Consider the following 288,358-nt stretch of genomic DNA (forward strand, 5'->3'; position numbering starts at 1 on the left):
CATGAAACGGTCTGAAAAATAGGAGAAGCATGAAGTGGTGTTGAAAAACATGAAGAGCCTGAAAAGGTGTCCAAAATATGAAGAGCTTCAAATGGTGTCAAAAATATTAGGAGGCTGAAACTGTCTGAAAAATAGGAGGAGCATGAAGCGGTGTTCAAAAACATGAGACGCTGAAAAGGTGTGAAAAATATGAAGAGCTTCAAAAAGTATGAAATACATGAGGAGCATGAAACGGTCTGAAAAATAGGAGGAGCATGAAGCGGTGTTCAAAAACATGAAGAGCCTGAAAAGGTGTCCAAAATATGAAGAGCTTCAAATGGTGTCAAAAATATTAGGAGGCTGAAACGGTCTGAAAAATAGGAGGAGCATGAAACGGTGTTCAAAAACATGAAGAGCCTGAAAAGGTGTCCAAAATATGAAGAGCTTCAAATGGTGTCAAAAATATTAGGAGGCTGAAACGGTCTGAAAAATAGGAGGAGCATGAAGCGGTGTTCAAAAACATGAAGAGCCTGAAAACTTGTGAAAAATATGAAGAGCTTCAAAAGGTGTGAAAAATATGAACAGCTTCAAAAGGTGTCAAAAATGAGATGAGCATGAAGCAATCTGAAAAATAGGAGGAGCATGAAGTGGTGTTGAAAAACATGAAGAGCCTGAAAAGGTTTGAAATATATGAAGAGCTTCAAAATGTGTCAAAAATATGAGGAGTATGAAACGGTCTGAAAAGTAGGAGCAGCATGAAACGGTGTTTAATAACATCAAGAGCCTGAAAAGTTGTGAAAAATATGAAGAGCTTCAAAAGGTGTGAAATACATGAGGGGCTTGAAATGGTCTGAAAATAGTAGGAGCATGAAGCAGTGTTCAAAATCATGAAGAGCCTGAAAAGGTGTGAAAAATATGAAGAGCTTCAAAAGGTGTCAAAAATATGAGGAGTATGAAACGATCTGAAAAATAGGAGGAGCGTGAAGTGGCATTGAAAAACATTAAGAGACTGAAAAAGTGTGAAAAATATGAAGTGCTTCAAAAGGTGTGAATAATGAGATGAGCATGAAAAGGAATGAAAAATAGGTGGAGCACGAAGTCGTGTTGAAAAACATGAAGAGCCTCAAAAGACGTGAAATATATGAAGAGATTCAAAAGTTTTCAAAAATATGAGGAGCATGAAATGGTCTGGAAAATAGGACGAGCATGAAGCGGTTTGAAAAACATGAAGAGCCTGAAAAGGTGTGAAAAATATGAAGAGCTTCAAAAGGTGTCAAAAATGAGATGAGCATGAAACGGTCTGAAAAATAGGAGGAGCATGAAGTGGTCTTCCAAAAAATGAAGAGCCTGAAAAGGTGTGAAATATATGAAGAGCTTCAAAAGGTGTGCAATAATGAGGAGCATGAAACAACCTTAAAAACAGGACGAGCATGAAGCTGTGTTCAAAAACATGAGATTTTGAAAAGGTGTGAAAAATATGAAGAACTTCAAAAGGTGTGAAAATATGAGGAGCATGAAACGGTCTGAAAATTAGGAGGAGCTAGAAGCGGTGTTGAAAAACCTGAAGAGCCTGAAAACGTGTGAGAAATATGAAGAACTTCAAAAGGTGTCAAAAATATGAAGAGCTTCAAAAGGTGTCAAAAATATGAGGAGCATGAAGCAGTCTGAAAAATAGGAGGAGCATGAAGCGGTGTTCAAAAACATGAAGAGCCTGAAAAGGTGTGAAATATATGAAGAGCTTCAAAAGGTGTGCAATAATGAGGAGCATGAAACAACCTTAAAAACAGGACGAGCATGAAGCTGTGTTCAAAAACATGAGATTTTGAAAAGGTGTGAAAAATATGAAGAACTTCAAAAGGTGTCAAAAATATGAGGAGCATGAAACGGTCTGAAAATTAGGAGGAGCTAGAAGCGGTGTTGAAAAACCTGAAGAGCCTGAAAATGTGTGAAAAATATGAAAAGCTTCAAAAGTTGTGAAAAGTATGAAGAGCTTCAAAAGGTGTCAAAAATGAGATGAGAATGAAACGGTCTGAAAAATAGGAGGAGCATGAAGGGTGTTGAAAATCATGAAGAGCCTGAAAATGTGTGAAATATTTGAAGAGCTTCAAAATGTGTCAAAAATGAGAGGAGCATGAAACGGTCTGAAAAATAGGAGGAGCATGAAGCGGTGTTGAAAAACATGAAGAGCCTGAAAAGATGTGAAAAATATGAAGAGCTTCAAAAGGTGTCAAAAATATGAGGAGCATGAAATGGTCTGAAATATAGGAGGAGAAGGAAACGGTGTTCAAAAATATGAAGAGCCTGAAATGTTGTGAAAAATATGAAGAGCTTCAAAAGTTGTGAAAAATATGGAGAGCTTCAAAAGGTGTGAAAAATATGAGAAGCTTCAAAAGGTGTCAAAAATATGAGGAGCATGAAACGGTCTGAAAAAAGGGGAAGCATGAAACGGTGTTGAAAAACATGAAGAGCCTGAAAAGGTGTGAAAATTATGAAGAGCTTCCAAAGGTGTGAAATAAATGAGGGGCATGAAACGGTCTGATAAATAGGAGGAGCATGAAGCGGTGTTGAAAAACATGAAGAGCCTGAAAATGTGTAAAAAATATGAAGAGCTTCAAATCGTGTCAAAAATATGAGGAGCATGAAACGGTCTGAAAAATAGGAGGAGCATGAAGCGGTGTTCAAAAACATGAAGAGCCTGAAAAGGTGTGAAAAATACGAAGAGCTTCAAATGATGTGAAATACAGGAGGAGACTGAAACGGTCGATAAATACTAGGAGCATGAAGCGGTATTCAAAAACATGAAGAGCCTGAAAAGTTGTGAAAAATATGAAGAGCTACAAAACGTGTCAAAAACTTCGAGGAGCATGAAATGGTCTGAAAAATAGGATGAGCATTGAAGCGGGGTTCAAAAACATGAAGAGCCTGAAAATGTGTGAAAAAAATGAAGAGCTTCAAAAGGTGTCGAAAATAAGAGGAGCATGAAACGGTCTGAAAAATAGGAAGAGCATGAAGCAGTGTTGAAAAACATGAAGAGCCTGAAAACGTGTGAAACATATGAAGAGCTTCAAAAGGTGTGAAAAATATGAACAGCATCAACAGGTGTCAAAATTAGGAGGAGCATGAAACGGTCTGAAAAATAGGAGGAGCATGAATGGTGTTGGAAAACATGAATAGCCTGAAAAGGTGTGAAAAATATGAAGAGCTTCAAAAGGTATCAAAAATATGAGGAGCATGAATCGGTCTGAAAAATAGGAGGAGCATGAAGTGGTGCTGGAAAACATGAATAGCCTGAAAAGGTGTGAAAAATATGAAGAGCTTCAAAAGGTGTCAAAAATATGAGGAGCATAAAACGGTCTGAAAAATAGGAGGAGCATGAAACGGTCTGAAAAATAGGAGGAGCATGAAGCGGTGTTGAGAAACATGAAGAGCCTGAAAAGGTGTGAAAAATATGAAGTGCTTCAAATGGTGTGAAATACATGAGGAGCATGAAACGGTCTGAAAAATGGGAGGAGCATGAAGGTGTGCTCCAAAACATGAAGAGCCTGAAAAGGTGTGAAAAATATAGAGCTTCAAAAGGTGTCAAAAATATCAAGAACTTCAAAAGGTGTCAAAAATGAGATGAGCATGAAACGGTCTGAATAATAGGAGGAACATGAAGTGGTGTTGAAAAACATGAAGAGACTGAAAAGGTGTGAAAAATATGAAGTGCTTCAAATGGTGTGAAATACATGAGGAGCATGAAACGGTCTGAAAAATGGGAGGAGCATGAAGGTGTGCTCCAAAACATGAAGAGCCTGAAAAGGTGTGAAAAATATGAAGAGCTTCAAAAGGTGTAAAATATATGACGAGCATGAAACAGTCTGAAAATTAGTAGGAGCATATAGTGGTGTTGAAAAACATGAAGAGCCTTAAAAGGTGTGAAAAATATGAAGAGCTTCCAAAATTGTCAAAATTATTAGGAGCATGAAACGGTCTGAAAAATAGGAGGAGCATGAAACGGTTGGAAAAATAGGAGGAGAATGAAACGGTGTTGAAAAACATGAAGAGCCTGAAAACGTGTGAAAAATAGGAGCAGCTTCAAAAGGTGTCAAAAATATGAGGTGCATGAAACGGTCAGAAAAATAGGAGGAGCATGAAGCGGTGTTCAAAAACATGAAGAGCCTGAAAAGGTGTGAAAAATATGAAGAGCTTCAAAAGGTGTGAAAAATGAGAGGAGCATGAAACGGTCTGAAAAATAGGAGGAGCATGAAGCGGTCTGAAAATTAGGAGGAGCAAGAAGCGGTCTGAAAATTAGGAGGAGCAAGAAGCGGTGTTGAAAAACCTGAAGAGCCTGAAAATGTGTCAAAAATATGAAAAGCTTCAAAAGTTGTGAAAAATATGAAGAGCTTCAAAAGGTGTCAAAAATGAGATGAGCATGAAACGGTCTGAAAAATAGGAGGAGCATGAAGTGGTGTTCAAAACATGAAGAGCCTGAAAATGTTTGAAATATTTGAAGAGCTTCAAAATTTGTCAGAAATATGAGGAGCATGAAATGGTCTGAAATATAGGAGGAGCATGAAACGGTGTTCAAAAACATGAAGAGCCTGAAATGTTGTGAAAAATATGAAGAGCTTCAAAAGGTGTGAAAAATATGAAGAGCTTCAAAATGTGTCAAAAATATGAGAAGCATGAAACGGTCTGAAATATAGGAGGAGCATGAAACGGTGTTCAAAAACATTAAGAGCCTGCAATGGTGTGAAAAATATGAAGAGCTTCAAAAGCTGTCAAAAATATGAGGAGCATGAAACGGTCTCAAAAATAGGAGGAGCATGAAGTGGTGTTGAAAAACATGAAGAGCCTGAAAAGGTGTGAAAAATATGAAGAGCTTCAAAAGGTGTCAATAATAAGAGGTGCGTGAAACAGTTTGAAATATAGGAGGAGCAAGAAACGATCTGAAAAATAGGAGGAGCATGAAGCGGTGTTGAAAAACATGAAGAGCCTGAAAAGGTGTGACAAATATAGAGATTCAAAAGGTGTGAAAAATATGAGGAGCATTAAACGGTCTGAAAAATAGGAGAAGCATGAAACGGTGTTAGAAACATGAAGAGCATGAAAAGGTGTGAAAAAAAGGAAGAGCTTCAAAAGGTGTCAAAAATATGAGGAACATGAAACGTTTTGAAAAATAGAAGGAGCATGAATCGGTGTGGAAAAACATGAAGAGCCTGAAAAGGTGTGAAAAATATGAAGAGCTTCAAAAGGTGTGAAATATATGAAGAGCATGAAACGGTCTGAAAAATAGGAGGAGCATAAAGCGGTGTTCAAAACCATGAAGAGCCTGAAATGGAGTGAATAATATGAAGAGCTTCAAAATGTGTCATAAATATGAGGAGCATGAAACCGTCTCAAAATTAGGAGGAGCAAGAAGCGGTGTTCAAAAATATGGAGAGCCTGAAAAGGTATGAGAAATATGAAGAGCCTCAAAAGGTGTCTAAAATATGAAGAGCATGAAACGTTCTGAAAAATAGGAGGAGCATGAAACGGTGTTCAAAAACATGAAGTGCCTGAAAAGGAGTGAAAAATATGAACAGCTTCAAAAGATGTCAAAAATATGAGGAGCATGAAACGGTCTGAAAATAGGAGGAGCATGAAGCGGTGTTGAAAAACATGAAGAGCCTGAAAAGGTGTGAAAAATATGAAGAGCTTCAAAAGTTGTCAAAAATATGAGGAGCATGAACCTTTCTGAAAATAGGAGGAGCATGAAGCGGTGTTGAAAAACATGAAGAGCCTGAAAAGGTGTGAAAAATATGAAGAGCTTCAAAAGATTTGAAAAATATGAGTAGCATGAACAGGTCTGAAAAATGGGAGGAGCATGAAGGTGTGCTCCAAAACATGAAGAGCCTGAAAAGGTGTGAAAAATATGAAGAGCTTCAAAAGGTGTGAAAAATATGAAGAGCTTCAAAAGGTGTGAAAAATGAGAGGAGCATGAAACGTTATGAAAAATAGAAGGAGCATGAAGCGGTGTTCTAAAACATCAAGAGGCTGAAAAGGTGTGGAAAATAGGAAGAGCTTCAAAAGGTGTCAAAAATATGAGGAGCATGAAACGGTCTGAAAAATACGAGGAGCATGAAACGGTGTTGAAAAACTTGAAGAACCTGAAAAGGTTTGAAAAATATGAAGAGCTTCAAAAGGTGTCAAAAATATGAGGAGCATGACACGGTCTGAAAAATAGGAGAAGCATGAAGCGGTGTTCAAAAACATGAAGAGCCTGGAATGGTGCGAAAAATATGAAGAGCTTCAAAAGATTTGAAAAATATGAGGAGCATGAAAAGTTCTGAAAAATAGGAGGAGCATGAAGGGGTGTTTAAAAACATGAAGATCCTGAAAAGGTGTGAAAAATATGAAGAGATTCAAAAGGTGTGAAAAATATCAAGAGCTTCAAGAGGTGTCAAAAATGAGATGAGCATGAAACGGTCTGAAAAATAGGAGGAACATGAAGTGGTGTTGAAAAACATGAAGAGACTGAAAAGGTGTGAAAAATATGAAGTGCTTCAAATGGTGTGAAATACATGAGGAGCATGAAAAGTTCTGAAAAATGGGAGGAGCATGAAGCGGTGTTTAAAAACATGAAGATCCTGAAAAGGTGTGAAAAATATGAAGAGCTTCAAAAGGTTTGAAAAATACCAATAGCTTCAAAAGGTGTCAAAAATGAGATGAGCATGAAACGGTCTGAAAAATAGGAGGAACATGAAGTGGTGTTGAAAAACATGAAGAGACTGAAAAGGTGTGAAAAATATGAAGTGCTTCAAATGGTGTGAAATACATGAGGAGCATGAAAAGTTCTGAAAAATGGGAGGAGCATGAAGCGGTGTTTAAAAACATGAAGATCCTGAAAAGGTGTGAAAAATATGAAGAGCTTCAAAAGGTTTGAAAAATACCAATAGCTTCAAAAGGTGTCAAAAATGAGATGAGCATGAAACGGTCTGAATAATAGGAGGAATATGAAGTGGTGTTGAAAAACATGAAGAGCCTGAAAAGGTGTGAAAAATATGAAGAGCTTCAAAAGGTGTGAAAAATATGAGGAACATGAAACAGTCTGAAATTTAGTAGGAGCATATAGCGGTGTTGAAAAATATGAAGAGCCTGAAAAGGTGTGAAAAATATGAAGAGCTTCCAAAATTGTCAAAAATATGAGGAGCATGAAATGGTCTGAAAAATAGGAGGAGCATGAAACGGTAGGAAAAATAGGAGGAACATGAAACGGTGTTGAAAAACATGAAGAGCCTGAAAACGTGTGGAAAATAGGAGGAGCTTCAAATTGTTTCAAAATATGAGGAGCATGAACGGTCTGAAAAATAGGAGGAGCATGAAGAGTTGTTGAAAAACATGAAGAGCTTCAAAAGGTGTGAAATATATGAAGAGCTTCAAAAGGTGTGAAAAATATAAAGAGCTTCAAAAGGTGTGAAATACCTGAGGAGAATGAAACGGTCTGAAAAATATGAGGAGCATGAAGCAGTGTTAAAAACATGAAGAGCCTGTAAAGGTGTGAAAAATATGAAAAGCTTCAAAAGGTGTCAAAAATATGAGGATCATGGAACGGTCTGAAAAATAGGAGGAGCATGAAGCGGTGTTCAAAATATGCAGAGACAGAAAAGGTGTGAAAAATATGAAGAGATTCAAAAGTTGTCAAAAATATGAAGAGCATACAAAGGTCTGTAAAATAGGAGGAGCATGAAGAGGTGTTCAAAAACATGAAGAGCCTGAAAACGTCTGAAAAATATGAAGAGCTTCAAAAGGTGTCAAAAATATGAGGAACATGAAACGGTCTGAAAAATAGGAGGAGCATGAAGCGGTGTTCAAAAACATGAAGAGTCTGGAAAGGTGTGAATAATAGGAAGAGCTTCAAAAGGTGTCAAAAAGATGAGGAGCATGAAACGGTCTGAAAAATAAGAGGAGCAAGAAACATTGTGAAAAACATGAAGAGCCTGAAAAGGTGTGAAAAATATGAAAGGCTTCAAAAGGTGTCAAAAATATTTGGAGAATGAAAGGGCTGAAAAATAGTAGCAGCAAGAAACGGTGTTCAAAAACTTGAAGAGCCTGAAAAGGTGTGAAAAATATGAAGAGTTTCAAAAGGTGTCAAAAATATGAGGAGCATGAAACGGTCTGAAAAACAGGAGGAGCATGAAACGGTGTTGAAAAACATGAAGAGCTTCAAAAGGTGTCCAAATATGAGTAGCATGAAACGCTCTGAAATATAGGTGGATCATGAAGCGGTGTTGAAAAACATGAAGAGCCTGAAAAAGTGTGAAAAATATGAAGAGCTTATAAAATTGTTCAAAAATATGAGGAGCATGAAGAGATGTTCAAAAACATGAAGAGGCTGATAAGGTGTGAAAAACATGAAGAGCTTCAAAAGGTTTGAAAAATAGGAGGAGCATGAAGCGGTGTTCAAAAACATGAAGGGCCTGAAAACGTGTGAAAAATATGAAGAGCTTCAAAAGGAGTCAAAAATATGCGGAGCCTGAAACGATCTGAAAAATAGGAGGAGCATGAAGCGGTGTTGAAAAACATGAAGAGCCGGAAAAGGTGTGAAAAATAAGAGGAGCATGAAACGCTCTGAAATATAGGTGGATCATGAAGCGGTGTTCAAAAACATGAAGAGCCTGAAAAGGTGTGATAAATGTGAAGAGCTTCAAAAGGTGTCAAAAATATGAGGAGCATGAAACGGTCTGAAAAATAGGAGGAGCATGAAACGGTGATCAAAATCATGAAGAATCTGAAAACGTGTGAAAAATATGAAGAGCTTCAAACGGTGTGAAAAATATCAGGAGCATGAAACGGTCTGAAAAAGATGAGGAGCGTGAAGTGGTCTTCAAAAACATGTACAGCCTGAAAAGGTGTGAAAAATATGAAGAGCTTCAAAAGGTGTGAAAATCAGGAGGAACATGAAAAGGTCTGAAAAATAGGAGTAGCATGAAGAGGTGTTCAAAAACATGAAGAGGCTGATAAGGTGTGAAAAACATGAAGAGCTTCAAAAAGTTTGAAAAATAGGAGGAGCATGAAGCGGTGTTAAAAAACATGAAGAGCTTAAAAAAGTGTGAAAAATATGAAGAGCTTATAAAATTGTCAAAAATGTGAGGAGCATGAAACGGTCTGAAAAATAGCAGGAGCATGAAACGGTGATCAAAAACATGAAGAGCCTGAAAACGTGTGAAAAATATGAAGAGCTTATAAAATTGTCAAAAATATGAGGAGCATGAAGAGATGTTCAAAAACATGAAGAGGATGATAAGGTGTGAAAAACATGAAGAGCTTCAAAAGGTTTGAAAAATAGGAGGAGCATGAAGCGGTGCTAAAAAACATGAAGAGCCTGAAAAAGTGTGAAAAATATGAAGAGCTTATAAAATTGTCAAAAATATGAGGAGCATGAAACGGTCTGAAAAATACGAGCAGCCTGAAACCGTCTGAAAAATAGGAGGAGCATGAAGCGGTGTTCAAAAACATGAAGGGCCTGAAAACGTGTGAAAAATATGAAGAGCTTCAAAAGGAGTCAAAAATATGCGGAGCCTGAAATGATCTGAAAAATAGGAGGAGCATGAAGCGGAGTTGAAAAACATGAAGAGCCGGAAAAGGTGTGAAAAATGTGAAGATCTTCAAAAGGTGTCAAAAATATGAGGAGCATGAAACGCTCTGAAATATAGGAGGATCATGAAGCGGTGTTGAAAAACATGAAGAGCCTGAAAAGGTGTGATAAATGTGAAGAGCTTCAAAAGGTGTCAAAAATATGAGGAGTATGAAACGGTGTGAAAAATAGGAGGAGCATGAAACGGTGATCAAAAACATGAAGAATCTGAAAACGTGTGAAAAATATGAAGAGCTTCAAACGTTGTGAAAATTATCAGGAGCATGAAACGGTCTGAGAAAGATGAGGAGCATGAAGTGGTTTTCAAAAACATGTACAGCCTGAAAAGGTGTGAAAAATATGAAGAGCTTCAATAGGTGTGAAAAACAGGAGGAACATGAACCGGTGTTCAAAAATATGAAGAGCCTGAAAAGGTGTGAAAAATATGAAGTGCTTCAAAAGGTGTCAACAATATGAGGAGCATGAAACGGTCTGAAAAATAGGAGGAGCAAGAAGCGGTGTTGAAAAACAAGAAGAGACGGAAAAGGTGTGAAAAATATGAAGAGCTTCAAAAGGTTTCAAAAATATGAGGAGCTTGAAATGGTCTGAAAAATAGGACGAGCATGAAACGGTGTTCAAAAACATGAAGAGCATGAAAAGGTGTGAAAATTATGAAGAGCTTCAAAAGGTGTGAAAAACATGAGGAGAATGAAACGGTCTGAAAAATAGGAGGAGCATGAAGCAGTGTTCAAAACATGAAGAGCCTGAAAAAGTGTGAAAAATATGAAGATCTTCAAAAGTTTGAAAAATATGAAGACCGTGAAAAGGTGTCAAAAATGAGATGAGCATGAAACAGTCTGAAAAGTAGGAGGAGCATGAAGTGTTGTTCAAAAAGGTGAAGAGCCTGAAAAGGTGTGAAAAATATGAAGAGCTTCAAAAGGTGTGAAATACCTGAGGAGCATGAAACGGTCTGAAAAATAGGAGGAGCATGAAGTGTTGTTCAAAACATGAAGAGCCTGAAAAAGTGTGAAAAATATGAAGAGCTTCAAAAAATGTCAAAAATATGAGGAGCATGAAATGGTCTCAAATATAGGAGAATCATGCAGCGGTGTTTAAAACTATAAACAGCCTGAAAAAGTGTGAAAAACATGAAGAGCTTCAAAAGGTTTGAAAAATAGGAGGAGCATGAAGCGGTGCTCAAAAACATGAAGAGCCTGAAAAAGTGTGAAAAATATGAAGAGCTTATAAAATTGTCAAAAATATGAGGAGCATGTAGAGATGTTCAAAAACATGAAGAGGCTGATAAGGTGTGAAAAACATGAAGAGCTTCAAAAGGTTTGAAAAATAGGAGGAGCATGAAGCGGTGCTCAAAAACATGAAGAGCCTGAAAAAGTGTGAAAAATATGAAGAGCTTATAAAATTGTCAAAAATATGAGGAGCATGAAGAGATGTTCAAAAACATGAAGAGGCTGATAAGGTGTGAAAAACATGAAGAGCTTCAAAAGGTTTGAAAAATAGGAGGAGCATGAAGCGGTGTTCAAAAACATGAAGGGCCTGAAAACGTGTGAAAAATATGAAGAGCTTCAAAAGGAGTCAAAAATATGCGGAGCCTGAAACGATCTGAAAAATAGGAGGAGCATGAAGCGGTGTTGAAAAACATGAAGAGCCTGAAAAGGTGTGATATATGTGAAGAGCTTCAAAAGGTGTCAAAAATATGAGGAGCATGAAACGCTCTGAAATATAGGTGGATCATGAAGCGGTGTTGAAAAACATGAAGAGCCTGAAAAGGGGTGATAAATGTGAAGAGCTTCAAAAGGTGTCAAAAATATGAGGAGCATGAAACGGTCTGAAAAATAGGAGGAGCATGAAACGGTGATCAAAATCATGAAGAATCTGAAAACGTGTGAAAAATATGAACAGCTTCAAACGGTGTGAAAAATATCAGGAGCATGAAACGGTCTGAAAAAGATGAGGAGCATGAAGTGGTCTTCAAAAACATGTACAGCCTGAAAAGGTGTGAAAAATATGAAGAGCTTCAAAAGGTGTGAAAAACAGGAGGAACATGAAGCGGTGTTCAAAAATATGAAGAGCCTGAAAAGGTGTGAAAAATATGAAGTGCTTCAAAAGGTGTCAACAATACGAGGAGCATGAAACGGTCTGAAAAATAGGAGGAGCAAGAAGCGGTGTTGAAAAACAAGAAGAGACGGAAAAGGTGTGAAAAATATGAAGAGCTTCAAAAGGTTTCCAAAATATGAGGAGCTTGAAATGGTCTGAAAAATAGGATGAGCATGAAACGGTGTTCAAATTCATGTAGAGCATCAAAAGGTGTGAAAATTATGAAGAGCTTCAAAAGGTGTGAAAAACATGAGGAGAATGAAACGGTCTGAAAAATAGGAGAAGCATGAAGCAGTGTTCAAAACATGAAGAGCCTGAAAAAGTGTGAAAAATATGAAGATCTTCAAAAGTTTGAAAAATATGAAGACCCTGAAAAGGTGTCAAAAATGAGATGAGCATGAAACAGTCTGAAAAGTAGGAGGAGCATGAAGTGTTGTTCAAAAACGTGAAGAGCCTGAAAAGGTGTGAAAAATATGAAGAGCTTCAAAAGGTGTGAAATATCTGAGGAGCATGAAACGGTCTGAAAAATAGGAGGAGCATGAAGCGGTGTTCAAAACATGAAGAGCCTGAAAAAGTGTGAAAAATATGAAGAGCTTCAAAAGGTTTGAAAAATAGGAGGAGCATGAAGCGGTGTTCAAAAACATGAAGAGCCTGAAAAAGTGTGAAAAATATGAAGAGCTTATAAAATTGTCAAAAATATGAGGAGCATGAAGAGATGTTCAAAAACATGAAGAGGCTGATAAGGTGTGAAAAACATGAAGAGCTTCAAAAGGTTTGAAAAATAGGAGGAGCATGAAGCAGTGCTCAAAAACATGAAGAGCCTGTAAAAGTGTGAAAAATATGAAGAGTTTATAAAATTGTCAAAAATATGAGGATCATGAAACGGTCTGAAAAATACGAGCAGCCTGAGACCGTCTGAAAAATAGGAGGAGCATGAAGCGGTGTTCAAAAACATGAAGGGCCAGAAAACGTGTGAAAAATATGAAGAGCTTCAAAAGGAGTCAAAAATATGCGGAGCCTGAAACGATCTGAAAAATAGGAGGAGCATGAAGCGGAGTTGAAAAACATGAAGAGCCGGAAAAGGTGTGAAAAATGTGAAGAGCTTCAAAAGGTGTCAAAAATATGAGGAGCATGAAACGCTCTGAAATATAGGAGGATCATGAAGCGGTGTTGAAAAACATGAAGAGCCTGAAAAGGTGTGATAAATGTGAAGAGCTTCAAAAGGTGTCAAAAATATGAGGAGTATGAAACGGTCTGAAAAATAGGAGGAGCATGAAACGGTGATCAAAAACATGAAGAATCTGAAAACGTGTGAAAAATATGAAGAGCTTCAAACGGTGTGAAAATTATCAGGAGCATGAAACGGTCTGAAAAAGATGAGGAGCATGAAGTGGTCTTCAAAAACATGTACAGCCTGAAAAGGTGTGAAAAATATGAAGAGCTTCAATAGGTGTGAAAAACAGGAGGAACATGAACTGGCGTTCAAAAATATGAAGAGCCTGAAAAGGTGTGAAAAATATGAAGTGCTTCAAAAGGTGTCAACAATATGAGGAGCATGAAACGGTCTGAAAAATAGGAGGAGCAAGAAGCGGTGTTGAAAAACAAGAAGAGACGGAAAAGGTGTGAAAAATATGAAGAGCTTCAAAAGGTTTCAAAAATATGAGGAGCTTGAAATGGTCTGAAAAATAGGACGAGCATGAAACGGTGTTCAAAAACATGAAGAGCATGAAAAGGTGTGAAAATTATGAAGAGCTTCAAAAGGTGTGAAAAACATGAGGAGAATGAAACGGTCTGAAAAATAGGAGGAGCATGAAGCAGTGTTCAAAACATGAAGAGCCTGAAAAAGTGTGAAAAATATGAAGATCTTCAAAAATGTGAAAAGTATGAAGAGCTTCAAAAGGTGTCAAAAATATGAGGAGCATGAAACGGTCTCAAAAATAGGAGGAGCATGAAGCAGTGTTCAAAAACATGAAGAGCCTGAAAAGTTGTGAAAAATATGAAAAGCTTCAAAAGGTGTCAAAAATGAGATGAGCATGAAACGGTTTGAAAAATAGGAGGACCATGAAGTGGTGTTGAAAAAAAAGAAGAGACTGAAAAGGTGTGAAAAATATGAGGATCATCAAAAGGTGTCAAAAATATGAGGAGCATGAAAAGGTCGGCAAAAAGGAGGAACATGAGGTGGTGTTGAAAAACTTGAAGAGCCTGAAAAGGTGTGAAAAATATGAAAAGCTTCAAAATCTGTCAAAAATTTGAGGAGCATGAAACGGTCTGAAAAATAGGAGGCGCATGAAGCGGTGTTCAAAAACATGACGAGCCTGAATAGGTGTGAAAAATATGAAGAGCTTCAAAAGGTGTCAAAAATATGAGGAGAATGAAACGTTGTGAAAAATAGGAGGAGCATGAAGCTGTGTTGAAAACATGAAGAGCCTGAAAACGTGTGAAAAATAAGAAGAGCTTCTAAAGGTGTCATAAATATGAGGAGCATGAAACGGCCTGAAAAATTGGAGGAGCATGAAGCGGTGTTGAAAAACATGAAGAGCCTGAAAAGGTGTGAAAATTATGAGGAGCTTTAAAAGGTGTCAAAAATATGAGGAGCATGAAACGGTCTGAAAAATAGGAGAAGCATGAAATGGTGATCAAAAACATTAAGAGCCTGAAAAGGTGTGAAAAATATGAAGAGCTTGAAAAGGCGTGAAATACATGAGGAGCATGTAACGGGCTGAAAAATAGGAGAACCATGAAGTGGTGTGCAAAAACATGAAGAGCCTGAAAAGGTGTGAAAAATAGGAAAGGATTCAAAAGGTGTGAAATACATGAGGCGCCTGAAACTGTCTGAAAATTAGGAGGAGCAATGTTCAAAAACATGAAGAGCCTGAAAAGGTGTGAAAAATATGAAGAGCTTCAAAAGGTGTGAAATAGATGAGGCGCATGAAACTCTCTGAAAATTAGGAGGAGCAAGAAGCAGTGTTGAAAAACATGAAGAGCCTGAAAAGGTGTGAAAAATATGAAGACCTTCAAAAGGTGTGAAATACATGAGGCGCATGAAACTCTCTGAAAATTAGGAGGAGCAAGAAGCAGTGTTCAAAAACATGAAGAGCCTGAAAACTTGTGAAAAATATGAAGAGCTTCAAAAGGGGTCAAAAATATGAAGAACATGAAACCGTCTGAAAAATAGGAGGAGCATGAGGTGGTGTTGAAAACATGAAGAGCCTGAAAACGTGTGAAAAATATGAAGAGCTTTAAAAGGTGTGAAAAATATGAACAGCTTCAAAAGTTGTGAAATATATGAAGAGCTTCAAAATGTGTCAAAAATATAAGGAGCATGAAACGGTCTGAAAAATAGGAGGAACATGAAGCGGTGTTGAAAAACATGAAGAGCCTGAAAATGTGTGAAAAATATGAAGAGCTTCAAAAGGTGTGAAACATATGAAGAGCTTCAAAAGGTGTAAAAAATATGAAGAGCTTCAAAAGATGTCAAAAATGAGATGAGCATGAAACGGTCTGAAAAATAGGAGCATGAAGTGGTGTTGAAAATCATGAAGAGCATGAAAAGGTGTGAAAAATATGCAGAGCTTCAAAAGGTGTCAAAAATATGAGGAGCATGAAACGGTCTGAAAAATACGAGGAGCATGAAGTGGGGTTGAAAACCATGAAGAGCCTGAAAAGGTGTGAAAAATATGAAGAGCTTCAAAATGTGTGAAAAATATGAGGTGCATGAATCGGTCCGAAAAATTGGAGGTTCATGAAGCGGTGTTGAAAAACATGAAGAGCCTGAAAAGGTGTGAAAAATATGAAGAGCTTCAAAAGGTGTCAAAAATATGAGGAGCATGAAACGGTCTGAAAATAGGACGAGCACAAGCGATGTTCAAAAACATGCACAGCCGGAAAAGGTGTGAAAAATATGAAGAGCTTCAAAAGGTGTTGAAAATATGAAGAGCTTCAAAAGGTGTCAAAAATTAGATTAGCATGAAAGGGTCTGAAAAATAGGAGGAGCATGAAGTGGTGTTGAAAAACATGAAGAGCCTGAAAAGGTGTGAAATATATGAACAGCTTCAAAAGGTGTGAAAAATATGAAGAGCTTCAAAATGTGTCAAAAATATGACGAGCAAGAAACCCTCTTAAAAATAGGAGGAGGATGAAGCGGTGTTCAACAACATGAAGAGCCTGAAAAGGTGTGCAAAATATGAAGAGCTTCAAAAGGTGTGAAATACATGAGGAGCATGAAACAGTGTTCAAAAACATGCAGAGACTGAAAAGGTGTGAAAAATATGAAGAGCCTCAAAACGTTTCAAAATATGAGAAGTATGAAACGGTATGATAAATAGCAGGAGCATGAAGCGGTGTTGAAAAACAGGAAGAATCTGAAATCGTGTGAAAAATATGAAGATCTTCAAATTATGAAAAGTATGAAGAGCTTCAAAAGGTGTGAAAACAATGAGAAACTTGATACGGTCTGAAAAATAGGAGGAGCATGAAGCGGTGTTGAAAAACATGAAGAGCCTGAGAAGGTGTGAAAAATATGAAGAGCTTCAAAATGTGTCAAAAATATGAGGTGCATGAATCGGTCCGAAAAATAGGAGGTTCATGAAGCGGTGTTGAAAAACATGAAGAGCCTGAGAAGGTGTGAAAAATATGAAGAGCTTCAAAAGGTGTCAAAAATATGAGGAGCATGAAATGGTCTGAAAAATAGGAGCAGCATGAGGCGGTGTGGAAAAACATGAAGACCCTGAAAAGGTGTGAAAAATATGAGGAGCTTTAAAAGGTGTCAAAAATATGAGGAGCATGAAACGGTCTGAAAAACAGGAGAAGCATGAAATGGTGATCAAAAACATGAAGAGCCTGAAAAGGTGTGAAATATATGAAGAGCTTCAAAAGGCGTGAAATACATGAGGAGCATGTAACGGGCTGAAAAATAGGAGAACCATGAAGTGGTGTGCAAAAACATGAAGAGCCTGAAAAGGTGTGCAAAATAGGAAAAGATTCAAAAGGTGTGAAATACATGAGGAGCATGAAACTGTCTGAAAATTAGGAGGAGCAATGTTCAAAAACATGAAGAGCCTGAAAACTTGTGAAAAATATGAAGAGCTTCAAAAGGTGTGAAATACATGAAGTGCATGAAACTCTCTGAAAATTAGGAGGAGCAAGAAGCAGTGTTCAAAAACATGAAGAGCCTGAAACGGTGTGAAAAATATGAAGAGCTTCAAAAGGTGTGAAATAGATGAGGCGCATGAAACTCTCTGAAAATTAGGAGGAGCAAGAAGCAGTGTTCAAAAACATGAAGAGCCTGAAAAGGTGTGAAAAATATGAAGACCTTCAAAAGGTGTGAAATACATGAGGCGCATGAAACTCTCTGAAAATTAGGAGGAGCAAGAAGCAGTGTTCAAAAACATGAAGAGCCTGAAAAGGTGTGAAAAATATGAAGTGCTTCAAAAGGGGTCAAAAATATGAAGAACATGAAACTGTCTGAAAAATAGGAGGAGCATGAGGTGGTGTTGAAAACATGAAGAGCCTGAAAACGTGTGAAAAATATGAAGAGCTTTAAAAGGTGTGAAAAATATGAACAGCTTCAAAAGGTGTGAAATATATGAAGAGCTTCAAAATGTGTCAAAAATATGAGGAGCATGAAACAGTCTGAAAATTAGGAGGAGCATGAAGCGGTGTTGAAAAACATGAAGAGCCTGAAAAGGTGTGAAAAATATGAAGAGCTTCAGAAATGTGAAAATTATGAAGAGCTTCAAAAGATGTGAAATATATGAAGAGCATGAAAAGGTCTGAAAAATAGGAGGAGCATGAAACGTTGTTCAAATACATGAAGAGCCTGAAAATGTGTGAATAAAATGAAGAGCTTCAAAACGTGTCAAAAATATGAGGAGCAGGAAACGGTCTGAAAAATAGGAGGAGCATGAAGCGGTGTTCAAAAACATGAAGAGCCTGAAAAGTTGTGAAAAATATGAAAAGCTTCAAAAGGTGTCAAAATTGAAATGAGCATGAAACGGTCTGAAAAATAGAGGTGCATGAAGCGCTGTTGAAAAACATGAAGAGCCTGAAAAGGTGTGAAAAATATGAAGAGCTTCAAAATGTGTGAAATACATGAGGAGCATGAAACGGATGAAAAATAGGAGAAGCATGAAGTTGTGTGGAAAAACATGAAGAGACTGCAAAGGTGTGAAAAATATGAAGAGCTTCAAAAGGTGTGAAATACATGAGGAGTATGAAACTCTCTAAAAAATAGGAGGAGCATGAAGTGCTGTTCAAAAACATGAAGAGCCTGAAAAGGTGAGAAAAATATGAAGAGCTTCAAAAGGTGTGAAAAATATGAGGAGCATGATACGGTCGAAAAAATAGGAGGAGCATGAAGCGGAGTTCAAAAACATGAAGAGCCTGAAAAGGTGTGAAAAATATGAAGAGCCTCAAAACGTGTCAAAATATGAGGAGTATGAAACGGTATGATAAATAGAAGGAGCATGAAGCGGTGTTGAAAAACATGAAGAGTCTGAAATTGTGTGAAAAATATGAAGAGCTTCAAAAATGTGAAAAATATGAAGAGCTTCAAAAAGTGTGAAATACATGAGGAGCATGAAATGGGCTGAAAAATAGGAGAAGCATGAAGTGGTGTTTAAAAATATGAAGAGCTTGAAAAGGTGTGAAAAATATGAAGACCTTCAAAAGGTGTTAAAAATGAGATGAGCATGAAACGGTCTGAAAAATAGGAGGATCATGAAACGGTGTTGAAAAACATGAAGAGCCTGAAAAGATGTGAAAAATATGAAGAGCTTCAAAAGGTGTCAAAAATATGAGGAGCATGAAACGTTCTGAAATATAGGAGGAGCATCAACCTGTGTTCAAAAACATGAAGAGCCTGAAAAGGTGTGAAAAATATGAAAAGCTTCAAAAGGTGTCAAAAATGAGATGAGCATGAACCCGTCTGAAAAATAGGAGGAGCATTAAGCGGTGTTGAAAGACATGAAGAGCCTGGAAAGGTGTGAGAAATATGAAGAGCTTCAAAATGTGTCAAAAATATGAGGAGCATGAAACGGTCTGCAAAAATGTAGGAGCATGATGTGATGTTGAAAAACTTGAAGAGCATGAAAAGGTGTGAAAAATATGAAGAGGTTCAAACTTGTGAAATACATGAGGATCATGAAACGTTGTGAAAAATTGGAGGAGCATGAAGCAGAGTTCGAAAACATGAAGAGCCTGAAAAGGTTTGAAAAATATGAAGAGCTCAAACAGTGTCAAAAATATGAGGAGCATGAAACGATCTGAAAAATATGAGGAGCATGAAGAAGTGTTCAAAAACATGAAGAGCATCAAAAGGTATGAAAAATATGAGAGATTCAAAAGGTGTCAAAAATATGACGAGCAGGACACGGTCTGAAAAATAGGAGGAACATGAAGCGGTGTTTAAACACATGAAGAGCCTGAAAATGTGTGAAAATTATGAAGACCTTCAAAAGGTGTCAAAATTATGAGGAACATGAAACGGTTTGAAAAATAGGAGGAGCATGAAACGTTGTTGAAAAACATGAAGAGCCTGAAAAGGTGTGAAAAATATGAAGAGCTTCAAAATCTTTGAAAAAATGAAGAGCTTTCAAAGGTGTGAAATACATGAGGAGCATGAAACTCTCTGAAAAATAGGAGGAGCCTGAAATGGTGTTCAAAAACATGAATAGACTGAAAACGTGTGAAAAATATGAAGAGCTTCAAAAAGTGTCAAAATTATAAGGAGCATTAAACGTTCTAAACATAGGAGGAGCATAAAGTGGTGTTGAAAAATATGAAAAGCCAGAAAAAGTGTGAAAAATATGAAGAGCTGCAAAAGGTGTCAAAATTATTAAGAGCATTAAACGTTCTAAACATAGGAGGAGCATTAAGTGGTGTTTAAAAATATGAAGAGCCAGAAAAGGTGTGAAAAATATGAAGAGATGCAAAAGGTGTGAAAAATATGAGGAGCATGGAACGTTCTGAAAAATAGGAGGAGCATGAAACGATGTTCAAAAACCTGAAGAGCCTGAAAATCTGTGAAATATATGAAGAGCTTCAAAAGGTGTCAAAATATGAGGAGCATGAAACGGTCTGAAAAATATGAAGAGTTTCAATAGTTGTCAAAATATGAGGAGCATGAAATGGTGTTCAAAAACATGAAGAGCCTGAAAAGGTGTTAAAAATATGAAGAGCTTCAAAAGGTGTCAAAAATATGAGGAGCATGAAACGGTCAGAAAAATAGGAGGAGCATGTAGTGGTGTTCAAAAACATGAAGAGCCTTAAAAGGTGTGAAAAATATGAAGAGCTTTAAAGTTGTGAAAATTATGAGGAGCATGAAACCATCTGAAAATTAGCAGGAGCATGACACGGTGTTGAAAAATATGAAGAGCCTTAAAATGTGTGAAAAATATGAAGAGCTTTAAAGGTGTGAAAAATATGAGGAGCATGAAACCGTCTGAAAAATAGGACGAGCATGACACGGTGTTGAAAAACATGAAGATCATGAAAAGGTGTGAAAAATATGAAGAGATTCAAAAGCTGTCAAAAATATGAGGAGCCTGAAATGGTCTGAGAAATAGGAGGAGCATGAAGTGATGTCGAAAAAGATGAAGAGCCTGAAAAGGTGTGAAAAATATGAAGAGCTTCAAAAGGTGTGAAATATAAGAGGAGCATGAAACGGTTTGAAAAATAGCAGAAGCATGAAGCTGTGTTCAAAAACATGAGAACCAGAAAAGGTGTGAAAAATATGAAGAGCTTCAAAAGGTGTGAAATATATGCAGAGCATGAAACGGTCTGAAAAATAGGAGGATCATGAAGCGGTGTTCAAAACATGAAGAGACTGAAAAGGTGTGAAAATTATGAAGAGCTTCAAAAGGTGTCAAAATTATGAGGAGCATTATACGTTCTAAACATAGGAGGAGCATGAAGTGGTGTTGAAAAATATGAAGAGCCAGAAAAAGTGTGAAAAATATGAAGAGCTGCAAAAGGTGTCAAAATTATGAGGAACATTAAAAGTTCTAAACATACGAGGAGCATGAAGCGGTGTTTAAAAATATGAAGAGCCTGAAAAGGTGTGAAAAATATGAAGAGGTTCAAAAGGAGTCAAAAATATGAGGAGTATGAAAATGTCTAAAAAATAGGAGGAGCATGAAACGGTGTTGAAAAACATGAAGAGCCTGAAAGGGTGTGAAAAATATGAAAAGCTTCAAAAGGTGTCAAACATATGAGGAGCATGAAATGATCTGAAAAATAGGAGGAATATGAAAAGGTCTGAAAAATAGGAGGAGCATGAAGCGTTGTTCAAAAACATGAAGAGCCTGAAAAGTCGTGAAAAATTTGACGAGGTTCAAAAGGTGTGAAATATATGAAGAGCTTCAAAAGGTGTGAAAAATATGAAGAGATTCAAAAGGTGTGAAAAATATGAAGAGCTTCAAATAATGTGAAATACATGAGGAGCATGAAATGGTATGAAATATAGGAGGAGCATGAAGCGGTGTTGAAAAACATGAAAATCTGAAAAGATATGAAAAATATGAACAGCTTCAAAAGGTGTCAAATATATGAGGAGCAAAAAACGGTCTGAAAAATAGTAGGAGCATGAAGCGGTGTTCAAAAAAATGAAGAGCCTGAAATGGTGTTAAAAATATGAAGAGCTTCAAAAGGTGTGAAAAATATGAGGAGCATGAAACGGTCTGAAGAATAGGAGGAGGATTGTAGCGGTGTTCAAATACATTAAGAGCATGAAAATGTGTGAAAAATACGAACAGCTTCAAAAGGTGTGAAACACATGAGGAGCATGAAACTGTCTGAAGAATAGGAGGAGCATGAAGCAGTGTTGAAAAACATGAAGAGCATGAAAAGCTGTGAAAAATATGAAGAGCTTCAAAAGGTGTCAAAAAAGTGGGAGCATGAAAGGGTCTGAAAAATAGGAGGACCATGAAGCGGTGTTGAAAAACATGAAGAGCCTGAAAAGGTGTGAAAAATATGAAGAGCTTCAAAAGGTGTCAAAAATATGAGAAGCATGAAACGGTCTGAAAAATAGGAGCAGCATGAAACGGTGTTCAAAAAGATGAAGAGCCTGAAAACGTGTGAAAAATATGAAGAGCCTCAAAAGGTGTGAAAAATATGAAGAGCTTCAAAAGCGGTCAAAAATGAGATGAGCATGAAGCGGTCTGAAAAATAGGAGGAGCATGAAGTAGTGTTGAAAAACATGAAGAGCCTGAAAAGGTGTGAAAAAAATGAAGAGCTTCAAAAGGTGTCAAAAATATGAGGAGCATGAAAAGGTCTGAACAAAAGGAGGAGCATGAAGCGTTGTTGAAGAACATGAAGAGCCTGCAAAGGTGTGAAAAATATGAAGAGCTTCAAAAGGTGTCAAAAATATGAGGAGCATGAAACAGTCTGAAATATAGAGGGGCATGAAACGGTGTTCAAAAACATGAAGAGCCTGAAAAGGTGTGAAAAATATGAAGAGCTTCAAAAGGTGTGAAAAATATGAAGAGATTCAAAAGGTGTGAAAAATATGAAGAGCTTCAAATAATGTGAAATACATGAGGAGCATGAAATGGTCTGAAAAATAGGAGGAGCATGAAACGGTGTTCAAAAACATGAAGAACCTGAAAAGGTGTGTAATATATGAAGAGCTTGAAAAGGTGTCAAATATATGAGGAGCATGAAACGGTCTGAAAATAGGAGAGGCTGAAACGTTGTGGAAATACATGAAGAGCCTAAAAATATGTGAAAAATATGAAGAGCTTCAAAAGGAGTGAAATACATGAGGAGCATGAAACGGTCTGAAAAATAGGAGGAGCATGAAGCGGTGTTGAAAAACATGAAGAGCCTGAAAAGGTGTGAAAAATATGAAGAGCATCAAAAGGTGTGAAAAATATGAGGAGCATGAAGCGGTGATGAAAAACATGAAGAGCCTGAAAAAGTGCGAAAAATATGAAGAGCATCAAAAGGTGTGAAAAATATGAGGAGCATGAAACGGTCTGAAAAATAAGAGGAGCATGAAGCCGTGTTGAAAAACATGTAGAGCCTGAAAAGGTGTAAAAAATATGAAGAGCTTCAAAAGGTGTCAAAAATAAGAGTAGCATGAAACGGTCTGAAAAAGAGGAGGAGCAAGAAGTGGTGCTGAAAAACATGAAGAGCCTAAAAGGTGTGAAAAATATGAAAAGCTTCAAAAGATGTCACAAATACGAGGAGCATGAAACGGTCTGAAAAATAGGAGGAGCATGAAACGGTGTTCAAAAACATGAAGAGCCTGAAAAGGTGTGAAAAATATGAAGAGCTTCAAAAGGTGTGAAATACATGAGGAGCATGAAACGGTCTGAAAAATAGGAGGAGCATGAAGCTGTGTTGAAAAACATTAAGAGCCTGAAAAGATGTGAAAATTATGAAGAGCTTCAAAAGGTGTCAAAAATATGAGGAGCATGAAACGGTCTGAAAAATAGGAGGAGCATGAAGTGGTGTTGAAAAATATGAAGAGCCTTAAAAGGTGTGAAATATATGAAGAGCTTCAAAATGTGTCAAAATTATGAGGAGTATGAAACCGTCTGAAAAAATAGGAGCAGCATGAAACGCTGTTCAAAAACATGAAGAGACTGAAAAGGTGTGAAAAATATGAAGAGCTTCAAATGGTGTGAAATACCTGAGGAGTTTGAAACGGTCTGAAAATTGTAGGAGCATGAAGCGTTGTTCAAAAACATGAAGAGCCTGAAAAGGTGTGAAAAATATGAAGAGCTTCAAAAGGTGTGAAAAATAGGAGGAGCATGAAGCGTTGTTGAAAAACATGAAGAGCCTGAAAATGTGTGAAATATATGAAGACCTTCAAAAGGGGTGAAAAATAGGAGGAGCATGAAACGGTGCTCAAAAACATGAAGAGCCTGAAAAGGTGTGAAAAATATGAAGAGCTTCAAAAGGTGTGAAATACATGAGGAGCATGAAACTGTCCGAAAAATAAGAGGCGCATGAAGCTGTGTTGAAAAACATGTAAAGACTGAAAAGGTGCAAAAAATATGAAGAGCTTCAAAAGGTGTCAAAAATATGAGGAGCATGAAATTGTCTGAAAAATAGGAGGAGCATTGTAGCGTTGTTCAAAAACGTGAAGAGCCTGAAATGGTGTGAAAAATATGAAGAGCTTCAAAAGGTGTCAAAAATATGAGGAGCATGAAACGGTCTGAAAAATAGGAGGAACATGAAACGGTGTTCAAAAACATGAAGAGCCTGAAAAGGTGTGAAAAATATGAAGAGCTTCAAAAGGTGTGAAATACATGAGGAGTATGAAACGGTCTGAAAAATAGGAGGATCATGAGCTGTATTGAAAAACATAAATAGCCTGAAAAGGTGTGAAAAATATGAAGAGCTTCAAAAGGTGTCAAAAATATGAGGAGCATGAAACGGTCTGAAAAATAGGAGGAGCATGAAACGGTGTTGACAAACATGAAGAGCCTGAAAAGGTGTGAAAAATATGAAGAGCTTCAAAAGGTGTGAAATACATGAGGAGTATGAAACGGTCTGAAAAATAGGAGGAGCATGAAGCCGTGTTCAAAATTATGAAGAGCCTGAATAGGTGTGAAAAATATGAAGAGCTTCAAAGGTGTGAAAAATATGAGGAGCACAAAACGGTCTGAAAAATAAGAGGAGCATGAAGCCTGTTGAAAAACATAAAGAGCCTGAAAAGGTGTAAAAAATATGAAGAGCTTCAAAAGTTGTGAAACATATGAGGAGCATGAAACGGTCTGAAAAATAGGAGGAGCAAGAAACTGTTTTCAAAAACATGAAGAGCCTCAAAAGGTGTGAAAAATGTGAAGAGCTTCAAACTGTGTCAAAAATATGAGGAGCATGAAACGGTCTGAAATATAGGAGGAGCGTGAAAAGGTGTTAAAAAAAATATGAAGAGCTTCAAAAAGTGTGAAACATATGAGGAGCATGAAACGGTCTGAAAAATCGGAGAAGCATGAAGTGGTGTTGAAAAATATGAACAGCCTGAAAAGGTGTGAAAAATATGAAGAGCTTCAAAGGTGTCAAAATTATGAGGAGCATGAAACGGTCTGAAATATAGGAGGAGCATGAAAAGTTGTTAAAAAATATGAAGAGCCTGAAAAGGTGTGAAAAATATGAAAAGCTTCAAATGGTGTCAAAAATATGAGGAGAATGAAACGGTCTGAAAATTAGGAGGAGCATGAAGCGGTGTTGAAAAACATGAAGAGCCTGAAAATGTGTGAAATATATGAAGAGCCTCAAAGGTGTCAAAAATATGAGGACCAAGAAACGGTCTCAAAAATAGGAGGAGCTTGAAGCGGTGTTGAAAAATATGAAGAGCCTGAAAAGGTGTGAAATATATGAAGAGCTTCAAAAGGTGTCAAAAATATAAGGAGCATGAAACGGTATGAAATATAGGAGGAGCAAGAAAGGGGTTAAAAAACATGAAGAGCTTCAAAAGGTGTGAAACATATGAGGAGCATGAAACGGTCTGAAAAATAGGAAGAGCATGAAGTGGTGTTGAAAACCATGAAGAGCCTGAAAGGTGTGAAAAATATGAAGAACTTCAAAAGGTGTCAAAAATATAAGGAGCATGAAACGATCTGAAAAATAGGAGGAGCATGAAGTGGTGTTGAAAAACATGAAGAGCCTGAAAAGGTGTGAAAAATATGAAGAACTTCAAAAGGTGTCAAATATATGAGGAGCATGAAACGGTCTGAAAAATAGGAAGATCATGAAACGGTGTTCATACACTTGAAGAGCCTGGAAAGGTGTGAAAAAAATGAAGAGCTTCAAAAAGGTGTCAAAAATATGAGGAGGGTGAAAGGGTCTGAAAAACATGAGGAGCAAGAAACTGTTTTCAAAAACATGAAGAGCCTCAACAGTTGTGAAAAATATGAAGAGCTTCAAACTGTGTCAAATATATGAGAAACATGAAAAGGTCTGAAAAATAGGAGGAGCATGAAGTGGTGTTGAAAACCATGAAGAGCCTGAAAAAGGTGTGAAACATATGAGGAGCATGAAACGGTTTGAAAAATAGGCGGAGCATGAAGCGGTGTTGAAAAACATGAAAAGCCTGAAAAGGTATGAAAAATATGAAGAGCTTCAAAAGGTCTCAAAAATATGAAGAGCATGAAACGGTCTGAAAATTAGGAGGAGCATGAAGCGGTGTGGAAAAACATGAGGAGCCTGAAAAGGTGTGAAAAATATGAAGTGCTGTAAAAGGTGACAAAAATATGAGGAGCATGAAACGGTCTGAAAAATAGGAGGAGCTTGAAGCGGTGTTGAAAAACATGAAGAGCCTGAAAAGGTGTGAAAAATACGAAGAGCTTCAAAAGGTATCAAAAATATGAGGAGAATGAAACGGTCTGAAAAATATGAGGAGCATGAAGCTGTGTTGAAAAACTTGAAGAGCCTGAAAAGGTTTGAAATATATGAAGAGCTTCAAAGGTGTCAAAAATATGAGGAGCATGAAACAGTCTGAAAAATAGGAGGAGCATGAAGCGGAGTTGAGAAAAATGAAGAGTCTGAAAAGGTGTGAAAAAAAGGAAGAGATTCAAAGTGTCAAAAATATGAGGAGCATGAAACGGTCTGAAAAATAGGAGGAGTATGCAGCGGTTAAAAAACATGAAGAGCCTGAAAAAGTGTGAAAAATATGAAGAGCTCCAAAAGTTGTCAAAAATATGTGGAGCGTGAAACAGTCTCAAAAATAGGAGGAGCGTGAAGCGGTGCTGAAAAACATGAAGAGCCTGAAAAGGTGTGAAAAATATGAAGAGCTTTAAGAGGTATCAAAAATATGAGGAGCATGAAACGGTCGGAAATATAGGAGAAGTATGTAGCAGTGTTGAAAAATATGAAGAGCCTGAAAAGGTGAAAAATATGAAGAGCTTCAAAAGGTGTCAAAATATGAGGAGCATGAAACGGTCTGAAAAATAGGAGGAGCATGAAATGGTCTGAAAAATAGGAGGAGCATGAAGTGTTGTTGAAAATCATGAAGAGCCTGAAAAAGGAGTGAAACATATGAGGAGAATGAAACGGTCTGAAAAATAGGAGAAGCATGAAGTGGTGTTCAAAAACATGAAGAGCATGAAAAGGTGTGAAAAATATGAAGAGCTTCAAAACTTGTCAAAAATATGAGGAGCATGAAACAGTCTGAAAAATAGGAGGAGCATGAAGCGGAGTTGAGAAAAATGAAGAGTCTGAAAAGGTGTGAAAAAAAGGAAGAGATTCAAAAAGTGTCAAAAATATGAGGAGCATGAAACGGTCTGAAAAATAGGAGGAGTATGCAGCGGTTAAAAAACATGAAGAGCCTGAAAAAGTGTGAAAAATATGAAGAGCTCCAAAAGTTGTCAAAAATATGTGGAGCGTGAAACAGTCTCAAAAATAGGAGGAGCGTGAAGCGGTGATGAAAAACTTGAAGAGCCTGAAAACGTGTGATAAAATATGAAGAGCTTCAAAGGTGTCAAAAATATGAGGAGCATGAAACGGTCGCAAAAATAGGAGGAGCATGAAGCGGTGTTGAAAAACATGAAGAGCCTGAAACGTTGTGAAAAATATGAAAAGCTTCAAGAGGTGTCAAAAATGAGATGAGCATGAAACGGTCTGAAAAATAGGAGGAGCATGAAGTGGTCTTGAAAAACATGAAGAGCCTGAAAAGGTGTGAAAAATATGAAGAGCTTCAAAAGTTATCAAAAATATGAAGAGCATGAAACCGTCTGAAAAATAGGAGGAGCATGAAGCGGTGTGGAAAACCATGAAGTGCTTGAAAAGGTGTGAAAAATATGAAGAGTTTCTAAAGGTGTCAAAAATATGAGGAGTATTAAACGGTCAGAAAAATAGGAGGATCATGAAATGGTGTTGAAAAAGATGAAGAGCATGAAAAGGTGTGAAAAAAAGGAAGAGCTTGAAAAAGTGTCAAAAATATGAGGAGCATGAAACGGTCTGAAAAATAGGAGGAGCTTGAAGCGGTGTTGAAAAATATGAAGAGCCTGAAAATGTGTGAAAAATATGAAGAGCTTCAAAAGGTGTCAAATATATGAGGAGCATGAAACGGTCTGAAAAATTGGAGAAGCATGAAGTGGTGTTGACAAATATGAAGAGCCTGAAAAGGTGTGAAAAATATGAAGAGCTTCAAAAGGTGTCAAAAATATAAGGAGCATGAAACGGTCTGAAAAATAGGAGGAGTTTGAACAAGTGCTGAAAAACATGAAGAGCGTGAAAAGGTGTGAAAAATATGAAGAACTTCAAAACGTGTCAAATATATGAGGAGCATGAAACGGTCTGAAAAATGGGAGGATCATGAAACGGTGTTCAAAAACTTGAAGAGCCTGGAAAGGTGTGAAAAATATGAAGAGCTTCAAAAAGGTGTCAAAAATATGAGGAGGGTGAAAGGGTCTGAAAAATATGAGGAGCAAGAAACTGTTTTCAAAAACATGAATAGCCTCAGCAGGTGTGAAAAATATGAAGAGCTTCAAACTGTGTCAAAAATATAAGGAACATGAAACGGTCTGAAAAATAGGAGGAGCATGAAGTGGTGTTGAAAAAATGAAAAGCCTGGAAAGGTGTGAAATATATGAAGAGCTTCAAAAGGTGTCAAAAATATGAGGAACATGAAATGGTCTGAAAAATAGGAGTAGCATGAAGTGGTGTAGAAAACCATGAAGAGCCTGAAAAAGGTGTGAAACATATGAGGAGCATGAAACGGTTTGAAAAATAGGAGGAACATTAAACGGTGTCAAAAATATGAGGAGCAAGAAACGGTCTGAAAAATAGGAGGAGCATGAAGTGGTGTTGAAAAAATGAATAGCCTGGAAAGGTGTGAAATATATGAAGAGCTTCAAAAGGTGTGAAAAATATGAAGAGCTTCAAAATGTGTCAAAAATATGAGGAGCAAGAAACGGTCTGAAAAATAGGAGGAGCATTAAACGGTGTTCAAAAATATGAAGAGCCTGGAAAGGTGTGAAAAATATGAAGAGCCCCAAAACTTGTCAAAAATATGAGGACCATGAAACGGTCTGAAAAATAGGAGCAGCATGAAATGGTGTTCAAAAACATGAAGAGCCTGAAAAGGTGTGAAAAATATGAAGAGCTTCAAAAGGTGTCAAATATATGAGGAGCATGAAACGGTCTGAAAAATTGGAGAAGCATGAAGTGGTATTCAAAAATATGAAGAGCCTGAAAAGGTGTGAAAAATATGAAGAGCTTCAAAAGGTGTCAAAAATATAAGGAGCATGAAACGGTCTGAAAAATAGGAGGAGCATGAAGCGGTGTTCAAAACATGAAGAGCCTGAAAAGGTGTGAAAAATATGAGGAGCTTGAAAATGTGTGAAATATATGAAGAGCTTCAAAAGGTGTCAAAAATGAGATGAGCATGAAACGGTCTGAAAAATAAAGGAGCATGAAATGGTGATCAAAACGTGAAGAGCCTGAAAAGGTGTGAAATATTTGAAGAGCTTCAAAAGGTGTGAAATACATGAGGAGCATGAAACGGGCTGAAAAATAGGAGAAGCATGAAGTGGTGTGGAAAAACATGAAGAGCCTGAAAAGGTGTGAAAAATATGAAGAGCTTCAAAAGGTGAGAAATACATGAGGAGCATGAAACTCTCTGAAAAATATAAGGAGCATGAAGTGGTGTTCAAAAACATGAAGAGCCTGAAAAGGTGTAAAAAATATGAAGAGCTTCAAAAGGTGTGAAAAATATGAAGAGCTTCAAAAGGTGTGAAATATATGAGGAGCATGAAACGGTCTGAAAAATAGGAGGAGTATGCAGCGGTTAAAAAAATTGAAGAGCCTGAAAAGGTGTGAAAAATACGAAGAGCTTCAAAAGGTGTCAAAATTACAAGGAGCATGAAACGGTCTGAAAAATAGGAGGAGCATGAAGCGGTGTTCAAAAATATGAAGAGCCTGAAAAGGTGTGAAAATTATGAAGAGCTTCAAAAGGTGTCAAAAATATGAGGTGCATAAAATGGTCTGAAAAAGAGGAGGACCATGAAGCGGTGTTCAAAAACATGAAGAGCCTTTAAAGGTGTGAAAAATATGAAGAGCTTCAAAAGGTGTCAAAAATATGAGAAGCATGAATCGGTCTGAAAAATAGGAGGAGCATGAAGCGGTGTTGAAAAACATGAGGAGGCTGAGAACTTGTGAAAAATATGAAGAGCTTCAAAAGGTGTCAAAAATATGAGGAGCATGAAAGGGTCTGAAAAATAGGAGGAGCAAGAAACGGTGATCAAAAAAATGGAGAGCCTAAAAAGGTATGAAAAATATGACGAGCTTCAAAAGGTGTGAAAACTATGAGGAGCATGAAACGGTCTGAAAAATAGGAGGAGCAAGAAACGGTGATCAAAAACATGGAGTGCCTTAAAAGGTGTGAAAAATATGACGAGCTTCAAAAGGTGTGAAAAACATGATGAGCATGAAACGGTCTGAAAAATAGGAGGAGCATGAAACGGTCTGAAAAATAGGAGGAGCATGAAACGGTCTGAAAAATAGGAGGAGCATGAGGCGGTTTTCAAATACATCAAGAGCCTGAAAAGTGTGAAAAATATGAAGTGCTTCAAAAGGTGTCAAAAACATGAGGAGCATGAAACGGTGTAAAATAGGAGGAGAATGAAGCTGTGTTGAAAAACAAGAAGAGCCTGAAAAGGTGTGAAATATATGAATAGCTTCAAAAGGTGTAACAAATATGAGGACCATGAAACAGTTTGAAAAATAGGAATAGCATGAAACGGTGGTCAAAAACATGAAGAGCTTCAAAAGGTGTCAAAAATATGAGGAGAATGAAACGGTCTGAAAAATAGGAGGAGCATGAAGTGGTGGTGAAAAACATGAAGAGCCTGAAAAGTGTGAAAAATATGAAGAGCTTCAAAAGGTGTCAAAAATATGAGGAGCATGAAACGGTCTGAAAAATAGGAGGAGCATGAAGCGGTGTTGAAAAACATGAAGAAGCTGAAAAGATGTGAAAAAATATGAAGAGCTTCAAAATGTGTGAAGAATATGAAGAGCTTCAAAAGGTGTCAAAAATGAGATGAGCATGAAACGGTCTGAAAAAAAGGAGGAGCATGAAGTGGTGTTGAAAAAAATAGAAGAGCCTGAAAAGGTGTGAAATATTTGAAGAGCTTCAAAAGGTGTCAAAAATATGAGGAGCATGAAACGGTCTGAAAAATAGGAGGAGCATGAAGGGGTGTTGAAAAACATGAAGAGCCTAAAATGCTGTGAAAAATATGAAGAGCTTCAAAAGGTGTCAAAAATATGAGGAGCATGAAAAGGTCTGAAAAATAGGAGGAGCCTGAAGCGGTGTTGAAAAACATGAAGAGCCTAAAATGCTGTGAAAAATATGAAGAGCTTCAAAAGGTGTCAAAATATGAGGAGCATGAAAAGGTCTGAAAAATAGGACGAGCATGAAGCTGTGTTGAAAAACATGAAGAGCCTGAAAAGGTGTGAAAAATATGAAGAGCTTCAAAAGGTGTGAAAAATATGAAGAGCTTCAAAAGGTGTCAAAAATATGAGGAGCATGAAACGCTCTGAAATATAGGAGGAGCATGAAGTGGTGTTCAAAAACATGAAGAGCCTGAAAAGCTGTGAAAAATATAAAGAGATTAAAAGGTGTCAAAAATATGAGGAGCATGAAACGGTCTGAAACATAGGAGGAGCAAGAAACGGTGATCAAAAACATGAACAGCCTGAAAAGGTGTGAAAAATATGACGAGCTTCAAAAGGTATGAAAAACATGAGGAGCATGAAACGGGCTGAAAAATAGGAGAAGCATGAAGTGGTATTGAAAAACATGAAGAGCCTGAAAAGATATGACAAATATGAAGAGCTTCAAAAGGTGTCAAAAATATGAGCAGAATGAAACGGTCTGAAAAATAGGAGGAGCATGAAACGGTCTGAAAAATAGGAGGAGCATGAAACGGTCTGAAAAATAGGAGGATCATGAAGCGGTGTTGAAAACATGAAGAGCATGAAAAGGTGTGAAAAATATGAAGAGCTTCAAAAGGAGTCAAAAATAAGAGGAGCATGAAAAGGTCTGAAAAATAGGAGGAGCATGAAGCGGTGTTGAAAAACATGAAGAGCCTGAAAAGGTGTGAAAAATATGAAGAGCTTCAAAAGGTGTCAAAAATATCAGGAGCATGAAATGATCTGAAAAATAGCAGGAACATGAAACGGTCTGAAAAATAGGAGGAGCATGAAGTGGTGTTCAAAAATATGACGAGCCTTAAAAGGCGTGAAAAATATGAAGAGCTTTAAAGGTGTGAAAATTATGAAGAGCATGATACCGTCTGAAAAATAGGAGGAGCATGACACGGTGTTGAAAAACATGAAGAGCCTAAAATGTGAGGAAAATATGAAGAGCTTTAAAGGTGTGAAAAATATGAGGAGCATGACACGGTCTGATAAATAGGAGGAGCATGAAGCGGTGTTGAAAAACATGAAGAGCCTGAAAAGGTGTGAAAAATAACAGGAGCATGAAATGATCTGAAAAAAAGGAGGAACAGGAAACATTCTTAAAAACAGGAGGAGCATGAAGCGGTGTTCAAAAACATGAAGAGTCTGAAAAGGTATGAAATATATGAAGAGCTTCAAAAGGTGTCAAAAATATGAGGAGCATGAAACGGTCTGAAACATAGGAGGAGCATGAAGCGGTGTTCAAAAACATGAAGAGTCTGAAAAGGTATGAAATATATGAAGAGCTTCAAAAGGTGTCAAAAATATCAGGAGCATGAAATGATCTGAAAAAAAGGAGGAACAGGAAACATTCTGAAAAACAGGAGGAGCATGAAGCGGTGTTCAAAAACATGAAGAGCCTGAAAAGCTGTGAAAAATTTGAAGAGCTTCAAAAGGTGTGAAATACATGAGGAGCATGAAACGTTCTGAAACATGGGAGGACCATGAAGCGGTGTTGAAAATCATGAAGAGCCTCAAAAGGTGTGAAAAATATGCAGAGCTTCAAAAGTTGTCAAAAATATGAGGAGCATGAAACGGTCTGAAAAGTACGAGGAACATGAAGTGGTGTTGAAAACCATGAAGAGCCTGAAAAGGTGTGAAAAATATGAAGAGCTTCAAAAGGTGTCAAAAATATGTGGAGCATGAAATAGTCTGAAAAATAGGAGGAGCATGAAGCGGTGTTGAAAAACATGAAGAACCTGAAAACTTGTCAAAATTTGAAGAGTTTCAAAAGGTGTGAAATATATGAACAGTTTCAAAAGTGTGAAAAATGAGATGAGCATGAAGCGGTCTTAAAAATAGGAGGAGCATGAAGTCTTGTTGAAAAACATAAAGATCCTGAAAATGTGTGAAATATATGAAGAGCTACAAAAGGTGTCAAAAACGTGAGGAGCATGAAACGGTCTGAAAAATAGGAAGAGCATGAAGCGGTGTTCAAAAACATGAGGAGCCTGAAAAGGTGTGAAAAATATGAAGAGCTTCAAAAGGTGTCAAATTATGAGGTGCGTGAAACGGTCTGAAAAATAGGAGGAGCATGAAGTGGTGTTGAAAAAAATGAAGAGCCTGAATATGTGTGCAAAATATGAAGAGCTTCAAAAGGTGTGAAATACATGTGGAGCACGAAACGGTCTGAAAAATAGGAGGATCATGAAGCCGTGTTCAAAAAAATTGCAGAGACTGAAAAGGTGTGAAAAATATGAAGAGCTTCAAAAGGTGTCAAATTATGAGGAGCATAAACGGTCTGCAAATAGGACCAGCATGAAGCGGTGTTCAAAAACATGAAGAGCCTGAAAAGGTTTGAAAAATATGAATAGCTTTAAAAGGTGTGAAAATTATGAGGAGCAGGAAACGTTCGAAAAATAGGAGGAGGATGAAGCAATGTTGAAAAACATGAAGAGTCTGAAAAGGTGTGAAAATATGAAGAGCTTCAAAAATATGAAAAATATGAAGAGCTTCAAAAAGTGTGAAAAACATGAAGAGCTTCAAAAGGTGTCAAAAATATGAGGTGCATGAAATGGTCTGAAAAGTAGGAGGAGCATGAAGCGGTGTTGAAAAACATGAAGAGCCTGAAAACGTGTGAAAAATATGAAGAGCTTCAAAAGGAGTCAAAAATATGAGGAGGATGAAACGGTCTTAAAAATAGGAGGAGCATGAAGCGGTGTTGAAAAACATGAAGAGCCTGAAAAGGTGTGAAAAATATGAAGAGCTTCAAAAGGTGTCAAAAATATGAGGAGCATGAAACGGTCTGAAAAATAGGAGGATCATGAAGCAGTGTTGAAAAACATGAAGAGCCTGAAAAGGTGTGAAAAATATGAAGAGCTTCAAAAGGTGTCAAAAATATGAGGAGGATGAAACGGTCTTAAAAATAGGAGGAGCATGAAGCGGTGTTGAAAAACATGAAGAGCCTGAAAAGGTGTGAAAAATATGAAGAGCTTCAAAAGGTGTCAAAAATATGAGGAGCATGAAACGGTCTGAAAAATAGGAGGATCATGAAGCGGTGTTGAAAAACATGAAGAGCCTGAAAAGGTGTGAAAAATATGAAGAGCTTCAAAAGGTGTCAAAAATATGAGGAGCATGAAACGGTCTGAAAAATAGGAGGATCATGAAGCAGTGTTGAAAAACATGAAGAGCCTGAAAAGGTGTGAAAAATATGAAGAGCTTCAAAATGTGTCAAAAATATCAGGAGCATGAAATGATCTGAAAAATAGCAGGAACATGAAACGGTCTGAAAAATAGGAGGAGCATGAAGTGGTGTTCAAAAATATGACGAGCCTTAAAAGGCGTGAAAAATATGAAGAGCTTTAAAGGTGTGAAAATTATGAAGAGCATGATACCGTCTGAAAAATAGGAGGAGCATGACACGGTGTTGAAAAACATGAAGAGCCTAAAATGTGAGGAAAATATGAAGAGCTTTAAAGGTGTGAAAAATATGAGGAGCATGACACGGTCTGATAAATAGGAGGAGCATGAAGCGGTGTTGAAAAACATGAAGAGCCTGAAAAGGTGTGAAAAATAACAGGAGCATGAAATGATCTGAAAAAAAGGAGGAACAGGAAACATTCTTAAAAACAGGAGGAGCATGAAGCGGTGTTCAAAAACATGAAGAGTCTGAAAAGGTATGAAATATATGAAGAGCTTCAAAAGGTGTCAAAAATATGAGGAGCATGAAACGGTCTGAAACATAGGAGGAGCATGAAGCGGTGTTCAAAAACATGAAGAGCCTGAAAAGGTGTGAAAAATTTGAAGAGCTTCAAAAGGTGTGAAATACATGAGGAGCATGAAACGTTCTGAAACATGGGAGGACCATGAAGTGGTGTTGAAAATCATGAAGAGCCTGAAAAGGTGTGAAAAATATGCAGAGCTTCAAAAGGTGTCAAAAATATGAGGAGCATGAAACGGTCTGAAAAATACGAGGAGCATGAAGTGGTGTTGAAAACCATGAAGAGCCTGAAAAGGTGTGAAAAATATGAAGAGCTTCAAAAGGTGTCAAAAATATCAGGAGCATGAAAAGATCTGAAAAATAGCAGGAACATGAAACGGTCTGAAAAATAGGAGGAGCATGAAGAGGTGTTCAAAAATATGACGAGCCTTAAAAGGCGTGAAAAATATGAAGAGCTTTAAAGGTGTGAAAATTATGAAGAGCATGATACCGTCTGAAAAATAGGAGGAGCATGACACGGTGTTGAAAAACATGAAGAGCCTTAAAATGTGAGGAAAATATGAAGAGCTTTAAAGGTGTGAAAAATATGAGGAGCATGACACGGTCTGTTAAATAGGAGGAGCATGACACGGTGTTGAAAAATATGAAGAGCATGAAAATGTATGAAAAATATGAAGAGCTTCACAAGGAGTCAAAAATATGAGGAGCATGAAAAGGTCTGAAAAATAGGAGGAGCATGAAGCGGTGTTGAAAAACATGAAGAGCCTGAAAAGGTGTGAAAAATATGAAGAGCTTCAAAAGGTGTCAAAAATATGAGGAGCATGAAATGATCTGAAAAAAAGGAGGAACAGGAAACATTCTGAAAAACAGGAGGAGCATGAAGCGGTGTTCAAAAACATGAAGAGTCTGAAAAGGTATGAAAGATATGAAGAGCTTCAAAACGTGTCAAAAATATGAGGAGCATGAAACGGTCTGAAAAATAGGAGGAGCATGAAGCGGTGTTCAAAAACATGAAGAGCCTGAAAAGCTGTGAAAAATTTGAAGAGCTTCAAAAGGTGTGAAATACATGAGGAGCATGAAACGTTCTGAAACATGGGAGGACCATGAAGCGGTGTTGAAAATCATGAAGAGCCTCAAAAGGTGTGAAAAATATGCAGAGCTTCAAAAGTTGTCAAAAATATGAGGAGCATGAAACGGTCTGAAAAGTACGAGGAACATGAAGTGGTGTTGAAAACCATGAAGAGCCTGAAAAGGTGTGAAAAATATGAAGAGCTTCAAAAGGTGTCAAAAATATGTGGAGCATGAAATAGTCTGAAAAATAGGAGGAGCATGAAGCGGTGTTGAAAAACATGAAGAACCTGAAAACTTGTCAAAATTTGAAGAGTTTCAAAAGGTGTGAAATATATGAACAGTTTCAAAAGTGTGAAAAATGAGATGAGCATGAAGCGGTCTTAAAAATAGGAGGAGCATGAAGTCTTGTTGAAAAACATAAAGATCCTGAAAATGTGTGAAATATATGAAGAGCTACAAAAGGTGTCAAAAACGTGAGGAGCATGAAACGGTCTGAAAAATAGGAAGAGCATGAAGCGGTGTTCAAAAACATGAGGAGCCTGAAAAGGTGTGAAAAATATGAAGAGCTTCAAAAGGTGTCAAATTATGAGGTGCGTGAAACGGTCTGAAAAATAGGAGGAGCATGAAGTGGTGTTGAAAAAAATGAAGAGCCTGAATATGTGTGCAAAATATGAAGAGCTTCAAAAGGTGTGAAATACATGTGGAGCACGAAACGGTCTGAAAAATAGGAGGATCATGAAGCCGTGTTCAAAAAAATTGCAGAGACTGAAAAGGTGTGAAAAATATGAAGAGCTTCAAAAGGTGTCAAATTATGAGGAGCATAAACGGTCTGCAAATAGGACCAGCATGAAGCGGTGTTCAAAAACATGAAGAGCCTGAAAAGGTTTGAAAAATATGAATAGCTTTAAAAGGTGTGAAAATTATGAGGAGCAGGAAACGTTCGAAAAATAGGAGGAGGATGAAGCAATGTTGAAAAACATGAAGAGTCTGAAAAGGTGTGAAAATATGAAGAGCTTCAAAAATATGAAAAATATGAAGAGCTTCAAAAGGTGTGAAAAACATGAAGAGCTTCAAAAGGTGTCAAAAATATGAGGTGCATGAAATGGTCTGAAAAGTAGGAGGAGCATGAAGCGGTGTTGAAAAACATGAAGAGCCTGAAAACGTGTGAAAAATATGAAGAGCTTCAAAAGGAGTCAAAAATATGAGGAGGATGAAACGGTCTTAAAAATAGGAGGAGCATGAAGCGGTGTTGAAAAACATGAAGAGCCTGAAAAGGTGTGAAAAATATGAAGAGCTTCAAAAGGTGTCAAAAATATGAGGAGCATGAAACGGTCTGAAAAATAGGAGGATCATGAAGCGGTGTTGAAAAACATGAAGAGCCTGAAAAGGTGTGAAAAATATGAAGAGCTTCAAAAGGTGTCAAAAATATGAGGAGCATGAAACGGTCTGAAAAATAGGAGGAGCATGAAGCAGTGTTGAAAAACATGAAGAGCCTGAAAAGGTGTGAAAAATATGAAGAGCTTCAAAAGGTGTCAAAAATATCAGGAGCATGAAATGATCTGAAAAATAGCAGGAACATGAAACGGTCTGAAAAATAGGAGGAGCATGAAGTGGTGTTCAAAAATATGACGAGCCTTAAAAGGCGTGAAAAATATGAAGAGCTTTAAAGGTGTGAAAATTATGAAGAGCATGATACCGTCTGAAAAATAGGAGGAGCATGACACGGTGTTGAAAAACATGAAGAGCCTGAAAACGTGTGAAAAATATGAAGAGCTTCAAAAGGTGTCAAAAATATGAGGTGCATGAAATGGTCTGAAAAGTAGGAGGAGCATGAAGCGGTGTTGAAAAACATGAAGAGCCTGAAAAGGTGTGAAAAATATGAAGAGCTTCAAAAGGTGTGAAAAATGAGATGAGCATGAAACGTTCTGAAAAATAGGAGGTGCATGAAGCGGTGTTGAAAAACATGAAGAGCCTGAAAAGGTGTGAAAAATAGGAAGAGCTTCAAAGGGCGTCAAAAATATGAGGAGCATGAAACGGTCTGAAAAATAGGAGAAGCATGAAACGGTCTGAAAATTAGGAGGAGCATGAAGCAGTGTTGAAAAACATGAAGAACCTGAAAACGTGTGAAAAATATGAACAGCTTCAAAAGGTGTGAAAAATGAGATGAGCTTGAAGCGGTCTGAAAAATAGGAGGAGCATGAAGTGTTGTTTAAAAGCATGAAGAGCCTGAAAAGGTGTGAAATATATGAAAAGCTTCAAAAGGTGTGAAAAAAAAGAAGAGTTTCAAAATGTGTCAAAAATATGAGGAGCATGAAACGATCTGAAAAAGAGGAGGAGCATGAAACGGTGTTCAAATACATGAAGAGCCTAAAAAGGTGTGAAAAATATGAAGAGCTTCAAAAGGTGTGAAAATATGAAGACCTGCAAAAGGTGTAAAAATCGATGAGCATGAAATGATCTGAAAATTAGGAGCAGCACGAAGCGGTGTTGAAAACCATGAAGAGCCTGAAAACGTGTAAAATATATGAAGAGCTTCAAAAGAAATGAAAAATATGAACAGCTTCAAAATGTGTCAAAAATGAGATGAGAATGAAGCAGTCTGAAAAAAGGAGGAGCATGAAGTGGTGTTGAAAATCATGAAGAGCCTGAAAAGTTGTGAAATATATGAAGAGTTTCAAAAGATGTCAAAAATATGAGGAGCATGAAACGGTCTGAAAAATAGGAGGAGCATCAAACTGTGCTGAAAAAAATGAAGAGCCTGAAAAGGTGTGAAAAATATGATGAGCTTCAAAAAGTGTCAAAAATATGAGGAGCATGAAACGGTCTGAAAAATAGGAGGAGCATGAAGTGGTGTTGAAAAACATGAAGAGCCTGAAAAGGTGTGAAAAATATGAAGAGTTTCAAAAGGTGTCACAAATATGAGGAGCATGAAAGGGTCTGAAAAATAGGAGTAGCATGAAGTGGTGTTGAAAAACATGAAGAGCCTGAAAAGGTGTGAAAAATATGAAGAGCTTCAAAAGGTGTCAAAAATATGAGGAGAATGAAACGGTCTGAAAAATAGGAGGAGCATGAAGTCGTGCTGAAAAACATGAATAGCCTGAAAAGGTGTGAAAAATATGAAGAGCTTCAAAAGGCGTCAAAAATATGAGGAGCATGAAACGGTCAGAAAAATAGGAGAAGCATGAAACGGTCTGAAAAATGGGAGGAGCATGAAGCGGTTTGAAAAACATGAAGAGCCTGAAAAAGTGTGAAAAATATGAAGAGCTTCAAAAGGTGTCAAAAATATGAGGAGAATGAAACGGTCTGAAAATTAGGAGGAGCATAAAGCGGTGTTGAAAAACCTAAAGAGCCTGAAACAGTGTGAAATATATGAAGAGCCTCAAAGGTGTCAAAAATATGAGGAGCAAGAAACGGTCTGAAAAATTGAAGGAGCTTGAAGTGGTGTTGAAATACATGAAGAGCCTGAAAAAGTGTGAAATATATGAAGAGCCTCAAAGGTGTCAAAAATATGAGGAGCAAGAAACGGTCTGAAAAACAGAAGGAGCTTGAAGTGGTGTTGAAAAACATGAAGAGCCTGAAAAGGTGTGAAAAATATGAAGAGCTTCAAAAAGGTGTCAAATATATAGAGGGTGAAACGGTCTGAAAAATATGAGGAGCAAGAAACTGTTTTCAAAAACATGAAGAGCCTCAAAAGGTGTGAAAAATATGAAGAGCTTCAAAAAGGTGTCAAATATATAGAGGGTGAAACGGTCTGAAAAATATGAGGAACAAGAAACTGTTTTCAAAAACATGAAGAGCCTCAAAAGGTGTGAACAATGTGAAGAGCTTCAAACTGTGTCAAAAATATGAGGAGCATGAAACGGTCTGAAACATAGGAGGAGCATGAAGTGTTGTTGAAAAACATGAAGAGCCTGAAAAAGGTGTGAAACATATGAGGAGCATGATACGGTCTGAAAAATAGGAGGAGCATGAAGCGGTGTTGAAAAATATGAAGAGCCTGAAAACCTATGAAAAATATGAAGAGCTTCAAAAGGTGTCAAAAATATAAGGAGCATGAAACGGTCTGAAATATAGCAGGAGCATGAAAAGGTGTTAAGAAACATGAAGAGCCTGAAAAGGTGTGAAAAATATGAAGAGCTTCAAATGGTGTCAAAAATATGAGGAGAATGAAACGGTCTGATAATTAGGAGGAGCATGAAGTGGTGTTGAAAAACATGAAGAGCTTGAAAAAGGTGTGAAACATATGAGTAGAATAAAACGGTCTGAAAAATAGGAGGAGCATGAAGTGGTGTAGAAAAACATGAAGACCCTGAAAAGGTGTGAAAAATATGAAGAGCTACAAAAAGTGTCAAAAATATGAGGAGCTTGAAACGGTCTGAAATATAGGAGGAGCGTGAAAAGGTGTTAAAAAAATATGAAGAGCTTCAAAAGGTGTGAAACATATGAGGAGCATGAAACGGTCTGAAAAATAGGAGGAGCATGAAGCGTTGTTGAAAAACATGAAGAGCCTGAAAAGGTGTGACAAATATGAAGTGCTTCAAAAGGTGTCAAAAACTTGAGGAGCATGAAAAGGTCTGAAAAATAGGAGGAGCATGAAGCGGTGTTCAAAAAAATGAAGAGCCTGGAGAAGTGTGAAAAATATGAAGAGCTTCAAAAAGTGTCAAAAATATGAGGAGCATTAAACGGTCTGAAAAATAGGACAAACATGAAGTGGTGTTGAAAAATATGAAGAGCCTGAAAAGGTGTGAAAAATATGAAGAGCTTCAAAAGGTATCAAAAATATGAGGAGAATGAAACGGTCTGAAAATTAGGAGGAGCATGAAGCAGTGTTGAAAAACATAAAGAGCCTGAAACAGTGTGAAATATATGAAGAGCCTCAAAGGTGTCAAAAATATGAGGAGCAAGAAACGGTCTGAAAAATAGAAGGAGCTTGAAGTGGTGTTGAAAAACATGAAGAGCCTGAAAAAGTGTGAAAAATATGAAGAGCCTCAAAGGTGTCAAAAATATGAGGAGCAAGAAACGGTCTGAAAAATAGAAGGAGCCTGAAGTGGTGTTGAAAAACATGAAGAGCCTGAAAAGGTGTGAAATATATGAAGAGCTTCAAAGGTGTCAAAATTATGAGGAGCATGAAACGCTCTGAAAAAGAGGAGGAGCAGCAAGCGATGTTGAAAAACATGAAGAACGTGAAAAGGTGTGAAAAATATGAAGAGCTTCAAAAAGGTGTCAAATATATAGAGGGTGAAACGGTCTGAAAAATATGAGGAGCAAGAAACTGTTTTCAAAAACATGAAGAGCCTCAAAAGGTGTGAACAATGTGAAGAGCTTCAAACTGTGTCAAAAATATGAGGAGCATGAAACGGTCTGAAACATAGGAGGAGCATGAAGTGTTGTTGAAAAACATGAAGAGCCTGAAAAGGTGTCAAAAATATGAAGAGCTTCAAAAAGGTGTCAAATATATAGAGGGTGAAACGGTCTGAAAAATATGAGGAGCAAGAAACTGTTTTCAAAAACATGAAGAGCCTCAAAAGGTGTGAACAATGTGAAGAGCTTCAAACTGTGTCAAAAATATGAGGAGCAAGAATCGGTCTGAAAAATAGGAGGAGCTTGAAGCGGTGTTGAAAAATATGAAGAGCCTGAAAAGATGTGAAATATATGAAGAGCTTCAAAAGGTGTCAAAAATATAAGGAGCATGAAATGGTATGAAATATAGGAGGAGCATGAAAAGGTGTTAAAAAACTTGAAGAGCTTCAAAAGGTGTGAAACATATGAGGAGCATGAAACGGTCTGAAAAATAGGAAGAGCATGTAGTGGTGTTGAAAACCATGAAGAGCCTGAAAGGTGTGAAAAATATGAAGAACTTCAAAAGGTGTCGAAAATATAAGGAGCATGAAACGGTCAGAAAAATAGGAGGAGCATGAACTGGTGTTGAAAAACATGAAGAGCCTGAAAAGGTGTGAAAAATATGAAGAACTTCAAAAGGTGTCAAATATATGAGGAGCATGAAACGGTCTGAAAAATAGGAGGATCATGAAACGGTGTTCATACACTTGAAGAGCCCGGAAAGGTGTGAAAAAAATGAAGAGCTTCATAAAGGTGTCAAAAATATGAGGAGGGTGAAAGGGTCTGAAAAACATGAGGAGCAAGAAACTGTTTTCAAAAACATGAAGAGCCTCAACAGTTGTGAAAAATATGAAGAGCTTCAAACTGTGTCAAATATATGAGAAACATGAAACCGTCTGAAAAATAGAAGGAGCTTGAAGTGGTGTTGAAAAACATGAAGAGCCTGAAAAGGTGTGAAAAATAAGAAGAGCTTCAAAAAGGTGTCAAATATATAGAGGGTGAAACGGTCTGAAAAATATGAGGAGCAAGAAACTGTTTTCAAAAACATGAAGAGCCTCAAAAGGTGTGAAAATATGAAGAGCTTCAAAAAGGTGTCAAATATATAGAGGGTGAAACGGTCTGAAAAATATGAGGAGCAAGAAACTGTTTTCAAAAACATGAAGAGCCTCAAAAGGTGTGAACAATGTGAAGAGCTTCAAACTGTGTCAAAAATATGAGGATAATGAAACGGTCTGAAACATAGGAGGAGCATGAAGTGATGTTGAAAAACATGAAGAGCCTGAAAAAGGTGTAAAACATATGAGGAGCATGATACGGTCTGAAAAATAGGAGGAGCATGAAGCGGTGTTGAAAAATATGAAGAGCCTGAAAACGTGTGAAAAATATGAAGAGCTTCAAAAGGTGTCAAAAATATAAGGAGCATGAAACGGTCTGAAATATAGGAGGAGCATGAAAAGGTGTTAAAAAACATGAAGAGCCTGAAAAGGTGTGAAAAATATGAAGAGCTTCAAATGGTGTCAAAAATATGAGGAGAATGAAACGGTCTGATAATTAGGAGGAGCATGAAGTGGTGTTGAAAAACATGAAGAGCTTGAAAAAGGTGTGAAACATATGAGTAGAATAAAACGGTCTGAAAAATAGGAGGAGCATGAAGTGGTGTAGAAAAACATGAAGACCCTGAAAACGTGTGAAAAATATGAAAAGCTACAAAAAGTGTCAAAAATATGAGGAGCTTGAAACGGTCTGAAATATAGGAGGAGCGTGAAAAGGTGTTAAAAAAATATGAAGAGCTTCAAAAGGTGTGAAACATATGAGGAGCATGAAACGGTCTGAAAAATAGGAGGAGCATGAAGCGTTGTTGAAAAACATGAAGAGCCTGAAAAGGTGTGAAAAATATGAAGTGCTTCAAAAGGTGTCAAAAACATGAGGAGCATGAAAAGGTCTGAAAAATAGGAGGAGCATGAAGCGGTGTTCAAAAAAATTAAGAGCCTGGAGAAGTGTGAAAAATATGAAGAGCTTCAAAAAGTGTCAAAAATATGAGGAGCATTAAAAGGTCTGAAAAATAGGAAAAGCATGAAGTGGTGTTGAAAAATATGAAGAGCCTGAAAAGGTGTGAAAAATATGAAGAGCTTCAAAGGTGTCAAAATTATGAGGAGCATGAAACGCTCTGAAAAAGAGGAGGAGCAGCAAGCGATGTTGAAAAACATGAAGAGCCTGAAAAGGTGTGAAAAATATGAAGAGCTTCAAAAGGTGTCAAAAATATGAGGAGCATGAAAGGGTCTGAAAAATAGGAGGAGCATGAAGCGGTGTTGAAAAACATGAAGAGCCTGAAAAGTTGTGAAAAATATGAAGAGCTTCAAAAGGTGTCAAAAATATGAGGAGCATGAAACGGTCTGAAAAATAGGAGGAGCATGAAGTGGTGCTGAAAAACATGAAGAGCCTGAAAAGGTGTGAAAAATATGAAGAGCTTCAAAAGGCGTCAAAAATATGAGGAGCATGAAACGGTCTGAAAAATAGGAGAAGCATGAAACGGTCTGAAAAATAGGAGGAGCATGAAGCGGTTTGAAAAACATGAAGAGCCTGAAAAAGTGTGAAAAATATGAAGAGCCTCAAAAGGTGTCAAAAATATGAGGAGAATGAAACGGTCTGAAAATTAGGAGGAGCATGAAGCGGTGTTGAAAAACATACAGAGCCTGAAACAGTGTGAAATATATGAAGAGCCTCAAAGGTGTCAAAAATATGAGGAGCAAGAAACGGTCTGAAAAATAGAAGGAGCTTGAAGTGGTGTTGAAAAACATGAAGAGCCTGAAACAGTGTGAAGTATATGAAGAGCCTCAAAGGTGTCAAAATTATGAGGAGCAAGAAACGGTCTGAAAAATAGAAGGAACTTGAAGTGGTGTTGAAAAACATGAAGAGCCTGAAAAGGTGTGAAAAATATGAAGAGCTTCAAAAAGGTGTCAAATATACAGAGGGTGAAATGGTCTGAAAAATCTGCGGAGCAAGAAACTGTTTTCAAAAACATGAAGAGCCTCAAAAGGTGTGAAAAATATGAAGAGCTTCAAAAAGGTGTCAAATATATAGAGGGTGAAACAGTCTGAAAAATATGAGGAGCAAGAAACTGTTTTCAAAAACATGAAGAGACTCAAAAGGTGTGAACAATGTGAAGAGCTTCAAACTGTGTCAAAAATATGAGGAGCATGAAACGGTCTGAAACATATGAGGAGCATGAAGTGTTGTTGAAAACCATGAAGAGCCTGAAAAAGTGTGAAACATATGAGGAGCATGATACGGTCTGAAAAATAGGAGGAGCATGAAGCGGTGTTGAAAAATATGTAGAGCCTGAAAACGTATGAAAAATAGGAAGAGCTTCAAAAGGTGTCAAAAATATAAGGAGCATGAAACGGTCTGAAATATAGCAGGAGCATGAAAAGGTGTTAAAAAACATGAAGAGCCTGAAAAGGTGTGAAAAATATGAAGAGCTTCAAATGGTGTCAAAAATATGAGGAGAATGAAACGGTCTGAAAATTAGGAGGAGCATGAAGCGGTGTTGAAAACATGAAGAGCCTGAAAATGTGTGAAATAAATGAAGAGCCTCAAAGGTGTCAAAAATATGAGGAGCAATAATCGGTCTGAAAAATAGGAGGAGCTTGAAGCAGTGTTGAAAAATATGAAGAGCCTGAAAAGGTGTGAAATATATGAAGAGCTTCAAAAGGTGTCAAAAATATAAGGAGCATGAAATGGTAGGAAATATAGGAGCAGCATGAAAAGGTATTAAAAAAATTGAAGAGCTTCAAAAGGTGTGAAACATATGAGGAAGAGCATGTAGTGGTGTTGAAAACCATGAAGAGCCTGAAAGTTGTGAAAAATATGAAGAGCTTTAAAAGGTGTCAAAAATATGAGGAGCATGAAACGGTCTGAAAAACAGGAGGAGCATGAAGCTATGTAGAAAAACATGAAGAGCCTGAAAAGGTGTGAAATATATGAAGAGCTTCAAAATGTGTAAAATATGAGGAGTATGAAACGGTCTGAAAAATAGGAGTAACATGAAACACTGTTCAAAATCATGAAGAGCCTGAAAAGGTGTGAAAAACATGAAGAGCCTGAAAAGGTGTGAAAAACATGAAGAGCCTGAAAAGGTGTGAAAAATATGAAGAGCTTCAAAAGGTGTCAAAAATGAGATGAGCATGAAACGGTCTGAAAAATCGGAGGAGCATGAAGTGGGGTTGAAAATCATGAAGAGCCTGAAAAGGTGTGAAAAATATGAGGAGCTTCAAAAGGTGTGAAATTCATGAGGAGCATGAAATGGTCTGAAAAATAGGAGAAGAATGAAGTGGTGGGGAAAAATATGAAGAGCCTGAAAAGGTGTGAAAAATATGAAGAGCTTCAAAAGGTGTCAAAAATTAGATGAGTATGAAACGGTCTGAAAATTTGGAGGAGCAAGAAGTAGTGTTGAACAAAATGAAGAGCCTAAAAATGTGTGAAAAATATAAAGAGCTTCAAAATGTGTGAAATTCATGAGGATCATGAAACGGTCTGAAAAATAGGAGAAGCATGAAGTGGTGTGAAAAAACATGAAGTGCCTGAAAAGGTGTGAAATATATGAAGAGCTTCAAAAGGTGTCAAAAATATGAGGAGCATGAAACGGTGTGAAAATAGGAGGAGGATGAAACGGTCTGAAAAATAATAGGAGCATGAATCGATGTTGAAAACATGAAGAGCATGAAGAGGTGTGAAAAATATGAAGAGCTTCAAAAGGTGTCAAAAATATTAGGAGCAAGAAACGGTTTGAAAAATAGGAGGAGCATGAAGCGGTGTTGAAAAACATGAAGAGCCTGAAAATGTGTGAAAAATATGAAGAGCTCCAAAAGCTGTCAAAAATATGAGGCGCCTGTAACGGTCTGAAAAATAGGAGGAGCATGAAGCGGTGTTGAAAAACATGAAGAGCTTGAAATGGGGTGAAATATATTAAGAGCTTCAAAAGGTGTCAAAAATAGGAGGAGTATGAAACGGTCTGAAATCTCGGAGGAGCATGAAATGTTATTGAAAAACATGAAGATCATGAAAAGGTGTGAAATATGAAGAGCTTCTAAATGTGTCAAAAATGTGAGGAGCATGAAACGGTCTGAAAAATAGGAGGAGCATGAAGCCATGTTCAAAAACATGAAGAGCCTGAAAAGGTGTGAAAAATATGAAGAGCTTCAAAAGGTGTCAAATTATGAGGATAATGAAACGGTGTGAAAAACAGGAGGAGCATGAAGCGTTGTTGAAAAACATGAAGAGCCTGAAAAGGTGTGAAAAATATGAAGTGCTTCAAAAGGTGTCAAAAACATGAGGAGCATGAAACGGTCTGAAAAATAGGAGGAGCATGAAGCGGTGTTCAAAAAAATTAAGAGCCTGGAGAAGTGTGAAAAATATGAAGAGCTTCAAAAAGTGTCAAAAATATGAGGAGCATTAAAAGGTCTGAAAAATAGGAAAAGCATGAAGTGGTGTTGAAAAATATGAAGAGCCTGAAAAGGTGTGAAAAATATGAAGAGCTTCAAAGGTGTCAAAATTATGAGGAGCATGAAACGCTCTGAAAAAGAGGAGGAGCAGCAAGCGATGTTGAAAAACATGAAGAGCCTGAAAAGGTGTGAAAAATATGAAGAGCTTCAAAAGGTGTCAAAAATATGAGGAGCATGAAAGGGTCTGAAAAATAGGAGGAGCATGAAGCGGTGTTGAAAAACATGAAGAGCCTGTAAAGTTGTGAAAAATATGAAGAGCTTCAAAAGGTGTCAAAAATATGAGGAGCATGAAACGGTCTGAAAAATAGGAGGAGCATGAAGTGGTGCTGAAAAACATGAAGAGCCTGAAAAGGTGTGAAAAATATGAAGAGCTTCAAAAGGCGTCAAAAATATGAGGAGCATGAAACGGTCTGAAAAATAGGAGAAGCATGAAACGGTCTGAAAAATAGGAGGAGCATGAAGCGGTTTGAAAAACATGAAGAGCCTGAAAAAGTGTGAAAAATATGAAGAGCCTCAAAAGGTGTCAAAAATATGAGGAGAATGAAACGGTCTGAAAATTAGGAGGAGCATGAAGCGGTGTTGAAAAACATACAGAGCCTGAAACAGTGTGAAATATATGAAGAGCCTCAAAGGTGTCAAAAATATGAGGAGCAAGAAACGGTCTGAAAAATTGAAGGAGCTTGAAGTGGTGTTGAAAAACATGAAGAGCCTGAAACAGTGTGAAGTATATGAAGAGCCTCAAAGGTGTCAAAATTATGAGGAGCAAGAAACGGTCTGAAAAATAGAAGGAACTTGAAGTGGTGTTGAAAAACATGAAGAGCCTGAAAAGGTGTGAAAAATATGAAGAGCTTCAAAAAGGTGTCAAATATACAGAGGGTGAAATGGTCTGAAAAATCTGCGGAGCAAGAAACTGTTTTCAAAAACATGAAGAGCCTCAAAAGGTGTGAAAAATATGAAGAGCTTCAAAAAGGTGTCAAATATATAGAGGGTGAAACAGTCTGAAAAATATGAGGAGCAAGAAACTGTTTTCAAAAACATGAAGAGACTCAAAAGGTGTGAACAATGTGAAGAGCTTCAAACTGTGTCAAAAATATGAGGAGCATGAAACGGTCTGAAACATATGAGGAGCATGAAGTGTTGTTGAAAACCATGAAGAGCCTGAAAAAGTGTGAAACATATGAGGAGCATGATACGGTCTGAAAAATAGGAGGAGCATGAAGCGGTGTTGAAAAATATGTAGAGCCTGAAAACGTATGAAAAATAGGAAGAGCTTCAAAAGGTGTCAAAAATATAAGGAGCATGAAACGGTCTGAAATATAGCAGGAGCATGAAAAGGTGTTAAAAAACATGAAGAGCCTGAAAAGGTGTGAAAAATATGAAGAGCTTCAAATGGTGTCAAAAATATGAGGAGAATGAAACGGTCTGAAAATTAGGAGGAGCATGAAGCGGTGTTGAAAACATGAAGAGCCTGAAAATGTGTGAAATAAATGAAGAGCCTCAAAGGTGTCAAAAATATGAGGAGCAATAATCGGTCTGAAAAATAGGAGGAGCTTGAAGCGGTGTTGAAAAATATGAAGAGCCTGAAAAGGTGTGAAATATATGAAGAGCTTCAAAAGGTGTCAAAAATATAAGGAGCATGAAATGGTAGGAAATATAGGAGCAGCATGAAAAGGTATTAAAAAAATTGAAGAGCTTCAAAAGGTGTGAAACATATGAGGAAGAGCATGTAGTGGTGTTGAAAACCATGAAGAGCCTGAAAGTTGTGAAAAATATGAAGAGCTTTAAAAGGTGTCAAAAATATGAGGAGCATGAAACGGTCTGAAAAACAGGAGGAGCATGAAGCTATGTAGAAAAACATGAAGAGCCTGAAAAGGTGTGAAATATATGAAGAGCTTCAAAATGTGTAAAATATGAGGAGTATGAAACGGTCTGAAAAATAGGAGTAACATGAAACACTGTTCAAAATCATGAAGAGCCTGAAAAGGTGTGAAAAACATGAAGAGCCTGAAAAGGTGTGAAAAACATGAAGAGCCTGAAAAGGTGTGAAAAATATGAAGAGCTTCAAAAGGTGTCAAAAATGAGATGAGCATGAAACGGTCTGAAAAATCGGAGGAGCATGAAGTGGGGTTGAAAATCATGAAGAGCCTGAAAAGGTGTGAAAAATATGAGGAGCTTCAAAAGGTGTGAAATTCATGAGGAGCATGAAATGGTCTGAAAAATAGGAGAAGAATGAAGTGGTGGGGAAAAATATGAAGAGCCTGAAAAGGTGTGAAAAATATGAAGAGCTTCAAAAGGTGTCAAAAATTAGATGAGTATGAAACGGTCTGAAAATTTGGAGGAGCAAGAAGTAGTGTTGAACAAAATGAAGAGCCTAAAAATGTGTGAAAAATATAAAGAGCTTCAAAATGTGTGAAATTCATGAGGATCATGAAACGGTCTGAAAAATAGGAGAAGCATGAAGTGGTGTGAAAAAACATGAAGTGCCTGAAAAGGTGTGAAATATATGAAGAGCTTCAAAAGGTGTCAAAAATATGAGGAGCATGAAACGGTGTGAAAATAGGAGGAGGATGAAACGGTCTGAAAAATAATAGGAGCATGAATCGATGTTGAAAACATGAAGAGCATGAAGAGGTGTGAAAAATATGAAGAGCTTCAAAAGGTGTCAAAAATATTAGGAGCAAGAAACGGTTTGAAAAATAGGAGGAGCATGAAGCGGTGTTGAAAAACATGAAGAGCCTGAAAATGTGTGAAAAATATGAAGAGCTCCAAAAGCTGTCAAAAATATGAGGCGCCTGTAACGGTCTGAAAAATAGGAGGAGCATGAAGCGGTGTTGAAAAACATGAAGAGCTTGAAATGGGGTGAAATATATTAAGAGCTTCAAAAGGTGTCAAAAATAGGAGGAGTATGAAACGGTCTGAAATCTCGGAGGAGCATGAAATGTTATTGAAAAACATGAAGATCATGAAAAGGTGTGAAATATGAAGAGCTTCTAAATGTGTCAAAAATGTGAGGAGCATGAAACGGTCTGAAAAATAGGAGGAGCATGAAGCCATGTTCAAAAACATGAAGAGCCTGAAAAGGTGTGAAAAATATGAAGAGCTTCAAAAGGTGTCAAATTATGAGGATAATGAAACGGTGTGAAAAACAGGAGGAGCATGAAACGTACTGAAAAATAGGAGGGGCATGAATCGGTGTTGAAAACATGAAGAGCATGAAAAGGTGTGAAAAATATGAGGAGCTTCAAAAGTGTAAAAAATATGAGGAGCATGATACGGTTTGAAAAATAGGAGGAGCATGAAGCGGTGTTGAAAACATGAAGTGCCTGAAAAGGTGTGAAATATATGAAGAGCTTCAAAAGGTGTCAAAAATATGAGGAGCATGAAACGGTCTGAAAAATAGGAGGAGCATGAAGCCGTGTTCAAAAACATGAAGAGCCTGAAAAGGTGTGAAAAATATGAAGAGCTTCAAAAGGTGTCAAAAATATGAGGAGCATGAAACGGTGTGAAAATAGGACGAGGATGAAACGGTCTGAAAATAATAGGAGCATGAATCGATGTTGAAAACATGAAGAGCATGAAAAGGTGTGAAAAATATGAAGAGCTTCAAAAAGTGTCAAAAATATTAGGAGCAAGAAACGGTCTGAAAAATAGGAGGAGCATGAAGCGGTGTTGATAAACATGAAGAGCCTGAAAATGTGTGAAAAATATGAAGAGCTTCAAAAGGTGTCAAAAATATGAGGAGCATGAAACGTTCTGAAAATTAGGAGAAGCATGAAACGGTGTTGAAAAACATGAAGATCATGAAAAGGTGTGAAAAATATGAAGAGCTTCAAAAGGTGTCAAAAATATGAGGAGCATGAATCGGTCTGAAAATTGGAGGAGCATGAAGAGGTTTTGAAAAACATGAAGAGCCTGAAAGGTGTGAAATATATGAACAGCTTCAAAAGGTGTCAAAAATAGGAGGAGTATGAAACGGTATGAAAACTAGGAGGAGCATGAAGCGGTGTTGAAACACATGAAGAGCATGAAAAGGTGTGAAAAAATATGAAGAGCTTCAAAAGGTGTCAAAATATAAGGAGCATGAAACGGTCTGAAAAATACGAGGAGCATGAAACGGTCTGAAAAATAGTAGGAGCATGAAGCAGTGTAGAAAAACATGAGGAGCCTGAAAAGGTGTGAAATATATGAAGAGCTTTAAAAGGTGTCAAAAATATGAGGAGCATGAAACGGTCTGAAAAATAGGAGGAGCATGAAGCAGTGTAGAAAAATATGAAGAGCCTGAAAAGGTGTGAAATATATGAAGAGCTCAAAATGTGTCAAAATAGGAGGAGTATGAAAAGGTCTGAAAAATACGAGCAGCATGAAACGCTGTTCAAAATCATGAAGAGCCTGAAAAGGTGTGAAAAACATGAAGAGCCTGAAAAGGTGTGAAAAATATGAAGAGCTTCAAAAGGTGTCAAAAATGAGATGAGCATGAAACGGTCTGAAAAATCGGAGGAGCATGAGTGGGGTTGAAAATCATGAAGAGCCTGAAAAGGAGTGTAAAATATGAAGAGCTTCAAAAGGAGTGAAATATATGAGGAGCATGAAACCGTCTGAATTATAGGAGGAGCATGAAACGGTGTTCAAAAACATGAATAGCCTGAAAAGGTGGGAAAAATATGAAGTGCTTCAAAAGGTGTGAAAAATATGAAGAGCTTCAAAAGGTGTGAAAAATATGAAGAGCTTCAAAGGGTATGAAATACATGAGGAACATGAAACGGTGTGAAAAATAGGAGGAGCATGAAGCGGTGTTGAAAAACATGAAGAGACTTAAAACGTGTGAAATATATGAAGAGGCTGAAAAGGTGTGAAAAATATGAAGAGATTCAAAGGTGTCAAAAATATGAGGAGCAAGAAACAATCTGAAAATAGGAGGAGCATGAAACGGTGTTCAAAAACATGAAGAGCCTGAAAAGGTGTGAAAAATATGAAGAGCTACAAAAGGTGTCAAAAATATGAGGAGCAAGAAACGGTCTGAAAATAGGAGGAGCATGAAGCGGTGTTCAAAAACATGAAGAGCCTGAAAAAGTGTGAAAAATTTGAAGAGCTTCAAAAATGTGAAAAATATGAAGAGCTTCAAATGCTGTCAAAAATGAGATGAGCATGAAACGGTCTGAGAAATAGGAGAAGCATGAAGTGGTGTTGAAAAACATGAAGAGCCTGAAAAAGTGTGAAATATATGAAGAGCTTCAAAAGGCGTGAAAAATATGAAGAGCTTCAAAAGAGATCAAAAATATGAGGAGCATGAAACGGTCTGAAAAATAGGAGGAGAACTGTAGCATTGTTCAAAAACTTGAAGAGCCTGAAAAGGTGTGAAAAATATGAAGAGCTTCAAAAGGTGTCAAAAATATGAGGAGCATGAAACGGTCTGAAAAATAGGAGGAGCATTAAGCCGTGTTCAAAAACATGAAGAGCATGAAAAGGTGTGAAAAATATGAAGAGCTTCAAAAGGTGTCAAAAATATGAGGAGCATGAAACGGTGTGAAAATAGGACGAGGATGAAACGGTCTGAAAAATAATAGGAGCATGAATCGATGTTGAAAACATGAAGAGCATGAAAAGGTGTGAAAAATATGAAGAGCTTCAAAAAGTGTCAAAAATATTAGGAGCAAGAAACGGTCTGAAAAATAGGAGGAGCATGAAGCGGTGTTGATAAACATGAAGAGCCTGAAAATGTGTGAAAAATATGAAGAGCTTCAAAAGGTGTCAAAAATATGAGGCGCATGTAACGCTCTGAAAAATAGGAGGAGCATGAAGCGGTGTTGATAAACATGAAGAGCCTGAAAATGTGTGAAAAATACGAAGAGCTTCAAAAGGTGTGAAATACATGAGGAGCATGAAACTGTCTGAAAAATAGGAGGAGCATGAAGCGCTGTTCAAAAACATGAAGAGTTTGAAAGGTGTAAAAAATATGAAGAGCTACAAAAGGTGTGAAATACATGAGGAGCATGAAACGGTGTATAAAATAGGAGGAGCATGAAGCGGTGTTCAGAAACATGAAGAGCCTGAAAAGGTGTGAAAAATATGAAGAGCTACAAACGGTGTTAAAAATATGAGGAGAATGAAACGGTCTGAAAAATAGAAGGAGCATGAAGCGGTGTTCAAAAATATGAAGAGCTGGAAAAGGTGTGAAAAATATGAAGAGTTTCAAAAGATGTGAAATACATGAGGAGCATGAAACTGTCTGAAAAATAGGAGGAGCATGAGACGGTGTTGAAAAACGTGAAGAGCCTGAAAAGGTGTGAAAAATATGATGAGCTTCAAAAAGTGTGAAAAATATGAGGAGCATGAAACGGTCTGAAAAAGAGAAGGAGCATGAAGCATTGATGAAAAACATGAAGAGCCTGAAAACGTGTGAAAAATATGAACAGCTTCAAAAGGTGTGAAATACATGAGGAGCATGAAACGGTCTGAAAAATAGGAGGATCATGAAGCAGTGTTGAAAAACATGAAGAGCCTGAAAAGGTGTGAAAAATTTGAAGAGCTTCAAAACCTTTCAAAAATATGAGGAGCATGAAACGGTCTGAAAAATAGGAGCAGCATGAAGCGGTGTTCAAAAATATGAAGAGCCTGAAAAGGTGTGAAAAATATGACGAGCTTCAACAGTTGTGAAAAATAGGAGGAGCATGAAGCGGTGTTGAAAAACATGAAGAGCCTGAAAACGTGTGAAAAATATGATGAGTTTCAAAACATGTGAAAAATAAGAAGAGCTTCCAAAGGTGTCAAAAATGAGATGAGCATGAAACGGTCTGAAAAATAGGAGGAGCATGAAACGGTTTTGAAAATCACGAAGAGCCTGAAAAGGTGTGAATAATATGAAGAGCTACAAAAGGTGTCAAAAATATGAGGAGCATGAAACGATCTGATAATTAGGAGGAGCATGAAGTGGTGTTTAAAAACATGAAGAGCCTGAAAAGGTGTGAAAAATATGAAGAGCTTCAAAAAGTGTGAAAAATATGAGGAGCATTATACGGTCTGAAAAGTAGGAGGAGCATGAAACGGTGTTCAAAAACATGAAGAGACTGAAAAGGTGTGAAAAATATGAAGAGCTTCAAAATCTGTCAAAAAAGAGATGAGCATGAAACGGTCTGAAAAATAGGAGGAACATGAAGTGGTGTTGAAAAACATGAAGAGCCTGAAAAAGTGTGAAATATATGAAGAGCTTCAAAAGATGTGAAAAATATTAGGAGCTTCAAAAGAGGTCAAAAATATGAGGAGCATGAAACGGTCTGAAAAAGAAGAGGAGCATGAAGCGGTGCTCAAAAACATGAAGAGCCTGAAAAGGTGTGAAAAATACGAAGAGCTTCAAAAGGTGTGAAATACATGAGGAGCATGAAACTGTCTGAAAAATAGGAGGAGCATGAAGCGCTGTTCAAAAACATGAAGAGCTTGAAAAGGTGTAAAAAATATGAAGAGCTACAAAAGGTGTTAAGTACAGGAGGAGCATTAAACGGTCTGAAAATAGGAGGAGAATGAAGCGGTGTTGAAAAACATGAAGAGCCTGAAAAGGTGTGAAAAATATGAAGAGCTTCAAAAGGTGTGAAGTACAGGAGGAGCATTAAACTGTCTGAAAAATAGTAGGAGCAGGAAGCGCTGTTGAAAATCATGAAGAGCCTGAAATGGTGTGAAAAATGTGAAGAGCTTCAAAAGGTGTGAAAAATAGGAGGAGCATGAAGAGGTGTTCCAAAACATGAAATGCCTGAAAAGTTGTAAAAAATATGAAGAGCTTCAAAAGGTGTCAAAAATATGAGGAGCCTGAAACGGTCTGAAAAACAGGAGGAGCATGAATCGGTCTTCAAAATCATGAAGAGCCTGAAAAGGTGTGAAAAATATGAAGAGCTTCAAAAGTTGTGAAATACTTGAGGAGCATGAAACGGTCTGAAAAATAGGAGGATCATGAAGCATTGTTGAAAAACATGAACAGCTTGAAAAGGTGTGAAAAATATGAAGACTTTCAAAAGGTTTAAAATATATGAGGAGCATGAAACGGTCTGAAAAATAGAAGCAGCAAAAAACGGTGTTCAAAAACATGAAGAGCCTGAAAAGGTGTGAAAAATACGAAGAGCTTCAAAAGGTGTGAAAAATATGAAGAGCTTCAAAAGGTGTCAAAAATATGAGGAGCATGAAAAGGTCTGAAAAATACGAGGAGCATGAAGTGGTGTTGAAAATCATGAAGAGCCTGAAAAGATGTGAAAAATATGAAGAGTTTCAAAAGGTGTCAAAAATATGAGGAGCATGAAACGGTCTGAAAAGCTGGAGAAGAATGAAGCGGTGTTGAAATACATGAAGAGCCTGAAAAGTTATAAAAATATGAAGAGCTTCAAAAGGTGTAAAAAACAAGAAGAGCTTCAAAAGGTGTCAAAAATGAGATGAGCATGAAACGGTCTCAAAAATAGGAGGAGCATGAAGCGGTGGTGAGAAACATAAAGGGCCTGAAAATGTATGAAAAATATGAAGAGCTTCAAAAGGTGTGAAAAGTATGAGGAGCATGAAGCGGTGTTCAAAAACATGAAGAGCCTGAAAAGGTGTGAAATATATGAAGAGCTTCAAAAGGTGTGAAAAATATGAAGAGCTTCAAAAGGTGTCAAAAAAATGAAGAGCATGAAACGGTCTGAAAATAAGAGGAGCATGAAACGGTGTTCAAAACATGAAGAGATTTAAAAGGTGTGAAAAATATGAAGAACTTTAAAAGGTGTCAAGAATATGAGGAGCATGAAACGTTCTGAAAAATAGGAGGATCATGAAACGGTGTTCAAAAACATGAAGAGCCTGAAAAGGTGTGAAAAATATGAGTAGCCTCAAAATGTGTCAAAAACATGAGGAGTGTGAAACGTTGTGAAAAATAGCAGGAACATGAAGCGGTGTTCAAAAACATGAAGAGCCTGAAAACGTGTGAAAAATTTGAATAGCTTCATAAATGTGAAAAATATGAAGAGCTTCAAAAGGTGTGAAATATATGAAGAGCTTCAAAAAGTGTCAAAAATTAGATGAGCATGAAACGGTCTGAAAAATAGGAGGAGCATGAAGTGGTGTTTTGAAAAACATGAACAGCCTGAAAAGGTGTGAAATATATGAAGAGCTTCAAAAGGTGTGAAAAATATGAAGAGCTTCAAAAGGTGTCAAAAAAATGAAGAGCATGAAATGGCCTGAAAAATAGGAGGAGCATGAAGCGGTGTTCAAAAACATGAAGAGCCTGAAAGGTGTGAAATATATGAAGAGCTTCAAAACGTGTGAAAAATATGAAGAGCTTCAAAAGGTGTCAAAAAAATGAAGAGCATGAAACGGTCTGAAAATAGGAGGAGCATGAAACGGTGTTCAAAACATGAAGAGCCTTAAAAGGTGTGAAAAATATGAAGAACTTTAAAAGGTGTCAAGAATATGAGGAGCATGAAACGTTCTGAAAAATAGGAGGATCATGAAACGGTGTTCAAACACATGAAAAGCCTGAAAAGGTGTGAAAAATATGAGTAGCCTCAAAACGTGTCAAAAATATGAGGAGTGTGAAACGTTGTGAAAAATAGCAGGAGCATGAAGCGGTGTTCAAAAACATGAAGAGCCTGAAAACGTGTGAAAAATTTGAATAGCTTCATAAATGTGAAAAATATGAAGAGCTTCAAAAGGTGTGAAATATATGAAGAGCTTCAAAAGGTGTCAAAAATTAGATGAGCATGAAACGGTCTAAAAAATAGGAGGAACATGAAGTGGTGTTGAGAAACATGAAGAGCCTGAAAATGTGTGAAATATATGAAGATCTTCAAAAGGTGTGAAAAATATGAAGTGCTTCTAAAGGTGTCAAAAATATGAAGAGCATGAAACGGTCGCAAAAATAGGAGGAACTTGAATTGGTGTTCGAAAACATAAAGAGTCTGAAAAGGTGTGAAATATAAGAAGAGCTTCAAAGGGTGTCAAAATTATGAGGAGCATGAAACGGTCTGAAAAATAGGAGGATCATGAAACAGTGTTGAAAACCATGAAGAGCCTGAGAAGGTGTGAAAAATATGAAGAGCTTCAAAACGTGTCAAAAATATGAGGAGCATGAAACTGTCTGAAAAATAGGAGGAGCATGATGCGGTGTTGAAAAATATGAAGAGCCTGAAAACGTGTGAAAAATATGAAAATCTTCAAAAGGTATGAAAAATATGAAGAGCTTCAAAAGGTGTCAAAAATGAGATGACCATGAAACGGTCTAAAAAATAGAAGGAGCATGAAGTTATTTCCAAAAAAATGAAGAGCCTGAAAAGGTGTGAAGTATATGAAGATTTCAAAAGGTGTCAAAAATATGAGGAGCATGAAACGGTCTGAAAAATAGGAGGAGCATGAAGTCATGTTGAAAAACATGAAGAGCCTGAAAATGTGTGAAAAATACGAAGAGCTTCAAAAGGTGTCACAAATAAGAGGAGCATGAAACGGTCTGAAATATATGAGGAGCATGAAGCGGTGTTCAAAAACATGAAGAGCCTGAAAAGGTGTGAAAAATTTGAAGAGCTTCAACAGATGTGAAAAATAGGAGGAGCATGAAGCGGTGTTAAAAAACATGAAGAGCCTGAAAACGTGTCAAAAATATGAAGAGCTTCAAAAGGTGTGAAAAATATGAAGAGCTTCAAAAATTGTCAAAAATGAGATGAGCATGAAGCGGTCTGAAAAATGGTGGAGCATGAAGTGTTGTTGAAAAACATGAAGAGCCTGAAAAGATGTGAAAAATATGAAGAGCTTCAAAAGTTGTGAAGTACAGGAGGAGCATTAAAAGTTCTGAAAATAGGAGGTGCATGAAGCGGTATTGAAAAACATGAACAGCCTGAAAAGGTGTGAAAAATATGAAGAGCTTCAAAAGGTGTGAAGTACAAGAGGAGCATTAAACGGTCTGAAAAATAGGAGGAGCATGAAGCGGTGTTGAAAAACATGAAGAGCCTGAAATGGTGTGAAAAATGTGAAGAGCTTCAAAAGGTGTGAAAAATAGGAGGAGCATGAAGAGGTGTTCAAAAACATGAAATGCCTGAAAAGTTGTAAAAAATATGAAGAGCTTCAAAAGGTGTCAAAAATATGAGGAGCCTGAAATGGTCTGAAAAACAGGAGGAGCATGAATCGGTCTTCAAAAACATGAAGAGCCTGAAAAGGTGTGAAAAATATTAAGAGCTTCAAAAGTTTTAAAATATTTGAGGAGCATGAAACGGTCTGAAAAATAGAAGGAACATGAAGCAGTGTTCAAAAACATGAAGAGCCTGAAAAGATGTGGAAAATATGAAGAGCTTCAAAAGGTGTTAAAATTAAGAGGAGCATGAAATGGTCTGAAAAACAGGAGAAGTATGAGCGGTGTTGAAAAACATGAAGAGCCTGAAAAGGTGTGAAAAATATGAAGAGCTTTAAAAGGTGTGAAATACTTGAGGAGCATGAAACGGTCTGAAAAATAGGAGGATCAGGAAGCATTGTTGAAAAACATGAAGCGCCTGAAAAGGTGTTAGAAATATGAAGAGCTTCAAATGTTGTCAAAAATATGAGGAGTATGAAACTGTCTGCAAAATGGGAGGAACATGAAGTGGTGTTGAAAAACATGGGGAGTCTGAAAAGGTGTGAATAATATGAAGAGCTACAAAAGGTGTCAAATATATGAGGAGCATGAAACGGTCTGATAATTAGGAGGAGCATGAAGTGGTGTTTAAAAACATGAAGAGCCTGAAAAGGTGTGAAAAATATGAAGAGCTTCAAAACGTGTGAAATATATGACGAGCATTATATGGTCTGAAAAGTAGGAGGAGCATGAAACGGTGTTCAAAAACATGAAGAGACTGAAAAGGTGTGAAAAATATGAAGAGCTTCAAAAGATGTGAAATACATGAGGAGCATGAAACGGGTTGAAAAATAGGAGGAGCATGAACCGGTGTTCAAAAACATAAAGAGCATGAAAAGGTATGAAAAACATGAAAAGCTTCATAAGTTGTCAAATTTAGTTTAGCATGAAAGGGTCTGAAAAATAGGAGGGGCATGAAGTGGTGTTGAAAACATGAAGAGCCTGAAAAGGTGTGAAATATACGAAGAGCTTCAAAAGGTGTTAAAAATATGAAGTGCATCAAAAGGTGTCAAAAATGAGATGAGCATGAAACTGTCTGAAAAATAGTAGGAGCATGAAGTGGTGTTGAAAAAAAAGAAGAGCCTGAAAAGGTGTGAAATATATGAAGAGCTTCAAAAGGTGTCAAAAATATGAGGAGCATGAAACGGTCTGAAAAATAGGAGGAGCATGAAGCGGTGATGAAAACCATGAAGGGCATGAAAAAGTGTGAAAAATATGAAGAGCTTCAAAAGGTGTGAAAAATACAAACAGCTTCGAAAGGTGTCAAAAATGAGATGAGCATGAAACGGTCTGAAAAATAGTAGGAGCATGAATTGGTGTTGAAATACATGAAGAGCCTGAAAAGGTATGAAAAATATGAAGAGCTTCAAAACGTGTGAAATATATGAGGAGCATGATACGGTCTGAAAAATAGGAGGAACATGAAAAGGTGTTCAAAACCGTGAAGAGCCTGAAAAGTTGTGAAAAATATGAAAAGCTTCCAAAGGAGTCAAAAATGAGATCAGCATGAAACGGTCTGAAAAACAGGAGGATCATGAAGCGGTGTTGAAAAACATGAAGAGCCTGAAAAGGTTTGAGAAATATGAAGAGCTTCAAAAGGTGTCAAAAATATGAGGAGCATGAAAAGGAATGAAAAATAGGAGGAGCATGAAGCGGTGTTGAAAAACTTGAAGAGCCTGAAAATGTGTGAAAAATATGAAAAGCGTCAAAAGGTGTCAAGTATATGAGGAGCATGAAACGGAATGAAAAATAGGAGGAGCATGAAGCGGTGTTGAAAAACATGAAGAACCTGAAAACGTGTGAAAAATATGAAGAGCTTTAAAAATTGTGAAAATATGAAGAGCTTCAAAACGAGTCAAAAATATCAGGAGCATGAAACAGTCTTAAAAATAGGAGGAGCATGAAGTGGTGTTGAAAAACATGAAGAGTATGTAAGGGTGTGAAATATATGAAGAGCTTCAAAAGGTGTGAAATACATGAGGAGCATGAAACGGGCTCAAACATAGGAGGAGCATGAAGCGGTGTGGCAAAACATGAAGAGCCTGAAAAGGTGTGAATGATATGAAGAGTTTCTAAAGGTGTCAAAAATATGAGGAGCATGAAAACGTCTGAAAAATAGGAGGAGCATGAAGTGGTGTGGCAAAACATGAAGAGCCTGAAAATGTGTGAAAAATATGAAAAGCGTCAAAAGGTGTCAAGAATATGAGGAGCATGAAACGGAATGAAAAATAGGAGGAGCATGAAGCGGTGTTGAAAAACATGAAGAACCTGAAAACGTGTGAAACATATGAAGAGATTAAAAAATTGCGAAAATATGAAGAGCTTCAAAAGGTGTCAAATATATGAGGAGCATGAAACGGTCTGAAAAATAGGAGGATCAGAAAGCGGTGTTGAAAAACCTGAAGAGCCTGAACATGGTGTGAAAAATATCAAAGGCTTCAAAAGGTGTCAAAAATGAGATGTGCATGAAACGGTCTGAAAAATATGCGGAGCATGAAGCGGTGTTCAAAAACATGAAGAGCGTGAAAAGGTGTGAAAAATATGAAGAGCTTCAAAAGGTGTCAAACATAAGAGGAGCATGAAACGGTCTGAAAAATAGGAGGAGCATGAAACGGTGTTGAAAAACATGAAGAGCCTGAAAATGGTGTGAAAAATATGAAGAGCTTCAAAAGGTGTGAAAAATATGAAGAGCTTCAAAAGGTGTCAAAAATATGAGGAACATGAAACGGTCTGAAAAATTGGAGGAGCATGAAGCCGTGTTCAAAAACATGAACAGCCTGAAATTATGTGAAAAATATGAAGAGCCTGAAAAGGTGTGAAAAATATGAGGAGCTTTAAAAGGTGTCAAATACATGAGGAGCATGAAACGGTCTGAAAAATAGGAGAATCAGAAAGCGGTGTTGAAAAACATGAAGAGCCTGAAAATGGTGTGAAAAATATCAAAGGCTTCAAAAGGTGTCAAAAATGAGATGTGCATGAAACGGTCAGAAAAATAGGAGGAGCATGAAACGGTGTTCAAAGACATGAAGAGCCTGAAAAGGTGTGAAAAATATGAAGAGCCTCAAAAAATGTCAAAAATATGAGGAATATGAAAAGGTCTGAAAAATAGGAGGATCATAAAGCGGTGTTGAAAAACATGAAGAACCTGAAAATGGTGTGAAAAATATGAAGAGCTTCAAAAGGAGTCAAAAATGAAATGTGCATGAAACGGTCTGAAAAATATGAGGAGCATGAAGTCGTTGTGAAAAACATGAAAAGCCTGAAAATGTGTGCAAAATACGAAGAGCTTCAAAAGGTGTGAAATACATGAGGAGAATGAAACGGTCTGAGAAATAGGAAGAGCATGAACCGGTGTTCAAATACATGAAAAGCGTGAAAAGGTGTGAAAAATATGAAGAGCTTCAAAAATATGAAAAACATGAAGAGCTTCAAAAGGTGTGAAAAATATGAAGAGCTTCAAAAGGTGTCAAAAATATGAGGAGCATGAAACGGTCTAAAAAATCGGAGGAGCATGAAATGGTGTTCAAATACATGAAGAGACTGAAAAGGTGTGAAAAACAGGAAGAGCTTCAAATGGTGTGAAATACATGAGGAGCATGAAACGGTCTGAAAAATAGGAGGGGCATGAATCGGTGATGAAAAACATGGAGAGCCTGAAAAGGTGTGAAAAATATGAAGAGCTTCAAAAGGTTTCAAAATGTGTGGAGCATGAAACGGTCTGAAAAATAGGAGGAGCATGAAGCGGTTTTGAAAAACATAAAGAGCCTGAAAAGGTGTGAAAAATATGAAGAGCTTCTAAAGACGTCAAAAATATGAGGAGCATGAAATGGTCTGAAAAATAGGAGGAGCATGAAACCGTGATCAAAAACATGAATACCTGAAAAGTTGTGAAAAATATGAAGAGCTTCAAAAGGTGTGAAATACATGAGGAGCATAAAACGGTCTGAAAAATAGGAGAAGCATGAAGTGGTGTGAAAAAACATGAAGAGCCTGAAAAGGTGTGAAAAATATGAAAAGCTTCTAAAGGCGTCAAAAATATGAGGAGCATGAAATGGTCTGAAAAATAGGAGGAGCATGAAGGGGTGTTGAAAAACATTAAGAGCCTGAAAGGGTGTGAAAAATATGAAGAGCTTCAAAAGATGACAAAAATATGAGGAGCATGAAACGGTCTGAAAAATAGGCGGAGCATGAAGCGATGTTCAAAAACATGAAGAGCGTGAAAAGGTGTGAAAAATATGAAGAGCTTCAAAAGGTGTCAAACATAAGAGGAGCATGAAACGGTCTGAAAAATAGGAGGAGCATGAAACGGTATTGAAAAACTTGAAGAGCCTGAAAAGGTGTGAAAATATGAAAAGCTTCAAAAGGTGTCAAGAATATGAGGAGCATGAAACGGTCTGAAAAATAGGAGGAAAATGAAGCGGTGTCCAATTACATGAAGAGCATGAAAAGGTGTGAAAAATATGAAGAGCTACAAAAGGTGTCAAAAATGAAATGAGCATGAAACGGTCTGAAAAATAGGAGGAGCATGAAGTGGTGTTGAAAAAAAAGAAGAGCCTGAAAAGGTGTGAAATATATGAAGAGCTTCAAAAGGTGTCAAAAATATGATGAGCATGAAACGGTCTGAAAAATAGGAGGAGCATGAAGCGTTGATGAAAAACATGAAGGGCATGAAAACGTGTGAAAAATATGAAGAGCATGAAACGGTCTTAAAAATAGGAGGATCTTGAAGCGGTGTTCAAAATCATGAAGAGACTGAAAACTTGTGAAAAATATGAAGAGCTGCAAAAGGTGTCAAAAATATGAGGAGCATGAAACAGACTGAAAAATAGGAGCATGAAACGGTGATAAAAAACATGAAGAGCCTGAAAAGGTGTGAAAAATATGAAGAGCTTCAAAAGGTGTGAAATTCATGAGGAGCATGAAATGGTCTGAAAAATAGGAGAAGAATGAAGTGGTGGGGAATAACATGAAGAGCCTGAAAAGGTGTGAAAAATATGAAGAGCTTCAAGAGGTGTCAAATATTTGAAGAGCATGAAACGGTCTGAAAAATAGCAGGAGCATGAAGCGGTGTTGAAAAACATGAAGAGTCTGAAAACGTGTGAAAATATGAAGAACTTCAAAAATATGAAAGATATGAAGAGCTTCAAAAGGTGTCAAAAATGAGATGTGCATGAAACGGTCTGAAAAATAGGAGGAGCATGAAGTGGTGTTGAAAAACATGAAGAACCTGAAAAGGTGTGAGAAATATGAAGAGCTTCAAAATGTGTCAAAATTATGAGGAGCATGAAACGGTCAGAAAAATAGAAGGAGCATGAAGCGGTGTTGAAAAACATGAAGAGCCTGAAAAGGTGTGAAAAACATGAAGAGCTTCAAAAGGTGTGAAAAATATGAAGAGCTTCAAAAGGTGTCAAAAATGAGAAGAGCATAAAAGGGTCTGAAAAATAGGAGGAGCATGACGTTGTGTTGAAAAAAATGAAGAGCCTGAAAAGGTGTGAAATATATGAGAGCTTCAAAAGGTGTCAAAAATATGAGGAGAATGAAACGGTCTGAAAAAGAGGAGGAGCACGAAGCGGTGTTGAAAAACATGAAGAGCCTGAAAAGGTGTGAAAAATATGAAGAGCTTCAAAATGTGTCAAAATTATGAGGAGCATGAAACGGTCAGAAAAATAGAAGGAGCATGAAGCGGTGTTGAAAAACATGAAGAGCCTGAAAAGGTGTGAAAAACATGAAGAGCTTCAAAAGGTGTGAAAAATATGAAGAGCTTCAAAAGGTGTCAAAAATGAGAAGAGCATAAAAGGGTCTGAAAAATAGGAGGAGCATGACGTTGTGTTGAAAAAAATGAAGAGCCTGAAAAGGTGTGAAATATATGAGAGCTTCAAAAGGTGTCAAAAATATGAGGAGAATGAAACGGTATGAAAAATAGGAGGAGCATGAAGCGGTGTGGAAAACCATGAAGTGCTTGAAAAGGTGTGAAAAATATGAAGAGTTTCTAAAGGTGTCAAAAATATGAGGAGCATTAAACAGTCTGAAAAATAGGAGAAGCATGAATTGGTGTTGAAAAACATGAAGAGCCTGAAAAGGTGTGAAAAATATGAAGAGCTTCAAAAGGTGTCAAAAATATGAGGAGCATGAAACGGTCTGAAAAATAGGAAGAGCATGAAGCAGTGTGCAAAAACATGAAGAGCTTGAAAAGGTGTGAAAAATATGAAGAGCTTCAAAAGGTGTCAAAAATATGAGGAGCATGAAACGGTCTGAAATATAGGAGGAGGATGAAACGGTGTTCAAAAACATGAAGAGCCTGTAAAGGTGTGAAAAATATGAAGAGCTTTAAAAGGTGTGAAATACATGAGGAGCATGAAACTCTCTGAAAAATAAAAGGAGCAAGAAGGGGTGTTCAAAAACATGAAGAGGCTGAAAATGTGTGAAAAACATGAAGAGGCTGAAAAGGTGTGAAAAATATGAAGAGTCTAAAGGTGTCAAAAATATGAGGAGCATGAAACGGTCTGAAAAATAGAAGCAGAATTAAACGGTGTTGAAAAACATGAAGAGCCTGAAAACGTGTGAAAAATATGAAGAGCTTCAAAAGGTGTGAAAAATATGAGGAGCATGAAACGGTCTTAAAAATAGAAGCAGCATGAAACGGTGTTGAAAAACATGAAGAACCTGAAAACGTGTGAAATATATGAAGAGCTTCAAAAGGTGGGAAAAATATGAAGAACTTCAAAAGGTGTCAAAAATGAGATGAGCATGAAACGGTCTGAAAAATAGGAGGAGCATGAAGTGGTCTTGAAAAACATGAAGAGCCTGAAAAGGTGTGAAAAATATGAAGAGCTTCAAAAGTTATCAAAAATATGAAGAGTATGAAACCGTCTGAAAAATAGGAGGAGCATGAAGCGGTGTGGAAAACCATGAAGTGCTTGAAAAGGTGTGAAAAATATGAAGAGTTTCTAAAGGTGTCAAAAATATGAGGAGCATTAAACGGTCAGAAAAATAGGAGGATCATGAAATGGTGTTCAAAAACATGAAGAGCCTGAAAAGGTGTGAAAAACATGAAGAGCCTGAAAACGTGTGAAAAATATGAAGAGCTTCAAAACGTGTCAAAAATATGAGGAGCATGAAACGGTCTGAAAAATAGGAGGAGCATGAAGCGGTGTTGAAAAACAAGAAGAGCCTGAAAACGTGTGAAAAATATGAAGAGCATCAAAAGGTGTGAAAAATATGAGGAGCAGGAAACGGTCTAAAAAATAGAAGCGGCATGAAATGGTGTTCAAAAACATGAAGAGAATGAAAAGATGTGAAAATTATGAAGAGCTTCAAAAGGTGTGAAATACATGAGGCGCATGAAACGGTCTGAAAAATAGGAGAAGCATGAAGTGGTGTTGAAACACATGAAGAGCCTGAAAAGTTGTGAAAAATATGAAGAGCTTCAAAATGTGTCAAACATATGAAGAACATGAAAAGGTCTGAAAAATAGGAGGATCATGAAGCAGTGTTCAAAAACATGAAGAGCCTGAAAATGTGTGAAAAATATAAAGAGCTTCAAAATGTGTCAAATATATGAGGAGCATGAAACGGTCTGAAAAATAGGAGGAGCATGAAACGGTGATTAAAAACATGAAGAGCCTGAAAAGGTGTGAAAAATATGAAGAGCTTCAAAAGGTGTGAAATACATGAGGAGCATGAAACAGGCCGAAAAATACGAGAAGCATGAAGTGATGTGGAAAAACATGAAGAGCCTAAAAAGTTGTGAGAAATATGAAGAGCTTCAAAAGATGTGAAATACATGAGGAGCATGAAACTCTCTGAAAAATAGGAGGAGCATGAAGCGGTGTTCAAAAATATGAAAAGCCTAAAAAGTTGTGAGAAATATGAAGAGCTTCAAAAGGTGTCAAAAATGAGATGAGCATGAAACGGTCTGAAAAATATGTGGAGCATGAAGCCGTGTTGAGAAACATGAAGAGCCTAAAAAGTTGTGAAAAATCTGAAAAGCTTCAAAAGGGGTCAAAAATGAGATGAGCATGAAACAGTCTGAAAAATAGGAGGATCATGTAACGGTGTTGAAAAACATGAAGAGCCTGAAAAGGTGTGAAAAATATGAGGAGCTTCAAAAGGTGTGAAAAATATGAGGAGCATGAAACAGTCTGAAAAATAGGAGTAGCATGAAGCTGTGTTCAAAAACATGAAGAGCCTGAAAAGGTGTGAAAAATATGAGGAGCTTCAAAAGGTGTGAAAAATATGAGGAGCATGAAACGGTCTGAAAAAGAGAAGCAGCATGAAACGGTGTTGAAAAACATGAAGAGCCTGAAAAGGTGTGAAAAATATGAAGAGCATGAAACGGTCTTAAAAATAGGAGGATCTTGAAGCGGTGTTCAAAATCATGAAGAGACTGAAAACTTGTGAAAAATATGAAGAGCTGCAAAAGGTGTCAAAAATATGAGGAGCATGAAACGGTCTGAAAAATAGGAGCATGAAACGGTGATAAAAAACATGAAGAGCCTGAAAAGGTGTGAAAAATATGAAGAGCTTCAAAAGGTGTGAAATTCATGAGGAGCATGAAATGGTCTGAAAAATAGGAGAAGAATGAAGTGGTGGGGAATAACATGAAGAGCCTGAAAAGGTGTGAAAAATATGAAGAGTTTCAAGAGGTGTCAAATATTTGAAGAGCATGAAACGGTCTGAAAAATAGCAGGAGCATGAAGCGGTGTTGAAAAACATGAAGAGTCTGAAAACGTGTGAAAATATGAAGAACTTCAAAAATATGAAAGATATGAAGAGCTTCAAAAGGTGTCAAAAATGAGATGTGCATGAAACGGTCTGAAAAATAGGAGGAGCATGAAGTGGTGTTGAAAAACATGAAGAACCTGAAAAGGTGTGAGAAATATGAAGAGCTTCAATAGATGTCAAAAATATGAGGAGCATGAAACGGTCTGAAAAAGAGGAGGAGCACGAAGCGGTGTTGAAAAACATGAAGAGCCTGAAAAGGTGTGAAAAATATGAAGAGCTTCAAAATGTGTCAAAATTATGAGGAGCATGAAACGGTCAGAAAAATAGAAGGAGCATGAAGCGGTGTTGAAAAACATGAAGAGCCTGAAAAGGTGTGTAAAACATGAAGAGCTTCAAAAGGTGTGAAAAATATGAAGAGCTTCAAAAGGTGTCAAAAATGAGAAGAGCATAAAAGGGTCTGAAAAATAGGAGGAGCATGACGTTGTGTTGAAAAAAATGAAGAGCCTGAAAAGGTGTGAAATATATGAGAGCTTCAAAAGGTGTCAAAAATATGAGGAGAATGAAACGGTATGAAAAATAGGAGGAGCATGAAGCGGTGTGGAAAACCATGAAGTGCTTGAAAAGGTGTGAAAAATATGAAGAGTTTCTAAAGGTGTCAAAAATATGAGGAGCATTAAACAGTCTGAAAAATAGGAGAAGCATGAATTGGTGTTGAAAAACATGAAGAGCCTGAAAAGGTGTGAAAAATATGAAGAGCTTCAAAAGGTGTCAAAAATATGAGGAGCATGAAACGGTCTGAAAAATAGGAAGAGCATGAAGCAGTGTGCAAAAACATGAAGAGCTTGAAAAGGTGTGAAAAATATGAAGAGCTTCAAAAGGTGTCAAAAATATGAGGAGCATGAAACGGTCTGAAAAATAGGAGGAGGATGAAACGGTGTTCAAAAACATGAAGAGCCTGTAAAGGTGTGAAAAATATGAAGAGCTTTAAAAGGTGTGAAATACATGAGGAGCATGAAACTCTCTGAAAAATAAAAGGAGCAAGAAGGGGTGTTCAAAAACATGAAGAGGCTGAAAATGTGTGAAAAACATGAAGAGGCTGAAAAGGTGTGAAAAATATGAAGAGTCTAAAGGTGTCAAAAATATGAGGAGCATGAAACGGTCTGAAAAATAGAAGCAGAATTAAACGGTGTTGAAAAACATGAAGAGCCTGAAAACGTGTGAAAAATATGAAGAGCTTCAAATGGTGTGAAAAATATGAGGAGCATGAAACGGTCTGAAAAATAGAAGCAGCATGAAACGGTGTTGAAAAACATGAAGAACCTGAAAACGTGTGAAATATATGAAGAGCTTCAAAAGGTGGGAAAAATATGAAGAACTTCAAAAGGTGTCAAAAATGAGATGAGCATGAAACGGTCTGAAAAATAGGAGGAGCATGAAGTGGTCTTGAAAAACATGAAGAGCCTGAAAAAGTGTGAAAAATATGAAGAGCTTCAAAAGTTATCAAAAATATGAAGAGCATGAAACCGTCTGAAAAATAGGAGGAGCATGAAGCGGTGTGGAAAACCATGAAGTGCTTGAAAAGGTGTGAAAAATATGAAGAGTTTCTAAAGGTGTCAAAAATATGAGGAGCATTAAACGGTCAGAAAAATAGGAGGATCATGAAATGGTGTTCAAAAACATGAAGAGCCTGAAAAGGTGTGAAAAACATGAAGAGCCTGAAAACGTGTGAAAAATATGAAGAGCTTCAAAACGTGTCAAAAATATGAGGAGCATGAAACGGTCTGAAAAATAGGAGGAGCATGAAGCGGTGTTGAAAAACATGAAGAGCCTGAAAAGGTGTGGAAAATATGAAGCGCTTCAAAAGGTGAGAAAAATATGAGGTGCAAGAAACGGTCTGAAAAATAGGAGGAGCATGAAGCGGTGTTGAAAAACAAGAAGAGCCTGAAAACGTGTGAAAAATATGAAGAGCATCAAAAGGTGTGAAAAATATGAGGAGCAGGAAACGGTCTAAAAAATAGAAGTGGCATGAAATGGTGTTCAAAAACATGAAGAGACTGAAAAGATGTGAAAATTATGAAGAGCTTCAAAAGGTGTGAAATACATGAGGCGCATGAAACGGTCTGAAAAATAGGAGAAGCATGAAGTGGTGTTGAAACACATGAAGAGCCTGAAAAGGTGTGAAAAATATGAAGAGCTTCAAAATGTGTCAAACATATGAAGAACATGAAAAGGTCTGAAAAATAGGAGGATCATGAAGCAGTGTTCAAAAACATGAAGAGCCTGAAAATGTGTGAAAAATATAAAGAGCTTCAAAATGTGTCAAATATATGAGGAGCATGAAACGGTCTGAAAAATAGGAGGAGCATGAAACGGTGATTAAAAACATGAAGAGCCTGAAAAGGTGTGAAAAATATGAAGAGCTTCAAAAGGTGTGAAATACATGAGGAGCATGAAACAGGCCGAAAAATACGAGAAGCATGAAGTGATGTGGAAAAACATGAAGAGCCTAAAAAGTTGTGAGAAATATGAAGAGCTTCAAAAGATGTGAAATACATGAGGAGCATGAAACTCTCTGAAAAATAGGAGGAGCATGAAGCGGTGTTCAAAAATATGAAAAGCCTAAAAAGTTGTGAGAAATATGAAGAGCTTCAAAAGGTGTCAATAATGAGATGAGCATGAAACGGTCTGAAAAATATGTGGAGCATGAAGCCGTGTTGAGAAACATGAAGAGCCTAAAAAGTTGAGAAAAATCTGAAAAGCTTCAAAAGTTGTCAAAAATGAGATGAGCATGAAACAGTTTGAAAACTAGGAGGATCATGTAATGGTGTTGAAAAACATGAAGAGCCTGAAAAGGTGTGAAAAATATGAGGAGCTTCAAAAGGTGTGAAAACTATGAGGAGCATGAAACAGTCTGAAAAATAGAAGCAGCATGAAACGGTGTTGAAAAACATGAAGAGCCTGAAAAGGTGTGAAAAATATGAAGAGCTGCAAAAGGTGTCAAAAATATGAAGAGCATGAAACGGTCTTAAAAATAGGAGGATCTTGAAGCGGTGTTCAAAATCATGAAGAGACTGAAAACTTGTGAAAAATATGAAGAGCTGCAAAAGGTGTCAAAAATATGAGGAGCATGAAACGGTCTGATAAATAGGAGCATGAAACGGTGATAAAAAACATGAAGAGCCTGAAAAGGTGTGAAAAATATGAAGAGCTTCAAAAGGTGTGAAATTCATGAGGAGCATGAAATGATCTGAAAAATAGGAGAAGAATGAAGTGGTGGGGAAAAACATGAAGAGCCTGAAAAGGTGTGAAAAATATGAAGAGCTTCAAGAGGTGTCAAATATATGAAGAGCATGAAACGGTCTCAAAAATAGCAGGAGCATGAAGCGGTGTTGAAAAACATGAAGAGTCTGAAGACCTGTGAAAATATGAAGAACTTCAAAAATATGAAAGATATGAAGAGCTTCAAATGGTGTCAAAAATGAGAAGAGCATAAAAGGGTCTGAAAAATAGGAGGATCATGAAGCAGTGTTCAAAAATATGAAGAGCCTGAAAAGGTGTGAAAAATATGAAGAGCTTCAAAAGGTGTCAAAAATATGAAGAGCATGAAACGGTCTGAAAAATAGGAGGATCATGAAGCAGTGTTCAAAAATATGAAGAGCCTGAAAAGGTGTGAAAAATATGAAGACCTGCAAAAGGTGTCAAAAATATGAGGAGCATGAAACGGTCTGGAAAATAGGAGGAGCATGAAGCGGTGTTCAAAAACATGAGGAGCCTGAAAAGTTGTGAAAAATATGAAGAGCTTCAAAAGGTGTGAAATACATGAGGAGCATGAAACGGTCTGATAAATAGGAGCATGAAACGGTGATAAAAAACATGAAGAGCCTGAAAAGTTGTGAAAAATATGAAGAGCTTCAAAAGGTGTGAAATACATGAGGAGCATTAAACGGACTGAAAAATAGGAGGAGCATGAAACGGTGTTCAAAAACAGGAAGATACTGAAAAGTTGTGAAAAATATGAAGAGCTTCAAAAGGTGTCAAAAATATGAGGAGCATGAAACGGTCTGAAAAATAGGAGGAGCATGAAGCGGTGTTGAAAAACAAGAAGAGCCTGAAAACGTGTGAAAAATATGAAGAGCCTGAAAAGGTGTGAAAAATATGAAGAGCTTCAAAAGGTGTAAAAAATGAGCTGAGCATGAAACCGTCTGAAAAATAGGAGGAGCATGAAGTGGTGTTGAAAAAAATGAAGAGCCTGAAAAGGTGTGAAACATATGAAGAGCTTCAAAAGGTGTCAAAATTATGAGGAGCATGAAACGGCCTGAAAAATTGGAGGAGCATGAAGCGGTGTTCAAAAACATGAAGAGCCTGAAAAGGTGTGAAAAATATGAGGAGCTTCAAAAGGTGTGAAAAATATGAGGAGCATGAAACGGTCTGAAAAAGAGAAGCAGCATGAAGCGGTGTTGGAAAACATGAAGAGCCTGAAAAGGTGTGAAAAATATGAAGAGCTTCAAAAGGTGTCAAAACTATGAGGAGTATGAAACGGTCTGAAAAATAGGAGCAGCATGAAACGGTGTTCAAAAACATGAAGAGCCTGAAAAGGTGTGAAAAATATGAAGAGCTTCAAAAGGTGTGAAATACATGAGGAGGATGAAATCGTCTGTAAAATAGGAGGAGCATGAAGCGTTGTTCAAATATATGAAGAGCCTGAAAAGGTGTGAAATATATGAAGAGATTCAAAACGTGTCAAAAATATGAGGAGCATGAAACGGTCTGAAAAAAAGGAGGAGCAGGAAACCGTGTTCAAAAACATGAAGAGCCTGAAAAGGTGTGAAAAATATGAAGAGCTTCAAAAGGTGTTAAAAATAGGAGGAGCATGAAGCGGTGTTGAAAAACATGAAGAGCCTGAAAATGTGTGTAAAATATGAAGAGCTTCAAAACGTGACAAAAATATTAGGAGCATGAAACAGTCTGAAATATAGGTGGATCAAGAAGCGGTGTTGAAAACATGAAGAGCGTGAAAACATGTGAAAAATATGAAGAGCTTCAAAAGGTGTGAAAAATATGAAGAGCTTCAAAAGTTGTGAAAAGTATGAAGAGCTACAAAAGACGTGAAAAACATGAGGAGCATGAAACGGTCTGAAAAATAGGAGGAGCATGAAGTGGTGTTGAAAAACATGAAGACCCTGAAAAGGTGTGAAAAATATAAAGAGCTTCAAATGCTGTGAAAAATATGAGGAGCACCAAATGGTCTGAAAAATTAGAGGAGCATGAAGCTGTGTTGAAAAACATGAAGAGCCTGAAAAAGTGTAGAAAATATGAAGAGCTTCAAAAGGTGTCAAAAATATGAGGAACATGAAACGGTCTGAAAAATAGGAGGAGCATGAAGTGGGGTTGAAAATCATGAAGAGCCTGAAAAGGTGTGAAAAATATGAAGAGCTTCAAAAGGAGTGAAATACATGAGGAGCATGAAACCGTCGCAAAAATAGGAGGAACTTGAAGTGGTGTTCGAAAACATGAAGAGTCTGAAAAGGTGTGAAATATAAGAGGAGCTTCAAAGGGTGTCAAAATTATGAGGAGCATGAAACGGTCTGAAAAATAGGAGGATCATGAAGCGTTGTTGAAAAACATGAACAGCCTGAAAAGGTGTGAATAATATGAAGAGATTCAAAGGTTTAAAATATATGAGGAGCATGAAACGGTCTGAAAAATAGAAGCAGCATAAAACGGTGTTCAAAAACATGAAGAGCCTGAAAAGGTGTGAAAAATACGAAGAGCTTCACAAGGTGTGAAATACATGAGGAGGAAGAAACGGTCAGAAAAATAGGAGGAGCATGAAGCGGTATTCTAAACATGAAAAGCCTGAAAAAGTGTGAAAAATATGAAGAGCTTCACTTGTTTGAAAAATAAGAAGAGCCTGAAAAGGTGTGAAAAATATGAAGAGCAACAAAAAGTGTCAAAAATATGAGGAGCATGAAATGGTCTGCAAAAAAGGAAGAGCATGAAGTGGTGTTGAAAAACTTGAAGAGCCTGAAAAGGTGTGAAAAATATGAAAAGCTTCAAAAGGTGTCAAAATATGAGGAGCATGAAACGGTCTGAAAAATAGGAGGAGCATGAAGCAGTGTTCAAAAACATGAAGAGCCTGAAAAGGTTTGAAAAATACGAAGAGCTTCTAAAGGTGTCAAAAATATGAGGAGCATGAAACAGTCTGAAAAATAGCAGGAGCATGAAGCGGTGTTGAAAAACATGAAAAGTCTGAAAAGGTGTGAAAAATATGAAGAGCTTCAAAAGATGTGAAAAATATGAGGAGCATGAATCTGTCTGAAAAATAGAAACAGCATGAAACGGTGTTGAAAAACATGAAGAGCCTGAAAATGTGTGAAAAACATGAAGAGCCTGAAAAGGTGTGAAAAATATGAAGAGTTTCAAAAGGTGTGAAAAATATGAAGAGCTTCAAAAGGTGTCAAAAATGAGATCAACAAGAAACCGTCTGAAAAATAGGAGGAGCATGAAGCGGTGTTGAAAAATATGAAGAGCCTGAAAAGGTGTGAAAAATATGAAGAGCTTATAAATGTGTCAAATATATGAGGAGCATGAATCGGTCTGAAAAATAGGAGGAGCATGAAGTGGTGTTGAAAAACATTAAGAGCCTGAAAAGGTGTGTAAAATATGAAGAGCTTCAAAAAGTGTCAAAAATATGAAGAGCATGAAACTGTCTGAAAAATAGGAGGAGCATGAAACGGTGATCAAAAACATGAAGAGCCTGAAAAGGTTTGAAAAATATGAAGAGCTTCAAAAGATGTGAAATATATGAGGAGCATGAAACGGGCTGAAAAATAGGAGAAGCATGAAGTGGTGTGGAAAAACATGAACAGCCTGAAAAGGTGTGAAAAATATGAAGAGCTTCAAAAGGTGTGAAATATATGAGGAGCATGAAACTCTTTGAAAAATAGGAGGAGCATGAAGCTGTTTTCAATATCATGAAGAGCCTGAAAAGTTGTCAAAAATATGAAAAGCTTCAAAAGGTGTCAAATATGAGATGAGCATGAAACGGTCTGAAAAATAGGAAGATCATGAAAAGGTGTTGAAAAATATGAAGTCACTAAAAGTTGTGAAAAATAGAAAGAGCTTCAAAAGGTGTCAAAAATATGAGGAGCATCAAACGGTATGAAAAATAAGAGGAGCATTAAGCGGTCGTCAAAAACATGAAGAGCCTGAAAATTGTGAAAAATAGGAAGAGCTTCAAAAGGTGTGAAATATATGAGGAGCATGAAACGGTCTGAAAATTAGGAGAAGCATGAAGTGGTGTGGAAAAACAGGAAGAGCCTGAAAAGGTGTGAAAAATATGAAGAGCTTCAAAATGGGTCAAAAATATGAAAGATATGAAGAGCTTCAAAAGGTGTCAAAAATGAGATGTGCATGAAACGGTCTGAAAAATAGGAGGAGCATGAAGTGGTGTTGAAAAACATGAAGAACCTGAAAAGGTGTGAGAAATATGAAGAGCTTCAATAGATGTCAAAAATATGAGGAGCATGAAACGGTCTGAAAAATAGGAGAATCATGAAGCGGTGTTCAAAAACATGAACAGCCTGAAAAGGTGTGAAAAATATGAAGAGCTTCAAAAGTTGTGAAATACATGAGGAGCATGAAACTCTCTGAAAAATAGGCGGAGCATGAAGCGGTGATCAAAAACATGAAGAGACTAAAAAGTAGTGAAAATTATGAAAAGCTTCAAAAGGTGTCAAAAATGAGATGAGCATGAAACGGTCTGAAAAATAGAAGCAGCATGAAACTGTGTTGAAAAACATGAAGAGCATGAAAAGGTGTGAAAAATATGAAGAGCTTCAAAAGGTGTGAAATACATGAGGAGCATGAAACGTCTGAAAATTAAGTGAAGCATGAGGTGGTGTGGAAAAACATGAAGAGCCTGAACAGGTGTGAAAAATATGAAGAGTTTCAAAAGGTGTAAAAAATATGAAGAGCATGAAATGATCTGAAAAATAAGAGGATCATGAAGCGTTGTTCAAAAACATGAAGCGCCTGAAAAGGTGTAAAAAATATGACGAGCTTCAAAATGTGTGAAATACATGAGGAGCATTAAACGGCCTGAAATATAGGAGGAACATGAACCGGTGTTCAAATACAAGAAGAGCCTGAAAAGTTGTGAAAAATATGAAGAGCTTCAAAAGGTGTGAAAATATGAAGAGCTTCAAAACGTTTCAAAACTGAGATGAGCATGAAACGGTCTGAAAAATAGGAGGAGCATGAAGTGGTGTTGAAAAATGAAGAGCCTGAAAAGGTGTGAAAAATATGAATACCTTCTAAATGTGTCAAAAATATGAGGAGCATGAAACGGTCTGAGAAATTGGAGGAGCATGAAATGGTGTTGAAAAACTAGAAGAGCATGAAAAGGTGTGAAAAATATGAAGAGCTTCTAAAAGTATCAAAAATATGAGGTGCATGAAACAGTCTGAAAAATAGGAGGAGCATTATGTTGTGTTGAAAAACATTAAGAGCCTGAAAAGTGTGAAAAATATGAAGAGCTTCAAAAGGTGTCAAAAATATGAGGGGCATGAAACGGTCTGAAAAATACGAGGAGCATGAAGTGGTGTTAAAAACATGAAGAGCCTGAAAAAGTGTGATAAATATGAAGAGCTTCAAAAGGTGTGAAAAATATGAGGAGCATGAAACGGTCTGAAAAACAGAAGCAGCATGAAACGGTGATGAAAAATATGAGAGCCTGAAAAGGTGTGAAAAATATGAAGAGCTTCAAAAGGTGTGAAAAACATGAAGAGCTTCAAAAGGTGTGAAAAACATGAGGAGCATGAAATGGTCTTAAAAACAGAAGCAGCATGAAGCAGTGTTGAAAAACATGAAGAGCCTGAAAACGTGTGAAAAATATGAAGAGCTTCAAAAGGTGTGAAAAATATGAAGAGCTTCAAAAGATGTGAAAAATATGAGGAGCATGAAACGGTCTGAAAAATAGAAGCAGCATGAAGCGGTGTTGAAAAACATGAAGAACCTGAAAAGGTGTGAGAAATATGAAGAGCTTCAATAGGTGTCAAAAATATGAGGAGCATGAAACGGTCTTAAAAATACTAGGAGAATGAAGTTGTGTTGCAAAACATGAAGAGCCTGAAAAGGTGTGAAAAACATGAAGAGCCTGAAAAGGTGTGAAAAATATGAAGAGCTTCAAAAGGTGTCAAAAATATGACGAGCATGAAACGGTCTGAAAAATAGGAGGAGCATGAAGCGGTGTTCAAAAACATGAACAGCCTGAAAACGTGTGAAAAATATGAGGAGCTTCAAAAGGTGTCAAATACATGAGGAGCATTTAACGGTCTGAAAAATAGGAGGAGCATGAAGCGGTGTTCAAAATATGAAGAGCCTGAAAAGTTGTGAAAAATATGAAGAGCTTCAAAAGGTATGAAAAATATGAGGAGCATGAAACGGTCTGAAAAACAGGAGGAGCATGAAGCGGTGTTCAAAATCATGAAGAGCCTGAAAAGTTGTGAAAAATATGAAGAGCTTTAAAACTTGTCAAGAATATGAGGAGCATGAAACGGTCTGAAAAATAGGAGGAGAATGAATCGGTGTTGAAAAACATAAGGAGCCTGAAAAGGTGTGAAAAATATGAAGAGCTTTAAAAGGTGTGAAAAATATGAGGTGCATGAAACGGTCTGAAAAATCGGAAGAGCATGATGCGGTGTTGAAAAATATGAAGAGCCTGAAAAGGTGTGAAAAATATGAAGAGCTTCAAAAGGTGTCAAAATTATGAGGAGCATGAAACGGTCTGAAAAATAGGAGGAGCATGAAGCGGTGTTGAAAAACATGAAGAGCCTGATAAGGTGTGAAAAATATGAAGATCTTCTAAAGGTGTCAAAAATATGAGGAGCATGAAACGGTCTTAAAAATAGGAGGAGCATGAAGTGGTGTTGAAAATCATGAAGGGCCTGAAAAGCTGTGAAAAATATGAAGAGTTTCAAAAGGTGTGAAAAATATGAAGAGCTTCAAAAGGTGTCAAAAATGAGATCAACATGAAACCGTCTGAAAATTAGGAGGAGCATGAAGCGGTGATGAAAAATATGAAGAGCCTGAAAAGGTGTGCAAATATGAAGGGCTTCTAAATGTGTCAAATATATGAGGAGCATGAAACGGTCTGAAAAATAGGAGGAGCATGAAGTGGTGTTGAAAAAAATGAAGAGCCTGAAAAGGTGTGAAAAATATGAAGATCTTCAAAAAGTGTCAAAAATATGAGGAGCATGAAACCGTCTGAAAAATAGGAGGAGCATGAAACGGTGATCAAAAACATGAAGAGCCTGAAAAGGTTTGAAAAATATGAAGAGCTTCAAAAGGTGTGAAATATATGAGGAGCATGAAACGGGCTGAAAAATAAGAGAAGCATGAAGTGGTGTGGAAAAACATGAAGAGTCTGAAAAGGTGTGAAAAATATGAAGAGCTTCAAAAAGTGTGAAATACATGAGGAGCATGAAACGTTCTGAAAATTAGGAGAAGCATGAAGTGGTGTGGAAAAACATGAAGAGCCTGAAAAGCTGTGAAAAATATGAAGAGCTTCAAAATGAGTCAAAAATATGAAGAGCATGAAACGGTCTGAAAAATAGGAGAATCATGAAGCGGTGTTAAAAAACATGAACAGCCTGAAAAGGTGTGAAAAACATGAAGAGCTTCAAAAGTTGTGAAATACATGAGGAGCATGAAACTCTCTGAAAAATAGGAGGAGCATGAAGGTGTGTTCAAAAATATGAAGAGCCTGAAAAGGTGTGAACAATATGAAGAGCTTCAAAAATATGAAAAATATGAAGAGCTTCAAAAGGTGTGAAAAAAATGAAGAGCTTCAAAAGGTGTGAAATATATGAGGAGCATGAAACGGTCTGAAATATAGCAGGATCATGAAGCGGTGTTGAAAAACATGAAGAGTCTGAAAACGTGTGAAAATATGAAGAGCTTCAAAAATATGAAAAATATGAAGAGCTTCAAAAGGTGTGAAAAATATGAAGAGCTTCAGAAGGTGTCAAAAATATGAGGAGCAAGAAACGGTCTGCAAAATAGGAGGAGCATTAAATGGTGTTCAAAAACATGAAGAGCCTGAAATCGTGTGAAAAATATGAAGAGCTTCAAAAGGTGTGAAAAATATGAGGAGCATGAAAAGGTCTAAAAAAAAGGAGGAGGATGAAGCAGTGTTCAAAAATATGAAGAGCCTGAAAAGGTGTGAAAAATATGAAGAGCTTCAAAAGCTGTCAAAAATATGAGGAGCATGAAACGGTCTGAAAAATAGGAGGAGCATGAAGCGGTGTTGAAAAACATGAAGAACCTGAAAAGGTGTGAGAAATATGAAGAGCTTCAAAAGGTGTCAAAAATATGAGGAGCATGAAACGGTCTGAAAAAGAGGAGGAGCATGAAGCGGTGTTGAAAAACATGAAGAGCCTGAAAACGTGTGAAAAATATGAAGAGCTTCTGAAGGTGTGAAATACAAGGGGAGCATGAAACTCTCTGAAAAATATAAGGAGCATGAAGTGGTGTTCAAAAACATGAAGAGCCTGAAAAGGTGTAAAAAATATGAAGAGCTTCAAAAGGTGTGAAAAATATGAGGAGCATGTTATGGCTTGAAAAATAGGATTAGCATGAAGAGGTGTTCAAAAACATGAAGAGCCTGAAAAGTTGTGAAAAATATGAAAAGCTTCAAAAGGTGTCAAAAATGAGATGAGCATGGAACTGTCTGAAATATAGGAGGAGTATGAAGCTGTGTTCAAAACATGAAGAGCCCGAAAAGGTGTGAAAAATATGAAGAGCTTCAAAAGGTGTCAAAAATATGAGGAGCATGAAACGGTCTGAAAAAGAGGAGGAGCATGAAGCGGCGTTGAAAAACATGAAGAGCCTGGAAAGGTGTGAAAAATATGAAAAGCTTCAAAAGGTGTGAAATACATGAGGAGCATGAAAGAGCTGAAAATTAGGAGAAGCATGAAGTGGTGTGGAAAAACATGGAGAGCATGAAAAGGTGTGAAAAATATGAAGAGCTTCAAAAGCTGTGAAATACATGAAGAGCATGAAACTCTCTGAAAAATAGGAGGAGCATGAAGCGGTGTTCAAAAATATGAAGAGCCTGAAAAGGTGTGAAAAATATGAAGAGCTTCAAAAATATGAAAAATATGAAGAGCCTCGAAAGGTGTGAAAAATATGAAGAGCTTCAAAAGGTGTGAAATATATGAGGAGCATGAAACGGTCTGAAAATAGCAGGATCATGAAGCGGTGTTGAAAAACATGAAGAGTCTGAAAACGTGTGAAAATATGAAGAACTTCAAAAGGTGTGAAAAATATGAGGAGCATGAAACGGTCTAAAAAATAGGAGGAGCATGAAGCGGTGTTCAAAAATATGAAGAGCCTGAAAAGGTGTGAAAAATATGAAGAGCTTCAAAAATATGAAAAATATGAAGAGCCTCAAAAGGTGTGAAAAATATGAAGAGCATCAAAAGGTGTGAAAATATGAAGAGATTTAAAAGGTGTCAAAAATGAGATAAGCATGAAACGGTCTGAAAAATAGGAGGAGCAAGAAGCGGTGTTGAAAAACATAAAGAACGTGAAAACGTATGAAGAATATGAAGAGCTTCAAAAGGTGTGAAAAATATGAAGAGCTTTAAAAGGTGTCAAAAATGACATGAGCATGAAACGGTCTGAAAAATAGGTGGAGCATGAAGTGGTATTGAAAAACATGAAGAGCCTGAAAAGGTGTGAAAGATATGAAGAGCTTCAAAAGGTCTCAAAAATATGAGGAGCATGAAACGGTCTGAAAAATAGGAACAGCATGAAGCGGTGTTGCAAAACATGAAGAGCCTGAAAAGGTGTCAAAAATATGAAGAGCTTCAAAAGGTGTGAAATACATGAGGAGCATTAAACGCCCTGAAAAATAGGAGGAGCATGCAGAGGTGTTCAAAAACATGAAGAGCCTGAAAAGGTGTCAAAAATATGAAGAGATTCAAAAGGTGTGAAAAATATGAAGAGCTTCAAAATGTTTCAAAAATGAAATGAGCATGAAACGGTCTGAAAAAGCTGAGGAGCATGAAGTGGTGTTGAAACACATGAAGAGCCTGAAAAGGTGTGAACAATATGAAGAGGTTCAAAGGTGTGAAATACATGAGGATCATGAAATGGTTTGAAAAATACGAGGAGCATGAAGCAGTGTTCAAAAACATGAAGAGCCTGAAAAGGTTTGAAAAATATGAAGAGCTTCAAAAGGTGTCAAAAATATGAGGACAATGAAACCGTCTGAAAAATAGGAGGAGCATGAAGCGGTGTTGAAAAACATGAAGAGCGTGAAAACGAGTGAAAAATATGAAGAGCTTCAAAAGGTATGAAAAATATGAAGAGCTTCAAAAGGTGTCAAAAAAGAGATGAGCATGAAACCGTCTGAAAAATAGGTGGAGCATGAAGCGGTGTTGAAAAACATGAAGAGCCTGAAAAGATGTGAAAAATATGAAGAGCTTCAAAAGGTGTCAAAAATATAAGGAGCATGAAACGGTCTGAAAAATAGGAGGAGCATGAAACCGTGTTCAAAAACATGAAGAGACTGAAAAGGGTGAAAAATATGAAGAGCTTCAAAAGGTGTGAAAAATAGGAGGAGCATGAAGCGGTGTGCAAAAACATGAAACGCCTGAAAAGGTGTGAAAAATATGAAGAGCATCAAAAGGTGTCAAAAATATGAGGAGCATGAAACGGTCTGAAAAATAGGAGGAGCATGAAGCGGTGTTGAAAAACATGAAGAGCCTGAAAAGGTGTTAAAAATATGAAGAGTTTCAAAAGGTGTCAAATATATGAGCAGCAAGAATCGGTCTGAAATATAGGAGTAGCATGAAACGGTGTTCAAATACATGCAGAGCCTGAAAAGTTGTGAAAAATATGAAGAGCTTCAAATGGTGTCAAATATATGAAGAGCTTCAAAAGGTGTCAAAAATGAGATGAGCATGAAACGGTCTGAAAAATAGGAGGAGCAAGAAGTCGTGTTCCAAAAAATGAAGAGCCTGAGAAGGTGTGAAATATATCAAGAACTTAAAAATGTGTCAAAAATATGAGGAGCATGAAACGGTCTGAAAAATAGGAGGAGCATGAAACGGTGTTGAAAAACATGCAGAGCCTGAAAAGGTGTGAAAAATATGAAGAACTTCAAAAGGTGTGAAATATATGAGGAGCATGAAACGGTCTTAAAAATAGGAGGAGCATGAAGCGGTTTTCAAAAATATGAAGAGCCTGAAAAGGTGTGGAAAATATGAGGAGCTTCAAAAGGTATGAAATACATGAGGAGTATGAAACTGTCTTGAAAATAGGAGGAGCATGAAGCGGTGTTAAAAAACATGAAGAGGCTTAAAAGGTGTGAAAAATATGAAGAGCTTCAAAAGGTGTGAAAAATATGAGGAGCATGAAACGGTCTGAAAAATAGGAGGAGCATGAAGCCGTGTTGAAAAACATGAAGAGCCTAAAAACGTGTGAGAAATATGAAGAGCTTCAAAAGGTGTCAAAAATATGAAGAGCTTCAAAGGGTGTCAAAAATGAGAGGAGTATGAAGCAGTCTGAAAAATAGGAGGTGCATGAGGTGGTGTTGAAGAAAAAGAAGAGACTGAAAAGGTGTGAAATATATGAAGAGCTTCAAAAGGTGTCAAAATATGAGGAGCATGATACGGTCTGAAAAATAGGAGGAGCATGAAGCGGTGTTGAAAAAATGAAGAGCCTGAAAAGGTGTGAAAAATATGAAGAGCATCAAAAGTTGTCAAAAATATGAGGAGTATGAAACGGTCTGAAAAATAGGAGGACCATGAAGCGGTGTTGCAAAACATGAGGAGCCTGAAAAGGTGTGAAAAATATGAAGAGCTTCAAAAGGTGAGAAAAATATGAGGTGCATGAAACGGTCTGAAAAATAGGAGGAGCATGAAGCGGTGTTGAAAAACATGAAGAGCCTGAAAAGGTGTGAAAAATATGAAGAGCTTCAAAAGGTGTGAAATGCATGAGGAGCATGAAACGTGTTGAAAAATAGGAGAAGCATGAAGTGGTGTGGAAAAACATCAAGAGCCTGAAAAGGTGTGAAAAATATGAAGGGCTTCAAAAGGTGTGAAATACATGAGGGGCAAGAAACGGTCTGAAAAATAGGAGGAAGAGGAAGGTGTGTTCAAAAATATGAAGAGCCTGAAAAGGTGTGAAAAATATGAAGAGCTTCAAAAGGTGTCAAAAATATGAGGAGCATGAAACGTTGTGAAAAATAGGAGCAGCATGAAACGGTGTTCAAAAACATGAAGACATTAAAAAGGTGTGAAAAATATGAAGAGGTGCAAAAGGTTTGAAATATATGAGGAGCATGAAACGGTCTGAAAAATATGAGGAGCATGAAGCGGTGTTCAAAAACATGAAGAGCCTGAAAAGGTGAGAAAAATATGAAGAGCTTCAAAAGGTGTGAAATACATGAGGAGCATTAAACGCCCTGAAAAATAGAAGGAGCATGCAGAGGTGTTCAAAAACATGAAGAGCCTGAAAAGGTGTCAAAAATATGAAGAGATTCAAAAGGTGTGAAAAATATGAAGAGCTTCAAAATGTTTCAAAAATGAAATGAGCATGAAACGGTCTGAAAAAGCTGAGGAGCATGAAGTGGTGTTGAAACACATGAAGAGCCTGAAAAGGTGTGAAAAATATGAAGAGGTTCAAAGGTGTGAAATACATGAGGATCATGAAATGGTTTGAAAAATACGAGGAGCATGAAGCAGTGTTCAAAAACATGAAGAGCCTGAAAAGGTTTGAAAATAATGAAGAGCTTCAAAAGGTGTCAAAAATATGAGGAGCATGAAACCGTCTGAAAAATAGGAGGAGCATGAAGCGGTGTTGAAAAACATGAAGAGCGTGAAAACGAGTGAAAAATATGAAGAGCTTCAAAAGGTATGAAAAATATGAAGAGCTTCAAAAGGTGTCAAAAAAGAGATGAGCATGAAACCGTCTGAAAAATAGGTGGAGCATGAAGCGGTGTTGAAAAACATGAAGAGCCTGAAAAGATGTGAAAAATATGAAGAGCTTCAAAAGGTGTCAAAAATATGAGGAGCATGAAACGGTCTGAAAAATAGGAGGAGCATGAAACCGTGTTAAAAACATGAAGAGACTGAAAAGGGTGAAAAATATGAAGAGCTTCAAAAGGTGTGAAAAATAGGAGGAGCATGAAGCGGTGTGCAAAAACATGAAAAGCCTGAAAAGGTGTGAAAAATATGAAGAGCATCAAAAGGTGTCAAAAATATGAGGAGCATGAAACGGTCTGAAAAATAGGAGGAGCATGAAGCGGTGTTGAAAAACATGAAGAGCCTGAAAAGGTGTTAAAAATATGAAGAGTTTCAAAAGGTGTCAAATATATGAGCAGCAAGAATCGGTCTGAAATATAGGAGTAGCATGAAACGGTGTTCAAATACATGCAGAGCCTGAAAAGTTGTGAAAAATATGAAGAGCTTCAAATGGTGTCAAATATATGAAGAGCTTCAAAAGGTGTCAAAAATGAGATGAGCATGAAACGGTCTGAAAAATAGGAGGAGCAAGAATTCGTGTTCCAAAAAATGAAGAGCCTGAGAAGGTGTGAAATATATCAAGAACTTCAAAATGTGTCAAAAATATGAGGAGCATGAAACGGTCTGAAAAATAGGAGGAGCATGAAACGGTGTTGAAAAACATGCAGAGCCTGAAAAGGTGTGAAAAATATGAAGAACTTCAAAAGGTGTGAAATATATGAGGAGCATGAAATGGTCTTAAAAATAGGAGGAGCATGAAGCGGTTTTCAAAAATATGAAGAGCCTGAAAAGGTGTGAAAAATATGAGGAGCTTCAAAAGGTATGAAATACATGAGGAGTATGAAACTGTCTTGAAAATAGGAGGAGCATGAAGCGGTGTTAAAAAACATGAAGAGGCTTAAAAGGTGTGAAAAATATGAAGAGCTTCAAAAGGTGTGAAAAATTTGAGAAGCATGAAACGGTCTAAAAAATAGGAGGAGCATGAAGCCGTGTTGAAAAACATGAAGAGCCTGAAAAAGTGTGAAATATATGAAGAGGTTCAAAAGGTGTAAAAAATATGAGGAGATTCAAAAGGTATCAAAAATATGAGGAGCATGAAACGGTCTGAAAAAGAGGAGGAGCATGAATCGGTGTTGAAAATCATGAAGAGTCTGAAAACGTGTGAGAAATATGAAGAGCTTCAAAAGGTGTCAAAAATATGAAGAGCTTCAAAAGGTGTCAAAAATGAGAGGAGTATGAAGCAGTCTGAAAAATAGGAGGAGCATGAAGCGGTGTTCAAAAACATGAAGAGCCTGAAAAGGTGTGAAAAATATGAAGAGCTTCAAAAGGTGTCAAAAGTGAGATGAGCATGAAACGGTCTGAAAAATAGGAGGAGCATGAAGTGGTGTTGAAAAAAAAGAAGAGACGGAAAAGGTGTGAAATATATGAAGGGCTTCAAAAGGTGTCAAAAATATGAGGAGAATGAAACGGTCTGAAAATAGGAGGAGCATGAAGCGGTGTTCAAAAACATGAAGAGCCTGAAAAGGTGTGAAAAATATGAAGAGCTTCAAAAGGTGTCAAAAATATGAGGAGCATGAAACGGTTTGAAAAATAGGAGGAGCATGAAGCGGTGTTCAAAAACAGGAAAAGCCTGAAAAGTTGTGAAAAATATGAAGAGCTTCAAAAGTTGTCAAAAATATGAGGAGCATGAAAAGGTCAGAAAAATAGGAGGATCATGAAGCGGTGTTCAAAAAAATGAAGAGCCTGAAAAGGTGTGCAAAATATGAAGAGCTTCAAAAGGTGTCAAAAATATGAGGAGCATGAAACGGTCTGAAAAATAGGAGGAGCATGAAGCGGTGTTCAAAAACATGAAGAGCCTGAAAAGGTGTATAAAATATGAAGAGCTTCAAAAGGTGTCAAAAATATGAGGAGCATGAAACGGTCTGAAAAATAGGAGGAGCATGAAGTGGTGTTGAAAAACATGAAGAGTCTGAAAACGTGTGAAATTATGAAGAACTTCAAAAATATGCAAAATATGAAGAGCTTCAAAAGGTGAGAAATATATGAAGAGCTTCAAAAGGTGTCAAAATGAGATGAACATGAAACGGTCTGAAAAATAGGAGGAGTATGAAGCGGTGTTGAAAATCATAAAGAGCCTGAAAATTTGTGAAAAATATGAAGAGCTTCAGAAGATGTGAAAAACATGAAGAGCTTCAAAAGGTGTCAAAATGAGATGAGCATGAAACGGTCTGAAAAATAAGAGGAGCATGAAGTGGTGTTGAAAAAAATGAAGAGCCTGAAAAGGTGTGAAATATATGAACAGCTTCAAAAGGTGTCAAAAATATGAGGAGAATGAAACGGTCTGAAAAAGAGGAGGAGCATGAATCGGTGTTGAAAATCATGAAGAGTCTGAAAACGTGTGAGAAATATGAAGAGCTTCAAAAGGTGTCAAAAATATGAAGAGCTTCAAAAGGTGTCAAAAATGAGAGGAGTATGAAGCAGTCTGAAAAATAGGAGGAGCATGAAGCGGTGTTCAAAAACATGAAGAGCCTGAAAAGGTGTGAAAAATATGAAGAGCTTCAAAAGGTGTCAAAAGTGAGATGAGCATGAAACGGTCTGAAAAATAGGAGGAGCATGAAGTGGTGTTGAAAAAAAAGAAGAGACGGAAAAGGTGTGAAATATATGAAGGGCTTCAAAAGGTGTCAAAAATATGAGGAGAATGAAACGGTCTGAAAATAGGAGGAGCATGAAGCGGTGTTCAAAAACATGAAGAGCCTGAAAAGGTGTGAAAAATATGAAGAGCTTCAAAAGGTGTCAAAAATATGAGGAGCATGAAACGGTTTGAAAAATAGGAGGAGCATGAAGCGGTGTTCAAAAACAGGAAAAGCCTGAAAAGTTGTGAAAAATATGAAGAGCTTCAAAAGTTGTCAAAAATATGAGGAGCATGAAAAGGTCAGAAAAATAGGAGGATCATGAAGCGGTGTTCAAAATCATGAAGAGCCTGAAAAGGTGTGCAAAATATGAAGAGCTTCAAAAGGTGTCAAAAATATGAGGAGCATGAAACGGTCTGAAAAATAGGAGGAGCATGAAGCGGTGTTCAAAAACATGAAGAGCCTGAAAAGGTGTATAAAATATGAAGAGCTTCAAAAGGTGTCAAAAATATGAGGAGCATGAAACGGTCTGAAAAATAGGAGGAGCATGAAGTGGTGTTGAAAAACATGAAGAGTCTGAAAACGTGTGAAATTATGAAGAACTTCAAAAATATGCAAAATATGAAGATCTTCAAAAGGTGAGAAATATATGAAGAGCTTCAAAAGGTGTCAAAATGAGATGAACATGAAACGGTCTGAAAAATAGGAGGAGTATGAAGCGGTGTTGAAAATCATAAAGAGCCTGAAAATTTGTGAAAAATATGAAGAGCTTCAGAAGATGTGAAAAACATGAAGAGCTTCAAAAGGTGTCAAAATGAGATGAGCATGAAACGGTCTGAAAAATAAGAGGAGCATGAAGTGGTGTTGAAAAAAATGAAGAGCCTGAAAAGGTGTGAAATATATGAAGAGCTTCAAAAGGTGTCAAAAATATGAGGAGAATGAAACGGTCTGTAAAATAGGAGGAGCATGAAATGGTGTTCAAAAACATGAAGAGCCTGAAAAGGTTTGAAAAATATGAAGAGCTTCAAAAGGTGTCAAAAATATGAGGAGCATGAAAAGTTCTGAAAAATAGGAGGAGCATGAAGCGGTGTTCAAAACAGGAAGACCCTGAAAAGTAGTGAAAAATATGAAGAGCTTCAAAAGGTGTCAAAAATATGAGGAGCATGAAACGGTCTGAAAAATAGGAGGACTATGAAACGGTGTTCAAAAACATGAAGAGCCTGAAAAGGTGTGAAAAATATGAAGAGCTTCAAAACGTGTCAAAAATATGAGGAGCATGAAATGGTCTGAAAAATAGGAGGAGCAAGAAAGGGTGTTGAACAACATGAAGAGCCTGAAAACGTGTGAAAAATATGAAGAGCTTCAAAAGATGTGAAAAATATGAAGAGCTTCAAAAGGTGTCAAAAATGAGATGAGCATGAAACCGTCTGAAAATTAGGAGGAGCATGAAGTAGTGTTGAAAAACATGAAGAACCTGAAAAGCTGTGAGAAACATGAAGAGCTTCAAAATGTGTCAAAAATATGAGGAGCATGAAACGGTCTGAAAAAGAGGAGGAGCAGGAAGCGGTGTTGAGAAACATGAAGAGCCTGAAAATGTGTGAAAAATATGAAGAGCTTCTAAAGGTGTGAAATATATGAGGTGCAAGAAACGGTCTGAAAAATAGGAGGAGCATGAAGCAGTGTTGAAAAACATGAAGAGCCTGAAAAGGTGTGAAAAATATGAAGAGCTTCAAAAGGTGTCAAAATTATAAGGAGCATGAAACGTTCTGAAAAATAGGAGGAGCATGAAGCAGTGTTGAAAAAAATGAAGAGCCTGAAAAGGTGTGAAAAATATGAACAGCTTCAAAAGTTGTCAAAAATATGAGGAGCATGAAACGGTCTAAAAAATAGGAGTACCATGAACCGGTGTTGAAAAACATGAAGAGCCAGAAAAGGTGTGAAAAATATTAAGAGCTTCAAAATGTGTGAAAAATATGAAGAGCTTCAAAAGGTGTCAAAAAAGAGATGAGCATGAAACGGTCTGAAAAATAGGAGGAGAATGAAGTGGTGTTGAAAAAAATGAGGAGCCTGAAAAGGTGTGAAAAATATGAAGCGCTTCAAAAGGTGTCAAAAATGAGATGATCATGAAACGGTCTGAAAAATAGGAGGTGCATGAGGTGGTGTTGAAGAAAAAGAAGAGACTGAAAAGGTGTGAAATATACGAAGAGCTTCAAAAGGTGTCAAAATATGAGGAGCATGAAACGGTCTGAAAAATCGGAGGAGCATGAAGCGGTGTTGAAAATCTTGAAGAGCCTGAAAAGGTGTGAAAAATATGAAGAGCTTCAAGAGGTGTCAAATATATCAGGATCATGAAACGGTCTGAATAATAAGAGGAGCAAGAAACGGTGTTCAAAACATGAAGAGCCTGAAAAGGTGTGAAAAATGTGAAGAGCTTAAAAGGTGTAAAAATATGAAGAGCTTCAAAAGGTGTCAAAATAGATGAGCATGAAACGGTCTGAAAAATAGGAGGAGCATGAAGTGGTGTTGAAAAAATGAAGAGCCTGAAAAGGTGTGAAATATATGAAGAGCTTTAAAATGTGTCAAATTTATGAGGAGAATGAAACGGTCTGAAAAATAGGAGGAGCTGAAGCGGTGTGGAAAATCATGAAGAGCCTGAAAAAGTGTGAAAAATATGAAAAGTTTCTAAAGGTGTCAAAAATATGAGGAACATGAAACGTCTGAAAAATAGGAGGAGCATGAAGTGGTGTTGAAAAACATGAAGAGCTTGAAAAAGTGTGAAAAATATGAAGAGCTTCAAAAGGTGTCAAAATATGAGGAGCATGAAACCGTCTGAAAAATAGGAGGAGCATGAAACGGTGTTAAAAACATGAAGAGCCTGAAAAGGTGTGGAAAATATGAAGAGCTTCAAAAGGTGTGAAATACATGAGGAGAATGAAACTCTCTGAAAAATAGAAGGTGCATGAAGTGGTGTTCAAAAACATGAAGAGTCTGAAAAGGTTTGAAAAATATGAAGAGCTTCAAAATGTGTGAAAATTATGAGGAGCATGATATGGTTTCAAAAATAGGATTACCATGAAGCGGTGTTCAAAACATGAAGAGCCTGAAAAGTTTTGAAAACTATGAAAAGCTTCAAAAGGTGTCAAAAATGAGATGAGCATGAAACGTTCTGAAAAATAGGAGGTGCATGAAGCGGTGTTGAAAAACATGAAGAGCCTGAAAAGGTGTGAAAAATATGAAGAGCTTCAAAAGGTGTCAAAAATATGAGGAGCATGAAACCGTCTGAAAAATCGGAGGAGCATGAAGCGTTGTTGAAAAACATGAAGAGCCTGAAAAGGTGTGAGAAATATGAAGAGCCTTAAAATGTGTCAAATTTATGAGGAGAATGAAACGGTCTGAAAAATAGGAGGAGCTGAAGCGGTGTTGAAAAACATGAAGAGCCTGAAAAAGTGTGAAAAATATGAAAAGTTTCTAAAGGTGTCAAAATTATGAGGAACATGAAACGTCTGAAAAATAGGAGGAGCATGAAGTGGTGTTGAAAAACATGAAGAGCTTGAAAAAGTGTGAAAAATATGAAGAGCTTCAAAAGGTGTCAATATATGAGGAGCATGAAACCGTCTGAAAAATAGGAGGACTATGAAACGATGTTCAAAAACATGAAGAGCCTGAAAAGGTGTGCAAAATATGAAGAGCTTCAAAAGGTGTGAAATACATGAGGAGAATGAAACTCTCTGAAAAATAGAAGGAGCATGAAGTGGTGTTCAAAAACATGAAGAGTCTGAAAAGGTTTGAAAAATATGAAGAGCTTCAATATGTGTGAAAAATATGAGGAGCATGATATGGTTTCAAAAATAGGATTACCATGAAGCGGTGTTCAAAACATGAAAAGCCTGAAAAGTTTTGAAAAATATGAAAAGCTTCAAAAGGTGTCAAAAATGAGATGAGCATGAAACGTTCTGAAAAATAGGAGGTGCATGAAGCGGTGTTGAAAAACATGAAGAGCCTGAAAAGGTGTGAAAAATATGAAGAGCTTCAAAAGGTGTCAAAAGTATGAGGAGCATGAAACCGTCTGAAAAATCGGAGGAGCATGAAGCGTTGTTGAAAAACATGAAGAGCCTGAAAAGGTGTGAGAAATATGAAGAGCTTCAAAAGGTGTCAAAATATGACTAGCATGAAACGGTCTGAAAAACAGGAGGAGCATGAAGCGGTGTTCAAAAACATGACGAGCCTGAAAAGGTGTGAGAAATATGAAGAGCCTCAAAAAAAGTCAAATATATGAGGAGCATGAAACGGTCTGAAAAATAGGAGGATCATGAAGTGGTGTTCAAAAGCATGAAGAGCCTGAAAAGGTGTGAAAAATATGAAGAGCCTCAAAAGGTGTAAAAAATGAGATGTGCATGAAACGATCTGAAAAATAGGAGGAGCATGAAGTGGTTGTGAAAAACATGAAGAGCCTGAAAAGGTGTGCAAAATATGAAGAGCTTCAAAAGGTGTGAAATACATGAGGAGCATGAAACGGTCTGAAAAATAGGAGGAGCATGAAGCGGTGTTCAAAAACATGAAGAGCCTGAAAAGGTGTGAAAAATATGAAGAGCCTCAAAACGTGTCAAAAATATGAGGAGTATGAAACGGTCTGAAAAATAGCAGGAGCAAGAAGCGGTGTTGAAAAACATGAAGAGGCTGAAAACGTGTGAAAAATATGAAGAGCTTCAAAAACGTGAAAAATAAGAAGATCTTCAAAAGGTGTGAAAAATATGAAGAGCTTCAAAAGGTGTCAAAAATGAGATGAGCATGAAACCGTCTGAAAAATAGGAGGAGCAAGAAAGGTTGTTGAAAAACATGCAGAGCCTGAAAAAGTGTGAAAAATATGAACAGCTTCAAAAGATGTGAAAAATATGAAGAGATTTAAAAGGTGTCAAAAATGAGATGAGCATGAAATGGTCTGAAAAAAAGGAGGAGCATGAAGCGGTGTTGAAAAACATGAAGAGCCTGAAAACGTGTGAAAAATATGAAGAGCTTCAAAAGTTTTGAAAAATAAGAAGAGCTTCAAAAGGTGTCAAAAATGAGATCTGCATGAAATGGTCTGAAAAATAGGAGGAGCATGAAGTGGTGTTGAAAAAAATGAAGAGCCTGAAAAGGTGTGAATTATACGAAGAGCTTCAAAAGGTGTCAAAAATATGTGGAGCATGAAACGGTCCGAAAAATCGGAGGAGCATGAAGCGGTGTTGCAAAACATGAAGAGCCTGAAAAGGTGTGAAAAATATGAAGAGCTTCAAAAGGTGTCAAAAATATGAGGAGCATGAAACGGCCTGAAAAATAGGAGGAGCATGAAACGGTGTTCAAAAATATGAAAAGCCTGAAAAGGTGTGAAAAATATGAAGAGCTTCAAAAGGTGTGAAATACATGAGGAGCATGAACTCTCTGAAAAATAGAAGGAGCATGAAGTGGTGTTCAAAAACATGAAGAGCCTGAAAAGGTGTGAAAAATATGAAGAGCTTCAAAAGGTGTGAAAAACATGAGGAGCATGATATGGTTTGAAAAATAGGATTAGCATGAAGCGGTGTTCAAAAACATGAAGAGCCTGAAAATATGTGAAAAATATGAAAAGCTTCAAAAGGTGTCAAAAATGAGATGAGCATGAAACGTTCTGAAAAATAGGAGGTGCATGAAGCGGTGTTGAAAAACATGAAGAGCCTGAAAAGGTGTGAAAAATATGAAGAGCTTCAAAAGGTGTCAAAAATATGAGGAGCATGAAACCGTCTGAAAAATTGGAGGAGCATGAAGCGTTGTTGAAAAACATGAAGAGCCTGAAAAGGTGTGAGAAATATGAAGAGCTTCAAAAGTTGTCAAAAATATGACTAGCATGAAACGGTCTGAAAAACAGGAGGAGCATGAAGCGGTATTGAAAAACATGAAGAGCCTGAAAAGGTGTGAAAAATATGAAGAGCCTCAAAAGGTGTCAAAAATATGAGGAGTATGAAACGGTCTGAAAAATAGCAGGAGCAAGAAGCGGTGTTGAAAATCATGAAGAGCCTGAAAACGTGTGAAAAATATGAAGACCTTCAAAATTTGTCAAAAATATGAAGAGCTTCAAAAGGTGTTAAAATGAGATGAGCATGAAATGATCTGAAAAATAGGAGGAGCATGAAGTGGTGTTGAAAAAATGAAGAGCCTGGAAAGGTGTGAAATATCTGAAGAGCTTCAAAAGGTGTCAAAAATATGAGGAGCATGAAACGGTCGGCAAAATACGACGAGCATGAAGCGGTGTTGAAAAACATGAAGAGCCTGAAAAGGTGTGAAAAATATGAAGAGCTTCAAAAGGTGTCAAAAATATGAGGAGCATGAAACAATCTGAAAAATAGGAGGAGCATGAAGCGGTGTTGAAAAACATGAAGAGCCTGAAAAGGTGTGAAATATATGAAGAGCTTCAAAAGGTGTCAAAAATATGAGGAGCATGAAACGGTCTGAAAAATAGGAGGAACATGAAGCGGTGTTCAAAAACTTGAAAAGCCTGAAAAGGTGTGAAAAATATGAAGAGCTTCAAAAGGTGTCAAAAATATGAGGAGCATGAAACGTTCTGAAAAATAGGACGAGCATGAAGCAGTGATAAAAAACATGAAGAGCCTGAAAAGGTGTGAAAAATATGAAGATTTTCTAAAGGTGTCAAAAATATGAGGAGCATGAAACGGTCTGAAAAAGAGGAAGAGCATGAAGAAGTGTTCAAAAACATGAAGAGCCTGAAAAGGTGTGAAAAATATGAAGAGCTGCAAAAGATTTCCAAAATATGAGGAGCATGATACAGTTTGAAAAATAGGAGGAGCATGAAGCGGTGTTCAAAAACATGAAGAGTGTGAAAATGTGTGAAAATATGAAGAGCTTCAAGAATATTAAAAATATGAAGATCTTCAAAAGTTGTGAAAAATATGAAGAGATTAAAAAGGTGTCAAAAATGAGATGAGAATCAAACGTTCTGAAAAATAGGAGGAGCATGAAGCGGTGTTGAAAATCATGAAGAGCCTGAAAAGGTGTGAACAATATAAAAAGCTTCAAAAGGTGTCAAAATGAGATGAGCATGAAACGCTCTGAAAAATAGGAGCAGCATGAAGTGGTGTTGAAAAAAATGAAAAGCCTGAAAAGGTGTGAAACATATGAAGAGCTTCAAAAGGTGTCAAAAATATGAGGAGAATGAAACGGTCTGCAAAATAGGAGGAGCATGAAGCTGTTTTCAAAATCATGAAGAGCCTATAAATTTGTGAAAAATATGAAGAGCTTCAAAAGGTGTAAAAATTTGAAGAGCAGGAAACGGTCTGAACAACAGGAGGAGCATGAAGTGGTGTCCAAAAACATGAAGAGCCTGAAAAGGTGTGAAAAATATGAAGAGCTTCAAAATGTGTCAAAAATATGATGAGCATGAAAGGGTCTGAAAAATAGGTGGAGCATGAGGCAGTGTTCAAAAACATGAAGAGACTGAAAAGGTGTGAAAAATATGAAGTGCTTCAAAATGTGTCAAAAATATGAGGAGCATGAAAGGGTCTGAAAAATAGGTGGAGCATGAGGCAGTGTTCAAAAACATGAAGACCCTGAATTGGTGTGAAAAATATGAAGAGGTTCAAAAAGTATCAAACATATGAAGAGAATGAAACGGTCTGAAAAATATGAGGAGCATGAAACGGTGCTGAAAAAGATGAAGAGCCTGAAAAGGTCTGAAAAATATGAAGAGCTTCAAAAAGTATCAAACATATGAAGAGAATGAAACGGTCTGAAAAATATGAGGAGCATGAAACGGTGCTGAAAAAGATGAAGAGCCTGAAAAGGTCTGAAAAATATGAAGAGCTTCAAAAAGTGTCAAAAATATGAGGAGCATGAAACGGTCTGAAACATAGGAGTAGCATGAAATGGTGTTGAAAAAGATGAAGAGCCTGAAAAGGTGTGAAAAATATGAAGAGCTTCAAAAAGTGTCAAAAATATGAGGAGCATGAAACGGTCTGAAAAATAGGAGGAGCATGAAAAGGTGTTGAAAAACAAGAAGAGCCTGAAAAGGTGTGAAATATATGAAGAACTTCAAATGGTTTCAAAAATATGAGGAGCATGAAAAGGTCTGAAACATAGGAGGAGCATGAAACAGTGTTGAAAAAGATGAAGAGCCTGAAAAGGTGTGAAAAATATGAAGAGCTTCAAAAAGTGTCAAAAATATGAGGAGGATGAAACGGTCTGAAAAATAGGAGGAGCATGAAAAGGTGTTGAAAAACATGAAGAGCCTGAAAATGTGTGAAAAATATGAAGAGCTTCAAAAGGTGTGAAAAATATGAAGAGCTTCAAAAGGTGTCAAATATATGAGGAGCATGAAACGTTCTGAAAAATAGGAGGAGTATGAAGCGATGTTGAAAAACATGAAGAGTCTGAAAAGGTGTGAAATATATGAAGAGCTTCAAAAGGTGTGAAATATAGGAGGAGCATGAAGCGTTGTTCAAAAACATGAAGAGCCTTAAAAGGTGTGAAATATATTAAGAGCTTCTAAAGGTGTCAAAAATAACAGGAGCATGAAACAGTCTCAAAATAGGAGGAGCATGAAACGGTGTTGAAAATCATGAAGAGACTGAAAATATGTGAAAAATATGGAGAGCTTCAAAAGGTGTCAGAAATATGAGGAGCATGAAACGGTCTGAAAAATAGGAGGAGCATGAAACGGTGTTGAAAAACATGAACAGCCTTAAAACTTGTGAAAAATATGAAGAGCTTCAAAAGGTGTGAAAAATATGAAGAGCTTCAAAAGGTGTCAAAAATATGAGGAGCATGAAACGGTCTGAAAAATAGGAGGAGGATGAAGCGATGTTGAAAAACATGAAGAGTCTGAAAAGGTGTGAAATATATGAAGAGCTTCAAAATGTGTCAGAAATATGAGGAGCATGAAACGGTCTGAAAAATAGGAGGAGCATGAAACGGTGTTGAAAAACCTGAAGAACAGGACAAGGTGAGAAATATATGAAGAGCTTCAAAAGGTGTGAAAAATATGAGGAGCATGAAACGGTTTGAAAAATAGGAGGAGCATTAAACGGTGTTCAAAAACATGAAGAGTCTGAAAATGTGTGAAAAATATTAAGAGCTTCAAAAGGTGTGAAAAATATGAGGAGCATGAAGCGGTGTTCAAAAACATGAAGAGCTTGAAAAGGTGTGAAATATATGAAGATCTTCAAAAGGTGTGAAAAATAGGAGGAGCATGAAATGGTTTGAAAAATAGGAGGAGCATTAAACGGTGTTCAAAAAAATGAAGAGCCTGAAAATGTGTGAAAAATATGAAGAGCTTCAAAAGGTGTGAAAAATATAAAGAGCTTCAAAAGGTGTCAAATATATGAGGAGCATGAAACGTTCTGAAAAATAGGAGGAGTATGAAGCGATGTTGAAAAACATGAAGAGTCTGAAAAGGTGTGAAATATATGAAGAGCTTCAAAAGGTGTGAAATTAGGAGGAGCATGAAGCGTTGTTCAAAAACATGAAGAGCCTTAAAAGGTGTGAAATATATTAAGAGCTTCTAAAGGTGTCAAAAATAAGAGGAGCATGAAACAGTCTCAAAATAGAAGGAGCATGAAACGGTGTTGAAAACTATGAAGAGCCTGAAAATATGTGAAAAATATGGAGAGCCTCAAAAGGTGTCAGAAATATGAGGAGCATGAAACGGTCTGAAAAATAGGAGGAGCATGAAACGGTGTTGAAAAACATGAACAGCCTTAAAACTTGTGAAAAATATGAAGAGCTTCCAAAGCTGTCAAAAATATGAGGAGCATGAAATGGTCTGAAAAATAGGAGGAGCAACAAGGGGTGTTGAAATACATGAAGAGCCTGAAAATGTGTGAAAAATATAAAGAGCTTCAAAAGGTGTCAAAAATATGAAGAGCTTCAAAAGGTGTCAAAAATATGAGGAGCATGAAACGGTATGAAAAATAGGAGGAGAATGAAGCTGTTTTCAAAATCATGAAGAGCCTATAAATTTGTGAAAAATATGAAGAGCTTCAAAAGGTGTAAAAATTTGAAGAGCAGGAAACGGTCTGAACAACAGGAGGAGCATGAAGTGGTGTCCAAAAACATGAAGAGCCTGAAAAGGTGTGAAAAATATGAAGAGCTTCAAAATGTGTCAAAAAAAATGAGGAGCATGAAGGGGTCTGAAAAATAGGTGGAGCATGAGGCAGTGTTCAAAAACATGAAGAGACTGAAAAGGTGTGAAAAATATGAAGAGCTTCAAAATGTGTCAAAAATATGAGGAGCATGAAAGGGTCTGAAAAATAGGTGGAGCATGAGGCAGTGTTCAAAAACATGAAGACCCTGAATTGGTGTGAAAAATATGAAGAGGTTCAAAAGGTGTCAAAAATATGAGGAGCATGAAACGGTCTGAATAAAAGGAGGAGCATGAAACGATGTTCAAAAACATGAAGAGTCTGAAAAAGTGTGAAAAATATGAAGAGCTTCAAAAAGTGTGAAAAATATGAGGAGCATGAAACGATCTGAAAAATAGGTGGAGCAGGAAGCGGTGTTCAAAAACATGAAGAGCCTGACAGGTGTGAAAAGTATGAAGAGCTTCAAAAAGTGTGAAAAATATGAAGAGCTTCAAAAGTGTGAAAAATATGAGGAGCATGAAATGGTCTGAAAAACAGGAGAAGAATGAAGAGGTGTTTAAAAACATGAAGAGCCTGAAAAGGTGTGAAATATATGAAGAACTTCAAAAGGTTTCAAAAATATGAGGAGCATGAAACGGTCTGAAACATAGGAGGAGCATGAAACGGTGCTGAAAAGATGAAGAGCCTGAAAAGGTCTGAAAAATATGAAGAGCTTCAAAAAGTGTCAAACATATGAAGAGAATGAAACGGTCTGAAAAATATGAGGAGCATGAAAAGGTGTTGAAAAAGATGAAGAGCCTGAAAAGGTCTGAAAAATATGAAGAGCTTCAAAAAGTGTCAAAAATATGAGGGGCATGAAACGGTCTGAAACATAGGAGGAGCATGAAATGGTGTTGAAAAAGATGAAGAGCCTGAAAAGGTGTGAAAAATATGAAGAGCTTCAAAAAGTGTCAAAAATATGAGGAGCATGAAACGGTCTGAAAAATAGGAGGAGCATGAAAAGGTGTTGAAAAACAAGAAGAGCCTGAAAAGGTGTGAAATATATGAAGAACTTCAAAAGCTTTCAAAAATATGAGGAGCATGAAAAGGTCTGAAACATAGGAGGAGCATGAAACGGTGTTGAAAAAGATGAAGAGCCTGAAAAGGTGTGAAAAATATGAAGAGCTTCAAAAAGTGTCAAAAACATGAGGAGCATGAAACGGTCTGAAAAATAGGAGGAGCATGAAAAGGTGTTGAAAAACATGAAGAGCCTGAAAATGTGTGAAAAATATGAAGAGCTTCAAAAGGTGTGAAAAATATGAAGAGCTTCAAAAGGTGTCAAATATATGAGGAGCATGAAACGTTCTGAAAAATAGGAGGAGTATGAAGCGATGTTGAAAAACATGAAGAGTCTGAAAAGGTGTGAAATATATGAAGAGCTTCAAAAGGTGTGAAATATAGGAGGAGCATGAAGCGTTGTTCAAAAACATGAAGAGCCTTAAAAGGTGTGAAATATATTAAGAGCTTCTAAAGGTGTCAAAAATAAGAGGAGCATGAAACAGTCTCAAAATAGGAGGAGCATGAAACGGTGTTGAAAAGTATGAAGAGCCTGAAAATATGTGAAAAATATGGAGAGCCTCAAAAGGTGTCAGAAATATGAGGAGCATGAAATGGTCTGAAAAATAGGAGGAGCATGAAACGGTGTTGAAAAACATGAACAGCCTTAAAACTTGTGAAAAATATGAAGAGCTTCAAAATGTGTCAGAAATATGAGGAGCAGGAAACGGTCTGAAAAATAGGAGGAGCATGAAACGGTGTTGAAAAACCTGAAGAACAAGACAAGGTGAGAAATATATGAAGAGCTTCAAAAGGTGTGAAAAATATGAGGAGCATGAAACGGTTTGAAAAATAGGAGGAGCATTAAACGGTGTTCAAAAACATGAAGAGCCTGAAAATGTGTGAAAAATATTAAGAGCTTCAAAAGGTGTGAAAAATATGAGGAGCATGAAGCGGTGTTCAAAAACATGAAGAGCTTGAAAAGGTGTGAAATATATGAAGATCTTCAAAAGGTGTGAAAAATAGGAGGAGCATGAAGCCGTGTTGAAAAACATGAAGAGCCTGAAAAGGTGTGAAATATATGAAGAACTTCCAAAGGTGTCAGAAATATGAGGAGCATGAAACAGTCTGAAAAATAGGAGTAGCTTGAAATGGTGTTGAAAAACAAGAAGAGCCTGAAATGGTGTGAAAAATATGAAGAGATTCAAAAGGTGTCAAAAATAAGAGGAGCATGAAGCGGTGTTCAAAAACATGAAGAGCCTGAAAAGGTGTGAAATATATGAAGAGCTTCAAAAGGTGTCAAAAATAAGAGGAGCATAAAGCGGTGTTCAAAAACATGAAGAGCTTGAAAAGTTGTGAAATATATGAAGAGCTTCAAAAAGTGTGAAATATAGGAGGAGCATGAAGCGGTGTTCAGAAACATGAAGAGACTCAAAAGGTGAGAAATATATGAAGAGCTTCAAAAGGTGTCAAAAACATGAGGAGCATGAAACGGTCTGAAAAATAGGAGGATCATGAAACTGTCTGAAAAATATGACGAGAATGAAACGGTCTGAAAAATAGGAGGAAAAAGAAGCGGTGTTGAAATACATGAAGAGCTTGAAAAGGTCTGAAATACATGAAGAGCTGCAAAAGGTGTCAAAATATGAGTAGCATAAAACGGTCTCAAAATATGACGAGCATGAAGCGGTGTTGAAAAACATGTAGAGCCTGAAAAGGTGTGATATACATGAAGAGCTTCAAAAGGTGTCAAAATATGAGTAGCATAAAACGGTCTCAAAAATATGGGGAGCATGAAGCGGTGTTGAAAATCATGAAGAGCCTCAAAAGGTGTGAATAATATGAAGAGATTCACAAGGTGTCAAACATATGAGGAGCATGAAAGTGTGTTGAAAAACATGAAGAGCCTGAAAAGGTGTGAAAAACATGAGGAGCTTCAAAAGTTTTCAAAAATATGAGGAGCATGAAACGGTCTGAAAAATAGGAGGAGCATGAAATGGTGTTCAAAACATGAAGAGCCTGAAAAGGTGTGAAAAATATGAAGAGAGTCAAAGGTATCAAAAATATGAGGAGCATGAAACGGTCTGAAAAATAGGAAGAGCATGAAGCGGTGTTGAAAATCATGAAGAGCCTGAAAAGGTGTGAATAAAATGAAGAGATTCAAAAGGTGTCAAACATATGAGGAGCATGAAACTGTGTTGAATAACAAGAAGAGCATGAAAAGGTGTGAAAAATATGAGGAGCATGAAAAGGTCTGAAAAATAGTAGGAGCATGAAATGTTGTTGAAAAACATGAAGAGCATGAAAAGGTGTGAAAAATATGAAGAGCTTCAAAAGGTGTCAATAATAAGAGGTGCATGAAACAGCCTGAAAAATAGGAGGAGCATGAAACGATCTGAAAAATAGGAGGAGCATGAAACGGTGTTGAAAAACCTGAAGAACAGGAAAAGGTGAGAAATATATGATGAGCTTAAAAAGGTGTGAAAAATATGAGGAGCATGAAACGGTCTGAAAAATAGGAGGAGCATTAAACGGTGTTCAAAAACATGAAGAGCCTGAAAATGTGTGAAAAATATTAAGAGCTTCAAAAGGTGTGAAAAATAGGAGGAGCATGAAGCCGTGTTCAAAAACATGAAGAGCTTGAAAAGTTGTGAAATATATGAAGATCTTCAAAAGGTGTGAAAAATAGGAGGAGCATGAAGCCGTGTTCAAAAACATGAAGAGCCTGAAAAGGTGTGAAATATATGAAGAGCTTCAAAAGGTGTCAGAAATATGAGGAGCATGAAACGGTCTGAAAAATAGGAGGAGCATGAAACGGTGTTGAAAAACCTGAAGAACAGGACAAGGTGAGAAATATATGAAGAGCTTCAAAAGGTGTGAAAAATATGAGGAGCATGAAACGGTCTGAAAAATAGGAAGAGCATTAAACGGTGTTCAAAAACATGTAGAGCCTGAAAATGTGTGAAAAATATTAAGAGCTTTAAAAGGTGTGAAAAATATGAGGAGCATGAAGCGGTGTTCAAAAACATGAAGAGCTTGAAAAGGTGTGAAATATATGAAGATCTTCAAAAGGTGTGAAAAATAGGAGGAGCATGAAGCGGTGTTCAAAAACATGAAGAGGCTGAAAAGGTGTGAAATATATGAAGAGCTTCCAAAGGTGTCAGAAATATGAGGAGCATGAAACAGACTGAAAAATAGGAGGAGCTTGAAATGTTGTTGAAAAACAAGAAGAGCCTGAAATGGTGTGAAAAATATGAAGAGCTTCAACAGGTGTGTAAAAGATAAGGAGCATGAAACGGTTTGAAAAATAGGAGGAGCATGAAGCTTTGTTGACAAAAATGAAGAATATGAAAAGTTGTGAAAAATATGAAGAGCTTCAAAAGGTGTCAAAAATTTGAGAAGCATGAAACGGTCTGAAAAATACGAAGAGCATGAAGTGATGTTGAAAAACATGAAGAGCCAGAAAAGGTGTGAAATAAATGAAGAGCTTCAAAACGTGTCAAAAATATGAGGAGCATGAAACGGTCTGAAAAATAGGAGGAGCATGAAGCGGTGTTGAAAAATATGAAGACCCTGAATAGGTGTGAAAAATATGAAGAGCTTCAAAAGGTGTGAAAAATATGAAGAGCTTCAAAAGGTGTGAAAAATATGAAGAGCTTCAAAAGGTGTCAAATATATGAGGAGCATGAAATGGTCGGAAAAATAGGAGGAGTATGAAGCGATGTTGAAAAACATGAAGAGTCTGAAAAGGTGTGAAATATATGAAGAGCTTCAAAAGGTGTGAAATATAGGAGGAGCATGAAGCGTTGTTCAAAAACATGAAGAGCCTTAAAAGGTGTGAAATATATTAAGAGCTTCTAAAGGTGTCAAAAATAAGAGGAGCATGAAACAGTCTCAAAATAGGAGGAGCATGAAACGGTGTTGAAAAGCATGAAGAGCCTGAAAATATGTGAAAAATATGGAGAGCTTCAAAAGGTGTCAGAAATACGAGGAGCATGAAATGGTCTGAAAAATAGGAGGAGCATGAAGCGGTGTTGAAAAATATGAAGACCCTGAATAGGTGTGAAAAATATGAAGAGCTTCAACAGGTGTGTAAAGGTGAGGAGCATGAAATGGTTTGAAAAATAGGAGGAGCCTGAAGCTTTGTTGACAAAAATGAAGAACATGAAAAGGTGTGAAAAATATGAAGAGCTTCAAAAGGTGTCAAAAATTTGAGAAGCATGAAACGGTCTGAAAAATACGAGGAGCATGAAGCGATGTTGAAAAACATGAAGAGCCTGAAAAGGTGTGAAATAAATGAAGAGCTTCAAAACGTGTCAAAAATATGAGGAGCATGAAACGGTCTGAATAAAAGGAGGAGCATGAAACGATGTTCAAAAACATGAAGAGCCTGAAAAAGTGTGAAAAATATGAAGAGCTTCAAAAAGTGTGAAAAATATGAGGAGCATGAAACGATCTGAAAAATAGGTGGAGCAGGAAGCGGTGTTCAAAAACATGAAGAGCCTGACAGGTGTGAAAATTATGAAGAGCTTCAAAAAGTGTGAAAAATATGAAGAGCTTCAAAAAGTGTGAAAAATATGAGGAGCATGAAATGGTCTGAAAAACAGGAGAAGAATGAAGAGGTGTTTAAAAACATGAAGAGCCTGAAAAGGTGTGAAATATATGAAGAACTTCAAAAGGTTTCAAAAATATGAGGAGCATGAAACGGTCTGAAACATAGGAGGAGCATGAAGCAGTGTTCAAAAACATGAAGAGCATGAAAAGGTGTGAAGAAAATGAAGAGTTTCAAAAGTTGACATAAATATGAGGAGAATGAAACGGTCTGAAAAATATGAGGAGCATGAAACGGTGTTGAAAAAGATGAAGAGCCTGAAAAGGTGTGAAAAATATGAAGAGCTTCAAAAAGTGTCAAAAATATGAAGAGAATGAAATGGTCCGAAAAATAGGAGGAGCATGAAAAGGTGTTGAAAAACATGAAGAGGGTGAAAATATGTGTAAAATATGAAGAGCTTCAAAAGGTGTGAAAAATATGAAGAGCTTCAAAAGGTGTGAAAAATATGAAGAGCTTCAAAAGGTGTCAAATATATGCGGAGCATGAAACGGTCTGAAAAATAGGAGGAGTATGAAGCGATGTTGAAAAACATGAAGAGTCTGAAAAGGTGTGAAATATATGAAGAGCTTCAAAAGGTGTGAAATATAGGAGGAGCATGAAGCGTTGTTCAAAAACATGAAGAGCCTTAAAAGGTGTGAAATATATTAAGAGCTTCTAAAGGTGTCAAAAATAAGAGGAGCATGAAACAGTCTCAAAATAGAAGGAGCATGAAACGGTGTTGAAAAGCATGAAGAGCCTGAAAATATGTGAAAAATATGGAGAGCTTCAAAAGGTGTCAGAAATATGAGGAGCATGAAAGGGTCTGAAAAATAGGAGGAGCATGAAACGGTGTTGAAAAACATGAACAGCCTTAAAACTTGTGAAAAATATGAAGAGCTTCAAAAGGTGTGAAAAATATGAAGAGCTTCAAAATGTGTCAGAAATATGAGGAGCATGAAACGGTCTGAAAAATAGGAGGAGGATGAAGCGATGTTGAAAAACATGAAGAGTCTGAAAAGGTGTGAAATATATGAAGAGCTTCAAAATGTGTCAGAAATATGAGGAGCATGAAACGGTCTGAAAAATAGGAGGAGCATGAAACGGTGTTGAAAAACCTGAAGAACAGGACAAGGTGAGAAATATATGAAGAGCTTCAAAAGGTGTGAAAAATATGAGCAGCATGAAACGGTCTGAAAAATAGGAGGAGCGTTAAACGGTGTTCAAAAACATGTAGAGCCTGAAAATGTGTGAAAAATATTAAGAGCTTTAAAAGGTGTGAAAAATATGAGGAGCATGAAGCGGTGTTCAAAAACATGAAGAGCTTGAAAAGGTGTGAAATATATGAAGATCTTCAAAAGGTGTGAAAAATAGGAGGAGCATGAAGCGGTGTTCAAAAACATGAAGAGTCTGAAAAGGTGTGAAATATATGAAGAGCTTCCAAAGGTGTCAGAAATATGAGGAGCATGAAACAGTCAGAAAAATAGGAGGAGCTTGAAATGGTGTTGAAAAACAAGAAGAGCCTGAAATGGTGTGAAAAATATGAAGAGCTTCAACATGTGTGTAAAAGATGAGGAGCATGAAACGGTTTGAAAAATATGAGGAGCATGAAGTTTTGTTGACAAAAATGAAGAACATGAAAAGGTGTGAAAAATATGAAGAGCTTCAAAAGGTGTCAAAAATTTGAGAAGCATGAAACGGTCTGAAAAATACGAGGAGCATGAAGCGATGTTGAAAAACATGAAGAGCCTGAAAAGGTGTGAAATAAATGAAGAGCTTCAAAACGTGTCAAAAATATGAGGAGCATGAAACGTTCTGAAAAATAGGAGGAGCATGAAGCGGTGTTGAAAAATATGAAGACCCTGAATAGGTGTGAAAAATATGAAAAGGTTCAAAAGGTGTCAAAAATATGAGGAGCATGAAACGGTCTGAATAAAAGGAGGAGCATGAAACGATGTTCAAAACATGAAGAGCCTGAAAAAGTGTGAAAAATATGAAGAGCTCCAAAAAGTGTGAAAAATATGAGGAGCATGAAACGATCTTAAAAATAGGTGGAGCAGGAAGCGGTGTTCAAAAACATGAAGAGCCTGACAGGTGTGAAAAGTATGAAGAGGTTCAAAACGTGTGAAAAATATGAAGAGCTTCAAAAAGTGTGAAAAATATGAGGAGCATGAAATGGTCTGAAAAACAGGAGAAGAATGAAGAGGTGTTTAAAAACATGAAGAGCCTGAAAAGGTGTGGAATATATGAAGAACTTCAAAAGGTTTCAAAAATATGAGGAGCATGAAACGGTCTGAATAAAAGGAGGAGCATGAAACGATGTTCAAAAACATGAAGAGCCTGAAAAGGTGTGGAATATATGAAGAACTTCAAAAGGTTTCAAAAATATGAGGAGCATGAAACGGTCTGAATAAAAGGAGGAGCATGAAACGATGTTCAAAAACATGAAGAGCCTGAAAAAGTGTGAAAAATATGAAGAGCTTCAAAAAGTGTGAAAAATATGAGGAGCATGAAACGATCTGAAAAATAGGTGGAGCAGGAAGCGATGTTCAAAAACATGAAGAGCCTGACAGGTGTGAAAAGTATGAAGAGCTTCAAAAAGTGTGAAAAATATGAAGAGCTTCAAAAAGTGTGAAAAATATGAGGAGCATGAAATGGTCTGAAAAACAGGAGAAGAATGAAGAGGTGTTTAAAAATATGAAGAGCCTGAAAAGGTGTGAAATATATGAAGAACTTCAAAAGGTTTCAAAAATATGAGGAGCATGAAACGGTCTGAAACCTAGGAGGAGCATGAAGCAGTGTTCAAAAACATGAAGAGCATGAAAAGGTGTGAAGAAAATGAAGAGTTTCAAAAGTTGACATAAATATGAGGAGAATGAAACGGTCTGAAAAATATGAGGAGCATGAAACGGTGTTGAAAAAGATGAAGAGCCTGAACAAGTGTGAAAAATATGAAGAGCTTCAAAAAGTGTCAAAAATATGAAGAGAATGAAACGGTCCGAAAAATAGGAGGAGCATGAAAAGGTGTTGAAAAACATGAAGAGGGTGAAAATATGTGTAAAATATGAAGAGCTTCAAAAGGTGTGAAAAATATGAAGAGCTTCAAAAGGTGTGAAAAATATGAAGAGCTTCAAAAGGTGTCAAATATATGAGGAGCATGAAACGGTCTGAAAAATAGGAGGAGTATGAAGCGATGTTGAAAAATATGAAGAGTCTGAAAAGGTGTGAAATATATGAAGAGCTTCAAAAGGTGTGAAATATAGGAGGAGCATGAAGCGTTGTTCAAAAACATGAAGAGCCTTAAAAGGTGTGAAATATATTAAGAGCTTCTAAAGGTGTCAAAAATAAGAGGAGCATGAAACAGTCTCAAAATAGGAGGAGCATGAAACGGTGTTGAAAAGCATGAAGAGCCTGAAAATATGTGAAAAATATGGAGAGCTTCAAAAGGTGTCAGAAATACGAGGAGCATGAAAGGGTCTGAAAAATAGGAGGAGTATGAAGCGATGTTGAAAAACATGAAGAGTCTGAAAAGTGTGAAATATATGAAGAGCTTCAAAAGGTGTGAAATATAGGTGGAGCATGAAGCGTTGTTCAAAAACATGAAGAGCCTGAAAAGGTGTGAAAAATATGAAGAGCTTCAAAACGTGTGAAAAATATGAGGAGCATGATACGGTAGAAAAAATAGGAGGAGCATGAAGCTGTGTTCAAAAACATGAAGAGCCTGAAAAGGTGTGAAAAATATGAAGAGCCTCAAAACGTGTCAAAAATATGAGGAGTATGAAACGGTATGATAAATAGCAGGAGCATGAAGCGGTTTTGAAAAACATGAAGGGTCTGAAAACGTGTGAAAAATATGAAGAGCTTCAAAAATGTGAAAAATATGAAGAGCTTCAAAAGGTGTAAAAAATATGAAGTGCCTCAAAATGTGTCAAAAATTAGATGAGTATGAAAAGTTCTAAAAAATAGGAGGAGCAACAAGTAGTGTTGAAAAAATGAAGAGCCTGAAAATGTGTGAAAAATATGAAGACCTTCAAAAGGTGTCAAAAATATGAGGAGCATGAAACTTTCTGAAAAATAGGACGAGCATGAAGCAGTGATAAAAAACATGAAGAGCCTGAAAAGGTGTGAAAAATATGAAGAGTTTCTAAAGGTGTCAAAAATATGAGGAGCATGATACGGTTTGAAAAAAGGAGGAGCATGAAGCGGTGTTGAAAAACATGAAGAGCCTGAAAAGGTGTGAAAAATATGAAGAGCTTCAAAATGTTTCAAAAATATGAAGAGCATGAAACGGACTGAAAATCAGGAGGATCATGAAGCGGTGTACAAAAACATGAAGAGCCTGAAAAGGTGTGAAAAATATGAAGAGCTTCAAAAGGTGTCAAAAATATGAGGAGCATGAAACGGTCTGAAAAATAGGAGGAGCATGAAACGGTGATCAAAAACATGAAGAGCCTGAAAAGGTGTGAAAAATATGAAGAGCTTCAAAAGGTGTGAAATACATGAGGAGCATGAAACGGGCTGAAAAATAAGAGAAGCATGAAGTGCTGTGGAAAAACATGAAGAGCCTGAAAAGCTGTGAAAAATATGAAGAGCTTCAAAAGGTGTGAAATACATGAGGAGCATGAAACGGGCTGAAAAATAGGAGAAGCATGAAGTGGTGTGGAAAAATATGAAGAGCCTGAAAATGTGTGAAATATATGAAGAGCTTCAAAAGCTGTCAAAAAGAGGAGGAGCATGAAACGCTCTGAAAAATAGGAGGAGCATGAAGTGGTGTTGAAAAAAATGAAAAACCTGAAAAGGTGTGAAATATATGAAGAGCTTGAAAAGGTGTCAAAAATATGAGGAGAATGAAACGGTCTGAAAAATAGGAGGAGTATGAAGAGGTGTTAAAAAACATGAAGAGCCTGAAAAGGTGTGAAAAATATGAAGAGTTTCTAAAGGTGTCAGAAATATGAGGAGCATGAAACGGTCTCAAAAATAGGAGGAGCATGAAGTGGTGTTGAAAAACATGAAGAGCCTGAAAAGGTGTGAAAAATATGAAGAGCTTTAAAAGGTGTCAAAAATATGAGAAGCATGAAAGGGTTTGAAAAAGAGGAGGAGCAAGAAGAAATGTTCAAAAACATGAAAAGCCTGAAAAGGTGTGAAAAATATGAAGAGCTTCAAAAGGTGTCAAATATGAGGAGCATGAAACCATCTGAAAATAGGAGGAGCATGAAGCGGTGTTGCAAAACATGAAGAGCTGGAAAAGGTGTGAAAAATATGAATACTTTCTAAAGGTTTGAAAAATATGAGGAGCATGAATGGTCTGAAAAATAGGAGGAGCATGAACTGGTGTTGAAAAACATGAAGAGCCTGAAAAGGTGGGAAAAATATGAAGAGCTTCAAAAGGTGTGAAAAACATGAGGAGCATGAAACGGTCTGAAAAATAGGAGGAGGATGAAAGGGTAATCAAAAACATGAAGAGCCTGAAAAGGTGTGAAAAATATGAAGAGCTTCAAAAGGTGTGAAATACATGAGGAGCATGAAACGGTCTGAAAAATAGGAGAAGCATGAAGCGGTGTTCAAAAACATGAAGAGCCTGAAAAGGTGTGAAAAATATGAAGAGCTTCAAAACGTGTGAAAAATATGAGGAGCATGGTACGGTAGAAAAAATAGGAGGAGCATGAAGCTGTGTTCAAAAACATGAAGAGCCTGAAAAGGTGTGAAAAATATGAAGAGCCTCAAAACGTGTCAAAAATATGAGGAGTATGAAACGGTATGATAAATAGCAGGAGCATGAAGCGGTTTTGAAAAACATGAAGGGTCTGAAAACGTGTGAAAAATATGAAGAGCTTCAAAAATGTGAAAAATATGAAGAGCTTCAAAAGGTGTAAAAAATATGAAGTGCCTCAAAATGTGTCAAAAATTAGATGAGTATGAAAAGTTCTAAAAAATAGGAGGAGCAACAAGTAGTGTTGAAAAAATGAAGAGCCTGAAAATGTGTGAAAAATATGAAGACCTTCAAAAGGTGTCAAAAATATGAGGAGCATGAAACTTTCTGAAAAATAGGACGAGCATGAAGCAGTGATAAAAAACATGAAGAGCCTGAAAAGGTGTGAAAAATATGAAGAGTTTCTAAAGGTGTCAAAAATATGAGGAGCATGATACGGTTTGAAAAAAGGAGGAGCATGAAGCGGTGTTGAAAAACATGAAGAGCCTGAAAAGGTGTGAAAAATATGAAGAGCTTCAAAATGTTTCAAAAATATGAAGAGCATGAAACGGACTGAAAATCAGGAGGATCATGAAGCGGTGTACAAAAACATGAAGAGCCTGAAAAGGTGTGAAAAATATGAAGAGCTTCAAAAGGTGTCAAAAATATGAGGAGCATGAAACGGTCTGAAAAATAGGAGGAGCATGAAACGGTGATCAAAAACATGAAGAGCCTGAAAAGGTGTGAAAAATATGAAGAGCTTCAAAAGGTGTGAAATACATGAGGAGCATGAAACGGGCTGAAAAATAAGAGAAGCATGAAGTGCTGTGGAAAAACATGAAGAGCCTGAAAAGCTGTGAAAAATATGAAGAGCTTCAAAAGGTGTGGAATACATGAGGAGCATGAAACGGGCTGAAAAATAGGAGAAGCATGAAGTGGTGTGGAAAAATATGAAGAGCCTGAAAATGTGTGAAATATATGAAGAGCTTCAAAAGCTGTCAAAAAGAGGAGGAGCATGAAACGCTCTGAAAAATAGGAGGAGCATGAAGTGGTGTTGAAAAAAATGAAAAACCTGAAAAGGTGTGAAATATATGAAGAGCTTGAAAAGGTGTCAAAAATATGAGGAGAATGAAACGGTCTGAAAAATAGGAGGAGTATGAAGAGGTGTTAAAAAACATGAAGAGCCTGAAAAGGTGTGAAAAATATGAAGAGTTTCTAAAGGTGTCAGAAATATGAGGAGCATGAAACGGTCTCAAAAATAGGAGGAGCATGAAGTGGTGTTGAAAAACATGAAGAGCCTGAAAAGGTGTGAAAAATATGAAGAGCTTTAAAAGGTGTCAAAAATATGAGAAGCATGAAAGGGTTTGAAAAAGAGGAGGAGCAAGAAGAAATGTTCAAAAACATGAAGAGCCTGAAAAGGTGTGAAAAATATGAAGAGCTTCAAAAGGTGTCAAATATGAGGAGCATGAAACCATCTGAAAATAGGAGGAGCATGAAGCGGTGTTGCAAAACATGAAGAGCTGGAAAAGGTGTGAAAAATATGAATACTTTCTAAAGGTTTGAAAAATATGAGGAGCATGAATGGTCTGAAAAATAGGAGGAGCATGAACTGGTGTTGAAAAACATGAAGAGCCTGAAAAGGTGGGAAAAATATGAAGAGCTTCAAAAGGTGTGAAAAACATGAGGAGCATGAAACGGTCTGAAAAATAGGAGGAGGATGAAAGGGTAATCAAAAACATGAAGAGCCTGAAAAGGTGTGAAAAATATGAAGAGCTTCAAAAGGTGTGAAATACATGAGGAGCATGAAACGGTCTGAAAAATAGGAGGAGCATGAAGCGGTGTTCAAAAACATGAAGAGCCTGAAAAGGTGTGAAAAATATGAAGAGCCTCAAAAGGTGTCAAAAATATGAGGAGTATGAAACGGTATGATAACTAGCAGGAGCATGAAGCGGAGTTGAAAAACATGAAGAGTCTGAAATCGTTTGAAAATTATGAAGAGCTTCAAAAATGTTAAAAATATGAAGAGCTTCAAAAGGTGTAAAAAATATGAAGAGCTTCAAAAGGTGTCAAAAATTAGATGAGCATGAAACGGTCTGAAAAATAGGAGGAGTAACAAATAGTGTTGAAAAAAATGAAGAGCATGAAAAGGTGTGAAAAATATGAAGAGCTTCAAAAGGTGTGAAAAATATGAGGAGCATGATACGGTTTGAAAAATAGGAGGAGCATGAAGTCGTGTTCAAAAATATGAAGAGCCTTAAAAGTTGTGAAAAATATGCAAAGCTTCAAAAGTTGTCAAAAATGAGAGGACCATGAAATGGTCTGAAAAATAGGAGGAGCATGAAGTCGAGTTCATAAATATGAAGAGCCTGAAAAGGTGTGAAAAATATGAAGAGCTTCAAAATGTGTGAAATATATGAGGAGCATGATACGGACTGAAAAATAGGAGGAGCATGAGGCGGTGTTCAAAAACATGAAGACCCTGAAAAGTTGTGAAAAATATGCAAAGCTTCGAATGGTGTCAAAAATGAGATGAGAATGAAACGGTCTGAAAAAATAGGAGGAGCATGAAGTGGTGTTGAAAAACATGAAGAGCCTGAAAAGGTGTGAGAAATATGAAGAGCTTCAAAGGGTGTGAAAAATATGAAGAGCATGATACGGTCGAAAAAATAGGAGGAGTATGAAGCGTAGTTCAAAAACATGAAGAGCTTGAAAATGTGTGAAATATATGAAGAGCTTCAAAAGCTGTCAAAAAGATGAGGAGCATGAAACGCTCTGAAAAATAGGAGGAGCATGAAGTGGTGTTGAAAAAAATGAAGAACCTGATAGGGTGTGAAATATATGAAGAGCTTGAAAAGGTGTCAAAAATATGAGGAGAATGAAACGGTCTGAAAAATAGGAGGAGTATGAAGAGGTGTTAAAAAACATGAAGAGCCTGAAAAGGTGTGAAAAATATGAAGAGTTTCTAAAGGTGTCAGAAATATGAGGAGCATGAAACGGTCTCAAAAATAGGAGGAGCATGAAGTGGTGTTGAAAAACATGAAGAGCCTGAAAAGGTGTGAAAAATATGAAGACCTTCAAAAGGTGTCAAAAATATGAGGAGCATGAAACGGTCTGAAAAACAGGAGAAGAATGAAGAGGTGTTTAAAAATATGAAGAGCCTGAAAAGGTGTGAAATAAATGAAGAGCTTCAAAACGTGTCAAAAATATGAGGAGCATGAAACGGTCTGAATAAAAGGAGGAGCATGAAACGATGTTCAAAAACATGAAGAGCCTGAAAAAGTGTGAAAAATATGAAGAGCTTCAAAAAGTGTGAAAAATATGAGGAGCATGAAACGATCTGAAAAATAGGTGGAGCAGGAAGCGGTGTTCAAAAACATGAAGAGCCTGACAGGTGTGAAAATTATGAAGAGCTTCAAAAAGTGTGAAAAATATGAAGAGCTTCAAAAAGTGTGAAAAATATGAGGAGCATGAAATGGTCTGAAAAACAGGAGAAGAATGAAGAGGTGTTTAAAAACATGAAGAGCCTGAAAAGGTGTGAAATATATGAAGAACTTCAAAAGGTTTCAAAAATATGAGGAGCATGAAACGGTCTGAAACATAGGAGGAGCATGAAGCAGTGTTCAAAAACATGAAGAGCATGAAAAGGTGTGAAGAAAATGAAGAGTTTCAAAAGTTGACATAAATATGAGGAGAATGAAACGGTCTGAAAAATATGAGGAGCATGAAACGGTGTTGAAAAAGATGAAGAGCCTGAACAAGTGTGAAAAATATGAAGAGCTTCAAAAAGTGTCAAAAATATGAAGAGAATGAAATGGTCCGAAAAATAGGAGGAGCATGAAAAGGTGTTGAAAAACATGAAGAGGGTGAAAATATGTGTAAAATATGAAGAGCTTCAAAAGGTGTGAAAAATATGAAGAGCTTCAAAAGGTGTGAAAAATATGAAGAGCTTCAAAAGGTGTCAAATATATGCGGAGCATGAAACGGTCTGAAAAATAGGAGGAGTATGAAGCGATGTTGAAAAACATGAAGAGTCTGAAAAGGTGTGAAATATATGAAGAGCTTCAAAAGGTGTGAAATATAGGAGGAGCATGAAGCGTTGTTCAAAAACATGAAGAGCCTTAAAAGGTGTGAAATATATTAAGAGCTTCTAAAGGTGTCAAAAATAAGAGGAGCATGAAACAGTCTCAAAATAGAAGGAGCATGAAACGGTGTTGAAAAGCATGAAGAGCCTGAAAATATGTGAAAAATATGGAGAGCTTCAAAAGGTGTCAGAAATATGAGGAGCATGAAAGGGTCTGAAAAATAGGAGGAGCATGAAACGGTGTTGAAAAACATGAACAGCCTTAAAACTTGTGAAAAATATGAAGAGCTTCAAAAGGTGTGAAAAATATGAAGAGCTTCAAAAGGTGTCAAAAATATGAGGAGCATGAAACGGTCTGAAAAATAGGAGGAGGATGAAGCGATGTTGAAAAACATGAAGAGTCTGAAAAGGTGTGAAATATATGAAGAGCTTCAAAATGTGTCAGAAATATGAGGAGCATGAAACGGTCTGAAAAATAGGAGGAGCATGAAACGGTGTTGAAAAACCTGAAGAACAGGACAAGGTGAGAAATATATGAAGAGCTTCAAAAGGTGTGAAAAATATGAGCAGCATGAAACGGTCTGAAAAATAGGAGGAGCGTTAAACGGTGTTCAAAAACATGTAGAGCCTGAAAATGTGTGAAAAATATTAAGAGCTTTAAAAGGTGTGAAAAATATGAGGAGCATGAAGCGGTGTTCAAAAACATGAAGAGCTTGAAAAGGTGTGAAATATATGAAGATCTTCAAAAGGTGTGAAAAATAGGAGGAGCATGAAGCGGTGTTCAAAAACATGAAGAGTCTGAAAAGGTGTGAAATATATGAAGAGCTTCCAAAGGTGTCAGAAATATGAGGAGCATGAAACAGTCAGAAAAATAGGAGGAGCTTGAAATGGTGTTGAAAAACAAGAAGAGCCTGAAATGGTGTGAAAAATATGAAGAGCTTCAACATGTGTGTAAAAGATGAGGAGCATGAAACGGTTTGAAAAATATGAGGAGCATGAAGTTTTGTTGACAAAAATGAAGAACATGAAAAGGTGTGAAAAATATGAAGAGCTTCAAAAGGTGTCAAAAATTTGAGAAGCATGAAACGGTCTGAAAAATACGAGGAGCATGAAGCGATGTTGAAAAACATGAAGAGCCTGAAAAGGTGTGAAATAAATGAAGAGCTTCAAAACGTGTCAAAAATATGAGGAGCATGAAACGTTCTGAAAAATAGGAGGAGCATGAAGCGGTGTTGAAAAATATGAAGACCCTGAATAGGTGTGAAAAATATGAAAAGGTTCAAAAGGTGTCAAAAATATGAGGAGCATGAAACGGTCTGAATAAAAGGAGGAGCATGAAACGATGTTCAAAACATGAAGAGCCTGAAAAAGTGTGAAAAATATGAAGAGCTCCAAAAAGTGTGAAAAATATGAGGAGCATGAAACGATCTTAAAAATAGGTGGAGCAGGAAGCGGTGTTCAAAAACATGAAGAGCCTGACAGGTGTGAAAAGTATGAAGAGGTTCAAAACGTGTGAAAAATATGAAGAGCTTCAAAAAGTGTGAAAAATATGAGGAGCATGAAATGGTCTGAAAAACAGGAGAAGAATGAAGAGGTGTTTAAAAACATGAAGAGCCTGAAAAGGTGTGGAATATATGAAGAACTTCAAAAGGTTTCAAAAATATGAGGAGCATGAAACGGTCTGAATAAAAGGAGGAGCATGAAACGATGTTCAAAAACATGAAGAGCCTGAAAAGGTGTGGAATATATGAAGAACTTCAAAAGGTTTCAAAAATATGAGGAGCATGAAACGGTCTGAATAAAAGGAGGAGCATGAAACGATGTTCAAAAACATGAAGAGCCTGAAAAAGTGTGAAAAATATGAAGAGCTTCAAAAAGTGTGAAAAATATGAGGAGCATGAAACGATCTGAAAAATAGGTGGAGCAGGAAGCGATGTTCAAAAACATGAAGAGCCTGACAGGTGTGAAAAGTATGAAGAGCTTCAAAAAGTGTGAAAAATATGAAGAGCTTCAAAAAGTGTGAAAAATATGAGGAGCATGAAATGGTCTGAAAAACAGGAGAAGAATGAAGAGGTGTTTAAAAATATGAAGAGCCTGAAAAGGTGTGAAATATATGAAGAACTTCAAAAGGTTTCAAAAATATGAGGAGCATGAAACGGTCTGAAACCTAGGAGGAGCATGAAGCAGTGTTCAAAAACATGAAGAGCATGAAAAGGTGTGAAGAAAATGAAGAGTTTCAAAAGTTGACATAAATATGAGGAGAATGAAACGGTCTGAAAAATATGAGGAGCATGAAACGGTGTTGAAAAAGATGAAGAGCCTGAACAAGTGTGAAAAATATGAAGAGCTTCAAAAAGTGTCAAAAATATGAAGAGAATGAAACGGTCCGAAAAATAGGAGGAGCATGAAAAGGTGTTGAAAAACATGAAGAGGGTGAAAATATGTGTAAAATATGAAGAGCTTCAAAAGGTGTGAAAAATATGAAGAGCTTCAAAAGGTGTGAAAAATATGAAGAGCTTCAAAAGGTGTCAAATATATGAGGAGCATGAAACGGTCTGAAAAATAGGAGGAGTATGAAGCGATGTTGAAAAACATGAAGAGTCTGAAAAGGTGTGAAATATATGAAGAGCTTCAAAAGGTGTGAAATATAGGAGGAGCATGAAGCGTTGTTCAAAAACATGAAGAGCCTTAAAAGGTGTGAAATATATTAAGAGCTTCTAAAGGTGTCAAAAATAAGAGGAGCATGAAACAGTCTCAAAATAGGAGGAGCATGAAACGGTGTTGAAAAGCATGAAGAGCCTGAAAATATGTGAAAAATATGGAGAGCTTCAAAAGGTGTCAGAAATACGAGGAGCATGAAAGGGTCTGAAAAATAGGAGGAGTATGAAGCGATGTTGAAAAACATGAAGAGTCTGAAAAGTGTGAAATATATGAAGAGCTTCAAAAGGTGTGAAATATAGGAGGAGCATGAAGCGTTGTTCAAAAACATGAAGAGCCTTAAAAGGTGTGAAATATATTAAGAGCTTCTAAAGGTGTCAAAAATAAGAGGAGCATGAAACAGTCTCAAAATAGGAGGAGCATGAAATGGTGTTGAAAAGCATGAAGAGCCTGAAAATATGTGAAAAACATGGAGAGCTTCAAAAGGTGTCAGAAATATGAGGAGCATGAAACGGTCTGAAAAATAGGAGGAGCATGAAACGGTGTTGAAAAACATGAACAGCCTTAAAACTTGTGAAAAATATGAAGAGCTTCAAAAGGTGTGAAATATATGAAGAGCTTCAAAAGGTGTCAAAAATATGAGGAGCATGACACGGTCTGAAAAATTGGAGGAGGATGAAGCGATGTTGAAAAACATGAAGAGTCTGAAAATGTGTGAAATATATGAAGAGCTTCAAAATGTGTCAGAAATATGAGGATCATGAAACGGTCTGAAAAATAGGAGGAGCATGAAACGGTGTTGAAAAACCTGAAGAACAGGACAAGGTGAGAAATATATGAAGAGCTTCAAAAGGTGTGAAAAATATGAGGAGCATGAAACGGTCTGAAAAATAGGAAGAGCATTAAACGGTGTTCAAAAACATGTAGAGCCTGAAAATGTGTGAAAAATATTAAGAGCTTTAAAAGGTGTGAAAAATATGAGGAGCATGAAGCGGTGTTCAAAAACATGAAGAGCTTGAAAAGGTGTGAAATATATGAAGATCTTCAAAAGGTGTGAAAAATAGGAGGAACATGAAGCGGTGTTCAAAAACATGAAGAGGCTGAAAAGGTGTGAAATATATGAAGAGCTTCCAAAGCTGTCAGAAATATGAGGAGCATGAAACAGACTGAAAAATAGGAGGAGCTTGAAATGGTGTTGAAAAACAAGAAGAGCCTGAAATGGTGTGAAAAATATGAAGAGCTTCAACAGGTGTGTAAAAGATGAGGAGCATGAAACGGTTTGAAAAATAGGAGGAGCATGAAGCTTTGTTGACAAAAATGAAGAACATGAAAAGGTGTGAAAAATATGAAGAGCTTCAAAAGGTGTCAAAAATTTGAGAAGCATGAAACGGTCTGAAAAATACGAAGAGCATGAAGTGATGTTGAAAAACATGAAGAGCCTGAAAAGGTGTGAAATAAATGAAGAGCTTCAAAACGTGTCAAAAATATGAGGAGCATGAAACGGTCTGAAAAATAGGAGGAGCATGAAGCGGTGTTGAAAAATATGAAGACCCTGAATAGGTGTGAAAAATATGAAGAGGTTCAAAAGGTGTCAAAAATATGAGGAGCATGAAACGGTCTGAATAAAAGGAGGAGCATGAAACGATGTTCAAAAACATGAAGAGCCTGAAAAAGTGTGAAAAATATGAAGAGCTTCAAAAAGTGTGAAAAATATGAGGAGCATGAAACGATCTGAAAAATAGGTGGAGCAGGAAGCGATGTTCAAAAACATGAAGAGCCTGACAGGTGTGAAAAGTATGAAGAGCTTCAAAAAGTGTGAAAAATATGAAGAGCTTCAAAAAGTGTGAAAAATATGAGGAGCATGAAATGGTCTGAAAAACAGGAGAAGAATGAAGAGGTGTTTAAAAATATGAAGAGCCTGAAAAGGTGTGAAATATATGAAGAACTTCAAAAGGTTTCAAAAATATGAGGAGCATGAAACGGTCTGAAACCTAGGAGGAGCATGAAGCAGTGTTCAAAAACATGAAGAGCATGAAAAGGTGTGAAGAAAATGAAGAGTTTCAAAAGTTGACATAAATATGAGGAGAATGAAACGGTCTGAAAAATATGAGGAGCATGAAACGGTGTTGAAAAAGATGAAGAGCCTGAACAAGTGTGAAAAATATGAAGAGCTTCAAAAAGTGTCAAAAATATGAAGAGAATGAAACGGTCCGAAAAATAGGAGGAGCATGAAAAGGTGTTGAAAAACATGAAGAGGGTGAAAATATGTGTAAAATATGAAGAGCTTCAAAAGGTGTGAAAAATATGAAGAGCTTCAAAAGGTGTGAAAAATATGAAGAGCTTCAAAAGGTGTCAAATATATGAGGAGCATGAAACGGTCTGAAAAATAGGAGGAGTATGAAGCGATGTTGAAAAACATGAAGAGTCTGAAAAGGTGTGAAATATATGAAGAGCTTCAAAAGGTGTGAAATATAGGAGGAGCATGAAGCGTTGTTCAAAAACATGAAGAGCCTTAAAAGGTGTGAAATATATTAAGAGCTTCTAAAGGTGTCAAAAATAAGAGGAGCATGAAACAGTCTCAAAATAGGAGGAGCATGAAACGGTGTTGAAAAGCATGAAGAGCCTGAAAATATGTGAAAAATATGGAGAGCTTCAAAAGGTGTCAGAAATACGAGGAGCATGAAAGGGTCTGAAAAATAGGAGGAGTATGAAGCGATGTTGAAAAACATGAAGAGTCTGAAAAGTGTGAAATATATGAAGAGCTTCAAAAGGTGTGAAATATAGGAGGAGCATGAAGCGTTGTTCAAAAACATGAAGAGCCTTAAAAGGTGTGAAATATATTAAGAGCTTCTAAAGGTGTCAAAAATAAGAGGAGCATGAAACAGTCTCAAAATAGGAGGAGCATGAAATGGTGTTGAAAAGCATGAAGAGCCTGAAAATATGTGAAAAACATGGAGAGCTTCAAAAGGTGTCAGAAATATGAGGAGCATGAAACGGTCTGAAAAATAGGAGGAGCATGAAACGGTGTTGAAAAACATGAACAGCCTTAAAACTTGTGAAAAATATGAAGAGCTTCAAAAGGTGTGAAATATATGAAGAGCTTCAAAAGGTGTCAAAAATATGAGGAGCATGACACGGTCTGAAAAATTGGAGGAGGATGAAGCGATGTTGAAAAACATGAAGAGTCTGAAAATGTGTGAAATATATGAAGAGCTTCAAAATGTGTCAGAAATATGAGGATCATGAAACGGTCTGAAAAATAGGAGGAGCATGAAACGGTGTTGAAAAACCTGAAGAACAGGACAAGGTGAGAAATATATGAAGAGCTTCAAAAGGTGTGAAAAATATGAGGAGCATGAAACGGTCTGAAAAATAGGAAGAGCATTAAACGGTGTTCAAAAACATGTAGAGCCTGAAAATGTGTGAAAAATATTAAGAGCTTTAAAAGGTGTGAAAAATATGAGGAGCATGAAGCGGTGTTCAAAAACATGAAGAGCTTGAAAAGGTGTGAAATATATGAAGATCTTCAAAAGGTGTGAAAAATAGGAGGAACATGAAGCGGTGTTCAAAAACATGAAGAGGCTGAAAAGGTGTGAAATATATGAAGAGCTTCCAAAGCTGTCAGAAATATGAGGAGCATGAAACAGACTGAAAAATAGGAGGAGCTTGAAATGGTGTTGAAAAACAAGAAGAGCCTGAAATGGTGTGAAAAATATGAAGAGCTTCAACAGGTGTGTAAAAGATGAGGAGCATGAAACGGTTTGAAAAATAGGAGGAGCATGAAGCTTTGTTGACAAAAATGAAGAACATGAAAAGGTGTGAAAAATATGAAGAGCTTCAAAAGGTGTCAAAAATTTGAGAAGCATGAAACGGTCTGAAAAATACGAAGAGCATGAAGTGATGTTGAAAAACATGAAGAGCCTGAAAAGGTGTGAAATAAATGAAGAGCTTCAAAACGTGTCAAAAATATGAGGAGCATGAAACGGTCTGAAAAATAGGAGGAGCATGAAGCGGTGTTGAAAAATATGAAGACCCTGAATAGGTGTAAAAAATATGAAGAGGTTCAAAAGGTGTCAAAAATATGAGGAGCATGAAACGGTCTGAATAAAAGGAGGAGCATGAAACGATGTTCAAAAACATGAAGAGCCTGAAAAAGTGTGAAAAATATGAAGAGCTTCAAAAAGTGTGAAAAATATGAGGAGCATGAAACGATCTGAAAAATAGGTGGAGCAGGAAGCGATGTTCAAAAACATGAAGAGCCTGACAGGTGTGAAAAGTATGAAGAGCTTCAAAAAGTGTGAAAAATATGAAGAGCTTCAAAAAGTGTGAAAAATATGAGGAGCATGAAATGGTCTGAAAAACAGGAGAAGAATGAAGAGGTGTTTAAAAATATGAAGAGCCTGAAAAGGTGTGAAATATATGAAGAACTTCAAAAGGTTTCAAAAATATGAGGAGCATGAAACGGTCTGAAACCTAGGAGGAGCATGAAGCAGTGTTCAAAAACATGAAGAGCATGAAAAGGTGTGAAGAAAATGAAGAGTTTCAAAAGTTGACATAAATATGAGGAGAATGAAACGGTCTGAAAAATATGAGGAGCATGAAACGGTGTTGAAAAAGATGAAGAGCCTGAACAAGTGTGAAAAATATGAAGAGCTTCAAAAAGTGTCAAAAATATGAAGAGAATGAAACGGTCCGAAAAATAGGAGGAGCATGAAAAGGTGTTGAAAAACATGAAGAGGGTGAAAATATGTGTAAAATATGAAGAGCTTCAAAAGGTGTGAAAAATATGAAGAGCTTCAAAAGGTGTGAAAAATATGAAGAGCTTCAAAAGGTGTCAAATATATGAGGAGCATGAAACGGTCTGAAAAATAGGAGGAGTATGAAGCGATGTTGAAAAATATGAAGAGTCTGAAAAGGTGTGAAATATATGAAGAGCTTCAAAAGGTGTGAAATATAGGAGGAGCATGAAGCGTTGTTCAAAAACATGAAGAGCCTTAAAAGGTGTGAAATATATTAAGAGCTTCTAAAGGTGTCAAAAATAAGAGGAGCATGAAACAGTCTCAAAATAGGAGGAGCATGAAACGGTGTTGAAAAGCATGATGAGCCTGAAAATATGTGAAAAATATGGAGAGCTTCAAAAGGTGTCAGAAATACGAGGAGCATGAAATGGTCTGAAAAATAGGAGGAGCATGAAGCGGTGTTGAAAAATATGAAGACCCTGAATAGGTGTGAAAAATATGAAGAGCTTCAACAGGTGTGTAAAGGTGAGGAGCATGAAATGGTCTAAAAAATAGGAGGAGCAACAAGTAGTGTTGAAAAAAAAGAAGAGCCTGAAAAGGTGTGAAAAATATGAAGAGCTTCAAAAGGTGTGAAAAATATGAGGAGCATGATACGGTCTGAAAAATAGGAGGAGCATGAAGCGGTGTTCAAAAACATGAAGAGCCTGAAAAGTTGTGAAAAATATGCAAAGCTTCAAAAGGTGTCAAAAATGAGAGGAGCATGAAACGGTCTGAAAAATAGGAGGAGCATGAAGTCGTGTTCAAAAATATGAAGAGCCTGAAAAGGTGTGAAAAATATGATGAGCTTCAAAAGGTGAGAAAAATATGAGGAGCACGATACGGTCTGAAAAATAGGAGGAGCGTGAAGCGGTGTTCAAAAACATGAAGAGCCTGAAAAGGTGTGAAAAATATGAAGAGCGTCAAAAGGTGGGAAAAATATGAGGAGCATGATACGGTCTGAAAAATAGGAGGAGCATGAAGTCGTGTTCAAAAATATGAAGAGCCTGAAAAGGTGTGAAAAATATGAAGAGCGTCAAAAGGTGGGAAAAATATGAGGAGCATGATACGGTCTGAAAAATAGGCAGAGCATGAAATGGTGTTCAAAAACATGAAGAGCCTGAATAGGTGTGAAAAATATGAAGAGCTTCAAAGGTGTCAAAATTATGAGGAGCAGGAAACGATCTGAAAAATAGGAGGAGCATGAAGCGGTGTTCAAAAACATGAAGAGCCTGAAAAGGTGTGAAAAATATGAAGAGCTTCAAAAGGTGTCACAAATGAAGTGAGCATGAAACGGTCTGAAAAATAGGAGGAGCATGAAGCGGTGATGAAAATCATGAAGAGCCTGAAAAGGTGAGAAAAATATGAAGAGCTTCAAAAGGTGTGAAAAATATGAGGAGCATGATATGGTCGAAAAAATAGGAGGAGTATGAAGCGTAGTTCAAAAACATGAAGACCCTGAAAAGGTGTGAAATATATGATGAGCCTCAAAACATGTCAAAAATATGGGGAGTATGCAACGGTATGATAAATAGCAGGAGCATGAAGCGGTGTTGAAAAACATGAAGAGTCTGAAATCGTGTGAAAAATATGAAGAGCTTCAAAAATGTGAAAAATATGAAGAGCTTCAAAAGTTGTGAAAAATATGAAGAGCTTCAAAAGTGTCAAAAATTAGATGAGCATGAAAAGGTCTAAAAAATAGGAGGAGCAACATGTAGTCTTGAAAAAAATGAAGAGCCTGAAAAGGTGTGAAAGATATGAAGAGCTTCAAAATGTGTGAAAAATATGAGGAGCATGATACGGTCTGAAAAATAGGAGGAGCATGAAGCAGTGTTCAAAAACATGAAGAGCCTGAAAAGTTGTGTAAAGAAATGCAAAGCTTCAAAAGGTGTCAAAAATGAGAGGAGCATGAAACGGTCTGAAAGTAGGAGGAGCATGAAGCGGTGTTCAAAAATATGAAGAGCCTGAAAAGGTGTGAAATATTATATGAAGAGCTTCAAAAGGTGTCAAAAATATGAGGAGCATGAAACGGTCTGAAAAATAGGAGGAACATGAAGCGGTGTTCAAAAACATGAAAAGCCTGAAAAGGTGTGAAAAATATGAAGAGCTTCAAAAGTTGTCAAAAATATGAGGAGCATGAAAGGGTCTGAAAAATAGGAGGAGCATGAAACGGTGATCAAAAACATGAAGAACCTGAAAAGGTGTGAAAAATATGAAGAGCTTCAAAAGGTGTGAAATACATGAGGAGCATGAAACTTTCTAAAAAATAGGAGGAGCATGAAATGCTGTTCAAAAACATGAAGAGCCTGAAAAGGTGAGAAAAATATAAAGAGTTTCAAAAGGTGTGAAAAATATGAGGAGCATGATACGGTCGAAAAAATAGGAGGAGCATGAAGCGGAGTTCAAAAACATGAAGAGCCTGAAAAGGTGTGAAAAATATGAAGACCCTCAAAAGGTGTCAAAAATATGAGGAGTATGAAACGGTATGATAACTAGCAGGAGCATGAAGCGGAGTTGAAAAACATGAAGAGTCTGAAATCGTTGGAAAATTATGAAGAGCTTCAAAAATGTTAAAAATATGAAGAGCTTCAAAAGGTGTAAAAAATATGAAGAGCTTCAAAAGGTGTCAAAAATTAGATGAGCATGAAAAGGTCTAAAAAATAGGAGGAGCACCAAGTAGTGTTGAAAAAAAAGAAGAGCCTGAAAAGGTGTGAAAAATATGAAGAGCTTCAAAAGGTGTGAAAAATATGAGGAGCATGATACGGTCTGAAAAATAGGAGGAGCATGAAGCGGTGTTCAAAAACATGAAGAGCCTGAAAAGTTGTGAAAAATATGCAAAGCTTCAAAAGGTGTCAAAAATGAGAGGAGCATGAAACGGTCTGAAAAATAGGAGGAGCATGAAGTCGTGTTCAAAAATATGAAGAGCCTGAAAAGGTGTGAAAAATATGATGAGCTTCAAAAGGTGAGAAAAATATGAGGAGCACGATACGGTCTGAAAAATAGGAGGAGCGTGAAGCGGTGTTCAAAAACATGAAGAGCCTGAAAAGGTGTGAAAAATATGAAGAGCGTCAAAAGGTGGGAAAAATATGAGGAGCATGATACGGTCTGAAAAATAGGAGGAGCATGAAGTCGTGTTCAAAAATATGAAGAGCCTGAAAAGGTGTGAAAAATATGAAGAGCGTCAAAAGGTGGGAAAAATATGAGGAGCATGATACGGTCTGAAAAATAGGCGGAGCATGAAGTGGTGTTCAAAAACATGAAGAGCCTGAATAGGTGTGAAAAATATGAAGAGCTTCAAAGGTGTCAAAATTATGAGGAGCAGGAAACGATCTGAAAAATAGGAGGAGCATGAAGCGGTGTTCAAAAATATGAAGAGCCTGAAAAGGTGTGAAAAATATGAAGAGCTTCAAAAGGTGTCACAAATGAAGTGAGCATGAAACGGTCTGAAAAATAGGAGGAGCATGAAGCGGTGATGAAAATCATGAAGAGCCTGAAAAGGTGAGAAAAATATGAAGAGCTTCAAAAGGTGTGAAAAATATGAGGAGCATGATATGGTCGAAAAAATAGGAGGAGTATGAAGCGTAGTTCAAAAACATGAAGACCCTGAAAAGGTGTGAAATATATGAAGAGCCTCAAAACATGTCAAAAATATGGGGAGTATGCAACGGTATGATAAATAGCAGGAGCATGAAGCGGTGTTGAAAAACATGAAGAGTCTGAAATCGTGTGAAAAATATGAAGAGCTTCAAAAATGTGAAAAATATGAAGAGCTTCAAAAGGTGTGAAAAATATGAAGAGCTTCAAAAGTGTCAAAAATTAGATGAGCATGAAAAGGTCTAAAAAATAGGAGGAGCAACATGTAGTCTTGAAAAAAATGAAGAGCCTGAAAAGGTGTGAAAAATATGAAGAGCTTCAAAATGTGTGAAAAATATGAGGAGCATGATACGGTCTGAAAAATAGGAGGAGCATGAAGCAGTGTTCAAAAACATGAAGAGCCTGAAATGTTGTGTAAAGAAATGAAAAGCTTCAAAAGGTGTCAAAAATGAGAGGAGCATGAAACGGTCTGAAAGTAGGAGGAGCATGAAGCGGTGTTCAAAAATATGAAGAGCCTGAAAAGGTGTGAAATATTATATGAAGAGCTTCAAAAGGTGTCAAAAATATGAGGAGCATGAAACGGTCTGAAAAATAGGAGGAACATGAAGCGGTGTTCAAAAACATGAAAAGCCTGAAAAGGTGTGAAAAATATGAAGAGCTTCAAAAGTTGTCAAAAATATGAGGAGCATGAAAGGGTCTGAAAAATAGGAGGAGCATGAAACGGTGATCAAAAACATGAAGAACCTGAAAAGGTGTGAAAAATATGAAGAGCTTCAAAAGGTGTGAAATACATGAGGAGCATGAAACTTTCTAAAAAATAGGAGGAGCATGAAATGCTGTTCAAAAACATGAAGAGCCTGAAAAGGTGAGAAAAATATAAAGAGTTTCAAAAGGTGTGAAAAATATGAGGAGCATGATACGGTCGAAAAAATAGGAGGAGCATGAAGCGGAGTTCAAAAACATGAAGAGCCTGAAAAGGTGTGAAAAATATGAAGACCCTCAAAAGGTGTCAAAAATATGAGGAGTATGAAACGGTATGATAAATAGCAGGAGCATGAAGCGGAGTTGAAAAACATGAAGAGTCTGAAATCGTTTGAAAATTATGAAGAGCTTCAAAAATGTTAAAAATATGAAGAGCTTCAAAAGGTGTAAAAAATATGAAGAGCTTCAAAAGGTGTCAAAAATTAGATGAGCATGAAAAGGTCTAAAAAATAGGAGGAGCAACAAGTAGTGTTGAAAAAAAAGAAGAGCCTGAAAAGGTGTGAAAAATATGAAGAGCTTCAAAACATGTGAAAAATATGAGGAGCATGATACGGTCTGAAAAATAGGAGGAGCGTGAAGCGGTGTTCAAAAACATGAAGAGCCTGAAAAGGTGTGAAAAATATGAAGAGCTTCAAAAGGTGTCAAAAATGAGATGAGCATGAAACGGTCTGAAAAATAGAGGTGCATGAAGCGGTGTTGAAAAACATGAAGAGCCTGAAAAGGTGTGAAAAATATGAAGAGCTTCAAAAGGTGTCAAAAATATGAGGAGCAGGAAACGGTATGAAAAATAGGAGGAGCATGAAGCGGTGTTCAAAAACATGAAGAGCGAGAAAAGGTGTGAAAAATATGAAGAGTTGCAAAAGATGTGAAAAACATGAAGAGCTTCAAAAGGTGTCAAAATGAGATGAGCATGTAACGGTCTGAAAAAAAGAAGGAGCATGAAGCGGTGTTGAAAAACATGAAGAGTCTGAAAAGGTGTGAAAAATATGAAAAGCTTAAAAAGGTGTCAAAATTGAGATGAGCATGAAACGGATGAAAAATAGGAGAAGCATGAAGTGGTGTGGAAAAACATGAAGAGCCTAAAAAGGTGTGAAAAATATGAAGAGCTTCAAAAGGTGTGAAATACATGAGGAGCATGAAACTCTCTGAAAAATAGGAGGAGCATGAAGTGCTGTTCAAAAACATGAAGAGCCTGAAAAGGTGAGAAAAATATGAAGAGCTTCAAAAGGTGTGAAAAATATGAGGAGCATGATACGGTCGAAAAAATAGGAGGAGCATGAAGCGGAGTTCAAAAACATGAAGAGCCTGAAAAGGTGTGAAAAATATGAAGAGCCTCAAAACGTGTCAAAATATGAGGAGTATGAAACGGTATGATAAATAGAAGGAGCATGAAGCGGTGTTGAAAAACATGAAGAGTCTGAAATTGTGTGAAAAATATGAAGAGCTTCAAAAGTTGTCAAAAATTAGATGAGCATGAAACGGTCTAAAAAATAGGAGGAGTAACAAATAGTGTTGAAAAAAATGAAGAGCATGAAAAGGTGTGAGAAATATGAACGGCTTCAAAAGGTGTGAAAAATATGAGGAGCCTGAAACGGTCTGAAAAAAAGGAGGAGCATGAAGTGGTGTTGAAAAACATGAAGAGCCTGAAAAGGTGTGAAAAATATGAAGACCTTCAAAAGGTGTCAAAAATATGAGGAGCATGAAACGGTCTGAAAAATCGGAGGAGCATGAAGCGGTGTTGAAAAACATGAAGAGCCTGAAAAGGTGTGGAAAATATGAAGAGCTTCAAAAGGTGTCAAAAATATGAGGAGCATGAAACGGTCTGAAAAATAGGAGGAGCATGAAGTGCTGTTCAAAAACATGAAGAGCCTGAAAAGGTGTGAAAAATATGAAGAGCTTCAAAACGTGTGAAAAATATGAGGAGCATGATACGGTAGAAAAAATAGGAGGAGCATGAAGCTGTGTTCAAAAACATGAAGAGCCTGAAAAGGTGTGAAAAATATGAAGAGCCTCAAAACGTGTCAAAAATATGAGGAGTATGAAACGGTATGATAAATAGCAGGAGCATGAAGCGGTTTTGAAAAACATGAAGGGTCTGAAAACGTGTGAAAAATATGAAGAGCTTCAAAAATGTGAAAAATATGAAGAGCTTCAAAAGGTGTAAAAAATATGAAGTGCCTCAAAATGTGTCAAAAATTAGATGAGTATGAAAAGTTCTAAAAAATAGGAGGAGCAACAAGTAGTGTTGAAAAAATGAAGAGCCTGAAAATGTGTGAAAAATATGAAGACCTTCAAAAGGTGTCAAAAATATGAGGAGCATGAAACTTTCTGAAAAATAGGACGAGCATGAAGCAGTGATAAAAAACATGAAGAGCCTGAAAAGGTGTGAAAAATATGAAGAGTTTCTAAAGGTGTCAAAAATATGAGGAGCATGATACGGTTTGAAAAAAGGAGGAGCATGAAGCGGTGTTGAAAAACATGAAGAGCCTGAAAAGGTGTGAAAAATATGAAGAGCTTCAAAATGTTTCAAAAATATGAAGAGCATGAAACGGACTGAAAATCAGGAGGATCATGAAGCGGTGTACAAAAACATGAAGAGCCTGAAAAGGTGTGAAAAATATGAAGAGCTTCAAAAGGTGTCAAAAATATGAGGAGCATGAAACGGTCTGAAAAATAGGAGGAGCATGAAACGGTGATCAAAAACATGAAGAGCCTGAAAAGGTGTGAAAAATATGAAGAGCTTCAAAAGGTGTGAAATACATGAGGAGCATGAAACGGGCTGAAAAATAAGAGAAGCATGAAGTGCTGTGGAAAAACATGAAGAGCCTGAAAAGCTGTGAAAAATATGAAGAGCTTCAAACGGTGTGAAATACATGAGGAGCATGAAACGGGCTGAAAAATAGGAGAAGCATGAAGTGGTGTGGAAAAATATGAAGAGCCTGAAAATGTGTGAAATATATGAAGAGCTTCAAAAGCTGTCAAAAAGAGGAGGAGCATGAAACGCTCTGAAAAATAGGAGGAGCATGAAGTGGTGTTGAAAAAAATGAAAAACCTGAAAAGGTGTGAAATATATGAAGAGCTTGAAAAGGTGTCAAAAATATGAGGAGAATGAAACGGTCTGAAAAATAGGAGGAGTATGAAGTGGTGTTGAAAAACATGAAGAGCCTGAAAAGGTGTGAAAAATATGAAGAGTTTCTAAAGGTGTCAGAAATATGAGGAGCATGAAACGGTCTCAGAAATAGGAGGAGCATGAAGTGGTGTTGAAAAACATGAAGAGCCTGAAAAGGTGTGAAAAATATGAAGAGCTTTAAAAGGTGTCAAAAATATGAGAAGCATGAAAGGGTTTGAAAAAGAGGAGGAGCAAGAAGAAATGTTCAAAAACATGAAGAGCCTGAAAAGGTGTGAAAAATATGAAGAGCTTCAAAAGGTGTCAAATATGAGGAGCATGAAACCATCTGAAAATAGGAGGAGCATGAAGCGGTGTTGAAAAACATGAAGAGCTGGAAAAGGTGTGAAAAATATGAATACTTTCTAAAGGTTTCAAAAATATGAGGAGCATGAATGGTCTGAAAAATAGGAGGAGCATGAACTGGTGTTGAAAAACATGAAGAGCCTGAAAAGGTGGGAAAAATATGAAGAGCTTCAAAAGGTGTGAAAAACATGAGGAGCATGAAACGGTCTGAAAAATAGGAGGAGGATGAAAGGGTAATCAAAAACATGAAGAGCCTGAAAAGGTGTGAAAAATATGAAGAGCTTCAAAAGGTGTGAAATACATGAGGAGCATGAAACGGTCTGAAAAATAGGAGGAGCATGAAGCGGTGTTCAAAAACATGAAGAGCCTGAAAAGGTGTGAAAAATATGAAGAGCCTCAAAAGGTGTCAAAAATATGAGGAGTATGAAACGGTATGATAACTAGCAGGAGCATGAAGCGGAGTTGAAAAACATGAAGAGTCTGAAATCGTTTGAAAATTATGAAGAGCTTCAAAAATGTTAAAAATATGAAGAGCTTCAAAAGGTGTAAAAAATATGAAGAGCTTCAAAAGGTGTCAAAAATTAGATGAGCATGAAACGGTCTAAAAAATAGGAGGAGTAACAAATAGTGTTGAAAAAAATGAAGAGCATGAAAAGGTGTGAAAAATATGAAGAGCTTCAAAAGGTGTGAAAAATATGAGGAGCATGATACGGTTTGAAAAATAGGAGGAGCATGAAGTCGTGTTCAAAAATATGAAGAGCCTTAAAAGTTGTGAAAAATATGCAAAGCTTCAAAAGTTGTCAAAAATGAGAGGACCATGAAATGGTCTGAAAAATAGGAGGAGCATGAAGTCGAGTTCATAAATATGAAGAGCCTGAAAAGGTGTGAAAAATATGAAGAGCTTCAAAATGTGTGAAATATATGAGGAGCATGATACGGACTGAAAAATAGGAGGAGCATGAGGCGGTGTTCAAAAACATGAAGACCCTGAAAAGTTGTGAAAAATATGCAAAGCTTCGAATGGTGTCAAAAATGAGATGAGAATGAAACGGTCTGAAAAAATAGGAGGAGCATGAAGTGGTGTTGAAAAACATGAAGAGCCTGAAAAGGTGTGAGAAATATGAAGAGCTTCAAAGGGTGTGAAAAATATGAAGAGCATGATACGGTCGAAAAAATAGGAGGAGTATGAAGCGTAGTTCAAAAACATGAAGAGCTTGAAAATGTGTGAAATATATGAAGAGCTTCAAAAGCTGTCAAAAAGATGAGGAGCATGAAACGCTCTGAAAAATAGGAGGAGCATGAAGTGGTGTTGAAAAAAATGAAGAACCTGATAGGGTGTGAAATATATGAAGAGCTTGAAAAGGTGTCAAAAATATGAGGAGAATGAAACGGTCTGAAAAATAGGAGGAGTATGAAGAGGTGTTAAAAAACATGAAGAGCCTGAAAAGGTGTGAAAAATATGAAGAGTTTCTAAAGGTGTCAGAAATATGAGGAGCATGAAACGGTCTCAAAAATAGGAGGAGCATGAAGTGGTGTTGAAAAACATGAAGAGCCTGAAAAGGTGTGAAAAATATGAAGACCTTCAAAAGGTGTCAAAAATATGAGGAGCATGAAACGGTCTGAAAAATAGGACGAGCATGAAGCGGTTTTGAAAAACATGAAGGGTCTGAAATCGTGTGAAAAATATGAAGAGCTTCAAAAATGTGAAAAATATGAAGAGCTTCAAAAGGTGTAAAAAATATGAAGTGCCTCAAAATGTGTCAAAAATTAGATGAGTATGAAAAGTTCTAAAAAATAGGAGGAGCAACAAGTAGTGTTGAAAAAATGAAGAGCCTGAAAATGTGTGAAAAATATGAAGACCGTCAAAAGGTGTCAAAAATATGAGGAGCATGAAACTTTCTGAAAAATAGGACGAGCATGAAGCAGTGATAAAAAACATGAAGAGCCTGAAAAGGTGTGAAAAATATGAAGAGTTTCTAAAGGTGTCGAAAATATGAGGAGCATGATACGGTTTGAAAAAAGGAGGAGCATGAAGCGGTGTTGAAAAACATGAAGAGCCTGAAAAGGTGTGAAAAATATGAAGAGCTTCAAAATGTTTCAAAAATATGAAGAGCATGAAACGGACTGAAAATCAGGAGGATCATGAAGCGGTGTACAAAAACATGAAGAGCCTGAAAAGGTGTGAAAAATATGAAGAGCTTCAAAAGGTGTCAAAAATATGAGGAGCATGAAACGGTCTGAAAAATAGGAGGAGCATGAAACGGTGATCAAAAACATGAAGAGCCTGAAAAGGTGTGAAAAATATGAAGAGCTTCAAAAGGTGTGAAATACATGAGGAGCATGAAACGGGCTGAAAAATAGGAGGAGCATGAAGCGGTGTTCAAAAACATGAAGAGCCTGAAAAGGTGTGAAAAATATGAAGAGCCTCAAAAGGTGTCAAAAATATGAGGAGTATGAAACGGTATGATAACTAGCAGGAGCATGAAGCGGAGTTGAAAAACATGAAGAGTCTGAAATCGTTTGAAAATTATGAAGAGCTTCAAAAATGTTAAAAATATGAAGAGCTTCAAAAGGTGTAAAAAATATGAAGAGCTTGAAAAGGTGTCAAAAATATGAGGAGAATGAAACGGTCTGAAAAATAGGAGGAGTATGAAGAGGTGTTAAAAAACATGAAGAGCCTGAAAAGGTGTGAAAAATATGAAGAGTTTCTAAAGGTGTCAGAAATATGAGGAGCATGAAACGGTCTCAAAAATAGGAGGAGCATGAAGTGGTCTTGAAAAACATGAAGAGCCTGAAAAGGTGTGAAAAATATGAAGAGCTTTAAAAGGTGTCAAAAATATGAGAAGCATGAAAGGGTTTGAAAAAGAGGAGGAGCAAGAAGAAATGTTCAAAAACATGAAGAGCCTGAAAAGGTGTGAAAAATATGAAGAGCTTCAAAAGGTGTCAAATATGAGGAGCATGAAACGATCTGAAAATAGGAGGAGCATGAAGCGGTGTTGCAAAACATGAAGAGCTGGAAAAGGTGTGAAAAATATGAATACTTTCTAAAGGTTTCAAAAATATGAGGAGCATGAATGGTCTGAAAAATAGGAGGAGCATGAACTGGTGTTGAAAAACATGAAGAGCCTGAAAAGGTGGGAAAAATATGAAGAGCTTCAAAAGGTGTGAAAAACATGAGGAGCATGAAACGGTCTGAAAAATAGGAGGAGGATGAAAGGGTAATCAAAAACATGAAGAGCCTGAAAAGGTGTGAAAAATATGAAGAGCTTCAAAAGGTGTGAAATACATGAGGAGCATGAAACGGTCTGAAAAATAGGAGGAGCATGAAGCGGTGTTCAAAAACATGAAGAGCCTGAAAAGGTGTGAAAAATATGAAGAGCCTCAAAAGGTGTCAAAAATATGAGGAGTATGAAACGGTATGATAACTAGCAGGAGCATGAAGCGGAGTTGAAAAACATGAAGAGTCTGAAATCGTTTGAAAATTATGAAGAGCTTCAAAAATGTTAAAAATATGAAGAGCTTCAAAAGGTGTAAAAAATATGAAGAGCTTCAAAAGGTGTCAAAAATTAGATGAGCATGAAACGGTCTAAAAAATAGGAGGAGTAACAAATAGTGTTGAAAAAAATGAAGAGCATGAAAAGGTGTGAAAAATATGAAGAGCTTCAAAAGGTGTGAAAAATATGAGGAGCATGATACGGTTTGAAAAATAGGAGGAGCATGAAGTCGTGTTCAAAAATATGAAGAGCCTTAAAAGTTGTGAAAAATATGCAAAGCTTCAAAAGTTGTCAAAAATGAGAGGACCATGAAATGGTCTGAAAAATAGGAGGAGCATGAAGTCGAGTTCATAAATATGAAGAGCCTGAAAAGGTGTGAAAAATATGAAGAGCTTCAAAATGTGTGAAATATATGAGGAGCATGATACGGACTGAAAAATAGGAGGAGCATGAGGCGGTGTTCAAAAACATGAAGACCCTGAAAAGTTGTGAAAAATATGCAAAGCTTCGAATGGTGTCAAAAATGAGATGAGAATGAAACGGTCTGAAAAAATAGGAGGAGCATGAAGTGGTGTTGAAAAACATGAAGAGCCTGAAAAGGTGTGAGAAATATGAAGAGCTTCAAAGGGTGTGAAAAATATGAAGAGCATGATACGGTCGAAAAAATAGGAGGAGTATGAAGCGTAGTTCAAAAACATGAAGAGCTTGAAAATGTGTGAAATATATGAAGAGCTTCAAAAGCTGTCAAAAAGATGAGGAGCATGAAACGCTCTGAAAAATAGGAGGAGCATGAAGTGGTGTTGAAAAAAATGAAGAACCTGATAGGGTGTGAAATATATGAAGAGCTTGAAAAGGTGTCAAAAATATGAGGAGAATGAAACGGTCTGAAAAATAGGAGGAGTATGAAGAGGTGTTAAAAAACATGAAGAGCCTGAAAAGGTGTGAAAAATATGAAGAGTTTCTAAAGGTGTCAGAAATATGAGGAGCATGAAACGGTCTCAAAAATAGGAGGAGCATGAAGTGGTGTTGAAAAACATGAAGAGCCTGAAAAGGTGTGAAAAATATGAAGACCTTCAAAAGGTGTCAAAAATATGAGGAGCATGAAACGGTCTGAAAAATCGGAGGAGCATGAAGCGGTGTTGAAAAACATGAAGAGCCTGAAAAGGTGTGGAAAATATGAAGAGCTTCAAAAGGTGTCAAAAATATGAGGAGCATGAAACGGTCTGAAAAATAGGAGGAGCATGAAGTGCTGTTCAAAAACATGAAGAGCCTGAAAAGGTGTGAAAAATATGAAGAGCTTCAAAACGTGTGAAAAATATGAGGAGCATGATACGGTAGAAAAAATAGGAGGAGCATGAAGCTGTGTTCAAAAACATGAAGAGCCTGAAAAGGTGTGAAAAATATGAAGAGCCTCAAAACGTGTCAAAAATATGAGGAGTATGAAACGGTATGATAAATAGCAGGAGCATGAAGCGGTTTTGAAAAACATGAAGGGTCTGAAATCGTGTGAAAAATATGAAGAGCTTCAAAAATGTGAAAAATATGAAGAGCTTCAAAAGGTGTAAAAAATATGAAGTGCCTCAAAATGTGTCAAAAATTAGATGAGTATGAAAAGTTCTAAAAAATAGGAGGAGCAACAAGTAGTGTTGAAAAAATGAAGAGCCTGAAAATGTGTGAAAAATATGAAGACCTTCAAAAGGTGTCAAAAATATGAGGAGCATGAAACTTTCTGAAAAATAGGACGAGCATGAAGCAGTGATAAAAAACATGAAGAGACTGAAAAGGTGTGAAAAATATGAAGAGTTTCTAAAGGTGTCGAAAATATGAGGAGCATGATACGGTTTGAAAAAAGGAGGAGCATGAAGCGGTGTTGAAAAACATGAAGAGCCTGAAAAGGTGTGAAAAATATGAAGAGCTTCAAAATGTTTCAAAAATATGAAGAGCATGAAACGGACTGAAAATCAGGAGGATCATGAAGCGGTGTACAAAAACATGAAGAGCCTGAAAAGGTGTGAAAAATATGAAGAGCTTCAAAAGGTGTCAAAAATATGAGGAGCATGAAACGGTCTGAAAAATAGGAGGAGCATGAAACGGTGATCAAAAACATGAAGAGCCTGAAAAGGTGTAAAAAATATGAAGAGCTTCAAAAGGTGTGAAATACATGAGGAGCATGAAACGGGCTGAAAAATAAGAGAAGCATGAAGTGCTGTGGAAAAACATGAAGAGCCTGAAAAGCTGTGAAAAATATGAAGAGCTTCAAAAGGTGTGAAATACATGAGGAGCATGAAACGGGCTGAAAAATAGGAGAAGCATGAAGTGGTGTGGAAAAATATGAAGAGCCTGAAAATGTGTGAAATATATGAAGAGCTTCAAAAGCTGTCAAAAAGAGGAGGAGCATGAAACGCTCTGAAAAATAGGAGGAGCATGAAGTGGTGTTGAAAAAAATGAAAAACCTGAAAAGGTGTGAAATATATGAAGAGCTTGAAAAGGTGTCAAAAATATGAGGAGAATGAAACCGTCTGAAAAATAGGAGGAGTATGAAGAGGTGTTAAAAAACATGAAGAGCCTGAAAAGGTGTGAAAAATATGAAGAGTTTCTAAAGGTGTCAGAAATATGAGGAGCATGAAACGGTCTCAAAAATAGGAGGAGCATGAAGTGGTGTTGAAAAACATGAAGAGCCTGAAAAGGTGTGAAAAATATGAAGAGCTTTAAAAGGTGTCAAAAATATGAGAAGCATGAAAGGGTTTGAAAAAGAGGAGGAGCAAGAAGAAATGTTCAAAAACATGAAGAGCCTGAAAAGGTGTGAAAAATATGAAGAGCTTCAAAAGGTGTCAAATATGAGGAGCACGAAACGATCTGAAAATAGGAGGAGCATGAAGCGGTGTTGAAAAACATGAAGAGCTGGAAAAGGTGTGAAAAATATGAATACTTTCTAAAGGTTTCAAAAATATGAGGAGCATGAATGGTCTGAAAAATAGGAGGAGCATGAACTGGTGTTGAAAAACATGAAGAGCCTGAAAAGGTGGGAAAAATATGAAGAGCTTCAAAAGGTGTGAAAAACATGAGGAGCATGAAACGGTCTGAAAAATAGGAGGAGGATGAAAGGGTAATCAAAAACATGAAGAGCCTGAAAAGGTGTGAAAAATATGAAGAGCTTCAAAAGGTGTGAAATACATGAGGAGCATGAAACGGTCTGAAAAATAGGAGGAGCATGAAGCGGTGTTCAAAAACATGAAGAGCCTGAAAAGGTGTGAAAAATATGAAGAGCCTCAAAAGGTGTCAAAAATATGAGGAGTATGAAACGGTATGATAACTAGCAGGAGCATGAAGCGGAGTTGAAAAACATGAAGAGTCTGAAATCGTTTGAAAATTATGAAGAGCTTCAAAAATGTTAAAAATATGAAGAGCTTCAAAAGGTGTAAAAAATATGAAGAGCTTCAAAAGGTGTCAAAAATTAGATGAGCATGAAACGGTCTAAAAAATAGGAGGAGTAACAAATAGTGTTGAAAAAAATGAAGAGCATGAAAAGGTGTGAAAAATATGAAGAGCTTCAAAAGGTGTGAAAAATATGAGGAGCATGATACGGTTTGAAAAATAGGAGGAGCATGAAGTCGTGTTCAAAAATATGAAGAGCCTTAAAAGTTGTGAAAAATATGCAAAGCTTCAAAAGTTGTCAAAAATGAGAGGACCATGAAATGGTCTGAAAAATAGGAGGAGCATGAAGTCGAGTTCATAAATATGAAGAGCCTGAAAAGGTGTGAAAAATATGAAGAGCTTCAAAATGTGTGAAATATATGAGGAGCATGATACGGACTGAAAAATAGGAGGAGCATGAGGCGGTGTTCAAAAACATGAAGACCCTGAAAAGTTGTGAAAAATATGCAAAGCTTCGAATGGTGTCAAAAATGAGATGAGAATGAAACGGTCTGAAAAAATAGGAGGAGCATGAAGTGGTGTTGAAAAACATGAAGAGCCTGAAAAGGTGTGAGAAATATGAAGAGCTTCAAAGGGTGTGAAAAATATGAAGAGCATGATACGGTCGAAAAAATAGGAGGAGTATGAAGCGTAGTTCAAAAACATGAAGAGCTTGAAAATGTGTGAAATATATGAAGAGCTTCAAAAGCTGTCAAAAAGATGAGGAGCATGAAACGCTCTGAAAAATAGGAGGAGCATGAAGTGGTGTTGAAAAAAATGAAGAACCTGATAGGGTGTGAAATATATGAAGAGCTTGAAAAGGTGTCAAAAATATGAGGAGAATGAAACGGTCTGAAAAATAGGAGGAGTATGAAGAGGTGTTAAAAAACATGAAGAGCCTGAAAAGGTGTGAAAAATATGAAGAGTTTCTAAAGGTGTCAGAAATATGAGGAGCATGAAACGGTCTCAAAAATAGGAGGAGCATGAAGTGGTGTTGAAAAACATGAAGAGCCTGAAAAGGTGTGAAAAATATGAAGAGCTTTAAAAGGTGTCAAAAATATGAGAAGCATGAAAGGGTTTGAAAAAGAGGAGGAGCAAGAAGAAGTGTTCAAAAACATGAAGAGCCTGAAAAGGTGTGAAAAATATGAAGAGCTTCAAAAGGTGTCAAATATGAGGAGCATGAAACGATCTGAAAAATAGGAGGAGCATGAAGCGGTGTTGAAAAACATGAAGAGCCTGAAAAGGTGTGAAAAATATGAAGAGCTTCAAAAGTTGTCAAAAATATGAGGAGCATGAAAGGGTCTGAAAAATAGGAGGAGCATGAAACGGTGATCAAAAACATGAAGAACCTGAAAAGGTGTGAAAAATATGAAGAGCTTCAAAAGGTGTGAAATACATGAGGAGCATGAAACTTTCTAAAAAATAGGAGGAGCATGAAATGCTGTTCAAAAACATGAAGAGCCTGAAAAGGTGAGAAAAATATAAAGAGTTTCAAAAGGTGTGAAAAATATGAGGAGCATGATACGGTCGAAAAAATAGGAGGAGCATGAAGCGGAGTTCAAAAACATGAAGAGCCTGAAAAGGTGTGAAAAATATGAAGACCCTCAAAAGGTGTCAAAAATATGAGGAGTATGAAACGGTATGATAACTAGCAGGAGCATGAAGCGGAGTTGAAAAACATGAAGAGTCTGAAATCGTTTGATAATTATGAAGAGCTTCAAAAATGTTAAAAATATGAAGAGCTTCAAAAGGTGTAAAAAATATGAAGAGCTTCAAAAGGTGTCAAAAATTAGATGAGCATGAAAAGGTCTAAAAAATAGGAGGAGCAACAAGTAGTGTTGAAAAAAAAGAAGAGCCTGAAAAGGTGTGAAAAATATGAAGAGCTTCAAAACATGTGAAAAATATGAGGAGCATGATACGGTCTGAAAAATAGGAGGAGCATGAAGCGGTGTTCAAAAACATGAAGAGCCTGAAAAGTTGTGAAAAATATGCAAAGCTTCAAAAGGTGTCAAAAATGAGAGGAGCATGAAACGGTCTGAAAAATAGGAGGAGCATGAAGTCGTGTTCAAAAATATGAAGAGCCTGAAAAGGTGTGAAAAATATGATGAGCTTCAAAAGGTGAGAAAAATATGAGGAGCACGATACGGTCTGAAAAATAGGAGGAGCATGAAGCGGTGTTCAAAAACATGAAGAGCCTGAAAAGGTGTGAAAAATATGAAGAGCTTCAAAAGGTGTCAAAAATGAGATGAGCATGAAACGGTCTCAAAAATAGAGGTGCATGAAGCGGTGTTGAAAAACATGAAGAGCCTGAAAAGGTGTGAAAAATATGAAGAGCTTCAAAAGGTGTCAAAAATATGAGGAGCAGGAAACGGTCTGAAAAATAGGAGGAGCATGAAGCGGTGTTCAAAAACATGAAGAGCGAGAAAAGGTGTGAAAAATATGAAGAGTTGAAAAGATGTGAGAAACATGAAGAGCTTCAAAAGGTGTCAAAATGAGATGAGCATGTAACGGTCTGAAAAAAAGGAGGAGCATGAAGCGGTGTTGAAAAACATGAAGAGTCTGAAAAGGTGTGAAAAATATGAAGAGCTTCAAAAGGTGTCAAAAATATGAGGAGCAGGAAACGGTCTGAAAAATAGGAGGAGCATGAAGCGGTGTTCAAAAACATGAAGAGCCTGAAAAGTTGTGAAAAATATGAAAAGCTTCAAAAGGTGTCAAAATTGAGATGAGCATGAAACGGATGAAAAACAGGAGAAGCATGAAGTGGTGTGGAAAAACATGAAGAGCCTAAAAAGGTGTGAAAAATATGAAGAGCTTCAAAAGGTGTGAAATACATGAGGAGCATGAAACTCTCTGAAAAATAGGAGGAGCATGAAGTGCTGTTCAAAAACATGAAGAGCCTGAAAAGGTGAGAAAAATATGAAGAGCTTCAAAAGGTGTGAAAAATATGAGGAGCATGATACGGTCGAAAAAATAGGAGGAGCATGAAGCGGAGTTCAAAAACATGAAGAGGCTGAAAAGGTGTGAAAAATATGAAGAGCCTCAAAACGTGTCAAAATATGAGGAGTATGAAACGGTATGATAAATAGAAGGAGCATGAAGCGGTGTTGAAAAACATGAAGAGTCTGAAATTGTGTAAAAATATGAAGAGCTTCAAAAAGGTGAAAAATATGAAGAGCTTCAAAAGTTGTCAAAAATTAGATGAGCATGAAACGGTCTAAAAAATAGGAGGAGTAACAAATAGTGTTGAAAAAAATGAAAAGCATGAAAAGGTGTGAGAAATATGAACGGCTTCAAAAGGTGTGAAAAATATGAGGAGCCTGAAACGGTCTGAAAAATAGGAGGAGCATGAAGCTGTGTTCAAAAACATGAAGAGCCTGAAAAGTTGTGAAAAATATGAAAGGCTTCAAAAGGTGTGAAAAATATGAGGAGCATGAAACGGTCTGAAAAATCGAGGAGCATGAAGCGGTGTTCAAAAACATGAAGAGCCTGAAAATGTGTGAAAAATATGAAGAGCTTCAAAAGGTGTCAAAAATATGAGGTGCATGAAATGGTCTGAAAAATTGGAGGAGCATGAAGCGGTGTTGAAAAACATGAAGAGCCTTAAAATGTGTGAAAAAAATGAAGAGCTTCAAAAGGTGTCAAAAATATGAGGAGCATGAACGGTCTGAAAAATATGAGCAGCATGAAGCGGTGTTGAAAAACATGAAGAGCCTGAAAAGTTGTGAAAAATATGAAGAGCTTCAAAAGATGTGAAAAACATGAAGAGCTTCAAACGGTGTCAAAATGAGATGAGCATGAAACGGTCTGAAAAATAGGAGGAGCATGAAGTCGTGTTGAAAAAAAGGAAAAGTCTGAAAAAGTGTGAAATATATGAAGAGCTTCAAAAGGTGTCAAAAATATGAGGAGAATGAAACGGTCTGAAAAATAGGAGGAGCATGAAGCGATGTTGAAAAACATGAATTGTCTGAAAACGTGTGGAAAATATGAAGAGATTCATAAATGTGAAAAATATGAAGAGCTTCAAAAGGTGTGAAAAATATGAAGAGCTTCAAAAGGTGTCAAAAAACAGATGAGCATGAAAAGGTCTGAAAAATAGGAGGAGCATGAAGCGGTGTTGAAAATCATGAAGAGCCTGAAAACGTGTGAAAAATATGAAGACCTTCAAAATTTGTCAAAAATATGAAGAGCTTCAAAAGGTGTTAAAATGAGATGAGCATGAAACTATCTGAAAAATAGGAGGAGCATGAAGTGGTGTTGAAAAAATGAAGAGCCTGGAAAGGTGTGAAATATCTGAAGAGCTTCAAAAGGTGTCAAAAATATGAGGAGAATGAAACGGTCTGAAAAATAGGAGGAGCATGAAGCGATGTTGAAAAACATGAATTGTCTGAAAACGTGTGGAAAATATGAAGAGATTCATAAATGTGAAAAATATGAAGAGCTTCAAAAGGTGTGAAAAATATGAAGAGCTTCAAAAGGTGTCAAAAAAGAGATGAGCATGAAAAGGTCTGAAAAATAGGAGGAGCATGAAGCGGTGTTGAAAATCATGAAGAGCCTGAAAACGTGTGAAAAATATGAAGACCTTCAAAATTTGTCAAAAATATGAAGAGCTTCAAAAGGTGTTAAAATGAGATGAGCATGAAACTATCTGAAAAATAGGAGGAGCATGAAGCTGTGTTCCAAAACATGAAGATCCTGAAAAGGTGTGAAAAATATGAAGAGCTTCAAAAGGTGTGAAAAATATGAGGAGCATGAAACGGACTGAAAAATAGAAGCAGCATGAAACGGTGTTGAAAAATATGAAGAGCATGAAAACGTGTGAAAAATATGAAGAGCTTCAAAAGGTGTGAAAAAAATAAAGAGCTTCAAAGGTGACAAAAATGAGATGAGCATGATACGGTCTGAAATATAGGAGGAGCGTGAAGTGATGGTGAAAAACATGAAGAGCCTGAAAAGGTGTGAAAAATATGAAGAGCTTCAAAATGTTTCACAAATATGAAGAGCATGAAACGGTCTGAAAAACAGGAGGATCATGAAGCGGTGTTCAAAAACATGAAGAGCCTGAAAAGGTGTGAAAAATATGAAGAGCTACAAAAGGTGTCAAAAATATGAGGAGCATGAAACGGTCTGAAAAATAGGAGGAGCATGAAACGGTGATCAAAAACATGAAGAGCCTGAAAAGGTGTGAAAAATATGAAGAGCTTCTTAAGGTGTCAAAAATATGAGGAGCATAAACGGTCTGAAAAATAGGAGTAGCATGAAGCGGTGTTCACAAACATGAAGAGCCTGAAAAGGTGTGAAAAATATGAAGAGCTCAAAAAGTGTCAAAAATATGAGGAGCATGAAACGATCTGAAAAATAGACGGAGCATGAAATGGTGATCAAACACATAAAGAGCCTGAAAAGGTGTGGAAAATATGAAGAGCTTCAAAAGGTATGAAATACATGAGGAGCATGAAACTCTCTGAAAAATAGGAGGAGCATGAAGCGGTGTTCAAAAACATGAAGAGCCTGAAAAGTTGTGAAAAATATGAAAAGCTTCAAAAGGTATCAAAAATGAGATGAGCCTTAAACGGTCTGAAAAATAGGAATAACATGAAACGGTGTTGAAAATCATGAAGAGCCTGAAATAGTGTGAAAAATATAAAGAGCTGCAAAAGGTGTCAAAAATATGAGGAGCATGAAACGGTCTGAAAAATAGAAGCAGCATGAAACGGTGTTGAAACACATGAAGGGCCTGAAAACGTGTGAAAAATATGAAGAGCTTCAAAAGGTGTGAAATATATAAAGAGCTTCAAAGGTGACAAAAATGAGATGAGCATGAAACGGTCTGAAAAATAGGAGGAGCATGAAGTGGTGGTGAAAAACATGAAGAGCCTGAAAGGTGTGAAAAATATGAAGAGCTTCAAAATGTTTCAAAAATATGAAGAGCATGAAACGGTCTGAAAATCAGGAGGATCATGAAGCGGTGATCAAAAACATGAAGAGCCTGAAAAGGTGTGAAAAATATGAAGAGCTTCAAAAGGTGTGAAATACATGAGGAGCATGAAACGGGCTGAAAAATAAGAGAAGCATGAAGTGCTGTGGAAAAACATGAAGAGCCTGAAAAGCTGTGAAAAATATGAAGAGCTTCAAAAGGTGTGAAATACATGAGGAGCATGAAACGGGTGAAAAAGAGGAGGATGATGAAACGGAGTTGAAAAACATGAAGAGCCTGAAAAGATGTGAAAAATATGAAAAGCTTCAAAAAGTGTCAAAAATATGAGGAGCATGAAACGGTCTGAAAAATAGGAGGAGCATGAAGCTGTGTTCAAAAACATGAAGAGCCTGAAAAGGTGTGAAAAATATGAAGAGCTTCAAAAGGTGTCAAAAATATGAGGAGCATGAAACGGTCTGAAAAATAGGAGGAGCATGAAACGGTGACCAAAAACATGAAGAGCCTGAAAAGGTGTGAAAAATATGAAGAGCTTCAAAAGGTGTGAAATACATGAAGAGCATGAAACGGGCTGAAAAATAAGAGAAGCATGAAGTGCTGTGGAAAAACATGAAGAGCCTGAAAAGGTGTGAAAAATATGAAGAGCTTAAAAAGCTGTGAAATACATGAGGAGCATGAAACGGGCTGAAAAATAGGAGAAGCATGAAGTGGTGTGGAAAAATATGAAGAGCATGAAAATGTGTGAAAAATATGAAAAGCTTCAAAAGGTGTCAAAAATGAGATGAGCATGAAACGGTCTGAAAAATAGGAGGATCATGAAATGGTGTTGGAAAACATGAAGAGCCTGAAAAGATGTGAAAAATATGAAAAGCTTCAAAAAGTGTCAAAAATATGAGGAGCATGAAACGGTATGAAAAATAGGAGGAGCATGAAGCTGTGTTCAAAAATATGAAGAGCCTGAAAAGGTGTGAAAAATATGAAGAGCTTCAAAAGGTGTCAAAAATATGAGGAGCATGAAACGGTCTGAAAAATTGGAGAAGCCTGAAATGGTGTTCAAAAATATGAAGAGCCTGAAAAGGTGTGAAAAATATGAAGAGCTTCAAAATGTGTCAAAAATATGAGGAGCATGAAACGGTCTGAAAAATAGAAGCAGCATGAAACGGTTTTGAAAAACATGAAGAGCCTGAAAACGTGTGAAAAATATGAAGAGCTTCAAAAGGTGTGAAAAATATGAAGAGCTTCAAACGTGACAAAAATGAGATGAGCATGAAACGGTCTGAAAAATAGGAGGAGCATGAAGTGGTGGTGAAAAACTTGAAGAGCCTGAAAAGGTGTGAAAAATATGAAGAGCTTCAAAATGTTTCAAATATATGAAGAGCATGAAACGGTCTGAAAAACAGGAGGATCATGAAGCGGTGTTCAAAAACATGAAGATCCTGAAAAGGGGTGAAAAATATGAAGAGCTCAAAAAGTGTCAAAAATATGAGGAGCATGAAATGATCTGAAAAATACGAGGAGCATGAAGCAGTGTTCAAAAACATGAAGAGCCTGAAAAGGTGTGAAAAATATGAAGAGCTTCAAAAGGTGTGAAATATATGAGGAGAATGAAACGGTCTGAAAAATAGGAGCATCATGAAGCGGTTTTCAGAAACATGAAGAGCATGAAAAGTTGTGAAAAATATGAAGAGCTTCAAAAGGTGTGAAATATATGAGGAGAATGAAACGGTCTGAAATAGGAGGATCATGAAGCGGTTTTAGAAACATGAAGAGCATGAAAAGGTGTGAAAAATAGGAAGAGTTTCAAAAGGTGTCATAAATATGAGGAGCATGAAACGGTCTGAAAAATAGGAGGAGCATGAAACGTTGATCAAAAACATGAAGAGCCTGAAAAGGTGTGAAAAATATGAAGAGCTTCAAAAGGTGTGAAATACATGAGGAGCATGAAACTCTCTGAAAAATAGGAGGAGCATGAAGCGGTGTTCAAAAACATGTAGAGCCTGAAAATGTGTGAAAAATATGAAGAGCTTCAAAAGGTGTCAAAATTGAGAAGAGCATGAAACGGTCTGAAAAATAGGAGGAGCATGAAGTGGTGTTGAAAAAAAAGAAGAGACTAAAAAGGTGTGAAATATATGAAGAGCTTCAAAAGGTGTCAAAAATATGTGGAGAATGAAACGGTCTGAAAAATAGGAGGAGCATGAAGCTGTGTCGAAAAACATGAAGAGCCTGAAAAGGTGTGAAAAATATGAAAAGCTTCAAAAGGTTTCAAAAATAAGATGAGCATTAAATGGTCTGAAAAATAGGAATAAGATGAAACGGAGTTGAAATTCATGAAGAGCCTGAAAAACTGTGAAAAATATAAAGAGCTTCAAAAGGTGTCAAAAATATGAGGAGCATGAAACGGTCTGATAAATAGGAGGAGCATGAAACGGTGATCAAAAACATGAAGAGCCTGAAAAGGTGTGAAAAATATGAAGAGCTTCAAAAGGTGTGAAATACATGAGGAGCATGAAACGGGCTGAAAAATAAGAGAAGCATGAAGTGCTGTGGAAAAACATGAAGAGCCTGAAAAGGTGTGAAAAATATGAAGAGCTTCAAAAGGTGTGAAATATGAGGAGCATGAAACGGTCTGAAAAATAGGAGGAGCATGAAGCGGTGTTCAAAAACATGAAGAGCCTGAAAAGATGTGAAAAATATGAAGAGCTTAAAATGGTGTGAAAAATATGAGGAACATGATATGGTTTGAAAAATTGGATTAGCATGAAGCGGTGTTCAAAAACATGAAGAGCCTGAAAAGATGTGAAAAATATGAAAAGCTTCAAAAGGTGTCAAAAATGAGATGAGCATGAAACGGTCTCAAAAATAGGAGGTGCATGAAGCGTTGTTGAAAAACATGAAGAGCCTGAAAATGTGTGAGAAATATGAAGAGCTTAAAAAGGTGTCAAAAGTATGAGGAGCATGAAACGGTCTTACAAATACAAGGAGCATGAAGCGGTGTTGAAAAACATGAATAGCCTGAAAATGTGTGAAATATATGGAGAGCTTAAAAATGTGTCAAGTATATGAGGAGCATGAAACGGTCTGAAAAATAGGAGGATCATGCAACGGTTTTGAAAAACATGAAGAGCCTGAAAACGTGTGAAAAATATGAAGAGCTTCCAAAGTTGTCAAAAATATGAGGAGCATGAAACGGTCTGAAAAATAGGAGGAGCATGAAGTGGTGTTGAAAAACATGAAGAGCCTGTAAAGGTGTGAAAAATATGAAGAGCTTCAAAAGGTGTGTAATACATGAGGAGCAGGAAACTCTCTGAAAAATAGAAGGAGCATGAAGTAGTGTTCAAAAACATGAAGAGCCTGAAAAGGTGTGAAAAATATGAAGAGCTTCAAAAGGTGTCAAAAATATGAGGAGCATGAAATGGTCTGAAAAATAGGAGGAGCAACAAGGGGTGTTGAAATACATGAAGAGCCTGAAAATGTGTGAAAAATATAAAGAGCTTCAAAAGATGTGAAAAATATGAAAAGCTTCAAAAGGTGTCAAAAATATGAGGAGCATGAAACTGTCTGAAAAATAGGAGGAGCATGAAGCGGTGGTGAAAAACATGAATAGCCTGAAAATGTGTGAAATATATGAAGAGCTTAAAAATGTGTCAAATATATGAGGAGCATCAAACGGTCTGAAAAATAGGAGGATGATGAAACGGTGTTGAAAAACAAGAAGAGCCTGAAAAGGTGTGAAAAATATGAGGAGCATGAAACGGTCTGAAAAATAGGAGGAGAATGAAGCTGTTTTCAAAATCATGAAGAGCCAATAAATTTGTGAAAAATATGAAGAGCTTCAAAAGGTGTAAAAATTTGAAGAGCAGGAAACGGTCTGAAAAACAGGAGGAGCATGAAGTGTTGTCCAAAAACATGAAGAGCCTAAAAGGTGTGAAAAATATGAAGAGCTTCAAAATGGGTCAAAAATATGAGGAGCATGAAATGGTCTGAAAAATAGGAGGAGCATGAGGCGGTGTTCAAAAACATGAAGAGCCTGAAAAGGTGTGAAAAATATGAAGAGCTTCAAAAAGTGTCAAAAATATGAGGAGCATGAAACGGTCTGAAAAATAGGAGGAGCATGAAACGGTGATCAAATACATGAAGAGCCTGAAAAGGTGTGAAAAATATGAAGAGCTTCAAAAGGTGTGAAATTCATGAGGAGCATGAAATGAGCTGAAAAATAGCAGAAGCATGAAGTGGTGTGGAAAAACAAGAAGAGCCTGTAAAGGTGTGAAAAATATGAAGAGCTTCAAAAGGTGTGTAATACATGTGGAGCATGAAACTCTCTGTAAAATAGAAGGAGCATGAAGTAGTGTTCAAAAATATGAAGAGCCTGAAAAGGTGTGAAAAATATGAAGAGCTTAAAAAGGTGTGAAAAATATGAGGAGCATGATATGGTTTGAAAAATGGGATTAGCATGAAGCGGTGTTCAAAAATATGAAGAGCCTGAAAAGGTGTGAAAAATATGAAGAGCTTCAAAAGGTGTGAAATATGAGGAGCATGAAACGGTCTGAAAAATAGGAGGAGCATGAAGCGGTGTTCAAAAACATGAAGAGCCTGAAAAGGTGTGAAAAATATGAAGACCTTAAAATGGTGTGAAAAATATGAGGAGCATGATATGGTTTGAAAAATAGGATTAGCATGAAGCGGTGTTCAAAACCATGAAGAGCCTGAAAAGGTGTGAAAAATATGAAAAGCTTTAAAAGGTGTCAAAAATGAGATGAGCATGAAACGGTCTGAAAAATAGGAGGTGCATGAAGCATTGTTGAAAAACATGAAGAGCCTGAAAATGTGTGAGATATATGAAGAGGTTAAAAAGGTGTCAAAAATATGAGGAGCATGAAACGGTCTGAAAAATAGGAGGAGCATGAAGCGGTGTTCAAAAACATGAAGAGCCTGAAAAAGTGTGAAAAATATGAAGAGCTTCAAAAGGTGTCAAAAATATGAGGAGCATGAAACGGTCTGAAAAATAGGAGGAACATGAAGCGGTGTTCAAAACTTGAAGAGCCTGAAACGTTGTAAAAAATATGAAATGCTTCAAGAGGTGTCAAAAATGAGATGAACATGAAACGGTCTGAAAAATAGGAGGAGCATGAAGCGGTGTTGAAAAAATGAAGAGCCTGAAAAGGTGTGAAAAATATGAAGAGCATCAAAAGGTATCAAAAATATGAGGAGCATCTAACGGTCTGCAAAAACGGAGGAGCATGAAGTGGTGTTGAAAAACTTGAAGAGCCTGAGAAGGTGTGAAAAATATGAAAAGCTTCAAAAGATGTCAAAAATACGAGGAGCATGAAACGGTCTGAAAAATATGAGGAGTATTAAGCGGTGTTCAAAAACATGAAGATCCTGAAAAGGTGTGAAAAATATAAAGAGCTTCAAAAGGTGTGAAATATATGAGGAGCATGAAACGGTCTGAAATATAGGAGGAGCATGAAGGGCTGATAAAAAAAAGGAAGAGCCTGAAAAGTTTTGAAAAATATGAAGAGCTTCAAAAGGTGTGAAATACATGAGGAGCATGAAACTTGCTGAAAAATAGGAGAAGCATGATGTGGTGTGGAAAAACATGAAGAGCCTGAAAAGGTTTGAAAAATATGAAAAGCTTCAAAAGGTGTCAAAAATGAGATGAGCATGAAACGGTCTGAAAAATAGGAGGAGCATGAAGCGGTGTTCAAAAACTTGAAGAGCCTGAAACGTTGTGAAAAATATGAAAAGCTTCAAAAGGTTTCAAAAATGAGATGAGCATGAAACGGTCTGAAAAATAGGAGGAGCATGAAGTGGTGTTGAAAAAATGAAGAGCCTGAAAAGGTGTGAAAAATATGAAGATCATCAAAAGATATCAAAAATATGAGGAGCATGAAACGGTCTGCAAAAAAGGAGGAGCATGAAGTGGTGTTGAAAAACTTGAAGAGCCTGAAAAGGTGTGAAAAATATGAAAAGCTTCAAAAGATGTCAAAAATATGAGGAGCATGAAAAGGTCGGAAAAATAGGAGGAGCATGAAGCGGTGTTCAAAAACATGAAGAGCCTGAAAAGGTGTGAAAAATATGAAGATCTTCAAAAGGTGTGAAATACATGAGGAGCATGAAACGGGCTGAAAAATAGGAGAAGCCTGAAGTGGTGTAGAAAAACATGAAGAGCCTGAAAAGGTGTGAAAAATATGAAGAGCTTCAAAAGGTGTGAAAAATATGAGGAGCATGAAACGGTCTGAAAAATAGAAGCAGCATGAAACGGTGTTGAAAAGCATGAAGAGCATGAAAAGGTGTGAAAAATATGAAGAGCTTCAAAAGGTGTGAAATAAATGAGGAGCATGAAACGGGCTGAAAAATAGGAGAAGCATGAAGTGGTGTAGAAAAACATGAAGAGCCTGAAAAGGTGTGAAAAATATGAAGAGCTTCAAAAGGTGTGAAAAATATGAGGAGCATGAAACGGTCTGAAAAATAGAAGCAGCATGAAACGGTGTTGAAAAACATGAAGAGCCTGAAATGGTGTGAAAAATATGAAGAACTTCAAAAGGTGTGAAAAATATGAGGAGCATGAAACGGTCTGAAAAATAGAAGCAGCATGAAACGGTGTTGAAAAACATGAAGAGCCTGAAATGGTGTGAAAAATATGAAGAGCTTCAAAAGGTGTGAAAAATATGAAGAGCTTCAAAAGGTGTCAAAAATTTGATGAGCATGAAACGGTCTGAAAAATAGGAGGAGCATGAAGCGGTGTTGAAAAACATGAAGAGCCTGAAAAAGTGTGAAAAATATGAAGAGCTTAAAAGGTGTGAAAAATATGAGGAGCATGATATGGTTTGAAAAATAGGATTAGCATGAAGCGGTGTTCAAAAACATGAAGAGCCTGAGAAGGTGTGAAAAATATGAAAACATTCAAAAGGTGTCATAAATGAGATGATATGAAACGGTCTGACAAATAGGAGGTGGATGAAGCGTTGTTGAAAAACATGAAGAGCCTGAAAACGTGTGAGAAATATGAAGAGCTTAAAAAGGTGTGAAAAATATGAAGAGCTTAAAAAGGTGTCAAAAATATGAGGAGCATGAAACGGTCTTAAAAATACAAGGAGCATGAAGCGGTGTTGAAAAACATGAATAGCCTGAAAATGTGTGAAATATATGAAGAGCTTAAAAATGTGTCAAGTATATGAGGAGCATGAAACGGTCTGAAAAATAGGAGGATCATGCAATGGTGTTGAACAACATGAAGAGCCTGAAAAGGTGTGAAAAATATGAAGAGCTTCCAAAGTTGTCAAAAATATGAGGAGCATGAAACGGTCTGAAAAATAGTAGGAGCATGAAGTGGTGTTGAAAAACATGAAGAGCCTGAAAATGTGTGAAAAATATGAAGAGCTTCAAAAGGTGTGTAATACATGAGGAGCATGAAACTCTCTGAAAAATAGAAGGAGCATGAAGTAGTGTTCAAAAACATGAAGAGCCTGAAAAGGTGTGAAAAATATGAAGAGCTTAAAAAGGTGTGAAAAATATGGGGAGCATGATATGGTTTGAAAAATGGGATTAGCATGAAGCGGTGTTCAAAAACATGAAGAGCCTGAAAAGGTGTGAAAAATATGAAGAGCTTCAAAAGGTGTGAAATATGAGGAGCATGAAACGTTCTGAAAAATAGGAGGAGCATGAAGCGGTGTTCAAAAACATGAAGAGCCTGAAAAGGTGTGAAAAATATGAAGAGCTTAAAATGGTGTGAAAAATATGAGGAGCATGATATGGTTTGAAAAATAGGATTAGCATGAAGCGGTGTTAAAAACCATGAAGAGCCTGAAAAGGTGTGAAAAATATGAAAAGCTTTAAAAGGTGTCAAAAATGAGATGAGCATGAAACGGTCTGAAAAATAGGAGGTGCATGAAGCGTTGTTGAAAAACATGAAGAGCCTGAAAATGTGTGAGAAATATGAAGAGGTTAAAAAGGTGTCAAAAATATGAGGAGCATGAAACGGTCTGAAAAATAGGAGGAGCAGGAAGCGGTGTTCAAAAACATGAAGAGCCTGAAAACGTGTGAAAAATATGAAGAGCTTCAAAAGGTGTCAAAAATGAGATGAGCATGAAACGGTCTGAAAAATAGGAGGAGCATGAAGCGGTGTTCAAAAACTTGAAGAGCCTGAAACGTTGTGAAAAATATGAAAAGCTTCAAAAGGTTTCAAAAATGAGATGAGCATGAAACGGTCTGAAAAATAGGAGAAGCATGAAGCGGTGTTGAAAAAATGAAGAGCCTGAAAAGGTGTGAAAAATATGAAGAGCATCAAAAGGTATCAAAAATAGGAGGAGCATGAAACGGTCTGCAAAAAAGGAGGAGCATGAAGTGGTGTTGAAAAACTTGAAGAGCCTGAAAAGGTGTGAAAAATATGAAAAGCTTCAAAAGATGTCAAAAATATGAGGAGCATGAAACGGTCTGAAAAATGGGAGGAGCATGAAGTGGTGTAGAAAAACATGAAGAGCCTGAAAAGGTGTGAAAAATATGAAGAGCTTCAAAAGGTGTGAAATAAATGAGGAGCATGAAACGGGCTGAAAAATAGGAGAAGCATGAAGTGGTGTAGAAAAACATGAAAAGCCTGAAAAGGTGTGAAAAATATGAAGAGCTTCAAAAGGTGTCAAAAATTTGATGAGCATGAAACGGTCTGAAAAATAGGAGGAGCATGAAGCAGTGTTGAAAAACATGAAGAGCCTGAAAAAGTGTGAAAAATATGAAGAGCTTAAAAGGTGTGAAAAATATGAGGAGCATGATATGGTTTGAAAAATAGGATTAGCATGAAGCGGTGTTCAAAAACATGAAGAGCCTGAGAAGGTGTGAAAAATATGAAAAGATTCAAAAGGTGTCATAAATGAGATGAGCATGAAACGGTCTGACAAATAGAAGGTGCATGAAGCGTTGTTGAAAATTATGAAGAGCCTGAAAAGGTGTGAGAAATATGAGGAGCTTAAAAAGGTGTGAAAAATATGAAGAGCTTAAAAAGGTGTCAAAAATATGAGGAGCATGAAACGGTCTTAAAAATAGGAGGAGCATGAAGCTGTGTTCAAAAACATGAAGAGCCTGAAAATGTGTGAAATATATAAAGAGCTTCAAAAAGTGTCAAAAATATGAGGAACATGAAACGGTCTTAAAAATAGGAGGAGCATGAAGCGGTGTTGAAAAACATGAATAGCCTGAAAATGTGTGAAATATATGAAGAGTTTAAAAATGTGTCAAGTGTATGAGGAGCATGAAACGGTCTGAAAAATAGGAGGATCATGCAACAGTGTTGAAAAACATGAAGAGCCTGAAAATGTGTGAAAAATATGAAGAGCTTCCAAAGTTGTCAAAAATATGAGGAGCATGAAACGGTCTGAAAAATAGGAGGAGCATGAAGCTGTGTTCAAAAACATGAAGAGCCTGAAAATGTGTGAAATATATAAAGAGCTTCAAAAAGTGTCAAAAATATGAGGAACATGAAACGGTCTGAATAATAGGAGGAGAATGTAACGGTGATCAAAAACATGAAGAGCCTGAAAAGGTGTGAAATATATAAAGAGCTTCAAAAAGTGTCAAAAATATGAGGAGCATGAAACGGTCTGAATAATAGGAGGAGAATGTAACGGTGATCAAAAACATGAAGAGCCTGAAAAGGTGTGAAAAATATGAAGAGCTTCAAAAGGTGTAAAATATGAGGAGCATGAAACGGTCTGAAAAATAGGAGGAGCATGAAGCGGTGTTCAAAAACATGAAGAGCCTGAAAAGTTGTGAAAAATATGAAAAGCTTCAAAAGGTGTCAAAAATGGGATGAGCATGAAACGGTCTGAAAAATAGGAGGAGCATGAAGCGGTGTTCAAAAACTTGAAGAGCCTGAAACGTTGTGAAAAATATGAAAAGCTTCAAAAGGTTTCAAAAATGAGATGAGCATGAAACGGTCTGAAAAATAGGAGGAGCATGAAGTGTTGTTGAAAAAATGAAGAGCCTGAAAAGGTGTGAAAAATATGAAGATCATAAAAAGGTATCAAAAATATGAGGAGCATGAAACGGTCTCCAAAAATGAGGAGCATGAAGTGGTGTTGAAAAACTTGAAGAGCCTGAAAAGGTGTGAAAAATATGAAAAGCTTCAAAAGATGTCAAAAATATGAGGAGCATGAAACGGTCTGAAAAATAGGAGGAGCATGAAGCGGTGTTCAAAAACATGAAGAGCCTGAAAAGGTGTGAACAATATGAAGAGCTTCAAAAGGTGTGAAATACATGAGGAGCATGAAACGGGCTGAAAAATAGGAGAAGCATGAAGTGGTGTAGAAAAACATGAAGAGCCTGAAAAGGTGTGAAAAATATGAAGAGCTTCAAAAGGTGTGAAAAATATGAGGAGCATGAAACGGTCTGAAAAATAGAAGCAGCATGAAACGGTGTTGAAAAACATGAAGAGCCTGAAATGGTGTGAAAAATATGAAGAGCTTCAAAAGGTGTGAAAAATATGAAGAGCTTCAAAAGGTGTCAAAAATTTGATGAGCATGAAAAGGTCTGAAAAATAGGATTAGCATGAAGCGGTGTTGAAAAACATGGAGAGCCTGAAAAAGTGTGAAAAATATTAAGAGCTTAAAAGGTGTGAAAAATATGAGGAGCATGATATGGTTTGAAAAATATGATTAGCATGAAGCGGTGTTCAAAAACATGAAGAGCCTGAGAAGGTGTGAAAAATATGAAGAGCTTCAAAAAGTGTCAAAAATGAGATGAGCATGAAACGTTCTGAAAAATTGGAGGTGCATGAAGAGTTGTTGAAAAACATGAAGAGCCAGAAAATGTGTGAGAAATATGAAGAGCTTAAAAAGGTGTCAAAAATATGAGGAGCATGAAACGGTCTTAAAAATTCAAGGAGCATGAAGCGGTGTTGAAAAACATGAATAGCCTGAAAATGTGTGAAATATATGAAGAGCTTAAAAATGTGTCAAGTATATGAGGAGCATGAAACGGTCTGAAAAATAGGAGGATCATGCAACCGTGTTGAAAAACATGAAGAGTCTGAAAAGGTGTGAAAAATATGAAGAGCTTCCAAAGCTGTCAAAAATATGAGGAGCATGAAACGGTCTGAAAAATAGGAGGAGCATGAAGGTGTGTTCAAAAACATGAAGAGCCTGAAAATGTGTGAAAAATATGAAGAGCTTCAAAAGGTGTGAAAAATATGAGGAGTATGAAACGGTCTGAAAATAGGAGGAGCATGAAGTTGTGTTGAAAAACATGAAGAGCCTGAAAAGGTGTGAAAAAAATGAAGAAATTCAAAAGGTGTAAAAATATGAGGAGCATGAAACGGTCTGAAAAATAGGAGGAGCATGAAGTGGTGTTGAAAAACATGAAGAGCCTGAAAAGGTGTGAAAAATATGAAGAGCTTCAAAATGTGTCAAAAATATGAGGAGCATGAAACGGTCTGAAAAATAGGCGGAGCATGAGGCGGTGTTCAAAAACATGAAGAGCCTGAAAAGGTGTGAAAAATATGAAGAGCTTCAAAAGGTGTCAAAAATATGAGGAGCATGAAACGGTCTGAAAAATAGGAGGAGCATGAAACGGAGATCAAAACATGAAGAGGCTGAAAAGGTCTGAAAAACATGAAGAGCTTCAAAAGGTGTGAAATTCATGAGGAGCATGAAACGAGCTGAAAAATAGGAGTAGCATGAAGTTTTGTGGAAAAAAGTGAAGAGCCTGTAAAGGTGTGAAAAATATGAAGAGCTTCAAAAGGTGTGTAATACATGAGGAGCATGAAACTCTCTTAAAAAATAGAAGGAGCATGAAGTAGTGTTCAAAAACATGAAGAGCCTGAAAAGGTATGAAAAATATGAAGAGCTTAAAATGGTGAGAAAAATATGAGGAGCATGATATGGTATGAAAAATAGGATTAGCATGAAGCGGTGTTCAAAAACATGAAGAGCCTGAAAAGGTGTGAAAAATATGAAAAGCTTCCAAAGGTGTCAAAAATGAGATGAGCATGAAACGGTCTGAAAAATAGGAGGTGCATGAAGCATTGTTGAAAAACATGAAGAGCCTGAAAATGTGTGAGAAATATGAAGAGCTTCAAAAGGTGTCAAAAGTATGAGGAGCATGAAACGGTCTTACAAATACAAGGAGCATGAAGCGGTGTTGAAAAACATGAATAGCCTGAAAATGTGTGAAATATATGGAGAGCTTAAAAATGTGTCAAGTATATGAGGAGCATGAAACGGTCTGAAAAATAGGAGGAGCATGCAACGGTGTTGAACAACATGAAGAGCCTGAAAAGGTGTGAAAAATATGAAGAGCTTCCAAAGTTGTCAAAAATATGAGGAGCAAGAAACGGTCTGAAAAATAGGAGGAGCATGAAGTGGTGTTGAAAAACATGAAGAGCCTGAAAAGGTGTGAAAAATATGAAAAGCTTCCAAAGGTGTCAAAAATGAGATGAGCATGAAACGGTCTGAAAAATAGGAGGTGCATGAAGCATTGTTGAAAAACATGAAGAGCCTGAAAATGTGTGAGAAATATGAAGAGCTTCAAAAGGTGTCAAAAGTATGAGGAGCATGAAACGGTCTTACAAATACAAGGAGCATGAAGCGGTGTTGAAAAACATGAATAGCCTGAAAATGTGTGAAATATATGGAGAGCTTAAAAATGTGTCAAGTATATGAGGAGCATGAAACGGTCTGAAAAATAGGAGGAGCATGCAACGGTGTTGAACAACATGAAGAGCCTGAAAAGGTGTGAAAAATATGAAGAGCTTCCAAAGTTGTCAAAAATATGAGGAGCAAGAAACGGTCTGAAAAATAGGAGGAGCATGAAGTGGTGTTGAAAAACATGAAGAGCCTGTAAAGGTGTGAAAAATATGAAGAGCTTCAAAAGGTGTGTTATACATGAGGAGCAGGAAACTCTCTGAAAAATAGAAGGAGCATGAAGTAGTGTTCAAAAACATGAAGAGCCTGAAAAGGTGTGAAAAATATGAAGATCTTCAAAAGGTGTGAAATACATGAGGAGCATGAAACGGGCTGAAAAATAGGAGAAGCCTGAAGTGGTGTAGAAAAACATGAAGAGCCTGAAAAGGTGTGAAAAATATGAAGAGCTTCAAAAGGTGTGAAAAATATGAGGAGCATGAAACGGTCTGAAAAATAGAAGCAGCATGAAACGGTGTTGAAAAACATGAAGAGCATGAAAAGGTGTGAAAAATATGAAGAGCTTCAAAAGGTGTGAAAAACATGAAGAGCTTCAAAAGGTGTCAAAAATTTGATGAGCATGAAACGGTCTGAAAAATAGGAGGTGCATGAAGCGGTGTTGAAAAACATGAAGAGCCTGAAAAAGTGTGAAAAATATGAAGAGCTTAAAAATGTGTCAAGTATATGAGGAGCATGAAACGGTCTGAAAAATAGGAGGGTCATGCAACAGTGTTGAAAAATATGAAGAGCCTGAAAATGTGTGAAAAATATGAAGAGCTTCCAAAGTTGTCAAAAATATGAGGAGTATGAAATGGTCTGAACAATAGGAGGAGCATGAAGCTGTGTTCAAAAACATGAAGAGCCTGAAAATGTGTGAAATATATAAAGAGCTTCAAAAAGTGTCAAAAATATGAGGAGCATGAAACGGTCTGAATAATAGGAGGAGAATGTAACGGTGATCAAAAACATGAAGAGCCTGAAAAGGTGTGAAATATATAAAGAGCTTCAAAAAGTGTCAAAAATATGAGGAGCATGAAACGGTCTGAATAATAGGAGGAGAATGTAACGGTGATCAAAAACATGAAGAGCCTGAAAAGCTGTGAAAAATATGAAGAGCTTCAAAAGGTGTGAAATATGAGGAGCATGAAACGGTCTGAAAAATAGGAGGAGCATGAAGCGGTGTTCAAAAACATGAAGAGCCTGAAAAGTTGTGAAAAATATGAAAAGCTTCAAAAGGTGTCAAAAATGAGATGAGCATGAAACGGTCTGAAAAATAGGAGGAGCATGAAGCGGTGTTCAAAAACTTGAAGAGCCTGAAAAAGTGTGAAAAATATGAAGAGCTTCAAAAGGTGTGAAATATGAGGAGCATGAAACGGTCTGAAAAATAGGAGGAGCATGAAGCGGTGTTCAAAAACATGAAGAGCCTGAAAATGTGTGAAAAATATGAAGAGCTTCAAAAGGTGTGAAAAATATGAAGAGCTTAAAATGGTGAGAAAAATATGAGGAGCATGATATGGTATGAAAAATAGGAGGAACATGAAGAAGTGTTCAAAAACATGAAGAGCCTGAAAAGGTGTGAAAAATATGAAGAGCTTCAAAAGGTGTGAAAAATATGAGGAGAATGATACGGTTTGAAAAATAGGAGGAGCATGAAGCGGTGTTGAAAAACATGAAGAGTCTGAAAACGTGTGAAATTATGAAGAGCTTCAAAAGGTTTGAAAAATATGAAGAGCTTGAAAAGGTGTGAAGAATATGAAGAGCTTCAAAAGGTGTGAAAAATATAAGGAGCATGAAACGGTCTGAAAAATAAGAGGAGAATGAAGCAGTGTTGAAAAACATGAACAGCCTGAAAAGGGGTGAAAAATATGAAGAGCTTCAAAAGGTGTCAAAAATGAGATGAGCATGAAAGGGTCTGAAAAATTCAAGGAGCATGAAGCGGTGTTGAAAATCATGAAGAGCCTGAAAAGGTGTGAAAAATATGAAGAGCTTCAAAAGGTATGAAAAATATGAAGAGCTTCAAAAGGTGTCAAAAAAGAGATGAGCATGAAACCGTCTGAAAAATAGGTGGAGCATGAAGCGGTGTTGAAAAACATGAAGAGCCTGAAAATATGTGAAAAATATGAAGAGCTTCAAAAGGTGTCAAAAATATGAGGAGCATGAAACGGTCTGAAAAATAGGAGGAGCATGAAACCGTGTTCAAAAACATGAAGAGACTGAAAAGGGTGAAAAATATGAAGAGCTTCAAAAGGTGTGAAAAATAGGAGGAGCATGAAGCGGTGTGCAAAAACATGAAAAGCCTGAAAAGTTGTGAAAAATATGAAGAGCATCAAAAGGTGTCAAAAATATGAGGAGCATGAAACGGTCTGAAAAATAGGAGGAGCATGAAGCGGTGTTGAAAAACATGAAGAGCCTGAAAAGGTGTTAAAAATATGAAGAGTTTCAAAAGGTGTCAAATATATGAGCAGCAAGAATCGGTCTGAAATATAGGAGTAGCATGAAACGGTGTTGAAATACATGCAGAGCCTGAAAAGTTGTGAAAAATATGAAGAGCTTCAAATGGTGTCAAATATATGAAGAGCTTCAAAAGGTGTCAAAAATGAGATGAGCATGAAACGGTCTGAAAAATAGGAGGAGCAAGAAGTCGTGTTCCAAAAAATGAAGAGCCTGAGAAGTTGTGAAATATATCAAGAACTTCAAAATGTGTCAATAATATGAGGAGCATGAAACGGTCTGAAAAATAGGAGGAGCATGAAACGGTGTTGAAAAACATGCAGAGCCTGAAAAGGTGTGAAAAATATGAAGAACTTCAAAAGGTGTGAAATATATGAGGAGCATGAAACGGTCTTAAAAATAGGAGGAGCATGAAGCGGTTTTCAAAAATATGAAGAGCCTGAAAAGGTGTGAAAAATATGCAAAGCTTCGAATGGTGTCAAAAATGTGATGAGCATGAAACGGTCTGAAAAATAGGAGGAGCATGAAGCGGTGTTGAAAAACATGAAGTGCCTGAGAAGCTGTGAAAAATATGAAGAGCTTCAAAAGGTGTCAAAAATATGAGAAGTATGAAACGTTCTGAAAAATAGGAGGAGCATGAAGCGGTTTTGAAAAACATGAAGAGCCTGAAAACGTGTGAAAAATATGAAGAGCTACAAAAGGTGTCAAAAATATGAGGAGCATGAAACGGTCTGAAAACGAAGAGGAGCATGAAGGGGTGTTCAAAAACATGAAGAGCCTGAAAAGCTGTGAAAAATATGAAGAGCTTCAAAAGGTGTCAAAAATATGAGAAGTATGAAACGTTCTGAAAAAATAGGAGGAGCATGAAGCGGTTTTGAAAAACATGAAGAGCCTGAAAACGTGTGAAAAATATGAAGAGCTACAAAAGGCGTCAAAAATATGAGGAGCATGAAACGGTCTGAAAAATAGGAGGAGAATGAAGCACTGTTGAAAAACATGAAGAGCCTGAAAAGGTGTGAAAAATATGAAGAGCTTCAAAAGGTGTGAAATACATGAGGAGCATGAAACTCTCTGAAAAATAGGAGGAGCATGAAGCGGTGTTCAAAAATATGAAGAGCCTGAAAAGGTGTGAAAAATATGAAGAGCTTCAAAAATATGAAAAATATGAAGAGCCTCAAAAGGTGTGAAAAATATGAAGAGCTTCAAAATATGTGAAATATATGAGGAGCATGAAACGGTCTGAAAAATAGCAGGATCATGACGCGGTGTTGAAAAACATGAAGAGTCTGAAAACGTGTGAAAATATGAAGAGCTTCAAAAATATGAAAAATATGAAAAGCTTCAAAAGGTGTGAAAAATATGAAGAGCTTCAAAAGGTGTCAAAAATATGAGGAGCATGAAACGGTCTGCAAAATAGGAGGAGCATGAAATGGTGTTCAAAACATGAAGAGCCTGAAATCGTGTGAAAAATATGAAGAGCTTCAAAAGGTGTGAAAAATATGAGGAGCATGAAACGGTCTAAAAAATAGGAGGAGCATGAAGCGGTGTTCAAAAATATGAAGAGCCTGAAAACGTGTGAAAAATATGAAGAGCTTCAAAAGGTGTCAAAAATATGAGGAGCATGAAACGGTCTGAAAAATAGGAGGAGAATGAAGCGGTTTTGAAAAACATGAAGAGCCTGAAAAGGTGTGAGAAATATGAAGAGCTTCAAAAGGTGTCAAAAATATGAGGAGCATGAAACGGTCTGAAAAAGAGGAGGAGCATGAAGCGGTGTTGAAAAACATGAAGAGCCTGAAAAGGTGTGAAAAATATGAAAAGATTCAAAAGGTGTGAAAAAAATGAGGAGCATGAAAGAGCTGAAAATTAGGAGAAGCATGAAGTGGTGTGGAAAAACATGAAGAGCCTGAAAAGGTGTGAAAAATATGAAGAGCTTCAGAAGGTGTGAAATACATGAGGAGCATGAAACTCTCTGAAAAATATAAGGAGCATGAAGTGGTGTTCAAAAACATGAAGAGCCTGAAAAGGTGTAAAAAATATGAAGAGCTTCAAAAGGTGTGAAAAATATGAGGAGCATGTTATGGTTTGAAAAATAGGATTAGCATGAAGAGGTGTTCAAAAACATGAAGAGCCTGAAAAGTTGTGAAAAATATGGAAAGCTTCAAAAGGTGTCAAAAATGAGATGAGCATGAAACTGTCTGAAATATAGGAGGAGTATGAAGCGGTGTTCAAAACATGAAGAGCCCGAAAAGGTGTGAAAAATATGAAGAGCTTCAAAAGGTGTCAAAAATATGAGGAGCATGAAACGGACTGAAAAATCGGAGGAGCATGAAGCGGTGTTGAAAAACATGAAGAGCCTGAAAAGGTGTGAAAAATATGAAGAGTTTCAAAAGGTGTCAAAAATATGAGGAGAATGAAACGGTCTGAAAAATAGGAGGAACATGAAGAAGTGTTCAAAAACATGAAGAGCCTGAAAAGGTGTGAAAAATATGAAGAGCTTCAAAAGGTGTGAAAAATATGAGGAGAATGATACGGTTTGAAAAATAGGAGGAGCATGAAGCGGTGTTGAAAAACATGAAGAGTTTGAAAACGTGTGAAATTATGAAGAGCTTCAAAAGGTTTGAAAAATATGAGGAGCTTGAAAAGGTGTGAAGAATATGAAGAGCTTCAAAAGGTGTGAAAAATATAAGGAGCATGAAACGGTCTGAAAAATAAGAGGAGAATGAAGCAGTGTTGAAAAACATGAACAGCCTGAAAAGGGGTGAAAAATATGAAGAGCTTCAAAAGGTGTCAAAAATGAGATGAGCATGAAAGGGTCTGAAAAATACAAGGAGCATGAAGCGGTGTTGAAAATCATGAAGAGCCTGAAAAGGCGTGAAAAATATGAAGAGCTTCAAAAGGTATGAAAAATATGAAGAGCTTCAAAAGGTGTCAAAAAAGAGATGAGCATGAAACCGTCTGAAAAATAGGTGGAGCATGAAGCGGTGTTGAAAAACATGAAGAGCCTGAAAATATGTGAAAAATATGAAGAGCTTCAAAAGGTGTCAAAAATATGAGGAGCATGAAACGGTCTGAAAAATAGGAGGAGCATGAAACCGGGTTCAAAAACATGAAGAGACTGAAAAGGGTGAAAAATATGAAGAGCTTCAAAAGGTGTGAAAAATAGGAGGAGCATGAAGCGGTGTGCAAAAACATGAAAAGCCTGAAAAGTTGTGAAAAATATGAAGAGCATCAAAAGGTGTCAAAAATATGAGGAGCATGAAACGGTCTGAAAAATAGGAGGAGCATGAAGCGGTGTTGAAAAACATGAAGAGCCTGAAAAGGTGTTAAAAATATGAAGAGTTTCAAAAGGTGTCAAATATATGAGCAGCAAGAATCGGTCTGAAATATAGGAGTAGCATGAAACGGTGTTGAAATACATGCAGAACCTGAAAAGTTGTGAAAAATATGAAGAGCTTCAAATGGTGTCAAATATATGAAGAGCTTCAAAAGGTGTCAAAAATGAGATGAGCATGAAACGGTCTGAAAAATAGGAGGAGCAAGAAGTCGTGTTCCAAAAAATGAAGAGCCTGAGAAGGTGTGAAATATATCAAGAACTTCAAAATGTGTCAAAAATATGAGGAGCATGAAACGGTCTGAAAAATAGGAGGAGCATGAAACGGTGTTGAAAAACATGCAGAGCCTGAAAAGGTGTGAAAAATATGAAGAACTTCAAAAGGTGTGAAATATATGAGGAGCATGAAACGGTCTTAAAAATAGGAGGAGCATGAAGCGGTTTTCAAAAATATGAAGAGCCTGAAAAGGTGTGAAAAATATGAGGAGCTTGAAAAGGTATGAAATACATGAGGAGTATGAAACTGTCTTGAAAATAGGAGGAGCATGAAGCGGTGTTAAAAAACATGAAGAGGCTTAAAAGGTGTGAAAAATATGAAGAGCTTCAAAAGGTGTGAAAAATATGAGGAGCATGAAACGGTCTGAAAAATAGGAGGAGCATGAAGCCGTGCTGAAAAACATGATGAGCCTGAAAAAGTGTGAAATATATGAAGAGGTTCAAAAGGTGTAAAAAATATGAGGAGATTCAAAAGGTATCAAAAATATGAGGAGCATGAAACGGTCTGAAAAAGAGGAGGAGCATGAATCGGTGTTGAAAATCATGAAGAGCCTGAAAACGTGTGAGAAATATGAAGAGATTCAAAAGGTGTCAAAAATATGAAGAGCTTCAAAAGGTGTCAAAAATGAGAGGAGTATGAAGCAGTCTGAAAAATAGGAGGAGCATGAAGCGGTGTTCAAAAACATGAAGAGGCTGAAAAGGTGTGAAAAATATGAAGAGCTTCAAAAGGTGTCAAAAATGAGATGAGCATGAAACGGTCTGAAAAATAGGAGGAGCATGAAGTGGTGTTGAAAAAAAAGAAGAGACGGAAAAGGTGTGAAATATATGAAGGGCTTCAAAAGGTGTCAAAAATATGAGGAGAATGAAACGGTCTGAAAATAGGAGGAGCATGAAGCGGTGTTCAAAAACATGAAGAGCCTGAAAAGGTGGAAAAATAAGAAGAGCTTCAAAACGTGTCAAAAATATGAGGAGCATGAAACAGTTTGAAAAATAGGAGGAGCATGAAGCGGTGTTCAAAAACAGGAAAAGCCTGAAAAGTTGTGAAAAATATGAAGAGCTTCAAAAGTTGTCAAAAATATGAGGAGCATGAAAAGGTCAGAAAAATAGGAGGATCATGAAGCGGTGTTCAAAAACATGAAGAGCCTGAAAAGGTGTGCAAAATATGAAGAGCTTCAAAAGGTGTCAAAAATATGAGGAGCATGAAACGGTCTGCAAAAAAGGAGGAGCATGAAGTGGTGTTGAAAAACTTCAAGAGCCTGACAAGGCGTGAAAAATATGAAAAGCTTCAAAAGTTGTCAAAAATATGAGGAGCATGAAACGGTCTGAAAAATAGGAGGAGCATGAAGCGGTGTTCAAAAACATGAAGAGCCTGAAAAGGTGTGAAAAATATGAAGCGCTTCAAAAGATGTCAAAAATATGAGGAGCATGAAACGGTCTGAAAAATAGGAGGAGCATGAAGTGGTGTTGAAAAACATGAAGAGTCTGAAAACGTGTGAAATTATGAAGAACTTCAAAAATATGCAAAATATGAAGAGTTTCAAAAGGTGTGAAAAATATGAAGAGCTTCAAAAGGTGTCAAAATGAGATGAACATGAAACGGTCTGAAAAATAGGAGGAGCATGAAGCGGTGTTGAAAATCATAAAGAGCCTGAAAATTTGTGAAAAATATGAAGAGCTTCAGAAGATGTGAAAAACATGAAGAGCTTCAAAAGGTGTCAAAATGAGATGAGCATGAAACGGTCTGAAAAATAGGAGGTGCATGAGGTGGTGTTGAAGAAAAAGAAGAGACTGAAAAGGTGTGAAATATATGAAGAGCTTCAAAAGGTGTCAAAATATGAGGAGCATGATACGGTCTGAAAAATAGGAGGAGCATGAAGCGGTGTTCAAAACATGAAGAGCCTGAAAAATTGTGAAAAATATGAAAAGCTTCCAAAGGTGTCAAAAATGAGATGAGCATGAAACGGTCTGAAAAATAGGAGGAGCATGAAGCGGTGTTGAAAAATGAAGAGCCTGAAAAGGTGTGAAAAATATGAAGAGCATCAATAGTTGTCAAAAATATGAGGAGTATGAAACGGTCTGAAAAATAGGAGGAGCATGAAGCGGTGTTGCAAAACATTAGGAACCTGAAAAGATGTGAAAAATATGAAGAGCTTCAAGAGGTGAGAAAAATATGAGGAGCATGAAACTGTCTGAAAAATAGGAGGAGCATGAAGCGGTGTTGAAAAACATGAAGAGCCTGAAAAGGTGTGAAAAATATGAAGAGCTTCAAAAGGTGTGAAATACATGAGGAGCATGAAACGTGTTGAAAAATAGGAGAAGCATGAAGTGGTGTGGAAAAACATCAAGAGCCTGAAAAGGTGTGAAAAATATGAAGAGCTTCAAAAGGTGTGAAATACATGAGGAGCAAGAAACGGTCTGAAAAATAGGAGGAAGATGAAGAGGTGTTCAAAAATATGAAGAGCCTGAAAAGGTGTGAAAAATATGAAGAGCTTCAAAAGGTGTGAAAAATATGAGGAGCATGATACGGTCTGAAAAATAGGAGGAGCATGAAGCGGTGTTCAAAACATGAAGAGCCTGAAAAGTTGTGAAAAATATGAAAAGCTTCCAAAGGTGTCAAAAATGAGATGAGCATGAAACGGTCTGAAAAATAGGAGGAGCATGAAGCGGTGTTGAAAAAATGAAGAGCCTGAAAAGGTGTGAAAAATATGAAGAGCATCAAAAGGTGTCAAAAATATGACGAGTATGAAATGGTCTGAAAAATAGGAGGAGCATGAAGCGGTGTTGCAAAACATGAGGAGCCTGAAAAGGTGTGAAAAATATGAAGAGCTTCAAAAGGTGAAAAAAATATGAGGTGTTTGAAACGGTCTGAAAAATATGAGGATCATGTAGCGGTGTTCAAAAACATGAAGAGCCTGAAAAGGTGTGAAATATATGAAGAGATTCAAAAGGTGTCAAAAATATGAGGAGCATGAAACGTTCTGAAAAATAGGAGGAGCATGAAGCGGTGTTGAAAAACATGAAGAGCTTGAAAAGGTTTGAAAAATATGAAGAGCTTCAAAAGGTGTCAAAATTTTGAAGAGCTTCAAAGGTGTCAAAAATATGAGGAGCATGGAACGGTGTTCAAAAACATGGAAAGCAAGAAAAGGTTGAAAAATATGAAGAGCTTCAAAAGGTGTCAAAAATATGAGGAGCATGAAACGGTCTGAAAAATAGGAGGAGCATGAACCGGTGTTGAAAAACAAGAAGAGCCTGAAAAGGTGTGAAAAATATGAAGAGTTTGAAAATGTGTCAAAAATATGAGGAGCAGGAAACGGTCTAAAAAATAGGAGCATGAAGTGGTGTTGAAAAACATCAAGAGCCTGAAAAGCTGTGAAAAATATGAAGAGCATGAAAAACTGTCAAAATATGAGGAGCATGAAACGGTGTTCAAGACATGAAACGCCTGAAAAGGTGTGAAATATATGAACAGCTTCAAAAGGTATCAAAAATAGGAGGAGCATGAAACGGTCTGAAAAATTGGAGGAGCAAGAAGCAGTGTTGAAAAACATGAAGAGGTGGAAAAGGTGTGAAATATATGAAGAGCTTCAAAAGGTGTCAAAAATATGAGGAGCATGAAACGGTTTGAAAAATAGGAGGAGCATGAAGCGGTGTTGAAAAACATGAAGAGCCTGAAAAGGTTTGAAAAATATGAAGAGCTTCAAAAGGTGTCAAAAATAGAGGGGGCATGAAACTATCTGAAAAATAGGAGGAGCATGAAGCGGTGTTGAAAAACATGAAGAACCTGAAGAGGTTTGAAAAATATGAAGAGCTTCAAAAGGTGTCAAAAATAAGAGGAGCATTAAACGGTCTGAAAAATAGGAGGAGCATGAAGTGGTGTTGAAAAACATAAAGAGCCTGAAAAGGTGTGCAAAATATGAAGAGCTTCAAAAGGTGTCAAAATTATGAGGAGCATGGAACGGTCTGAAAATAAGGAAGAGCAGGAAGCGGTGCGGAAAAACATGAAGAGCCTGAAAAGGTGTGAAAAATATGAAGACCTTCAAAAGGTGTTAAAAAGAGGAGGCACATGAAACTGTCTGAAAAACACGAGGAGCATGAAGCGGTGTGGAAAAACATGAAGAGCCTGAAAACGTTTGAAAAATATGAAGAGCTTCAAAAGGTGTGGAAAATATGAAGAGCTTCAAAATGTGTCAAAAGTGAGATGACCATGAAACGGTCTGAAAAATAGGAGGTGCATGAAGTGGTGTTGAAAAACATGAATAGCCTGAAAAAGTGTGAAAAATATGAAGAGCTTCAAAAGGTGTGAAATATATGAAGAGCTACAAAAGGTGTCAAAAATATGAGGAGCATGAACCGGTCTGAAATATAGGAGGAGCATGAAGTGATGTTGAAAAACATGAAGAGCCTGAAAAGGTGTGAAAAATATGAAGAGCTTCAGAAGGTGTGAAATACATGAGGAGCATGAAACTCTCTGAAAAATATAAGGAGCATGAAGTGGTGTTCAAAAACATGAAGAGCCTGAAAAGGTGTAAAAAATATGAAGAGCTTCAAAAGGTGTGAAAAATATGAGGAGCATGTTATGGTTTGAAAAATAGGATTAGCATGAAGAGGTGTTCAAAAACATGAAGAGCCTGAAAAGTTGTGAAAAATATGAAGAGCTTCAAAAGGTGTCAAAAATATGAGGAGCATGAAACGGTCTGCAAAATAGGAGGAGCATGAAATGGTGTTCAAAACATGAAGAGCCTGAAATCGTGTGAAAAATATGAAGAGCTTCAATAGTTTTGAAAAATAAGAAAAGCTTCAAAAGTTGTCAAAAATGAGATCTGCATGAAATGGTCTGAAAAATAGGAGGAGCATGAAGTGGTGTTGAAAAAAATGAAGAGCCTGAAAAGGTGTGAATTATACGAAGAGCTGCAAAAGGTGTCAAAAATATGAGGAGCATGAAACGGTCCGAAAAATAGGAGGAGCATGAAGCGGTGTTGAAAAACATGAAGAGCCTGAAAAGCTGTGAAAAATATGAAGAGCTTCAAAATGTGTCAAAAATATGAGGAGCATGAAACGGGCTGAAAAATAGGAGGAGGATGAAGCGGTGTTCAAAAACATGAAGAACCTGAAAATGTGTGCAAAATATGAAGAGCTTCAGAAGGAGTGAAATACATGAGGAGCATGAAAAGGTGTTCAAAAACATGCAGAGACTTAAAAGGTGCGAAAAGTATGAAGAGCTTCAAAAATATGAAAATTATGAAGAGCTTCAAAAGGTGTGAAAAATATGAAGAGCTTCAAAAGATGTCAAAAATGAGATGAGCATGAAACGGCCTGAAAAATAGGACGAGCATGAAACGGTGTTGAAAAACCGGAAGAGCCTGAAAAGGTGTGAAAAATATGAAGAGTTTCAAAAGGTGTCAAAAATGAGATGTGCATGAATCGGACTGAAAAATTGGAGGAGCATGAAGTGGTGTTGAAAAATATTAAGAGAATGAAAAGGTGTGCAAAATATGAAGAGCTTCAAAATTTGTCAAATATATGAGGAGCATGAAAAGGTCTGAAAAATACGAGGAGCATGAAACGGTGTTCAAAAACATGAAGAGCTTGAAAAGGTGTAAAAAATATGAAGAGTTTCAAAAGGTGTGAAATACATGAGGAGCATTAAACGTTCTGAAACATAGGAGGACCATGAAGCTGTGTTGAAAAACATGAAGAGCCTGAAAAGGTGTGAAAAATATGAAGAGCTTCAAAAGGTGTCAAAAATATGAGGAGCATGAAACGGTCTGAAAAATAGGAGGAGCATTAGGCGGTGTTCAAAAACATGAAGAGGCTGAAAAGGTGTGAAATATATGAAGAGCTTCAAAAGGTGTGAAAAATATGAGGAGTATGAAACGGTCTGAAAAATAGGAGGAGCCTGAACCGGGGTTCAAAAACATGAAGAGCCTAAAAAGGTGTGAAAAATATGAAGAGCTTCAAAAGGTGTGAAATACAAGAGGAGCATGAAACGGTCTGAAAAATAGGAGGAGCATGAAGTGATGTTCAAAAACATGAAGAGCCTGAAAATGAGTGAGAAATATGAAACTCTTCAAAGGGTGTCAAAAATATGAGGAGCATGAAACGGTCTGAAAAATAGGAGGAGCATGAAGCGGTGTTGAAAAACATGAAGAGCTTGAAAATGTGTTAAAAATATGAAGAGCTTCAAAAGGTGTCAAAAATATGAGGAGCATGAAACATTCTGAAAAATAGGAGGAGCATGAAGCGGTGTTGAAAAACATGAAGAGCCTGAAAAGGTGTGAAAAATATATAGAGTTCAAAAGGTGTCAAAAATATGAGGAGCATGAAACGGTCTGAAAAATAGGAGGAGCATGAAGCGGTGTTGAAAAACATGAAGAGCCTGAAAAGTTGTGAAAAATATGAAGACCTTCAAAAGGTGTTAAAAAGAGGAGGCACATGAAACTGTCTGAAAAACACGAGGAGCATGAAGCGGTGTGGAAAAACATGAAGAGCCTGAAAACGTTTGAAAAATATGAAGAGCTTCAAAAGGTGTGGAAAATATGAAGAGCTTCAAAATGTGTCAAAAGTGAGATGACCATGAAACGGTCTGAAAAATAGGAGGAGCATGAAGTGGTGTTGAACAACATGAATAGCCTGAAAAAGTGTGAAAAATATGAAGAGCTTCAAAAGGTGTGCAATATATGAAGAGCTACAAAAGGTGTCAAAAATATGAGGAGCATGAACCGGTCTGAAATATAGGAGGAGCATGAAGTGATGTTGAAAAACATGAAGAGCCTGAAAAGGTGTGAAAAATATGAAGAGCTTCAGAAGGTGTGAAATACACGAGGAGCATGAAACACTCTGAAAAATATAAGGAGCATGAAGTGGTGTTCAAAAACATGAAGAGCCTGAAAAGTTGTAAAAAATATGAAGAGCTTCAAAAGGTGTGAAAAATATGAGGAGCATGATATGGTTTGAAAAATAGGATTAGCAAGAAGAGGTGTTCAAAAACATGAAGAGCCTGAAAAGTTGTGAAAAATATGAAGAGCTTCAAAAGGTGTCAAAAATATGAGGAGCATGAAACGGTCTGCAAAATAGGAGGAGCATGAAATGGTGTTCAAAACATGAAGAGCCTGAAATCGTGTGAAAAATATGAAGAGCTTCAATAGTTTTGAAAAATAAGAAAAGCTTCAAAAGTTGTCAAAAATGAGATCTGCATGAAATGGTCTGAAAAATAGGAGGAGCATGAAGTGGTGTTCAAAAAAATGAAGAGCCTGAAAAGGTGTGAATTATACGAAGAGCTGCAAAAGGTGTCAAAAATATGAGGAGCATGAAACGGTCCGAAAAATAGGAGGAGCATGAAGCGGTGTTGAAAAACATGAAGAGCCTGAAAAGGTGTGAAAAATATGAAGAGCTTCAAAAGGTGTCAAAAATATGAGGAGCATGAAACGGGCTGAAAAATAGGAGGAGGATGAAGCGGTGTTCAAAAACATGAAGAACCTGAAAATGTGTGCAAAATATGAAGAGCTTCAAAAGGAGTGAAATACATGAGGAGCATGAAAAGGTGTTCAAAAACATGCAGAGACTTAAAAGGTGCGAAAAGTATGAAGAGCTTCAAAAATATGAAAATTATGAAGAGCTTCAAAAGGTGTGAAAAATATGAAGAGCTTCAAAAGATGTCAAAAATAAGATGAGCATGAAACGGCCTGAAAAATAGGACGAGCATGAAACGGTGTTGAAAAACCGGAAGAGCCTGAAAAGGTGTGAAAAATATGAAGAGTTTCAAAAGGTGTCAAAAATGAGATGTGCATGAATCGGACTGAAAAATTGGAGGAGCATGAAGTGGTGTTGAAAAATATTAAGAGAATGAAAAGGTGTGCAAAATATGAAGAGCTTCAAAATTTGTCAAATATATGAGGAGCATGAAAAGGTCTGAAAAATACGAGGAGCATGAAACGGTGTTCAAAAACATGAAGAGCTTGAAAAGGTGTAAAAAATATGAAGAGTTTCAAAAGGTGTGAAATACATGAGGAGCATTAAACGTTCTGAAACATAGGAGGACCATGAAGCTGTGTTGAAAAACATGAAGAGCCAGAAAAGGTGTGAAAAATATGAAGAGCTTCAAAAGGTGTCAAAAATATGAGGAGCATGAAACGGTCTGAAAAATAGGAGGAGCATTAGGCGGTGTTCAAAAACATGAAGAGGCTGAAAAGGTGTGAAATATATGAAGAGCTTCAAAAGGTGTGAAAAATATGAGGAGTATGAAACGGTCTGAAAAATAGGAGGAGCCTGAACCGGGGTTCAAAAACATGAAGAGCCTAAAAAGGTGTGAAAAATATGAAGAGCTTCAAAAGGTGTGAAATACAAGAGGAGCATGAAACGGTCTGAAAAATAGGAGGAGCATGAAGTGATGTTCAAAAACATGAAGAGCCTGAAAATGAGTGAGAAATATGAAACTCTTCAAAGGGTGTCAAAAATATGAGGAGCATGAAACGGTCTGAAAAATAGGAGGAGCATGAAGCGGTGTTGAAAAACATGAAGAGCCTGAAAATGTGTTAAAAATATGAAGAGCTTCAAAAGGTGTCAAAAATATGAGGAGCATGAAACATTCTGAAAAATAGGAGGAGCATGAAGCGGTGTTGAAAAACATGAAGAGCCTGAAAAGGTGTGAAAAATATATAGAGTTCAAAAGGTGTCAAAAATATGAGGAGCATGAAACGGTCTGAAAAATAGGAGGAGCATGAAGCGGTGTTGAAAAACATGAAGAGCCTGAAAACGTGTGAAAAATATGAAGAGCTTCAAAAGGTGTCAAAAAGGAGATCTGCATGAAACGGTCTGAAAAATAGGAGGAGCATGAAGTGGTGTTGAAAAAAATGAAGAGCCTGAAAAGGTGTGAAAAATATGAAGAGCTTCAAATGGTGTCAAAAATATGAGGAGCATGAAACGGTTTGAAAAATAGGACGAGCATGAAGCGGTGTTCAAAAACATGAAGAGCCTGAAAAGGTGCGCAAAATATGAAGAGCTTCAAAAGGTGTGAAATATATGAGGAGCATGAAACGGTGTTCAAAAACATGCAGAGACTGAAAAGGTGTGAAAAATATGAAGAGCTTCAAAAGATGTCAAAAATGAGATGAGCATGAAACGGTCTGAAAAATAGGAGGATCATGAAGCGGTGTTGAAAAACCGGAAGAGCCTGAAAAGGTGTGAAAAATATGAATAGCTTCAAAAGGTGTCAAAAATGAGATGTGCATGAATCGGACTGAAAAATTGGAGGAGCATGAAGTGGTGTTGAAAAATATTAAGAGAATGAAAAGGTGTGCAAAATATGAAGAGCTTCAAAATTTTTCAAATATATGAGGAGCATGAAAAGGTCTGAAAAATAGGAGGAGCATGAAACGGTGTTCAAAAACATGAAGAGCTTGAAAAGGTGTAAAAAATATGAAGAGTTTCAAAAGGTGTGAAATACATGAGGAGCATGAAACGTTCTGAAACATAGGAGGACCATGAAGCGGTGTTGAAAAACATGAAGAGCCGGAAAAGGTGTGAAAAATATGAAGAGCTTCAAAAGGTGTCAAAAATATGAGGAGCATGAAACGGTCTGAAAAATAGGAGGAGCATGAAGCGGTGTTCAAAAACATGAAGAGGCTGAAAAGGTGTGAAATATATGAAGAGCTTCAAAAGGTGTGAAAAATATGAGGAGCATGAAACGGTCTGAAAAATAGGAGGAGCCTGAACCGGGGTTCAAAAACATGAAGAGCCTGAAAAGGTGTGAAAAATATAAAGAGCTTCAAAAGGTGTGAAATACATGAGGAGCATGAAACGGTCTGAAAAATAGGAGGAGCATGAAGCGGTGTTGAAAAACATGCAGAGCCTGAAAATGTGTTAAAAATATGAAGAGCTTCAAAAGGTGTCAAAAATATGAGGAGCATGAAACGGTCTGAAAAATAGGAGGAGCATGAAGCGGTGTTGAAAAACATGAAGAGCCTGAAAACGTGTGAAAAATATGAAGAGCTTCAAAAGGTTTGAAAAATATGAAGAGCTTCAAAAGGTGTCAAAAAGGAGATCTGCATGAAACGGTCTGAAAAATAGGAGGAGCATGAAGTGGTGTTGAAAATAATGAAGAGCCTGAAAAGGTGTGAAAAATATGAAGAGCTTCAAATGGTGTCAAAAATATGAGGAGCATGAAACGGTTTGAAAAATAGGACGAGCATGAAGCGGTGTTCAAAAACATGAAGAGCCTGAAAAGGTGTGCAAAATATGAAGAGCTTCAAAAGGTGTGAAATATATGAGGAGCATGAAACGGTGTTCAAAAACATGCAGAGACTGAAAAGGTGTGAAAAATATGAAGAGCTTCAAAAGATGTCAAAAATGAGATGAGCATGAAACGGTCTGAAAAATAGGAGGAGGATGAAGTGGTGTTGAAAATCATGAAGAGCCTGAAAAGGTGTGAAATATATGCAGAGCTTCAAAAGGTGTCAAAAATATGAGGAGAATGAAACCGTCTGAAAAATACGAGGAGCATGAAGTGTTGTTGAAAAACATGAAGAGCCTGAAAAGGTGTGAAAAATATGAAGAGCTTCTAAAGGTGTGAAATACATGAGGAGGATGAAACGGGCTGAAAAATAAGAGAAGCATGAAGTGGTGTGGAAAAACATGAAGAGCCTGAAAAGGTGTGAAAAATATGAAGAGCTTCAAAAGGTGTGAAATACATGAGGAGCATGAAACTCTCTGAAAAATAGAAGGAGCATGAAGTGGTGTTCAACAACATGAAGAGCCTGAAAAGGTGTGAAAAATATGAAGAGCTTCAAAAGGTGTGAAAAACATGAGGAGCATGATATGGTTTGAAAAATAGGATTAGCATGAAGCGGTGTTCAAAAACATGAAGAGCCTGAAAATATGTGAAAAATATGAAAAGCTTCAAAAGGTGTCAAAAATGAGATGAGCATGAAACGGTCTGAAAAATAGGAGGAGCATGAAGCGGTGTTGAAAAACATGAATAGCCTGAAAAGGTTTGAGAAATATGAAGAGCTTCAAAAGGTGTCAAAAATATGAGGAGCATGAAACGGTCTGAAAAATCGGAGTTGCATGAAGCGGTGTTGAAAAACATGAAGAGCCTGAAAAGGTGTGAGAAATATGAAGAGCTTCAAAAGGTGTTAAAAATATGAGTAGCATGAAACGCTCTGCAAAAAAGGAGGAGCATGAAGTGGTGTTGAAAAACATGAAGAGCTTGAAAAGGTGTGAAAAATATGAAAGCTTCAAAAGGTGTCGAAAATATGAGGAGCATGAAACGGTCTCAAAAATAGGAGGAGCATGAAACGGTGTTCAAAAACATGAAGAGACTGAAAAGGTGTGAAAAATATGAAGAGCTTCAAAATGTGTCAAAAATATGACGAGCATGAAACCCTCTTAAAAATAGGAGGAGGATGAAGCTGTGTTCAAAAACAAGAAGAACCTGAAAATGTGTGCAAAATATGCAGAGCTTCAAAAGGAGTGAAATACATGAGGAGCATGAAAAGGTGTTCAAAAACATGCAGAGACTTAAAAGGTGTGAAAAGTATGAAGACCTTCAAAAAGTGCCAAAAATTAGATTAGCATGAAAGGGTCTGAAAAATAGGAGGAGCCTGAAGAGTTGTTGAAAAACATGAAGAGCCTGAAAAAGTGTGAAAAATATGAAGAGCTTCAAAAATATGAAAATTATGAAGAGCTTCAAAAAGTGTGAAAAATATGAAGAGCTTCAAAATATGTCAAAAATGAGATGAGCATGAAACGGTCTGAAAAATAGGAGGAGCATGAAGTGGTGTTGAAAATAATGAAGAGCCTGAAAATGTGTGAAATATATGCAGAGCTTCAAAAGGTGTCAAAAATATGAGGAGCATGTAACGGTCTGAAAAATACGAGGAGCATGAAGTTGTGTTGAAAACCATGAAGAGCCTGAAAAGGTGTGAAATATATGAAGAGCTTCAAAAGGTGTAAAAATATGAGGAGCATGAAACGGTCTGAAAAATAGGAGGATCATGAAGCGGTGTTGAAAAACCGGAAGAGCCTGAAAAGGTGTGAAAAATATGAATAGTTTCAAAAGGTGTCAAAAATGAGATGTGCATGAAACGGACTGAAAAATTGGAGGAGCATGAAGTGGTGTTGAAAAATATTAAGAGAATGAAAAGGTGTGCAAAATATGAAGAGCTTCAAAATTTGTCAAATATATGAGGAGCATGAAAAGGTCTGAAAAATAGGAGGAGCATGAAACGGTGTTCAAAAACATGAAGAGCTTGAAAAGGTGTAAAAAATATGAAGAGTTTCAAAAGGTGTGAAATACATGAGGAGCATGAAACGTTCTGAAACATAGGAGGACCATGAAGCGGTGTTGAAAAACATGAAGAGCCTGAAAAGGTGTGAAAAATATGAAGAGCTTCAAAAGGTGTCAAAAACATGAGGAGCATGAAACGGTCTGAAAAATAGGAGGAGCATGAAGCGGTGTTCAAAACCATGAAGAGCCTGAAAAGGTGTGAAATATATGAAGAGCTTCAAAAGGTGTGAAAAATATGAGGAGCATGAAACGGTCTGAAAAATAGGAGGAGCCTGAACCAGGGTTCAAAAACATGAAGAGCCTGAAAAGGTGTGAAAAATATGAAGAGCTTCAAAAGGTGTGAAATACATGAGGAGCATGAAACGGTCTGAAAAATAGGAGGAGCATGAAGTGATGTTCAAAAACATGAAGAGCCTGAAAATGAGTGAGAAATATGAAAAGCTTCAAAACGTGTCAAAAATATGAGGAGCATGAAACGGTCTGAAAAATAGGAGGAGCATGAAGCGGTGTTGAAAAACATGAAGAGCCTGAAAAAGTGTGAAAAATATGAAGAGCATCAAAAGGTGTCAAAAATATGAAGAGCATGAAACATTCTTAAAAATAGGAGGGGCATGAAGCGGTGTTGAAAAACATGAAGAGCCTGAAAAGGTGTGAAAAATATATAGAGCTTCAAAAGGTGTCAAAAATATGAGGAGCATGAAATGGTCTGAAAAATAGGACGAGCATGAAGTGGTGTTGAAAAAAATGAAGAGCCTGAAAAGGTGTGAAAAATATGAAGAGCTTCAAAAGGTTTGAAAAATATGAAGAGCTTCAAAAGGTGTCAAAAAGGAGATCTGCATGAAACGGTCTGAAAAATAGGAGGAGCATGAAGTGGTGTTGAAAAAAATGAAGAGCCTGAAAAGGTGTGAAAAATATGAATAGCTTCAAATGGTGTCAAAAATATGAGGAGCATGAAACGGTTTGAAAAATAGGACGAGCATGAAGCGGTGTTCAAAAACATGAAGAGCCTGAAAAGGTGTGAAAATTACGAAGAGCTTCAAAATATGTCAAAAATATGACGAGCATGAAATCCTCTTAAAAATAGGAGGAGGATGAAGCGGTGTTCAAAAGCATATAGAGCCTGAAAAGGTGTGCAAAATATGAAGAGCTTCAAAAGGTGTGAAATATATGAGGAGCATGAAACAGTGTTCAAAAACATGCAGAGACTGAAAAGGTGTGAAAAATATGAAGAGCTTCAAAAGATGTCAAAAATGAGATGAGCATGAAACGGTCTGAAAAACAGGAGGAGCATGAAGTGGTGTTGAAAATCATGAAGAGCCTGAAAAGGTGTGAAATATATGCAGAGCTGCAAAAGTTGTCAAAAATATGAGGAGAATGAAACCGTCTGAAAAATACGAGGAGCATGAAGTGTTGTTGAAAAACATGAAGAGCCTGAAAAGGTGTGAAAAATATGAAGAGCTTCAAAAGGTGTCAAAAATATGAGGAGCATGAAACGTTCCGAAAAATAGGAGGATCATGAAGCGGTGTTGAAAAACATGAAGAGCCTGAAAAGGTGTGAAAAATATGAAGAGCTTCAAAAGGTGTCAAAAATATGAGGAGCATGAAACTCTCTGAAAAAGAGAAGGAGCATGAAGTGGTGTTGAAAAACATGAACAGCCTGAAAAGGTGTGAAAAATTTGAAGACCTTCAAAAGGTGTGAAAAATATGAAGAGCTTCAAAAGGTGTCAAAAATAAGATTAGCATGAAAGGGTGTGAAAAATAGGAGGAGCATGAAGTGGTGTTGAAAAACATCAAGAGCCTGAAAAGGTGTGAAATATATGAACAGCTTCAAAAGGTGTGAAAAATATGAAGAGCTTCAAAAGGTGTCAAAATTATGAGGAGCATGAAACGGTCTGAAAAATAGGAGGAGCATGAAACGGTGTTGAAAAACATGAAGAGCCTGAAAAGGTGCGAAAAATATGAAGAGCTTCAAAAGGTGTGAATTATATGAGGAGCATGAAAAGTTCTGAAAATTAGGAGGACCATGAAGCGGTGTTCAAAAACATAAAGAGCCTGAAGATGTGTGAAAAATATGAAGAGCTTCAAAAGATGTCAAAAATATGGGGAGCATGAAACATTCTGAAAAATAGGAGGAGCATGAAGCGGTGTTCAAAAACATGAAGAGCCTGAAAAGGTGTGAAAAATATATAGAGCTTCAAAAGATGTCAAAAATATGAGGAGCATGAAACGGTCTGAAAAATAGGAGAAGCATGAAGCAGTGTTGAAAAACATGAAGAGCCTGAAAACGTGTGAAAAATATGAAGAGCTTCAAAAGTTTTGAAAAATAAGAAGAGCTTCAAAAGGTGTCAAAAATGAGATCTGCATGAAATGGTCTGAAAAATAGGAGGAGCATGAAGTGGTGTTGAAAAAAATGAAGAGCCTGAAAAGGTGTGAATTATACGAAGAGCTTCAAAAGGTGTCAAAAATGAGATGACCATGAAACGGTCTGAAAAATAGGAGGAGCATGAAGCGATGTTCAAAAACATGAAGAGCTTGAAAATTTGTGAAAAATATGAAAGGCTTCAAAAGGTGTGAAAAATATGAGGAGCATGAAACGGTCTGAAAAATCGGCGGAGCATGAAGCGGTGTTGAAAAACATGAAGAGCCTGAAAATGTGTGAAAAATATGAAGAGCTTCAAAAGGTGTCAAAAATATGAGGAGCATGAAACGGTCTGAAAAATTGGAGGAGCATGAAGCGGTGTTGAAAAACATGAAGAGCCTTAAAAGGTGTGAAAAATATGAAGAGCTTCAAAAGTTGTCAAAAATATGAGGAGCATGAAACGGTCTGAAAAATATGAGCAGCATGAAGCGGTGTTGAAAAACATGAAGAGCCTGAAAAGGTGTGAAAAATATGAAGAGCTTCAAAAGGTGTGAAATACATGAGGAGCATAAAACTCTCTGAAAAAGAGAAGGAGCATGAAGTGGTGTTCAAAAACATGAAGAGCCTGAAAAGGTGTGAAATATATGAAGAGCTTCAAAAGGTGTGAAAAATATGAGGAGCATGATATGGTTTGAAAAATAGGATTAGCATGAAGCGGTGTTCAAAAACATGAAGAGCCTGAAAAGTTGTGAAAAATATGAAAAACTTCAAAAGGTGTCAAAAATGAGATGAGCATGAAACGGTCTGAAAAATAGGACGTCCATGAAGTGGTGTTGAAAAACATGAAGAGCCAGAAAAGTTGTGAAAAATATGAAGAGCTTCAAAAGGTGTCAAAAATATGAGGAGCATGAAACGGTCTGAAAAATAGGAGGAGCATGAAGCGGTCTTCAAAAACATGAAGAGCCTGAAAAGGTGTGAAAAATATGAAGAGCTTCAAAAGGTGTCAAAAATAGGAGGAGCATGAAACGGTCTGAAAAATCGGAAGAGCATGAAGCGTTGTTGAAAAACATGAAGAGCCTGAAAAGGTGTGAGAAATATGAAGAGCTTCAAAAGGTGTTAAAAATATGAGTAGCATGAAACGGTCTGCAAAAAAGGAGGAGCATGAAGTGGTGTTGAAAAACATGAAGAGCCTGAAAAGGTGTTAAAAATATGAAAGCTTCAAATGGTGTCAAAATTATGAGGAGCATGAAATGGTCTGAAAAATAGGAGGAGCATGAAGCGCTGTTGAAAATCATAAAGAGCCTGAAAAGTTGTGAAAAATATGAAGAGCTTCAAAAGATGTGAAAAACATGAAGAGCTTCAAAAGGTGTCAAAATGAGATGAGCAGGAAATGTTCTTAAAAATAGGAGGAGCATGAAGTCGTGTTGAAAAAAAGGAAAAGTCTGAAAAAGTGTGAAACATATGAAGAGCTTCAAAAGGTGTCAAAAATATGAGGAAAATGAAACGGTCTGAAAAATAGGAGGAGCATGAAGAGATGTTGAAAAACATGAATTGTCTGAAAACGTGTGGAAAATATGAAGAGATTCATAAATGTGAAAAATATGAAGAGCTTCAAAAGGTGTGAAAAATATGAAGAGTTTCAAAAGGTGTCAAAAAAGAGATGAGCATGAAAAGGTCTGAAAAATAGGAGGAGCATGAAGCGGTGATCAAAAACATGAAGAGCCTGGAAAGGTGTGAAAAATATGAAGAGCTTCAATAGATGTCAAAAATATGAGGAGATTAAACGGTCTGAAAAATAGGAGGAGCATGAAGCCGTGTTCAAAAACATGAAGAGCCTGAAAAGGTGTGAAAAATATGAAGAGCTTCAAAAGGTGTCAAAAATATGAGGAGCATCAAACGGTCTGAAAAATAGCAGGAGCATGAAGCGGTGTTGAAAAACATGAAGAGCCTTAAAAGGTGTGAAAAATATGAAGAGATTCAAAAGGTGTCAAAAATATGAGGAGCATGAAACGGTCTGAAAAATATGAGCAGCATGAAGCGGTGTTGAAAAACATGAAGAGCCTGAAAAGGTGTGAAAAATTTGAAGAGCTTCAAAAGGTGTGAAATACATGAGGAGCATAAAACTCTCTGAAAAAGAGAAGGAGCATGAAGTGGTGTTCAAAAACATGAAGAGCCTGAAGGTGTGAAATATATGAAGAGCTTCAAAAGGTGTGAAAAATATGAGGAGCATGATATGGTTTGAAAAATAAGATTAGCATAAAGCGGTGTTCAAAAACATGAAGAGCCTGAAAAGTTGTGAAAAATATGAAAAACTTCAAAAGGTGTCAAAAAGGAGATGAGCATGAAACGGTCTGAAAAATAGGACGTCCATGAAGCGGTGTTGAAAAACATGAAGAGCCAGAAAAGTTGTGAAAAATATGAAGAGCTTGAAAAGGTGTCAAAAATATGAGGAGCATGAAACGGTCTGAAAAATAGGAGGAGCATGAAGCAGTGTTGAAAAAATGAAGAGCCTGGAAAGGTGTGAAATATCTGAAGAGCTTCAAAAGGTGTCAAAAATATGAGGAGCATGAAACGGTCGGCAAAATACGACGAGCATGAAGCGGTGTTGAAAAACATGAAGAGCCTGAAAAGGTGTGAAAAATATGAAGAGCTTCAAAAGGTGTCAAAAATATGAGGAGCATGAAACAATCTCAAAAATAGGAGGAGCATGAAGCGGTGATCAAAAATATGAAGAGCCTGAAAAGGTGTGAAATATATGAAGAGCTTCAAAAGGTGTCAAAAATATGAGGAGCATGAAGCGTTCTGAAAAATAGGAGGAACATGAAGTGGTGTTCAAAAACATGAAAAGCCTGAAAAGGTGTGAAAAATATGAAGAGCTTCAAAAGGTGTCAAAAATATGAGGAGCATGAAACGTTCTGAAATATAGGACGAGCATGAAGCAGTGATAAAAAACATGAAGAGACTGAAAAGGTGTGAATAATATGAAGAGTTTCTAAAGGTGTCAAAAATATGAGGAGCATCAAACGGTCTCAAAAATAGGAGGAGCATGAAGTGGTGTTGAAAAATATGAAGAGCCTGAAAATGAGTGAAAAATATGAAGAGCTTCAAAAAGTGTCAAAAATATGAGGAGCATGAAACGGTCTGAAAAAGAGGAAGAGCATGAAGAAGTGTTCAAAAACATGAAGAGCCTGAAAAGGTGTGAAAAATATGAAGAGCTTCAAAAGTTTTCAAAAATATGAGGAGCATGATACGGTTTGAAAAATAGGAGGAGCATGAAGCGGTGTTGAAAAACATGTAGAGTGTGAAAACGTGTGAAAATATGAAGAGCTTCAAAAATATTAAAAATATGAAGAGCTTCAAAAGTTGTGAAAAATATGAAGAGATTAAAAAGGTGTCAAAAATGAGATGAGCATGAAACGGTCTGAAAAAGAGGAGGAGCATGAAGCGGTGTTGAAAATCATGAAGAGCCTGAAAAGGTGTGAAAAATATGAAAAGATTCAAACGGTGTCAAAATGAGATGAGCATGAAGCGCTCTGAAAAATAGGAGCAGCATGAAACGATGTTCAAAAACATGAAGAGCCTGAAAAGTTGTGAAAAATATGAAAGGCTTCAAAAGGTGTGAAAAATATGAGGAGCATGAAACGGTCTGAAAAATCGGAGGAGCATGAAGCGGTGTTGAAAAACATGAAGAGCCTGAAAATGTGTGAAAAATATGAAGAGCTTCAAAAGGTGTGAAATACATGAGGAGCATAAAACTCTCTGAAAAAGAGAAGGAGCATGAAGTGGTGTTCAAAAACATGAAAAGCCTGAAAAGGTGTGAAATATATGAAGAGCTTCAAAAGGTGTGAAAAATATGAGGAGCATGATATGGTTTGAAAAATAGGATTAGCATGAAGCAGTGTTCAAAAACATGAAGAGCCTGAAAAGTTGTGAAAAATATGAAAAGCTTCAAAAGGTGTCAAAAATGAGATGAGCATGAAACGGTCTGAAAAATAGGACGTGCATGAAGCTGTGTTGAAAAACATGAAGAGCCTGAAAAGTTGTGAAAAATATGAAGAGCTTCAAAATGTGTCAAAAATATGAGGAGCATGAAACGGTCTGAAAAATAGGAGGAGCATGAAGCGGTGTTCAAAAACATGAAGAGCCTGAAAAGGTGTGAAAAATATGAAGAGCTTCAAAAGGTGTCAAAAATGAGATGAGCATGAAACGGTCTGAAAAATAGGAGGAGCATGAAGCGGTGTTGAAAATCATGAAGAGCCTGAAAAGGTGTGAAAAATATGAAAAGATTCAAAAGGTGTCAAAATGAGATGAGCATGAAACGCTCTGAAAAATAGGAGCAGCATGAAGCGATGATCAAAAACATGAAGAGCCTGAAAAGTTGTGAAAAATATGAAAGGCTTCAAAAGGTGTGAAAAATATGAGGAGCATGAAACGGTCTGAAAAATCGGAGGAGCATGAAGCGGTGTTGAAAAACATGAAGAGCCTGAAAATGTGTGAAAAATATGAAGAGCTTCAAAAGGTGTCAAAAATATGAGGAGCATGAAACGGTTTGAAAAATTGGAGGAGCATGAAGCGGTGTTGAAAAACATGAAGAGCCTGAAAATGTGTGAAAAATATGAAGAGATTCAAAAGGTGTCAAAAATATGAGGAGCATGAAACGGTCTGAAAAATATGAGCAGCATGAAGCGGTGTTGAAAAACATGAAGAGCCTGAAAAGGTGTGAAAAATATGAAGAGATTCAAAAGGTGTCAAAAATATGAGGAGCATGAAACGGTCTGAAAAATTGGAGGAGCATGAAGCGGTGTTGAAAAACATGAAGAGCCTGAAAATGTGTGAAAAATATGAAGAGCTTCAAAAGGTGTCAAAAATATGAGGAGCATGAAACGGTCTGAAAAATATGAGCAGCATGAAGCAGTGTTGAAAAACATGAAGAGCCTGAAAAGGTGTGAGAAATATGAAGAGCTTCAAAAGGTGTGAAATACATGAGGAGCATAAAACTCTCTGAAAAAGAGAAGGAGCATGAAGTGGTGTTCAAAAACATGAAGAGCCTGAAAAGGTGTGAAATATATGAAGAGCTTCAAAAGGTGTGAAAAATATGAGGAGCATGATATGGTTTGAAAAATAGGATTAGCATGAAGCGGTGTTCAAAAACATGAAGAGCCTGAAAAGTTGTGAAAAATATGAAAAGCTTCAAAAGGTGTAAAAAATGAGATGAGCATGAAACGGTCTGAAAAATAGGACGTGCATGAAGCTGTGTTGAAAAACATGAAGAGCCTGAAAAGTTGTCAAAAATATGAAGAGCTTCAAAAGGTGTCAAATATATGAGGAGCATGAAACGGTCTGAAAAATAGGAGGAGCATGAAGCGGTGTTCAAAAACATGAAGAGCCTGAAATGGTGTGAAAAATATGAAGAGCTTCAAAAGATGTCAAAAATATGAGGAGGATGAAACGGTCTGCAAAATCGGAGGAGCATGAAGCGTTGTTGAGAAACATGAAGAGCCTAAAAAGGTGTGAGAAATATGAAGAGCCTCAAAAGGTGTTAAAAATATGAGTAGCATGAAACGGTCTGCAAAAAAGGAGGAGCATGAAGTGGTGTTGAAAAAATGAAGAGCCTGAAAAGGTGTTAAAAATATGAAAGCTTCAAAAGGTGTCAAAATTATGAGGAGCATGAAACGGTCTGAAAAATAGGAGGAGCATGAAGCGCTGTTGAAAATCATAAAGAGCCTGAAAACGTGTGAAAAATATGAAGACCTTCAAAATTTGTCAAAAATATGAAGAGCTACAAAAGGTGTTAAAATGAGATGAGCATGAAACGATCTGAAAAATAGGAGGAGCATGAAGTGGTGTTGAAAAAAATGAAGAGCCTGGAAAGGTGTGAAAAATATGAAGAGCTTCAAAAGATGTGAAAAACATGAAGAGCTTCAAAAGGTGTCAAAATGAGATGAGCATGAAACGGTCTGAAAAATAGGAGGAGCATGAAGTGGTGTTGAAAAACATGAAGAGCCTGAAATGGTGTGAAATATATGAAGAGCTTCAAAATGTGTGAAAAATATGAGCAGCTTCAAAAAGTGTCAAAAATATGAGGAGTAAGAAACGGTCTGAAAAATACGAGGAGCATGAAGAGGTGTTGAAGAAAATGAAGAGCCTGAAAAGGTGTGAAAAATATGAAGAGCTTCTAAAGGTGTCAAAAATATGAGGAGATGAAGGTCTGAAAAATAGGAAGAGCATGAAGTGGTGTTGAAAAACATGAAGAGCCTGAAAAGTGTGAAAAATATGAAGAGCTTCAAAAGGTGTCAAAAATATGAGGAGCATGAAACGGTCTGAAAAATAGGAGGAGCATGAAGCGGTGTTGAAAAACATGAAGAGCCTGAACACGTGTGAAAAAATATGAAGAGCTTCAAAAGGTGTGAAGAATATGAAGAGCTTCAAAACGTGTCAAAAATGAGGTGAGCATGAAACGGTCTGAAAAATAGGAGGAGCATGAAGTGGTGTTGAAAAAAAAAGAAGAGCCTGAAAACTGTGAAATATATGAAGAGTTTCAAAAGGTGTCAAAAATATGAGGAGCATGAAACGGTCTGAAATATAGGAGGAGCATGAAGCGGTGTTGAAAAACATGAAGAGCGTGAAATGGTGTGAAAAATATGAAGAGCTTCTAAAGGTGTCAAAAATATGAGGAGCATGAAACGGTCTGAAAAATAGGAGGAGCATGAAGCGGTGTTTAAAAATCTGAAGAGCATGAAAAGGTGTGAAAAATATGAAGAGCTTTGAAAGGTGTCAAAAATATGAGGAGCATGAAACGGTCTGAATAATAGGAGGAGCATGAAGCAGTGTTGAAAAACATGAAGAGCCTGAAAACGTGTGAAAAAATATGAAGAGCTTCAAAAGGTGTGAAAAATATGAAGAGATTCAAAAGGTGTCAAAAATGCGATGCGCATGAAACGGTCTGAAAAATAGGAGGAGCATGAAGTCTTGTTGAAAAAAAAGAAGAGCCTGAAAAGGTGTGAAATATATGAAGAGCTTCTAAAGGTATCAAAAATATGAGGAGCATGAAACGGACTGAAAAATAGGAGGAGCATGAAGCGGTGTTCAAAAACCTGAAGAGCCTGAAAAGGTGTGAAAAATATGAAGAGCTTCAAAAGATGTGAAAATTATGAGGAGCATGAAACGGTCTGAAAAATAGGAGGTGCATTAAACATTGATCAAAAACATGAAGAGCCTGAAAAGGTGTGAAAAATATGAAGAGCTGCAAAAGGTGTGAAATACATGATGAGCATGAAACGGGCTGAAAAATAGGAGAAGCATGAAGTGGTGTGGAAAAACTTGAAGAGCCTGAAAAGGTGTGAAAAATATGAAGAGCTTCAAAAGGTGTAAAATACATGAGGAGCATGAAACTTTCTGAAAAATAGGAGGAGCATGAAGATGTGCTCAAAAACATGAAGAACCTGAAAAGTGGTGAAAAATATGAAGAGCTTCAAAAGGTGTCAAAAATATGAGGAGGATAAAACGGTCTGAAAAATAGGAGGAGCGTGAAGCGGAGTTCAAATACATGAAGAGCCTGAAATGCTGTGAAAAATATGAAGACCTTCAAAAGGTGTCAAAAATATGAGGAGCATGAAAAGGTCTGAAAAATAGGACGAGCATGAAGCGGTGTTGAAAAACATGAAGAGCCTGAAAAGGTGTGAAAAATATGAAGAGCTTCAAAAGTTGTGAAAAATATAAAGAGCTTGAAACGGTCTGAAAAATAGGAGGATCAAGAAACGGTGTTGAAAAACATGAAGAGCCTGAATACGTGTAAAATATGAAGAGCTACAAAAGGTGTTAAAAATATGAGGAGCATGAAACGGTCTGAAAAATAGGAGGAGCATGAAATGCTGATCAAACACATGAAGGGCCTGAAAAGTTTTGAAAAATATAAAGAGCTTCAAAAGGTGTGAAATACATTTGGACATGAAACGGTCTGAAAAATAGGAGGAGCATGAAATGCTGATCAAACACATGAAGGGCCTGAAAAGTTTTGAAAAATATAAAGAGCTTCAAAAGGTGTGAAATACATTTGGACATGAAACGGTCTGAAAAATAGGAGGAGCATGAGGCGGTTTTCAAATACATGAAGAGCCTGAAAAGTGTGAAAAATATGAAGAGCTTCAAAAGGTGTCAAAAATATGAGGAGCATGAAACGGTCTGAAAAATAGGAGGAGCATGAAGCTGTGTTGAAAAACAAGAAGAGCCTGAAAAGGTGTGAAATATATGAATAGCTTCAAAAGGTGTAACAAATATGAGGACCATGAAACAGTTTGAAAAATAGTAAGAGCATGAAACGGTGTTCAAAAACATGAAGAGCCTGAAAAGGTGTGAAAAATATGAAGAGCTTCAAAATGTGTCAAATATATGAGGCGCATGAAATGGTCTGAAAAATAGGAGGAGCATGAAGTGGTGTTGAAAAACATGAAGAGCCTGAAATGGTGTGAAATATATGAAGAGCTTCAAAATGTGTGAAAAATATGAGGAGCTCCAAAAAGTGTCAAAAATATGAGGAGCAAGAAACGGTCTGAAAAATACGAGGAGCATGAAGAGGTGTTGAAGAAAATGAAGAGCCTGAAAAGGTGTGAAAAATATGAAGAGCTTCTAAAGGTGTCAAAAATATGAGGAGCATGAAGGTCTGAAAAATAGGAAGAGAATGAAGTGGTGTTGAAAAACATGAAGAGCCTGAAAAATGTGAAAAATATGAAGAGCTTCAAAAAGAGTCAAAAATATGAGGAGCATGACACGGTCTGAAAAATAGGAGGAGCATGAAGCGGTGTTGAAAAACATGAAGAGCCTGAACACGTGTGAAAAAATATGAAGAGCTTCAAAAGGTGTGAAGAATATGAAGAGCTTCAAAAAAAGTCAAAAATATGAGAAGCATGAAACGATCGAAAATTGGAGGAGCATGAAGAGGTTTGAAAAACATGAAGAGCCTGAAAAGTTGTGAAAAATATGAAGAGCTTCAAAAGGTGTCAAAAATATGAGAAGCATGAAACGATCGAAAATTGGAGGAGCATGAAGAGGTTTGAAAAACATGAAGAGCCTGAAAAGGTGTGAAAAATATGAAGAGCTTCAAAAGGTGTCAAAATTATGAGGAGCATGAAACGGTCTGAAAAAAAGGAGGAGCATGAAGCGGTGGTCCAAAACATGAAGAGCCTGAAACACTGTGAAAAATATGAAGAGCTTCAAAATGTGTCAAAAATATGAGGAGGATGAAAAGGTCTGAAAAATAGGAGGAGAATGAAGCGGTGTTTAAAAACATGAAGAGCCTGAAAAGGTGTGAAAAATATGAAGAGCTTCAAAACGAGTCAAAAATATGAGTAGGATAAAACCGTATGAAAAATAGCAGGAGCATGAAACGGTGTTGAAAAACATGAAGAGCATGAAAAGGTGTGAAATATATGAAGAGCTAGAAAAGGTGTCAAAATTATGAGAAGCATGAAACGGTCTGAAAAATACGAGGAGCATGAAGCGGTGTTGAAAAACATGAAGAGACTGAAAAGGTGTGAAAAATATGAAGAGCATCAAAAGGTGTCAAAAATATGAGGAGCATGAAACTGTTTGAAAAATAGGAGGAGCATGAAGCGGTGTTCAAAAACATGAAGAGCCTGAAAAGGAGTGCAAAATATGAAGAGCTTCAAAAGGTGTGAAAATTATGAGGATCAGGAAGCGGTCTGAAAAATAGGAGGAGCATGAAGCGGTTTACAAAAACATGAAGAGCCTGAAAAGGTGTCAAAAATATGAAGAGCTTCAAATGGTGTCAAAAATATGAGGGGCATGAAACTGTCTGAAAAATAGGAATAACATGAAGCAGTTTTCAAAAACATGTAGAGCCTGAAAAGGTGTGAAAAAAATGAAGAGCTTCAAAAGGTGTCAAAAAAATGAGGAGCATGAAACGGTCTGAACAAAAGGAGGAGCATGAAATGGTGTTGAAATACATGAAGTGCCTGAAATGGTGTGAAAAATATGAAGAGCTTTAAAACGTGTCAAAAATATGAGGAGCATGAAACGGTCTGAAAAATAGGAGGAGCATGAGGCGGTGTTGAAAAACATGTAGAGCCTGAAAACATGTGAAAAATATGAAGATCTTTAAAAGGTGTGAAAAATATGAACAGCTTCAAAAGGTGTAAAAAATGAGATGAGCATGAAGCGATCTGAAAAATAGGAGGAGCATGAAGTGGTGTTAAAAAATATGAAGAGCCTGAAAATGTGTGAAAAATATGAAGAGCTTCAAAAGGTGTCAAAAATATGAGGAGCATGAAACGGTCTGAAAATTAGGAGGATCATGAAAAGGTGTTCAAAAACATGAAGAGCCTGAAAAGGTGTGAAAAATATGCAGAGCTTCAAAAGGTGTGAAATATATGAGGAGCATGAAACGGACTGAAAAATAGGAGGAGCATGAAGCCGTGTTCAAAAACATGAGAGCCTGAAAAGGTGTGAAAAATATGAAGAGCTTCAAAAGGTGTCAAAAATATGAGGAGCATGAAGCAGTCTGAAAAATAGGAGGAGCATGAAGCGGTCTGAAAAATAGGAGGAGCATGAAGCGGTCTGAAAAATAGGAGGAGCATGAGGCGGTGTTCAAAAACATGAAGAGCCTGAAAAGGTGTGAAATATATGAAGAGCTTCAAAAGGTGTGCAATACATGAGGACCATGAAACAACCTTAAAAACAGGACGAGCATGAAGCTGTGTTCAAAAACATGAGATTTTGAAAAGGTGTGAAAAATATGAAGAGCTTCAAAAGGTGTCAAAAATAGGAGGAGCATGAAGCAGTGTTCAAAAACATGAAGAGCCTGAAAAGGTGTGAAAAATATGAAGAACATCAAAAAGTGTCAAAAATATGAGGAGCATGAAACGGTCTGAAAATTAGGAGGAGCTAGAAGCAGTGTTGAAAAACCTGAAGAGCCTGAAAATGTGTGAAAAATATGAAAAGCTTCAAAAGTTGTGAAAAATATGAACAGCTTCAAAAGGTGTCAAAAATGAGATGAGCATGAAACGGTCTGAAATATAGGAGGAGCATGAAGTGGTGTTGAAAAACATGAAGAGCCTGAAAATGTGTGAAATATTTGAAGAGATTCAAAATGTGTCAGAAATGAGAGGAGCATGAAACGGTCTGAAAATTAGGAGGAGCATGAAGCGGTGTTGAAAAACATAAAGAGCCTGAAAAGATGTGAAAAATATGAAGAGCTTCAAAATGTGTCAAAAATATGAGGAGCATGAAATAGTCTGAAATATAGGAGGAGCATGAAACGGTGTTCAAAAACATGAAGAGCCTGAAATGTTGTGAAAAATATGAAGAGCTTCAAAAGGTGTGAAAAATATGAAGAGCTTCAAAATGTGTGAAAAATATGAGGAGCTTCAAAAGGTGTCAAAAATATGAGGAGCATGAAACGGTCTGAAAAAAGGGGAAGAATGAAACGGTGTTGAAAAACATGAAGAGCCTGAAAAGGTGTGAAAATTATGAAGAGCTTCCAAAGGTGTGAAATAAATGAGGGGCATGAAACGGTCTGATAATTAGGAGGAGCATGAAGCGGTGTTGAAAAACATGAAGAGCCTGAAAAGGTGTGAAAAATATGAAGAGCTTCAAATCGTGTCAAAAATATGAGGAGCATGAAACGGTCTGAAAAATAGGAGGAGCATGAAGCGGTGTTCAAAACCATGAAGAGCCTGAAAAGTTGTGAAAAATATGAAGAGCTTCAAAATGTGTCAAAAATATGAGGAGGATGAAAAGGTCTGAAAAATAGGAGGAGCATGAAGCGGTGTTCAAAACATGAAGAGCCTGAAAAGTTGTGAAAAATATGAAGAGCTTCAAAAGGTGTCAAATATATGAGGAGCATGAAACGGTCTGAAAAATAGGAGGAGCATGAAGCGGTGTTGAAAAACATGAACAGCCTGAAAAGGTGTGAAAAATATGAAGAGCTTCAAAAGGTGTGAAATGCATGAGGAGCTTGAAACGGTCTGAAAAACAAGAGGAGAATGAAGCAGTGTTGAAAAACATGAAGAGCCTGAAAACGTGTGAAAAACATGAAGAGCTTCAAAAGGTGTGAAAAATATGAAGAGCTTCAAAAGGTGTCAAAAATGCGATGAGAATGAAATGGTCTGAATAATAGGAGGAACATGAAGTTGTGTTGAAAAACATGAAGAACCTGAAAAGGTGTGAAAAATATGAAGAGCTTCAAAAGGTGTGAAAAATATGAAGAGCTTCAAAAGGTGTCAAAAATATGAGAAGCATGAAACGATCGAAAATTGGAGGAGCATGAAGAGGTTTGAAAAACATGAAGAGCCTGAAAAGGTGTGAAAAATATGAAGAGCTTAAAGGTGTCAAAATTATGAGGAGCATGAAACGGTGTTCAAAAACATAAATAGCCTGAAAAGTGTGAAAAATATGAAGAGCTTCAAAAGGTGTGAAAAATATGAAGAGCTTCAAAAGGTGTGAAAAATATGAAGAGCTTCAAAAGGTGTGAAAAACATGAAGAACCTGAAAAGTTGTGAAAAATATGAAGAGCTTCAAAGTGTATGAAATACATGAGGAGCATGAAACGGTGTGAAAAATAGGAGGAGCATGAAGCGGTGTTGAAAAACATGAAGAGACTTAAAATGTGTGAAATATATGAAGAGCTTCAAAAAGTGTGAAAAATATGAAGAGACTCAAAGGTGTCAAAAATATGAGGAGCAAGAAACGGACTGAAAATAGGAGGAGCATGAAACGGTGTTCAAAAACATGAAGAGCCTGAAAAGGTGTGAAAAATATGAAGAGCTTCAAAAGGTGTCAAAAATATGAGGAGCATGAAACGGTCTGAATAATAGGAGGAGCATGAAGCGGTGTTGAAAAACATGAAGAGCCTGAAAACGTGTGAAAAAATATGAAGAGCTTCAAAAGGTGTCAAAAATATGAGGAGCATGAAACGGTCTGAAAATTAGGAGGATCATGAAAAGGTGTTCAAAAACATGAAGAGCCTAAAAAGGTGTGAAAAATATGCAGAGCTTCAAAAGGTGTGAAATATATGAGGAGCATGAAACGGACTGAAAAATAGGAGGAGCATGAAGCCGTGTTCAAAAACATGAGAGCCTGAAAAGGTGTGAAAAATATGAAGAGCTTCAAAAGGTGTCAAAAATATGAGGAGCATGAAACGGTCTGAAAAATAGGAGGAGAATGAAGCGGTGTTGAAACACATGAAGAGACTGAAAAAGTGTGAACAATATGAAGAGCTTCAAAAGGTTCAAAAAAATGAGGAGCATGATACGGTCGAAAAAATAGGAGGAGCAATAAGCAGTCCTCAAAAACATGACGAGCCTGAAAAGGTGTGAAAAATATGAAGAGCTTCAAAAGGTGTCAAACATATGAGGAGCATGAAACGGTCTGAAAAATAGGATGAGAATGAAACGGTTTTTTAAAAGATGAAGAGCATGAAAAGGTGTGAAATATATGAAGAGCTTCAAAAGGTGTCAAAAATATGAGAAGCATGAAACGGTATGAAAAATAAGAGGAGCATGAAGCGGTGTTGAAAAACATGAAGAGCCTGAAAAGGTGTGAAGAATCTGAAGAGCTTCAAAACGTGTCAAAAATATGAGGAGCATGAAACAGTTTGAAAAATAGTAGGAGTATGAAACTGTGTTCAAAAACATGAAGAGCCTGAAAAGGAGTGCAAAATATGAAGAGCTTCAAAAGGTGTAAAATATACGAGGAGCATGAAACGGTCTGAAAAATAGGAGGGGCATGAAGCGGTGGTCAAAAATATGAAGAGCCTGAAAAGCTGTGAAAAATATGAAGAGCTTCAAAAGGTGTCAAACATATGAGGAGCATGAAACAGTCTGAAAAATAGGATGAGCATGAAACGGTTTTTTAAAAGAAGTAGGGCATGAAAAGGTGTGAAAAATATGAAGAGGTTCAAAATGTGTAAAAAATTTGAGGAGCAAGAAACGGTCTGAAAAATAGGAGGAGCATGAGGCGGTGTTTAAAAACATGAAGAGCCTGAAAAGGTGTGAAAAATATGAAGGGCTTCAAAAGGTGTCAAGAATATGAGAAGCATGAAATGACCGAAAAATAGGAGGAGCATGAAGAGGTGTTGAAAAACATGAAGAGCCGTAAAAGGTTTGAAATATATGAAGAGTTTCAAAGGTGTCAAAAATATGAGGAGAATGGAACGGTCTGAAAAATAGGAGGAGAATGAAGCAGTGTTGAAACACATGAAGAGCCTGAAAAACTCTGAAAAATCTGAAGAGCTTAATAAGGTGTCAAATTTATGAGGAGCATGAAACGGTCGGAAAAATAGGAGGAGCATGAAGCGGTCCTCAAAAACCTGAAGAGCCTGAAAAGGTGTGAAAAATATGAAGAGCTTCAAAAGGGGTCAAACATATGAGGAGCATGAAACAGTCTGAAAAATAGGATGAGCATGAAACGGTTTTTTAAAAGAAGTAGGGCATGAAAAGGTGTGAAAAATATGAAGAGGTTCAAAATGTGTAAAAAATTTGAGGAGCAAGAAACGGTCTGAAAAATAGGAGGAGCATGAGGCGGTGTTTAAAAACATGAAGAGCCTGAAAAGGTGTGAAAAATATGAAGGGCTTCAAAAGGTGTCAAGAATATGAGAAGCATGAAATGACCGAAAAATAGGAGGAGCATGAAGAGGTGTTGAAAAACATGAAGAGCTGTAAAAGGTTTGAAATATATGAAGAGTTTCAAAGGTGTCAAAAATATGAGGAGAATGGAACGGTCTGAAAAATAGGAGGAGAATGAAGCAGTGTTGAAACACATGAAGAGCCTGAAAAACTCTGAAAAATCTGAAGAGCTTAATAAGTTGTCAAAATTATGAGGAGCATGAAACGGTCGGAAAAATAGGAGGAGCATGAAGCGGTCCTCAAAAACCTGAAGAGCCTGAAAAGGTGTGAAAAATATGAAGAGCTTCAAAAGGGGTCAAACATATGAGGAGCATGAAACAGTCTGAAAAATAGGATGAGCATGAAACGGTTTTTTAAAAGATGAAGAGCATGAAAAGGTGTGAAAAATATGAAGAGCTTCAAAAAGTGTGAAATATAAGAGGAGCATGAAACGGTCTGAAAAATAGGAGTAGCAAGAAGCTGTGTTCAAAAACATGAGAGGCTGAAAAGGTGTGAAAAATATGAAGAGCTTCAAAAAGTGTGAAATACATGAGGAGCATGAAACGGTCTGAAAAATAGGAGGAGCATGAAGTGGTGTTCAAAAACATGAAGAGCCTGACAAGGTGTGAAAAATATGAAGAGCTTCAAATGGTGTCAAAAATATGAGGAGCCTGAAACGGTCTGAAAAATAGGAGGAGCATGAAGCGGTGTTCAAAAACATGAAGAGCCTGAAAACTTGTGAAAAATATGAAGAGCTTCACAAGGTGTGAAAAATATGAACAGCTTCAAAAGGTGTCAAAAATGAGATGAGCATGAAGCAATCTGAAAAATAGGAGGAGCATGAAGTGGTGTTGAAAAACATGAAGAGCCTGAAAAGGTGTGAAATATATGAAGAGCTTCAAAATGTGTCAAAAATATGAGGATATGAGGAGTATGAAACGGTTTGAAAAGTAGGAGCAGCATGAAACGGTGTTTAATAACATCAAGAGCCTGAAAAGGTGTGAAAAATATGAAGAGCTTCAAATGGTGTCAAAAATATGAGGAGTATGAAACGGTCTGAAATATAGGAGGAGCATGAAGCGGTGTTGAAAAATTTGAAGAGCCTGAAAATATGTGAAAAATATGAAGAGCTTCAAATGGTGTCAACAATATGAGGGGCATGAAACTGTCTGAAAAATAGGAGTAACATGAAGCAGTTTTCAAAAACATGTAGAGCCTGAAAAGGTGTGAAAAAAATGAAGAGCTTCAAAAGGTGTCAAAAATATGAGGAGCATGAAACGGTCTGAACAATAGGAGGAGCATGAAATGGTGTTGAAATACATGAAGTGCCTGAAATGGTGTGAAAAATATGAAGAGCTTTAAAACGTGTCAAAAATATGAGGAGCATGAAACGGTCTGAAAAATAGGAGGAACATGAGGTGGTGTTGAAAAACATGTAGAGCCTGAAAACGTGTGAAAAATATGAAGATCTTTAAAAGGTGTGAAAAATATGAACAGCTTCAAAAGGTGTAAAAAATGAGATGAGCATGAAACGGCCTGAAAAATAGGAGGAGCATGAAGTGGTGTTGAAAAATATGATGAGCCTGAAAATGTGTGAAAAATATGAAGAGCTTCAAAAGGTGTCAAAAATATGAGGAGCATGAAACGGTCTGAAAATTAGGAGGATCATGAAAAGGTGTTCAAAAACATGAAGAGCCTGAAAAGGTGTGAAAAATATGCAGAGCTTCAAAAGGTGTGAAATATATGAGGAGCATGAAACGGACTGAAAAATAGGAGGAGCATGAAGCCGTGTTCAAAAACATGAGAGCCTGAAAAGGTGTGACAAATATGAAGAGCTTCCAAAGGTGTCAAAAATATGAAGAGCATGAAACGATCTGAAAAATAGGAGGAGAATGAAGCGGTTTTCAAAAACAGGAAGAGCTTGAAAAGGTGTGGAAAATATGAAGAGCTTCAAAAGGTGTGAAATACATGAGGAGTATGAAACGGTCTGAAAAATAGGAGGAGCATGAAGCTGTGTTCAAAAACTTGAGGAGCCTGAAAAAGTGTGAAAAATATGAAGAGCTTCAAAAGGTGTGAAATACATAAGGAGCATGAAACGGTCTGAAAAATAGGAGGAGCATGAAGCGGTGTTCAAAAACATGAAGAGTTTGAAAAGGTGTAAAAATATGAAGAGCTTCAAAAGGTGGGAAAAATATGAGGAGCATGACACGGTCTGAAAAATAGGAGGAGCATGAACCGGTGTTGAAAAACATGAAGAGCCTGAAAAGTTGTGAAAAATATGAAGAGCTTCAAAAGGTTTCAAAAATATGAGGAGCATGTAACGGTCTGAAAAATAGGAGGAGCATGAAACGGTGTTCAAAAACTTGAAGAGCCTGAAAAGGTGTAAAATATATGAAGAGCTTCAAATGGTGTCAACAATATGAGGGGCATGAAACTGTCTGAAAAATAGGAGTAACATGAAGCAGTTTTCAAAAACATGTAGAGCCTGAAAAGGTGTGAAAAAAATGAAGAGCTTCAAAAGGTGTCAAAAATATGAGGAGCATGAAACGGTCTGAACAATAGGAGGAGCATGAAATGGTGTTGAAATACATGAAGTGCCTGAAATGGTGTGAAAAATATGAAGAGCTTTAAAACGTGTCAAAAATATGAGGAGCATGAAACGGTCTGAAAAATAGGAGGAGCATGAGGTGGTGTTGAAAAACATGTAGAGCCTGAAAACGTGTGAAAAATATGAAGATCTTTAAAAGGTGTGAAAAATATGAACAGCTTCAAAAGGTGTAAAAAATGAGATGAGCATGAAACGGCCTGAAAAATAGGAGGAGCATGAAGTGGTGTTGAAAAATATGATGAGCCTGAAAATGTGTGAAAAATATGAAGAGCTTCAAAAGGTGTCAAAAATATGAGGAGCATGAAACGGTCTGAAAATTAGGAGGATCATGAAAAGGTGTTCAAAAACATGAAGAGCCTGAAAAGGTGTGAAAAATATGCAGAGCTTCAAAAGGTGTGAAATATATGAGGAGCATGAAACGGACTGAAAAATAGGAGGAGCATGAAGCCGTGTTCAAAAACATGAGAGCCTGAAAAGGTGTGAAAAATATGAAGAGCTTCAAAAGGTGTCAAAAATATGAGGAGCATGAAGCAGTCTGAAAAATTGGAGGAGCATGAAGCGGTCTGAAAAATAGGAGGAGCATGAAGCGGTCTGAAAAATAGGAGGAGCATGAAGCGGTGTTCAAAAACATGAAGAGCCTGAAAAGGTGTGAAATATATGAAGAGCTTCAAAAGGTGTGCAATACATGAGGACCATGAAACAACCTTAAAAACAGGACGAGCATGAAGCTGTGTTCAAAAACATGAGATTTTGAAAAGGTGTGAAAAATATGAAGAGCTTCAAAAGGTGTCAAAAATAGGAGGAGCATGAAGCGGTGTTCAAAAACATGAAGAGCCTGAAAAGGTGTGAAAAATATGAAGAACATCAAAAGGTGTCAAAAATATGAGGAACATGAAACGGTCTGAAAATTAGGAGGAGCTAGAAGCAGTGTTGAAAAACCTGAAGAGCCTGAAAATGTGTGAAAAATATGAAAAGCTTCAAAAGTTGTGAAAAATATGAACAGCTTCAAAAGGTGTCAAAAATGAGATGAGCATGAAACGGTCTGAAATATAGGAGGAGCATGAAGTGGTGTTGAAAAACATGAAGAGCCTGAAAATGGGTGAAATATTTGAAGAGCTTCAAAATGTGTCAGAAATGAGAGGAGCATGAAACGGTCTGAAAAATAGGAGGAGCATGAAGCGGTGTTGAAAAACATGAAGAGCCTGAAAAGATGTGAAAAATATGAAGAGCTTCAAAATGTGTCAAAAATATGAGGAGCATGAAATAGTCTGAAATATAGGAGGAGCATTTAACGGTGTTCAAAAACATGAAGAGCCTGAAATGTTGTGAAAAATATGAAGAGCTTCAAAAGGTGTGAAAAATATGAAGAGCTTCAAAATGTTTGAAAAATATGAGGAGCTTCAAAAGGTGTCAAAAATATGAGGAGCATGAAACGGTCTGAAAAAAGGGGAAGCATGAAACGGTGTTGAAAAACAGGAAGAGCCTGAAAAGGTGTGAAAATTATGAAGAGCTTCCAAAGGTGTGAAATAAATGAGGGGCATGAAACGGTCTGATAATTAGGAGGAGCATGAAGCGGTGTTGAAAAACATGAAGAGCCTGAAAAGGTGTGAAAAATATGAAGAGCTTCAAATCGTGTCAAAAATATGAGGAGCATGAAACGGTCTGAAAAATAGGAGGAGCATGAAGCGGTGTTCAAAACCATGAAGAGCCTGAAAAGTTGTGAAAAATATGAAGAGCTTCAAAATGTGTCAAAAATATGAGGAGGATGAAAAGGTCTGAAAAATAGGAGGAGCATGAAGCGGTGTTCAAAACATGAAGAGCCTGAAAAGTTGTGAAAAATATGAAGAGCTTCAAAAGGTGTCAAATATATGAGGAGCATGAAACGGTCTGAAAAATAGGAGGAGCATGAAGCAGTGTTGAAAAACATGAAGAGCTTCAAAAGGTGTGAAACATATGAAGAGCTTCAAAAGGTGAAAAAAAAGAGATGAGTATGAAACAGTCTGAAATATACGAGAAGCATGTAGTGGTGTTGAAAAACATGAAGAGCCTGAAATGGTGTGAAATATACGAAGAGCTTTAAAAGGTGTCAAAAATATGAGGAGCATGAAACAGTGTGAAAAATAGTAGGAGCATGAAGCGGTGTTGAAAAACATGAAGAGCATGAAAAGGTGTGAAAAATATGAAGAGCTTCAAAAGGTGTGAAATACATGAGGAGGATGAAACGGTCTGAAAAATAGGAGGAGCATGAAGCAGTGTTGAAAAACAAAAAGAGCCTGAAAAGGTGTGAAAAATATGAAGAGCTTCAAAAGGTGTGAAAATTATGAGGAGCAGGAAACGGTCTGAAAGATAGGAGGATCATGAAGCGGTGTGGAAAAACATGAAGAGCCTGAAAAGGTGTGAAAAATATGAAGAGCTTCAAAAGGTGTGAAATGCATCAGGAGCTTGAAACGGTCTGAAAAACAAGAGGAGCATGAAGCAGTGTTGAAAAACATGAAGAGCCTGAAAACGTGTGAAAAATATGAAGAGCTTCAAAAGGTGTGAAAAATATGAAGAGCTTCAAAAGGTGTCAAAAATGCGATGAGAATGAAATGGTCTGAATAATAGGAGGAACATGAAGTGGTGTTGAAAAACATGAAGAACCTGAAAAGGTGTGAAAAATATGAAGAGCTTCAAAAGGTGTCAAAAATATGAGAAGCATGAAACGATCGAAAATTGGAGGAGCATGAAGAGGTTTGAAAAACATGAAGAGCCTGAAAAGGTGTGAAAAATATGAAGAGCTTCAAAAGGTGGCAAAATTATGAGGAGCATGAAACGGTCTGAAAAAAAGGAGGAGCATGAAGCGGTGGTCCAAAACATGAAGAGCCTGAAACACTGTGAAAAATATGAAGAGCTTCAAAATGTGTCAAAAATATGAGGAGGATGAAAAGGTCTGAAAAATAGGAGGAGAATGAAGCGGTGTTTAAAAACATGAAGAGCCTGAAAAGGTGTGAAAAATATGAAGAGCTTCAAAACGAGTCAAAAATATGAGTAGGATAAAACCGTATGAAAAATAGCAGGAGCATGAAACGGTGTTGAAAAACATGAAGAGCATGAAAAGGTGTGAAATATATGAAGAGCTAGAAAAGGTGTCAAAATTATGAGAAGCATGAAACGGTCTGAAAAATACGAGGAGCATGAAGCGGTGTTGAAAAACATGAAGAGACTGAAAAGGTGTGAAAAATATGAAGAGCATCAAAAGGTGTCAAAAATATGAGGAGCATGAAACTGTTTGAAAAATAGGAGGAGCATGAAGCGGTGTTCAAAAACATGAAGAGCCTGAAAAGGAGTGCAAAATATGAAGAGCTTCAAAAGGTGTGAAAATTATGAGGATCAGGAAGCGGTCTGAAAAATAGGAGGAGCATGAAGCGGTTTACAAAAACATGAAGAGCCTGAAAAGGTGTCAAAAATATGAAGAGCTTCAAATGGTGTCAAAAATATGAGGGGCATGAAACTGTCTGAAAAATAGGAATAACATGAAGCAGTTTTCAAAAACATGTAGAGCCTGAAAAGGTGTGAAAAAAATGAAGAGCTTCAAAAGGTGTCAAAAAAATGAGGAGCATGAAACGGTCTGAACAAAAGGAGGAGCATGAAATGGTGTTGAAATACATGAAGTGCCTGAAATGGTGTGAAAAATATGAAGAGCTTTAAAACGTGTCAAAAATATGAGGAGCATGAAACGGTCTGAAAAATAGGAGGAGCATGAGGCGGTGTTGAAAAACATGTAGAGCCTGAAAACATGTGAAAAATATGAAGATCTTTAAAAGGTGTGAAAAATATGAACAGCTTCAAAAGGTGTAAAAAATGAGATGAGCATGAAGCGATCTGAAAAATAGGAGGAGCATGAAGTGGTGTTAAAAAATATGAAGAGCCTGAAAATGTGTGAAAAATATGAAGAGCTTCAAAAGGTGTCAAAAATATGAGGAGCATGAAACGGTCTGAAAATTAGGAGGATCATGAAAAGGTGTTCAAAAACATGAAGAGCCTGAAAAGGTGTGAAAAATATGCAGAGCTTCAAAAGTTGTGAAATATATGAGGAGCATGAAACGGACTGAAAAATAGGAGGAGCATGAAGCCGTGTTCAAAAACATGAGAGCCTGAAAAGGTGTGAAAAATATGAAGAGCTTCAAAAGGTGTCAAAAATATGAGGAGCATGAAGCAGTCTGAAAAATAGGAGGAGCATGAAGCGGTCTGAATAATAGGAGGAGCATGAAGCGGTCTGAAAAATAGGAGGAGCATGAGGCGGTGTTCAAAAACATGAAGAGCCTGAAAAGGTGTGAAATATATGAAGAGCTTCAAAAGGTGTGCAATACATGAGGACCATGAAACAACCTTAAAAACAGGACGAGCATGAAGCTGTGTTCAAAAACATGAGATTTTGAAAAGGTGTGAAAAATATGAAGAGCTTCAAAAGGTGTCAAAAATAGGAGGAGCATGAAGCGGTGTTCAAAAACATGAAGAGCCTGAAAAGGTGTGAAAAATATGAAGAACATCAAAAGGTGTCAAAAATATGAGGAGCATGAAACGGTCTGAAAATTAGGAGGAGCTAGAAGCAGTGTTGAAAAACCTGAAGAGCCTGAAAATGTGTGAAAAATATGAAAAGCTTCAAAAGTTGTGAAAAATATGAACAGCTTCAAAAGGTGTCAAAAATGAGATGAGCATGAAACGGTCTGAAATATAGGAGGAGCATGAAGTGGTGTTGAAAAACATGAAGAGCCTGAAAATGTGTGAAATATTTGAAGAGCTTCAAAATGTGTCAGAAATGAGAGGAGCATGAAACGGTCTGAAAATTAGGAGGAGCATGAAGCGGTGTTGAAAAACATAAAGAGCCTGAAAAGATGTGAAAAATATGAAGAGCTTCAAAATGTGTCAAAAATATGAGGAGCATGAAATAGTCTGAAATATAGGAGGAGCATGAAACGGTGTTCAAAAACATGAAGAGCCTGAAATGTTGTGAAAAATATGAAGAGCTTCAAAAGGTGTGAAAAATATGAAGAGCTTCAAAATGTGTGAAAAATATGAGGAGCTTCAAAAGGTGTCAAAAATATGAGGAGCATGAAACGGTCTGAAAAAAGGGGAAGCATGAAAAGGTGTTGAAAAACATGAAGAGCCTGAAAAGGTGTGAAAATTATGAAGAGCTTCCAAAGGTGTGAAATAAATGAGGGGCATGAAACGGTCTGATAATTAGGAGGAGCATGAAGCGGTGTTGAAAAACATGAAGAGCCTGAAAAGGTGTGAAAAATATGAAGAGCTTCAAATCGTGTCAAAAATATGAGGAGCATGAAACGGTCTGAAAAATAGGAGGAGCATGAAGCGGTGTTCAAAACCATGAAGAGCCTGAAAAGTTGTGAAAAATATGAAGAGCTTCAAAATGTGTCAAAAATATGAGGAGGATGAAAAGGTCTGAAAAATAGGAGGAGCATGAAGCGGTGTTCAAAACATGAAGAGCCTGAAAAGTTGTGAAAAATATGAAGAGCTTCAAAAGGTGTCAAATATATGAGGAGCATGAAACGGTCTGAAAAATAGGAGGAGCATGAAGCGGTGTTGAAAAACATGAACAGCCTGAAAAGGTGTGAAAAATATGAAGAGCTTCAAAAGGTGTGAAATGCATGAGGAGCTTGAAACGGTCTGAAAAACAAGAGGAGAATGAAGCAGTGTTGAAAAACATGAAGAGCCTGAAAACGTGTGAAAAATATGAAGAGCTTCAAAAGGTGTGAAAAATATGAAGAGCTTCAAAAGGTGTCAAAAATGCGATGAGAATGAAATGGTCTGAATAATAGGAGGAACATGAAGTGGTGTTGAAAAACATGAAGAACCTGAAAAGGTGTGAAAAATATGAAGAGCTTCAAAAGGTGTCAAAATTATGAGGAGCATGAAACGGTGTTCAAAAACATGAATAGCCTGAAAAGGTGTGAAAAATATGAAGAGCTTCAAAAGGTGTGAAAAATATGAAGAGCTTCAAAAGGTGTGAAAAATATGAAGAGCTTCAAAAGGTGTCAAAAATATGAGAAGCATGAAACGATCGAAAATTGGAGGAGCATGAAGAGGTTTGAAAAACATGAAGAGCCTGAAAAGGTGTGAAAAATATGAAGAGCTTAAAGGTGTCAAAATTATGAGGAGCATGAAACGGTGTTCAAAAACATAAATAGCCTGAAAAGGTGTGAAAAATATGAAGAGCTTCAAAAGGTGTGAAAAATATGAAGAGCTTCAAAAGGTGTGAAAAATATGAAGAGCTTCAAAATGTGTGAAATACATGAGGAGCATGAAACGGTCAGAAAAATAGGAGGAGCATGAAGCAGTATTGAAAAACATGAAGAACCTGAAAAGTTGTGAAAAATATGAAGAGCTTCAAAGTGTATGAAATACATGAGGAGCATGAAACGGTGTGAAAAATAGGAGGAGCATGAAGCGGTGTTGAAAAACATGAAGAGACTTAAAATGTGTGAAATATATGAAGAGCTTCAAAAAGTGTGAAAAATATGAAGAGACTCAAAGGTGTCAAAAATATGAGGAGCAAGAAACGGACTGAAAATAGGAGGAGCATGAAACGGTGTTCAAAAACATGAAGAGCCTGAAAAGGTGTGAAAAATATGAAGAGCTTCAAAAGGTGTCAAAAATATGAGGAGCATGAAACGGTCTGAATAATAGGAGGAGCATGAAGCGGTGTTGAAAAACATGAAGAGCCTGAAAACGTGTGAAAAAATATGAAGAGCTTCAAAAGGTGTCAAACATATGAGGAGCATGAAACGGTCTGAAAATTAGGAGGATCATGAAAAGGTGTTCAAAAACATGAAGAGCCTAAAAAGGTGTGAAAAATATGCAGAGCTTCAAAAGGTGTGAAATATATGAGGAGCATGAAACGGACTGAAAAATAGGAGGAGCATGAAGCCGTGTTCAAAAACATGAGAGCCTGAAAAGGTGTGAAAAATATGAAGAGCTTCAAAAGGTGTCAAAAATATGAGGAGCATGAAACGGTCTGAAAAATAGGAGGAGAATGAAACGGTTTTTTAAAAGAAGTAGGGCATGAAAAGGTGTGAAAAATATGAAGAGGTTCAAAATGTGTAAAAAATTTGAGGAGCAAGAAACGGTCTGAAAAATAGGAGGAGCATGAGGCGGTGTTTAAAAACATGAAGAGCCTGAAAAGGTGTGAAAAATATGAAGGGCTTCAAAAGGTGTCAAGAATATGAGAAGCATGAAATGACCGAAAAATAGGAGGAGCATGAAGAGGTGTTGAAAAACATGAAGAGCTGTAAAAGGTTTGAAATATATGAAGAGTTTCAAAGGTGTCAAAAATATGAGGAGAATGGAACGGTCTGAAAAATAGGAGGAGAATGAAGCAGTGTTGAAACACATGAAGAGCCTGAAAAACTCTGAAAAATCTGAAGAGCTTAATAAGTTGTCAAAATTATGAGGAGCATGAAACGGTCGGAAAAATAGGAGGAGCATGAAGCGGTCCTCAAAAACCTGAAGAGCCTGAAAAGGTGTGAAAAATATGAAGAGCTTCAAAAGGGGTCAAACATATGAGGAGCATGAAACAGTCTGAAAAATAGGATGAGCATGAAACGGTTTTTTAAAAGATGAAGAGCATGAAAAGGTGTGAAAAATATGAAGAGCTTCAAAAAGTGTGAAATATAAGAGGAGCATGAAACGGTCTGAAAAATAGGAGTAGCAAGAAGCTGTGTTCAAAAACATGAGAGGCTGAAAAGGTGTGAAAAATATGAAGAGCTTCAAAAAGTGTGAAATACATGAGGAGCATGAAACGGTCTGAAAAATAGGAGGAGCATGAAGTGGTGTTCAAAAACATGAAGAGCCTGACAAGGTGTGAAAAATATGAAGAGCTTCAAATGGTGTCAAAAATATGAGGAGCCTGAAACGGTCTGAAAAATAGGAGGAGCATGAAGCGGTGTTCAAAAACATGAAGAGCCTGAAAACTTGTGAAAAATATGAAGAGCTTCACAAGGTGTGAAAAATATGAACAGCTTCAAAAGGTGTCAAAAATGAGATGAGCATGAAGCAATCTGAAAAATAGGAGGAGCATGAAGTGGTGTTGAAAAACATGAAGAGCCTGAAAAGGTGTGAAATATATGAAGAGCTTCAAAATGTGTCAAAAATATGAGGATATGAGGAGTATGAAACGGTTTGAAAAGTAGGAGCAGCATGAAACGGTGTTTAATAACATCAAGAGCCTGAAAAGGTGTGAAAAATATGAAGAGCTTCAAATGGTGTCAAAAATATGAGGAGTATGAAACGGTCTGAAATATAGGAGGAGCATGAAGCGGTGTTGAAAAATTTGAAGAGCCTGAAAATATGTGAAAAATATGAAGAGCTTCAAATGGTGTGAAATACATGAGGAGCATGAAGCGGTCTGAAAAATAGGAGGAGCATGAAGCGGTGTTGAAAAACATGAAGAGCCTGAAAAGGTGTGAAAAATATGAAGAGCTTCAAATGGTGTGAAAAATATGAGGAGCATGAAATGGTCTGAAAAATAGGAGGAGCATGAAGCGGTGTTCAAAAACATGAAAAAATATAAAAATAAATAAAAAAATACATAAAAAAAACATGAAGAGCCTGAAAACGTGTGAAAAATATGAAGAGCTTCAAAAGGTTTCAAGAATGAGATGAGCATGAAACGGTTTTAAAGATATTAGGAGCATGAAGTGGTGTTCAACAACATTACGAGCCTGAAAAGATGTGAAAAACATGAAGAGCTTCTAAAGGTGTCAAAAATATGAGGAGCATGAAACGGTCTGAAAAATACGAGGAGCATGAAACTGTGTTCAATAATATGAAGAGCCTGAAAAGGTGTGAAAAATATGAAGAGCTTCAAAAGGTGTCAAAAATATGAGGAGCATGTAATGGTCTGAAAAATAGGAGAACCATGAAGTGGTGTTGAAAAACATGAAGAGCCTGAAAAGGTGTGAAAAATATGAAGAGCTTCAAAAGGTGTCAAAAATATGAGGAGGATGAAAAGGTCTGAAAAATAGGAGGAGAATGAAGCGGTGTTTAAAAACATGAAGAGCCTGAAAAGGTGTGACAAATATGAAGAGCTTCCAAAGGTGTCAAAAATATGAAGAGCATGAAACGATCTGAAAAATAGGAGGAGAATGAAGCGGTTTTCAAAAACAGGAAGAGCTTGAAAAGGTGTGGAAAATATGAAGAGCTTCAAAAGGTGTGAAATACATGAGGAGTATGAAACGGTCTGAAAAATAGGAGGAGCATGAAGCTGTGTTCAAAAACTTGAGGAGCCTGAAAAAGTGTGAAAAATATGAAGAGCTTCAAAAGGTGTGAAATACATGAGGAGCATGAAACGGTCTGAAAAATAGGAGGAGCATGAAGCGGTGTTCAAAAACATGAAGAGTCTGAAAAGGTGTAAAAATATGAAGAGCTTCAAAAGGTGGGAAAAATATGAGGAGCATGACACGGTCTGAAAAATAGGAGGAGCATGAACCGGTGTTGAAAAACATGAAGAGCCTGAAAAGTTGTGAAAAATATGAAGAGCTTCAAAAGGTTTCAAAAATATGAGGAGCATGTAACGGTCTGAAAAATAGGAGGAGCATGAAACGGTGTTCAAAAACTTGAAGAGCCTGAAAAGGTGTAAAATATATGAAGAGCTTCAAATGGTGTCAACAATATGAGGGGCATGAAACTGTCTGAAAAATAGGAGTAACATGAAGCAGTTTTCAAAAACATGTAGAGCCTGAAAAGGTGTGAAAAAAATGAAGAGCTTCAAAAGGTGTCAAAAATATGAGGAGCATGAAACGGTCTGAACAATAGGAGGAGCATGAAATGGTGTTGAAATACATGAAGTGCCTGAAATGGTGTGAAAAATATGAAGAGCTTTAAAACGTGTCAAAAATATGAGGAGCATGAAACGGTCTGAAAAATAGGAGGAGCATGAGGTGGTGTTGAAAAACATGTAGAGCCTGAAAACGTGTGAAAAATATGAAGATCTTTAAAAGGTGTGAAAAATATGAACAGCTTCAAAAGGTGTAAAAAATGAGATGAGCATGAAACGGCCTGAAAAATAGGAGGAGCATGAAGTGGTGTTGAAAAATATGATGAGCCTGAAAATGTGTGAAAAATATGAAGAGCTTCAAAAGGTGTCAAAAATATGAGGAGCATGAAACGGTCTGAAAATTAGGAGGATCATGAAAAGGTGTTCAAAAACATGAAGAGCCTGAAAAGGTGTGAAAAATATGCAGAGCTTCAAAAGGTGTGAAATATATGAGGAGCATGAAACGGACTGAAAAATAGGAGGAGCATGAAGCCGTGTTCAAAAACATGAGAGCCTGAAAAGGTGTGAAAAATATGAAGAGCTTCAAAAGGTGTCAAAAATATGAGGAGCATGAAGCAGTCTGAAAAATTGGAGGAGCATGAAGCGGTCTGAAAAATAGGAGGAGCATGAAGCGGTCTGAAAAATAGGAGGAGCATGAAGCGGTGTTCAAAAACATGAAGAGCCTGAAAAGGTGTGAAATATATGAAGAGCTTCAAAAGGTGTGCAATACATGAGGACCATGAAACAACCTTAAAAACAGGACGAGAATGAAGCTGTGTTCAAAAACATGAGATTTTGAAAAGGTGTGAAAAATATGAAGAGCTTCAAAAGGTGTCAAAAATAGGAGGAGCATGAAGCGGTGTTCAAAAACATGAAGAGCCTGAAAAGGTGTGAAAAATATGAAGAACATCAAAAGGTGTCAAAAATATGAGGAACATGAAACGGTCTGAAAATTAGGAGGAGCTAGAAGCGGTGTTGAAAAACCTGAAGAGCCTGAAAATGTGTGAAAAATATGAAAAGCTTCAAAAGTTGTGAAAAATATGAACAGCTTCAAAAGGTGTCAAAAATGAGATGAGCATGAAACGGTCTGAAATATAGGAGGAGCATGAAGTGGTGTTGAAAAACATGAAGAGCCTGAAAATGGGTGAAATATTTGAAGAGCTTCAAAATGTGTCAGAAATGAGAGGAGCATGAAACGGTCTGAAAAATAGGAGGAGCATGAAGCGGTGTTGAAAAACATGAAGAGCCTGAAAAGATGTGAAAAATATGAAGAGCTTCAAAATGTGTCAAAAATATGAGGAGCATGAAATAGTCTGAAATATAGGAGGAGCATTTAACGGTGTTCAAAAACATGAAGAGCCTGAAATGTTGTGAAAAATATGAAGAGCTTCAAAAGGTGTGAAAAATATGAAGAGCTTCAAAATGTGTGAAAAATATGAGGAGCTTCAAAAGGTGTCAAAAATATGAGGAGCATGAAACGGTCTGAAAAAAGGGGAAGCATGAAACGGTGTTGAAAAACATGAAGAGCCTGAAAAGGTGTGAAAATTATGAAGAGCTTCCAAAGGTGTGAAATAAACGAGGGGCATGAAACGGTCTGATAATTAGGAGGAGCATGAAGCGGTGTTGAAAAACATGAAGAGCCTGAAAAGGTGTGAAAAATATGAAGAGCTTCAAATCGTGTCAAAAATATGAGGAGCATGAAACGGTCTGAAAAATAGGAGGAGCATGAAGCGGTGTTCAAAACCATGAAGAGCCTGAAAAGTTGTGAAAAATATGAAGAGCTTCAAAATGTGTCAAAAATATGAGGAGGATGAAAAGGTCTGAAAAATAGGAGGAGCATGAAGCGGTGTTCAAAACATGAAGAGCCTGAAAAGTTGTGAAAAATATGAAGAGCTTCAAAAGGTGTCAAATATATGAGGAGCATGAAACGGTCTGAAAAATAGGAGGAGCATGAAGCAGTGTTGAAAAACATGAAGAGCTTCAAAAGGTGTGAAACATATGAAGAGCTTCAAAAGGTGAAAAAAAAGAGATGAGTATGAAACAGTCTGAAATATACGAGAAGCATGTAGTGGTGTTGAAAAACATGAAGAGCCTAAAATGGTGTGAAATATACGAAGAGCTTTAAAAGGTGTCAAAAATATGAGGAGCATGAAACAGTGTGAAAAATAGTAGGAGCATGAAGCGGTGTTGAAAAACATGAAGAGCATGAAAAGGTGTGAAAAATATGAAGAGCTTCAAAAGGTGTGAAATACATGAGGAGGATGAAACGGTCTGAAAAATAGGAGGAGCATGAAGCAGTGTTGAAAAACAAAAAGAGCCTGAAAAGGTGTGAAAAATATGAAGAGCTTCAAAAGGTGTGAAAATTATGAGGAGCAGGAAACGGTCTGAAAGATAGGAGGATCATGAAGCGGTGTGGAAAAACATGAAGAGCCTGAAAAGGTGTGAAAAATATGAAGAGCTTCAAAAGGTGTGAAATGCATCAGGAGCTTGAAACGGTCTGAAAAACAAGAGGAGCATGAAGCAGTGTTGAAAAACATGAAGAGCCTGAAAACGTGTGAAAAATATGAAGAGCTTCAAAAGGTGTGAAAAATATGAAGAGCTTCAAAAGGTGTCAAAAATGCGATGAGAATGAAATGGTCTGAATAATAGGAGGAACATGAAGTGGTGTTGAAAAACATGAAGAACCTGAAAAGGTGTGAAAAATATGAAGAGCTTCAAAAGGTGTCAAAATTATGAGGAGCATGAAACGGTGTTCAAAAAAATGAATAGCCTGAAAAGGTGTGAAAAATATGAAGAGCTTCAAAAGGTGTGAAAAATATGAAGAGCTTCAAAAGGTGTGAAAAATATGAAGAGCTTCAAAAGGTGTCAAAAATATGAGAAGCATGAAACGATCGAAAATTGGAGGAGCATGAAGAGGTTTGAAAAACATGAAGAGCCTGAAAAGGTGTGAAAAATATGAAGAGCTTCAAAAGGTGTCAAAATTATGAGGAGCATGAAACGGTGTTCAAAAATATGAATAGCCTGAAAAGGTGTGAAAAATATGAAGAGCTTCAAAAGGTGTGAAAAATATGAAGAGCTTCAAAAGGTGTGAAAAATATGAAGAGCTTCAAAATGTGTGAAATACATGAGGAGCATGAAACGGTCAGAAAAATAGGAGGTGCATGAAGCAGTGTTGAAAAACATGAAGAACCTGAAAAGTTGTGAAAAATATGAAGAGCTTCAAAGTGTATGAAATACATGAGGAGCATGAAACGGTGTGAAAAATAGGAGGAGCATGAAGCGGTGTTGAAAAACATGAAGAGACTTAAAATGTGTGAAATATATGAAGAGCTTCAAAAAGTGTGAAATATATGAAGAGACTCAAAGGTGTCAAAAATATGAAGAGCAAGAAACGGACTGAAAATAGGAGGAGCATGAAACGGTGTTCAAAAACATGAAGAGCCTGAAAAGGTGTGAAAAATATGAAGAGCTTCAAAAGGTGTCAAAAATATGAGGAGCATGAAACGGTCTGAAAAATAGGAGGAGCGTTGTAGCGTTGGACAAAAATTTGAAGAGACTGAAATGGTGTGAAATATATGAAGAGCTTCAAAAGGTGTGAAATACATAGGGGCATGAAACGGTCTGAAAAATAGGAGGAGCATGAAGCGGTGTTAAAAACATGAAGAGCCTGAAAAGGTGTGAAAAATATGATGAGCTTCACAAAATGTGTAAAATATGAGGAGCATGAAACTGTCTGAAAAATAGGAGGAGCATGAAGCCGTCTTGAAAAACATGAAGAGCCTGAAAGGGTGTAAAAAATATGAAGAGCTTCAAAAGTTTGGAAATACATGAGGAGCATGAAATGGTCTGAAAAATAGGAGGAGCATGAAACGGTGTTCAAAAACATGAAGAGCCTGAAATGGTGTGAAAAATATGAAGAGCTTGAAAAGGTGTGAACATTATGAGGAGCATGAAACGGTCTGAAAAATAGGAGGAGCATGAAGCGGTGTTCAAAAACATGAAGAGCCTGAAAAGGTGGGTAAAATATGAAGAGCTTCAAAAGATGTCAAAAATATGAGGAGCATGAAACGGTCTGAAAAATAGGAGGAGCATTAAACGGTGTTCAAAAACATGAAGAGCGTGAAATGGTGTGAAAAATATGAAGAGCTTCAAAAGGTTGGAAATACATGTGGAGCATGAAACGGTCTGAAAAATAGGAGGAGCATGAAGCGGTGTTGAATAACACGAACAGCTGAAAAGGTGGGTAAAATATGAAGAGCTTTAAAAGGTGTCAAAAATATGAAGAGCATGAAACGGTCTGAAAAATAGGAGGAGCAAGAAACGGAGTTCAAAAACATGAAGAGCCAGAAAAGGTGTGAAAAATATGAAGAGCTTCAAATGTTGTCAAAAATATGAGGAGCATGAATGGTCTGAAAAATAGGAGGAGCATGAAGCGGTGTTGAAAAACATGAAGAGCCAGAAGAGGTGTGAAAAATATGAAGAGCTTTAAAAAGTGTCAAAAATATGAAGAGCATGAAACGGTCTGAAAAATAGGAGGAGCATGAAGTGGTGTGAAACACATGAAGAGCCTAAAAAGGTGTGAAAAATATGAAGAGCTTAAAAAGGTTGGAAATACATGGAGAGCATGAAACGTTCTGAAAAATAAGAGGAGCATGAAGCCGTGTTGAAAAACATGAAGAGCCTGAAAAGGTGGGTAAAATATGAAGAGCTTCAAAAGGTGTCAAAAATATGAGGAGCATGAAACGGTCTGAAAAATAGGAGGAGCATTAAACGGTGTTCAAAAACATGAAGAGCCTGAAATGGTGTGAAAAATATGAAGAGCTTCAAAAGGTGTCAAAATTATGAGGAGCATGAAACGGTCTGAAAAATAGGAGGAGCATGAAGCGGGGTTCAAAAACATGAAGAGCCTGAAAAGGTTTGAAAAATATGAAGAGCTTCAAACGGTTGGAAATACATGTGGTGCATGAAACGGTCTGAAAAATAGGAGGAGCATGAAGCGGTGTTGAAAAACATGAACAGCTGAAAAGGTGGGTAAAATATGAAGAGCTTTAAAAGGTGTCAAAAATATGAAGAGCATGAAACGGTCTGAAAAATAGGAGGAGCATTAAACGGTGTTCAAAAACATGAAGAGCCTGAAATGGTGTGAAAAATATGAAGAGCTTCAAAAGGTGTCAAAAATAGGAGGAGCATGAAACGGTCTGAAATTTAGGAGGAGCATGAAGCGGTGTTCAAAAACATGAAGAGCGTGAAATGGTGTGAAAAATATGAAGAGCTCAAAAGGTGTCAAAAATATGAGGAGCATGAAACGTTCTCAAAAACAGGAGGAGCATGAAACGGTCTGAAAAATGGGAGGAGCATGAAGCGGTGTTGAAAAACATGAAGAGCCTGAAAACGTGTGAAAAACATGAAGAGCTTAAAAGTTGTGAGAAATATGAAGAGCTTCAAAAGGTATCAAAAATGAGACGAGCATGAAACGGTCTGGAAAGTAGGACGACCATGAAGCCGTGTTGAAAAACATGAAGAGCCAGAAAAGGTGTGAAAAATGTGAAGAGATTCAAAAAGTGTCAAAAATATGAAGAGCATGAAACGGTCGGAAAAATAGGAGGAGCATGAAGTGGTGTGAAAAACATGAAGAGCCTAAAAAAGGTGTGAAAAATATGAAGAGCTTCAAAACGTGTCAAAAATATGAGGAGCATGAAACGGTCTGAAAAACAGGAGGATCATGAAGCCGTGTTGAAAAACATGGGGAGCCGGAAAAGGTGTGAAAAATATGAACAGCTTCAAAAGGTGTCAAAAATAGGAGGAGCATGAAGTGGTGTGAAAAACATGAAGAGCCTAAAAAAGGTGTGAAAAATATGAACAGCTTCAAAAGGTGTCAAAAATATGAGGAGCATGAAACGGTCTGATAAATAGGAGGAGCATGAAGCGGTGTTGAAAAACATGAAGAGCCTGAAATGGTGTGAAAAATACGAAGAGCTTCAAAACGTGTCAAAAATATGAGGAGAAAGAAACGGTCTGAAAAATAGGAGGAGCATGAAGCGGTGTTGAAAAACATGAAGAGCCTGAAATGGTGTGAAAAATACGAAGAGCTTCAAAAGTAGGCAAAAATATGAAGAGCATGAAAACGTCAGAAAAATAGGAGGAGCATGAAACTGTGTTCAAAAACATGAAGAGTCTGAAAAGGTGTGAAATATATGAAGAGTTTCAAAGGTGTCAAAAATATGAAGAGCATGAAACGGTCTGAAAAATAGGAGGAGCATGAAATGGTCTGATAAATAGGAGGAGCATGAAGCGGTGTTGAAAAACATGAAGAGCATGAAAAGGTGTGAAATATATGAAGAACTTAAAAGGAGTCAAAAATATGAGATGCATGAAACGGTCTGAAAAATAGAAGGAACATGAAGCGGTGTTGAAAAACGTGAAGAGCCTGAAAAGGTGTGAAAAATATGAAGAGCTTTAAAAGGTGTAAAAAATATGAGGAGCATGAAACGGTCTGAAAAATAGGAGGAGCATGAAGCGGTGTTGAAAAACATGAAGAGCCTGAAAAGGTGTGAATAATATGAAGAGCTTCAAAAGGTGCCAAAATTATGAAGAGCATGAAACGGTCTGAAAAATAGGAGGAGCATGAAGCGGTGTTCAAAAACATGAAAACCCTGAAAAGGTGTGAAAAATATGAAGAGCTTCAAAAGGTGTCATATATATGAGGAGCATGAAACTATCTGAAAAATAGGAGGAGCATGAAGCGGTATTCAAAACATGAAGAGCCTGAAAAGCTGTGAAATTATGTGAAGCTTCAAAAGGTGTGAAAAATATGAGGAGCAGGAAACGGTCTGAAAAATAGTTGGAGCATGAAGCGGTGTTAAAGAACATGAAGAGCCTGGAAAGGTGTGAAATATATGAAGAGCTTCAAAAGGTGTCAAAAATATGAAGAGCATGAAACTGTCTGAAAAATAGGAGGAGTATGAAATCGTCTGATAAATAGGAGGAGCATGAAGCGGTGTTGAAAAACATGAAGAGCCTGAAAAGGTGTGAAATATATGAAGAACTTAAAAGGAGTCAAAAATATGAGATGCATGAAACGGTCTGAAAAATAGAAGGAACATGAAGCGGTGTTGAAAAACGTGAAGAGCCTGAAAAGGTGTGAAAAATATGAAGAGCTTTAAAAGGTGTAAAAAATATGAGGAGCATGAAACGGTCTGAAAAATAGGAGGAGCATGAAGCGGTGTTGAAAAACATGAAGAGCCTGAAAAGGTGTGAATAATATGAAGAGCTTCAAAAGGTGCCAAAATTATGAAGAGCATGAAACGGTCTGAAAAATAGGAGGAGCATGAAGCGGTGTTCAAAAACATGAAAACCCTGAAAAGGTGTGAAAAATATGAAGAGCCTCAAAAGGTGTCATATATATGAGGAGCATGAAACTATCTGAAAAATAGGAGGAGCATGAAGCGGTATTCAAAACATGAAGAGTCTGAAAAGCTGTGAAATTATGTGAAGCTTCAAAAGGTGTGAAAAATATGAGGAGCAGGAAACGGTCTGAAAAATAGTTGGAGCATGAAGCGGTGTTAAAGAACATGAAGAGCCTGAAAAGGTGTGAAATATATGAAGAGCTTCAAAAGGTGTCAAAAATATGAAGAGCATGAAACTGTCTGAAAAATAGGAGGAGTATGAAATCGTCTGATAAATAGGAGGAGCATGAAGCGGTGTTGAAAAACATGAAGAGCCTGAAAAGGTGTGAAATATATGAAGAACTTAAAAGGAGTCAAAAATATGAGATGCATGAAACGGTCTGAAAAATAGAAGGAACATGAAGCGGTGTTGAAAAACGTGAAGATCCTGAAAAGGTGTGAAAAATATGAAGAGCTTTAAAAGGTGTCAAAAATATGAGGAGCATGAAACGGTCTGAAAAATAGGAGGAGCATGAAGCGGTGTTGAAAAACATGAAGAGCCTGAAAAGGTGTGAATAATATGAAGAGGTTCAAAAGGTGCCAAAATTATGAAGAGCATGAAACAGTATTAAAATTAGGAGGAGAATGAAGCGGTGTAGAAAAACATGAAGAGCCAGAAAAGGTGTGAAATATATGAAGCTTCAAAAGGTGTCAAAAATATGAAGTGCATGAAACGGTCTGAAAAATAGGAGGAGCATGAAATGGTGTTGAAAAACATAAAGTCCTTGAAAGGTGTGAAAATTATGAAGAGCTTCAAAAGGTGTCAAAAATATGAAGTGAATGAAAAGGTCTGAAAATTGGAGGAGCATGAAACGGTGTTCAAAAACATGAAGAGCCTAAAAAAGTGTGAAAAATATGAAGAGCTTCAAAGGTGTAAAAATTATGAGGAGCAAGAAACGGTCTGAAAAATAGGAGGATCCTGAAAAGGTGTTGAAAATCATGAAGACCCTGAAAACGTGTGAAGAATAAGAAGAGCTGCAAAAGGCGTCAAAATTATGAGGAGCATGAAACGGTCTGAAAATTAGAAGAAGCATGAAACAGTGTTGAAAAATATGAAGACCATGAAAGGGTGTGAAAAACATGAAGAGCTTAAAAAGGTGTCAAAAGTATGAGGAGCATGAAACGGTCAAAAAATAGGAGGAGCATGAGACGTTGAAGATAAACATGAAGAGCATGAAAAGGTGTTAAAAATATGAAGAGCTTAAAAAGGTGTCAAAAATATGAGGAGCAAGAAACGGTGTTGAAACACATGAAGAGCCTGAAAAGGTGTGAAAAATATGAAGAGCTTCAAAAGGTGTCAAAAATATGAGGACCATAAAACGATCTGAAAAATATGAGGAGCCTGAAACGGTCTGAAAAATAGGAGGAGCATGAAACGGATTTGAAAAACATGAAGAGCATGGAAAGGTGTGAAAAATATGAAGAGCTTCAAAAGGTGTCAAAATATGAGGAGCCTGAAACGGTCTGAAAAATAGGAGGAGCATGAAACGGTGTTGAAAAACATGAAGAGCATGGAAAGGTGTGAAAAACATGAAGAGCTTCAAAAGGTGTCAAAATATGAGGAACTTGAAACGGTCTGAAATATAGCAGGAGCAAGAAAAGGTGTTAAAAAACATGAAGAACTTGAAAAGGTGTGAAACATATGAGGAGCATGAAAAGGTTTGAAAAATAGGAGGATCATGAAGCGATGTTGAAAAACATGAAGAGCCTGAAGGTGTGAAATATATGAAGAGCTTCAAAAGGTGTCAAAAAATGAGGAGCATGAAACGGTCTGAAAAACAGGAGGAGCATTAAGTGGTGTTGAAAAAAATGAAGAGCCTGAAAAGATGTGAAAAATATGAAGAGCTTCAAAAGGTGTCAAATATATGAGGAGCATGAAACGGTCTTAAAAAGTAGGAGAAGCATGAAGTGTTGTTGAAAAACATGAAGAGCCTGAAAAGGTGTGAAAAATATGAAGAGCTTCAAAAGGTATCAAAAATATGAGGAGAATGAAACGGTCTGAAAAATAGGAGGAGCATGAAGCGGTGTTCTAAAACATGAAGAGCATGGAAAGGTCTGAATAATATAAAGAGCGTCAAAAGGTGTAAAAAATATGAGGAGCACGAAACGGTCTGAAAAATAGAAGGAGCCTGAAAAGGTGTTGAAAATCATGAAGACCCTGAAAAGTTGTGAAGTATAAGAAGAGCTGCAAAAGGCGTCAAAATTATGAGGAGCATGAAACGGTCTGAAAATTAGAAGAAGCATGAAACGGTGTTGAAAAATATGAAGACCATGAAAGGGTGTGAAAAACATGAAGAGCTTAAAAAGGTGTCAAAAATATGAGGAGCATGAAACGGTCAAAAAAATAGGAGGAGCATGAGACGTTGTTGATAATCATGAAGAGCATGAAAAGGTGTGAAAAATATGAAGAGCTTCAAAAGGTGTCAAAAATATGAGGAGCATGAAACAGGCTGAAAAATAGGAGGAGCATGAAGCGGTGTCGAAAAACATGAAGAGCATGAAGAGTTGTGAAAAATAGGAAGAACTTCAAAAGGTGTCAAAAATATGAGGAGCATGAACAGTCTGGAAAATAGCAGGAGCATGAAGCGGTCTTGAAAACCATAAAGAGCCTGAAAAGTTGTGAAAAATAAGAAGAGCTGCAAAATGTTTCAAAATTATGATGAGAATGAACGGTCTGAAAAATAGGCGGAGCATGAAGCGGTGTTGAAAAACATGAAGAGCCTGAAAAGGTGTGAAATATATGAAGACTTTCAAAAGGTGTGAAAAATATGAAGAGCTTCAAAGGTGTCAAAAATGAGATGAGCATGAAACGGTCTGAAAAATAGGAGCATCATGAAGCGATGTTCAAAAATATGAAGAGCCTGAAAAGTTGTGAAAAATATGAAAAGCTTCAAAAGGTGTTAAAAATGAAACGAGCATGAAACGGTCTGAAAAATAGGAGGATCAAGAAACGGTGTTGAAAAACATGAAGAGCCTGAATACGTGTAAAATATGAAGAGCTACAAAAGGTGTCAAAAATATGAGGAGCATGAAACGGTCTGAAAAATAGGAGGAGAATGAAGCTGTGTTGAAAAACAAGAAGAGACTGAAAAGGTGTGAAATATATGAATAGCTTCAAAAGGTGTAACAAATATGAGGACCATGAAACAGTTTGAAAAATAGGAATAGCATGAAACGGTGTTCAAAAACATGAAGAGCCTGAAAAGGTGTGAAAAATATGAAGAGCTTCAAAACGTGTCAAATATATGAGGAGCATGAAACGGTCTGAAAAATAGGAGGAGCATGAAGCGGTGTTGAAAAACATGAAGAGCCTGAAAAAGTGTGAAAAATATTAAGAGCTTCAAAAGGTGTGAAATATATGAAGAACTTCAAAAGGTGTCAAAAATCGAAGAGCAGGAAAGGGTCTGAAAAACAGGAGGAGCATGAAGTGGTGTTAAAAACATGAAGAGCCTGAAAAGGTGTGAAATATATGAAGAGCTTCAAAAGGTGTCAAAAATATGAGGAGAATGAAACGGTCTGAAAAATAGGAGGAGCATGAAGTGGTGTTGAGAAACATGAAGAGTCTGAAAAAGTGTGAAAAATATGGAGAGCTTCAAAAGGAGTCAAAAATATGAGGATCATGAAAAGGTCTGAAAAAATAGGAGGAGAATGAAGCGGTGTTCAAAAACATGAAGAGCATGAAAAGGTGTGAAAAATATGAAGAGCTTCAAAAGGTGTCAAAAATATGAGGAGCATGAAACGGTCTGAAAAATAGGAGGAGTATGAAGCGATGATCAAAAATATGAGGAGCCTGAAAATGTGTGAAAAATATGAAGACCTTCAAAAGGTGTGAAATACACGGGGAGCATGAAACGGTCTGAATAATAGGAGAAGCATGAAGTGGTGTGGAAAAACATAAAGAGACTGAAAAGGTGTGAAAAATATGAAGAGCTTCAAAAGGTGTGAAATACATGAGGATCATGAAACGGTCTGAAAAATAGGAGGAGCATGAAACGGTGTTCAAAAAGAGGAAGAACCTGAAAATTTGTGAAAAATATCACAGCTTCAAAAGGTGTCAAAAATATGAGGAGAATGAAAGCGTCTCAAAAATAGGAGGAGCATGAAGCTGTGTTGAAAAACATGAAGAGCCTGAAAAGGTTTGAAAAATATGAAGAGCTTCTAAAGGTATGAAAAATATGAGGAGCATGAAACGGTCTGAAAAATGGGAGGAGCATGAAGTGGTGTTGAAAAACATGAAGACCCTGAAGGTGTGAAAAATATGAAGAGCTTCAAAAGGAGTCAAAAATACGAGGAGCATGAAACGGTCTGAAAAATAGGAGGATCATGAAGCGGGGTTCAAAAACATGGAAAACCTGAAAAGGTGTGAAAAATATGAAGAGTTTCAAAAAGTGTCAAAAATATGAGGAGCAAGAAACGGTCTGAAATATGGGAGGAGCATGAAGCGGTGTTCAAAAACATGAAGAGCCTGAAAAGGTGTGAAAAATATGAAGAGCTTCAAAAGGTGTGAAATACATGAGGAGCATGAAATGGGCTGAAAAATAGGAGAAGAATGAAGTGGTGTGGAAAAACATGAAGAGCCTGAAAAGGTGTGAAAAATACGAAGAGCTTCAAAAGGTGTGAAATACATGAGGAGCATGAAACTCTCTGAAAAATAAGAGGATCATGAAGCGGGGTTCAAAAACATGAGGAGCCTGAAAATTTGTGAAAAATATGAAACGCTTTAAAAGCTGTTCAAAATGAGATGAGCATGAGAAGTTCTTAAAAATAGGAGGATCATAAAACGGTGCTGAAAAACATGAAGAGCCTGAAAATGTGTGAAAAATATGAAGAGCTTCAAAAGGTGTCAAATATGAGATGAGCATGAAACGGTCTGAAAAATAAGAGGAGCATGAAGCGGTGTTCAAAAACATGAAGAGCCTGAAAAGGTGTGAAAAATATGAAGAGCTTAAAAATGTGTCAAAAATATGAGGAGCATGAAACGGTCTGAAAAATAGGAGGAGCATGAAGTGGTGTTGAAAAAAATGAAAAGCCTGAAAAGGTGTGAAATATATGAAGAGCTTCAAAAGGTGTCAAAAATATGAGGAGAATGAAACGGTCTGCAAAATAGGAGAAGCATGAAATGGTGTTCAAAAACATGAGGAGCCTGAAAAGGTGTGAAAAACAAGAAGAGCCTGAAAAGGTGTGAAAAATATGAAGAGCTTCAAACGGTGTTAAAAATATGAGGAGCATGAAACGGTCTGAAAAAAAGGAGGAGCATGAAGCGGTGTTGAAAAACTTGAAGAGCCTGAAAACGTGTGAAAAATATGAAGAGCATCAAAAGGTGTGAAAAATATGAAGAGCTTCAAAAGGTGTAAAAAATGAGATGAGCAATAAACGGTCTGAAAAATAGGAGGAGCATGAAGTGGTGTTGAAAAAAATGAAGAGCCTGAAAATGTGTGAAACATATGAAGAGCTTCAAAAGGTGTCAAAATTATGAGGAGCATTAAACGGCCTGAAAAATTGGAGGAGCATGAAGCGGTGTTCAAAAATATGAAGAGCCTGAAAAGGTGTGAAAAATATGGAGAGCTTCAAAAGGTGTCAAAAATATGAGTAGCATGAAACGGTCTGAAAAATAGGAGGAGCATGAAACGGTGATCAAAAACATGAAGAGCCGGAAAAGGTGTGAAAAATATGAAGAGCTTCAAAAGGTGTGAAATACATGAGGAGTTTGAAACGGGCTGAAAAATAGGAGAAGCATGAAGTGGTGTGGAAAAATATGAAGAGCCTGAAAAGGTGTGGAAAATATGAAGAGCTGCAAAAGGTGTGGAATACATGAGGAGCATGAAACTCTCTGAAAAATAGAAGGAGCCTGAAGCGGTGTTCAAAAACATGAAGTGCCTGAAAAGGTGTGAAAAATATGAAGAGCTTCAAACGGTGTCAAAAATATGAGGAGCATGAAACGGTCTGAAAAAAAGGAGGAGCATGAAGCGGTGTTCAAAAACATGAAGAGCCTGAAAAGGTCTGAATAATATGAAGAGCTTGAAAAGGTGTGAAATATATGAAGAGCTTCAAAAGGTGTCAAAAATGAGATGAGCATGAAACGGTGTGAAAAATAGGAGGAGCATGAAGCGGTTTTGAAAAAAATGAAGAGGCTGAAAAGGTGTGAAATATATGAAGAGCTTCAAGAGGTGTCAAAAATATGAAGAGCATGAAATGGTCTGAAAAATAGGAGGGTCATGAAGCGGTGTTCAAAAACGTGAAGAGCCTGAAAAGGTGTGAAAAATATGAAGAGCTTCAAAAGGTGTCAAAAATATGAGGAGCATGAAACGGTCTGAAAAATAGGAGGTGCATGAAATGCTGATCAAACACATGAAGGGCCAGAAAAGTTTTGAAAAATATAAAGAGCTTCAAAAGGTGTGAAATACATTTGGACATGAAACGGTCTGGAAAATAGGAGGAGCAAGAGGCGGTTTTCAAATACATGAAGAGCCTGAAAAGTGTGAAAAATATGAAGAGCTTCAAAAGGTGTCAAAAATATGAGGAGCATGAAACGGTCTGAAAAATAGGAGGAGATTGAAGCTGTGTTGAAAAACAAGAAGAGCCTGAAAAGGTGTGAAATATATGAATAGCTTCAAAAGGTGTAACAAATATGAGGACCATGAAACAGTTTGAAAAATAGGAATAGCATGAAACGGTGTTCAAAAACATGAAGAGCCTGAAAAGGTGTGAAAAATATGAAGAGCTTCAAAACGTGTCAAATATATGAGCAGCATGAAACGGTCTGAAAAATAGGAGGAGCATGAAGTGGTGTTGAAAAACATGAAGAGCCTGAAATGGTGTGATATACATGAAGAGCTTCAAAATGTGTGAAAAATATGAGGAACTTCAAAAAGTGTCAAAAATATGAGGAGCAAGAAACGGTCTGAAAAATAGGAGGAGCATGAAGCGGTGTTGAAAAACATGAAGAGCCTGAACACGTGTGAAAAAATATGAAGAGCTTCAAAAGGTGTGAAGAATACGAAGAGCTTCAAAAGGTGTCAAAAATGAGATGAGCATGAAACGGTCTGAAAAATAGGAGGAGCATGAAGTGGTGTTGAAAAAAAAAGAAGAGCCTGAAAAGCTGTGAAATATATGAAGAGCTTCAAAAGGTGTCAAAAATATGAGGAGCATGAAACGGTCTGAAATATAGGAGGAGCATGAAGCGGTGTTGAAAAACATGAAGAGCGTGAAAAGGTGTGAAAAATATGAAGAGCTTCTAAAGGTGTCAAAAATATGAGGAGCATGAAACGGTCTGAAAAATAGGAGGAGCATGAAGCGGTGTTCAAAAACCTGAAGAGCGTGAAAAGGTGTGAAAAATATGAAGAGCTTCAAAAGGTGTCAAAAATATGAGGAGCATGAAACGGTCTGAATAATAGGAGGAGCATGAAGCGGTGTTGAAAAACATGAAGAGCCTGAAAACGTGTGAAAAAATATGAAGAGCTTCAAAAGGTGTCAAAAATATGAGGAGCATGAAACGGTCTGAATAATAGGAGGAGCATGAAGCGGTGTTGAAAAACATGAAGAGCGTGAAAAGGTGTGAAAAATATGAAGAGCTTCAAAAGGTGTCAAAAATATGAGGAGCATGAAACGGTCTGAATAATAGGAGGAGCATGAAGCGGTGTTGAAAAACATGAAGAGCCTGAAAACGTGTGAGAAAATATGAAGAGCTTCAAAATGTGTGAAAAATATGAAGAGATTCAAAAGGTGTCAAAAATGTGATGCGCATGAAACGGTCTGAAAAATAGGAGGAGCATGAAGTCTTGTTGAAAAAAAAGAAGAGCCTGAAAAGGTGTGAAATATATGAAGAGCTTCAAAAGGTGTCAAAATATGAGGAGCACGAAACGGTCTGAAAAATAGGAGGAGCATGAAGCGGTGTTGAAAAACATGAAGAGCGTAAAAAGGTGTGAAAAATATGAAGAGCTTCTAAAGGTATCAAAAATATGAGGAGCATGTAACGGTCTGAAAAATAGGAGGAGCATGAAGCGGTGTTCAAAAACCTGAAGAGCCTGAAAAGGTGTGAAAAATATGAAGAGCTTCAAAAGATGTGAAAATTATGAGGAGCATGAAACGGTCTGAAAAATAGGAGGTGCATGAAACATTGATCAAAAACATGAAGAGCCTGAAAAGGTGTGAAAAATATGAAGAGTTGCAAAAGGTGTGAAATACATGATGAGCATGAAACGGGCTGAAAAATAGGAGAAGCATGAAGGGGTGTTGAAAAACATGAAGAGCCTGAAAACGTGTGAAAAAATATGAAGAGCTTCAAAAGGTGTCAAAAATATGAGGAGCATGAAACGGTCTGAAAAATAGGAGGAGCATGAAGTGGAGTTGAAAAACAAGAAGAGCCTGAAAAGGTGTGACATATATGAATAGCTTCAAAAGGTGTAACAAATATGAGGACCATGAAACGGTTTGAAAAATAGGAAGAGCATGAAACGGTGTTCAAAAACATGAAGAGCTTGAAAAGGTGTGAAAAATATGAAGAGCTTCAAAAGGTGTCAAAAATATGAAGAGCATGAAACGGTCTGAAAAATAGGAGGAGCATGAAGTGGTGTTGAAAAACATGAAGAGCCTGAAAATGTGTGAAATATATGAAAAGCTTCAAAATGTGTCAGAAATGAGAGAAGCATGAAACGGTCTGAAAAATAGGATGAGCAAGAAGGGGTGTTGAAAAACATGAAGAGCCTGAAAACGTTTGAGAAATATGAAGAGCTTCAAAAGCTGTGAAAAATATGAAGAGCTTCAAAAGTTGTTAAAAATTAGATGAGCATGACACAGTTTGAAAAATAGGAGGAGCATGAAAGCGTGTTCAAAAACATGAAGAGACTAAAAATGTTGAAAAATATGAAGAGCTTCAAAAGGTGTGAAAAATATGAGGAGCATAAAACGGTCTGAAAAATAGGAGAAGCATGAAGTGGTGTTGAAAAACATGAAGAGTCTGAAAACGTGTGAAATATATGAAGAGCTTCAAATGGTGTCAAAAATATGAGAAGCATGAAACGGTCTGAAAAATAGGAGGAACACAAGTGGTGTTGAAAAACATGAAAAGCATGAAAAGGTGTGAAAAATATGAAGAGATTCAAAAGGTGTCAAAAATATGAGGAGCATGAATCGGTGTTGAAAAACATGAAGAGCCTGAAAATGTGTGAAAAATATGAAGAGCTTCAAAAGGTGTCAAAAATATGAGGAGCATGAAACGGTCTGAAAAATAGGAGAAGCATGAAGCGGTGTTGAAAAACATGAAGAACATGAAAAGGTGTGAACAATATGAAGAGCTTCAAAAGGTGTCAAAATATGAGGAGCATGAAACGGTCTGAAATATAGGAAGAGCATGAAGCGGTGTTGAAAAACATGAAGAGCCTGAAGAGGTGTGCAAAATATGAAGAGATTCAAAAGGTTTCAAAAATATGAGGAGCATGAAACGGTCTGAAAAATGGGAGGAGCATGAAGCGGTGTTGAAAAACATGAAGAGCCTGAAAACGTGTGAAAAACATGAAGAGCTTAAAAGTTGTGAGAAATATGAAGAGCTTCAAAAGGTGTCAAAAATGAGACGAGCATGAAATGGTCTGGAAAATAGGACGAGCATGAAGCGGTGTTGAAAAACATGGGGAGGCTGAAAAGGTGTGAAAAATATGAAGAGCTTTAAAAGGTGTGAAATACATGAGGAGCATGAAACGGTCTGAAAAATAGGAGGAGCATGAAACCGTGTTCAAAAACATGAAGAGCCTGAAAAGTTGTGAAAAATATGAAGAGCTTCAAAAGGTTGGAAATACATGAGGAGCATGAAACGGTGTTGAAAAACATGAAGAGCCTGAAAAGGTGGGTAAAATATGAAGAGCTTCAAAAGGTGTCAAAAATATGAGGAGCATGAAACGGTCTGAAAAATAGGAGGAGCATTAAACGGTGTTCAAAAACATGAAGAGCCTGAAATGGTGTGAAATATGAAGAGCGTCAAAAGGTGTCAAAAATAGGAGGAGCATGAAACAGTCTGAAAAATAGGAGGAGCATGAAGCGGTGTACAAAACATGAAGAGCCTGAAAAGGTGTGAAAAATATGAAGAGCTTCAAAAGGTGTCAAAAATATGAGGAGCATGAAACGGTCTGAAAAACAGGAGGAACATGAAGCGATGTTCAAAAACATGAAGAGCCTGAAAAGGTGTGAAAAATATGAAGAGCTTCAAAAGGTGTCAAAAATAGGAGGAGCATGAAACGGTGTGAAAAATAGGAGCAGCATGAAGCGGTGTAAAAAACATGAAAAGCCTGAAAAGGTGTGAAAGATATGAAGACCTACAAAAGGTGTCAAAAATATGAGGAGCATGAAACGGTCTGAAAAATAGGAGCAGCATGAAGCGGTGTAATAAACATGAAGAGCCTGAAAAGGTGTGAAAAATATGAAGAGCTTCAAAAGGTGTGAAAAAAATGAAGAGCTTCAAAATGTGTCAAAAATATGAGAAGCTTGAAAAGATCTGAAAAATAGGAGCAGCATGAAACGGTGTTCAAAGGCATGAAGAGCCTGAAAAGGTGTGAAAAATATGAAGAGCTTCAAAACGTGTCAAAAATATGAGGAGCATGAAACTATCTGAAAAATAGGAGGAGCAAGAAGCGGTGTTGAAAAAAATGAAGAGCCTGAAAACGTTTGAAAAATATGAAGAGCTTCAAAAGGTGTGGAAAATATGAAGAGCTTCAAAATGTATCAAAAGTGAGATGAGCATGAAAAGGTCTGAAAAATAGGTGGAGCATGAAGTGGTGTTGAAAAACATGAAGAGCCTGAAAATGTGTGAAATATATGAAGAGCTTCAAAAGTTGTCAGAAATGATAGAAACATGAAACGTCTGAAAAATAGGATGAGCAAGAAGGGGTGTTGAAAATCATGAAGAGCGTGAAAACGTTTGAGAAATATTAAGAGATTCAAAAGGTGTGAAAATTATGAAGAGCTTCAAAAGGTGTCAAAAATGAGATGAGCATGAAACAGTCCGAAAAATAGGAGGAGCCTGAAATCGTGTTCAAAAACATGAAGAGCCTAAAAAGGTGTGAAAAATATAAAGAGCTTCAAAAGGTGTGAAATGCAGGAGGAGCATTAAACGGTCTGAAAATTAGGAGGAGCATGAAGTGGTGTTGAAAAACATGAAGAGCCTGAAAATGTGTGAAATATATGAAGAGCTTCAAAAGGTGTCAGAAATGAGAGAAGCATGAAACGGTCTGAAAAATAGGATGAGCAAGAAGGGGTGTTGAAAAACATGAAGAGCCTGAAAACGTTTGAGAAATATGAAGAGCTTCAAAAGCTGTGAAAAATATGAAGAGCTTCAAAAGTTGTTAAAAATTAGATGAGCATGACACAGTTTGAAAAATAGGAGGAGCATGAAAGCGTGTTCAAAAACATGAAGAGACTAAAAATGTTGAAAAATATGAAGAGCTTCAAAAGGTGTGAAAAATATGAGGAGCATAAAACGGTCTGAAAAATAGGAGAAGCATGAAGTGGTGTTGAAAAACATGAAGAGTCTGAAAACGTGTGAAATATATGAAGAGCTTCAAATGGTGTCAAAAATATGAGAAGCATGAAACGGTCTGAAAAATAGGAGGAACACAAGTGGTGTTGAAAAACATGAAAAGCATGAAAAGGTGTGAAAAATATGAAGAGATTCAAAAGGTGTCAAAAATATGAGGAGCATGAATCGGTGTTGAAAAACATGAAGAGCCTGAAAATGTGTGAAAAATATGAAGAGCTTCAAAAGGTGTCAAAAATATGAGGAGCATGAAACGGTCTGAAAAATAGGAGAAGCATGAAGCGGTGTTGAAAAACATGAAGAACATGAAAAGGTGTGAACAATATGAAGAGCTTCAAAAGGTGTCAACATATGAGGAGCATGAAACGGTCTGAAATATAGGAAGAGCATGAAGCGGTGTTGAAAAACATGAAGAGCCTGAAGAGGTGTGCAAAATATGAAGAGATTCAAAAGGTTTCAAAAATATGAGGAGCATGAAACGGTCTGAAAAATGGGAGGAGCATGAAGCGGTGTTGAAAAACATGAAGAGCCTGAAAACGTGTGAAAAACATGAAGACCTTAAAAGTTGTGAGAAATATGAAGAGCTTCAAAAGGTGTCAAAAATGAGACGAGCATGAAATGGTCTGGAAAATAGGACGAGCATGAAGCGGTGTTGAAAAACATGGGGAGGCTGAAAAGGTGTGAAAAATATGAAGAGCTTTAAAAGGTGTGAAATACATGAGGAGCATGAAACGGTCTGAAAAATAGGAGGAGCATGAAACCGTGTTCAAAAACATGAAGAGCCTGAAAAGTTGTGAAAAATATGAAGAGCTTCAAAAGGTTTGAAATACATGAGGAGCATGAAACGGTGTTGAAAAACATGAAGAGCCTGAAAAGGTGGGTAAAATATGAAGAGCTTCAAAAGGTGTCAAAAATATGAGGAGCATGAAACGGTCTGAAAAATAGGAGGAGCATTAAACGGTGTTCAAAAACATGAAGAGCCTGAAATGGTGTGAAATATGAAGAGCGTCAAAAGGTGTCAAAAATAGGAGGAGCATGAAACAGTCTGAAAAATAGGAGGAGCATGAAGCGGTGTACAAAACATGAAGAGCCTGAAAAGGTGTGAAAAATATGAAGAGCTTCAAAAGGTGTCAAAAATATGAGGAGCATGAAACGGTCTGAAAAACAGGAGGAACATGAAGCGATGTTCAAAAACATGAAGAGCCTGAAAAGGTGTGAAAAATATGAAGAGCTTCAAAAGGTGTCAAAAATAGGAGGAGCATGAAACGGTGTGAAAAATAGGAGCAGCATGAAGCGGTGTAAAAAACATGAAAAGCCTGAAAAGGTGTGAAAGATATGAAGACCTTCAAAAGGTGTCAAAAATATGAGGAGCATGAAACGGTCTGAAAAATAGGAGCAGCATGAAGCGGTGTAATAAACATGAAGAGCCTGAAAAGGTGTGAAAAATATGAAGAGCTTCAAAAGGTGTGAAAAAAATGAAGAGCTTCAAAATGTGTCAAAAATATGAGAAGCTTGAAAAGATCTGAAAAATAGGAGCAGCATGAAACGGTGTTCAAAGGCATGAAGAGCCTGAAAAGGTGTGAAAAATATGAAGAGCTTCAAAACGTGTCAAAAATATGAGGAGCATGAAACTATCTGAAAAATAGGAGGAGCAAGAAGCGGTGTTGAAAAAAATGAAGAGCCTGAAAACGTTTGAAAAATATGAAGAGCTTCAAAAGGTGTGGAAAATATGAAGAGCTTCAAAATGTATCAAAAGTGAGATGAGCATGAAAAGGTCTGAAAAATAGGTGGAGCATGAAGTGGTGTTGAAAAACATGAAGAGCCTGAAAATGTGTGAAATATATGAAGAGCTTCAAAAGTTGTCAGAAATGATAGAAACATGAAACGTCTGAAAAATAGGATGAGCAAGAAGGGGTGTTGAAAAACATGAAGAGCGTGAAAACGTTTGAGAAATATTAAGAGATTCAAAAGGTGTGAAAATTATGAAGAGCTTCAAAAGGTGTCAAAAATGAGATGAGCATGAAACAGTCCGAAAAATAGGAGGAGCCTGAAATCGTGTTCAAAAACATGAAGAGCCTAAAAAGGTGTGAAAAATATAAAGAGCTTCAAAAGGTGTGAAATGCAGGAGGAGCATTAAACGGTCTGAAAATTAGGAGGAGCATGAAGTGGTGTTGAAAAACATGAAGAGCCTGAAAATGTGTGAAATATATGAAGAGCTTCAAAAGGTGTCAGAAATGAGAGGAGCATGAAACGGTCTGAAAAATAGGAGAAGCATGAAATGGCTTTGAAAAACATGAAGAGCCTGAAAAGGTGTGAAAAATATGAAGAGCTTCAAAAGGTGTCAAAAATATGAGGAGCATGAAACGGTCTGAAAAATAGGAGGAGCATGAAACGGTGTTCAAAAACATGAAGAGCCTGAAAAGGTGTGAAAAATATGAAGAGCTTCAAAACATGTCAAAACTATGAGGAGCATGAAACGGTCTGAAAAATAGGAGGAGCAAGAAGCGGTGTTGAAAAAGATTAAGAGCCTGAAAATGTTTGAAAAATATGAAGAGCTTTAAAAGGTGTGGAAAATATGAAGAGCTTCAATATGTGTCAAAAGCGAGATGAGTATGAAACTGTCTGAAAACTAGGAGGAGCATGAAGTGGTGTTGAAAAACATGAAGAGCCTGAAAATGTGTGAAATATATGAAGAGCTTCAAAATGTGTCAGAAATGAGAGAAGCATGAAACGGTCTGAAAAATAGGAGGAACATGAAGGGGTGTTGAAAAACATGAAGAGCCTGAAAACGTTTGAGAAATATGAAGAGCTTCAAAAGGTGTGAAAAATATGAAGAGCTTCAAAAGTTGTTAAAAATGAGATGAGCATGACACAGTTCGAAAAATAGGAGGAGAATGAAAACGTGTTCAAAAACATGAAGAGCCTAAAAAGGTTGAAAAACATGAAGAGCTTCAAAAAGTGTGAAAAATACGAGGAGCATAAAACGCTCTGAAAAATAGGAGAAGCAAGAAGGGGTGTTGAAAAACATGAAGAGCCTGAAAACGTGTGAAATATATGAAGAGCTTCAAAAGGTGTCAAAAATATGAGGAGCATGAAACGGTCTGAAAAATAGGAGGAACACAAGTGGTGTTCAAAAACATGAAGAGCCTGAAAAGGTGTGAAAAATATGAAGAGATTCAAAAGGTGTCAAAAATATGAGGAGCATGAATCGGTGTTGAAAAACATGAAGAGCCTGAAAATGTGTCAAAAATATGAAGAGCTTCAAAAGGTGTCAAAAAAATGAGGAGCATGAAACGGTCTGAAAAATAGGAGAAGCATGAAGCGGTGTTGAAAAACATGAAGAACATGAAAAGGTGTGAAAAATATGAAGAGCTTCAAAAGGTGTCAAAAATATGAGGAGCATGAAACGGTCTGAAAAATAGGAGGAGCATGAAGCGTTGTTCAAAAACATGTAGAGCATGAAAAGGTGTGAAAAATATGAAGAGCTTCAAAAGGTGTCAAAAATATGAGGAGCATGAACCGGTCTGAAAAATAGGAGGAGCATGAAGCGGTGTTCAAAAACATGAAGAGCATGAAAAGGTGTGAAAAATATGAAGAGATTCAAAAGGTGTCAAAAATATGAGGAGCATGAAACGGTCTGAAAAATAGGAAGAGAATGAAGCGGTGTTGAAAAACATGAAAAGCCTGAAAAGGTGTGAAAAATATGAAGAGCTTCAAAAGGTGTCAAAAATATGAGGAGCATGAAACGGTCTGAAAAATAGGAGGAGCATGAAACGGTCTGAAAAATGGGAGGAGCATGAAGCGGTGTTGAAAAACATGAAGAGCCTGAAAACGTGTGAAAAACATGAAGAGCTTAAAAGTTGTGAGAAATATGAAGAGGTTCAAAAGGTGTCAAAATGAGACGAGCATGAAACGGTCTGGAAAATAGGACGAGCATGAAGCGGTGTTGAAAACATGAAGAGCGAGTAAAGGTGTGAAAAATATGAAGAGCTTCAAAAAGTGTCAAAAATATGAGGAGCATGAAACGGTCTGAAAAAGAGTAGGATCATGAAGCCGTGTTGAAAAACATGGGAAGCCTGAAAAGGTGTGAAAAATATGAAGAGCTTCAAAAGGTGTAAAATACATGAGGAACATGAAACGGTCTGGAAAATAGGATGAGCATGAAGTTGTGTTGAAAAACATGAAGAGACTGAAAAGGTGTGAAAAATATGAAGAGGTTCAAAAGGTGTGAAACATATGACGAGTATGATACGGTCTGAAAAATAGGAGGACCATGAAGCTCTGTTCAAAAACATGAAGATCCTGAAAAGTTGTGAAAAATATGAAAAGCTTCAAAAGTTGTCAAAAATATGAGGAGCATGAACCGGTCTGAAAAATAGGAGGAGCATGAAGCGGTGTTCAAAAACATGAAGAGCATGAAAAGGTGTGAAAAATATGAAGAGCTTCAAAAGGTGTCAAAAATATGAGGAGCATGAAACGGTCTGAAAAATAGGAAGAGAATGAAGCGGTGTTGCAAAACATGAAAAGCCTGAAAAGGTGTGAAAAATATGAAGAGCTTCAAAAGGTGTCAAAAATATGAGGAGCATGAAACGGTCTGAAAAATAGGAGGAGCATGAAACGGTCTGAAAAATGGGAGGAGCATGAAGCGGTGTTGAAAAACATGAAGAGCCTGAAAACGTGTGAAAAACATGAAGAGCTTAAAAGTTGTGAGAAATATGAAGAGCTTCAAAAGGTGTCAAAATGAGACGAGCATGAAACGGTCTGGAAAATAGGACGAGCATGAAGCGGTGTTGAAAACATGAAGCGCCAGAAAAGGTGTGAAAAATATGAAGAGCTTCAAAAAGTGTCAAAAATATGAAGAGCATGAAACGGTCTGAATAATAGGAGGAGCATGAAGTGACGTTGAAAAACATGAAAAGCCTAAAAAGGTGTGAAAAATATGAAGAGCTTCAAAACGTGTCAAAAATATGAGGAGCATGAAACGGTCTGAAAAAGAGTAGGATCATGAAGCCGTGTTGAAAAACATGGGGAGCCTGAAAAGGTGTGAAAAATATGAAGAGCTTCAAAAGGTGTCAAAAATATGAAGAGCTTCAAAAGTTGTTAAAAATGAGATGAGCATGACACAGTTCGAAAAATAGGAGGAGCATGAAACCGTGTTCAAAAATATGAAGAGCCTGAAAAGTTGTGAAAAATATGAAGAACTTCAAACGGTTGGAAATACATGAGTAGCATGAAACGGTGTTGAAAAACATGAAGAGCCTGAAAAGGTGGGTAAAATATGAAGAGCTTCAAAAGGTGTGAAATACATGAAGAGCATGAATCGGTCTGAAAAATAGGAGCAACATGAAGTGGTGTTTAAAAACATGAAGTACTGAATAGGTGTGAAAAATATGAAGAGCTTCAAAAGGTGTCAAAATATGAGGAGCATGAAACGGCCTGAAACATAGGAGGAGCATGAATCGGTTTTGAAAAACATGAAGAGCCTGAAAATGTGTGAAAAATATGAAGATCTTCAAAACGTGTCAAAATATGAGGAGCATGAAACGGTCTGAAAAACAGGAGGATCATGAAGCCGTGTTGAAAAACATGGGGAGCCTGCAAAGGTGTGAAAAATATGAAGAGCTTCAAAAGGTTGGAAATACAAGAGGAGAATGAAACGGTCTGGAAAATAGGAAGAGCATGAAGCGGTGTTGAAAAACATGAAGAGCCTGAAAAGGTGGATAAAATATGAAGAGCTTCAAAAGGTGTCAAAAATATGAGGAGCATGAAACGGTCTGAAAAATAGGAGAAGCATGAAGTAGTGTTGAAAAACATGAAGAGCCTGAAAACCTGTGAAAAATATGAAGAGCTTCAAAAGTTGTGAAAAATATGAAGAGCTTCAAAAGGTGATAAAAATGAGATGAGCATGAAACGATCTGAAAAATATGAGGAGCATGAAGCGGTGTTGGAAATCATGAAGAGTCTGAAAATGTGTGAAATATATTAAGAGCTTCAAAAGGTGTCAAAAATATGAGGAGCATGAAACGGTCTGAAAAATAGGAGGAGCATGAAGCGGTGTTGAAAAACATGAAGAACCTGAAAAGGTGTGAAAAATATCAAGAGCTTCAAAAGGTGTCAAAACTATGAGGAGCATGAAACGGTCTGAAAAATAGGAAGAGCATGAAAGGGTGTTCAAATGCATGAAGAGCCTGAAAAGGTGTGAAAAATATGAAGAGCTTCAAAAGGTGTAAAATACATGAGGAACATGAAACGGTCTGGAAAATAGGATGAGCATGAAGTTGTGTTGAAAAACATGAAGAGACTGAAAAGGTGTGAAAAATATGAAGAGGTTCAAAAGGTGTGAAACATATGACGAGTATGATACGGTCTGAAAAATAGCAGGACCATGAAGCTCTGATCAAAAACATGAAGATCCTGAAAAGTTGTGAAAAATATGAAAAGCTTCAAAAGGTGTGAAATACATGAGTAGCCTGAAACTCTCTGAAAAATAGGAGGCGCATGAAGCGGTTTTGAAAAACATGAAGAGTCTGAAAACGTGTGAAAATATGAAGAGCTTCAAAAATATGAAAAATATGAACAGCTTCAAAATGTGTGGAAAATATGAAGAGCTTCAAAATGTGTCAAAAGTGAGATGAGCATGAAACGGTCTGAAAAATAGGAGGAGCATGAAGTGGTGTTGAAAAACATGAAGAGCCTGAAAATGTGTGAAATATATGAAGAGCTTCAAAAGTTGTCAGAAATGATAGAAACATGAAACGGTCTGAAAAATAGGATGAGCAAGAAGGGGTGTTGAAAAACATGAAGAGCCTGAAAACGTTTGAGAAATACGAAGAGATTCAAAAGGTGTGAAAAATATGAAGAGCTTCAAAAGGTGTCAAAAATGAGATGAGCATGAAACGGTCTGAAAAATAGGAGAAGCATGAAGTTGCTTTGAAAAACATGAAGAGCCTGAAAAGGTGTTAAATATATGAAGATCTTCAAAATGTGTCAGAAATGAGAGGAGCATGAAACGGTCTGAAAAATAGGAGAAGCATGAAGTGGCTTTGAAAAACATGAAGAGCCTGAAAAGGTGTGAAAAATATGAAGAGCTTCAAAAGGTGTCAAAAATATGAGGAGCATGAATCGCTGTTGAAAAACATGAAGAGCCTGAAAATGTGTGAAAAATATGAAGAGCTTCAAAAGGTGTCAAAAATATGAGGAGCATGAAACGGTCTGAAAAATAGGAGAAGCATGAAGCGGTGTGGAAAAACATGAAGAACATGAAAAGGTGTGAAAAAATATGAAGAGCTTCAAAAGGTGTGGAAAATATGAGGCGCATGAAACTGTCTGAAAAATAGGAGGAGCAAGAAGCGGTGTTGAAAAAGATTAAGAGCCTGAAAACGTTTGAAAAATATGAAGAGCTTCAAAAGTTGTGGAAAATATGAAGAGCTTCAAAATGTGTCAAAAGCGAGATGAGTATGAAACGGTCTGAAAAATAGGAGGAGCATGAAGTGGTGTTGAAAAACATGAAGAGCCTGAAAATGTGTGAAATATATGAAGAGCTTCAAAATGTGTCAGAAATGAGAGAAGCATGAAACGGTCTGAAAAATAGGATGAGCAAGAAGGGGTTTTGAAAAACATGAAGAGCCTGAAAACGTTTGAGAAATATGAAGAGGTTCAAAAGCTGTGAAAAATATGAAGAGCTTCAAAAGGTGTGAAAATATGAAGAGCTTCAAAAGGTGTCAAAAATGAGATGAGCATGAAACGGTCTGAAAAATAGGAGGAGCATGAAACGGTGATCAAAAACAAGATGAGCCTGAAAAGGTGAGAAATATGAAGAACTTCAAAAGGTGTGAAATTCATGAGTGCATGAAACGTTCTGAAAAATAGGAGGAGCATGAAACGGTGATCAAAAACAAGAGGAGCCGGAAAAGGTGTGAGAAATATGAAGAACTTCAAAAGGTGTGAAATTCATGAGAGCATGAAACGTTCTGAAAAATAGGAGGAGCATGAAGCGGTGTTCAAAAACATGAAGAGCCTGATAAGGTGTGAAAAATATGAAAAGTTTGAAAAGGTGTCAAAAATGAGATGAACATGAAAAGGTCTGAAAAATAGGAGGAGCATGAAGTGGTGTTGAAAAACATGAAGAGCCTGAAAAGGTGTGAAAAATATGAAGAGCTTCAAAAGGTGTCAAAAATATGAGGAGCATGAAAGGTCTGAAAAATACGACGAGCATGAAGCGGTGCTGAAACACAAGAAGAGCCTGAAAAGTTGTGAAATAATGAAGAGCTTCTAAAGGTGTCAAAAATATGAGGAGGATGAAACGGTCTGGAAAATAGGAGGAGCATGAAGTGGTGTTGAAAAACCTGAAGAGCCTGAAAATGTGTGAAAAGTATGAAGAGCTTCAAAATGTGTCAAAAATATGAGGAGCATGAAACGGTCTGGAAAATAGGAGGAGCATGAAGCGGTGTTCAAAAACATGAAGAGCCTGAAAAGGTGCGAAAAATATGAAAAGTTTGAAAAGGTGTCAAAAATGAGATGAGCATGAAAAGGTCTGAAAAATAGGAGGAGCGTGAAGTGGTGTTGAAAAACATGAAGAGCCTGAAAAGGTGTGAAAAATATGAAGAGATTGTAAAGGTTTCAAAAATGAGATGAGCGTGAAACGGTCTGAAAAATAGGAGGAGCATGAAGTGGTGTTGCAAAACATGAAGAGCCTGAAAATGCATGAAAAATATGAAGAGGTACAAAAGGTGTGAAATACATGAGGTGCATGAAACTCTCTGAAAAATAGGAGGAGCATGAAGCGGTGTTCAAAAACATGAAGAGCCTGAAATGTTGTGAAAAATTTGAAAAGCTTCAAAAGGTGTCAAAAACGAGATGAGCATGAAACTGTCTGAAAAATAGGAGGACCATGAAGTGGTGTTGAAAAACATGAAGAGCCTGAAAAGGAGTGAAAAATATGAAGAGTTTCAATAAGTGTCAAAAATATGAGGAGCATGAAACGGTCTGAAAAATAGGAGGAGCATGAAACGGTGATCAAAAACATGAAGAGACTGAAAAGGTGTGAAAAATATGAAGAGCTTCAAAAGGTGTCAAAAATATGAGGAGCATGAAAGGTCTGAAAAATACGACGAGCATGAAGTGGTGCTGAAACACAAGAAGAGCCTGAAAAGTTGTGAAATAATGAAGAGCTTCTAAAGGTGTCAAAAATATGAGGAGGATGAAACGGTCTGGAAAATAGGAGGAGCATGAAGTGGTGTTGAAAAACCTGAAGAGCCTGAAAATGTGTGAAAAGTATGAAGAGCTTCAAAATGTGTCAAAAATATGAGGAGCATGAAACGGTCTGGAAAATAGGAGGAGCATGAAGCGGTGTTCAAAAACATGAAGAGCCTGAAAAGGTGCGAAAAATATGAAAAGTTTGAAAAGGTGTCAAAAATGAGATGAGCATGAAACGGTCTGAAAAATAGGAGAAGCATCAAACGGTGTTGAAAAACATAAAGAGCCTGAAAAGGTGTGAAAAATATGAAGAGATTCTAAAGGTTTCAAAAATGAGATGAGCATGAAACGGTCTGAAAAATAGGAGGAGCATCAAGCGGTGTTGATAAACATGAAGAGCCTGAAAAGTTGTCAGAAATATGAAGAGCTTGAAAATGTGTCAAAAACATGAGGAGCAAGAAATGGTCTGAAATATATGAGGAGCATGATGCGGTGTTGGATAACATGAAGAGCCTGAAAACGTGTGAAAATTTTGAAGAGCTTCAAAAGAAGTGAAAAATATGAAGAGCTTCAAAAGGTGTCAAAAATGAGATGAGCATGAAACGGTCTGAAAAAAAGGAGGAGCATGAAGTGGTGTTGAAAAAAAAGAAGAGCCTGAAAAGGTGTGAAATATATGAAGAGCTTCAAAAGGTGTGAAACACATGAGGACCATTAAACGGTCTGAAAATTAGGAGGAGCATGAAGCGTTGTTCAGAAACATGAAGAGCCTGAAAAGGTGTGAAAAATATGAAGAGCTTCAAAAGGTGTGAAAATTATGAGGAGCATGAAACGGTCTGAAAAATAGGAGGAGCATGAAGCGGTGTTCAAAAACATGAAGAGCCTGAAAAGGTGTGAAAAATATGAAGAGCTTCATAAGGTGTCAAAATTAGTTTAGCATGAAAGGGTCTGAACAATAGGAGGCGCATGAAGTGATGTTGAAAACATGAAGAGCCTGAAATGGTGTGAAATATATAAAGAGCTTCAAAAGGTGTGAAAAATATGAAGAGCATCAAAAGGTGTCAAAAATATGAGGAGCATGAAACGGTCTGAAAAATAGGAGGAGCATGAAGCGCTGTTCAAAAACATGAAGAGCCTGAAAAGGTGTGAAAAATATGAAAAGCTTTAAAAGGTGTCAAAATTATGAGGAACATGAAACGTTCTGAAAAATAGGAGGATCATTAAACGTTGTTCAAAATCATGAAGAGCCTGAAAAGGTGTGAAAAATATGAAGAGCCTCAAAACGTGTCAAAAATATGAGGAGTAAGAAACTGTCTGAAAAATAGGAGGAGAATGAAACGGTATTCAAAATCATGAAGAGCCTGAAAAGGTGTGAAAAATGTGAAGAGCTTCAAAAGGTGTCAAAATTATGAAGAGCTTCAAAAGTGTCAAATATTAGATGAGCATGAAACGGTCTGAAAAATAGAAGAAGCATGAAGTGGTGATGAAAAACATGAGGAGCCTGAAAAGGTGTGAAATATATGAAGAGGTTCAAAATTGTGAAAAATATGAAGAGCTTCAAAAGGTGTCAAAAATATGAGGAGCATGAAAGGGTCTGAAAAATAGGAGGAGAATGAAACGGTGTTCAAAAACATGAAGAGCCTGAAAAGGTGTGAAAAATGTGAAGAGGTTCAAAAGGTGTGAAAAATATGAAGAGCTTCAAAAGGTGTCAAAAAATAGATGAGCATGAAACGGTATGAAAAATAGGAGGAGCATGAAATGGTGTTCAAAAACATGAAGAGCCTGAAAAGGTGTGAAAAATATGAAGAGCTTCAAAATGTGTGAAATACATGAGGAGCATGAAACATTCTGAAAAATAGGAGGAGCATGATGCGGTGTTCAAAAACATGAAGAGCCTGAAAAGGTGTGAAAAATATGAAGAGCTTCAAAAGGTGTGAAATACATGAGGAGCATGAAACATTCTGAAAAATAGGAAGAGCATGATGAGGTGTTCAAAAACATGAACAGCCTGAAAAGGTGTGAAAAATATGAAGAGCTTCAAAAGGTGTGAAAAATATGAAGAGATTCAAAAGGTGTGAAAAATATGAGGAGCATGAAAGGTCTGAAAAATAGGACGAGCATGAAGCGGTGCTAAAACACATGAAGAGACTGAAAAGTTGTGAAATAATGAAGAGCTTCTAAAGGTGTCAAAAATATGAGGAGGAAGAAACGGTCTGAAAAATAGGAGGAGCATGAAGCGGTGTTCAAAAACATGAAGAGCCTGAAAATGTGTGAAAAATATGAAGAGCTTCAAAAGGTGTCAAAACTATTAGGGGCATGAAAAGGTCTGAAAAATACGAGGAGCATGAAGTGGTGTTGAAAAACATGAACAGCCTGAAAAGGTGTGAAAATTATGAAGAGCTTCAAAAGGTGTCAAAAATATGACGAGCATGAAACGGTCTGAAAAATAGGAGAAGCTTGAAGCTGTGTTCAAAAACATGAAGAGCCTGAAAAGGTGTGAAAAATATGAAGAGCTTCAAAAGGTGTGAAAAATATGAGGAGCATGAAACGGTCTGAAAAATAGAAGCAGCATGAAATGGTGTTGAAAAACATGAAGAGCCTGAAAACATGTGAAAAATATGAAGAGCTTCAAAAGGTGTGAAATATATGAAGAGTTTCAAAAGGTGTTAAAAATTAGGTGAGCACGAAACGGTCTGAAAAATAGGAGGAGCATGAAGTGGTTTTGAAAAACATGAAGAGCCTGAAAATGTGTGAAAAATATAAACAGCTTCAAAAGGTGTGAATTACATGAGGAGCATGAAACAGTCTGAAAATAAGGAGGAGCATAAGGCGGTGTTGAAAAACATGAAGAGCCTGAAAATGTGTGAAAAATATGAAGAGATTCAAATGGTGTCAATAATATGAGGAGATGAAACGGTCTGAAAAATGGGAGGAGCATGAAGCTGTGTTCAAAAACATGAAGAGCCTGAAAAGTTGTGAAAAATATGAAGAGCTTCAAAAGGTGTCAAAAATACGAGGAGCATGAAACGGTCTGAAAAATAGGAAGAGGATGAAGTGGTGTTCAAAAACATGAAGAGCCTGAAAAGGTGTGAAAAATATGAAAAGCTTTAAAAGGTGTCAAAATTATGAGGAACATGAAACGTTGTGAAGAATAGGAGGATCATGAAACGTTGTTCAAAATCATGAAGAGCCTGAAAAGGAGTGAAAAATATGAAGAGCCTCAAAACGTGTCAAAAATATGAGGAGTAAGAAACTGTCTGAAAAATAGGAGGAGAATAAAACGGTGTTCAAAAACATGAAGAGCCTGAAAAGGTGTGAAAAATGTGAAGAGCTTCAAAAGGTGTCAAAAATATGAAGAGCTTCAAAAGTGTCAAATATTAGATGAGCATGAAACGGTCTGAAAAATAGGAGAAGCATGAAGTGGTGATGAAAAACATGAAGAGTCTGAAAACGTGTGAAATATATGAAGAGCTTCAAAAGGTGTCAAAAATATGAGGAGCATGAAACGGTCTGAAAAATAGGAGGAACACAAGTGGTGTTCAAAAACATGAAGAGCCTGAAAAGGTGTGAAAAATATGAAGAGATTCAAAAGGTGTCAAAAATATGAGGAGCATGAATCGGTGTTGAAAAACATGAAGAGCCTGAAAATGTGTCAAAAATATGAAGAGCTTCAAAAGGTGTCAAAAAAATGAGGAGCATGAAACGGTCTGAAAAATAGGAGAAGCATGAAGCGGTGTTGAAAAACATGAAGAACATGAAAAGGTGTGAAAAATATGAAGAGCTTCAAAAGGTGTCAAAAATATGAGGAGCATGAAACGGTCTGAAAAATAGGAGGAGCATGAAGCGTTGTTCAAAAACATGTAGAGCATGAAAAGGTGTGAAAAATATGAAGAGCTTCAAAAGGTGTCAAAAATATGAGGAGCATGAACCGGTCTGAAAAATAGGAGGAGCATGAAGCGGTGTTCAAAAACATGAAGAGCATGAAAAGGTGTGAAAAATATGAAGAGATTCAAAAGGTGTCAAAAATATGAGGAGCATGAAACGGTCTGAAAAATAGGAAGAGAATGAAGCGGTGTTGAAAAACATGAAAAGCCTGAAAAGGTGTGAAAAATATGAAGAGCTTCAAAAGGTGTCAAAAATATGAGGAGCATGAAACGGTCTGAAAAATAGGAGGAGCATGAAACGGTCTGAAAAATGGGAGGAGCATGAAGCGGTGTTGAAAAACATGAAGAGCCTGAAAACGTGTGAAAAACATGAAGAGCTTAAAAGTTGTGAGAAATATGAAGAGGTTCAAAAGGTGTCAAAATGAGACGAGCATGAAACGGTCTGGAAAATAGGACGAGCATGAAGCGGTGTTGAAAACATGAAGAGCGAGTAAAGGTGTGAAAAATATGAAGAGCTTCAAAAAGTGTCAAAAATATGAGGAGCATGAAACGGTCTGAAAAAGAGTAGGATCATGAAGCCGTGTTGAAAAACATGGGAAGCCTGAAAAGGTGTGAAAAATATGAAGAGCTTCAAAAGGTGTAAAATACATGAGGAACATGAAACGGTCTGGAAAATAGGATGAGCATGAAGTTGTGTTGAAAAACATGAAGAGACTGAAAAGGTGTGAAAAATATGAAGAGGTTCAAAAGGTGTGAAACATATGACGAGTATGATACGGTCTGAAAAATAGGAGGACCATGAAGCTCTGTTCAAAAACATGAAGATCCTGAAAAGTTGTGAAAAATATGAAAAGCTTCAAAAGTTGTCAAAAATATGAGGAGCATGAACCGGTCTGAAAAATAGGAGGAGCATGAAGCGGTGTTCAAAAACATGAAGAGCATGAAAAGGTGTGAAAAATATGAAGAGCTTCAAAAGGTGTCAAAAATATGAGGAGCATGAAACGGTCTGAAAAATAGGAAGAGAATGAAGCGGTGTTGCAAAACATGAAAAGCCTGAAAAGGTGTGAAAAATATGAAGAGCTTCAAAAGGTGTCAAAAATATGAGGAGCATGAAACGGTCTGAAAAATAGGAGGAGCATGAAACGGTCTGAAAAATGGGAGGAGCATGAAGCGGTGTTGAAAAACATGAAGAGCCTGAAAACGTGTGAAAAACATGAAGAGCTTAAAAGTTGTGAGAAATATGAAGAGCTTCAAAAGGTGTCAAAATGAGACGAGCATGAAACGGTCTGGAAAATAGGACGAGCATGAAGCGGTGTTGAAAACATGAAGCGCCAGAAAAGGTGTGAAAAATATGAAGAGCTTCAAAAAGTGTCAAAAATATGAAGAGCATGAAACGGTCTGAATAATAGGAGGAGCATGAAGTGACGTTGAAAAACATGAAAAGCCTAAAAAGGTGTGAAAAATATGAAGAGCTTCAAAACGTGTCAAAAATATGAGGAGCATGAAACGGTCTGAAAAAGAGTAGGATCATGAAGCCGTGTTGAAAAACATGGGGAGCCTGAAAAGGTGTGAAAAATATGAAGAGCTTCAAAAGGTGTCAAAAATATGAAGAGCTTCAAAAGTTGTTAAAAATGAGATGAGCATGACACAGTTCGAAAAATAGGAGGAGCATGAAACCGTGTTCAAAAATATGAAGAGCCTGAAAAGTTGTGAAAAATATGAAGAACTTCAAACGGTTGGAAATACATGAGTAGCATGAAACGGTGTTGAAAAACATGAAGAGCCTGAAAAGGTGGGTAAAATATGAAGAGCTTCAAAAGGTGTGAAATACATGAAGAGCATGAATCGGTCTGAAAAATAGGAGCAACATGAAGTGGTGTTTAAAAACATGAAGTACTGAATAGGTGTGAAAAATATGAAGAGCTTCAAAAGGTGTCAAAATATGAGGAGCATGAAACGGCCTGAAACATAGGAGGAGCATGAATCGGTTTTGAAAAACATGAAGAGCCTGAAAATGTGTGAAAAATATGAAGATCTTCAAAACGTGTCAAAATATGAGGAGCATGAAACGGTCTGAAAAACAGGAGGATCATGAAGCCGTGTTGAAAAACATGGGGAGCCTGCAAAGGTGTGAAAAATATGAAGAGCTTCAAAAGGTTGGAAATACAAGAGGAGAATGAAACGGTCTGGAAAATAGGAAGAGCATGAAGCGGTGTTGAAAAACATGAAGAGCCTGAAAAGGTGGATAAAATATGAAGAGCTTCAAAAGGTGTCAAAAATATGAGGAGCATGAAACGGTCTGAAAAATAGGAGAAGCATGAAGTAGTGTTGAAAAACATGAAGAGCCTGAAAACCTGTGAAAAATATGAAGAGCTTCAAAAGTTGTGAAAAATATGAAGAGCTTCAAAAGGTGATAAAAATGAGATGAGCATGAAACGATCTGAAAAATATGAGGAGCATGAAGCGGTGTTGGAAATCATGAAGAGTCTGAAAATGTGTGAAATATATTAAGAGCTTCAAAAGGTGTCAAAAATATGAGGAGCATGAAACGGTCTGAAAAATAGGAGGAGCATGAAGCGGTGTTGAAAAACATGAAGAACCTGAAAAGGTGTGAAAAATATCAAGAGCTTCAAAAGGTGTCAAAACTATGAGGAGCATGAAACGGTCTGAAAAATAGGAAGAGCATGAAAGGGTGTTCAAATGCATGAAGAGCCTGAAAAGGTGTGAAAAATATGAAGAGCTTCAAAAGGTGTAAAATACATGAGGAACATGAAACGGTCTGGAAAATAGGATGAGCATGAAGTTGTGTTGAAAAACATGAAGAGACTGAAAAGGTGTGAAAAATATGAAGAGGTTCAAAAGGTGTGAAACATATGACGAGTATGATACGGTCTGAAAAATAGCAGGACCATGAAGCTCTGATCAAAAACATGAAGATCCTGAAAAGTTGTGAAAAATATGAAAAGCTTCAAAAGGTGTGAAATACATGAGTAGCCTGAAACTCTCTGAAAAATAGGAGGCGCATGAAGCGGTTTTGAAAAACATGAAGAGTCTGAAAACGTGTGAAAATATGAAGAGCTTCAAAAATATGAAAAATATGAACAGCTTCAAAATGTGTGGAAAATATGAAGAGCTTCAAAATGTGTCAAAAGTGAGATGAGCATGAAACGGTCTGAAAAATAGGAGGAGCATGAAGTGGTGTTGAAAAACATGAAGAGCCTGAAAATGTGTGAAATATATGAAGAGCTTCAAAAGTTGTCAGAAATGATAGAAACATGAAACGGTCTGAAAAATAGGATGAGCAAGAAGGGGTGTTGAAAAACATGAAGAGCCTGAAAACGTTTGAGAAATACGAAGAGATTCAAAAGGTGTGAAAAATATGAAGAGCTTCAAAAGGTGTCAAAAATGAGATGAGCATGAAACGGTCTGAAAAATAGGAGAAGCATGAAGTTGCTTTGAAAAACATGAAGAGCCTGAAAAGGTGTTAAATATATGAAGATCTTCAAAATGTGTCAGAAATGAGAGGAGCATGAAACGGTCTGAAAAATAGGAGAAGCATGAAGTGGCTTTGAAAAACATGAAGAGCCTGAAAAGGTGTGAAAAATATGAAGAGCTTCAAAAGGTGTCAAAAATATGAGGAGCATGAATCGCTGTTGAAAAACATGAAGAGCCTGAAAATGTGTGAAAAATATGAAGAGCTTCAAAAGGTGTCAAAAATATGAGGAGCATGAAACGGTCTGAAAAATAGGAGAAGCATGAAGCGGTGTGGAAAAACATGAAGAACATGAAAAGGTGTGAAAAAATATGAAGAGCTTCAAAAGGTGTGGAAAATATGAGGCGCATGAAACTGTCTGAAAAATAGGAGGAGCAAGAAGCGGTGTTGAAAAAGATTAAGAGCCTGAAAACGTTTGAAAAATATGAAGAGCTTCAAAAGTTGTGGAAAATATGAAGAGCTTCAAAATGTGTCAAAAGCGAGATGAGTATGAAACGGTCTGAAAAATAGGAGGAGCATGAAGTGGTGTTGAAAAACATGAAGAGCCTGAAAATGTGTGAAATATATGAAGAGCTTCAAAATGTGTCAGAAATGAGAGAAGCATGAAACGGTCTGAAAAATAGGATGAGCAAGAAGGGGTTTTGAAAAACATGAAGAGCCTGAAAACGTTTGAGAAATATGAAGAGGTTCAAAAGCTGTGAAAAATATGAAGAGCTTCAAAAGGTGTGAAAATATGAAGAGCTTCAAAAGGTGTCAAAAATGAGATGAGCATGAAACGGTCTGAAAAATAGGAGGAGCATGAAACGGTGATCAAAAACAAGATGAGCCTGAAAAGGTGTGAGAAATATGAAGAACTTCAAAAGGTGTGAAATTCATGAGTGCATGAAACGTTCTGAAAAATAGGAGGAGCATGAAACGGTGATCAAAAACAAGAGGAGCCGGAAAAGGTGTGAGAAATATGAAGAACTTCAAAAGGTGTGAAATTCATGAGAGCATGAAACGTTCTGAAAAATAGGAGGAGCATGAAGCGGTGTTCAAAAACATGAAGAGCCTGATAAGGTGTGAAAAATATGAAAAGTTTGAAAAGGTGTCAAAAATGAGATGAGCATGAAAAGGTCTGAAAAATAGGAGGAGCATGAAGTGGTGTTGAAAAACATGAAGAGCCTGAAAAGGTGTGAAATATCTGAAGAGCTTCAAAATGTGTCAAATATATGAGGATAATGAAACGGTCTGAAAAATAGGCGGAGCATGAAGCGGTGATCAAAATCATGAAGAGCCTGAAAAGGTGTGAATAATATGAAGAGCTTCTAAAGGTGTCAAAAATATGAGGAGCATGAAACGGCCTGAAAATTAGGCGAAGCATGAAGCGGTGTTGAAAAACATCAAGAGCCTGAAAAGTGTGAAAAATATGAAGAGCTTCAAAAGGTGTGAAAATATGAGGATCATGAAACTGTCTGAAAAATAGGAGGAGCATGAAGCGGTGTTTAAAAACCTGAAGAGCCTGGAAAGCTGTGAAAAATATGAACAGCATCAAGAGGTGTCAATATATGTGGAGCATGAAATGGTCTAAAAAATAGGAGGAGCATGAAAAGGTGTTGAAAAATAGAAGGAGCATGATGTGGTGTTGAAAACATGAAGTGCATAAAAATGTGTGAAAAATATGAAGAGCTTCAAAAGATATCAAATATATGACGAGCATGTAATGGTCTGAATATTATGAGGAGCATGAGGTGGTGTTCAAAAACATGAAGAGCCTGAAAAGGTGTGAAAAATATGAAGAGCTTCAAAAGATGTCACAAATATGAGGAGCATGAAACGGTCTGAAAAATATGAGGAGCATGAATCGGTGTTCAAATACATGAAGAGCCTGAAAAGCTGTGAAAAATATGAACAGCATCAAGAGGTGTCAATATATGTGGAGCATGAAATGGTCTAAAAAATAGGAGGAGCATGAAACGGTGTTGAAAAACATGAAGAGGCTGAAAACGTGTGAAAAATATGAAGAGCTTCAAAAGGTGTCAAAAATATGAGGAGCATGAAACGGTCTGAAAAATAGGAGGAGAATAAAGCGGTGTTGAAAAACATGAAGAACCTGAAAAGGTGTGAAAAATATGAAGAGCTTCAAAAGGTGTCAAAAATATGAGGAGCATGAAACAGTCTGAAAAATAGGAGGAGCAGAAGCAGATTTGAAAAACATGAAGAGCCTGAAAAGGTGTGATAATTATGAAGCGCTTCAAAAGGTGTCAAAATTATGGGGAGCATTAAACGGTCTGAAATATAGGAGGAGCATGAAACCTTGTTGAAAAATATGAAGAGCCTGAAAAGGTGTGAAAAATATGAAGAGCTTCAAATGGTGTCAAAATATGAGGAGCATGAAACGGTCTGAAAAATAGGAGGAGCATGAAACGGTGTTCAAAAACATGAGGACCCTGAAAAATTGTGAAAAATATGAAGAGTTTCAAAAGGTGTCAAAAATATGAGGAGCATGAAACAGTCTGAAAAATATGAGGAGAATGAAACGGTGTTCAAAAACATGAAAACCCTGAAATGGTGTGAAATATATGAAGAGCTTCAAAAGGTGTCAAAAGTATGAGGAGCATGAAACGGTCTGAAAAATAAGAGGAGCATGAAACGGTGTTCAAAAACATGAAAACCCTGAAAAGGTGTGAAATATATGAAAAGGTTCAAAAGATGTCAAAAATAGGAGGAGCATGAAGCGGTGTAGAAAAACATGAAGAGCATGAAAAGGTGTGAAAAATATGAAGAGCTTGAAAACTTGTCAAAAATATGAGGAGCATGACACGGTCAGAAATATAGGAGGAGCATGAAGTGGTGTTGAAAACATGAAGAGCCTGAAAAGTTGTGAAAAATATGAAGAGCTTCAAAAGGAGTCAAAATATGAGGAGCATGAAACGGTCTGAAAAATAGGAGGTGCAAGAAACGGTGTTCAAAAACATGAACAGCCTGAAAAGGTTTGAAAAATGTGAAGAGCTTGAAAAGGTGTCAAAAATGTGAGGGGCATGAAACTGTCTGAAAAATAGGAGGAGCATGAAACCTTGTTGAAAAATATGAAGAGCCTGAAAAGGTGTGAAAAATATGAAGAGCTTCAAAAGGTGTCAAAATATGAGGAGCAAGAAACAGTCTGAAAAATAGGAGGAGCATGAAACGGTGTTGAAAACATGAAGAGCCTGAAAAGATGTGAAAAATATGAAGAGCTTCAAAAGGTGTCAAAAATATGAGGAGCATGAAACGGTCTGAAAAATATGAGGAGCATGAAACGGTGTTCAAACACTTGAAAACCCTGAAAAGGTGTGAAATATATAAAGAGCTTCAAAAGATGTCAAAAATAGGAGGAGCATGAAGTGGTGTAGAAAAACATGAAGAGTCTGAAAAGGCGTGAAAAATATGAAGAGCTTCAAAAGATGTCAAAAATATGAGGAGCATGACACGGTTCAGAAATATAGGAGGAGCATGAAGTGGTGTTGAAAACATGAAGAACCTGAAAAGTTGTGAAAAATATGAAGAGCTTCAAAAGGTGTCAAATATATGAGGAGTATGAAACGGTCTGAAAAATGGGAGGAGCATGAAGCGGTGTTCAAAAACATGAAGAACCTGAAAAGGTGTGAAAAATATGAAGAGATTCAAAAGGTGTCAAAAATATGAGAAGCATGAAACGGTCTGAAAAATAGGAGGAGCATGAAGCGGTGTTGAAAAAGATGAAGAGCTTGAATACGTGTGAAAAATATGAAGAGCTTCAAAAGGTGTCAAAAATATGAGGAGCATGAAACAGTCTGAAAAATAGGAGGAGCATGAAGCGGATTTGAAAAGCATGAAGAGCCTGAAAAGGTGTGAAATATATGAAGAGCTTCACAAGGTGTAAAAAATATGAGGAGCTTGAAACGGTCTGAAAAATAAGAGGATCTGGTTTCCTCAGTGTGTATGCCCAGAAGTGGGATTGCTGGGTCATATGGCAGTTCTATTTCCAGTTTTTTAAGAAATCTCCACACTGTTTTCCATAGGGGCTGTACTAGTGTGCATTCCCACCAACAGTGTAAGAGGGTTCCCTTTTCTCCACACCATCTCCAGCATTTATTGCTTGTAGACTTTTGGATAGCAGCCATCCTGACTGGCATGTAATGGTACCTCATTGTGGTTTTGATTTGCATTTCTCTAATAATGAGTGATGTTGAGCATCTTTTCATGTGTTTGTTATCCATCTGTATGTCTTCTTTGGAGAAATGTCTGTTTAGTTCTTTGGCTCATTTTTTATTGGGTCATTTATTTTTCTGGAATTGAGCTGCAGGATTTGCTTGTATATTTTTGAGATTAATCCTTTGTCTGTTTCTTCATTTGCTATTATTTTCTCCCAATCTGAGGGCTGTCTTTTCACCTTACTTATAGTTTCCTTTGTAGTGCAAAAGCTTTTAAGTTTCATTAGGTCCCATTTGTTTAGTTTTGCTTTTATTTCCAATATTCTGGGAGGTGGGTCATAGAGGATCTTGCTTTGATTTATGTCGGAGAGTGTTTTGCCTATGTTCTCCTCTAGGAGTTTTATAGTTTCTGGTCTTACATTTAGATCTTTAATCCATTTTGAGTTTATTTTTCTGTATGGTGTTAGAAAGTGTTCTATTTTCATTCTTTTACAAGTGGTTGACCAGTTTTCCCAGCACCACTTGTTAAAGAGGTTGTCTTTTTTCCATTGTATATCCTTGCCTCCTTTGTCAAAGATAAGGTGTCCATAGGTTCGTCTGAAAGAGACATGTGCACCCCAATGTTCATCGCAGCACTGTTTATAATAGCCAGGACATGGAAGCAACCTAGATGCCCGTCAGCAGATGAATGGATAAGAAAGCTGTGGTACATATACACCATGGAATATTACTCAGCCATTAAAAAGAATGCATTTGAATCAGTCCTAATGCGATGGATGAAGCTGGAGCCCATTATACAGAGTGAAGTAAGCCAGAAAGATAAAGAACATTAGAGCATGCTGACACATGTATATGGAATTTAGAAAAGTGATAACGATAACCCTATATGCAGAACAGAAAAAGAGACACAGAAATACAGAACAGACTTTTGAACTTTGTGGGAGAATGCGAGGTTGGGATATTTCAAAAGAACAGCATGTATGCTATCTATGGTGAAACAGATCACCAGCCCAGGTAGGATGCAAGAGACAAGTGCTCTGGCTTGGTGCACTGGGAAGACCGAGAGGAATCGGGTGGAGAGGGAGGTGGGAGGGGGGATTGGGATTGGGAATACATGTAAATCCATGGCTGATTCATATCAATGTATGACAAAACCGACAGGGGAAAAAAAAATAAAAATAATAAAAAAAATTTAAAAAAAAATAACAATAAAAAAAAATAAGAGGAGCATGAAATGGTGTTCGAAAACATGAAGAGCCTGAAAAGGTGTGGAAATTATGAGGAGCTTCAAAAGGTGTCAAATATGAGATGAGCATGAAACGGTCTGAAAAACAGGAGGAGCATGAAGTGGTGTTGAAAAAAAAGAAGAGCCTGTAAAGGTGTGAAATATATGAAGAGCTTCAAATGGTGTCAAAATATGAGGAAAATGAAGCGGTCTGAAAAATAGGAGGAGCATGAAGCGGTGTTGAAAAACATGAAGTGCCTGAGAAGGTGTGAAAAATATGAAGAGCTTCTAAAAGTGTCAAAAATATGAGGAGCATTTAACGGTCTGAAAAATAGGAGGAGCATGAAGTGGTGTTGAAATACATGAAGAGCCTGAAAAGGTGTGAAAAATATGAAGAGCTTCAAAAGCTGTTAAATATATGAGGAGTATGAAACGGTCTGCAAAATAGGAGGATCATGTAGTGGTGTTCAAAAACCTGATGAGCATGAAAATGTATGAAAAATATGAAGAGCTTCAAAAGGTGTCAAAAATATGAGGAGCATGAAACGGTCTGAAAAATAGGAGGAGCATGAAACGGTCTGAAAAAGAGGAGGAGGATGAAGCGGTGTTGAAAAACATGAAGAGCCTGAAAAGGTGTGAAATATATGAAGAGCTTGAAAAGGTGTCAAAAATATGAGGAGAATGAAACGGTCTGAAAAATAGGAAGAGCATGAAGTGGTGTTAAAAAACATGAAGCGCCTGAAAAGGTGTGAAAAATATGAAGAGTTTCTAAAGGTGTCAAAATGAGATGAGCATGAAACGGTCTGAAAAATAGGAGGAGAATGAAGAGGTGTTGAAAATCATGAAGAGCCTGAAAATGTGTGAAAAATATGAAGAGCTTCAAAAGGTGTCAAAAAGAAATGAGCATGAAAAGGTCTGAAAAATAGGAGGAGCATGAAGTTGTGTTGAAAAAAATGAAAACCCTGAAAAGGTGTGAAATATATGAAGAGCTTCTAAAGGTGTGAAATACATTAGGAGCATGAAACGATCTGAAAAATAGCAGGAGCATGAAGCGGTGTTGAAAATCACGAAGTGTCTGAAAAGTGTGATAATATGAAGAGCTTCAAAAATATGAAAAATATGAAGAGCTTCAAAAGGTCTGAAAAATATGAAGAGCATGAAACGGTCTGAAAAATAGGAGGAGCATGAAGTGGTGTTGAAAAACATGAAGAGCCTGAAAACGTGTGAAAAATACGAAGAGTTTCAAAAGATGTGAAAAATAAGAAGAGCTTCAAAAGTTGCCAAAATGATGTGAGCATGAAACGGTCTGAAAAGTAGGAGGAGTATGAAGTGGTGTTGAAAAAAATGAAGAGCCTGAAAAGGTGTGAAATATATGAAGAGCTTCAAAAGGTGTCAAAAATATGAGGAGCATGAAATGATCTAAAAAATAGGAGGAACATGAAACGGTCTGAAAAATAGGAGGAGCATGAAACGGTGTTCAAAAACATGAAGAGCCTGAAAAGGTGTGAAAAATATGAAGAGCTTCAAAAGGTGTGAAAAATATGAACAGCTTCAAAAGGTGTCAAAAATGAGATGAGCATGAAGTGGTCTGAAAAATAGGAGGAGCATGAAGTGGTGTTGAAAAACATGAAGAGCCTGAAAAGGTGTGAAAAATATGAAGAGCTTCAAAAGGTGTGAAAAATATGAGGAGCATGAAACGGTCTGAAAAATAGGAGGCGCATGAAACTGTGTTCAAAAACATGAAGAGCCTGAAAAGTTGTGAAAAATCTGAAGAGCTTCAAAAGGTGTCAAATATATGAGGAGCATGAAACTGTCTGAGATATAGGAGGAGCATGAAGCAGTGTTGAAAAACATGAAGACCCTGAAAAGTTGTGAAAAATATGAAGAGGTTCTAAAGGTGTCAAAAATATGAGGAGCATGAAACAGTCTTTAAAATAGGATGAGAATGAGACGGTTTTGAAAAAGATGAAGAGCATGAAAAGGTGTGAAAAACATGAAGAGCTTCAAAAGGTGTAAAAATTATGAGAGGCATGAAACGACTGAAAAATAGGAGGAACATGATGCGGTGGTCAAAAACATGAAGAGCCTGAAAAGGTGTGAAAAATATGAAGAGTTTCAAAAGATGTTAAAAATATGAGGAGCATGAAACTTTCTGAAAAATTGGAGGAGCATGAAGCGGTGTTGAAAAACATGAAGAGCCTGAAAAGGTGTGAAATGTATGAAGAGCTTCAAAATTTGTCAAAAATATGAGGAGCATGAAACGGTCTGAAAAATAGGAGAAGCATGAAGCGGTGTTGAAAAACATGAAAAGCCTGAAAAGGTGGAAAAATATGAAGAGCTTCAAAAAGTGTCAAGAATATGAGGAGCATGAAACGGTCTGAAAATTAGGAAGAGCATGAAACTGTGTTGATAAACATGAAGAGCCTGAAAAGGTGTGAAAAATATGAAGAGCTTCAAAAGGTCTCAAATATATGAGGAGCAGAAACAGTGTGAAAAATAGGATGAGCATGAAACGGTTTTAAAAAGACGAAGAGCCTAAAAGGTGTGACATATATGAAGAGCTTCAAAAGGTGTGAAACACATGAGGAGGTTGAAACGGTCTGAAAATAATAGGAGCATGAAGCGGCGTTTAAAAACATGAAGAGCCTGAAAACGTGTGAAAAATATGAAGAGCTTCAAAAGGTGTGAAATATATGAAGAGCTACAAAAGGTGTCAAAAATATGAGGAGCATGAACCGGTCTGAAATATAGGAGGAGCATGAAGAGGTGTTGAAAAACATGAAGTGCCTGAAAAGTTGTGAAATATATGAAGAGTTTCAAAAGGTGTGAAAAATATGAGGAGCTTCAAAAGGTGTCAAAAATATGAGGAGCCTGAAACGGTCCGAAAAATAGGAGGAGCATGATACGGTGTTCAAAAATATGAAGAGCCTGAAAAGGTGTGAAAAACATGAATAGCTTCAAAAGGGGTCAAAAATATGAGGAGCATGAAACGATCTGAAAAATAGGAGGAGCATGTAGTGGTGTTCAAAAACATGAAGAGCCTGAAAAGGTGTGAAAAACATGAAGAGCCTCAAAACGTGTCAAAAATATGAAGAGCATGAAACGGTCTGAAAAATAGGAGGAGCATGAAGTGGTGTTGAAAAACATGAAGAGCCTGAAAACTTGTGAAAAATATGAAGAGCTTCAAAAGGTGTGAAATATATGAAGAGCTTCCAAAGGTGTCAAAAATGAGATGAGCATGAAAAGGTCTGAAAAATAGGAGGAGCATGAAGTGGTCGTGAAAATAAGGAAGTGCCTGAAAAGGTGTGAAATATATGAAGAGCTTCAAAAGTTGTTAAAAAATGAGGAGGTTCAAAAGGTGTCAAAAATATGAGGAGCATGAAACGGTCTGAAAAATAGCAGGAGCATGAAACGGTGTTCAAAAACATGAAGAGCCTGAAATGGTGTGAAAAATATGAAGAGCTTGAAAAGGTGTGAAATACATGAGGAGCCTGAAGCGGTCTGAAAAATAGGAGGAGCATGAAACGGTGTTGAAAAACATGAAGAGCCTGAAAAGGTGTGAAAAATAGGAAGAGCTTCACAAGGTGTCAAATATATGAGGAGCATGAAACGGTCTGAAAAATAGGAGGAGCATGAAGCAGTCGTCAATAACATGAAGAACCTGAAAAGTTTTGTAAAATATGAAGAGCTTCCAAAGGCGTGAAAAATATGAGGAACATGAAACGGTCTGAAAAATAGGAGCAGCATGAAACAGTGTTGAAAGACATGAAGAGCTTCAAAAGTGTCAAAAATATGAGGAGCATGAAACGGTCTGAAAAATAGGAGAAGCAGGAAACGGTCTGAAAAAGAGAGGCAGCATGGAATGGTGTGGAAAAATATGAAGACCTTCAAAAGTTGTGAAAAAATGAGGAGGTTCAAAAGGTGTCAAAAATATGAGGAGCATGAAACGGTCTGAAAAATAGGAGGGGCTTGAAACGGTGTTCCAAAACATGAAGAGCCTGAAAAGATGTGAAAAATATGAACAGCTTCAAAAGCTGTGAAAAATATGAGGAGCATGAAACAGTTTGAAAAATAGGAGAAGCATGAAACAGAGTTGAAAACATGAAGAGCATGACAAGTGTGAAAAATATAAAGAGCATTAAAAGATGTCAAAAATATGAGGAGAATGAAACGGTCTGAAAAAAAGGAGGAGCATGAAGCGGTGTTGAAAACATGAAAAGTCTGAAAATGTGTGAAAAATATGAAGAGCTTTCAAAGGTGTGAAAAATATGAATAGCTTCGAAATGTGTCAATAATGAGTGGAGCATGAAACGGTGTGAAAAATAGGAGGAGCATGAAGCGGTGTGCAAAAACATGAAGAGCCTGAAAATGTGTGAAAAATATGAAGAGCTTCAAAAGGTGTTAAAAATATGAGGAGCATGAAACGGTCTGAAAAATAGGAGGAGCATGAAACGGTGTTGAAAACATGAAGAGCCTGAAAAGGTGTGAAAAATATGAAGAGCTTCAAAAGGTCTGAAAATTATGAATAGCTTCGAAATATGTCAATAATGAGAGCAGCATGAAACGGTGTGAAAAATAGGAGGAGCATGAAGCGGTGTGCAAAAAGATGAAGAGCCTGAAAATGTGTGAAATATATGAAGAGCTTCAAAAGGTGTGAAAAATATGAGGAGAAAGAAACGGTCTGAAAAATAGGAGGAGCATGAAGTGGTGTTGACAAACATGAAGAGCTGAAAAGCTGTGAAAAATATGAAGAGCTTTAAAAGGTCTCAAATATATGAGGAGCATGAAATTTTCTGAAAAATAGGAGGAGCATGAAACGTTGTTCAAAACATGAAGAGCCTGAAAAGGTGTGAAAAATATAAAGAGCTTCAAAACATGTCAAACATTGAGGAGCATGAAACGATCTGAAAAATAGGAAGAGCATGATGCAGTGTTGAAAAACATGAAGAGGCTGAAAAAGTGTGAAAAATATGAAGTGCTCCAAAGATGTCAAAATTATGAGGAGCATGAAGCAGTCCGAAAAATAGGATGAGCATGAAGCGGTGTTGAAAACATTAAGAGCCTGAAAAGGTGTGAAATATATGAAGAGCTTGAAACGGTGTCAAAAATATGAGGAGCATGAAACGGTGTGAAAAATAGAAGAAGCATGAAGTGATGTTGAGAAACATAAAGAGCCTGAAAAGGTGTGAAAAAAATGAAGAGCTACAAAAGGTGTCAAATACATGAGGAGCATGAAACGATCTGAAAAATAGGAGGAGCATGAAGTGGTGTTGAAAAATATGAAGAGCCTGAAAAGGTGTGAAAATTATGAAGAGCTTCAAAATGTGTCAAAAAAAAGGAGGATAATGAAACAGTGTTCAAATACATTAAGAGCGTGAATAGGTGTGAAAAATATGAAGAGCTTCAAAATGTGTCAAAAAAAAAAGGAGGAGCATGAAGCGGTGTTTAAAAACAAGAAGTGCCTGAAAAGGTGTGAAATATATGAAGAGCTTCAAAAGGTGTCAAAAATATGAGGAGCATGAAACGGTCTGAAAAATAGGAGGAGCATGAAGTAGTGTTGAAAAACATGAAGAGCCTGAAAAAGTGTGAAAAATATGAAGAGCTTTAAAAGGTCTCAAATATATGAGGAGCATGTCACTTTCTGAAAAATAGGAGGAGCATGAAACGGTGTTCAAAACATGAATGGCCTGAAAAGGTGTGAAAAATATGAAGAGCTTCAAAACTTGTCAAACATTGAGGAGCATGAAACTATCTGAAAAATAGGAAGAGCATGATTCCGTGTTGAAAAACATGAAGAGCCTTAAAAGTTGTGAAAAATATGAAGAGCTTCAAAAGGTGTGAAAAATATGAAGAGCTTCAAAAGGTGTCAAAAATGAGAGGAGCATGAAACGGTGTGAAAAATAGGAGGAGCATGAAGCTGTGTTGAAAAACATGAAGAGCCTGAAAAGCTGTGAACAATTTGGATAGCTTCAAAAGGTGTCAAATATATGAGGAGCATGAAATGGTCTGAAAAATAGGAGGAGCATGAAGCGGTGTTGAAAAACATTAAGAGTGTGAAAAGGTTTTCAAAAACATGAAGAGCCTGAAAAGGTTGAAAACTATGAAGAGCTTCAAAACGTGTGAAAAATAAGAGGAGCATGTAACAGTTTGAAAAATAGGAGAAGCATAAAGCGGTGTTCAAAAACATGAAGAGCCTGAAAATTTGTGAAAATATGAAGAGCTTCAAAAGGTGTCAAAAATATGAGGAGCAGGAAACGGTCTGAAAAATACGAGGAGCATGAAGCGGTGTTGAAAAACATGAAGAGTCTTAAAAGATGTGAAATATACGAAGAGCTTCAAAAGGTGTCAAAATATGAGGAGCAGGAAACGGTCTGAAAAATACGAGGAGCATGAAGCGGTGTTGAAAAACATGAAGAGTCTTAAAAGATGTGAAATATATGAAGAGCTTCAAAATGTGTCAAAAATAGGAGGAGGATGAAACGTTGTTAAAAAAACATGAAGAGCCTGAAAAGGTGTGAAATATATGAAGAGCTTCAAAAGGTGTGAAAAATATGAAGAGCTTCAAAAGGTGTGAAATACATGAGGAGCATGAAACTCTCTGAATAATAGGAGGAGCATGAAGTGGTGTTCAAAACATGAAGAGCCTGAAAAGGTGTGAAAAATATGAAGAGCTTCAAAACGTGTCAAAAATATGAGGAGCATGAACGGTCTGAAAAATAGGAGGAGCACGACGTGTTGTTGAAAAACGTGAATAGCCTGAAAAGGTGAGAATATATGAAGAGCTTCAAAAGGTGTCAAAATATGAGGAGCATGAAACGGTCTGAAAAATAGGAGGACCATGAAGCGGTGTTGAAAAAAATGAAGAGCCTGAAAAAGTGTGAAAAATATGAAGAGCTTCAAAAGGTGTCAAAAATATAGGAGAATGAAACGGTCTGAAAAATAGGAGGAGCAGGAAACGGTGTTGAAAACATGAAGAGCCTGAAAAGGTGTGAAAAATATGAAGAGGTTCTAAAAGTGTCAAAAATATGAGGAGCATGAAACAGTCTTTAAAATAGGATGAGAATGAGACGGTTTTGAAAAAGATGAAGAGCATGAAAAGGTGTGAAAAACATGAAGAGCTTCAAAAGGTGTAAAAAATATGAGAGGCATGAAACGACTGAAAAATAGGAGGAGCATGATGCGGTGGTCAAAAACATGAAGAGCCTGAAAAGGTGTGAAAAATATAAAGACCTTCAAAAGGTGTCAAAAATATTAGGAGCATGAAACAGTATGAAACATAGGATGAGCATGAAACTTTTTGGAAAAAGATGAAGAGCATGAAAATGTGTGAAAAATATGAAGAGCTTCAAAAGATGTTAAAAATATGAGGAGCATGAAACTTTCTAAAAAATTGGAGGAGCATGAAGCGGTGTTGAAAAACATGAAAAGCCTGAAAAGGTGGAAAAATATGAAGAGCTTCAAAAAGTGTCAACAATATGAGGAGCATGAAACGGTCTGAAAATTAGGAAGAGCATGAAACTGTGTTGATAAACATGAAGAGCCTGAAAAGGTGTGTAAAATATGAAGAGCTTCAAAAGGTGTCAAATATATGAGGAGCATGAAACAGTGTGAAAAATAGGATGAGCATGAAACGGTTTTAAAAAGACGAAGAGCCTAAAAAGTGTGACATATATGAAGAGCTTTAAAAGGTGTGAAATACATGAGGAGGTCGAAACGGTCTGAAAATAGCAGGAGGATGAAGTGGCGTTGAAAAACATGAAGAGCCTGAAAACGTGTGAAAAATATGAAGAGCTTCAAAAGGTGTGAAATATATGAAGAGCTACAAAAGGTGTCAAAAATATGAGGAGCATGAACCGGTCAGAAATATAGGAGGAGCATGAAGTGTTGTTGAAAAACATGAAGAGCCTGAAAAGGTGTGAAAAATATGAACAGCTTCAAAAGGTGTCAAAAATATGAGGATCATGAAACAGTCTGAAAAATAGGAGGAGCATGAAGCGGTGTTGAAAAACATGAAGAGCCTGAAAAGGTGTGAAAAATATGAAGAGCTTCAAAAGGTGTCAAAAAGATGAGGAGCATGAAACGGTCTGAAAAATAGGAGGAGCATGAAGTAGTGTTGAAAAACATGAAGAGCCTGAAAAAGTGTGAAAAATATGAAGAGCTTTAAAAGGTCTCAAATATATGAGGAGCATGTAACTTTCTGAAAAATAGGAGGAGCATGAAACGGTGTTGAAAAACATGAAGAGCCTGAAAAGGTGTGAAAAATATGAAGAGCTTCAAAACTTGTCAAACTTTGAGGTGCATGAATCTATCTGAAAAATAGAAAGAGCATGATGCCGTGTTGAAAAGCATGAAGAGCCTGAAAAGGTGTGAAATATATGATGAGCTTCAAAAGGTGTCAAAAATATGAGGAGCATGAAACGGCCTGAAAAATAGGAGGAGCATGAAGCGGTGTTGAAAAACATGAAGAGCCTTAAAAGTTGTGAATAATATGAAGAGCTTCAAAAGGTGTGAAAAATATGAAGAGCTTCAAAAGGTGTCAAAAATGAGAGGAGCATGAAACGGTGTGAAAAATAGGAGGAGCATGAAGCTGTGTTGAAAAACATGAAGAGCCTGAAAAGCTGTGAACAATTTGAAGAGCTTCAAAAGGTGTCAAATATATGAGGAGCATGAAATGGTCTGAAAAATAGGAGGAGCATGAAGCGGTGTTGAAAAACATTAAGAGTGTGAAAAGGTTTTCAAAAACATGAAGAGCCTGAAAAGGTGTGAAAAATATGAAGAGCTTCAAAACGTGTGAAAAATAAGAGGAGCATGAAACAGTGTGAAAAATAGGAGAAGCATAAAGCGGTGTTCAAAAACATGAAGAGCCTGAAAATTTGTGAAAAATATGAAGAGCTTCAAAGGGTGTCAAAAATATGAGGAGCATGAAACGGTCTGAAAAAATCGAGGAGCATGAAGCGGTGTTGAAAACTTGAAGAGCCTAAAAAGGTGCAAAAAATATGAAGAGCTTCAAAAGGTGTCAAAATATGAGGAGCAGGAAACGGTCTGAAAAATAGGAGGACCATGAATCGGTGTTGAAAAACATGAAGAGTCTTAAAAGATGTGAAAAATATGAAGAGCTTCAAAATGTGTCAAAAATAGGAGGAGGATGAAACGTTGTTAAAAAAACATGAAGAGCCTGAAAAGGTGGGAAATATATGAAGAGCTTCAAAAGGTGTGAAAAATATGAAGAGCTTCAAAAGGTGTGAAATACATGAGGAGCATGAAACTCTCTGAATAATAGAAGGAGCATGAAGTGGTGTTCAAAATATGAAGAGCCTGAAAAGGTGTGAAAAATATGAAAAGCTTCAAAAATGTGAAAAATATGAAGAGCTTCAAAGAGTGTGAAAAATATGAGGAGTATGAAACGTTCTGAAAAATAGAAGGAGCATGAAGCGGTGGTGAAAAACATGAAGAGTCTGAAAATGTGTGAAAAATATGAAGAGCTTCAAAAATGTGAAAAATATGAAGAGCTTTAAAAGTTGTGAAAAATATGAAGAGCTTCATTAGGTGTCAAAAATTAGATGAGCAAGAAAAGGTCTGAAAAATAGGAGGAGCATTAAACGGTGATCAAAAACATGAAGAGCCTGAAAAGGTGTGAAAAATATGAAAAGCTTCAAAAATGTGAAAAATATGAAGAGCTTCAAAAAGTGTGAAAAATATGAGGAGTATGAAACGTTCTGAAAAATAGAAGGAGCATGAAGCGGTGGTGAAAAACATGAAGAGTCTGAAAATGTGTGAAAAATATGAAGAGCTTCAAAAATGTGAAAAATATGAAGAGCTTTAAAAGGTGTGGAAATATGAGGAGCATGACACGGTCTGAAAAATAGGAGGAGCATGAAGTGTTGTTCAAAAAATGAAGAGCCTGAAAAGGTGTGAAAAATATCAAGAGCTTCAAAAGGTGTGAAAAATATGAGGAGCATGAAACAGTCTGAAAAATAGGAGGAGCATGAAGCGGTGTTGAAAAACATGAAAAGCCTGAAAAGGGGTGAAAAATATGAAGAGCTTCAAAAGGTGTGAAAAATATGAGGAGCATGAAACGGTCTGAAAAATAGGAGTCGCAAGAAGCGGTGTTCAAAAACGTGAAGAGCCAGAAAAGGTGTGAAAAATATGAAGAGCTTCAAAAGCTGTGAAAAATATGAAGAGCTTCAAAAGGTGTGAAATACATGACGAGCATGAAACTCTCTGAAAAATAGGAGGAGCATGAAGCGGTGTTCAATAATATGAATAGCCTGAAAATGTGTGAAATATATGAATAGCTTCAAAAGGTGTGAAAAATATGAGGAGCATAAAACGGTCTGAAAAATAGGAGAAGCATGAAGTGGTGTTGAAAAACATGAAGAGTCTGAAAACGTGTGAAATATATGAAGAGCTTCAAATGGTGTCAAAAATATGAGAAGCATGAAACGGTCTGAAAAATAGGAGGAACACAAGTGGTGTTGAAAAACATGAAAAGCATGAAAAGGTGTGAAAAATATGAAGAGATTCAAAAGGTGTCAAAAATATGAGGAGCATGAATCGGTGTTGAAAAACATGAAGAGCCTGAAAATGTGTGAAAAATATGAAGAGCTTCAAAAGGTGTCAAAAATATGAGGAGCATGAAACGGTCTGAAAAATAGGAGAAGCATGAAGCGGTGTTGAAAAACATGAAGAACATGAAAAGGTGTGAACAATATGAAGAGCTTCAAAAGGTGTCAAAATATGAGGAGCATGAACGGGTCTGAAAAATAGGAGGAGCATGAAGTGGTGTTGAAAAACATGAAGAGCATGAAAAGGTGTGAAAAATATGAAGAGCTTCAAAAGGTGACAAAAATATGAAGAGCATGAAACGGTCTGAAATATAGGAAGAGCATGAAGCGGTGTTGAAAAACATGAAGAGCCTGAAGAGGTGTGCAAAATATGAAGAGCTTCAAAAGGTGTCAAAAATATGAGGAGCATGAAACGGTCTGAAAAATGGGAGGAGCATGAAGCAGTGTTGAAAAACATGAAGAGCCTGAAAACGTGTGAAAAACATGAAGAGCTTAAAAGTTGTGAGAAATATGAAGAGCTTCAAAAGGTGTCAAAAATGAGACGAGCATGAAATGGTCTGGAAAATAGGACGAGCATGAAGCGGTGTTGAAAAACATGGGGAGCCTGAAAAGGTGTGAAAAATATGAAGAGCTTTAAAAGGTGTGAAATACATGAGGAGCATGAAACGGTCTGAAAAATAGGAGGAGCATGAAACCGTGTTCAAAAACATGAAGAGCCTGAAAAGTTGTGAAAAATATGAAGAGCTTCAAAAGGTTGGAAATACATGAGGAGCATGAAACGGTGTTGAAAAACATGAAGAGCCTGAAAAGGTGGGTAAAATATGAAGAGCTTCAAAAGGTGTCAAAAATATGAGGAGCATGAAACGGTCTGAAAAATAGGAGGAGCATTAAACGGTGTTCAAAAACATGAAGAGCCTGAAATGGTGTGAAATATGAAGAGCGTCAAAAGGTGTCAAAAATAGGAGGAGCATGAAACAGTCTGAAAAATAGGAGGAGCATGAAGCGGTGTACAAAACATGAAGAGCCTGAAAAGGTGTGAAAAATATGAAGAGCTTCAAAAGGTGTCAAAAATATGAGGAGCATGAAACGGTCTGAAAAACAGGAGGAACATGAAGCGATGTTCAAAAACATGAAGAGCCTGAAAAGGTGTGAAAAATATGAAGAGCTTCAAAAGGTGTCAAAAATAGGAGGAGCATGAAACGGTGTGAAAAATAGGAGCAGCATGAAGCGGTGTAAAAAACATGAAAAGCCTGAAAAGGTGTGAAAGATATGAAGACCTTCAAAAGGTGTCAAAAATATGAGGAGCATGAAACGGTCTGAAAAATAGGAGCAGCATGAAGCGGTGTAATAAACATGAAGAGCCTGAAAAGGTGTGAAAAATATGAAGAGCTTCAAAAGGTGTGAAAAAAATGAAGAGCTTCAAAATGTGTCAAAAATATGAGAAGCTTGAAAAGATCTGAAAAATAGGAGCAGCATGAAACGGTGTTCAAAGGCATGAAGAGCCTGAAAAGGTGTGAAAAATATGAAGAGCTTCAAAACGTGTCAAAAATATGAGGAGCATGAAACTATCTGAAAAATAGGAGGAGCAAGAAGCGGTGTTGAAAAAAATGAAGAGCCTGAAAACGTTTGAAAAATATGAAGAGCTTCAAAAGGTGTGGAAAATATGAAGAGCTTCAAAATGTATCAAAAGTGAGATGAGCATGAAAAGGTCTGAAAAATAGGTGGAGCATGAAGTGGTGTTGAAAAACATGAAGAGCCTGAAAATGTGTGAAATATATGAAGAGCTTCAAAAGTTGTCAGAAATGATAGAAACATGAAACGTCTGAAAAATAGGATGAGCAAGAAGGGGTGTTGAAAATCATGAAGAGCGTGAAAACGTTTGAGAAATATTAAGAGATTCAAAAAGTGTGAAAATTATGAAGAGCTTCAAAAGGTGTCAAAAATGAGATGAGCATGAAACAGTCCGAAAAATAGGAGGAGCCTGAAATCGTGTTCAAAAACATGAAGAGCCTAAAAAGGTGTGAAAAATATAAAGAGCTTCAAAAGGTGTGAAATGCAGGAGGAGCATTAAACGGTCTGAAAATTAGGAGGAGCATGAAGTGGTGTTGAAAAACATGAAGAGCCTGAAAATGTGTGAAATATATGAAGAGCTTCAAAAGGTGTCAGAAATGAGAGGAGCATGAAACGGTCTGAAAAATAGGAGAAGCATGAAATGGCTTTGAAAAACATGAAGAGCCTGAAAAGGTGTGAAAAATATGAAGAGCTTCAAAAGGTGTCAAAAATATGAGGAGCATGAAACGGTCTGAAAAATAGGAGGAGCATGAAACGGTGTTCAAAAACATGAAGAGCCTGAAAAGGTGTGAAAAATATGAAGAGATTCAAAACATGTCAAAACTATGAGGAGCATGAAACGGTCTGAAAAATAGGAGGAGCAAGAAGCGGTGTTGAAAAAGATTAAGAGCCTGAAAATGTTTGAAAAATATGAAGAGCTTTAAAAGGTGTGGAAAATATGAAGAGCTTCAATATGTGTCAAAAGCGAGATGAGTATGAAACTGTCTGAAAACTAGGAGGAGCATGAAGTGGTGTTGAAAAACATGAAGAGCCTGAAAATGTGTGAAATATATGAAGAGCTTCAAAATGTGTCAGAAATGAGAGAAGCATGAAACGGTCTGAAAAATAGGAGGAGCATGAAGGGGTGTTGAAAAACATGAAGAGCCTGAAAACGTTTGAGAAATATGAAGAGCTTCAAAAGGTGTGAAAAATATGAAGAGCTTCAAAAGTTGTTAAAAATGAGATGAGCATGACACAGTTCGAAAAATAGGAGGAGAATGAAAACGTGTTCAAAAACATGAAGAGCCTAAAAAGGTTGAAAAACATGAAGAGCTTCAAAAAGTGTGAAAAATACGAGGAGCATAAAACGCTCTGAAAAATAGGAGAAGCAAGAAGGGGTGTTGAAAAACATGAAGAGCCTGAAAACGTGTGAAATATATGAAGAGCTTCAAAAGGTGTCAAAAATATGAGGAGCATGAAACGGTCTGAAAAATAGGAGGAACACAAGTGGTGTTCAAAAACATGAAGAGCCTGAAAAGGTGTGAAAAATATGAAGAGATTCAAAAGGTGTCAAAAATATGAGGAGCATGAATCGGTGTTGAAAAACATGAAGAGCCTGAAAATGTGTCAAAAATATGAAGAGCTTCAAAAGGTGTCAAAAAAATGAGGAGCATGAAACGGTCTGAAAAATAGGAGAAGCATGAAGCGGTGTTGAAAAACATGAAGAACATGAAAAGGTGTGAAAAATATGAAGAGCTTCAAAAGGTGTCAAAAATATGAGGAGCATGAAACGGTCTGAAAAATAGGAGGAGCATGAAGCGTTGTTCAAAAACATGTAGAGCATGAAAAGGTGTGAAAAATATGAAGAGCTTCAAAAGGTGTCAAAAATATGAGGAGCATGAACCGGTCTGAAAAATAGGAGGAGCATGAAGCGGTGTTCAAAAACATGAAGAGCATGAAAAGGTGTGAAAAATATGAAGAGATTCAAAAGGTGTCAAAAATATGAGGAGCATGAAACGGTCTGAAAAATAGGAAGAGAATGAAGCGGTGTTGAAAAACATGAAAAGCCTGAAAAGGTGTGAAAAATATGAAGAGCTTCAAAAGGTGTCAAAAATATGAGGAGCATGAAACGGTCTGAAAAATAGGAGGAGCATGAAACGGTCTGAAAAATGGGAGGAGCATGAAGCGGTGTTGAAAAACATGAAGAGCCTGAAAACGTGTGAAAAACATGAAGAGCTTAAAAGTTGTGAGAAATATGAAGAGGTTCAAAAGGTGTCAAAATGAGACGAGCATGAAACGGTCTGGAAAATAGGACGAGCATGAAGCGGTGTTGAAAACATGAAGAGCGAGAAAAGGTGTGAAAAATATGAAGAGCTTCAAAAAGTGTCAAAAATATGAGGAGCATGAAACGGTCTGAAAAAGAGTAGGATCATGAAGCCGTGTTGAAAAACATGGGAAGCCTGAAAAGGTGTGAAAAATATGAAGAGCTTCAAAAGGTGTAAAATACATGAGGAACATGAAACGGTCTGGAAAATAGGATGAGCATGAAGTTGTGTTGAAAAACATGAAGAGACTGAAAAGGTGTGAAAAATATGAAGAGGTTCAAAAGGTGTGAAACATATGACGAGTATGATACGGTCTGAAAAATAGGAGGACCATGAAGCTCTGTTCAAAAACATGAAGATCCTGAAAAGTTGTGAAAAATATGAAAAGCTTCAAAAGTTGTCAAAAATATGAGGAGCATGAACCGGTCTGAAAAATAGGAGGAGCATGAAGCGGTGTTCAAAAACATGAAGAGCATGAAAAGGTGTGAAAAATATGAAGAGCTTCAAAAGGTGTCAAAAATATGAGGAGCATGAAACGGTCTGAAAAATAGGAAGAGAATGAAGCGGTGTTGCAAAACATGAAAAGCCTGAAAAGGTGTGAAAAATATGAAGAGCTTCAAAAGGTGTCAAAAATATGAGGAGCATGAAACGGTCTGAAAAATAGGAGGAGCATGAAACGGTCTGAAAAATGGGAGGAGCATGAAGCGGTGTTGAAAAACATGAAGAGCCTGAAAACGTGTGAAAAACATGAAGAGCTTAAAAGTTGTGAGAAATATGAAGAGCTTCAAAAGGTGTCAAAATGAGACGAGCATGAAACGGTCTGGAAAATAGGACGAGCATGAAGCGGTGTTGAAAACATGAAGCGCCAGAAAAGGTGTGAAAAATATGAAGAGCTTCAAAAAGTGTCAAAAATATGAAGAGCATGAAACGGTCTGAATAATAGGAGGAGCATGAAGTGACGTTGAAAAACATGAAAAGCCTAAAAAGGTGTGAAAAATATGAAGAGCTTCAAAACGTGTCAAAAATATGAGGAGCATGAAACGGTCTGAAAAAGAGTAGGATCATGAAGCCGTGTTGAAAAACATGGGGAGCCTGAAAAGGTGTGAAAAATATGAAGAGCTTCAAAAGGTGTCAAAAATATGAAGAGCTTCAAAAGTTGTTAAAAATGAGATGAGCATGACACAGTTCGAAAAATAGGAGGAGCATGAAACCGTGTTCAAAAATATGAAGAGCCTGAAAATTTGTGAAAAATATGAAGAACTTCAAACGGTTGGAAATACATGAGTAGCATGAAACGGTGTTGAAAAACATGAAGAGCCTGAAAAGGTGGGTAAAATATGAAGAGCTTCAAAAGGTGTGAAATACATGAAGAGCATGAATCGGTCTGAAAAATAGGAGCAACATGAAGTGGTGTTTAAAAACATGAAGTACTGAATAGGTGTGAAAAATATGAAGAGCTTCAAAAGGTGTCAAAATATGAGGAGCATGAAACGGCCTGAAACATAGGAGGAGCATGAATCGGTTTTGAAAAACATGAAGAGCCTGAAAATGTGTGAAAAATATGAAGATCTTCAAAACGTGTCAAAATATGAGGAGCATGAAACGGTCTGAAAAACAGGAGGATCATGAAGCCGTGTTGAAAAACATGGGGAGCCTGCAAAGGTGTGAAAAATATGAAGAGCTTCAAAAGGTTGGAAATACAAGAGGAGAATGAAACGGTCTGGAAAATAGGAAGAGCATGAAGCGGTGTTGAAAAACATGAAGAGCCTGAAAAGGTGGATAAAATATGAAGAGCTTCAAAAGGTGTCAAAAATATGAGGAGCATGAAACGGTCTGAAAAATAGGAGAAGCATGAAGTAGTGTTGAAAAACATGAAGAGCCTGAAAACCTGTGAAAAATATGAAGAGCTTCAAAAGTTGTGAAAAATATGAAGAGCTTCAAAAGGTGATAAAAATGAGATGAGCATGAAACGGTCTGAGAAATATGAGGAGCATGAAGCGGTGTTGGAAATCATGAAGAGTCTGAAAATGTGTGAAATATATTAAGAGCTTCAAAAGGTGTCAAAAATATGAGGAGCATGAAACGGTCTGAAAAATAGGAGGAGCATGAAGCGGTGTTGAAAAACATGAAGAACCTGAAAAGGTGTGAAAAATATCAAGAGCTTCAAAAGGTGTCAAAACTATGAGGAGCATGAAACGGTCTGAAAAATAGGAAGAGCATGAAAGGGTGTTCAAATGCATGAAGAGCCTGAAAAGGTGTGAAAAATATGAAGAGCTTCAAAAGGTGTAAAATACATGAGGAACATGAAACGGTCTGGAAAATAGGATGAGCATGAAGTTGTGTTGAAAAACATGAAGAGACTGAAAAGGTGTGAAAAATATGAAGAAGTTCAAAAGGTGTGAAACATATGACGAGTATGATACGGTCTGAAAAATAGCAGGACCATGAAGCTCTGATCAAAAACATGAAGATCCTGAAAAGTTGTGAAAAATATGAAAAGCTTCAAAAGGTGTGAAATACATGAGTAGCCTGAAACTCTCTGAAAAATAGGAGGCGCATGAAGCGGTTTTGAAAAACATGAAGAGTCTGAAAACGTGTGAAAATATGAAGAGCTTCAAAAATATGAAAAATATGAACAGCTTCAAAATGTGTGGAAAATATGAAGAGCTTCAAAATGTGTCAAAAGTGAGATGAGCATGAAACGGTCTGAAAAATAGGAGGAGCATGAAGTGGTGTTGAAAAACATGAAGAGCCTGAAAATGTGTGAAATATATGAAGAGCTTCAAAAGTTGTCAGAAATGATAGAAACATGAAACGGTCTGAAAAATAGGATGAGCAAGAAGGGGTGTTGAAAAACATGAAGAGCCTGAAAACGTTTGAGAAATACGAAGAGATTCAAAAGGTGTGAAAAATATGAAGAGCTTCAAAAGGTGTCAAAAATGAGATGAGCATGAAACGGTCTGAAAAATAGGAGAAGCATGAAGTTGCTTTGAAAAACATGAAGAGCCTGAAAAGGTGTTAAATATATGAAGATCTTCAAAATGTGTCAGAAATGAGAGGAGCATGAAACGGTCTGAAAAATAGGAGAAGCATGAAGTGGCTTTGAAAAACATGAAGAGCCTGAAAAGGTGTGAAAAATATGAAGAGCTTCAAAAGGTGTCAAAAATATGAGGAGCATGAATCGCTGTTGAAAAACATGAAGAGCCTGAAAATGTGTGAAAAATATGAAGAGCTTCAAAAGGTGTCAAAAATATGAGGAGCATGAAACGGTCTGAAAAATAGGAGAAGCATGAAGCGGTGTGGAAAAACATGAAGAACATGAAAAGGTGTGAAAAAATATGAAGAGCTTCAAAAGGTGTGGAAAATATGAGGCGCATGAAACTGTCTGAAAAATAGGAGGAGCAAGAAGCGGTGTTGAAAAAGATTAAGAGCCTGAAAACGTTTGAAAAATATGAAGAGCTTCAAAAGTTGTGGAAAATATGAAGAGCTTCAAAATGTGTCAAAAGCGAGATGAGTATGAAACGGTCTGAAAAATAGGAGGAGCATGAAGTGGTGTTGAAAAACATGAAGAGCCTGAAAATGTGTGAAATATATGAAGAGCTTCAAAATGTGTCAGAAATGAGAGAAGCATGAAACGGTCTGAAAAATAGGATGAGCAAGAAGGGGTTTTGAAAAACATGAAGAGCCTGAAAACGTTTGAGAAATATGAAGAGGTTCAAAAGCTGTGAAAAATATGAAGAGCTTCAAAAGTTGTTAAAAATGAGATGAGCATGACACAGTTTGAAAAATAGGAGGAGCATGAAACCGTGTTCAAAAACATAAAGAGCCTAAAAAGTTGAAAAATATGAAGAGCTTCAAAAGGTGTGAAAATATGAAGAGCTTCAAAAGGTGTCAAAAATGAGATGAGCATGAAACGGTCTGAAAAATAGGAGGAGCATGAAACGGTGATCAAAAACAAGAGGAGCCTGAAAAGGTGTGAGAAATATGAAGAACTTCAAAAGGTGTGAAATTCATGAGTGCATGAAACGTTCTGAAAAATAGGAGGAGCATGAAACGGTGATCAAAAACAAGAGGAGCCGGAAAAGGTGTGAGAAATATGAAGAACTTCAAAAGGTGTGAAATTCATGAGAGCATGAAACGTTCTGAAAAATAGGAGGAGCATGAAGCGGTGTTCAAAAACATGAAGAGCCTGATAAGGTGTGAAAAATATGAAAAGTTTGAAAAGGTGTCAAAAATGAGATGAGCATGAAAAGGTCTGAAAAATAGGAGGAGCATGAAGTGGTGTTGAAAAACATGAAGAGCCTGAAAAAGTGTGAAAAATATGAAGAGATTGTAAAGGTTTCAAAAATGAGATGAGCGTGAAACGGTCTGAAAAATAGGAGGAGCATGAAGTGTTGTTGCAAAACATGAAGAGCCTGAAAATGCATGAAAAATATGAAGAGGTTCAAAAGGTGTGAAATACATGAGGTGCATGAAACTCTCTGAAAAATAGGAGGAGCATGAAGCGGTGTTCAAAAACATGAAGAGCCTGAAATGTTGTGAAAAATTTGAAAAGCTTCAAAAGGTGTCAAAAACGAGATGAGCATGAAACTGTCTGAAAAATAGGAGGACCATGAAGTGGTGTTGAAAAACATGAAGAGCCTGAAAAGGAGTGAAAAATATGAAGAGTTTCAATAAGTGTCAAAAATATGAGGAGCATGAAACGGTCTGAAAAATAGGAGGAGCATGAAACGGTGATCAAAAACATGAAGAGTCTGAAAAGGTGTGAAAAATATGAAGAGCTTCAAAAGGTGTCAAAAATATGAGGAGCATGAAAGGTCTGAAAAATACGACGAGCATGAAGTGGTGCTGAAACACAAGAGCCTGAAAAGTTGTGAAATAATGAAGAGCTTCTAAAGGTGTCAAAAATATGAGGAGGATGAAACGGTCTGGAAAATAGGAGGAGCATGAAGTGGTGTTGAAAAACCTGAAGAGCCTGAAAATGTGTGAAAAGTATGAAGAGCTTCAAAATGTGTCAAAAATATGAGGAGCATGAAACGGTCTGGAAAATAGGAGGAGCATGAAGCGGTGTTCAAAAACATGAAGAGCCTGAAAAGGTGTGAAAAATATGAAAAGTTTGAAAAGGTGTCAAAAATGAGATGAGCATGAAACGGTCTGAAAAATAGGAGAAGCATCAAACGGTGTTGAAAAACATAAAGAGCCTGAAAAGGTGTGAAAAATATGAAGAGATTCTAAAGGTTTCAAAAATGAGATGAGCATGAAACGGTCTGAAAAACAGGAGGAGCATCAAGCGGTGTTGATAAACATGAAGAGCCTGAAAAGTTGTCAAAAATATGAAGAGCTTGAAAATGTGTCAAAAACATGAGGAGCAAGAAATGGTCTGAAATATATGAGGAGCATGATGCGGTGTTGGATGACATGAAGAGCCTGAAAACGTGTGAAAATTTTGAAGAGCTTCAAAAGAAGTGAAAAATATGAAGAGCTTCAAAAGGTGTCAAAAATGAGATGAGCATGAAACGGTCTGAAAAAAAGGAGGAGCATGAAGTGGTGTTGAAAAAAAAGAAGAGCCTGAAAAGGTGTGAAATATATGAAGAGCTTCAAAAGGTGTGAAACACATGAGGAGCATTAAACGGTCTGAAAATTAGGAGGAGCATGAAGCGTTGTTCAGAAACATGAAGAGCCTGAAAAGGTGTGAAAAATATGAAGAGCTTCAAAAGGTGTGAAAATTATGAGGAGCATGAAACGGTCTGAAAAATAGGAGGAGCATGAAGCGGTGTTCAAAAACATGAAGAGCCTGAAAAGGTGTGAAAAATATGAAGAGCTTCATAAGGTGTCAAAATTAGTTTAGCGTGAAAGGGTCTGAACAATAGGAGGCGCATGAAGTGATGTTGAAAACATGAAGAGCCTGAAATGGTGTGAAATATATAAAGAGCTTCAAAAGGTGTGAAAAATATGAAGAGCATCAAAAGGTGTCAAAAATATGAGGAGCATGAAACGGTCTGAAAAATAGGAGGAGCATGAAGCGCTGTTCAAAAACATGAAGAGCCTGAAAAGGTGTGAAAAATATGAAAAGCTTTAAAAGGTGTCAAAATTATGAGGAACATGACACGTTCTGAAAAATAGGAGGATCATTAAACGTTGTTCAAAATCATGAAGAGCCTGAAAAGGTGTGAAAAATATGAAGAGCCTCAAAACGTGTCAAAAATATGAGGAGTAAAAAACTGTCTGAAAAATAGGAGGAGAATGAAACGGTATTCAAAATCATGAAGAGCCTGAAAAGGTGTGAAAAATGTGAAGAGCTTCAAAAGGTGTCAAAATTATGAAGAGCTTCAAAAGTGTCAAATATTAGATGAGCATGAAACGGTCTGAAAAATAGAAGAAGCATGAAGTGGTGATGAAAAACATGAGGAGCCTGAAAAGGTGTGAAATATATGAAGAGGTTCAAAATTGTGAAAAATATGAAGAGCTTCAAAAGGTGTCAAAAATATGAGGAGCATGAAAGGGTCTGAAAAATAGGAGGAGAATGAAACGGTGTTCAAAAACATGAAGAGCCTGAAAAGGTGTGAAAAATGTGAAGAGCTTCAAAAGGTGTGAAAAATATGAAGAGCTTCAAAAGGTGTCAAAAAATAGATGAGCATGAAACGGTATGAAAAATAGGAGGAGCATGAAATGGTGTTCAAAAACATGAAGAGCCTGAAAAGGTGTGAAAAATATGAAGAGCTTCAAAATGTGTGAAATACATGAGGAGCAAGAAACATTCTGAAAAATAGGAGGAGCATGATGCGGTGTTCAAAAACATGAAGAGCCTGAAAAGGTGTGAAAAATATGAAGAGCTTCAAAAGGTGTGAAATACATGAGGAGCATGAAACATTCTGAAAAATAGGAAGAGCATGATGAGGTGTTCAAAAACATGAACAGCCTGAAAAGGTGTGAAAAATATGAAGAGCTTCAAAAGGTGTGAAAAATATGAAGAGATTCAAAAGGTGTGAAAAATATGAGGAGCATGAAAGGTCTGAAAAATAGGACGAGCATGAAGCGGTGCTAAAACACATGAAGAGCCTGAAAAGTTGTGAAATAATGAAGAGCTTCTAAAGGTGTCAAAAATATGAGGAGGAAGAAACGGTCTGAAAAATAGGAGGAGCATGAAGCGGTGTTCAAAAACATGAAGAGCCTGAAAATGTGTGAAAAATATGAAGAGCTTCAAAAGGTGTCAAAACTATTAGGGGCATGAAAAGGTCTGAAAAATACGAGGAGCATGAAGTGGTGTTGAAAAACATGAAGAGCCTGAAAAGGTGTGAAAATTATGAAGAGCTTCAAAAGGTGTCAAAAATATGACGAGCATGAAACGGTCTTAAAAATAGGAGAAGCTTGAAGCTGTGTTCAAAAACATGAAGAGCCTGAAAAGGTGTGAAAAATATGAGGAGCTTCAAAAGGTGTGAAAAATATGAGGAGCATGAAACGGTCTGAAAAATAGAAGCAGCATGAAATGGTGTTGAAAAACATGAAGAGCCTGAAAACGTGTGAAAAATATGAAGAGCTTCAAAAGGTGTGAAATATATGAAGAGTTTCAAAAGGTGTTAAAAATTAGGTGAGCACGAAACGGTCTGAAAAATAGGAGGAGCATGAAGTGGTTTTGAAAAACATGAAGAGCCTGAAAATGTGTGAAAAATATAAACAGCTTCAAAAGGTGTGAATTACATGAGGAGCATGAAACAGTCTGAAAATAAGGAGGAGCATAAGGCGGTGTTGAAAAACATGAAGAGCCTGAAAATGTGTGAAAAATATGAAGAGATTCAAATGGTGTCAATAATATGAGGAGATGAAACGGTCTGAAAAATGGGAGGAGCATGAAGCTGTGTTCAAAAACATGAAGAGCCTGAAAAGTTGTGAAAAATATGAAGAGCTTCAAAAGGTGTCAAAAATACGAGGAGCATGAAACGGTCTGAAAAATAGGAAGAGGATGAAGTGGTGTTCAAAAACATGAAGAGCCTGAAAAGGTGTGAAAAATATGAAAAGCTTTAAAAGGTGTCAAAATTATGAGGAACATGAAACGTTGTGAAGAATAGGAGGATCATGAAACGTTGTTCAAAATCATGAAGAGCCTGAAAAGGAGTGAAAAATATGAAGAGCCTCAAAACGTGTCAAAAATATGAGGAGTAAGAAACTGTCTGAAAAATAGGAGGAGAATAAAACGGTGTTCAAAAACATGAAGAGCCTGAAAAGGTGTGAAAAATGTGAAGAGCTTCAAAAGGTGTCAAAAATATGAAGAGCTTCAAAAGTGTCAAATGTTAGATGAGCATGAAACGGTCTGAAAAATAGGAGAAGCATGAAGTGGTGATGAAAAACATGAAGAGCCTGAAAAGGTGTGAAATATATGAAGAGGTTCAAAATTGTGAAAAATATGAAGAGCTTCAAAAGGTGTCAAAAATATGAGGAGCATGAAAGGGTCTGAAAAATAGGAGGAGAATGAAACGGTGTTCAAAAACATGAAGAGCCTGAAAAGGTGTGAAAAATGTGAAGAGCTTCAAAAGGTGTGAAAAATATGAAGTGCTTCAAAAGGTGTCAAAAAATAGATGAGCATGAAACGGTCTGAAAAATAGGAGGAGCATGAAGCGGTGTTCAAAAACATGAAGAGCCTGAAAAGGTGTGAAAAATATGAATAGCTTTAAAAGGTGTCAAAATTATGAGGAACATGAAACGTTCTGAAAAATAGGAGGATCATGAAACGTTGTTCAAAATCATGAAGAGCATGAAAAGGTGTGAAAAATATGAAGAGCCTCAAAACGTGTAAAAAATATGAGGAGTAAGAAACTGTCTGAAAAATAGGAGGAGAATGAAACGGTGTTCAAAAACATGAAGAGCCTGAAAAGGTGTGAAAAATGTGAAGAGCTTCAAAAGGTGTCAAAAATATGAAGAGCTTCAAAATTGTCAAATATTAGATGAGCATGAAACGGTCTGAAAAATAGGAGAAGCATGAAGTGGTGATGAAAAACATGAAGAGCCTGAAAAGGTGTGAGAAATATGAAGAGTTTCAAAAGGTGTGAAAATTATGAGGAGCCTGAAACGATCTGAAAAATAGGAGAAGCATGAAGCGGTGTTCAAAAATATGAAGAGCCTGAAAAGGTGTGAAATATATGAAGAGATTCAAAAGGTGTCAAAAATATGAGGAGCATGAAACGGTCTGAAAAATAGGAAGAGCTTCAAAATGTGTGAAATGCATGAGGAGTATGAAACGGTCAGAAAAATAGCAGGAGCATGAAGCGGTGTTGAAAAACATGAAGAGTCTGAAAAAGTGTGAAAAGTATGAAGAGCTTCAAAAGGTGTGAAAAATATGAAGAGCTTCAAAAGGTGTCAAAAATGAGATGAGCATGAAAAGGTCTGAAAAATACAAGGAGCATGAAGCCGTGTTGAAAATCATGAAGAGCCTGAAAAGGTATGAAAAATATGAAGAGCTTCATAAGGTGTGAAATATATGAAGAGCTTCAAAAGGTGTCAAAATGAGATGAGCATGAAACGATTTGAAAAATAGGAGGATCATGAATTGGTGTTGAAAAAAATGAAGAGCCTGAAAAGGTGTGAAATATCTGAAGAGCTTCAAAATGTGTCAAATATATGAGGATAATGAAACGGTCTGAAAAATAGGCGGAGCATGAAGCGGTGATCAAAAACATGAAGAGCCTGAAAAGGTGTGAATAATATGAAGAGCTTCTAAAGGTGTCAAAAATATGAGGAGCATGAAACGGCCTGAAAAATAGGCGAAGCATGAAGCGGTGTTGAAAAACATCAAGAGCCTGAAAAGTGTGAAAAATATGAAGAGCTTCAAAAGGTGTGAAAATATGAGGATCATGAAACTGTCTGAAAAATAGGAGGAGCATGAAGCGGTGTTTAAAAACCTGAAGAGCCTGAAAAGCTGTGAAAAATATGAACAGCATCAAGAGGTGTCAATATATGTGGAGCATGAAATGGTCTAAAAAATAGGAGGAGCATGAAACGGTGTTGAAAAATAGAAGGAGCATGATGTGGTGTTGAAAACATGAAGTGCATAAAAATGTGTGAAAAATATGAAGAGCTTCAAAAGATATCAAATATATGAGGAGCATGTAACGGTCTGAATATTATGAGGAGCATGAGGTGGTGTTCAAAAACATGAAGAGCCTGAAAAGGTGTGAAAAATATGAAGAGCTTCAAAAGATGTCACAAATATGAGGAGCATGAAACGGTCTGAAAAATATGAGGAGCATGAATCGGTGTTCAAATACATGAAGAGCCTGAAAAGCTGTGAAAAATATGAACAGCATCAAGAGGTGTCAATATATGTGGAGCATGAAATGGTCTAAAAAATAGGAGGAGCATGAAACGGTGTTGAAAAACATGAAGAGGCTGAAAACGTGTGAAAAATATGAAGAGCTTCAAAAGGTGTCAAAAATATGAGGAGCATGAAACGGTCTGAAAAATAGGAGGAGAATAAAGCGGTGTTGAAAAACATGAAGAGCCTGAAAAGGTGTGAAAAATATGAAGAGCTTCAAAAGGTGTCAAAAATATGAGGAGCATGAAACAGTCTGAAAAATAGGAGGAGCAGAAGCAGATTTGAAAAACATGAAGAGCCTGAAAAGGTGTGATAATTATGAAGCGCTTCAAAAGGTGTCAAAATTATGGGGAGCATTAAACGGTCTGAAATATAGGAGGAGCATGAAACCTTGTTGAAAAATATGAAGAGCCTGAAAAGGTGTGAAAAATATGAAGAGCTTCAAATGGTGTCAAAATATGAGGAGCATGAAACGGTCTGAAAAATAGGAGGAGCATGAAACGGTGTTCAAAAACATGAGGACCCTGAAAAATTGTGAAAAATATGAAGAGTTTCAAAAGGTGTCAAAAATATGAGGAGCATGAAACAGTCTGAAAAATATGAGGAGAATGAAACGGTGTTCAAAAACATGAAAACCCTGAAATGGTGTGAAATATATGAAGAGCTTCAAAAGGTGTCAAAAGTATGAGGAGCATGAAACGGTCTGAAAAATAAGAGGAGCATGAAACGGTGTTCAAAAACATGAAAACCCTGAAAAGGTGTGAAATATATGAAGAGGTTCAAAAGATGTCAAAAATAGGAGGAGCATGAAGCGGTGTAGAAAAACGTGAAGAGCATGAAAAGGTGTGAAAAATATGAAGAGCTTCAAAACTTGTCAAAAATATGAGGAGCATGACACGGTCAGAAATATAGGAGGAGCATGAAGTGGTGTTGAAAACATGAAGAGCCTGAAAAGTTGTGAAAAATATGAAGAGCTTCAAAAGGAGTCAAAATATGAGGAGCATGAAACGGTCTGAAAAATAGGAGGTGCAAGAAACGGTGTTCAAAAACATGAACAGCCTGAAAAGGTTTGAAAAATGTGAAGAGCTTGAAAAGGTGTCAAAAATGTGAGGGGCATGAAACTGTCTGAAAAATAGGAGGAGCATGAAACCTTGTTGAAAAATATGAAGAGCCTGAAAAGGTGTGAAAAATATGAAGAGCTTCAAAAGGTGTCAAAATATGAGGAGCAAGAAACAGTCTGAAAAATAGGAGGAGCATGAAACGGTGTTGAAAACATGAAGAGCCTGAAAAGATGTGAAAAATATGAAGAGCTTCAAAAGGTGTCAAAAATATGAGGAGCATGAAACGGTCTGAAAAATATGAGGAGCATGAAACGGTGTTCAAACACTTGAAAACCCTGAAAAGGTGTGAAATATATAAAGAGCTTCAAAAGATGTCAAAAATAGGAGGAGCATGAAGTGGTGTAGAAAAACATGAAGAGTCTGAAAAGGCGTGAAAAATATGAAGAGCTTCAAAAGATGTCAAAAATATGAGGAGCATGACACGGTTCAGAAATATAGGAGGAGCATGAAGTGGTGTTGAAAACATGAAGAACCTGAAAAGTTGTGAAAAATATGAAGAGCTTCAAAAGGTGTCAAATATATGAGGAGTATGAAACGGTCTGAAAAATGGGAGGAGCATGAAGCGGTGTTCAAAAACATGAAGAACCTGAAAAGGTGTGAAAAATATGAAGAGATTCAAAAGGTGTCAAAAATATGAGAAGCATGAAACGGTCTGAAAAATAGGAGGAGCATGAAGCGGTGTTGAAAAAGATGAAGAGCTTGAATACGTGTGAAAAATATGAAGAGCTTCAAAAGGTGTCAAAAATATGAGGAGCATGAAACAGTCTGAAAAATAGGAGGAGCATGAAGCGGATTTGAAAAGCATGAAGAGCCTGAAAAGGTGTGAAATATATGAAGAGCTTCACAAGGTGTAAAAAATATGAGGAGCTTGAAACGGTCTGAAAAATAAGAGGATCTGGTTTCCTCAGTGTGTATGCCCAGAAGTGGGATTGCTGGGTCATATGGCAGTTCTATTTCCAGTTTTTTAAGAAATCTCCACACTGTTTTCCATAGGGGCTGTACTAGTGTGCATTCCCACCAACAGTGTAAGAGGGTTCCCTTTTCTCCACACCATCTCCAGCATTTATTGCTTGTAGACTTTTGGATAGCAGCCATCCTGACTGGCATGTAATGGTACCTCATTGTGGTTTTGATTTGCATTTCTCTAATAATGAGTGATGTTGAGCATCTTTTCATGTGTTTGTTATCCATCTGTATGTCTTCTTTGGAGAAATGTCTGTTTAGTTCTTTGGCTCATTTTTTATTGGGTCATTTATTTTTCTGGAATTGAGCTGCAGGATTTGCTTGTATATTTTTGAGATTAATCCTTTGTCTGTTTCTTCATTTGCTATTATTTTCTCCCAATCTGAGGGCTGTCTTTTCACCTTACTTATAGTTTCCTTTGTAGTGCAAAAGCTTTTAAGTTTCATTAGGTCCCATTTGTTTAGTTTTGCTTTTATTTCCAATATTCTGGGAGGTGGGTCATAGAGGATCTTGCTTTGATTTATGTCGGAGAGTGTTTTGCCTATGTTCTCCTCTAGGAGTTTTATAGTTTCTGGTCTTACATTTAGATCTTTAATCCATTTTGAGTTTATTTTTGTGTATGGTGTTAGAAAGTGTTCTATTTTCATTCTTTTACAAGTGGTTGACCAGTTTTCCCAGCACCACTTGTTAAAGAGGTTGTCTTTTTTCCATTGCATATCCTTGCCTCCTTTGTCAAAGATAAGGTGTCCATAGGTTCGTCTGAAAGAGACACGTGCACCCCAATGTTCATCGCAGCACTGTTTATAATAGCCAGGACTTGGAAGCAACCTAGATGCCCGTCAGCAGATGAATGGATAAGAAAGCTGTGGTACATATACACCATGGAATATTACTCAGCCATTAAAAAGAATTCATTTGAATCAGTCCTAATGCGATGGATGAAGCTGGAGCCCATTATACAGAGTGAAGTAAGCCAGAAAGATAAAGAACATTAGAGCATGCTGACACATGTATATGGAATTTAGAAAAGTGATAACGATAACCCTATATGCAGAACAGAAAAAGAGACACAGAAATACAGAACAGACTTTTGAACTTTGTGGGAGAATGCGAGGTTGGGATATTTCAAAAGAACAGCATGTATGCTATCTATGGTGAAACAGATCACCAGCCCAGGTAGGATGCAAGAGACAAGTGCTCCGGCTTGGTGCACTGGGAAGACCGAGAAGAATCGGGTGGAGAGGGAGGTGGGAGGGGGGATTGGGATTGGGAGTACATGTAAATCCATGGCTGATTCATATCAATGTATGACAAAACCGACAGGGAAAAAAAAAAAAAATAATAAAAAAAATTTAAAAAAAAAAAACAATAAAAAAAAATAAGAGGAGCATGAAATGGTGTTCGAAAACATGAAGAGCCTGAAAAGGTGTGGAAATTATGAAGAGCTTCAAAAGGTGTCAAATATGAGGAGCATAAAACGGTCTGAAACATAGGAGGAGCATGAAGCGGTGTTGAAAAACATGAAGAGCGTGAAAAGGTGTGAAAAATATGAAGAGCTTCAAAAGGTGCCAAAAATATGAAGAGCATGAAACGGTCTGAAAAATAGGAGGAGCATGAAATGGTGTTCAAAAACATGAAGACCTGAAAAGGTGTGAAAAATATGAAGAGCTTCAAAAGGTGCCAAAAATATGAGGAGCATGAAACGGTCTGACAAAGTGGAGGAGCATGAAGCGGTATTGAAAAACATGAAGAGCCTGAAAAGTTGTGAAAAATATGAAGAGCTTCAAAAGGTGTCAAAATATGAGAAGCATGAAACGGTCTGAAAAATAGGAGGAGCATGAAACGGTCTGACAAATAGGAGGAGCATGAAGCAGTGTTGAAAAACATGAAGAGTCTGAAAAGGTGTAAAAATATGAAGAGCTTCAAAGGTGTCAAAAATATGAGGAGCATGAAACGGTTTGAAAAATAGGAGGAGCATGAAGCGGTGTTGAAAAACATGAAGAGCCTGAAAAGGTGTGTAAAATATGAAGAGCTTCAAAATATGTGAAAAATATGAAGAGCTTCAAAAGATATCAAAAATGAGATAAGCATGAAACGGTCTGAAAAATAGGAGGAGCAATAAGCGGTGTTGAAAAATATGAAGAGCCTGAAAATGTGTAAAACATATGAAGAGCTTCTAAAGGTGTCAAAAATATGAAGAGCTTCAAAAGGTGTCAAAAATGAGATGAGCATTAAACGGTGTGAAAAAAATGAGGAGCATGAAGCGGTGTTGGAAATCATGAAGAGTCTGAAAAGGTATGAAATATATGAGGAGCTTCAAAAGGTGTCAAAAATATGAGTGTCATGAAACGGTCTGAAAATTAGGGGGAGCATGAAGCGGTGTTGAAAAACATGAAGAGCCTGAAAAGTTGTCAAAAATATGAAGAGCTTCTAAAGGGGTCAAAAGTAGAGGAGCTTCAAAGGGTGTCAAAAATGAGAAGAGCATGAAATGGTGTGAAAATATGAGGAGCATGAAGCCGTTTTGAAAATCATGAAGAGTCTGAAAAGGTGTGAAAAATATGAAGAGCATCAAAAGGTGTCAAAAATATGAGGAGCATGAAACGGTCTGAAAAAATGGAGGAGCATGAAGCGGTGTTCAAAAACATGAAGAGCGTGAAAAGGTGTGAAAAATATTAAGAGCTTCAAAAGGTGTGAAAAATCGATGAGCAGGAAATGGTCTGAAAAATAGGAGGAGCATGAAGTGGTGTTAAAAACATGAAGAGCCTGAAAAGGTGTGAAATATATGAAGAGCTTCAAAAGGTGTCAAAAATATGAGGAGAATGAAACAGTCTGAAAAATAGGAGGAGCGTGAAGTGGTGTTGAAAAACATGAAGATCCTGAAATGGTGTGAAATATATGAAGATCTTCACAATGTGTGAAAAATATGAGGAGCTTCAAAAAGTGTCAGAAATATGAGGAGCATGAAACGGTCTGAAAAATAGGAGGAGCATGAAATGGTGTTGAAAAACATGAGGAGCCTGAAAAGTGTGAAAAATATGAAAAGCTTCAAAAGGTGTCAAAAATATGAGGAGCATGAAACGGTCTGAAAAATAGGAGGAGCATGAAGCGGTGTTGAAAAACATGAAGAGCCTGAAAAGGTGTGAAAATATGAAGAGCTTCAAAAGCTGTCAAGAATAGGAGGAGCACGAAACGGTCTGAAAAACAGGAGGAGCATGAAGCGGTGTTAGAGAACATGAAGAGCCTGAAAAGGTGTGAAAAATATGAAGAGCTTCAAAAGGTGTCAAAAATGAGATGAGCATGAAACGGTCTGAAAAATAGGACGAGCATGAAGTGGTGTTGAAAAAAAAGAAGAGCCTGAAAAGGTGTGAAAAACATGAAGAGCTTCAAAAGGTGTCAAAAATATGAGGAGAATGAAACGGTCTGAAAAATAGGAGGAGCATGAGCGGTGTTGAAAACATGAAGAGCCTGAAAAGGTGTGAAAAATATGAAGAGCTGCAAAAATGTGAAAAATATGAAAAGCTTCAAAAGGTTTGAAATATATGAAGAGCCTCAAAACGTGTCAAAAATATGAGGAGTATGAAACGGTGTGAAAAATAGCAGGAGCATGAAGCGGTGTTCAAAAACATGAAGAGCCTGAAAAAGTGTGAAAAATATGAAAAGGTTCAAAAATGTGAAAAATATGTAGAGCTTCAAAAGTTGTGAAATATATGAAGAGCTACAAAAGGTGTCAAAAATTAGATGAGCATGAAACGGTCTGAAAAATAGGAGGAGCATGAAGTGGTGTTGAAAAACATGAAGAGCCTGAAAAGGTGTGAAAAATATGAAGAGCTTCAAAAGGTGTGAAATTCATGAGGAGCATGAAACGGTCTGAAAAATATGAGAAGCATGAAGTGGTGTGGAAAAACATGAAGAGCCTGAAAAGGTGTGAAAAATATGATGAGCTTCAAAAGGTGTTAAAAATATGACGAGCATGAAACGGTCTGAAAATTTGGAGGATCATGAGCGGTGTTCAAAAACATGAAGAGCCTGAAAAGATGTGAAAAATATGAAGAGCTTCAAATGGTGTCAAAAATATGAGAAGCATGAAACGGTCTGAAAGATAGGAGGAGCATGAAGCGGTGTTCAAAAACATGAAAACCCTGAAAAGGTGTGAAATATATGAAGAGCTTCAAAAGATGTCAAAAATAGGAGGAGCATGAAGCGGTGTAGAAAAACATGAAGAGTCTGAAAAGGCATGAAAAATATGAAGAGCTTCAAAAGATGTCAAAAATATGAGGAGCATGACACGGTCAGAAATATAGGAGGAGCATGAAGTGGTGTTGAAAACATGAAGAACCTGAAAAGTTGTGAAAAATATGAAGAGCTTCAAAAGGTGTCAAATATATGAGGAGTATGAAACGGTCTGAAAAATGGGAGGAGCATGAAGCGGTGTTCAAAAACATGAAGAACCTGAAAAGGTGTGAAAAATATGAAGAGATTCAAAAGGTGTCAAAAATATGAGAAGCATGAAACGGTCTGAAAAATAGGAGGAGCATGAAGCGGTGTTGAAAAAGATGAAGAGCTTGAATACGTGTGAAAAATATGAAGAGCTTCAAAAGGTGTCAAAAATATGAGGAGCATGAAACAGTCTGAAAAATAGGAGGAGCATGAAGCGGATTTGAAAAGCATGAAGAGCCTGAAAAGGTGTGAAATATATGAAGAGCTTCACAAGGTGTAAAAAATATGAGGAGCTTGAAACGGTCTGAAAAATAAGAGGATCTGGTTTCCTCAGTGTGTATGCCCAGAAGTGGGATTGCTGGGTCATATGGCAGTTCTATTTCCAGTTTTTTAAGAAATCTCCACACTGTTTTCCATAGGGGCTGTACTAGTGTGCATTCCCACCAACAGTGTAAGAGGGTTCCCTTTTCTCCACACCATCTCCAGCATTTATTGCTTGTAGACTTTTGGATAGCAGCCATCCTGACTGGCATGTAATGGTACCTCATTGTGGTTTTGATTTGCATTTCTCTAATAATGAGTGATGTTGAGCATCTTTTCATGTGTTTGTTATCCATCTGTATGTCTTCTTTGGAGAAATGTCTGTTTAGTTCTTTGGCTCATTTTTTATTGGGTCATTTATTTTTCTGGAATTGAGCTGCAGGATTTGCTTGTATATTTTTGAGATTAATCCTTTGTCTGTTTCTTCATTTGCTATTATTTTCTCCCAATCTGAGGGCTGTCTTTTCACCTTACTTATAGTTTCCTTTGTAGTGCAAAAGCTTTTAAGTTTCATTAGGTCCCATTTGTTTAGTTTTGCTTTTATTTCCAATATTCTGGGAGGTGGGTCATAGAGGATCTTGCTTTGATTTATGTCGGAGAGTGTTTTGCCTATGTTCTCCTCTAGGAGTTTTATAGTTTCTGGTCTTACATTTAGATCTTTAATCCATTTTGAGTTTATTTTTCTGTATGGTGTTAGAAAGTGTTCTATTTTCATTCTTTTACAAGTGGTTGACCAGTTTTCCCAGCACCACTTGTTAAAGAGGTTGTCTTTTTTCCATTGTATATCCTTGCCTCCTTTGTCAAAGATAAGGTGTCCATAGGTTCGTCTGAAAGAGACATGTGCACCCCAATGTTCATCGCAGCACTGTTTATAATAGCCAGGACATGGAAGCAACCTAGATGCCCGTCAGCAGATGAATGGATAAGAAAGCTGTGGTACATATACACCATGGAATATTACTCAGCCATTAAAAAGAATGCATTTGAATCAGTCCTAATGCGATGGATGAAGCTGGAGCCCATTATACAGAGTGAAGTAAGCCAGAAAGATAAAGAACATTAGAGCATGCTGACACATGTATATGGAATTTAGAAAAGTGATAACGATAACCCTATATGCAGAACAGAAAAAGAGACACAGAAATACAGAACAGACTTTTGAACTTTGTGGGAGAATGCGAGGTTGGGATATTTCAAAAGAACAGCATGTATGCTATCTATGGTGAAACAGATCACCAGCCCAGGTAGGATGCAAGAGACAAGTGCTCTGGCTTGGTGCACTGGGAAGACCGAGAGGAATCGGGTGGAGAGGGAGGTGGGAGGGGGGATTGGGATTGGGAATACATGTAAATCCATGGCTGATTCATATCAATGTATGACAAAACCGACAGGGGAAAAAAAAATAAAAATAATAAAAAAAATTTAAAAAAAAATAACAATAAAAAAAAATAAGAGGAGCATGAAATGGTGTTCGAAAACATGAAGAGCCTGAAAAGGTGTGGAAATTATGAAGAGCTTCAAAAGGTGTCAAATATGAGGAGCATAAAACGGTCTGAAACATAGGAGGAGCATGAAGCGGTGTTGAAAAACATGAAGAGCCTGAAAAGGTGTGAAAAATATGAAGAGCTTCAAAAGGTGATAAAAATATGAAGAGCATGAAACGGTCTGAAAAATAGGAGGAGCATGAAATGGTGTTCGAAAACATGAAGACCTGAAAAGGTGTGAAAAATATGAAGAGCTTCAAAAGGTGCCAAAAATATGAGGAGCATGAAACGGTCTGACAAAGTGGAGGAGCATGAAGCGGTATTGAAAAACATGAAGAGCCTGAAAAGTTGTGAAAAATATGAAGAGCTTCAAAAGGTGTCAAAATATGAGAAGCATGAAACGGTCTGAAAAATAGGAGGAGCATGAAACGGTCTGACAAATAGGAGGAGCATGAAGCAGTGTTGAAAAACATGAAGAGCCTGAAAAGGTGTGAAAAATATGAAGAGCTTCAAAAGGTGTGAAATACATGAGGAGCATGAAACGGGCTGAAAATAGGAGAAGCATGAAGTGGTGTGGAAAAACATGAAGAGCCTGAAAAGGTGTGAAAAATATGAAGAGCTTCAAAAGGTGTGAAATACATGAGGAGCATGAAACTCTTTGAAAATTAGGAGGAGCATGAAGCATTGTTCAAAAACATGAAGAGCCTGAAATGTTGTGAAAAATATGAAAAGCTTCAAAAGTTGTCAAAAATGAGATGAGCTTGAAACAGTCTGAAAAATAGGAAGAGCATGAAGCGGTGTTGAAAAACATGAAGAGCTGAAAACGTGTGAAAAATATGAAGAGCTTCAAAAGGTGTCAAAAATATGAGGAGCAAAGAACGATCTGAAAACAAGGAGAAGCATGAAGCGTGTTCAAATACATGAAAAGCCTGAAAAGGTGTGAAAAATATGAAGAGCTTCAAAAGGTGTTAAAAATATGAGGAGCATGAAACGATCTGAAAAATAGGAGGAGCATCAAGCGGTGTTCAAAAACATGAAGAGCCTGAAAAGTTGTGAAAAATATGAAGAGCTTCAAAAGGTTTGAAATACATGAGGAGCATTAAACGGTCTCAAAAATAGGAGGAGCATGAAGAGGTGTTCAAAAACATGAAGAGCCTGAAAAGTTGTGAAAAATATGAAGAGCCTCAATAGGTGTGAAAAATATGAGGAGCATGAAATGGTCTGAAAAATAGGAATAGCATGAAGCGGTGTTCAAAAACATGAAGAGCCTGAAAAGTGTGAAGAATATGAAGAGCTTCAAAAGGTGTCAAAAATATGAGGAGCATGAAACGGTCTGAAAAATAGGAGGGGCATGAAGCGGTGTTGAAAAATATGAAGAGCCTGAAAACATGTAAAAAATATGAAGAGCTTCAAAAGATGTGAAAAATATGAAGAGCTTCAAAAGGTGTGTAATACATGAGGAGCATGAAACTCTCTGAAAAATAGGAGGAGCATGAAGCGGTGTTCAAAAACATGAAGAGCCTGAAATGTTGTGAAAAATATGAAAAGCTTCAAAAGTTGTCAAAAATGAGATGAGCTTGAAACGGTCTGAAAAATAGGAAGAGCATGAAGCGGTGTTGAAAAACATGAAGAGCTGAAAACGTGTGAATTATATGAAGAGGTTCAAAAGGTGTCAAAAATATGAGGAGCAAAAAACGGTCTGAAAACAAGGAGAAGCATGAAGCGTGTTCAAATATATGAAAAGCCTGAAAAGGTGTGAAAAATATGAAGAGCTTCAAAACGTGTCAAAAATATGAGGAGCATGAAACGGTCTGAAAAATAGAAGCAGCATGAAGCGGTGTTGAAAAACATGAAGAGCCTCAAAACGTGTGAAAAATATGAAGAGCTTCAAAGTTTTGAAAGATATGAAGAGCTTCAAAAGGTGTCAAAAATGAGATGAGCATGAAACGGTCTGAAAAACAGGAGGAGCATGAAGTGGTGTTGAAAAAAAAGAAGAGCCTGTAAAGGTGTGAAATATATGAAGAGCTTCAAATGGTGTCAAAATATGAGGAAAATGAAGCGGTCTGAAAAATAGGAGGAGCATGAAGCGGTGTTGAAAAACATGAAGTGCCTGAGAAGGTGTGAAAAATATGAAGAGCTTCTAAAAGTGTCAAAAATATGAGGAGCATTTAACGGTCTGAAAAATAGGAGGAGCATGAAGTGGTGTTGAAATACATGAAGAGCCTGAAAAGGTGTGAAAAATATGAAGAGCTTCAAAAGGTGTTAAATATATGAGGAGTATGAAACGGTCTGCAAAATAGGAGGATCATGTAGTGGTGTTCAAAAACCTGATGAGCATGAAAATGTATGAAAAATATGAAGAGCTTCAAAAGGTGTCAAAAATATGAGGAGCATGAAACGGTCTGAAAAATAGGAGGAGCATGAAACGGTCTGAAAAAGAGGAGGAGGATGAAGCGGTGTTGAAAAACATGAAGAGCCTGAAAAGGTGTGAAATATATGAAGAGCTTGAAAAGGTGTCAAAAATATGAGGAGAATGAAACGGTCTGAAAAATAGGAAGAGCATGAAGTGGTGTTAAAAAACATGAAGCGCCTGAAAAGGTGTGAAAAATATGAAGAGTTTCTAAAGGTGTCAAAATGAGATGAGCATGAAACGGTCTGAAAAATAGGAGGAGAATGAAGAGGTGTTGAAAATCATCAAGAGCCTGAAAATGTGTGAAAAATATGAAGAGCTTCAAAAGGTGTCAAAAAGAAATGAGCATGAAAAGGTCTGAAAAATAGGAGGAGCATGAAGTTGTGTTGAAAAAAATGAAAACCCTGAAAAGGTGTGAAATATATGAAGAGCTTCTAAAGGTGTGAAATACATTAGGAGCATGAAACGATCTGAAAAATAGCAGGAGCATGAAGCGGTGTTGAAAATCACGAAGTGTCTGAAAAGTGTGATAATATGAAGAGCTTCAAAAATATGAAAAATATGAAGAGCTTCAAAAGGTCTGAAAAATATGAAGAGCTTCAAAAGGTGTCAAAAATGGGATGAGCATGAAACTGTCTGAAAAATACAGGAGCATGAAGCGGTGTTGAAAATCATGAAGAGCCTGAAAAGGTGTGAAAATTATGAAAAGCTTCAAAAGATGTGAAAAATATGAAGAGCTTCAAAAGGTGTCAAAAATATGAGGAGCATGAAACGGTCTGAAAAATAGGAGGAGCATGAAGTGGTGTTGAAAAACATGAAGAGCCTGAAAACGTGTGAAAAATACGAAGAGTTTCAAAAGATGTGAAAAATAAGAAGAGCTTCAAAAGTTGCCAAAATGATGTGAGCATGAAACGGTCTGAAAAGTAGGAGGAGTATGAAGTGGTGTTGAAAAAAATGAAGAGCCTGAAAAGGTGTGAAATATATGAAGAGCTTCAAAAGGTGTCAAAAATATGAGGAGCATGAAATGATCTAAAAAATAGGAGGAACATGAAACGGTCTGAAAAATAGGAGGAGCATGAAACGGTGTTCAAAAACATGAAGAGCCTGAAAAGGTGTGAAAAATATGAAGAGCTTCAAAAGGTGTGAAAAATATGAACAGCTTCAAAAGGTGTCAAAAATGAGATGAGCATGAAGTGGTCTGAAAAATAGGAGGAGCATGAAGTGGTGTTGAAAAACATGAAGAGCCTGAAAAGGTGTCAAAAATATGAAGATCTTCAAAAGGTGTGAAAAATATGAGGAGCATGAAACGGTCTGAAAAATAGGAGGAGCATGAAACTGTGTTCAAAAACATGAAGAGCCTGAAAAGTTGTGAAAAATCTGAAGAGCTTCAAAAGGTGTCAAATATATGAGGAGCATGAAACTGTCTGAGATATAGGAGGAGCATGAAGCAGTGTTGAAAAACATGAAGACCCTGAAAAGTTGTGAAAAATATGAAGAGGTTCTAAAGGTGTCAAAAATATGAGGAGCATGAAACAGTCTTTAAAATAGGATGAGAATGAGACGGTTTTGAAAAAGATGAAGAGCATGAAAAGGTGTGAAAAACATGAAGAGCTTCAAAAGGTGTAAAAATTATGAGAGGCATGAAACGACTGAAAAATAGGAGGAACATGATGCGGTGGTCAAAAACATGAAGAGCCTGAAAAGGTGTGAAAAATATGAAGAGTTTCAAAAGATGTTAAAAATATGAGGAGCATGAAACTTTCTGAAAAATTGGAGGAGCATGAAGCGGTGTTGAAAAACATGAAGAGCCTGAAAAGGTGTGAAATGTATGAAGAGCTTCAAAATTTGTCAAAAATATGAGGAGCATGAAACGGTCTGAAAAATAGGAGAAGCATGAAGCGGTGTTGAAAAACATGAAAAGCCTGAAAAGGTGGAAAAATATGAAGAGCTTCAAAAAGTGTCAAGAATATGAGGAGCATGAAACGGTCTGAAAATTAGGAAGAGCATGAAACTGTGTTGATAAACATGAAGAGCCTGAAAAGGTGTGAAAAATATGAAGAGCTTCAAAAGGTCTCAAATATATGAGGAGCAGAAACAGTGTGAAAAATAGGATGAGCATGAAACGGTTTTAAAAAGACGAAGAGCCTAAAAGGTGTGACATATATGAAGAGCTTCAAAAGGTGTGAAACACATGAGGAGGTTGAAACGGTCTGAAAATAATAGGAGCATGAAGCGGCGTTTAAAAACATGAAGAGCCTGAAAACGTGTGAAAAATATGAAGAGCTTCAAAAGGTGTGAAATATATGAAGAGCTACAAAAGGTGTCAAAAATATGAGGAGCATGAACCGGTCTGAAATATAGGAGGAGCATGAAGAGGTGTTGAAAAACATGAAGTGCCTGAAAAGTTGTGAAATATATGAAGAGTTTCAAAAGGTGTGAAAAATATGAGGAGCTTCAAAAGGTGTCAAAAATATGAGGAGCCTGAAACGGTCCGAAAAATAGGAGGAGCATGATACGGTGTTCAAAAATATGAAGAGCCTGAAAAGGTGTGAAAAACATGAATAGCTTCAAAAGGGGTCAAAAATATGAGGAGCATGAAACGATCTGAAAAATAGGAGGAGCATGAAGTGGTGTTCAAAAACATGAAGAGCCTGAAAAGGTGTGAAATATATGAAGAGCTTCAAAAGGTGTGAAAAATATGAGGAGAAAGAAACGGTCTGAAAAATAGGAGGAGCATGAAGTGGTGTTGACAAACATGAAGAGCTGAAAAGCTGTGAAAAATATGAAGAGCTTTAAAAGGTCTCAAATATATGAGGAGCATGAAATTTTCTGAAAAATAGGAGGAGCATGAAACGTTGTTCAAAACATGAAGAGCCTGAAAAGGTGTGAAAAATATAAAGAGCTTCAAAACATGTCAAACATTGAGGAGCATGAAACGATCTGAAAAATAGGAAGAGCATGATGCAGTGTTGAAAAACATGAAGAGGCTGAAAAAGTGTGAAAAATATGAAGTGCTCCAAAGATGTCAAAATTATGAGGAGCATGAAGCAGTCCGAAAAATAGGATGAGCATGAAGCGGTGTTGAAAACATTAAGAGCCTGAAAAGGTGTGAAATATATGAAGAGCTTGAAACGGTGTCAAAAATATGAGGAGCATGAAACGGTGTGAAAAATAGAAGAAGCATGAAGTGATGTTGAGAAACATAAAGAGCCTGAAAAGGTGTGAAAAAAATGAAGAGCTACAAATGGTGTCAAATACATGAGGAGCATGAAACGATCTGAAAAATAGGAGGAGCATGAAGTGGTGTTGAAAAATATGAAGAGCCTGAAAAGGTGTGAAAATTATGAAGAGCTTCAAAATGTGTCAAAAAAAAGGAGGATAATGAAACAGTGTTCAAATACATTAAGAGCGTGAATAGGTGTGAAAAATATGAAGAGCTTCAAAATGTGTCAAAAAAAAAAGGAGGAGCATGAAGCGGTGTTTAAAAACAAGAAGTGCCTTAAAAGTTGTGAAAAATATGAAGAGCTTCAAAAGGTGTGAAAAATATGAAGAGCTTCAAAAGGTGTGAAAAATATGAAGAGCTTCAAAAGGTGTCAAAAATGAGAGGAGCATGAAACGGTGTGAAAAATAGGAGGAGCATGAAGCTGTGTTGAAAAACATGAAGAGCCTGAAAAGCTGTGAACAATTTGGATAGCTTCAAAAGGTGTCAAATATATGAGGAGCATGAAATGGTCTGAAAAATAGGAGGAGCATGAAGCGGTGTTGAAAAACATTAAGAGTGTGAAAAGGTTTTCAAAAACATGAAGAGCCTGAAAAGGTTGAAAACTATGAAGAGCTTCAAAACGTGTGAAAAATAAGAGGAGCATGTAACCGTTTGAAAAATAGGAGAAGCATAAAGCGGTGTTCAAAAACATGAAGAGCCTGATAATTTGTGAAAATATGAAGAGCTTCAAAAGGTGTCAAAAATATGAGGAGCAGGAAACGGTCTGAAAAATACGAGGAGCATGAAGCGGTGTTGAAAAACATGAAGAGTCTTAAAAGATGTGAAATATACGAAGAGCTTCAAAAGGTGTCAAAATATGAGGAGCAGGAAACGGTCTGAAAAATACGAGGAGCATGAAGCGGTGTTGAAAAACATGAAGAGTCTTAAAAGATGTGAAATATATGAAGAGCTTCAAAATGTGTCAAAAATAGGAGGAGGATGAAAAGTTGTTAAAAAAACATGAAGAGCCTGAAAAGGTGTGAAATATATGAAGAGCTTCAAAAGGTGTGAAAAATATGAAGAGCTTCAAAAGGTGTGAAATACATGAGGAGCATGAAACTCTCTGAATAATAGGAGGAGCATGAAGTGGTGTTCAAAACATGAAGAGCCTGAAAAGGTGTGAAAAATATGAAGAGCTTCAAAAAGTGTCAAAAATATGAGGAGCATGAAACGGTCTGAAAAATAGGAGGAGCACGACGTGTTGTTGAAAAACGTGAATAGCCTGAAAAGGTGAGAATATATGAAGAGCTTCAAAAGGTGTCAAAATATGAGGAGCATGAAACGGTCTGAAAAATAGGAGGACCATGAAGCGGTGTTGAAAAAAATGAAGAGCCTGAAAAAGTGTGAAAAATATGAAGAGCTTCAAAAGGTGTCAAAAATATAGGAGAATGAAACGGTCTGAAAAATAGGAGGAGCAGGAAACGGTGTTGAAAACATGAAGAGATGAAAAGGTATGAAAAATATGAAGAGGTTCTAAAGGTGTCAAAAATATGAGGAGCATGAAACAGTCTTTAAAATAGGATGAGAATGAGACGGTTTTGAAAAAGATGAAGAGCATGAAAAGGTGTGAAAAACATGAAGAGCTTCAAAAGGTGTAAAAAATATGAGAGGCATGAAACGACTGAAAAATAGGAGGAGCATGATGCGGTGGTCAAAAACATGAAGAGCCTGAAAAGGTGTGAAAAATATAAAGACCTTCAAAAGGTGTCAAAAATATTAGGAGCATGAAACAGTATGAAACATAGGATGAGCATGAAACTTTTTGGAAAAAGATGAAGAGCATGAAAATGTGTGAAAAATATGAAGAGCTTCAAAAGATGTTAAAAATATGAGGAGCATGAAACTTTCTAAAAAATTGGAGGAGCATGAAGCGGTGTTGAAAAACATGAAAAGCCTGAAAAGGTGGAAAAATATGAAGAGCTTCAAAAAGTGTCAACAATATGAGGAGCATGAAACGGTCTGAAAATTAGGAAGAGCATGAAACTGTGTTGATAAACATGAAGAGCCTGAAAAGGTGTGTAAAATATGAAGAGCTTCAAAAGGTGTCAAATATATGAGGAGCATGAAACAGTGTGAAAAATAGGATGAGCATGAAACGGTTTTAAAAAGACGAAGAGCCTAAAAAGTGTGACATATATGAAGAGCTTTAAAAGGTGTGAAATACATGAGGAGGTCGAAACGGTCTGAAAATAGCAGGAGGATGAAGCGGCGTTGAAAAACATGAAGAGCCTGAAAACGTGTGAAAAATATGAAGAGCTTCAAAAGGTGTGAAATATATGAAGAGCTACAAAAGGTGTCAAAAATATGAGGATCATGAAACAGTCTGAAAAATAGGAGGAGCATGAAGCGGTGTTGAAAAACATGAAGAGCCTGAAAAGGTGTGAAAAATATGAAGAGCTTCAAAAGGTGTCAAAAAGATGAGGAGCATGAAACGGTCTGAAAAATAGGAGGAGCATGAAGTAGTGTTGAAAAACATGAAGAGCCTGAAAAAGTGTGAAAAATATGAAGAGCTTTAAAAGGTCTCAAATATATGAGGAGCATGTAACTTTCTGAAAAATAGGAGGAGCATGAAACGGTGTTGAAAAACATGAAGAGCCTGAAAAGGTGTGAAAAATATGAAGAGCTTCAAAACTTGTCAAACATTGAGGTGCATGAATCTATCTGAAAAATAGAAAGAGCATGATGCCGTGTTGAAAAACATGAAGAGCCTGAAAAGGTGTGAAATATATGATGAGCTTCAAAAGGTGTCAAAAATATGAGGAGCATGAAACGGCCTGAAAAATAGGAGGAGCATGAAGCGGTGTTGAAAAACATGAAGAGCCTTAAAAGTTGTGAATAATATGAAGAGCTTCAAAAGGTGTGAAAAATATGAAGAGCTTCAAAAGGTGTCAAATATATGAGGAGCATGAAATGGTCTGAAAAATAGGAGGAGCATGAAGCGGTGTTGAAAAACATTAAGAGTGTGAAAAGGTTTTCAAAAACATGAAGAGCCTGAAAAGGTGTGAAAAATATGAAGAGCTTCAAAACGTGTGAAAAATAAGAGGAGCATGAAACAGTGTGAAAAATAGGAGAAGCATAAAGCGGTGTTCAAAAACATGAAGAGCCTGAAAATTTGTGAAAAATATGAAGTGCTTCAAAAGGTGTCAAAAATATGAGGAGCATGAAACGGTATGAAAAAATCGAGGAGCATGAAGCGGTGTTGAAAACTTGAAGAGCCTAAAAAGGTGCAAAAAATATGAAGAGCTTCAAAAGGTGTCAAAATATGAGGAGCAGGAAACGGTCTGAAAAATAGGAGGACCATGAATCGGTGTTGAAAAACATGAAGAGTCTTAAAAGATGTGAAAAATATGAAGAGCTTCAAAATGTGTCAAAAATAGGAGGAGGATGAAACGTTGTTAAAAAAACATGAAGAGCCTGAAAAGGTGGGAAATATATGAAGAGCTTCAAAAGGTGTGAAAAATATGAAGAGCTTCAAAAGGTGTGAAATACATGAGGAGCATGAAACTCTCTGAATAATAGGAGGAGCATGAAGTGGTGTTCAAAATATGAAGAGCCTGAAAAGGTGTGAAAAATATGAAAAGCTTCAAAAATGTGAAAAATATGAAGAGCTTCAAAGAGTGTGAAAAATATGAGGAGTATGAAACGTTCTGAAAAATAGAAGGAGCATGAAGCGGTGGTGAAAAACATGAAGAGTCTGAAAATGTGTGAAAAATATGAAGAGCTTCAAAAATGTGAAAAATATGAAGAGCTTTAAAAGTTGTGAAAAATATGAAGAGCTTCATTAGGTGTCAAAAATTAGATGAGCAAGAAAAGGTCTGAAAAATAGGAGGAGCATTAAACGGTGATCAAAAACATGAAGAGCCTGAAAAGGTGTGAAAAATATGAAAAGCTTCAAAAATGTGAAAAATATGAAGAGCTTCAAAAAGTGTGAAAAATATGAGGAGTATGAAACGTTCTGAAAAATAGAAGGAGCATGAAGCGGTGGTGAAAAACATGAAGAGTCTGAAAATGTGTGAAAAATATGAAGAGCTTCAAAAATGTGAAAAATATGAAGAGCTTTAAAAGGTGTGGAAATATGAGGAGCATGACACGGTCTGAAAAATAGGAGGAGCATGAAGTGTTGTTCAAAAAATGAAGAGCCTGAAAAGGTGTGAAAAATATCAAGAGCTTCAAAAGGTGTGAAAAATATGAGGAGCATGAAACAGTCTGAAAAATAGGAGGAGCATGAAGCGGTGTTGAAAAACATGAAAAGCCTGAAAAGGGGTGAAAAATATGAAGAGCTTCAAAAGGTGTGAAAAATATGAGGAGCATGAAACGGTCTGAAAAATAGGAGTCGCAAGAAGCGGTGTTCAAAAACGTGAAGAGCCAGAAAAGGTGTGAAAAATATGAAGAGCTTCAAAAGCTGTGAAAAATATGAAGAGCTTCAAAAGGTGTGAAATACATGACGAGCATGAAACTCTCTGAAAAATAGGAGGAGCATGAAGCGGTGTTCAATAATATGAAGGGCCTGGAAAGGTGTGAAAAATATGACGAGCTTCCAAAGTTGTCAAAAATATGAGGAGCATGAAAAGGTCTGAAAAATAGGAGCATGAAGCGGTGTTCAATAATATGAATAGCCTGAAAATGTGGGAAATATATGAATAGCTTCAGAAGGTGTCAAAAATATGAGGAGCAAGAAACGGCCTGAAAAATAGGAGGAGCATTAAACGGTGTTCAAAAACATGAAGAGCCTGGAAAGGTGTGAAAAATATGAAGAGCTTCAAAAGGTGTCAAAAATATGAGGAGCATGAAACGGTCTGAAAAATAGGAGGAGCATGAAGTGGTGTTGAAAAAAATGAAGAGCCTGAAAAAGGTGTGAAAATTATGAGGAGAATGAAACGGTCTGAAAAATAGGAGGAGCTTGAAGTGGTGTTGAAAAATATGAAGAGCTTCTAAAACTGTCAAAAATAGCAGGAGCATGAAACGGTCTGAAAAATAGGAGGATCATGAAGCGGTGTAGAAAAACATGAAGAGCCTGAACAGGTGTGAAAAATATGAAGAGCTTCAAAAGGTGTGAAAAATATGAGGAGCATGAAATGGTCTGAAAAATAGGAGGAGCAGGAAGTGGTGTTGAAATTCATGAAGAGCCTGAAAAGGTGTGAAAAATATGAAGAGCTTCAAAAGGAGTCAAAAATATGAGGAGCATGTAACGGTCTGAAAAAATAGGAGGAGCATGAAGCGGTGTTCAAAAACATGAAGAGTCTGAAAAGGGTGAAAAATATGAAGAGCTTCAAAGGGTGTCAAAAATATGAGGAGCATGATACGGTCTGAAAAATAGGAGGAGTATGAAGCGGTGATCAAAAATATGAAGAGCCTGAAAAGTTCTGAAAAATATGAAGAGCTTCAAAAGGTGTGAAATATATGGGGAGCATGAAACGGGCTGAAAAATAGGAGAAGCATGAAGTGGTGTGGAAAAACATGAAAAGCCTGAAAAGGTGTGAAAAATATGAAGAGCTTCAAAAGGTGTGAAATACATGAGGAGAATGAAATTCTCTGAAAAATAGAAGGAGCATGAAGTGGTGTTCAAAAACATGAAGAGCCAGAAAATGTGTGAAAAATATGAAGAGCTTCAAAAGGTGTCAAAAATACGAGGAGCATGAAACAGTCTGAAAAATAGGAGGAGCATGAAGCAGTGTTCAAAAATATGAAGAGCCTGAAAATGTGTGAAAAATATGAAGAGCTTAAAAAGGTATCAAAAATATGAGGAGCATGAAACGGTCTGAAAAATAGGAGGAGCATGAAGTGGTGTTGAAGTACATGAAGAGCCTGAAAAGGTGTGAAAAATATGAAGAGCTTCAAAAGGTGTCAAAAATATGAGGAGCATGAAACGGTGTGAAAAATAGGTGGAGCAAGAAGGAGTGTTGAAAAACATGAAGAGCCTGAAAATGTGTGAAAAATATAAAGAGCTTCAAAAGATGTGAAAAATATGAAGAGCTTCAAAAGGTGTCAAAAATGAGATGAGCAAGAAACGGTTTGAAAAATAGGAGGAGCATGAAGCGGTGTTGAAAACGATGAAGAACCTGAAAAGTTGTGAGAAATATGAAGAGCTTCAATAGGTGTCAAAAATATGAGGAGCATGAAACGCTCTGAAAAAGAGGAGGAGCATGAAGCGGTGTTCAAAACCTGAAGAACTGAAAAGTAGTGAAAAATATGAAGAGCTTCTAAAGGTGTCAAAAATATGAGTAGCATGTAACGGTCTGAAAAATAGGAAGAGCATGAAGCTGTGTTCAAAAACATGAAGAGCCTGAAAATGTTTGAAAAATATGAAGAGCTTCAAAAGGTGTCAAAAATATGAGGAGCATGAAGTGATATTGAAAAACATGAATAGCCTGACAATGTGTGAAATATATGAGGAGCATGAAACGGTCTGAAAAATACGAGGAGCATGAAGCGGTGTTCAAAAATATGAAGAGCCTGAAAATGTGTGAAAAATATGAAGAGCTTCAAAAGGTGTCAAAAATATGAGGAGCATGAATCGGTCTGAAAAATAGGAAGAGCATGAAGCTGTGTTCAAAAACATGAAGAGCCTGAAAATGTTTGAAAAATATGAAGAGCTTCAAAATGTGTGAAAAATATGAGGAGCATGAAACAGCCTGAAAAATAGGAGGAGCATGAAGCGGTATTGAAAAACATGAAGAGCCTGAAATCTTGTGAAAAATATGAAGAGCTTCAAAAGGTGTCAAAAATGAGATGAGCATGAAACGGTCTGAAAAATAGGAGAGCATGAAGCGGTGTTGAAAAACCTGAAGAGCCTGAAAAGGTGTGAAAAATATGAAGAGCTTCAAAAGGTGTCAAAAATATGAGGAGCATGAAACGGTCTGAAAAATAGGAGGAGCATGAAGCGGTGTTCAAAAATATGAAGAGCCTTAAAAGGTGTGAAAAATATGAAGAGCTTCAAAAAGTGTCAAAAAAAAGAGGTGCATGAAACGGTCTGAAAAAGAGGAGGAGCATGAAGTGGTGTTCAAAAATATGAAGAGCCTTAAAAGGTGTGAAAAATATGAAGAGCTTCAAAAGGTGTCAAAAATATGAGAAGCATGAAACGGTCTGAAAAATAGGAGGAGCATGAAGCGGTGTTGAAAAACATGAGGAGCCTGAGAACTTGTGAAAAATATGAAGAGCTTCAAAAGGTGTCAAAAATGAGATGAGCATGAAACGGTCTGAAAAATAGGAGGAGCATGAAGTGGTGTTGAAGTACATGAAGAGCCTGAAAAGGTGTGAAATATATGAAGAGCTTCAAAAGGTGTCAAATATATGAGGAGAATGAAACGGTCTGAAAAATAGGAGGATCATGAAGCGGTTTTGAAAAACATGAAGAGTCTGAAAAGGTGTGAAAGATATGAAGAGTTTCTAAAGATGTCAAAAATATGAGGAGCATGAAACGATCTGAAAAATAGGAGGAGCGTGAAGTGGTTTTGAAAAACATGAAGAGCCTGAAAGGGTGTGAAAATTATTAAGATCTTCAAAAGGTGTCAAAAATATGAGGAGCATGAAACGGTCTGAAAAATAGGAGGAGCATGAAGTGGTTTTAAAAAACATGAAGAGCCTGAAAGGGTGTGAAAATTATTAAGATCTTCAAAAGGTGTCAAAAATATGAGGAGCATGAAACGGTCTGAAAAATAGGAGGAGCAAGAAACGGTGATCAAAAACCTGAAGAGCCTGAAAAGGTGTGAAAAATATGACGAGCTTCAAAACGTGTGAAAAACATGAGGAGCATGAAACGGGCTGAAAAATAGGAGAAGCATGAAGTGGTGTTGAAAAACATGAAGAACCTGAAAAAGTGTGAAAATTATGAAGAGCTTCAGAAGGTGTGAAAAATATGAAGAGCTTCAACAGGTGTCAAAAATAAGATGAGCATGAAACGGTCTGAATAATTGGAGGAGCAAGAAGTAGTGTTGAAAAAAATGAAGAGCCTGAAAAGGTGTGAAAAATATGAAAAGCTTCAAAAGGTGTCAAAAATATGAGGAGCATGAAACGTTCTGAAAAATAGGTGGAGCATGAAGCGGTGTTGAAAAATATGAAGAGCCTGGAATGGTGTGCAAAATATGAAGAGCTTCAAAAGGTGTGAAATATATGAAGAGCTTCAAAATGTGTCAAAAATGAGATGAGCATGAAACGGTCTGAAAAATAGGAGGAGCATGAAACGGCGATCAAAAACATGAAGAGCCTGAAAAGGTGTGAAAAATATGAAGAGCTTCAAAAGGTGTGAAATACATGAGGAGCATGAAACGTGCTGAAAAATAGGAGAGGCATGAAGGGGTGTTGAAAAACATGAAGAGCCTGAAAAGGTTTGAAAAATATGAAGAGCTTCAAAAGGTGTGAAATACATGAGGAGCATGAAACACTCTGAAAAATAGAAATAGCATGAAGCGGTGTTGAAAAACATGAAGAGCCTGAAATGGTGTGAAAAATATGAAGAGCTTCCAAAGGTGTGAAATACAAGAGGAGCATGAAACAGCCTGAAAAATATGAGGAGCATGAAGCGGTGTTGAAAAACATGACAAAACAGAAAAGGTGTGAAAAATATGAAGAGCTTCAAAGGTGTCAAAATATGTGAGCATGAAACGGTCTGAAAAATAGGAGGACCAGGAAGCGGTGTTGAAAAACATGAAGAGCCTGAAAAGGTGTGAAAAATATGAAGAGCTCAAAAGGTGTGAAAAATATGTGGAGCATGAAACGGTCTGAAGAATAGGAGGAGGATTGTAGCGTTGTTCAAAAACATGAAGAGCAGGAAAAGGTGTGAATAATATGAAGAGCTTCAAAAGGTGTCAAAAATATGAGGAGCATGAAACAGTCTGAAAAATATGAGGAGCATGAAGTAGTGTTGAAAAACATGAAGAGCCTGAAAATGTTTGAAATATATGAAGCGCTTCAAAAGGTTTCAGAAGTGAGAGGAGCATGAAACTGTCTTAAAAATAGGAGGATAATGAAGCAGTGTTGAAAAACATGAAGAGCCTGAAAAGGTGTGTAAAATATGAAGAGCTTCAAAAGGTGTCAAAAATATGAGGAGCATGAAATGGTCTGAAAAATAGGAGGTGCATGAAACGATGTCCAAAAATATGAAGAGCCTGAAAAGGTGTGTAAAATATGAAGAGCTTTAAAAGGTGTCAAAAATATGAGGAGCATGAAATGGTCTGAAAAATAGGAGGAGCATGAAGTGGTGTTGAAAACATGAAGATACTGAAAATGTGTGAAATATATGAAGAGCTTCAAAAAGTGTGAAAAATATGAGGAGCTTCAAAATGCGTCAAAAATATGAGGAGCATGAAACGGTCTTAAAAAACGGAGGAGCATGAAGCGGTGTTGAAAAATATGAAGAGCCTGAAATGGTGTGAAAAATATGAAGAGCTTCCAAAGGTGTGAAATACAAGAGGAGCATGAAACAGTCTGAAAAATATGAGGAGCATGAAGCGGTGTTGAAAAACATGACGAAACAGAAAATGTGTGAAAAATATGAAGAGCTTCAAAGGTGTCAAAATATGTGAGCATGCAACGGTC

Source organism: Dama dama, unplaced genomic scaffold, assembly GCF_033118175.1.
Source record: "Dama dama isolate Ldn47 unplaced genomic scaffold, ASM3311817v1 ptg000093l, whole genome shotgun sequence".
In the NCBI taxonomy this organism is placed as follows: Eukaryota; Metazoa; Chordata; class Mammalia; order Artiodactyla; family Cervidae; genus Dama; species Dama dama.